Source organism: Colossoma macropomum, unplaced genomic scaffold (assembly GCF_904425465.1).
Source record: "Colossoma macropomum unplaced genomic scaffold, Colossoma_macropomum, whole genome shotgun sequence".
In the NCBI taxonomy this organism is placed as follows: Eukaryota; Metazoa; Chordata; class Actinopteri; order Characiformes; family Serrasalmidae; genus Colossoma; species Colossoma macropomum.
Window position 1 is genome coordinate 27983548 of NW_023494791.1, and position 288358 is coordinate 28271905.

General features: G+C 37.6%; 14 protein-coding genes across 22 annotated transcripts in view; 3 read left to right on the plus strand and 11 right to left on the minus strand.

The window, feature by feature from the left end:
* Positions 1 to 11729: 11729 nt before the first annotated feature.
* Positions 11730 to 45882, minus strand: eif2ak2 (eukaryotic translation initiation factor 2-alpha kinase 2). Of its 3 annotated transcripts, none has more exons than XM_036574753.1 (19): positions 45764 to 45882; positions 40227 to 40356; positions 36024 to 36160; positions 35804 to 35939; positions 33522 to 33574; positions 33124 to 33279; positions 30676 to 30808; positions 30506 to 30561; positions 30303 to 30408; positions 29524 to 29564; positions 29345 to 29387; positions 29081 to 29163; positions 26082 to 26201; positions 25822 to 25947; positions 20720 to 20924; positions 20378 to 20521; positions 18724 to 18825; positions 18569 to 18631; positions 11730 to 15103 (listed from the first exon to the last, which is right to left on the minus strand). In XM_036574753.1, coding segments are annotated over exons 1-19 (1974 nt in total). In that variant the 5' UTR covers positions 45766 to 45882; the 3' UTR covers positions 11730 to 14965. The 3 variants fall into 3 exon arrangements, with proteins under 3 accessions (XP_036430646.1, XP_036430645.1, XP_036430647.1); XM_036574752.1 differs by lacking the exon at positions 45764 to 45882 and adding an exon at positions 45100 to 45485; XM_036574754.1 differs by lacking the exons at positions 26082 to 26201; positions 45764 to 45882 and adding an exon at positions 45100 to 45485.
* Positions 45883 to 46678: 796 nt separating this feature from the next.
* On the minus strand, positions 46679 to 53196 carry gpatch11 (G patch domain containing 11). The gene is made up of 8 exons (XM_036574755.1): positions 53104 to 53196; positions 52444 to 52670; positions 51104 to 51145; positions 50880 to 51000; positions 47740 to 47830; positions 47531 to 47650; positions 47136 to 47217; positions 46679 to 47012 (listed from the first exon to the last, which is right to left on the minus strand). The coding sequence occupies exons 1-8, from the start codon at positions 53151 to 53153 to the stop codon at positions 46954 to 46956; spliced, it is 792 nt and encodes a 263-aa protein (XP_036430648.1). The 5' UTR covers positions 53154 to 53196; the 3' UTR covers positions 46679 to 46953.
* Positions 53197 to 56373: 3177 nt separating this feature from the next.
* Positions 56374 to 64302, minus strand: LOC118810740 (cytochrome c oxidase subunit 5B, mitochondrial). The gene is made up of 4 exons (XM_036574761.1): positions 64072 to 64302; positions 58887 to 58957; positions 58684 to 58783; positions 56374 to 56596 (listed from the first exon to the last, which is right to left on the minus strand). The coding sequence occupies exons 1-4, from the start codon at positions 64169 to 64171 to the stop codon at positions 56484 to 56486; spliced, it is 384 nt and encodes a 127-aa protein (XP_036430654.1). The 5' UTR covers positions 64172 to 64302; the 3' UTR covers positions 56374 to 56483.
* A 91-nt stretch (positions 64303 to 64393) lies between these two features.
* On the minus strand, positions 64394 to 67455 carry dnajc12 (DnaJ (Hsp40) homolog, subfamily C, member 12). The gene is made up of 5 exons (XM_036574760.1): positions 67268 to 67455; positions 66866 to 66944; positions 65973 to 66112; positions 65566 to 65713; positions 64394 to 65360 (listed from the first exon to the last, which is right to left on the minus strand). The coding sequence occupies exons 1-5, from the start codon at positions 67343 to 67345 to the stop codon at positions 65278 to 65280; spliced, it is 528 nt and encodes a 175-aa protein (XP_036430653.1). The 5' UTR covers positions 67346 to 67455; the 3' UTR covers positions 64394 to 65277.
* A 566-nt stretch (positions 67456 to 68021) lies between these two features.
* Positions 68022 to 82317, plus strand: sirt1 (sirtuin 1). 2 transcript variants are annotated; one of them, XM_036574759.1, is made up of 9 exons: positions 68022 to 68495; positions 69168 to 69281; positions 69499 to 69737; positions 70706 to 70858; positions 70949 to 71096; positions 74317 to 74396; positions 75984 to 76167; positions 79795 to 80439; positions 80946 to 82317. In XM_036574759.1, the coding sequence occupies exons 1-9, from the start codon at positions 68222 to 68224 to the stop codon at positions 81230 to 81232; spliced, it is 2124 nt and encodes a 707-aa protein (XP_036430652.1). In that variant the 5' UTR covers positions 68022 to 68221; the 3' UTR covers positions 81233 to 82317. The 2 variants fall into 2 exon arrangements, with proteins under 2 accessions (XP_036430652.1, XP_036430651.1); XM_036574758.1 differs by having other exon boundaries at positions 68029 to 68555.
* A 7183-nt stretch (positions 82318 to 89500) lies between these two features.
* cacul1 (CDK2 associated cullin domain 1) lies at positions 89501 to 122296 on the plus strand. 4 transcript variants are annotated; one of them, XM_036574765.1, is made up of 8 exons: positions 89501 to 89940; positions 92351 to 92477; positions 93933 to 94035; positions 94413 to 94508; positions 94606 to 94708; positions 98588 to 98677; positions 102518 to 102656; positions 105421 to 106015. In XM_036574765.1, exons 1-8 carry the CDS (start codon positions 89646 to 89648, stop codon positions 105458 to 105460), a joined length of 993 nt encoding a protein of 330 aa, XP_036430658.1. In that variant the 5' UTR covers positions 89501 to 89645; the 3' UTR covers positions 105461 to 106015. The 4 variants fall into 4 exon arrangements, with proteins under 4 accessions (XP_036430658.1, XP_036430659.1, XP_036430661.1 ...); XM_036574766.1 differs by having other exon boundaries at positions 89501 to 89886; XM_036574768.1 differs by lacking the exons at positions 102518 to 102656; positions 105421 to 106015 and adding an exon at positions 121990 to 122296.
* Positions 113236 to 135036, minus strand: si:dkey-56e3.3 (zinc finger protein 483). Of its 3 annotated transcripts, none has more exons than XM_036574764.1 (6): positions 134963 to 135036; positions 129909 to 130015; positions 129009 to 129126; positions 126771 to 126847; positions 126089 to 126176; positions 113236 to 115136 (listed from the first exon to the last, which is right to left on the minus strand). In XM_036574764.1, exons 2-6 carry the CDS (start codon positions 130008 to 130010, stop codon positions 114334 to 114336), a joined length of 1188 nt encoding a protein of 395 aa, XP_036430657.1. In that variant the 5' UTR covers positions 130011 to 130015; positions 134963 to 135036; the 3' UTR covers positions 113236 to 114333. The 3 variants fall into 3 exon arrangements, with proteins under 3 accessions (XP_036430657.1, XP_036430656.1, XP_036430655.1); XM_036574763.1 differs by having other exon boundaries at positions 129009 to 129123; positions 134627 to 135030; XM_036574762.1 differs by having other exon boundaries at positions 134627 to 135030.
* Positions 135037 to 143443: 8407 nt separating this feature from the next.
* Positions 143444 to 216229, minus strand: LOC118810746 (mucin-17-like). Its single transcript, XM_036574772.1, is given in 127 exon segments — positions 143444 to 144080; positions 145148 to 145343; positions 145456 to 145517; positions 145651 to 145772; positions 145949 to 146127; positions 146376 to 146583; positions 146752 to 146852; positions 146958 to 147019; positions 147351 to 147472; positions 147589 to 147743; positions 147842 to 147914; positions 148027 to 148127; positions 148233 to 148294; positions 148717 to 148838; positions 148957 to 149111; positions 149210 to 149282; positions 149395 to 149495; positions 149601 to 149662; positions 150085 to 150206; positions 150326 to 150480; positions 150579 to 150651; positions 150764 to 150864; positions 150969 to 151030; positions 151453 to 151574; positions 151694 to 151848; positions 151948 to 152020; positions 152133 to 152233; positions 152338 to 152399; positions 152822 to 152943; positions 153062 to 153216; positions 153315 to 153387; positions 153500 to 153600; positions 153705 to 153766; positions 154189 to 154310; positions 154429 to 154583; positions 154682 to 154754; positions 154867 to 154967; positions 155072 to 155133; positions 155556 to 155677; positions 155796 to 155950; positions 156049 to 156121; positions 156234 to 156334; positions 156439 to 156500; positions 156923 to 156949; positions 156951 to 157045; positions 157164 to 157318; positions 157417 to 157489; positions 157601 to 157701; positions 157806 to 157867; positions 158290 to 158411; positions 158530 to 158684; positions 158783 to 158855; positions 158967 to 159067; positions 159172 to 159233; positions 159656 to 159777; positions 159896 to 160050; positions 160149 to 160221; positions 160334 to 160434; positions 160539 to 160600; positions 161023 to 161144; positions 161263 to 161417; positions 161516 to 161588; positions 161700 to 161800; positions 161905 to 161966; positions 162389 to 162510; positions 162629 to 162783; positions 162882 to 162954; positions 163067 to 163167; positions 163272 to 163333; positions 163756 to 163877; positions 163996 to 164150; positions 164249 to 164321; positions 164434 to 164534; positions 164639 to 164700; positions 165123 to 165244; positions 165363 to 165517; positions 165616 to 165688; positions 165801 to 165901; positions 166006 to 166067; positions 166490 to 166611; positions 166730 to 166884; positions 166983 to 167055; positions 202302 to 202402; positions 202507 to 202568; positions 202989 to 203110; positions 203225 to 203379; positions 203478 to 203550; positions 203662 to 203762; positions 203868 to 203929; positions 204358 to 204479; positions 204594 to 204748; positions 204847 to 204919; positions 205032 to 205132; positions 205237 to 205298; positions 205723 to 205844; positions 205963 to 206117; positions 206216 to 206288; positions 206400 to 206500; positions 206605 to 206666; positions 207091 to 207212; positions 207329 to 207483; positions 207582 to 207654; positions 207766 to 207866; positions 207972 to 208033; positions 208459 to 208580; positions 208699 to 208853; positions 208952 to 209024; positions 209136 to 209236; positions 209342 to 209403; positions 211206 to 211327; positions 211446 to 211600; positions 211699 to 211771; positions 211883 to 211983; positions 212088 to 212149; positions 212574 to 212695; positions 212812 to 212966; positions 213065 to 213137; positions 213249 to 213349; positions 213454 to 213515; positions 213936 to 214057; positions 214176 to 214330; positions 214429 to 214501; positions 214614 to 214714; positions 214820 to 214881; positions 215663 to 215784; positions 215900 to 216048; positions 216139 to 216229. Coding segments are annotated over 127 exon segments (13116 nt in total). The 5' UTR covers positions 216159 to 216229; the 3' UTR covers positions 143444 to 143984.
* Positions 172341 to 180381, plus strand: LOC118810744. The gene is made up of 2 exons (XM_036574769.1): positions 172341 to 174699; positions 176638 to 180381. Exons 1-2 carry the CDS (start codon positions 173334 to 173336, stop codon positions 180294 to 180296), a joined length of 5025 nt encoding a protein of 1674 aa, XP_036430662.1. The 5' UTR covers positions 172341 to 173333; the 3' UTR covers positions 180297 to 180381.
* LOC118810745 lies at positions 195384 to 198366 on the minus strand. The gene is made up of 6 exons (XM_036574771.1): positions 197547 to 198366; positions 197141 to 197319; positions 196849 to 196970; positions 196662 to 196723; positions 196354 to 196549; positions 195384 to 195687 (listed from the first exon to the last, which is right to left on the minus strand). The coding sequence occupies exons 1-6, from the start codon at positions 197810 to 197812 to the stop codon at positions 195592 to 195594; spliced, it is 921 nt and encodes a 306-aa protein (XP_036430664.1). The 5' UTR covers positions 197813 to 198366; the 3' UTR covers positions 195384 to 195591.
* A 212-nt stretch (positions 216230 to 216441) lies between the features above and the next one.
* LOC118811068 (mucin-5AC-like) lies at positions 216442 to 234497 on the minus strand. Its single transcript, XM_036575280.1, has 9 exons — positions 234332 to 234497; positions 228485 to 228610; positions 226352 to 226483; positions 225023 to 225151; positions 224225 to 224389; positions 222896 to 223552; positions 221567 to 222076; positions 220499 to 220792; positions 216442 to 216563 (listed from the first exon to the last, which is right to left on the minus strand). Exons 1-9 carry the CDS (start codon positions 234495 to 234497, stop codon positions 216442 to 216444), a joined length of 2301 nt encoding a protein of 766 aa, XP_036431173.1.
* A 12136-nt stretch (positions 234498 to 246633) lies between these two features.
* On the minus strand, positions 246634 to 276930 carry wu:fc34e06 (serine-rich adhesin for platelets). Its single transcript, XM_036575281.1, has 48 exons — positions 276843 to 276930; positions 276195 to 276308; positions 271020 to 271062; positions 270748 to 270902; positions 270518 to 270639; positions 268392 to 268453; positions 261086 to 261186; positions 260914 to 260986; positions 260667 to 260821; positions 260432 to 260553; positions 259906 to 259967; positions 259700 to 259800; positions 259526 to 259598; positions 259277 to 259431; positions 259040 to 259161; positions 258514 to 258575; positions 258308 to 258408; positions 258134 to 258206; positions 257885 to 258039; positions 257648 to 257769; positions 257068 to 257129; positions 256863 to 256963; positions 256689 to 256761; positions 256441 to 256595; positions 256204 to 256325; positions 255617 to 255678; positions 255410 to 255510; positions 255236 to 255308; positions 254988 to 255142; positions 254751 to 254872; positions 254164 to 254225; positions 253957 to 254057; positions 253783 to 253855; positions 253534 to 253688; positions 253297 to 253418; positions 252710 to 252771; positions 252503 to 252603; positions 252329 to 252401; positions 252080 to 252234; positions 251845 to 251966; positions 251699 to 251760; positions 251493 to 251593; positions 251310 to 251385; positions 250090 to 250268; positions 249792 to 249913; positions 247528 to 247589; positions 247142 to 247388; positions 246634 to 246899 (listed from the first exon to the last, which is right to left on the minus strand). The coding sequence occupies exons 1-48, from the start codon at positions 276928 to 276930 to the stop codon at positions 246804 to 246806; spliced, it is 5058 nt and encodes a 1685-aa protein (XP_036431174.1). The 3' UTR covers positions 246634 to 246803.
* Positions 276931 to 282338: 5408 nt separating this feature from the next.
* Positions 282339 to 283926, minus strand: LOC118811070 (mucin-2-like). Its single transcript, XM_036575283.1, has one exon. The coding sequence runs from the start codon at positions 283791 to 283793 to the stop codon at positions 282339 to 282341; it is 1455 nt and encodes a 484-aa protein (XP_036431176.1). The 5' UTR covers positions 283794 to 283926.
* A 4042-nt stretch (positions 283927 to 287968) lies between these two features.
* Positions 287969 to 288358, minus strand: part of LOC118811071 (mucin-5AC-like) — a 3239-nt gene continuing 2849 nt past the window's right edge. Inside the window, exons 3-4 of the mRNA XM_036575284.1 lie at positions 288117 to 288358; positions 287969 to 287974 (exon numbers count right to left, since the gene is read on the minus strand). The exon at positions 288117 to 288358 is cut by the window's right edge and continues 657 nt beyond it. Of these exons, the coding sequence (XP_036431177.1) occupies positions 287969 to 287974; positions 288117 to 288358 (248 nt within the window). The remainder of the gene's footprint in view (positions 287975 to 288116) is intronic.

The window sequence follows — 288358 nt, forward strand, 5'->3', positions numbered from 1 at the left end:
CTCGTAAAATGCCTTTTCAAAATGGCTTCTTATTCTCCAGCTTCTTGTTTGAATTTTCCCGTTCCACCTTACATTCTAACTGGGGCGCCGAATGTAAATGCGGCACCATTTAAGGTGGAACGGGAGAATTCGAAATAGAAGCTGACTTCAGTTTTGCCACTTTTTACTGTGTGACAGTCTCTCGTTGCAGATTTAACGTACCAGGAAACCAACTGTGCTGCTTATAAATGCGAATAACGTATCGCTGCTATGTGACCTGCAGTCTGCACGCGGTTCTCAGTCGTTGCGAAACAGGGCTTTCGCGCTATGTTGCACACACCCCGAAGATATTTCACTGACACAGCGATCCCCCCAATTCTCTACAATGAGACCAAAACCGAAGTTATAAAATCACTAATGAAAACGGGTAGAATAGCTGTAACGTGCTGCGTGGACATCCACTGCCACTGGATCTTTTTTCACCGTAACTGCGCATTTTATCGCAGATGAGTAGCAGCAGCTTCTCGTGCTCCAAACAAGAGCACTGAATTAGAGCCTTCTAGTTCACTTGCCACATCACTTCCATTTGTTTTAATAAAAAAGATATTGGAAGTAAATTCATTGTGGATCATTACAAATACTTTGCTTTAAAAGTACCAAGTCACTTTGAATAACAATAATACCGAGTCACTTAGTCACTTTAAAATGTATATTGTCTCTATATTCTGTGTATATTTTGTGTATATTTAATATATTTCAGTTGGTTTTTCTTGTATTTTTATTTTTACTTATTTACTTTCTGTAGAGTGATTAGCTGAGCCTCACCACAAGCATTTCAGTGCATAAATGTCCTGACATGTTGTGCAAATGACAAATAAACTTGAAACTTGAACTCGAAACTTGAGCTCACACAGTGAGAAAATATAAATGCTATATAGAAAAAAAAGATGCATCGAGATGCATCAATAATTGTTTTATAATAGCATCGCAGCCCTCTGAATCGTAATCGGATTGAATCGTGAGGTGCCTAGAGATTCCCACCCCTAGCCTTCACCCATTCTATTTTGTAGCATTGTGTGATAGGGTGAGCCCTAGCTAGCGGTAGGGAATGGAATATGATAAAATTAGGAGGAAAACTGAGTGAAAAAAAGAAACTAGCCAATAGAAATGGTCCAAAGAACCTCTAAATAAAATCTTCATTAATAAAATGAAAAGTTGTTTCTGAACAAATGTTTAGGTGAGGTTAGGGCTCTCTCTGCTGCAGGGATGTTAATCCACCAATTTCATATTAGCCTGATTAGCTTGAATACTTGTTGAGTTTTTACTCATTGAGAATTTATATAGAAAAAATGCGTTTTAACGCATTAACCTTGATTAAGGTTGTTATGTTAGAGACATATCAGTAAGGCAAGTAACAAAATTCTTATGTCAGTAACTATAATGTGATTGAGATTTTAAACTGTAATCCATTACACTACTTCACAGAAAAATGTGATTACATTACTGTAACATGTTACTTTGTACCCAGTGCTGGCAGTAGTGCAAAAAACCCCTAAGCTCAGAAGCCAAGGATACAACCAGAAGGGAGAGATAACAAGTGCACTTGTTAGCACTAATAATAATCACTTGCTGCCAAAATTATAAGGCCAGGAATAACTCTAGATACCCAGCATGTAAAAACTACAGTCACATGCAAAAGGTTTAAGTGCCTCTAGTCATATTATTTATTGATTTTTTTGTGAAAATAAGAGCACATCTTTTATAGAGAATGCATGTCTGCACAATTATTGTTTATTTTCTGAATTAACAAACTGGAAAAGTAAAACATAAAATGTGGCTTGTGCAAAAGTTGTGGTACATTTTTATATAAATTTTTTTTTCAATATGCTAAACTAAATGCTACGTATACTAGAAATTGTGCACTAAAACTTGTAACACAAATGCCTTATTTTTGTTTGTTCCCTGAAGAGAATGTGTTTTTTTTTTTCATAGAAAATGTGCAATCTGAACAGGATTTTTGCATACAACTGTACATAGTAAAGCCACAATATTGTGTGGTATGCCTAAATGCGTTCTTTAGCCATGTTACAAACTACTAAGCCTTTTCTCTCTTGAAATTCTTCAAAATTATTGTCCACAATTGTCAAATACATCAGCAGCAGATGTCAGGTTTGAAGAGGGATCATGAAAGAATGTAGTTCCAAGTTTTCATGTTGCCATGGAAACAGCAAGCCACTGGGGGAGGGGTTTATGCTTGCATCCAGCTGGTTTCCATGGAGATATAAGATATTCATTTCATATTTGATGCATTGTGGTTTTGACAGCAGCTCTGATAACATATTCTGTGTGAGATACCTGAGAACATGTATCTGGCCAAAATCAATTTCTCCCTCAATTAAGTTGCACTTGTACATAGAATTGCTGTCCACCATGTGACATCTAATTATAGCAGTCTATGCATCCTAAGGAAGTATCAACGTGGATATTAAAATCACCAGTTTAAAAAATATTATTGTAATTGATAATAAAAATATAGAAAGGTATTACGAAAAAGATGACATATGTTTTGGTGGTTGATATATGATTAATAGCAACACTGAAGTGTGACTTTTAAGGGTAATAGCTTCAGTGTGCGAAATACCCTCTGGTATTCAAGGGGTCTCATGTTGACTGCAGATGGACTCGCCATATGCAGCAAAATGTTAGATTTAACAATTCTTTGGGAAATGTGGTTTTCTAATTTGGTAATGCAGTATTCTACACATTGAGATCTTACACTTCTCCTCTGGTGTCGTCACCACGCTCTTGGGGGAAAGAAAAAAAGTTTTCAGATTTAAAACCGTACTGAAAGAAAGTTTTCACACGTAAAAATATGCTGTATTGTTAAATTTTTCAGAGGTATCCTGGCCATTGTTACAGTTGCTACAGTCTTTGTTCTATGTAGAACCATATACAACACATTCTCCATCAATCTGAAGAACCATTTCACCATGCAAAGAACCATTTAAAAATGCTAATGGTTCTTTGAGTTTTCATGCTTTGTTACAGAACCTTGTAACCAAGGGTTACCTAGTAACCAAGTGTTACTAAAAAACCCTTGAAGAACCATCTTTTTTAAGAGTGTAGGCTATGAAGGACCAGGTGAACCAGTTTGCTACAGCACCATCCCAAGGCAGGCCAGTGCTGCTCTACTTTAATAAGAATATTACTGAAGTTAGCTGTTTTGTAGGTCTTGTATTTAAATGTCGAGTTTAATTCCCCCAATCCTTTGGACCTGCCTAGCTTGGATTGGCTCATTTCAGCTCCTGCTCCTTTCTGGCATTCAACACACATGCAGTTAGTCTAAGAACTCATTAATTCCCATGTATATCCCTCTTTGTTTGGCCTGTTGGTTTGTGAAGTCTGTGTTTTTTACTTGAGTGCTGAGTCGTGTTTTCTTGTGCTTGACCCTTGCTTGTGCATGGATTTTTCATATAGGCATCTGACTTGTGGGTACCTGCCTACCTGTTTTTTTTCTCTGCTTGTGATGATGACGAGTATTGGATTCGCCCTAACAAAGCTGCTATACACATGTATCCTACCTACATGCCCCAATCTTTACAGAAGACTTCAGCGACAAAGGTTGTAGTGAGTAGTAAGGCCACCACCAAGCCCTGCTTCTCACCGCCTGTCCTTGTGGCGCACCGCAAAGTGAAGGGTGCACCAGCAAGGTGCTCGGAGTTTGTGAGTGAGTGCCCGTCCTGTTTAGCCAATTACAGTAAGTCATTCCACTCTTAGGAGGCTAAGTCGCTCTAGTAGTTTCTTTACTATGAGGCTCTGCCTTGAAATGAGCTATGTCTAAGTGTGGGCTTTTCTGGGCCAGGTCATTCACTCACCGGCCTAGTTCTGAGACCTCTTTCATTTTGCCTTTGACCCTTGGCTTGAGGAGGTGCTAAATGAGTTGCAGGCAATAAAGTGGGCATAGAGAGCACCAGTAAGCCAGCGCTGGATTTCACAGTGCAGCTAAGTGCACCAGAGAGCACCAGTGAGCCAGTGCCAGCTCCATGCAGGGCTCTAGCGCCAGATCACCAGGCTGCTCCAGTTCTGGTTCTCCAAGAAGCTGCTGCTCCTCCAGCACTGGTTCCCTGTGCAGCTCCTGTTGCAGTGCCTCATCCTGTTCTGGTACAGATTTCCTGAGCTGCTGTTCCTTCACTGCTGGTTCCCTGTGCAGCTCCTGTCCAAGCTTCCCATCTTTTTACAGTACCCTGCTTGGCTTGTTTTGGTAGGGTCTCCTCATGGTCCGGGTCAGCCCTCTCTCTTGCACTTCGAAAGCCACGCCTTAAGAAGGGGTTTCTGTCACAATGTCTCACCCCTCTCTGGGGAGTCTCTTCAGACCTGCGTAGACTAAAGTAATGTAAACTCTCATATATTTACTCATTTTTTAGCCTATTGGTCTCTGTGTTCCTTAGTTGAGTGCTAAGCTATCTTTTCTTGTGCTTTTCTGTGGTTGGCCCTTTTTTGTTTACTAGTTGTACTGTATGAATCTGACTTGTGTGTACCTGCCTGTCTGTTTTTGACACCTGCCTGTGATAACTATAAGTATTGAATTTGCCCTAATAAAGCTTTAAGTAGCATAGTCCGATGGTGCTCAACACTTCTACAAGGAACATATAGGGCTACATGGGAGATGAGTAGTCGGAACCTGGAGAACAATGTCTTCAGAACATTGTCATACATTGCTTAAGTGGATTGGAAATGTTAGTGATGAGCTGGAACTAAACTCTGCAAGTCTCCAGGAGAACACCTGATGGCCTTTGAAAACAAAATCAGTTCACATGCTTTAAAATGTTTAATTTTCTTCTATTCAAAAGTACAATTGACCACTCTTACCAAGATTCAGATTCTCATGAATGAGCACAGAAGAAAGGAGAGTCTGTCATAAGTAGTTATATTTAAACGGAAAAAATTAGGCCTGGGTGGGCAGAAAGAGCCTTGTGTTTTTCCTGTGATTTCAATTTATAGAATGCATAGACAAAACTCAGGGGAGAATGTCTGGAGCATTTCTCTGGTCAGAAGAGACTGTGCCGTTCAGATACTGAATCTCTTCCGCAGAACTGATCTCTGTCTTTTAGTTGTATAAATGAAGGTAGATGTGAGAGAACAAATAAAGTATTTCTTGCCAACATCATTACTGAGTCAAAGAAAGGAAAGATGTGAAAGAATGAGTGCTGTGTAAACAGTAGCACGACATTCACTTCCTGGAATCCTTCTTGTGCTGAGGTCACATCAGAAGTTGCTCTCATCTTGTTATGCCTGCCTCTCGCAGCTAGTCTGCAGCGTGGAGGTATGGTGACATGAATGTTTTCATTCAGTTCTTTCATTCAAGTCACAGGCGCCCTACTCCTCCCCCTTGCCCCTGTGCACTGTCAGGTCATCTGCTTGTTTTTTCAGATGAAACTAGAGAGGAAATGAAAGCCTTGAACCCAGACTATCATTAACCCTTCACAGGAACATGCTGTCTGCAAACATAGTTTACATTTCTGTTCCTTGAGATAAAATTAGCATTCTTATGTACTGTTTTTGTAATTAAAACAAGATATTTGACAACCATAGGTCCAATAATAAAGAATGAAATTGCTGTTGGATCATACATTCCTTCTTAAGCACGATTTTATTAAATCTTGTGTTAGGGCCCTGACACACCCAGCTGACAAGGAAAAAGATTGATAATCCCCTTCTGTCATCTAAACATTACCTCATGTCTTCTGTGAAAAGTTGCCTGTGAACACAGCTGATGGCCAACACACCTACATTCTGCACCTCCGTAAAAGAAAATAACTTGCCATACCAGGAGGTAGTTGACAGCACTCCACATTCATAAACAAAAAGAAAACAAGAAAACCCAGCTCAGCAGATAGTTTCAGGCAAACAGTCTTCTTGAGTAATATTCAGTTAGGCTTTATGTTGAATATGCAAGAGAGGATGGTGCCAAGTTACAGAGCTGTTGCTACAGAGACCTGTGAACTCTGACCAACTTCTGGCGCAACAGTTTCAGTGCATCAGGTTAGTTCAACTAATAATGAACAATAATAAATAAATCTATTATAAATAATATTCAGCCTTATCTTTCAATTTCAACTAATTTCAAGCATTATAAGCAACTTGTTTAGGATCTAAGGGAAACATTCTATGGCCTGCTTTGCTGGCATGGATCCAAGAAGAGAGAAAATCAATTTTTAAAAATGACTGACCTTATGCTGATCATATAGTTTTACGTAGAATAACCCATTACATAGAATGAAGCCACAGAATAAACCACTATTAAGATTCTTGTATTTTCAGTTCACAGACATTTTAGTCTAACAGTTTCTAAAAAGATATCTAAACTGACAACTGTATAAGCCTGTCTGAAGAAACAAACACTTTAAAAAATTGGAGGTGCTAAGTAAATTTATCAGCAAAAATTGTCCAAAGTCCAAAGTTCTGTTAGCATTTTGATGTCAAATAATGAAATAACTGAGAAGCCTAGCATCTCCTGAAAACAGCAAGATACGGCTTGTATGACTGTCTCATGAACATTCTTTTGTAGCTGTAATTGTAATTGACCAAAATAATAAAAAAAAGCAAAAATACGTGTTACTCAAACTCAAAAAGAGTTAAAAGTAAACTTTCTACAATAGCTAAGACTGTAAAAACATTTTCCTACAACATTTATTAAAGACAAAAAATACAATCAAATTCAATCGATATTTTCAGTCTATTTATTGGGTATGTTATTTTGTGTTGAAGAGAGCTGCAGAATCATGATGAAGAACCAGGTAGTATAACAGGGCTCAGAAGAAAAACTGCTCTTTTCTGACTAGCTCATGGTTTAACCAGACTCAACACCAACACCTAGATTAAATGAAGGAATTTTAATAACAAAAATATAACAGCTGTAGGGTATGTACCACACAACACATGGCAAGCACATTTTCAGAGGGAATACAAATATACAGAAGATAACTAGTTTCATGGGCTGATGGAGAACCAAGCTCTACCTCCAGGGACACTACAGTGTCATGATTTAAAGACTGTGACTTAAGCTGTTCACCATCTGCTCTGGTGATTCATATGTATGCTACATTTCCCAGAATTCTTACTAAAGTGGCAGAAATGCAGGACTAACCCTTTCATGTCAATCAACAAAATATATTGCAATAGAACTTGTTCTATTATATGTAATTATTTTATGTTTTAAAAATCAGTAGTCCCATCTGAACATAAGACTAAATTTTGTATGACAAATAAAGTGATACAAGCTCACTTTGTAGCCATATGGTTTGATTCAAAGCTCTTCTCAAGATGTGTGTTTAGGTAAACTCATAAAACATTGACCAAAGAAAATTTTAAGTTTTAGATATGGACATTAATGGTTTAAAAAGTGATACCTCTGCTCATGAGGGGCTTAGTGAATAAAAAGAGTTATAATTTGTAGAAATAATGTGTGACTTCTAATGAATATCTTCCGTGGTTTTTGAAAGACCATTACAATGACCCCTCGCTCTCCTCAGATTAACTAGGACACAGTTGGCTCTCCTTGTGTGAAATGTTGACTCTGTGTTGAGCTACTACTGAGCAGGCTAAGGTTTTCTTCAGTCTTGTGAAGCCTGAGAAGCATCAATGGGAGCAAGAAATTTGAGGCCCTAAGAGACTAGTGACAGCAGCATAGTTGCCATGGCAACTTCTCTACAGCAACTGCAGCTGCCGCATGTTTGACTCACATCCACTGGGTTAATGTCTCCATATTTATTTCATCATTCACTGATCTCATTTTCATTTTTTGTTATCAGGCTGCAGAAATCCAGATCTATTTTGCAAATACAATGACAAGTGTACTCAATACTAGTCATAAATAAAGGTAAAGATGAGGATTGTACCATGTGATGTATGCAGCGGAAGGAGGGTCTGTGGGACCCAACATAATTTGATGCCCAAACTGTTGCATATGAGTGTATACAGGTTTTTATTTCTCTGTTTATAACGTGTACTTATAATGTCTTATACTGAATCATGATGATATAAACACCTAAATTCCCCAACTGGAACCATTAGTGTTACCTTATATAATCTCATTTTTTGTTAAGGCCCCCGAACGCTGCTGCACACTGACTTTTCATATGAATGAGAGAGTCCATTTCCTTTTTAGTCACAGAACCACCAGGTGGGCTAGTTCTGGTCAGCTATCCTGGCCTTTCCCTACACAGTTCTGCCATCTTGTGGGGAACAGGAAAATTAACACAGTGGAACCAGACAGAATTGATAACATTTGACCACGAGGACTGGCAGGATATACTCAAGCAGCCAAAAGTGGAGCCTCTCTCGGCATACGCTAACTTTAATTTAGATCTTAACTGTAGTTGAGAAAAAGTACAACCTAGGGGACGTGTTATTCCTATTAGGGCCAGACACACAATATAGGAGCCTGCTTCTCCTTTTTCATTTAAGACAGTAAAATCTGAAAACATGCTTTGTGAAGTTTGTTGGAATATTCATGAGCTTTTTTTGGCACATGCAAGATGAGCCTTTGTGTTTTTTTTGGTCAGCAGTGGTTTGCACCTTGCAGCTCTCCCATGGAAATCATTTTGCACAGCGTCTTTCTTGTTGTGGAATCATGTACTTTGACCTTCACTGAGGCAAGTGAGGCCTGCAGTTCTTTAGATGTTCGTCTGGTTCTTTTGTGACCTCCTGGAGGGGTCACTGATGCACTCCTGAAAAAAAATTTGTAGGCCAGCCACTCCTGGGAAGGTTTACCACTGCTTCAAGTTTTCTCCATTTGTGGATAATGGCTCACAATGTGGTTTGCTGCTTCACACTGCCAGACAGGTTCTATTTAAGTGATGTTTAAATTCTACAGGTCTGACAGTAATCAGTGAAATTGAACCCAACAATTAATTGAATTTGGTTAACTGGTTGATGTAGTAGCTAAGCGCCTTCAATAAATGAAATCATCATTTAAAAAGAGCATTTTGTGTTTACTTGAGTTATTTTAGTCTAACATTAAATGTAGTTTGATGGTCTGAAACATTCAAATGTGACACAAATATGCAAAAATAGAAGAAGTTGGCAAGGGGGCAAATACACAGGCCTGTAGTGTCCCATTTTTATTGAATTTTTATTGAATTGGGTTTATAGCTGCTAATGAGTTTTGTGTTTGTAGTATTGGGAAATGTGTGGTAACAAAAAACTGCGGTTAGGGAATTTGATTTTACCTCAATCTGCAATCTAAGTGAGAAGTTATTTTCAGTGTGGATACAGAAGGTATATGATCATTGATCTTGTGACTACATAATGCTGGATGCAGTGGATGCTGCAGAAAATTACAGAAAAACAAAAATGTAAATGGATGTGTCATGCAAAGCCTACTAAACTAAACTATACTAAGCAGGTAGACACAGAGAACATTTTACATTATTGTACAATGGGTGACTATCTCAATGAGAAATGAGGTAAAGAAATACTTTCAGGGTACCCTAAAATACTCACAGCATTCTTTAGCGTTTTGACAGATTAAGCAGCCATTTAATTTTGGTGACACTGATTGTAATCAATGATAAAGCTAAACATTTTGAGTAAGTTATAAGCTTTTGCAGGTGAAATTTTTAATGTCATTGCAAAGATGTGATTGTAAGATTTTAACAAGGTTTCAGAAAAGGTGCTAAAGAAATTTAGAAACTAATGTTTCTGGGCATGAAAATGTAAGCTTAGAGCTTAAAGGTGCATTGGGTGATTTATTTATTTTATTACAAGTACAAATAACATGGACAATATGTAGAACATGATAAAAAAAAGTATTGTTTTAGCTGTTGCATCAGCTCTAGTGTATTCTGTGTCAAAGAAACCTCATTTGGAAAACTGCAGGGTGATGTGGTGGGATTATCTGCGTTAACAATGATCTCCTGTCCATCATTCTATTAGACCGCTCCCTACACCACATAACTCTGCCACCATCTCTATCTGCTCAGCTAAGAAAACATGTTAGAATCTGGTTACCGACTTACAGCACCAGATTCTAGTACTGTGAGCAAAAAAAAAAAACATGCTGTGTATTGTCATGTTCATGAAACCAGTTTGAGATGACTTTTTACTGTGTCACATTGTGCAGTATCATGCTGGAAGTAGCCATTAGATGAGTAAATTGTAGCCATGAAGGGACGCACATGGTCAGCATTAATACTCAAAGAGGCTATGGCATTCAAGCGATGATTGATTGGTATTAACAGACCCAAAGTGTGCCAAGAAAACATTCCCCTAAACCAGCCTGGACTGTTGACACAAGGCGGTCCATGCATTCATGCTGCTGGCCCCAAATTCTAACTCTACCCTCTGTGTGTCTCAGCAGAAATCAGCTTTCTGGCTGACAGAAGCGGAACTATAATATATTCTTATGCTGTTCTGCCTGTCTGCTGCAAGGTTTGACATGTGGTACATTCTGAGATGCTTGTCTGTTCACCACAATTGTACAGAGTGGTTATCTGAGTTACTGTAGCCTTTCTGTCAGCTTGAATAAGTTTGGCCATTCTCTGTTGACCTCTCTCATCAATAAGACATTTCCATCTGCAGAACTGGATGTTTTTAGAGACTGTTATGCATGAAAATCCCAGGAGATCAGCAGTTTTAGAAATACTGAAACCAGCTGGCACCAATAATCATGCCACAGTCAAAATCTATGAAATCACATTTCGCCTCATTCTGATGGTTGCTATGAACAGTACCTAAAGCTGCCAGCCCCATCTGCATAAGTTTATGCACTGCACTGTAAGAGTTGCACAGACTAGTCAACTTTACTTTACTGGTGATGGTGCTTTATGCTTGATGTCAGCTAGTCACTGTTCACGTGATTATGACACTAACAGCATGGACACCTCATAGAAGACAAAAGGTGAGAAGCCTGATGGAGTGTACTGACCTGTGGAGTGTCTTCATTCTAACATTTCTTTGCCATCCTACAGTGCTTCAAATATATAAACGTCGTCATCTCTGGTGTCCTTATTTTCACTAAGTTACAGCGCTCTAAATTTCTCAGGCTCTCCAGACCTCCATCGTCGGCAGGCGTCTTGGCAAGGCCTCCTATGGTGCACCTAGGGATACAAATTTGCAAGATTCTGGGTTCCGTATCTCCCGTTGTCTGAAGGCTAGCAATGTTTACCAGGGCTTATTGGTTAAGGGCACATCAAGCTCTACTGACCTGTGGAGTTTAGCTTCGTCACAGATTTTTAAAGTCAGATTGTCAAAGTTGCTTGTCACAAAGCATCTCCTTCTCTTGTGGTTTTATTCATGAAGTCATTATAATTAGTAAATGTCAGCTCAACTTTCATCATATAATGTCAACTTTAAAAAAATCTGAAGTCATGCAACCCCTACTGCACTGCTGTCACACGATTAGCTGATTAGATAGTTGCATAAATGAGTAGGTGTACAGGTGTTCCTAATAAAGTACTCGGTGAGTGTATAACAGAACAATAAAATAATACATTATAATACAATATTTATTTGTATATGTTAGGACAAAAGTTGTTTTATTGTGTCATAAAAACATTAATGGAACACTTACTTTATTTCCCAGCAAAAGAGACTTGCAAAACACTGTTGTCTAGAGAGATGCACAGACCAATATAGTGCCATTAATTGTCCCAAGGGTAAAGCTAAATAGCCCTGCCCTCTAAGTTCCACCATCTTGCTTACTGTTGCTACATCTGACAAGCTTTCAACACAATTTTCAACACCAGATGTAGTCTGTGAAATTCAGATTAAAGGATTTATTAAAGCAACAAAACAGTAACACAAGCCCATTCTTGTAAACAGTGAAGGTAGGCCCATGTCACTGGAGGCCAAACACACCACACTGCAACTGAATTAAGTCACCACCAGCAAGATGGCACCACTCTGGATAGTAAAATGCCAACTTGCACACATGCTGTCCGGCCAAACCACAGACACATTTTCTGTTTAAAACTCCAGGCAGCCAACTTCACCTTACATGTTCCCAGAGACACAAACAGTTAACGAAACATACCAATTTTTCAACCAAATGAAATAAAACCCTTACATACTTTCTTTGGTGTCGCTTTACATGCAGGCTGCGCTCAAAGCAAACTACTGGTGCAGCCAGAAAGACCCTTTAACGACCGTACCAGGCGATAGCAGGCAATTAGCTGAGCCATCAGCTGATTGTGATCAGCTGATAAAAGTTGGTGATTTGAGATTGGGGCCTGAGCTTGACTTCGTGGCCTGCCTGAACTAATTGTATGCTCAGTTTGCTTAAAACCTACAAGGAACTACACTACACTTGAGTTGCATACCCTGCAACTAACTTGAAACTCAGCTATAACAGTTGCAAGCAACTCAACTTTGTCAAACAGCCAATTAAAATGCCAGTAGAGCGTCACATGATCATAATTGTTAATGATTGATTTCACTTGATAAATGGACAGGAAAATTAATCATGTTGAAAAGGATAACCAGTTTGACTCAGGGTTGGTAGTTTTTTTAGTTTGCCAGTTGGACAACATCTGGAATAACTAATCAACTAATAGTTGTTTAAACATCTGCTTGTGCCACCATTTATTCTTCATTGTTAGCCTGCTGTTACTGTGATCTACATAGCTAGATTCATTTTATCCTCTCTTAATGCACCTTAATTTTAAATAGAGCTCAGATTAATTTGGGATAGAAAGTTGAAGAATACTACAGAAGGGGAGACTGAGATGTAGTACTTAATTAACTTTTGCTTCTGGGACAGGATAAGCAAGAAATCAAGTAGGCTATAGCTGTAGTGGAAAGTATGAATTTAAAGGCTTAACATTCAGGACAGACTTAAAACTCAAATAATGAAACAGAAATAGATAAAAGACAGATATATAGACATAGAACAAAAAAATAAAAAAGCAATAACAGCATGCAGACAAAAATGACAAAATTACATCTTGCGGTTGACTTTATATAGTGAGAATGATGTGTATCAAAAAATACTGTGCTAATTTGGTTAAATAAGTTTGCATGCCACATTTTTGAACTGTGTCATGAAACTGTCCAGCTGCATGGAAGTTCTGTTGTAGATAACTCACAACATGACATGAAAGTCTCTCCTTGTAAAGCCAGTCTTAGTCAATTTGGTGCAATACATCCAAACTTTCTGAAAGGAGTAGGTAAAAAGATCACCAGAATGTATTTTAATAATCATAGGCATAATATTGTGTTCTTTTTTGCAGCCTAACAAGAGTAAAAGGATAATGATAGAGAGGCTAAAGCCTACTGTCCAAAAAGTGAGAAGCCTCCGTACATGGCGATCCATGATCAAGATAGCATGGAAATAAAAGAACAGCAATGTTCCTGCACTGCAGCATAAGTAATTGTATGATATGCAAATTTACTATGTGTCACTTTGGGTTAAATACTTTAAGTTGTGGCTAAATTAACTAGCAAAGAGTGATTAAGCTGTCATCCATCTCTGTTCTACTCTGGAGCTCAAGAGGAGTTTTTGCTTACATCCTGGGTTTAATCCTTGACACTAATGAGTTAACAAAAACAAAGTTTCAAATGTTTTAAGTTTCAAAGTTTCAATGACTGTTAGCTAGCCACACTTGCCAGTTAGCTATCTCAGCAGGGCACCTTAGAGCACACATATGTGTTCCCTGTGATTTTTGATGGCTTTAATTTGTAATGCAGTCTTTCCCAGTGTTTATTGCACATCCTACACCTCTGCTTTTGTCTTTAATGTAGAAAACGGATATCAGGTATCTGATTGAAAGTAGTCTACATACCCATGCACAACTTACCCATACATAACATTGAGGCATATTGTGAAATTCAGAAAGATTGTTGCAGATGCCTGGGCCTAGTTACAGTTGCCAGGCTATCACTGAACAAACAATATTTAAGTGAGGGGTCCAGAAAAGCCTCAATATAGTACAATTTAAATGATTAATTCAGAATCAGAATCACTTTATTTTGCCAAATATGTTAAATATGTTACACATACACATCAACACAACAATGACTTCATTCATAAAAAAACCCTTTAAAGATTAAAGTAACAGAATTACCATTGGATACCACTACTGAACCAGGTAATGATTAACCAATTTGTTCATAATTATCAGTATTACTCCTATCTTATATAAGTTTAATAATAATAATACATAACCCTTTATTAATCCCACAACAGGGAAATTCACCTCCACATTTAACCCACCTGTGCAGTGAAGGCACACACACTAGGGGGCAGTGAGCACACTTGCCCAGAGCAGTGGGCAGCCCTATCCACAGTGCCCAAGGAGCTGTTGGGGGTTAGGTGCCTTTTGCTCAAGGGCACTTCAGTCATGTCCTGTCAGCCCAGGGAATCGAACCAGCAACCTTCCGGTCACAGGGCTGGGTCCCTAACCTCCAGCCCACGACTGCATTCATATGTGAATACTTAACTGGAAATGATCATCAGAGTAATAATACACCATCTTAGAAATGTCTGAATCAGATGCAATTTAAATTCAAACACAAACTGGTCTGAGTGTGTGGGTATAGACCTTGAGGCTGAAATCTCACTCTGCAAAAAACAGGGCCACAGTCAGTGGTTGTTGGCTTAGCAAGCATCTCTGAATTCACAATGCATTACAAATCGTGGCAGTTTCAATGCACTGCTACAAGATTTCTTTTAAAAAAAAATACATAATTAATAACCTGTCAAATAATAACCTAAGATGTATCAGATGTTTCCCACAAAAGTATTACTAAAACAGTGATATTCTCTTAAAAGACTGCTTGAAGAGTAGTCTTACAGATGGATTTGATATAAACCAATACATTATTAGTAAAACAGTAATAAAGATTCTCTTAAAAGACTGCTTGAAGACTACTGTCTTACAGAAGGACCTAATATAAACCAATACATTAAAGTGCCTGAAATTGTATGTAGTTATACCACATGATTGAACTGCAAAATTTGTCATGGTACTGGCAATTATGCATGGCATCAGTATGTCCGGTTTTCTCTGTTTCCATTGTGATCCTGCTGAATGACTGCTGAGCTCCAGTCCAGCTTTGTGAGCAGCTCACTGGAATCTGGTCGGTCCTCAGGTTTGTCACACAGCATTTGTTTGATTAGCTTGTGCTGTTTAACAAATCAGAATAACATGGACAGTCTTTTATTAAGTTGCAGTTACACTCAACTTTGGCAGTTTCCATTGTTCATTTGACTGTGTGTGCGCATACATCTTATTTTGAAAAAAGTAGTTAGTATGTACTTTGAAGAGCAAAGATTAGTTCAAGATTTCTCCTGGACACTTCCAGCTATTGTATGTTAAATGTCATCACCAACACTAACATAATGAAGTACTGATTAGCCAAACGAGGTATTGGAGGATAACCACAAGTAATACTGGACAAACACACAGACATCCATAGAATCACTACTCTTTGTATAAATGTCATTTGCATTTACTTTACTACTGTAAAATATACATATATATACACACACACACACATACATACACACACACACACACACACACACACACACACACACATATATATATATATATATATATATATATATATATATATATATATCCACATGTTTGTATGTGTATGTGTGTGTGTGTGTGTGTGTGTGTGTGTACCACATGTAATAACCAAATCTATCTGTAAACATACATTGCTGTGCAAAGGTTTAATTATATTTATCTATCTGCATGTATATTTTAGAATATTGAAATAAACATATATATACATATATATACATACATATAATATATACATATATATATTAGGGGTGGGAATCTCTAGGCACCTCACAATTCGATTCGATTACGATTCAGAGGGCTGCGATGCGATTATAAAACGATCATCGATGCATCTTGATGCATCTTTTTTTTCTATACATGATTTCTATTTTCTTACTGTCTGAGGACTTTGCAGTTTTAAAACAAAGTATTTGTAATGATCCATAATGCATTTACATCCAATATCTTTTATTAATAAAACAAATGGAAGTAATGTGGTAAGTGAACTGGAAGGCTCTCATTCACTGTTCTTGTTTGGAGACGCTGCTGCCACTCATCTGAGATAAAATGCGCTGTTACGGTGAAATAAGATAAGTGGTAATGGATGACCACGCAGCACATTATATATTCGTTAGGGATTTCATTACTTCGGTTTTGGTTTCGTGATGGTGGGGGTGCGAAAAACTGCAGGTCACCTAGCAACGAGGTTTCGCCTGGCTAGTAGCGAACGAAAAAGGAAAAGAGAAAGACAGACGAACATTTGGAGACGAATGGACTTATTCGCATTTATAAGCAGCGCAGTTGGTTTCCTGGTTCGTTAAATCTGCAACGAGAGACTGTCACACATTAACTAAAAGATGCGAAGCTGCGAAGATGAAGTCGCTTCTCTAATTTTCCCGTTCCACCTTAAATGGTGCCGCTTTTACATTCGGCGCCTCAGTCAGAATTTAAGGTGGAACCGGAAAGTTCAGCAAGAAGCTGGCGAATGAGAAGTGACTTCAGCCTCGTAAAACAGCGGAAAGCTGAGAGACATTTTACAAGAAACTATTCAATTTTTGAACAGTTGAAGAGTTGGAAGAAAAGCGGCTATAGCTAAAGCTTAAAGCAGAGCGAAGTAAATCTGCGTTTTCGTTTATATTTTTAGCCCATTTTTAGCATATTATCACATACTGGACATAAATGTTGTGGCTCCCAAGGTGGTTTGATTTTTGCTGAAAGGACAAAATGTCTCTTCTTAACATTTGGGTTGTGACTCCTGATCTAACCTGGCTTTTAATGCAGAGGGAGCCGGTCGGATTTCTCGCTCATCCGGTTGTGTTTTTATTTATTTATTCATTTATGAATCGATTCAGAATCGTCCACGTCTGCATCGCGATGCATCTAAGAATCGATTTTTTCCCGCACCCCTAATATATATATATGTTTATATATATATATATATATATATATATATATATATATATATATTCTCTCTCTCTCTCTCTCTATATGTATATATATACATATATATATATATATATATATATATATATATATATATATATAGATAGATAGATATATAATATATAGTAAAAGAGCAGTATTCTAAGCTTATTTCATGAGTTGTATATATTCTAAAGCACAGAATAAAAAACTTAAATGAGATAATTGAAAAAGAACACTGATCAAATTTAGAGAACACTTTCAGATACCTTTAAGTTATTGGTGTTAATCTGGCACCTGGTGCTAATTTCCTTAATTATCTGACAAACCCTATTTAACTGGCAGCCTAACTTTACAGTTTTCACTGACTTTGCAAGATAGTGAGCCGTTCCAAAGTGACTGAAACCCTCCGGCAGCAGGTTGTCCAGATGAAGGCCAAAGGGGTGACCCTATCAGCCAAAGCAAGAGAAGTTGGTCGTTCCAAGTCTGTGATTTCTAGAGTATTGCATCTTTACAACATCACAAACTCATTCAAGTCCCCCAAGAAGGCTGGTCGCCCACGAAAGACAAATGCAAGAGAGGACAGGATAATGCAGAGAATCTCCATAGGTAATCGGTTCAACACTGCAGCTGAGGAGCATGCTGAGGAGCATGTTGTGTGGTCAGAGGAGAAGTGGTCCAAAGTTCACTTTAGTGATGAAAGCAAGTTTAATTTATTTGGGTCTGATGGGAAACATTATGTTCGTCAACAAACTGGGGAAAGACTGAACCCAAAGTGTGTAAAGAAGTCAGTGAAAGGTGGAGGAGGAAGTGTCATGGTTTGAGGAATGTTTTCGGCAGCAGGAGTTGGACGTCTCATACAGCTACATGGCAGAGTGAATGCAAGTGTGTATCAGAACCTTCTTCAACAACACATGGTTCCTTCCTTGCGTTCATCACTCAATCAGCCAGCAATTTTCATGCAGGACAATGCCCCCTGTCACACAGCAAAATGGGTAAAGCAGTTCCTTGAAACTGAAAACACTGAAACAATGAAATGGCCAGCCCAGAGTCCTGATCTAAACCCAATAGAAAACCTCTGGAAAATCCTTAGTGACAAAGTTAGGGCCAAGAAACCCACAACAGTCACCTAACTGTGGAAGAGACTGCAAGAAGAGTGGACCAAAACCACACCAGAGCAGTGTGAGAGACTAGTGATGTCCTGTGGCCGCAGATGTGCTGAAGTCATTCAAAGCAACGGCCTGTACACTTCCTACTGATTGGTGACTGTTGTAACCATCAGGAAATTTAGTTGTAATCTTTCTCTGTGCTACAGTCATTGCTGTTGTCTAATTTTGATCATTGTGTTTTCTGCAAAATAAAGGTTTTACGTTGAAGTACCTTGGTTATTTTGTAAAACACTGTTCTAATGGCATGGTATACCCCTCCAGTGTATATATATATATATATATATGTATGTGTGTGTGTGTGCGCATATAAGGAGTGTTACTGTTACATAGTTAATACATAATACACCTTGTCTATATTTTCATTGTATCACTATGTTTCATTGCTTCTGTTCTTATTATACTACTAATAATAATAAACATCATCGTTCAAATAAGGTATTAAGTACATTTGAAAACCATCTGCAAAGACAAAGGTACACTCACCTCAAATTCAAACTTCTCACTGAAACCTTTTGGAAGCTTCTTACTTCTTATATCATCCCAGATCTAAAAAATTGACATGTTAATTTATATTTAGTTAATTCATGCAATATATTTTAGATGAATTTTTATAAATAGAGCGCTATAATTTCACCAACCTTTTGTTTTTCAAACTTTGTTCCAAGATTCCAAAGCAGCTCAAAGTAAATAAGGCCCAGAGCAAAAATATCCACCTTTTTGTCATATGAGCACTGACTTCTCTAAATCACATAAAAAAAAGTTAGTAAGTGGATGCAGCATGATTCTTTGTTTTCGTCTTCACCAACCAACTTTAACTTGAACATACAACATGGAGTTAATTTAGTCAAAAGTGTTAAATAAACTAATAAAACCACAAGAACATCATGAATTATCAAAATTGAAAAAAGCTGCAAATACAAATAATAAGAATCAAACCAAAAGACCAAAAATATCTTTACTAGGGATGTCCACAAGTGCGTTGACTGTTTTGGTACAGGAAGATGGAGAAAATAGAGGCTAACAATTTACGGAAATGTTTTTTAAAAATTATGTTTTAAGAAGATTGTAAAATATGCCAGGTTTGCTACTACAAAAGAACATAGCTGCACTGCCAGCTCAGATGGCTTCAGCATACAGATGGCTCTTGACCACAACTCTAATGCAACTTTTTCTAGGTGATGTTAGCTAGGTCCAGACGCAGCAAAAACATATTTATTGGACAAAATAACATGTTGGTACATCATGCATTGAGGAGAAAAGATTTTGTGTAGAAGAGGATGAGCCCTCATCAGCATCTAACGTTGTACAGCCCTATGTTCAATTCTGGCCGAAATCCCTTTTTTCTTCTTTTTGTTGCTTCTTTTGCCTTCTCTGCATTTAACTGAATATCCATCCATTAACACTTACGGACACTTAAATATCAAAATTAATGAAATGCACACCCCAGCTCTTTACTGCTTATTTTCTTTTCATGTGTCACACTATGTCACTGCAGGAAACAGTAATCAAATTACTGTAATGCCTTGCTTTGTACCACGTTATCCCAACACAGGCCCTGAGTTCCATAGAAAAGAGAGGAAATTTCTACTAACTGCTGCCAGCTACAAGGTGCTACCACTGCCACATGATCTTTTATTAACAAAAAATACCGATTGTAGGCACTTAAAATCCATGTATTGATTGTAGTGATTAAGATTAAAGACAAAAATAGTTGCTTATTTTTGATCACTACAAAAGGAAATAAAATCGGCTTGTTATGGCTCTTTAGACTTTTCTAAATGCTACGAGAGAGTGTCCCAACCTCAGATAAACAGGTCAGACTTGATTCCATTCAGGAACTGCTTGACTCAAACGTGTATTATGTTAATAATTTAAATGATATAATGGAAAATACACAATACTGAGACAATGTGTTCCACCATGTTGGGAGATTTTTCATGGGTCATGGAGTGTACATGGCTAAGTATAAGTCCCTCCAAAATCAGTTGACCAATGGACACTTCAGATGAATGCCTTCTTCTAAGACCCACTCACCCATAAAATGTGTCAAAACATAAAACAAAAGCAAAAGAACATATTGCAAAATAAATAAAAAAATAATAAAGCAAAGATCGGCAAAATGCTACCGAAGTTCAGTAGTATAATTTAGTAATTAAATTTGATTTCATTCTCTGTATTTGCAAAGTACTTTTTTACATTTTGATACTTAATATGCTTACTATACTAATTTTATCACTATTATTATGATATGATATAACATACATAGAAATTCACAGTGAATGATTGACCCACCTGCTCTGGACTCATGTAAGAACGGGTTCCTGTACGCTTTGTCCGTTCCAGTAGACCTTCATCATTGTCTCCCTCTGCTGCTGTAGCGAGACCAAAGTCTCCTACCTTCACTGCTCCCTCATTGCCAAACATTATGTTTGCCGGCTGATTTAAATGAATGAATACCTTATGAGTCATATTTGAAGTAAGAACAGCAACAGTAGTATAAATCACAGTTAGTATAAAAAAATTCTGTTAATTTCTTACATGAATATCCTTTCCTACTTCAGCCACATAACACAGTGACAATACAATTTGCAGACAAAGTTATATTGTGTATATTGAAGCTAGCGAGTGTGGTACCTTCAGGTCCCTGTGAATGATGTGCTTGGAATGGATATATTTCACTGCTTCCAGGACCTGTTTCATGATCTGTAATGCGTCTTGCCTTCGTTCTAGCTGTTTTTCAGGGTGAGAGTTTCTTCCATCAATCCACACATGTAGAGTTTTCCCCTCACAAAATTCCATCTGAATATAGAGGTACTCAGATGCTGAACCACTGCTAGAACTTAAAAGAGTGAACAAGTCATAGGCATTAATAATATCATTTGCATTTTATACAGATTTTAATCATTTGCTGTACTCTGAAACCTTTTTACATATTTGACTTATGTATATACTTGTTGTGCTGTCTCTTCAGGAAGTCTACATGCACACTAATAAAAGCAAGAAGCTAAAACTAAAATGTCTGCTCTGTTCATATCTGGCCTTTTGTGCTTTAGTTAACAGAATAAAAATACTTGCTAGCAAGGTGCTCCAGAGAGCACCTATGAGCCGCTGCCACTGCCGCCAGCACCACTGAGAGCACCTCTGATCCAGCATTGACAGCGCCACCTGGTGCTCAGAGCACTACTGAGCTGCTGCCAGCGTCAACAGAGCCACTGTGCACTCCGGAGAGCGCACATGAACTGTCCCCAGTTTCTACAGCGTCTTTAGACCAGCCTGTGACTGCGCTCAGCACACGCTGACCCCACCTCTCTTATGCCGCCTCCTTGGTGTTGGCCAAGTCACCAGATCACACCTAAACTTTGACTCCAGTGGCTGGTCACTAAAGGGCAGGGGATGGCATCGGAGAGGCAAAGCCACCATGAATGCACCTACACAAACATGCAAGCTGCTTCTTTCCATGATCCGACACAGCCGAGGTGAATCAAGTGAGGAGCAAAGACTCTTTAAAAACAGGCTCTTTCTAGAGAGCAGAGAGAGGATACTAGCCTCCTGGACACACATGCCAGAGAGAGGAAAAAGGGACTGAAAAGATCCCAAAGGACTTTTTATAGAAAAGGCTAAGTAAGAAGCCTAGTTTCATGTGAGCTGGTTGCACTTTAAATGTGTAAATAAAGCACTCTGGTTGATTTAGGCTGGGGTTTGTGTGCGTGTCTCTGAGCCTCGGGGCGTTTCCTAGTCTGTGTGCACTGGCCCTTCCCCAGGCCAGTGCTACAGTGCATATAATCAAGCATACAGCCATGCAATCTCTACAGACATAGAAGACATATAACCATTTGCAGCAACGGGTTGTATTGAAGAACTCATGACATCCACTCTGCTTGTTATGTAATACCTGCACAAAAAGTAATAACTATGCCTAAACACTAAGGTTATAAAAATGTAATGTAATCAACTGCTGATAATGTACTGTTAAATTGTGATTATTTTCTGTAATTTAACTTCCAAGCCTATTTTGTAGTCCATATAGTATCAGACATCTATCACGCATAGCTCCAAAGATACATCTATTATATGAAAAGAAAGTTGCAGTTTTGGTGCAGTTGCTAATATTGCTAGACGTTTAAACAACCAAAATCAAACATTAAAACTAATGTTATTCAAGTCAATTCATTTTAGAACCATTGGCCAACTGTGCTTGCACTCAGAGGAATTAGACCTCTGCATTTAACCCATCCGTGCAGTGAAACACCCACATACATGCACACTAGTAAATACACACACTAGGGGGCAGTAAGCACACTTGCCCGGAGTGGTGGGCAGCCCTATCCACTGCGCCCAGGGAGCAGTTGGGGGTTAGGTGCCTTGCTCAAGGGTACTTCAGTCACGTCCTTGTCGGCTCAGGGGATTGAACCAGCGACCTTCCAGTCACAAGGCTGGTTCCCTAACCTCCAGCCCATGACTGGAATGAATAAATCAACGGGAAAAATAAACTAAAATACAAAAATTAGATACATTTTAGAATTTGCAGTTTCACCTGAGATTTCTTTAGATGCGCCGATGAACTCTGCTTTCACAAGCTCCCACTGCACTGTCACACTCTATGATCACAAATTACACTCCCTCCTCTGAGTGGATCAGAGACGCAGGTAAACATTTACAGTGTATGCAGCCTCAGCATGGAAGAGGGGAGGAGATATCCCAGAACATTTTCCTCTAGTAAAAAGGTCAACAAAAAACTTAGATCGCACCTTGAAGGTTTGGATGAAGAAACAGTCCAAAACCATATAATGCCATGCATAGGAACAGAGGTTTTATTTTATAACAACCAACTTGGCAGACTGCTTAGAAACGATTCCAGAAATATTCAGAGTTAGGTTTTAAGTTGAAATGTTTACTAAAAGATTCACTGTAAAACTGGAACAAAAAATGTAACAATTAGTGATGTGCATTCAACTAATTTTGATATTTGAAGTATCTGTAAGAGTTCATAAATGGACATTAGGTTAACTGCAAGGAAGGAAAAATAGAGCAAAAAAGGACTTTGGCTATAAATGTAGGACTGTAGACTAGGGTAACCAGACATCCCCACTTTCCTGGGGACTGTCCACATTTTTGGTGGCCTGCCCACGGCTGGAGATGTCCCCAGAAATGTGCATGTTTTTAACTATGAATTAAAAGCACACTGGAAAGTGGTAAGAAAGACCTCCAGCAAAGCGGACTTGCAGACTTCTCGTGTTGTGCTTGTTTTGGCCAGCAGAGGGGGCTGGCCGCTGCTATTTACTGACCACTTCTACCACTTGCTTTTTCAACCAGAAGCTAGCAAGTGTCAGGTAAGTCCACAACACCACCACAAACCTCTACTTCTATATCTGCATCTACTAGACATGAGGACAATGCAAGCAGTGTTGGAGTTACAGGACTTGAATAGTACTACCAGGTGATAGCTAAGCTATGTGATTTGTTGAGGCATACAGTCTACTTGAAAGTAGCTACCATGTGTTCTAAAAATATTTTTTAAAACTGCACCGCTTTTTCAGCCATCCATATATAACATACAGCATACGTTAAAAGCAGCCGCCTCTGTTTCTCCAGAACTGGAGCCAGCCCAGCGGTGTGCTTAGGGTCTGGCTATTGGGCTATAGCCAAGAGTCTTTATGTCTGTAGGCAAGGGTCTCTTTTTGCTGCCAAAATATTTAATATGAATTTTGAATTAAGGCCTCATACAACCACTGAATCTTTACGAAGTTATTTAGTATCAAATTTTATCAGTCGGTCGTCACCATAGTTTATTACAGTACAACAGTTACTATGGTCAAAATACATTAAACTGGAACCGTCTCACCTTTTTATTTCATAGATGAAAACACTGGATATTTAATAATATATTGACTGCCAAACTGGAAATGTTCCTAGTTTTCATTTCAGAAATCTGGTCACCTTACTGTAAGCTTAGCTTTTAAGAGTTAGGTTTTACGTTGAAATGTTCACTGAAAGATTCACTGTAAAACTGAAAAAAAAAAAATTAGGGATGTGCATTCAACTAATTTTGATATTTGAATATCTGTAAGCGTTCATAAATGGATATTTCGTTAACTACAAGGAAGGAAAAACAAAGCAAAAAAAGGACTTCAGCTAAAAACGTAGGGCTGTAGGCTAGGGTGACAAAACGTCCCCATTTTCCAGGGACTGTTCCCGTTTTTGGTGGCCTTCCGATGGCTGAAGCTGTCGCCGGAAATGTCCCTAGTTTTCATTTCAGAAATCTTACTGTTAGCTTACCTTTAAGGGTGGTAGCACTGGTGTTGCACAAAATTCAGCAGCACGCAGTGGAACCTGTTTTATTATTCAAAAACAGCAAAAGGACATCAGTAGGTTTTTGTGTTGGTTGAGTAACGGAGGCTTCAGATAAGCTAACAAGTGTCCTGATGGAATCTGATGATGTCTCTCCATCTTCTACAAAAGGTCATTTCTTCTCAGTGGACAATGTGCAAACGTTATTTGTCAGAGAAATATAGTTTCATTGTTTCTGGATCTAGTTAACATCAGCTACAGTAGTTAGCCTGATTATACAGCTGTCTTCTCAGCCATGTCCTTAACAACATGTCTGTGGCAACCAACATGTCAACCAAATATTCTAGTACCCATGCACATCCCTAGTAAAAATATGTAACTTTAATTTCTTTTAAAAGCTTCAAATAAGTATGTAGGCTGACGCTGTGTGGTATTAAACCATTAGCTTGGTGCTAATTTAACATGGAAAAAGCCATTATGGAGCTAGTTAAATCAGCACTGTCTGGTGGATAAACACTGGTGGACAAAGGACTATCTGGGGTTAAATGCTATTTATAAGTATGAGAGATGAGTATGAGAGATGAAGTAATAATACATCGCAGCGTCCAGAGTAAAACAGCTGAATATCTCTCGAAGTATAATGCAAAATGTAATTGAAATTTGTTTAGAGGGCTGGACAACTGACTGAAATTTTTTAATACTCTATATGTAATGTGATGAGCAGTAAGTAGCATATAATGTAATCTGGATGAGTGTTGTCAGCAGTTTATTACACAAATTTATAGATACCAGGAGAATGCTGCTTGCCTGTACACACAGTGCTAGAGCACACAATGACATTTTAGAGAATTCCAACTTTGTGGGAACAGCTGGCCTGCACAAAGTCCTGACCTCAACCCCACCTTTGGAGTGAACTGTAATGGTGAAGGTGAGCCAACGAGCCCATGAGCCTTGTCAGCCAACATCAGTGGCTGACCTCACCGATACTCCTCTGGTTGCAACGATATGAATATTTCATGACATGGTACGTATTGCTGTTTTTTCATCATGATACAATCTTGTAGTGTTCAACACTATTAAAAGAGACACAGCTTTCACACAAATCGTGGTGCTTTATGTTCCAACTGTTGTTGGACACAGCTACTGCATACATACGCAGAACTTTCTAACAGGTCATTCTCTAAACCCAGCTCAATAAGAGTCCTTAGCAAAATGAACCAAGTGCAATAAAGGCTAGAGAACACTTAACACCATGTTAATCTCCACGTTTTGAAAAGAGATGTTTAACAAGCACAAATGGATGTGATATTAAGGTGGTGACATACTTTTGTCCATGTAACATATTAGTGTTTTTGAACTAATCAATGTTTTGTTCTTCATTACAGCACATTCCATATTAAGTGAGTGCTTATGAATGTGTAAATGAGGATTGGTGTGCAATGAATTACTTTGAGATGCTGAAGCTCTCTGAGGATTCAGATCTGTAAGCAGTCTCCTCAGTCCATGATGTGTAGTAACGCACTATGTTAGGGTGTGCAAGATCTGCCAAAGCTTCCACCTCTCGGACAGATTTGCTAAGGAATTTAAGTGCATACATACAATTATTTAGAATAAACCAAATATATCAAATATGGGGAGTACAGTGCATATTATGATACAAATGAAACTACAAGATAATAATAGTGGAATTATTTACTCATTTACTTACCCTGTCCGCTTCACTATCTTAACAGCATAATACTTTTTCTCAAGTTTTTTTCTGGCCTTGAAAACACAACCAAAGCCTCCTGTGCCGATTGGGCTTATTAACTCAAAATCTTCTAAAAACCTACAACAACAGAATCATGTTCTAAGATAAGGTTTTTGAAATACAGCTATACAGGCTATACAGCTATAATATTTCTTAGCTACTGTTATTCAATACAACAAAATGTTATTCAGAATTATCTAACATGCATGTATTTGTTGCACCGCAAGACTACTAGTTCACCACTAATATCAATTCATAAACCATTCCTTTCTAGATCTTGTACAATTTCATGCAGATCTAAGTCCTAAATTACACACACGGTACCATGTGACAGTAGATATTGTTAAACTGGCAGTAAAGATAAAAAAAAAAAATCAGTTATTTATGGTCTAAGAGGGGCTTGGGCATAACAAGTAGAGTTTAAAGCCCAATGATCAAGTCTAACCCAGTCTTCATTTTCATTAAATTGCTATCATACCAAATCACATGTTTGTGTTTTAGTTAAATACTCAAATAAAATAAATAAATAAAAAAGTCAAATGTCTCTTTTGTCTGTAATATGAGACATTAATACAAAGTTGTAAAAAAATGACTTGATGTTCTAAGTTAATTAAACTTCTAACAGTAAGTTACTAGAACAATAACCTATGTTTCACATTCCATTAACTTATTATCTGAAGATCAATATACTCAAAGAGTATGATTTTTTACCATGAATATTAACAATCGATCAAAACAACCACCAACCTGAAATTTCAATAACCCTAAAAATTATTAGGTCATTGTGCCACACTTAAAAATGTTCCAGGTTCACTGTGATGGGACACAAAATGTCACACAAAGTGGCAGTTATTTTAAATAGATCATTCCAGCAGTGTAAGTTTCTTTTTGGCAAAAAAGGCTGCTTTTTTGTTTCAGATTGTTATCATTTGAGCAGCTTATCTGCAGACATCTGCGTATTCACATCCAAAATATCTTTGTAGCTACACTATTGCAGGGTTCAACATTAAGGATTGCCGCATGCCTGGGGTAAGTTCATTACTGATAGCAGGGTTGACAACCACTTGTTGGCAAGGTGACATTCAACAACAGGCACTTTGGCAGTGATTAGCTTTTATACGAAAACTCTAGTTTAATCCAGTTTAACTCTAGTTTAATCTGTTCGATTCCAAAAAATGTGGAGTTCACTCCAATTCCGATTCCAAGTGACAGGAATCGATGGAGTTCATTCCAATAGTCGATTCCATACAACAATTTTTATTCCAACAATCATAAAGAAGAACATCTGGTGAGTGCAATTCAATGTTAATTATATTTATCATTATCTAGGAAATCTGGAGACTTAATGCTTGCTAAATTAACTTCAATAATGGGGGGTGTTGTACCATGATTTTGGCACAGGCAATGTTGTTCAATTTTTCTTCACTAATATTTTATGATATTATATTAATAGAATATTACTATGTTTTCCATTCCATTAAAAGTAAAATACAGCTGCACTATCGAGTTGTAAAGGGATTTATTTTTCAGACAAGCTAGTGAATGACTAGTGTGCACACAGGAGAGGGCAAATTTGAACATAGGGCCGGGCAATTTCACAATATTCATCATTATTACGATAAATGTCACAATCTGTCACAGTGTGCTTTTCTGAGGATTTTGTGGATATTGTCAGTACTTAAGAACACTTTCCAACTGCATGTTTTATTGCAAAGAGAACATAATTAGTTTGGTTTTATTGGATTTAGTGCAGCATAGTATGTGAAATTTTGAATATAAATTGTTGCATTTAGAGTTTTTGACAGAACTTTTTAAAATGTGGCACTACTTTGTCTTTTCCCATTTATTAGTTGTCAGACAAATATTTATTGTGATATATCGTATGTCATAAAAAACAAGTACAGTGACATTACATTTTTTCTGAACTGAACCTCAACATCAGTTTGTAGAATCAAGTCTATAGCTTTGGAGTTGACTCTCATTTCCCAAATGTCTGGAATTGTGGAATCAACTCTTTTTGGGATCGACTCCCAGCCCTACGAGGTAAGAAATTCCCATTTCATTACAGAACACACAGGAGATGCACAGTTTGACAGGAATAGAATAGCATCGTCAGTATCAGTTTAAACTGATGGAATGCATTTACAGTAATACTTGAGTGTGTCCCCCATCTAATAATAGTAAAAGCAACTAAAGAAGATCTTTTTGAAAATAAAAGTCACAAGCATACAGATAAATTCTGTTTTGTAATGGCATGACTTTTTGCACCAAAGACTAAGAGTACATATACACAATACATATAATAATAATAATAATAATAATACTAAGAAGAAGAAGAATATATTTTATTTTCAGAATAAATTAACTGTACTAAACAGATTTGTGTATGTATGCTTATTTGTATTTAAAAAATGTCTTTAAAAAGTAAATATTTGTTTGGGACAGTACAAACTCTGTTTGGGAACAGTGAACTTTAAGTCCACTTGCCTGATTGGGCAAATTGGGAAAATAAATAATGTTGAATCCTGCACTGTAGCCATACAAGAAGTGGTTAATTTCTCCACAACCTTGCCTTTTGTGGGTTTGTTCCTAGGCCTCTCTTGTTGCGGGTGGGCATGTGCACTTTCTGTCTTCTGATAAGAAAATGTAATACACATGTACCACCATTTTGTTTAAAATATGAACTGCAGTACAAGTTTAGAAGTGTATTCATTTCTCTTCCATTTTTGTGCAATACTATTAGTAAAACAAACGAAAAGTGGGTAAAAACAAAAAACTGAAAGAGGTGTGACTGGGAACCTCAGAACCTTCATTAAAGTTTCCTCATGTTTAAATGGTTAAAATGTCCACATATTTTTTGGGGCCACGGTTTATTTTAAATTTATTTGCAAATAGAACACAACCACACAAAATGTCACTGACTGCTCTAACAAAGGACCGCATTTAGATTAATTTACCTTGATTTTGCAGATGAGTTAGAGGCTGTAGTTCCCTTTTTTGAAGGTTGTGTCAGGCTGTGGTCATTCATACTGGGTGTTTCCTTTGGCAATTAGGAGGGGAGATATAATATATATACAGTAATACAACTAAGTGAATTATACCAAATTTTCCTATTAAACTGAATGGATATGAGGTTCTGCTTTACTTACTAAAAACTTTAAAGCAGTAAAATACTTGCTACATTAAAATATTTAATGGATGTTTTTCATACGACTTAATACCTCTTCATTTCTGTTCGGTGAAACTTGGAAATTTGCCGCCAATCTAAAAGAGGATGTAAAACAAAACTAGTTAAAGAGAACAATCAACTGCAAAAATGAATACATTGTTTTGGTAAACTAAAGATATTAAGATATTAAAGAATTAAAATAGAAAAGTTTGCATACAAACAAGTTCTTACTTTATTTTTGGCTTAATGTCCGAGGGGCTTGGTTTAGGTGCCTACAATCATCAGCATACTAAAATATTAACACTACATAATTGCTTATTTCTAGTAAAGAAACACATTACTTGACCAAAAGTACTGGGACATGCAGTTTGGTGTAAATATGGTTTTACTGCAGTTCCTTGTAGTTCCCCTGGCCTTAATGATTGCTTTAATGTTTTGTTCTCAATCAATCATTGATAACATGAAAGTGGATAGCCTTTTCTTGCTCTAATGAGTTTGTTGATTGATAACAGCCTTTGAATGCACCCTAAATGTGCAGGGATAAAGGCTTTTGGGTCATCCCAGGCTGGCAATCCTCATGCTGCCTTCAACTTGCCTTGGAAGTGGGAAGCCAAAGCTTGGAATTGCATCAACTGGCAACAAGTTAGCCAACATTATGGACATGAGTGATAACTTTAATGTTTATGAAGTATTTACCTTCTCAAAACAGCAAACTTTATGGTCAATGTCATAGACCACTACTGTCTTTAGGAAATGTGAGTGACAGACTGGAGCATCTTGATTTTGTGTATATAAAGGGGCATGTTACCTTTTCATGCCAAAATCCAGTTAAGTTTAAATTTCAGTTCAAATTCAAAATTGAATACTCCTTGGGCAATATTTCTCAATATTCTGTTAAATAAAGGAAAGTTTTGGTATTTTTCTTTTTTTAACCAGTATGTCCCATCACTTTTGGTAGCATACACAGTCATCATACTTTGTATTTTTGATTACATTTCTAAAGTACTTACAGGGCTATTGGTCTTTGTCATAGGGACAGATGAGTTTTTGAAGACAACAGAGTCACTTGTACTCTGACTTTTAGCCTTTAATGAACCTTCATCATCTTTAGACTCACTACATCAAGAAAACAGTGACACAACAACTGTTAAACAGAAATAATTCATGTGAATATCACTGAATTCATAGGACAACAGTTTTGATTCAAACTTACTTCACAGAGATTTGTGATGGGGTCTCATCTTCAGAAACAGATGACATAAATGAACTCTGTTAAAATGTTAAAAACAATTGTATGAATAACATGCATTGTGGAAGTTCAACCTCATTTCAAAATGAAAATAAAGGTAATTTTGTAGCGTGTTTACAAGTGTTTATAATTACCTGACTGTTCCAATCAGATTGTTCACGAAGCACACTCAAAGCTAGCTGGGCTGCATTCTGTTTTGCCTCTTTTGCAGTCTTCCCTTGTCCTTCAGAGTATTCTGTTTTATTTATAACAACCTTGTACACAAATCTGGAAGACAAAATTGAGCCATACTAAATATATTTAATGAATATAACACTCTGAAACTGAAGCAACCTGATCACAGCGCACCTTTCACTAAACCCCACCCAAAAATATTTAGTGTTCAATCATAGCTCACCAACAGTAACTAGGGCCAAGCACAACTGCTCTTTTAGAATTTAACTTAATGGAGTAACAGTGTGCAGGGTATTTTGTAAATCAAATGCCCAATAGTCAGGCCTAAACCTGAAGACACAAGAAGAGACCACATTACCACATTACCAATTAAATTAGGGTTGCACCAATACAGATATCGTATCACTGATACTGGTACTTAAATCTAGGAATGGTAATGGTAATAGAAAATATAACATAGCCTTTAGCTAAGGTTTAGCCCTTAGCATAGGAGCCTGCTACCTGGGCTAGTGTGTCTACTAGCCTACAGTGTGCCTCTGTCGGTCAGCTGCATCAGATAGCAGCATGGTCTAGTGGCCTGTTGCTCCCATCAATTCAAGAAATTCTTAGCTCAGCAGCTGCTACTGATTGCATGAATGATTGTAACATTTACTGAACTCCAGCAGAGTCTGATACTCTGAAATGTAAGCACAAGTGTATGGGATGCATGTATTAGACAATGACTTGAGAAATTCAGACATGAAACAACATTTAGCACCACCTTTGGTGAGCCAGAGAAGTTGCTAGGTGCTTACCTGTACACACCACAGGTTTATCTACATATCCTTTTTTTCTGTTTTACTATTTTGCACAATAAAAACATGAGAAAATGTAATTAGTTCATTAACGTGGTTCCTATTATTAAATATGATTCCTTTTACAAGATATTGTAAATAAACAAAAATCATTTTTAAAGGTTTTTACTGAGGCATCACCAGAGATTTATGGATTAGTAAGAGGTCTGGCAGAATTCTTCTCCAGGAGGATGTTTTTTTAATAGCACCATGATGAACACACATTTTGGTGCTATTACAAAACAACCTCCTGGAGAAGCACACCACTAGACCCTCTTTATCAATTTGGTCAAGTTGGTACACAGAAGATCTGATTCTTCATAGGGTATTAAACACAAATCTTTCACGACTAAAATACTACGACTAAATATCTGTCCACCCACACAGATCAGAGATCAAACAAAAGTATTAAAGTCAAGCAATACTATCTCTTCTCTCTCTTAGATAAGCTGCAGGTTCTAAACATGTTATTCAAAAACACAGATCGGTACGGATACGGATCAGTATCTCAGTTTGGGCAGTCAGGTAGAGTGTGATTTTGTTCTGTAGTTGCACTTTCATGTTTAATAGTCTATAATTTTTGACAGCACAAAAATTACATTATCTCAATTTTTTTTTATAAATATTAAGGGAATGACATTTCTACAAATTCAGTATCAATTTTATCTCGACGCTTAAACCACACTCACTCACCTTCTCCTCAATCACTAACCTTTATCTTACCCGCTTCTTCAGCTTAGTCAGTCTCCTTCAGCTTCATTCCCTCCCTCACTTTGTCTGTTTAGTAAGGTGTTTTTTTTATTAAACTAATTTTTTATTAACTGAGCCAGTTAACCTTTTCCCCAGTGCTAACCAGCAGTGAAAATAGTTAAATTTGATAGCATTAGTATCAGTATTGGGAGATACTTAAGGATCAGGTATTGGAAGAGAAAAAGTGGCATCGGCGCATCTCTAATTTAAACCTGTCAAAAATCACATGGAACAGTCACATCTGCTCCAAGGTATGTATGGCAAAGTTAGCTACCTCACTGTCAGCTAACACTATGCAAGACTTCACCTGAATATTCAAATTCCTAATAGATAATCTGATGCATGAGTCTTTTTACTTTTTGAGACTTGTAAGCTTTAACCTCTATCTTTATTAGAGAAGGCACTGACCTGATACCACGTATTGCTCAATCAGATTATGGAGGGAAAAAAGAATGACTGCAATCCAATCCTGTCACAAATCAAGTCTAAATTAATAACACCCACTTTGCTTACTTTTTGTCGACTTGTCTTTCTGGGAAATCAGTGTTGACCATTGGTCTTCATCAGCATGAGCACCACAAGCAGTACTTAGCTATCTTAAAATATTGTAAATCTCACATGTTTTATGTCTACAGCCATCCAGCTCTTAACAGAAATTGTTAATCAACATAATAATAATAAAATAAAATAAGAATAACAGCTATAATACTTTTACAGTATTTTTATGTTAATATATAAGTACATTTAACTTTAATATTTTAACTCAAGTACATAACAAATATAAATTGAATACTTCTACTTTTACTAATCTTACTAAATACTTACTCAGGATTGTGTGCAGGCCCTCTTTTCTCCACTAATTTGATGCCCAATACTTGGTTCGTTTTTTGACAGTAATGGTTGAGCATGCCTATGAAATCCTTGCTTACTGTAGCACTTTCAGTGTTGGAAACAGTCTGTTTCTGACTGCTCAGGGGAGAGCTAAGAGAAAGCAAAAAAAAAAAGAAAATAAGACAAAATTGAGATGAGGTAGCACCATGACACCGGTTTTTGACCCAGTATAATATGACTTAAAGCATTTGGAACAAGTGAAGGATGATTTATGAATGGTTTTCCCAACAGAAGTTTACATAACATTAAGTGAAAGTACTGTTTTCATCTGAGGAACCTGGTGTATGTACTAAAGTACTGCTAACTACAGAGTACTGTAATCAGTCACTTACCTAAGAGGTGGCATATTTGAATTTTGTGCCACATTTCTGTTTTCATCAGGGACCTTCAATAGGAAAGATCAAAATCAATATCACCACCAAAATTCTGCAGTGGTTCAGAATATAAATTAACAGCAACATAGTCTATTATGCTCATTTTCCATGTTCATAATTGTACTTTTGGGGTCTACTAGAATAGATTTACATGTTTAAATGTTCCAAAAACACATTATTCACCCTCTTTCTGAAACACTCTGTTAGAGCTCTTGTGTCTTTAAGCCCCCACCTCCTGATGAGTGTGCTCTGACTGCCCACTCTGTTCTGACTGGTCAATCACCAGAGCGGTTCTCCTGCTACATGTTCCACCCCTGTCTTGCAGTCTGCAGACAGTCTTTTCTCTCCTAAGCAGCTGTAAACACAAGTGTGGCTATTTTTTCAACGGCGTCGGTTCTGCCGTACAGAGTCTGATCCTGAATGTCAGGTCAGCATTTCCTCAACATGGCTACAGAACTGACCTAGTTCTTCCTGGTCTCCAGTTGTTGCGATGAATTGTGTGAGGGTGTGCCAAGCTTGCTAGTAGGCAGGCAATAAGGACTGTGTTACAAGATTGTGTCATCTTATAACAAAGGAAAAGGGCTGGAATTCGAACAAGGCATTTCAGGCAACTGAGAAAAGTGGTTTCTGTGGGACAGAGTTACTCCCTCTGGTGTCTACTCTGAGCTCAGAAATTTTGCAGACTGTTTACATGCACAAAAAGATATATAACAAACCAAAGGAAAGGGAGAAACCGGAAGAGCATAATAGGACTCATTTAAAAAGAAAACACAATGTTGCAATGTCCTTATCATAGAACCACATTTATATGTACATCAAAGGTTTGTTATTAATATGAGGCTGTGTAAAAGTTGCCATGTGCATGCTGCAATGAACAGCCAGATCAAAATTCATGTGACTTTTATGTCAATCCAAAATAACAAAAAATTGTTAGAATCTCATACAGGAACAGACCCCTTACACCAACAAAAATATTTAGAAAAAAAGGAAGTAAATGAGTCAAAATATCTTCATACAGATCAAGTCTCTTGACCTGTAACTTATATATTGCAGTTTTTGTCACTGAGCTTGTTTCCCTTTGCAAGCATTCTTCTTCATGACAGGGAAAACATTTCTATTTAATGGTTTCCACAATTAAAACCAGAATTTTTAAAACTGTTTTTAAACATTGTTAATTTTGTTCAGCTTGGTTATTTTAGTGTCTACTATTTATCCCCCAAATATAATCTAGTGTTTTGCTCAGCTGATTTTGATGTCATGTGAATGGGGCAAGTTTGTCGGATGAGCATGCTGGGAAGAGCGCTGTGGGTAAATTCAGGAGTGGGACTTGTTCAGACTATTGTTAGATATGGACAACATTAAAATGTAGAAAGAACAAACATACAAGAATCAGATTTAGGCAGTAAATTGAGCACACAGAATTGCAGTCTGAACATAGCCTAAAACTTCTGGTCTAAAATATGATATAATGTAAACAGCACGATTCAATTGTCTTGGTCAGCCTAAACTTAGCGCATATTAAAACATGGGGTCCAGGCTGATACTATTTGGGATAAATTTGGGCATGTAAATGCTTAGATGGCTCCAGTTACTCTCAAGCAGAGTTTTGTGACATTTTGTCAGAAACAGACATCATGCAATATTTATATGGAAAGAAAAAAAGGAACAGTGATATTGTAAAATGGTGAGAAATTCATACATGTGCAAAGCTGGGTGCATCATGAAGGGGCCATTTCACGTTGTAGTTAAGTAAATAGTATTTGGGACTATAAATGTATTAACCTTTATACAAACCATGTAAATGATTTGGTTGGGTCCAGTTACTTTCACACCTACCTTGTGTGGTGTGGACCAATCTAACCTTTTCTTTAGTTCTGTACAGGTGTAACACTCCACTTTAGTTGGTGCAGTGTAAAACCAACCAAACCAAATGAAAAGATACATCTCAGAAATCCAAACTCTGGTTTGGACTTCAGCTAGCAAACTAGGTGTGATCACAGTCTAAGACTAACTAAGAGCTTAGTTGAGCTATTTTGTGCATTTAAATGCAGTTACTGATGCGATCATCACTATCATCTATATTTTGTGAATATTTTCACAAAATACACAAAAATGAAATGAGTGCTAAGAGATTCCCCTTTTTGGAGGATCTGTAGTCTGCTAAACGTGAGTAAATGAGCTAGAAGCCAGGTCCATGAGGTGGTTTGCATCTTGAAAAGAAAAAAAAACAAAAGACTTACTACAATTTTGCTCTCTTTAAGAAGTTCTTCATAAACTTTTTTTGCTGCTGCTTCCTTGGCATCCTTTCTTCCTTTGCAAACAGCTTCAGGAAATTCTTTATCATCACAAACATACTTACAAGCATACAAGCAAAATCTGAAAAAAAAAAAACACTGCATTAATAATATCCCACTGCTTATGGTAAATGGATTAGATATAGTTGTAATACTTGATACTTGCTGGGTGTTGGAGCCCATTCTGGTTGTCTCAATGGGCTTAAAAATCGATCTGTTCTTTTGAGCATATTCATTGAGCCAGCAGGTATAGTTGGCTTGAGTCAACTTTGGGAAACTGTCGGATGAGCAGTAATTTGTTTCCTGCATAAATAAATAAGTTAATTAATTAATTAAATCAAATTAAATTAAGATACAATAAAATAAATTCATTCAGCTACTCACTGATGACTCAAAAACTTAATGATAATAAGAGGAGAATAAAGCTCTCTAGAATGTGGATGTGGAGGATTGCCACTACATATTTATTTATTTTTGTAGGTCAACAGTGGTTTATTATAATGGGATGACTTTTCAATGTTCAGAAGAATCATATTTGACAAATCAAGTAAATTTTACATTTTTGTTTTGTGCAAGACAGTAAAAACAATATTTATGCATACTCAGGCAGCAGCTTCTCTGGGCCCGCAAAAACTTTGCTAAATATTGTCTCATGTCTGAATTTCTAAAGTGATTTCATACGTTTCTTGCATCTATGACTGTCAGACACTGATGGAATTTGGTAAATACTACAAGTTCACGCTACCAGTACAAGCCAGCCATGAGAGGCCCAGTTTGTTGCGAGCAACCCCCTATATCTTGACCGGTATACCACCCACTACTGGAGTAGTGTTTGTGATCCAGAACTAATCATCCACCAACATTACCTTACCTCATTAATACTCTTGGCTAAATATGTGATCAAATCAAATCTTGTGCCTGAATGCAATCAAATCCGCACAGCAATGTTTAACATCTAGTATAAAGCCTTCCCAGAACAGCAGAGGCTGTTACTGCAGCAAAGGGGGGACAAACTAACTACTAATACCCTTGAGAAGAAATTGGATGAGCAAGTTTCTACAAATTTTTAGACATATACTGTAAACATGTACAAAGGAAATTGCAAAGTATGCCAAACCACTGCTGTGGATGGTAGTGGAAACAGGCAACCCAATTACTTGAAGACAAATGCTGTGTTCCAATACAAGGGCAGTTTGTGACTGCTGTCTCTGGCACAGTAGTATCCAGTTGCAGACCCGCAGCACCGCATTTTCAGACCCTCACTTTCAGACCCACACTATCAGCTCCTTACAAGTATGCTTCTAGTGGTTCATTTCAAAACAGAGAATTTTAACATGGCATTTTTGGTTTTTAGCACCAAAGTGTATCATGCGCGTCCGAGTGTTTTTTGTGACAGAAAAAGAGAATACTGAGGTTGTGAAATGGGTGTTTATTAGCTTGCTGGTATATATATATATATATATATATATATATATATATATATATATATATATATATATATATATATCAGTTGCTGTATTTTACTGGTGCTTGAACGCTTACACTCTTAAAAAGGTTGGATGAAGGTTCTTCAAGGGTTCTTCAGTAAAGAAAATGGTTCTGTTAAGAACTATATAGTTTAGAACTACATAGAGTTTCATGCTTAAATAGTTCTTGGTGAAATGGTTCTTCAGATTGAATCTGTAAAAAAATAAATAAATAACTTAAAACAGCCTTGTGTGTTTGTTTAAGGTGATAATGAAAATAGTAATGTGGATTTGCTTAAATATGAGGGGGACGAACAGAACAATATTTTCTCATAAAAATATTTACAACTTTTGAAAAAGTAACATTTTTGGGCCAAACACGAAGTACAATAATAAGGAATAAAAATAGCTAAGAAAATGGAAAAATATATAATAAAATCTACTAAGCGTATATGGATTAAACATTCTTTTGTGTTCGACTACCTGGGGCTAAATAACAACCTTCTGTTAGCTTTTTAAAATGAAAACTGTCTATGGCAAAATGTAGTATGTGAGCGACTGTAAGTAAGTAAGTAAGTATTTGTAAGGAAGTATTTATTTATACAGCAAACCCTAACTCAAAGTGATGTACAAGGACATTATGGGACAACATCTAATGTATAACAAAACAAAAATACAGCAACAATCAGTTTACAAAGACAAAAGCCACTCGATAAAAATAGGTTTTTAATCTAGACTTAAAAGCATCAATAGAGGGTACAGACCTAATGTCCAGGAGTAGACTGTTCCACAGTCTCGGTGCAGCAACAGCAAAGGCCAGGCCACCTTTGAGTTTCAGCCGAGACCGTGGCACAGTAAGTAGCAGCTGATTTGAAAACCTCAAAAACCTGGAAGCAGGGTAGAGCTGAAGCAAATCTCCTATATAGGATAGAGCCACTGTAATAAACATCGCCAGAATACTTCGTAATCACATAGTATCTGAGGGCTTTTCTAACATAATGCAATAATAAGCATCCGTTCGCACGCCTCCCGTGCTCTCTGTGTTACAAATGGCAAGCTTCTTGACCTTTACGTGACATCACATCCGGAGCTTAGACTGTGGGGCTGAAAATGCGGTACTGCGGGTCTGCAACTAGACCCTTCTCAACTAGCGAGGTCATACACCAGCAAAATAAGCCCAGACAGGATGATCAAATATGGAGTAGGAATGGCAACTAAATATGTAACTTGATCAGTGGCGCCTAAACTTTTGCATATGACTGTACATTATAAAAGTAGTGTGATTACTAGCTGGATTACATGTTGCACATAGAACATGATTTTTTTTTGGATAGCAAAAATGCAACATTATTTTCTTTGTCTCAAGTTTGAACTTTTGCAGGTGACATTAACTCATCTGACCAATCATGGCTGTAAAATTGGCATGGCAACAGCCAAATTTCTGGGATGGCTATCTTTCAGTAACTTGTACCAGACATCAATGAGAATTAGTTTGTTTAGTATTTTCATAGCTGCTCAAACTTGGATATGAATATCTGAGCTATATGAGAAATCAGTTTCAGCTGAACTACGGTGTGAACTCTCTGATGCTTTCACTTTTTCAAAATAGAAAGTAACCTACCCAATGGCACCCTTTGCATTTTTTGTGAAGAGCAAAGGATTTTTTTTGTTGCTTGAAGAGATTTTATTTTTAAATATATATTTATACAGTAGGGTCCAAAACTCTGAGACCACTAGTGAAAATCCTCTTTTTTTAATAGTTTAATGCAATACTATTATAAATTATATTATCAGTATAATAGTTAGTGAAAAGTAGAATTTTCAAATATTTACATGAATTTCAAAATTTCTTGGAAATTAATTATATACCCCTTTTGTTTTAATGACAGCATGAACTCGAGCTGACTTGTACTCCACAAGTTTGTGCAAAACCTCTATCAAATCCACCTGAGAGTCTGAACAAGAGCTTCAATGGAAGAGAGAAGACTCAAAAAAACCCTGACCTTTGTATAAAGACCTTAAGATAATCAGTGTCACAAATTAGCTTACATTTATATAGTGACCTAGAAACAGAGCAGAATCTTGAATATGTCTTCATTTTGTTTACTTGTTTTATTTGTCAAAAACTTTGTGTTATTTATTTTCAAGATTAAATTAAACAAATTCTAGATTTTCAAAGTCCAAAATGGTAAAACATTAAGCTTTCAATGGTTTCAACAGATCACTGAACAGATAGATAAAGTAAATTAATATGAGACAGCTTTTCTCTTTAACTGCTGTAAATGTTGAAGTTTTGTGTGTAAATTTGCAGACAGCCTTTTACAGAAAGAGAGAATATTTTTCCAGTCAGCACTGATGGCTTCAAACAGTTCAAACATGGCCAAGCTAGTTTGTATTTAATGTGAGACTAAATATTTTAAATAGGGTTTAAATCTGGTCTCTGACTCAGAAATAAAATGTATTTAAAAGTATAAAAAAGATGAATATGCAAATATGTATTTATGTGTAGAATCCAGTACTATTTACAATATATTACGTCAGTGATGTACGCAGCGAAGTATATATAAAAAGTATGCAATTTGAGATTTTCCAACAGGACTGCTTCTTGCTCATTTAAATTCTTTGATTTTCAGTAGCTTGCGAAGGACCTTTCAAAGTCATAGTAAGCCATGATGACTAATGTAAAAGACAGGTTGCAGAGACAAATTGAAAACCTATAAAAACACAGTGTGATTATTGTCAATTTGCCACAAATACAAATAGATTTGAGCATTATATTATTTTACTCAGAGTTGTTTAATGACAATTCAAAATACACAGAATGAACTCTGAAATTCAGACAGCTAAAACTGCCATCCAATTGTAAAAATGCAATGACCAACAAAACAGATCAATTATCTTACTGAATTAGCAGGTTCCGTCTTTTCCAACAAACTAAGGGCATTTTTTGCAGCGTTTTGTTTAGCTTCTTTCTTGTTGCGTCCAACACCATCGGAATAGGTCTTACCATTCACCACTGCCCTTATAGTGAACCTAATAATCAAATAAACAAAAAGTTTAGAATAAATAAAACATGAAATGAAACAAAAATGTAATTTTACTCATGATTCAAGCAAGCAGACGTGGGCCTGCCACAATTTCTATTAGAACATTTCATAGGGATTTCACAAAATGTGAAAAATGTGAAAGTGAAAAATGCTTAAAGTGAAAAATGCTTGATATAGTAAAACAATGACCTAGGAAAATCAAGTGTTTCTCTCAACGTACTGGTCATTAACACAGTCTCATGCCAAAAGAACAATGCTGTAATCCAAAGATAAGTATTAATTTTTACATTACGTTTTTCTCTCTACTGAAACGAACTGTAAGGAAAAAGATGAACGTGACTTAAGGGGGCATTCCGGCCTAAAACTAATAATATACTAGGGGTGCGGGAAAAAATCGATTCACGACATGAACGATTCTGAATCGATCCACAAATGTCAAAAATCAATTTTCTAAATATTTAATTTATAACGTAATGTTGGCGGAACGCAAAAGGCGGAACTTGGAAGTGCGGAAGTGCAGCACCCGGACACTCTGTGGCGGCACATAACAAAAACACAAGTGGAAGAGCGAGAAATCCGACCGGCTCCCTCTGCATTAAAGCCAGGTTAGATCAGGAGTCACAACACAAATGTTAACATTTTGTCCTTTCAGCAAAAATCAAACCACCTTGGGAGCCACAACATTTAATGTCCAGTATGTGTCAGTATGTGATAATGTCCTAGTATAGGCTAAACAATATAAACGAAAGCGCCGATTTACTTCGCTCTGCTTTAAGCTTCACCTACAGCCGCTTTCCTCCCATCTCCGCCAGAAAACTTTTCTTCAGAAATAGATCAGTTTCTCATAAAATGCCTTTTCAAAATGGCTTTTTATTCTCCAGCTTCTTATTCGAATTTTCCCGTTCCACCTCAGCTTCGCCACTTTTTACTGTGTGACAGTCTCTCGTTGCAGATTTAACGTACCAGGAAACCAACTGTGCTGCTTATAAATGCGAATAACGTATCGCTGCTATGTGACCTGCAGTCTGCACGCCGGTGTTGTGCCGAATTCCGACTCCCCGGCAGAATCCGACTCCCCCTCGCGTGCACGCGCTTCACGTAAACATGTGGACGTTACGGACTGCACTCAGGATTTCTTAGGTTATTTCTGTGTAAATAACGCTTTAACTTTAATTTACCTTCACAGCGAACAACACAACAAGATCTAAAGCCAAACAAAGACTCTCACCGCGACGGTTTAGTTTAATATTACGAAATAAAAACGACTGTTGTTGTTGCAGTACTTGAGAACTGGTGGGACTGAATGGTTTTCAGTCATGACGATAAGTGTTACGACACATTAAACACAGCTTTAAACCTCTGTCTGGAGCAATAAAGCTCACATCTGAGGACCTGACGCTGCAGTATTGGCCGACTTGTTTTACTTGTCATTATTCAGCAACCAGACTTTCATTGCTTGCATAGCTGGACAAATTAACGAATTAGTATCCATTACTGCATAAAAGAGTTGCCTATAATTAAAAATTGCAGTAAGAATAATTGTTGTAATGGTAGTAATTTAAGATTAATTTTGGCTGAAAAGTCAGCAGCTTTTACATAGTCAGAAGGTGTATTGTGAACCTGTCAAAATGATGCCCCTCATATCTCTGGGGATGCATTATGACTGGAATGATTAACTTGTTCTGCTGACTTCTGGTTCATAGATTACAGCATATAAAGCATATGTCTCTAAATTCAACAGGGGGGATTTTACTGGGGGAGTAGAATTTTGGCAGGATTATTTTGACACCTTATTTGATATACAGTAAACTTTGTTACATTATTTTTTCTGAAGAATATTATAGCATTAATACAATGTACATTTGGATTTCTGATTTGTAGAAACTGATGAGGTTCCTTTGATTAATAACATTGTAATGTCAGGCTTGTGTAATAAATCTTTTAGTTTCTTATTTCTTTCTTGTATTTCATTTACATATTTATTGACTTATGTCAAATCATTAATAACATAAAAGGTTTGCTCATGAAGAAAAATTCTGAACGCATCATTTTTCTATTCTTATGACGACTCTTGTTTTGTGTGGTGGAATTGACGTGAGCGACAGGTCGTAATTTGTTCAGCTTTACGTACTTAATTTTCATGCTCCTTTCTTTCTTACCTGTAAGAGTAAGAATGAGTGTAATTTCGGCAGGTGTCAGAATAATCCTGGCAAAATTCTACTCCCCCCAGTAAAATCCCTCCTGTTAAATCTAAAGTAAAATGCATTTCAGGACACAATCTACAGCCCAGGACATGCTAGCAAAATAAAGGAGATGTCATTCAGACCTTGCAGTGCTGAGATCAGAGGAGGAGTGTAATTTCAGCAGTTGTCAAAATAATCCTGCCAAAATTCTACTCCCCCAGTAAAATCCCCCCTGTTGAATTTAGAGACATATGCTTTATAAGCTGTAATCTATGAACCAGAAGTCATCAGAACAAGTCAATCATTCCAGTCATAATGCATCCCCAGAGATATGAGGGGCGTCATTTTGACAGGTTCACAATACACCTTCTGACTATGTAAAAGCTGAAGACTTTTCAGCCAAAATTACCCCCAATACTGCAGCGTCAGGTCCTCAGATGTGAGCTTTATTGCTCCAGACAGAGGTTTAAAGCTGTGTTTAATGTGTCGTAACACTTATCGTCATGACTGAAAACCATTCAGTCCCACCAGTTCTCAAGTACTGCAACAACAACAATCGTTTTTATTTCGTAATATTAAACTAAACCGTCGCGGTGAGAGTCTTTGTTTGGCTTTAGATCTTGTTGTGTTGTTCGCTGTGAAGGTAAATTAAAGTTAAAGCGTTATTTACACAGAAATAACCTAAGAAATCCTGAGTGCAGTCCGTAACGTCCACATGTTTACGTGAAGCGCGTGCACGCGAGGGGGAGTCGGATTCTGTCGGGGAGTCGGCAGAACACCGGTTCTCAGTGGCACTTTGTGGCACACACCCCGAAGATATTTCACTGACACAGCGATCCCCCAGCTCTCTACAACGAGACCAAAACCGAAGTTATAAAATCACTAATGAAAACGGGTAGAATAGCTGTAACATATGCTGCGTTGACATCCACTGCCACTGGATCTTTTTTCACCGTAACTGCGCATTTTATCACAGATGAGTAGCAGCAGCTTCTCGTGCTCCAAAGAAGAGCACTGAATGAGAGCCTTCTAGTTCACTTGCCACCTCACTTCCATTTGTTTTAATAAAAAAGATATTGGAAGTAAATTCATTGTGGATCATTACAAATACTTTGCTTTAAAAGTACCAAGTCACTTTAAATAACAATAATACCGAGTCACTTAGTCACTTAAAAATGTATATTGTCTCTATATTCTGTGTATATTTTGTGTATATTTAATATATTTCAGTTGGTTTTTCTTGTATTTTTATTTTTACTTATTTACTTTCTGTAGAGTGATTAGCTGAGCCTCACCACAAGCATTTCAGTGCATAAATGTCCTGACATGTTATGCAAATGACAAATAAACTTGAAACTTGAACTCGAAACTTGAGCTCACACAGTGAGAAAATATAAATGCTATATAGAAAAAAAAGATGCATCGAGATGCATCGATAATCATTTTATAATCTCATGGCAGCCCTCTGAATCATAATCGAATCGATTCGTGAGGTGCCTAGAGATTCCCACCCCTATAATATATTAATAATATGTCTAATATTATATTTGTCATGTTATGCAGTACTCTTCAGTACTCTTAGCACTGTCACTCAGCCTCCTCAGTTTGACAGAATTCTTCATTTTATTTATTGTTTTTATTTTTTGTTCATCAGTGTTCTCTCACTACAACACCCAGCATGAATTTTACACATGCGTTGTACAAACAGTGGAATGCCTGTGGTGCTCAACCAATCCTGACTACTAGCCTAGCCACTGATCTACAAACTAATAAGTACAGCCAAGCTAGCATTAATTTAACTCTCATCTCAGTTGATACAGACACAGATCAAATTAATAAGATAATGATAATGGAGAAAAAAGTCTTAATGGAATATTATTGCTTGGTACTTGGATTGCAGCTTTGTTTTGGCATAATTTGTTCGCTCAGTCTGACAGTTTCATGTCTGACTGCATGTTCAGTAATTAGACACTTTTCTTTTGTGAATAGATCTGAATATTGCCAGTACAGTACACCAGCACAGCTCTATCTATACAGTGCAGTAACAGTAGGGCTAATGTTACTGTACAGCTCCAACTGTGCAGTGCAGTTACAGCAGGGCTAATGTTGCTGTACAGCTCTAACTGTATAGTACGTTTACAGCAGGGCTAGTGTTATTGTACAGGTCTAACCGTACAGTACAGTTACAGCAAAGCTAATGTTACTGTACAGCTCTATCTGTACAGTACAGTTACAGCAGGGCTATTGTTATTGTACAGCTCTAACTGTACAGTACAGTTACAGCAGAGCTAATGTTAGTGTACAGTTTTAGCTGTACAGTACAATTACAGCAGAGCTGATGTTATTGTACAACTCTAACTGTACAGTAGAGTTACAGCGGGGCTAATGTTATTGTGAAGCTCTAACTGTATAGTTACAGCAGGACTAATGTAACTGTACAGCTCTAACTGTACAGTACAGTTACAGCAGAGCTAATGTACCTTACAGTTCTAATGCTACACTAACATACAGCGCAGCCTACTTTTTAAGACACCAGCATAACTTACGTTTTAATATGATCTGGTCCACGTGTGTCCACCATCTCAAAGTCCACAGTCAAATTATTCTTCTGTGCGTACTCGTTAAGAAACCCAACGTAATTAGTCGCCATCGCCGACAATACAAAACAGTCCTAATAGCTAAAAAAATCAACAAATGCTAACAGTCTACAGAAGCTAAAGGCTGGAAGTTGACTATCAGAAGTTACACAATTAAGCTGAGGTATCAAATTAGGTCCTCTCTCTGAAATGGTCCTCTCTGTTTTGTGTTTCATTCATTTATGTTTGTTACTTTTGATTTCTGTGTAAGGTGGTTATTTTAAGTTTCGATTACTGGCTCCTACGACACCAGAGCAGGAACCAGACGACCAATCGAATCCAACGCCTGAACTAAGCGAGTGACGTTGAATAAACACAGGAACAGGAAGTTATCTTCCAGAGGGCAAAACAAACGTTTTTATAATCGCAGAAAAAGCATTTAAAACACCAGCACAGCTCTATCTATACAGTGCAGTGACAGCAGGGCTAATGTTACTGTACAGCTCTAACTATACAGTAGAGTTACAGCAGAGCTAATGTTAGTGTACAGCATATGAAAATACGGAATATATGCTCACGCACGTTACAAAATATAGAATATTAAGGCACAAAAACATACTGGGGTTATACTGACATGGGCTGCGTCCGAATAGTTGATCCAAACTTCCTTTTCCCTTTCTGCCGCCGTTGATTTTGCCTGATCTGTAGCTCATGGCCTCACTACATATACTGGCAGAGCTATAAGATAAGCCAAAATTAAGGAGAGTAAACAGCAAAGGCAATTTCGACTACTCAGAAGCAATCATGGTTGTTAAAGCGTGGGTGTTCCTAGAGCTAAAAAGAGTGTCCAAAGTCATTTCTCACAAAATAAAAACAGTAAAATTGTTTTTGTTCAGACATGTACATTTATGTACAAGAAATATATTCTATATTCTATTCTATTCATATTCAATTCTATTTATAATTATAGATTTATCCACTGATAATATCTGACTGATTTATCAGTGTTGAACAGAAAGAGAAGCACGGGTCATTCTAGAAAGTGTTCGTGGAATTACAGAACTTGTCACCAAAGCCAAATTTACGGGAAGAACTCAAAGGAATTAATGTCTTTGAATAGGTCTAAGCAAAAGATAAAGCTGTGACCATTAACTAACTCAAGACAGTAAGTCATTCATTCATTAATTAATTCATAAATGAATACAAAACTATTGGAGACCTCGTCAGATCTTTAGATTATTTCCCTATATATCTCAATATCTCTAGATATTGAGACCCTTTAAAAAATAGGAAAAAAAAGAGATGCAGTTTCAGTAACTAAAATAATTTGATTTGTAAAGACAAATAAATGTAGCTAAAACAAGGGCCTTTTTCCTTAGGATATGCACACCAAACATCAGAGATTAATGCCAGCGTGAACAGAGTTCTTGCTGTTAAAGCTCTCTGTCATGTGATCTGCAACAGTTGTGCTGTAGCCTCAAGCTAGCTGTTTAGCCAAAGCACATTTAATGTACCCGTGCTAGTATAGACTATATCAGCCAAGGAATGGTCGGAATGAAGAATTGTTTTTATTTCTTTGCAGCATTTAAAAAAAGCCAGCTGCCCTTTACATTGTGTGAACATTTCATGACAAATGGACAAGTAAAAGTTGTCTAGGGATAGAATCACAGTCAAAACATCTTTTTTAACCAGAGATAGTCAAATTTGTTATAGTAATACATTATTATATACATATCATTTAAAAAATACAACAAGAACCAAAGAACTACAAGAAAAATAAAGAAAAAGACAGAATAAATTGACAACATATTAAGTGCTCCAGGTTTAATCTTCATGGTCTGCTGCTGTATCACCAGGACAATTTGAGTTTAAATCCTCCTCATCTATAAAATGAGAAAAAAGACAGACTATTATTTTAACAAAGCATTCAGCCAGTTATTATGATGCTGTGTGATTTATATCTATAACAATCAGGTAACAAAACACAAAAATCTATTTTTGCTTACCATTGTATGCTGTCCCACACCATATGCAATAGAAATGCACCCCCCTTAAGTATGATGTGACATACTGAAGCTTGTCTAATGGCTGAAAAGTGGAAAAGAACAAGTTATTTATTTTGAGAAAGGCTGTTAATAGTGTCAATATTTTTGAAGACAATAGTGTGATAAATTCTAAAATGTGTTGACACCTTAGGTATACCGTAATTGTAGTGATACACCGAACTTCGGAATATGCTGTTTTAACCTGCACTGTGTTGCTTGAGAATGACGTAACGAAACACATCAGTTCAGGTTTTAACTTACATCTCTGTCTCTGTTTTTTTAATCATATATCCAGTATTCCACAGAAGTACTGCCGATATAATGAACAGGTACTCCTAAATACAACACTTTTTTACCGTCAATTCTTCCTCATCCTCATCTTCATTCCCCTCACTGCTGGACTCCTCTTCGATATGCTCAGCCTCGTCATTAATTACTTCAGGCCAGTACCAATTATCCTTTGGTACATTTATACCCTACCCAGGAAAACAAAGGATCACAAACATAACACACACAAGTAAAGAAGAAGAAGAAAAGAAACCATATCATGTGTTTTTTTGGAGACCTTTTCACTGTCAAGCTGTTCACAGGCCCGTTGGCTCTTTCTCAGGTCTCCTTCTGTTTGTCGCTTTTCTCTTTCTGTTTTCTTGCGATCCCTGTGATGAAAACATGCCGGTTCTAGAATTAATTACATCTTTAACTAAAATAGGCAAGCAACATACACCAACTCTGATTTACTGTTAATTAAATATGTTCAGCACCTCATGATAAAATTACATAATCTTGAAATGATACCTTTCCAGAGCTAAAAAAAGAAATTTTGAAAAAAATGTTACAATTATTGGCATTCCTGAGGATAAAACTGCACAAGAAAAGGTGGGAAAACAAATACAGTTGTTTGCGAAAGTTCAAACACCCCAGTCAGATTACATTACATATTTTGTTGATATTCTAAGTAAGAGTAAGTTAGCACATCCAACCCTAATATGATATTTTTCTCTCATGCGTTCACTAGGGTTTGCTGACGGTGGAGCAGAGGGGTGCTGACATCTCAGGGTGCCCCCATGTCTCAGTTACCTTTCTGGCTCTCCCTCTTATTTAGGCTGTAATAGCTAGACCTGCCGGAGTCTCGGTTAGCACCAAGTTGTGATCAGTCACTCTTTACAGAACTAACTCTCTGTGTGTTTTCTTTTTCTTTGCCGAGTTGAACAACTGCCCCTCCTGTGCGGTCTGATGTTGTTGCTTCTTCTGCCTTGATGGGGTGCCCACAGTTCACTAGCCTTCTGGACCGGTTTGACCACCATGGAGCTTCTCGCTGTACAATACTGTGCAAACCTCACCTGCATGAACTGACCCTCCTGATGACACTGCTGCTGCACAGACTCAAACTATTTAATTATATCGATTGCTTCACCTGTTTTTCCCCATTTCTGTATATTAATATTTTATACTAATGCTGTTCGCTATCCTGTGTCGACCAGAGGAGGATGGGTTTCCCTTTTAAGTCTTGGTTCCTCTGAAGGTTTCTTCCTCTTGCTCTTAGGGAGTTTTTCCTTGCCACTGTCGTCATTGGCTTGCTCATGGGGGCTCGGACCCAGATTTTTCTGTAAAGCTGCTTTGTGACAACATCTGTTGTAAAAAGGGCTATATAAATAAATTTTGATTTGACTTTAGCATGTCAGCTAGCTGACCAGCCTAGTTCTGGTTAAGAAAATAAGCTGTCAGCCCTTCAGTTTAAACAAAAACAGCTTCTTATTTCAGTACTTACATCAGTACACTTGGTGGTCCATGCAAGCAGCATTAGAGTCAAAGGTTATTTCATCAACAGTAAAAGGATTTTTGGTGACGTGGCAGAATAATACAGAGTTCAGCTGTTGTGAGGTGTTTGTATGTGTGTTTATATGACGTAATTTAAACCGCTTTGGACAGGGCTCAGCCAATCAGGTTGTAGGACCGGAATTATCTGTTTTACAATTATATATTTTCAATCTAAAACGCCCCAGCCATGCACCAGAATAAGCCATGTCCACCTACTAGTTGGGCCATCACTGGTAGGCCTTCCAAAAAGCCTAGACAAGTTTTTTCCCGTCCACTGTCACTTTCTAAGTGTGTTGGCAGTTTAACAGACACAAGCCTTTCTGTCAAACACTCAGTAACTGATGCTGTCTCATTTATTAATGTTGCTAAATTGTAATCCTTAAAATACTAATCAATGAAAAGGTAACTAAAAAGATTACACCTGTCCTTAAAGGTGTTTTACTCTGATTACACAAACTTGATTTGTTTGTTTGTTAGTACTCAACACTATTTGTAAGCAGAATAATCTAGATTGAGATTTTCCAGTTTAAAGACTAGGGAAACTCCCTTTGATGATACATCTTGAAGAGGGAGGAGCTTTTTTGATTTTTTTTTTTTTCTGATTATGCAGCCATGCTGTTGTAACGTGCAGAATTGGGCATGATGTTAAAATCATACTTAAAAAAGCATAAGTGTCCCTGAAAAAGACAGCATATGCTGCTTCATAATGTGTTCAGCATTAATAGTGCTTTCTCAAATGTCTAGGTTACCCACTGATATCCCTCCAAACCAAGACTCTGGTTTTTGAACGCTAGCAACAATCTGGATGGTTCTTTTCTTCTTTGGCCCAGAGAACACTATTCCATTATTTCCATAAATACTCTGAAAGGTGGACTCACAGACCACAGTACACGTTTCCGCTGTGCATCAGTCCATTTCAGAGCTGCTTGAGCAGAAATTGCCAGAAATCAGAAAAATCACCAGCTTTTCTGAACGCTGTTGTCATTTGGCTTCCACTGTGCACAGTATACAGCACTGTATCAAAGTATTCACAAGCTCATGTGATGATATCAATCATAGAAACAGTCTGGTTTTTAAAGCAGTGCCATCTGAAGGTCATGGGCATTCATTTTTGTTTTTTGGCCTTTTCCATTACACACAGATTTCTCTGGACTTCCTAAGTCTTTTGGTTATATTATGCACTGTAGAGGGTTAAATACCTAAATGTCTGCAATGCCTGGATGAGACTGCAAGTTAATGGCAATTAATCGTCAGCTAAAATTTCACGATTGTGACAGGTTTACATACAGTAACTGAATTCACAAATGAGAAGGTGTGGCAGGATACTTTTTTCCAAGGGTGCCAATAATTTTAAAGCAGTGTGCATCATAATGATGCAAACATTATGTACAGTGCCTTCCAGAATTACTGGTCAAGTGTTTATGTCCATCTGCTTGACTGTACAATTATGAGATAAGAGTAAATTAAAATAGTACAATAAGAGTACCTACTAACCGTTCAGTGAGGTAAAATGAAAAAAAAAAAACATACTACTATTGCTCACGTTCTTATAAATAAAACACACTTAAACCATTTGAGTTCTCAAGTGACCATCTGTGATTACCTGTTTCACAAATAAAAGGTCAAACACTGTAGTTGTCCGAGCTGTTGGCCTTCATAATAAAAATAATCTGAAAATACCCATCTCCAATATTAGGGAAATAATAAGATTCAAATTACTGGAACTGTACTGAATATAGTTGATTGGGGACACACATGTATTTTGCTTTCAAAGTTACTCTCATTGACTGTAAGGTCCAATATCAATAATTCCCAAAGACTGCATGTAAACTGTGCCTTAAGAAAGAATTCTGAGCAATTGTTTTAATACAGGGTCTATATGCGTACCTGAAGTCTTCAAGAGATTTCTTCTCCATCTGTTGTTTTACTTGCACTTTTTTCCGAAAATTTTCCAATTCCTCTTCTGCCTTCCTTTTTTTGAGTTCCTCCATTCCAATGCCCCCTCTATCTAATAAAAATACATGTTGAGCCCTCCAACTGCACTGTATTATCAATCAGGCCTGTAACAATGAACAGTAGTTGCACTAAAAACTAGACATATTTGAACCTACCTGTTTTGATGTTAAGAGGAATAGGTTCAACTCGACCAGCGCCTGAGATATGAGAATAATTCATTAATACTGAAAAATTAGACAATGATTGTACTGAAGAAGCTCAAAAAAGCATATGTTTGTAAAACATCCTGTATGTATTTATGAACCCATTTCTTGAAACAAATCAGGGTGAGGCTATATTTGGCTGTTTCTTTGCGTTCCAAATTATCCATTCCACCTGAAATACTGGAATAATTTTCTTGTAGATTACACTGATGAGTCAGTTTTTATCATTTCAAAATCTCACCTTATTGTTAAAGAACAGGACAATATTTCTTTATAAAATGGCCCAATTATGCACCTATAAAGAAATCACAGATTTGTTTCATTATAAAAAATAATTATTTAAAAAAAAATAAATAAATAAATCACATGATTTCTCAAAATAAAATCACTTGGTTTCAAACAGGCCCAAAGTGATCTTCACTGTGAGAAATACTGGGATGTGTTGTGTACAACGATTTCCCTACCCGTATCTACTCACAGGCCAGAGCATAAGGGTTTAGGTTCATATTGAGTTGCAAGTAATTTTATTTCATTCTATCATAGATTCATTTAGTAATTTATTTCCCTTTCCCTTTCGATTAAACAACCTTTATTAGGAGTCCACGCAGACAATGACAGAACCCAACTGTTTTTTGTTGGGATTTTTCTACTTCTTGTTATTCTTATATTTCTTCTTATTGTCTGCTAAAATGATATGGGAAGCCAAGACCGTAAGTTACAGAAACAGCAAATTAGGAGAAAAAGTGCAGAAACACCTAAATGGTGGTGCTCTAGAACTATTTTTTCGTTTTAGCCAGTATCTCCTGAAGTTTGAGTCATATGACAAAATTTGACAAAACTGACTAAGAATCATAATCACTTTAACTGATCCTCATTATATTCAATACATCTTTACTTCTCATGACTTTCGCATGCCAGTTTTGGCACCGAGGAGTCAACAGGGAGGCCTATAACAGGCTACTTTCTCAGCAACTGCTTTTTTGAAATTTTGCATGCTGCGTATTGAGCTCATCTTCATTCTTTCAGATAAGGATAAAGTCATCAAGCGGTATTACATGACCATTAAGTGACTCGTCAGTGCCAACTACAGGCGAAATATGCAGCAGCATTTAAGCAGGAACGGATAGCACTAAGAAGTCGAATAAAAATAAGATCACCATTTTCAGAGTCGTCTAATTAGAGAAGCACAGATTCTACTGACTGTCTAACGTTACATGACTAGTCGCCAAAAAAGCATAATATAATTTTTTAACGTTACTTATTCATTCATTTAGTTATTTACAAACACGTACCTTGTTTTCCTAGGCCTTGTCCAGCTTTGTACCCCATCTTCTGTAGCAATGCAAAGCCTTTGTTTTCACTGCTTAAGGAACTCTGCAGAGCTGCATCTCGACTCTCCCGTTCGTGCTGCTTGTAGCTTTTCTGTTTGTTCTGAATGGTTTTCTCTTTGTGAAGCGCCTCTCTTCTCAGAGCATCCTTTACGCGTTTCACCATCGGCATTCCAGGTCGAACGTCCACTCTGACACGACATTCAAAGTGAAGTAACGAACGAGCTCATTCTTACATTATGCTCATAATGCACATTTAAAAAAACACGTAACCCTGCAGTAGTTGACTACTGTTGCTAGAAATTAATTTACACTACATGTGTGTATTCCTTTATCTATAGAAATAATGTTTTTAATTTGAAGTGGTTGTACGCGTGCACGTTCACTTAATCTGCTCTACCTGCGTGTATTTGTATTTTTTAGCTTTTGACTGTAATGAATATCTAGCTACACATAGTGATACTTCAGGTCACATACAGTCTGCCAGCTACTTCAGTCTGCCCCGTTCTCTATTAAGCTACATAAGCAATTACATGAAATACACACTATTCTAACTCTAAATACATAATAATTCTGAGTGACTGAATGACCACTAAACTGCCAGACGATATGAAAAAAACTTACAGTTGGTTGAGAAAAGTATCAGACATATAATCGTCTTCATCCGTCGCCATTTTTGTTTATTGGGAGTAGCACCGTGAAGCAGCAACATGAAGAAATGAAAGTGGTCTTTTCAAAATAAAAGACGGGGCAGCGAACTAACTATCTATCTATCTATCTATCTATCTATCTATCTATCTATCTATCTATCTATCTGTCTGTCTGTCTGTCTGTCTGTCTGTCTATCTATCTATCTATCTATCTATCTATTTGAAGAAGAACAAGAAGAAGAACAAGAACTCAAATCAACATTTAAGTGTAGCATTCCAGAAGGAAAAAAATGAAGTACATAAATGATAAAAAATAAATGGAATTTACACAAACAGAAATTGGCAATTGCTTTAACACTATATACATAATTCATATCAGAAACATAGCATACAACATGTTATTCAATGCCCTCCCCAATTTCTATTTCTTTGTTATATTTGTGTAAAATATAAACTTTGTATCAATATAGCATCTTAATTCATTTATAACAATGAGTTTTATAATAATTATAACCAACAATAATTAATATTATTGTATAAATATTATTATTTATTATATTATTACAATTGTTAGAATTTAAGAAAAAAGTATTCTAAATATTTAAATATTTTGTTACTTTTATACCTAATGTATTTCTGATAATAATAATAATAATAATAATAATAATAATAATAATACAACCCCATTAAAAAAAAAAGTTGGGACGCTGTGCAAAATATAAATAAAAACAGAATGCAATGATGTGCAAATCATTTAAACCCTATGTTTAATTCAAAATAGTACAAAGAAAACATCAAATGTTGAAAGTAAGAAATTTTATTGTTTTGTGAAAACTACATGCCCATATTTTGGGGCAACAAAATAGTGGTAAGGTTGTGTACTGCTAAAAAAACACCTGGTGGTTAATGAAAATATTGACAGATATAATTTTATCTTGAGATAAAAATTTCTTCAGTATCTGCCACGGCAGTGTCATCAGGTCCTCCGGTAAAGTATGCTGAATCTATGGAGGAAGGGTGCATATTTCCTATTTATTCATTATTCTACCCATAAGTATTTAAATCCAGAAAGACTTGTCTGTGTAGGCTAACTGCATATTAGATACACAGCATTGTAGGCTAGATGGTGTCAAACATGCTACAATGACTTCATTGCCAGGAGCTCAGCTTTTATGTTTTTTTTATTTTTTACTCAAATACCATAATACTTCCAACACACTAGTTACAAACAAGCGCAAGATAGAAAACAAGCAAGTTGTAATTTATATTAAAACTAATAAACAACAACATTAATAACAACAAATGTCTCTTTTTACCCCAGGAGTGTGGGAGGCTGAGAGCCACTTATGTTGTCACGGCCCCTAAGATGTTTTTTTTTTTTCAATTTTTTTTGAAAGATGGCCAGAGTGTTCTGTATCATGTGATTAACAATATTAAGTTTTCAAAACATCACCATATCACTGTTTAAAAGATCTTTTACTGTTTGATTTCTCAGAGCAATTTGGGTCAGTGAGCGCTTATAACAAATAATTAAATTGTTTAAGAGTAACAATAACACGTCTAAAGTATTAAGTATATTCCTATTCAAGTGTTACATTAAAATATATAATTTGTGAGACAAACAAAGCAAAATTCTATAAATTTTCATTTTTGTTAGATCATGTTCTCTGCATAACAAATAAATGCAGCAACCATATTAAGAAATCTCATTATTAAACATGAAGAGCAGATTAAACAGTATAACGCGGTAAGAAGAATAATATTAGTTATACTGAAAAGAGTTCATTGCGAACAAAAAGTTATTATTCAGCCATAAAGAGTTAATATTTACTGAACTACCAAATTTGCTCTGATAAGAAATTGGTTCTGTGAGAATCGGCTACAGTTGCTTTAGTTTCTCTAGCCTCTTCTTAATATATATTGTAATGTGCATGATTTGTTTCATGTCTATTGATATTAAATTAATTACAGTCTTTTGATATATGTGGCACACATATTTGCTGTGGCTCTCAATGCGAAACGTCGCCGGTGCTCAATGTTCAGTTGGTGCTTTGTGGCTGTAGTCTTGACTAAATGTCGTTCAGTAAATTGAGCTGCAGGTCACTGTGTGCATTACACTGTAAGTTTACAACACTGCTGCCAAAATCAGGGTAAAGGAAAAACTGCAATGTACTGTCTGTTGGGCCACTCGTGACACACTCTAAAACAGACGCCATGGGCCAATAAAAATCTGCTCCCTCACGGCAGCGTGGCTCATGACAGACGCCACAATACAAACTCTTAAAAAATGTTTTCTACACTAACCCTGATTCAGGAGAGACCAACCCTGTTCTAACACACCTGATTCAACTAACTGGCTAATTAACATGCCTTTTCTGAGTTGTAGTTAGTATTTACAGCAGGGATAGCTCCAGGCTCATGGATGACTGCCTATTGGCATCTATTGGCATTGATTTTCTACAGAGATTAATCTGTGTGTGCACAACTGAACACCTGTGTCAGTAATGAATGCCCCTTACAGACACTAAATTCAGTAATAAGAAAGGGCGTCTGAATACTTGACATATAGTGTAACTTGAATATTGTTGTGGGTCGGGAATATCGCTAGCTTAGTAATAAGTGCAAAATGTATTATGAAAATTAAATTTTAGAATGAAAAAACATGATTTCCTTAAGCTGATTTAAGCCCACATTGAACGACTGTCAGAAAGCGGTCCGGACGTTGTTTTGTTCTGTGCTTTTTTTTACACATTATGTGCAATTTGTGGCAGAGGTAGCATCCTACAACAGTGCTACATTTAAAGTCACTGAGCTCTTTAGTATTACTACTACTTTGTCTATCAAAGTTACATAGCTTGTGCTTGATAACATTCTGCTAGCAATGGGTGTGGCTGAAACATGCAAACTCAGTAATTAGAAGGGTCCACATATTTTGGGCCCTATAGTCTATCATTGAGTCCACATACATTTGGCCATATAGTGTATAATTCTATAGAAACATGAATGATTCTACACATTGGTGCATTAGCGTAGTTCTCTGCATAGGAATTAAAGACAGAATAGCAAGATGGTCAGCTGCTGTAGGTCCGTACTCAAAAACTTTCAGCTTCAGCGTAGTGCATTCCATTTAAAAATGACTAATTTTATTAAGTAAGATTTCACTATTGCAACTTGAAAATGAGATTGTGTAAAGCGTAAAGCATGTCAAGAAACATCAAACAGACAGTGAGTACTCAGACACATCTAGTGTGAGCATAAGAAAGACTTTAATTCTGTACATGGCCTTTATGGCAAAATTCACGTCTCACAGCTCTAAGGCTGCATGCTTCACAGAACTGCGGAATAAAAACAAGCTTAGTGGGGCAGTTCATGATGGATCAGTTTGTAGTATGAGCCACAGGAAGGACAACGCTGTGGATTTCCCTCATGGAGCCAGAACCAGACAATGGCAGTGTTATCCTCCTCACCTTAGAGAAAAAAAAACAAAAAAAACAATGAACACTTGTTCAAAGCACTTTCAGGATAGCCTATTTTTCATTAATTCAAATTTTATCTCATTTTACTGCATTATTTATCAGTGGGTGTGCCTACCAACCGAGTGGAGCATCATACAACCATAAATTTTAAGTTGCACACAAGCCATAAGTTCCAAATGTCCTTTGTTTTTTTAGAAACTCGCGAAAGTGTGAAGGCCAGAAAAACAACAAGACCAGTGGAACTAGTACTTTGTGTCTGTAACCAAAGCAAAACTGATATGAGGTAGCTTCCAGAACTAGAAACCAGGAGGCCTACAAAGAAGCCAATTATACATTAGAAAGAAATTACAATGGCGCTAAGTAGGGGTGGGAATCTCTAGGCACCTCACGATTCGATTCGATTACGATTCAGAGGGCTGCGATGTGATTATAAAACGATTATCGATGCATCTCGATGCATCTTTTTTTCTATACAGGGTTTCTTTTTTTCACTGTGTGCCAACTTATTTGTAATGATCCATAATTAATTTACTTCCAATATCTTGTATTAATAAAACAAATGGAAGTGGTTTGGCAAGTAAACTGGAATGCTCTCATTCACTGCTCGTTTGGAGCACGAGACGCAGGCTGCCACTCATCTGCGATAAAATGCGCAGTTACGGTGAAATAAGATCCTGTGGTAATGAATGCCCACGCAGCACGTTACAGCTGTCCAACCCGTTTAATTCAGTGATTTTTCAGTTTTGGTCTCGTTGTAGAGAGTGGGGGGATCGCTATGTCAGTAAAATATGTTCGACACGGGACGCTGTATCTCGGCAGCATAGCGCGAAAGCCCTGGTTCTCGACGACACAGAACATACCCTAATCCTTGGCAATAAAAGTTGCGACAGAGTTTGTAATTCACTTCCAATTTGGGTGGAAGCTTTGACATCGCTTGCTTGAACATTTGGAGACAAATGGACTTACTCGCATTTATAAGCACTGCAATTGGTTTCCTGATACGTTACATCTGCAATGAGAGACTGTCAAACACTAAAGAGTTGTGAGGATGTCGGCTTCTCTTTCGAATTCTCCCGTTCCACCTTAAATGGTGCCGCATTTACGTTCTGGCGCCTCAGTCAGAATTTAAGGTGGAACGGGACAATTCGAACGAGAAGCTGGAGAATAAGAAGCGACTTCAGCCTCGTAAAACGGTCGAACGTTGAGACATTTTACAAAAACTATTCAACGTTTGAGGAGAAGTGTCCTGTCGGAGGAAAAAGGCTACAGCTAGTTAAAGCTTAAAGCAGAGCAGACTAAGTCCGCGTTTTCGTTTATATTTTTTAACCTATACTACGACATCATCACATACATTAAATGTTGTGGCTCCCAAGGTGGTCTGATTTTTGTTGAAAGGACAAAATGTCTCTTCTTAACATTTGGGTTGTGACTCCTGACCTAACTTGGCTTTAATGCAGAGGGTGCTGCTCGGATTTCTCGCTCATCCACTTGTGTTTTTGTTATGTGCCACCACAGTGTGTCTGGGCGCTGCACTTCCAAGTTCCACCTTTTACATTCCGTTAACATTATGTTATAAATTAAAATTTAGAAAATCGATTTTTGACATTTGTGAATCGATTCAGAATCGTCCATGTCTGCATCGCGATGCATCTAAGAATCGAGTTTTCCCCCCACCCCATAGCACTAAGACAAACAGGAGCAACTCAACACTGCTCCTCAGTTTGGAAATGCATATGACACATTACAAACTACGAAAAGAAAACACATAGCTGCATAGCCAACCCAAGTTGGGGGACCTCCAAACTTTTCCTAAATTTATCATTGTAATTAAATGTGATTTTGTAATCACATCTGAATAGTATAGCAACATGAAAAGAACAACTCTTTACTTCTAAAAGTTAATTATAAAAGGAAAGACATTATCTGACATCAGATAGATAGTATTTGACACTGAAGTATTTTACTGTTGTTCAAATTTTGTCCATGTTTCCAATCTAACTCTGATACTTTTGTAATTGTATAAACATATAAGTGAAAAGCTGTATGTTTATAGTATGTTCTAGTGTGACATAGCTTACAGAGGCAGCCAACAAGACGCTTATCACTGATGCCAGGCACAATGTGGGGGTCCTCCTTAGTTCCAGCATACTCTTTTGGCTTGAATATGCTATATGGATCCTATTAAACAAATCAAAGAGTGAAAACATGACTAACAGTCTGTACTTTTGCTTGAAGTGTTTATCCCATTGTAACATAAGCCAAAAAGCTTTCATTTTCTTACCTTGCCCTTTTTCATAGCCTGCAACACCCGCCTCTCTAATCCTGCTGCCTGTTCCTCATCTGTTGGAATGCCTGAGAGAGAAAGAGAAATAATTTAACATGGGAAAAGCATTGTGTAGCATTTTCTATTCAAAGTGATTCAATGCAGCCATTTCTACAAATGTTCAGGAATCACTTTTTAAAAACAATAATAACTGAAATAGAAGCTAGGGTACAAGGTGTAGGCGTATATTTGGGGGGGAGGTCATGTCCCTTCCACTGTTCCAGGCAGGGAATTTTCCCCCAATAATTCCCACTGAGTGTGTCCTTGTGACTTCACTTTTTAAGTGTTTGTTGTGATTGCTTTTGGTAGTTAAATTTGGTAAAATATTATTATTACTTTAATAAAAATAGTTTTAAAATGCCTTCCGCCCAATGACAGATGGGATAAGCAGTTTAGATGATGTGTGTGTGTTTTTAAATATGAGTTTTAAATCGATTACTAGCAGAATTTTCCAGCATGTCTTTACGGCCTTGCACATGACAGATGCATGGGAAACACAGTCCGTACAGTCTACAGCCACGTCTTTCATGTGCCTTTACTGACAAGGATGTTTAGAAAGAAGGTAAACTAAGTAGGCTATCTGTGAGAATGTAAGACACTGCCAGCTTGTTAACTCAAACATATTTGTTGGCTTGTGGCATGATTGCTAACAAGAAGCTTCTCTGCATTCTGAGATGCACTCAAGCTTCTCCAGTTTTAACACATCTCAGTGCTCAATTTTGTATGGTTACATTACGAATTAGGGCTGGGCAGGTTTATCCAGGGGGAACAATCTAATGTTAAACATGATAAAAAAAAAGCTAGACATCTTACGTGAGGGCATTGATTTTGACAGATAATTTGGCAGAAATAACATGGGGCCCCCAAGATTAATTTTGTCTTTCTTACTGGATGTTTCTTTCACTCTTATATAATACTATATGAATTGTTTTTGAGGTATAAATGTTTTTGCATACTGAATAAGCATATTAGAATAATCAGCACATTCCTACTGTAACATATCCTTCACATTAATATTTAGCATAAAACAATAATCCCACATGATGGGTCAGGTGGTAGCCATTAGCCACCTTAATAAGAAAGGTGCAATAATTCCACAATTACAATAACATATGGATGACCTATTGGGCCTATAGCAAAACCTTCTAATTTGCATACCCAAAGGCTCAGAAAAAACATAGGCACTTGGGAAAAAATAAATATGGAAAATGCTGCACGCTCTAAAGTATTGTAAATCTTATTTGAAGTTGTACTACAAGCAATATATGAAGAATATGGTCAGAACAATAGAACAATGCTTACACTTATATGGAGACTGACTAGCTGTGGGTGTTCCCATTTTTAAAATTTGTAATTAGTCCTTGAAAGAGGCATTTATATTGTTCATGTATTGACATAAGCCTTCTGTTTAATAAAAGTAAATAATTTTTCTGTAGTAAAACACTGACCTGGCTTATTGGAAACGCTTAAACAACGCAAGGAGCCCTTTTTTAATTAAATCTGTTCTTTATTTCATTGTTTTTAAAAACAAACCATAAGGAGTTCATAAGAATGTTCTTAAATTCAATCCTCAAAAAAAAGTTCTCAAATATTCTCTTAAGAAGGTCTTAATGGTTTTCTTACGTAAACTACAGGTTTAAAAGAAGATTTTTTTTTTTTTTACAATTTCTTGAAGAAAAACAATTTTAAGTTTGATGTTAAGGGAAAAAGCACATTTAATTTTCTTAGAACATTTAGTGAATCCTATTCCTATTTCTTGAGTACCCCTATTCTGCACATTTTTATTTTTGTCAGACTCAAAGACATTTACAGAACTCTCCGCAAACAATACTGGACAATTTTACGCATTCATAATAAGGTACTATTTTATTAAAAAATGTTTCCCAAAGAAGATGTGTCTACTACTATACCAAGCATTTTTTGTCATTCACATATGTGTATGTTTTTATTTTTTTTAGATTTGTGGTGCCTTGAGGCGACCTGAGATGGAACCAATGTCCTGAGCTCTCTAACTGTAATCAACCCTCCACACTAAGAATGGAGTAAATGTAGATGTGTTCTTTCTTTCTTTTAATGCCTTATTATTAGCTGTGACTATTTTGAGTGTGTACTTTTGTGTAACTTAGAAAGGTCAGCACCCTTTTTTTATTTCATATTAGATGTCCAAAATTGTCCAGATGCCCTTTCTGGATGCCTTTTCTAAGTGAAAACTACATACTACTGTAAGGCACATCAATTGTTAACATAGGTATTACAATGAGCACACATAGCTATGCAGCTTCATATAGCTATGCTATCTCTATATAAAAGCACAGGCAGTACAATGGAATGCTCTGTAGCAGCTGCACATAAGTTCAAGGTCACCATGCGTCTTGCCAAGTGACAGCTACAAAAATGTAAAGCTCCGTGGCATTGGATTATCTGCAGTCTGCTGTCTGGAGTGACCACTTAATCATCAAATGACATAGAGATGAGTGAAATGTCCATTTCTGACCCAGACCTAAACACCTAACATCAGTGACTGACGTCAGTCATTGTCTAGTGATGTTTTAGTATCTAGCAGAAATCTTTCCCAAAGAAGTAGAGGCTGTTATTACAACAAACCTGGGGACCAACTCCCTGTTAAAACCTTGATTTTGGAAGAAATGTCGTAGTTATCCACATACTTATGTTATTTCCCAGATCCAGATTATGCCTAAGCCTAGACTTAAAAGAAATCCCAGTTGTGATTCACCATTAGCACTGTAATTTCAAGACTATAGTAAATCCATGTCCTGGAAACTAGCGTTAATAAAGTGAGTGTGGCATTTGTTTACTTCTGTGAAAAAGGAAGTCATTGAAAAATTACATAAAAGCCAAAAAAATTGACAACTAACATTCATTGAAGATTATTTATCACTTTTTTTGCACATTTCATGGCCTTCTCAGCTCAATGTTACAAAGAGTGTCAAATTCTAGTTCACTTTCACATTTTTCTTCCTAATTCTTAGCATATACAGCTGTGTCAAATACTTAATTCCACAATTTTTTGCACCACTCTTGTGCTCAAATCTGAAACGACTGCTTCTACCAGAGACTCATAATCTGTATAAAACATGTCAGGCGTTTTGGACTGGTTTTGACCGAAGAGAGATCTGAAGTCATGCATCATTCTGTAGTCGGCATCATGCCCATATTAAGAACTTAAGGTCTAGGCTGATTTTCTCTATAATAGAAATGATCGGCATTTTTTAAAATCACCACTGTCGCATCTTGTTGTAAACCAAAATGCCCCAAGGCTGATACCTTTTGACCAATGTCACCGGATCCTCTCACTTACAGGGTCGTTTAGCACCCTGTAATTTAGCTAACACTGTTGTGCACTGAAACGACACTGCATGAATGTAAGTCAACCTTTAATCTTCAACACTACTCTGTATCAACACCAGCTACTTAAACTACAGTCAAACTGCCACAGCCTCTAAACTATCACATTTGACAAAGTTTAGTGCTTTGTTTGGGATATTTTGGTGAGGTTTCCGGTCTTGATGATGTCAATTCAGTGTGCAGCAGTTTTAGCTTCTTAACAGCCTTGTAATAAAGAGAATCCAGCGACGATCACAGGAAAAATGTCCTCATGGCAAAACGTAACGGCTGGATGCAACAGCAGTAATTCTCCAAAACACCATTCAATTCTGTCATACAGAAAAACAGCTTAGATCCAGAGTTGCTAATATGGGCATGATGCCGATTAGTGCCGATTATTACATGACTTCAGAGGTCTATGGAAGGTTCTAACTCAATGTTTTTATATACACTGACTAATGCGTTTGTAAATACAAATAAATCTAAAGCACAGGTGCCCAGTCCTGTCCTGTCAATCTACCATCCTGCAGAGTTTAGCTCCAGCTCTAATCTAACACCTCTAAACCAGGTAATGAGGGCATTCAGGGTCTCTGAATATTAAATTCAACATTATTATATGTTGAATTTAAACTCCCTCAGGGGTGGATCTCCAGGACTGAACACCCCTGATCTAAAGAATAAACTTAACAGGCCCTTTATTTGGTACACCCCTTCCCTACTGACACCTTAAAGAAAGTGGGTGAGTAATTCAAGGACAGAACAGGCTTCAGACAGAATTGAAAAGTTTGGAATCACAATACAAAAGTTTAGCATCACAATTCAAAAGTTTGAGATCACTGTATTTATTTATTTTTTAAATGTTGCCGATAATATAAATAAAAATCATTCCATCATTATGCTACTACTCTGCAACCACACAGAGGTTCCTCTGCCACCTCTCAGGCAGATAACTTATAAAGAAATGACTAAAAATAACTTTAACATTTTTAAACATTTAATAATGTGTTGGTGAATGGTGAAATAACCTTCTGGTGTCATATAAACCTTATAAACCTGAAATAACAGCAATTATTAATATGCCAAATCATTTTAAACTTTTAAATGATAGTGTACATCTTTACCACTGTTCTGGCAATCCAAAAAAGTCTGGTGGAGCATCAGTTCATGCCCTCCATGCCTTTAACACTTAATCTGTAATCCTACTACAAAAAGGATATGCAACGAAATACTAACCTACATTAAAGAAAGACACACTACTGTTAGTCTCACTAAAGTTTTAGTATGTTTACTACTTTACTTAAGTTTTCAATTAATTACCAGAAATATTCAGTTATAAGTCAAAGTCATAAATCAAAGTTAGTAAAGCAGGTCGGTATATTAGCCTCTAAGAGCTTAACCCCCTGGCTCTTCTGACAGCTGCGCCATGACATGTATTAACTGGCACACGATCTCGCTTCCTTTGCCAAAAAAGGCAGGTCAGTCAAATGGCCTTCCACGAGCGTTGAATCCCAGTGACCTTGATCAAACTGCTACCCTATATGTTGTAAAGATACGAAAACCTACACCTTAAAATGTAATTTTGCCTAAAAGCCACGGTGATATAAACGCAAAATAACATGATGAAATGACTTTGACGTTTCTCTTTGTCCTTAACACAGACCTTTTTACTCTGTTTGTCAGTATTGGCATATGCTACACCACTATAAATACTTCCTTAGTAAATGCCTTTTACATGCGCACTGTAAATAGAATGTTATGCATTATAAAATAAATCAACCAATTAATTTGTCGATCTCACCTCCTCCACTGGCCATCGCGCGAGTAGCTGTTCTCGCCAACACAGGGTTTCTTGACATTACAGTCATTCTACACGCACGGAGTAGTATTCTGCTTGCCATCTTGACAACTTTCAGTGCAAGGTGCGCTTGTGGCCGTGTTTCGACTGAAATGAACCTGTGTCTGACCGATGGAGGGCAAATGATTGACACAGACACCCGTCCACTCCTGAAGAAGAAATCGTTGTTTTGACCAATGAGTTTACAGGGACCCCAGGAAGTGCACAGACGAGTTATGGTTTAGTTCCGTGAAGTACTAAGAGAGCTCACTCACTGTAAGCAGGACACAGCTCGACACTTTATTGTGTTAAAGCAGCATATACGTGGAAGATGACACGGCTTTTGAATGAAATATTTTACTCAGGCATGTGCACAGATAAAGCGGCTCGATACCCTCCGACTGTACAATATTTGTGTTTTTATAGCCATTCTTCAAGAACTGTTTTCAGCGAGGTGAGGCTCAGTTTCGCCCTGGGAACCGAGCTGAGGGTCGGCTTGGGTTCCACGAGCTTCATCGCTTTTGGTCGCCCCCTCTGCGGAGATTTTACATTCGCCTTTGGAAAGTTCGGTAACATTAAAGGGGAATTTCTAATTTCTAAAATTCTGCTTAATTAAAAGTAAACAGAATCATTCAGAGGGGTTTAAAACTCCATTCGACAAAAATTTACCGAGTCAGAATCATTAAGAACCAGACATAAGAAGCCTCTGAAAGCTCCCTCACAAAAAGTTACAAATCCATGCTTGAGCAGTAACGCTAGTTTGGCTGCTTTCAAACTATGTTTGCTTTCCTCTGAAACATGATCAGACTGTCACTCTCAATAAGAGTGTCTGCAATGTGCAAGAAAAATTGTTATGTTTAACTGATGTCCGCCCCCCCCCCGCCCCCGAAAAAAGTGTGTGCACAGGCCTGAGGTTATTTCATATACATCAATGTTTTATTATCCATACAACTGAACCTACATTAACAACACCATATCCACTGTCCACGCATTTTGTATCATGGACTATAAGAATACAGCACACTATTCCCACTATGGGACAAACAATTGCCACATATTTAAGACTTACTGAAGGCAGTTTTAATACACAAATACTTCATTTTGTAAGATATGTACCATAGCCATAAATTGAGGCATGGAAAGCATGGAGCACAAAAAGGTATATAATACTCATATTTCATAATTTCTAAACTTCTGCAAAAGGCTTGAAGGAGCTTCACCTGTCCAGCGAAATCTGTGATGCCAGTAATCACCTGAAGGAGAGAAACACCAGAATTAGGCCTATTGGTAAAGCAGTAAGACCAAACTGCATCATTTCGCTAAAAACAAAACAGTGCATTTAATTTTTGGATTATTTCACCTTTTAACTATGTATTTAATTTTATGACTATTTGTAGTACACTTCCATTGCATGTACTAAGCATTCTGAAGGAAAAGAATATCTCATTTTTTTATTACTTGAACAAAGTCGTTCATCTGATGGTTTTCCCTCCAGTGAACCTTGACTGTCTGACTGACTGGCCTGGTTTTCAGAGCTGACTGCAGGCATATTTTTTGCTGCATCGAGCATTGGTTCCTTCTTGGTCCGAACAGCCCAGTGCATTGACTAAAAAAATCGAGGGCAGACAGGATGAATAATAACTACCAGCAAATGAATTTAGCATGTATTTCATCAGATGTTTGAGTGCATGTGCTTCAAATCAAGTTTTTTAATGTAAATCTACTCACATTTTAATCACTTACTAAGCTTATGGCATTATTTTATGCATTTTCATTTAAGCAAGTAATCATAATGGAAATATTGTGAATTTCATCAGTCACCCCACAGAAGAAAATCAATTAGTCTGGTCAAAAATGGCACTCACAGTTTTAACAGAGTCCCGCAGGGCCTGCCACTCACTGAATGGCAAAGTGATCCTACTCCTCAACCAGAAATCATAACTTTTTCTTTTGGTCTCATCTGTAAGAACATCTTTGGCCTCTTGTAATTTTTGAAACTCTTCCACTGTAAAAAAAAAATTGGACCAAACACAATTACAGGTTTGTTTATTGTTTCTTTACAGGAAACATTTTTAAAGGCCAAAATGCAAGCAATTCAAGACACTTATATACAGTGAGCTCCCAAAGTCTGAGACTACTAGTGAAGCTTCTATTTCTTTTTCAGTCTGAAGCATGTATTCAGATGACTCTCAGGTTGAACTGATCTACTTTTCAGAGGGCAAAATAGCCCTTCTGAAAAAAGATTTTAGAAACCATTAGGATTTAAACCTAATGGTTTTGCTTCCTAACGGTAATGGGTTTAATGGTTTCCAATAGAAAACATTTTCCTGTAGAATACCTTTAGATCCACTTAGGAAACCATCGAATGCATTTAGAATCAGCCATTGGTCACCACTGGTCAAACCAAACTACTGGGAACCAAAAGAAACACTTAATGGTTGCTATGCTTTTCTTTTTTTCTCATCAGGAAGGGACATACCCAATACTAAGAAATTCTTAAATGAATGTAAATACTTTAGGGATTCTACATTTCACTCCAATTGTGAAATTGACAATATAATTTGTCATGAAAATCTTATTAGTTTCGTTGCAATGCTGAGAATGATCCACCACCCATATAATACCTGCTCAGTGGTGGTCCTGACCAAGAATGGCTAACACATAATACTGCGAAATGTATAATGGTGCACTTAATAAAGTGGCCAGTAAGTGTATACGCACACACACAGTAAGGCAGTCCATTTTTATTTTGGCTTACCTGCTTTAGGATTTCCTGGATTTTTATCGGGGTGGCAGGCCAGTGCTCTTACTTTAAACTCGCTAACAATTTGTTCAGTCTGAAGCATACAAAAACAGCACAACAAAACCGATCACTCGCCAAAAAGTAGCCAACAGAAATCCTGATATCACAATCACAAGTGAGATTTTAAACAGCCGTTTCTTGATCTATTATCTAGTTACATAATCTGTTTTGGGTAAAATTAATATTCATAAAAAGTCAACGTTTTCGTAGGTCAGCGTGCGACTATAGCCTCCAGAAACGCTTCCAGTGTGAGTCATCAGCTGAAGGCAGTGACCGTCCGTGTTACGCATTCACACTGCCTGGGCTCGGTTTTTGTGTTGTACTGTTACAGACTAGTGTATATACCAGGAAACTTACCGTTGATAGCTCGTCGCACCCAAGCAGCCCGTAGTAATCTTCCAGATCCTCCGTTTTACAGTTTAGAATGGTCTCCATAAGTGACCACTGTTCGTTTCAGCCTGTGTCTGAACATCCACGGAAAGACAACACCGTAACGATTCCTATCACCGTGCCACACTGACCCCACTCTTCAATAAGAAACAGCCAACAACGGTGCGTGTGCGCGACTACACGAGACTGGCCGGTACTGTTTTTAATTTTTTACCAGAGCAGCCTCGCAGTTAATTTCGAGAATATGTATAAACTAAAAATACATACAAATGTAGTTGAAAGAGATTACAGACATCTTGTGCTATTCTTTTAAATGCAAACAGGTTTAAGTGTTCCTGAAACATGTGGAAAACATGTCTTGTAAGGAGTTTTGTGCATTTTTTTTTTACATGAGTGTGTCCAAGGATGCAGAATTTAATTTAGATTCCACAACTGCACACATTATAATTTTTATTCTGTGTGGAAAGTTTGGGTTACTGCTCTGTTTTTATGCATTTACACCTTTAAAACATACAAAGAGCATCCGTCGACACAAATACAGCCACCTTCACAGCCTCGTTCTTACAAGAGAGAACTAAAAAAAAAAACATAGAAACAGCATAACATACAATACGAGGGTTAAATGAAATGAAATCACTTTATAAGAACGTAACAAATTACATGACTTGACTATTTTTGTTTACTTTTGTAATACACACGATTGTGAAGATTGCGCGGCACTGTTTTGGTTCTTTCATTTTTTCATTGTTAAATTCTGCTATTACTGACGTCATATACTATGCCGACGTACAGATGCTCAACTTGTAGTTGGAAGCAGAAGTCACATGCGCGGTTTAAATATCCACCCAGCTGTGCTTGAAAGGCTTTACGGTGCCTGTACCCATTACATTAGGAAAACGAGGCCTGATCACACAGCTAAAGATGGCGGACGGGGAAAATAAATTGGTTGGAGCAAAAGCCGGTTTTGATGAAACGGAGGAGCCGGTTCTTAAGAAACCACGGATTAGTATTCTTAAAACCTGTACTTCGGATATTATTCAAGATGAGCAAAGACCGGGTGGAGCGGAGTCGGGTGAGAGTTGGGCGGCCGCAGCTTTAACACAGCCCGCGGATGAAGAGCCGGAGGTGGCGGTGGGTGAGGCCACGGTGTTGGAGCCAGGAGAAAACAACAATGGGCCGCAGATCTCCGAGTCCAGTAAACATGCTTCTAATACAGAGCAGACTCCCGTGTCTGCACTTGAAACTGAGTTCTCAGGTAGCCAGCTCACATGCCAAGTTGTTTTTGTATAGCTAGCTGATACATTAGCTGCGTTAGCTTGGAAAGTAGGCTAACTACATAAGCATATGTTAGTTCTGTGATTAAATAGGCTAAGCTAACGTCTGCTAGTTAGCAAGTGAGCTAACAGCGTATAGTGGTAGTTTCTATCCAGCCATAACATAACCTACGCTACTTAAGCTAGCTAACGCTAGCTTATAGCATTTAAGCGTTCTTTATTTGTTTGAAGAAACCTCCCAGCCAACTGTGCCAAATTTATTAAGCATAATTGTCAGTGGTAAATTTAAAGTTATAAGTTACTTTAGCTTGACAACAAATGATAGCCAGCTGCTAACACGGTAACTTATCTCCGGAGAACTGATGACTTACCGTTAACAGACTCAACTGCAGTTTTTGTGCTAAGAAATTCACTGTGCTTCAGTAAGTTTATCGTTGCAGGCACTGTGCAGTGCAGCCGGTGGTTTCTTTGAACTTGAAAATGGTCATAAGTGTAGGGATCGTAACTTAGTAGTTAGCATGCAAAAGGCACAAGAGAAGTAAAACAATGTTTGTCTAGACATAAACACACCGTTGATTCCGGTTTATTTACAGGGGAAATGATCGATGGTGTTCACCCAAATGGGTTTTATTCACCCAGTTTCAACGAAGACGACGACTGCTCCTCTAATGCCAGTTCCAGTGACTGGACTCCTCAGCCTCAGATTGGTATGTTGCCTCTGGTTCACTCACATTTCTGGTTCACCAGAAATGACCATGCAGATCTTGTAATTTAGAGTATTGAATTAGCCAGTCAAGTCATCGACGTGCATCACTTTTTTAAAAAACAAAAAACATTGTTAACCTGCATGTATAGCTGTATGGTAGTGTGTATTATAATTTGGATTTTAGATAGATTAACAAGTCTTATCCTGTGTTTTGTTAGGTTCTTACCGTTTCATTCGGCAACACATAATGAGAGGGACGGACCCAAGGACTATTTTAAAAGACCTACTTCCAGAAACTGTCCTTCCACCTGATCTTGATGACATGACACTATGGCAGATTATTATCAATATTTCGGAGCCTCCGAAGAGAAAGAAACGCAAGGATATTAACACCTTGGAGGATGTCGTGAGACTACTTAATGATGGCAAAAAGATACTTGTCTTAACTGGTGCTGGGGTATGTGCTTCTGTTTTCATCACCACAGCTCTTTGTTTGTTTGTCTATAAGAACCTGTCAGACAGAAATTGATATTTTAATTAGATTTATCATTGTCATATTGGTCACATGCAGAATTTTAAAAAAAAATTCTGGGGTTGGAGTTCAAAGAGTCAGTCATTTCAAACTTGTGACACGGCTGTTGTGCACCCATGCATACTCAGAAGTAGTGTGTGTGGTGGCAGGTCATTCCAATCTTTGATGACCTTTTTTTGTTAACTTGTTTTTGACAATAGATCATATTAAGTTATTTCTTACTGGCATGCATGTTAGGAGTAATGTCAGAGAGTCTCTTTGCTATGTACAGCAACATCTGTGGTTTTGTAAGCTGGGCTTGACCAAAATGAAAATTGTCACTGATATGAATACAGATTTTAAGGAGCTAAAGACTATCTGGCAAAAATTATTAAGTATATGTTATTTTAGTATTACATTGATCAGTATTATTGAATATATTATTTGATATGGTCCAAAATTAAACAAACTATCTTAGTTTAAGTGAACTACTGCAACATATCGCTGCTGTTGGAAGAAAACCTCGTGTCTCTATTTTTGTTGTTTGTCAGTTTTTGATATAATTTGAAAATGCCTACTGTCCTTTACATTGTGGTGTAAATTTCACGATGAATGGACCCAAAGAAATGGCCCAGAATGACTTGGAAAAAAGTCTGGTTCCATTGACTTATGTTAAAAGTAAAGTAGGTTTTTTCTTTCTCCTGTAATGTTATCTTGGAGATACGAGGTTTTCTTCCGACAACAGCGCTATGCACAGTTATTGTTCAGTATGTGTTAGAGCAGCCTATAAAGTAAACCTGTGCAATGCTAAAGTGACCAGTCAGTGGAGTCACTGTGCATACTTTTTATGTCTGGACACACATGGAACAAAAAGGAAATCTTTCATGTGGATATTTTGATTTACTGTCCTCCAGGTGTCTGTTTCTTGTGGAATACCTGACTTCAGATCCAGAGACGGGATTTATGCTCGACTTGCTATAGATTTTCCAGACCTTCCAGATCCTCAAGCAATGTTTGACATTGAGTACTTCAGAAGGGATCCAAGGCCATTTTTTAAATTTGCGAAGGTCTGTATGCTTTTCACTTACTTTTATTTTCCTGTCTTGTTTTTCAGTACATTTCATACCTTTTGTAATTTTTTTTTTTTTCTTTTGTAGGAAATCTACCCAGGACAGTTTCAACCATCGCTTTGCCACAGATTCATTGCACTGCTGGATAAGAAGGAGAAACTTCTGAGGAACTACACTCAGAACATTGATACTCTGGAGCAGGTTGCAGGGGTCCAGAATGTCATTCAGTGTCATGGTATGGTAATTTAATATTGCAATATACTAAGTCTGGCTAAACAAAAAAGCAAAGTAACAGTCTATTTGGGAACACTTAGAAGGTCACTTTAGAACTTCATGAAACATTCGCTGTAAACCTGTATAGTTCATAATTCGTAAATGTCTGTGTAATTTTTTTATAATAAATAAATTAGGCCATAATAAACGTATTAGGTTGTGAGTAAACTTGCTTAGGAATTACACACAGATATTTATGAAGCTTCTGTCAGCCACTACATTTGGTGTTACTTTCATACTTACTATATCCAACACACTTCGATTGTTGTTCTCAAATGACCAGTTAAGTTTGTCTCATTGAAAGATTTAGCTGATGAGCCCCCACAAGTGATTTATCTGTTTGTCTGTTCAACCCACCAACATGGTGAGGACATTTTGATTTTGTTAGTTTGAAATTTGACTTGCATTTTGCATCATGCATAGTTAGACATTTGGCTCTTTGCTAAATCCCTCTCCTCAATACCAATTTTAGCTTAGCACCTGTATCCAATAGTAGCCTAGTGGTGGTCCTACAATAGTCTTTTTGCATTGATGAATGGGGTAGAGGGCTGCTGATAGATGTGCTCATCAGAAATTGTATACTTTAAAAATGCATCTATATGTTTGGAGTACCTGATAAAATTGTCAGGTCCAATGTATGTGACACTGTAATGGTGCAGCTACAATGATACTTTAAATGGGGCCTTATTTAGTAGTTTCTAAAACTAGTCTCCTATTTTTTCTGCAATAGTTTTATTATTATTATTTTAATTGCATAGCTGCCAGTTCAAAGTCAGTGTTACAGGATGATAATACTGTGATAATAAACATTTTGTCTTCAACCAGTAGTTGTGTTAACCTCAATATTTCATTTGGCGTAAGTATGTATACATACACTGCCTGGCCAAAAAAAAAGATTGCACACACTAATATTTCGTTGGACCGCCTTTAGCTTTGATTACGGCATGCATTCGCTGTGGCATTCTGTCCAGAGTTGCATTAATTTTTCCCCAAGATCTTGTATTGATGATGGGAGATTTGGACCACTGTCTTCTCCAGCACATCCCAAAGATTCTCAATGGGGTTCAGGTCTGGACTCTGTGGTGGCCAATCCATGTGTGAAAATGATGTCTCGTGCTCCCTGAACCACTCTTTCACAATTTGAGCCCGATGAATCCTGGTATTGTCATCTTGTAATATGCCCGTGCCATCAGGGAAGAAAACATCCATTGATAGAATAACCTGGTCGTTCAGTATATTCAGGTAGTCAGCTGACCTCATTCTTTGGGCACATAACGTTGCTGAACCTAGACCTGACCAACTGCAGCAACCCCAGATCATAGCACTGCCCCCACAGGCTTGTACGGTAGGCACTAGGCATGATGGGTGCATCACTTCAGCCGCCTCTCTTCTTACCCTGATGCGCCCATCACTCTGGAACAAGGTAAATCTGAACTCATCAGACCACATGACCTTCTTCCATTGCTCCAGAGTCCAATCGTTTTGCCGGTTAGCCTCACTGATAAGTGGTTTTCTTAAGGCTACACAGCTGTTTAGTCCCAATCCCTTGAGTTACCTTTGCATTGTGCGTGTGGAAATGCTCTTACTTTCACTATTAAACATATCCCTGATTCTACTGTTGTTTTTCTACGATTTGATTTCACCAAACGTTTAAGTGATCGCCGATCACAATCATTCAAGATTTTTTTTCAGACCACATTCCTTCCTCGAAGATGATGTTTCCCCACTGTCCTTTCACTTTTTAATAATGCGTTGGACAGTTCTTAACCCGATTTTAGTAGTTTCAGCAATCTCCTTAGATGTTTTTTTCTGCTTGATGCATGCCAATAATTTGACCCTTCTGAAACAGATTAACATCTTTTCCACAACCACAGGATGTGTCTTTCTTGTTGTTTAACAAATGAGAAGCTACTCACTGCATCAGTTAGGGTTAAATAACTTGTTGCCAGCTGAAACATAATCACCCAAGCAGTAATTATCCAATGGGAGGCTCTTACCTATTTGCTTAGTTAAATCCAGGTGGTGACCTTTTTTTTGGCCAGGCAGTGTATATGAAGAACTTTGTTATATGAGTGTCTTAAGTGGGCAGAGTCCAAATGAAGCGAGATGAAAGCAAGTCAAGACTAAAACCCCCCAAAAAATGAGTCCTCTTAAAAGACCCTTCCTTACTTAGTCTTTTTAGTCTTAGTCTCTAGTGCAAATTACTGAAAAAAAAATAAGGAAACATTTTCTCTATGCAAAACAAAACTGTGTACAAAAATAACTCAATCAAATTCAGTTTATAATAAAATATCTTACTTTGTACCTACAAACACAAATGTGTTGTGGATTTTCTGAAGTCATTCTGAAGCGTTTAAATGAGCAAAATTGACTCTTTCAATCAGTAATGCCATCTGATATCAAGAACCCTTTCTAACCTTTTATTTGCTTGGATAATCTGCTCTTTGTTTTTAAAGAGAGTTCAGTCAGAGAGTACAAGACAAGTCCCATACGACAAAAAGACCAGATTTGAGAACTACAGCCCTGTTTGAATGTAATACGTATACTGTGACAAAAAGCTGATCAGATATACAGAAAATGTGCAGTATTTTACTGCCAGGTTCATTGCCATCCAATCAGTTTTTCAAAACATGCTTCTCAAACTGTCCTTCCTATCAAACAGTCCAGCTGTCCTATGCAACATAACTAACCAATTTAACTCTGATTGGCACACAAACTACAAACACTGTGAGCTGGCTAAATAGGTGCAAAACATAATCATAGTAATGCAAGGCTGTCAAATTCAGTAAAATGCCATTTACAGGGTAAGGGCTACTGTATGAAGAAATGTTTGATACAGCTGTTGCTACTGAGGAAGCTATATCCTGACAAATTCAACTAGATACCTCTGCAACAGAATGCTTGAAATTACTTCAGATTTAACAGCATAAATAACAGCAAATAATCAAGGCTGTTTGTTGAGGGATATCGAACGTTAAACACATCTGTCTGTAAGACCGGACTGGAGTACTACAGCCCTGTATGAATGTATTTCACGTATTGTGACAAAAACTGACGAGATACCTATATAAGCATTCATAAATGCAAGTGTGTGTGTGTGTGTGTATATATATATATATGTGTATATATATATATATATATATATATATATATATATATATAATTTTCTTTTTCTTTTGAAGGTTCCTTTGCAACAGCATCCTGCCTTGTCTGTAAGCACAAAGTTGACTGTGAGGCCATAAGGGAAGATATATTCAAACAGGTATAACTAATACTTCTACGTAATAACATACTATATTTAATTTGAATGTAATTAATTTTGCTACAGTGTATAATTCAACAGATTTGTTTCATGAATGTCTCAAGTGTATTGCAGTTATACTGGAGAGGGCTTCTCCACTCCACCATTTCTACCGCTTACTACAATGTGTGCTTGTCAACATTCCTTTCATGCCAGCCCAAATTAGAATAAAGAATTTTCTCCAGTCAGTGACTGAGTTAAAAAATAGTTTTTCTAGTTTTTTAATTATATTCTTGTAACTGAATTGCTAGAACCTGAAATTAGAACCACTGGAAGAGAACCTGATAAGTTAACAAAATATGCCATTTCAGCATGAAATAGCATAATTGCATTCAAGAGACCATGTGATCATTAGTTTTATGAGTTCCATGAAAACTAAAGCAGTCAAGCAGGAAACACAAATCTTGTTCAGATTAAAAATTTGTTTTTTGTATGCATTAACATTGGAGGGCTTGAGCTCATTACTTGATGACTGTTCATGATTTTTGTCTGCTCTCCATCAAAGCGTTCTCATCTGAATGATTGGTGATATATGGAATAAGATTAGATGATGGGAACAAGACCATCTTGCTTTAGAAGATCAACTGATGAGCAGCTGGTAGTGTGCTATAAAAATGTTGAAGTTATTATAGTCACACAGTTATGTCAGTTAGATGTGCAAAGGTGTTACCTTGCAATTTGCCATGGTTTTCTTGCACTGTTTTTATTGATCTGCTCTGAGAAAACAGACCTTCTTTCCAATTTGACAGTAGGTCAAAGACAGGTGGGGGCAGATGAGCAATATCTTGAATCAGCCAGCAAAGAGAAAAGAACCAAGAGCAAGTGAAGTATAAGCTACTAGCTAGTAAATATAAAGAGTATGAAAAAAGCTGAAAAACTAACCTGCAACACTAAGGAAAAGAAAATTACAATAAACCTAACCGAACTACACTCACAATAAACAGGCAAACAAATCAGACCAAAAGGGCAAATCAGAGCAGCAATTGTTAGGAGTAAAATAATCTTAAATTCTTGTAAAACCCACAGTCCAACCATACCATTCCAAGAAATGGTCTCGAGCGTCAAGTCAAGTCAAGTCAGCTTTATTGTCAATACTACAGTATGTACAAGACATACAGAGTGTTGAAATTGCGTTACTCTCAGACCCCAGTTTCATTTGGTTCGGGCCAAAGGGAACTCCACAATAACCTCTGCATTAGCAGCAACAGGTCAACCTTATTTTTGCATGACTTGCTTCTCCAAATTAGGGCCAGTCATGCTTTGCAAGATTCAGGCTGGCTTTATACAGTGAAACTTCCTTCCAAATAGTTTCATGTTGTGTAAAAACATAACTTCCATGCAAATTGACATTGACATAAAGCAATTCAAAAACAAAGTTGCACACAACACGTGATTATTCCACTAGTTAACTTAAAAAGCCGCTCATACTTTTCAGTACACTGTATAAACTTGTCACTCCTTGTGGTGTTATTTACATATTTGCAGCATTTTTGTAGCCTTCATATTTGTCCTTCAGGTTAGGCTTTAACAGGTTTTATTCTTTTGCAGGTTGTTCCCCATTGCCCAAAGTGTCCTGACATCCCTTTTGCTATTATGAAACCAGACATTGTCTTCTTTGGAGAAAATCTTCCAGAATTGTTTCACAGAGCAATGAAACAAGACAAGGATGAAGTAGATCTCCTTATTGTCATCGGATCCTCTCTGAAAGTGCGACCGGTTGCTCTCATCCCAAGTATGTGTCCGCTTGTAATGATTCACTCTCATTTAATTTGGTGTTCTCAAATTTAATGGGACTCTCACCTTATACTAAAGTACCCTACAAACTGTATGGTAAATATTACAAAATATATAGTAAATAACACATTAACCAGGTTACTTGGTTGGAAGGCAGGGGAATGAGAATTTAATTCACTTTCTTTACACACTTTCAGCCCACCTCAGTGTTCTCATGTAGAGATTTCCTAAATAAAACTTTTTTTCATAAATTACTTCATTTCAAAAATGGTCTTTAGTGTTCAAACTTAGTGTCAGAAAGTCCTCTTGTGCCATAGTCACTTTACCAGTAAAAGGGCTGTCACCTCGATTGCCAATATTAAAAATGTCTCCAAGACTTGTGACTTGATCATTAACCAAGTTAGATTGGAAAAATGTCTAATAGCCTAAAATATAATTCAAGTGGAGTTTAAGAAAACCCAACTGCTCTACCTCACCAGGACTGTGTAGACATTTCCGGCTGCACATTGTTTGGCAGTAGCTTAGCCATGGCAGCAGGCATTTTGGCTTTTTTAAGCTTTTGTTTTCTTGCACAGTATGGGCATTGAATATGTGAAATACCTAATTCAGAGACAAAAATTACAGTAACCTAGGAGTAACTGCAGTAAGGGTGGTAAATGTTAATGGATATTGCAAGTAGGAGTTTGGCAAACACTTCATGTAAACACTGATAGCATTTGCAAAATTATAGTAATTTTGTAACATTTTTTTGATAAGCTAAATTATACTAGTAAACAATTTATGTGTAGAAAACTATACATAAAGAGCTAGCTTGACACTTTACTTACATGCTCTGCCCAGCATCATCTCCAACAAGCAGTGACACTAGTAAGAGAACAGTTGTATCAACAAGTGGCTTTCCGAAGCCCAGCGTCACCACAATAAGCCACAAGAGGCCATTCATTACAGTGTATTGCCATGGTTAAGAGACATCAATCGTGATGCTAGCTTGCTCACTCCTGGTGGTTGCTCAGATACAACTAAAGTTCAATTGGTCTTTGTTATTCTTCAGTATAACTTGATTTAACTAAAAAGACCTTGATTTTTGTGGGATAGGGTTGTGGCAAGGGAGAGCTTACAGAAAGTTTGCCCTAATTCTGATAGGTACAAGGAAAGGCTTGATGCATAGACAGAACTTAACACCACATTGGTGGTGTGGGTTGACAAGCAGCAATAAAAATGCTCATGATGAAATCTGTACCACAGGTTGAAAGGTAGTAGTAATAGAGTGGGTGGTGTACCGTTAGGATTTTTTTTTACTAAAGCTATGGGTTTCCCATAGTACTGACACTAGCTCTGCCTGCAGTGCACATTTGTCACTCGGTTGCATCACACAGCAGTGGTTCTTCCAGCCTATTGCTTGAACAAAGCTGAGAAAGCCGTGGCTCAGCTGCTACTACTGACAGTTTGAATGACTAATATTTACTGAACTCCGGCAGAGTCTTGATACATAGAAATGTATGCATAAGTGTATGAGATAAATGACTTGAAAAATTCTGATCTGAAACATTCAGCTCTGGTTTGGCCTAGCCAGAAAAGCTGCTTCATGTTTACATGTACAGACCACATGTTTATTTATATATTTTTCAGTTCTATTTTAACTATTTTGTGCAATAAAAATATTTTGCATTTACTTTAGTTGTTAAATATGGTTCTTATTACCAATTCTCTAATATTAAATACCAAAGATACATAAATCAACAAAAAATGATTAGTCTTAAGCATCTAAAATGTTTATATATTCCAACAAGTACAAAAAAAATCATTCAAGCTTGTTATGGTTAATTGTTGACAAGGAACACAGCTTTTACCAAAATAAAATGTTAAAAAGTGGAACTGTATAAAGCTAGATGGTTAAATAGAGTTAGTATCTGTATCGGTAATCTGTATCAGCCAACACTCCAGGATCAGGCGTCCATATCTGTATCAGAAAGGAAAAAGTGGGATCGGTGCATTCGTACACATAGAAGTTGCACATAAATGAACAGTGATTTGAGTGCAATTGATTAATCACTGTCAGCTACATTTTAGTTTGTTTACGTAGTTGTTTGCATATTAGTTGCAAGCAAACACACAAATTCACCCTCATGTACATATAATTTATATGAAACACATTCTTATTTATGCAGGTGTACATGTATATGCATGTAATCTATGTGAGAAACTTTCAAATTTATGAAGGTGTGAGGCAATAAAAGTAAAACATTGAGCGGCTCACGGTGGCTCATAATCTATTATTATAATTATTATTAGATCATTATTATAACTGATCATATTGATAATTATTTTGACTACATGCAAAATAAAGCATTTTCAGGTTGTTCTCAAATGTACATGCACATCAACCAGACATGAATTTGATCCTATAGATCAAAGTCAGAGTAACTGACCAATCATGAAACAATCTGTTAAAGTTGCTCGCACCCATTTTATGCCACATAATTGAATTAAAAATAAAGTAAATGAATAAAGGCCATTGTGACTGTTTGGAGTTTTCCAAATGAGCCGTCTGTTCCAGCTTTGTTTGGTGTAATGTAACTAAAATCTAGCTGTGTAGTTTCCTCATTTCAGTATATAGCTCAAGCTCAGAAACAACAAATGCATTTTTTCACAGTGCTTATCTCAGTGAAGGTAACCAGTAATTCTGGGGGACTTGCCAAAGAAAAGCCCTGTAGTCATCACCTTCCTACTGTAAGAAAATATATTACAGATGTGTATTTCGATCCTAAACCTGGCTGCGCTAAACATTTTAATGGTAATGCTTATTATGAAGCCCTTCATGAGCTGAGAGATTGGGGATGTAGCACATAGGCCCTTCAGGACTCATGAACGCTTAAGCAAAATGGGGTGTGATGCGTGGGGAAAATACAAAAATGTGCAGAGCATGAGGTCCCTGTGACTGCGTACCCTTTTCTTTTACATGGCCTTGAATTTGATACCTAAGCCAATACACATGGCCTTAAATTACAAACCAACTGAGTATGAGCTGGATACATAGAATCACCACTGTGGAATCAGCCTGCCTTCTTGAGGTGCACAGCCCATTTCGTCATAGGGAATGCAAAGCAGTGTAACGTAAAAACAATGTTTAAACAGGAATTAGTGAGGTTGGTAAATATCTTGCACATTCACCATTACACATTAGCCGTCCTATTTCTTTTGAACGGTCAGTAACAGAATGAGTGCAACTTAGTGTCCAATCTAGAGCTGCATGATTTGGTTATTGTGTCTATTTTCAGTATTTGGTGTAAAATGCATAGACTGTATGTATGAATCAGGTTACTGTCACAACAAACTTGTATCATCATAAGGAGCTTTTTAAGAAATTAAATGCACATTTCTTAATTTTTGTAGGCCTATATTGAAAATAAAAATACACTGTCTACTGTCTAAAATGCAAATACTACATTGTCACTGTGATGTACAACAGCTTTATAGAACATCACATTTTATGTCTGTATCAGGCAGCCCTACTCCAGTCACTGAATTGCATCATATATTATTTACTAGTGATTTAGACAACAGTACAGGCTATGCTGTGTATTATGGTTTGAGTAAATATTAATGCATATTTGCTTCTTCTAAGGTTCTCTTCCCCATGAAGTGCCTCAAGTTTTAATCAACCGTGAGCCACTGCCCCACTTGAACTTTGATGTTGAGTTGCTGGGAGACTGTGACGTTATTGTCAATGAACTATGCCATAGACTGGGTGGGGACTTCAAACAGCTTTGCTACAACTCCTCACCACTTAATGAGATCACAGAGAAACCTCCTCCTTTGACATCTTCTCTGCTCGAACAGTCACAGACTGAAATCCAGTCATTTGAGGTTGAACACACAGAAAAACATGAGATGGTCACAGAGACACCAGAGAAGGTCACAGTTGTAGACTCTTGTTCAAAAACACAGTTGATGAAGGAATGCAAAGATGGGGGAATTAATGCATCACCTTCTCCAGCCAAGGAAGCAACACCCTACTCAGAGCACGAAAACAAGAAAATTAGTTTCAAAGGAACAAGCCCTTGTCCAGAGAGCTCAGATGCCTACCAGAATTCACCAACAGAAACAAATGATGCTACTCTAAATGCACACTACCAAAAGGAGGAGATAACAGAGAGATTGGAGACACAAACTGAAGAGGATGCAAAGCACAGAAGTCATAATGTTAAAGTCCGTAAACAATGCAGGTTGAGCCAAATTCTCAGAAGTCCAATCAGTAAACGTCTTGAAGGTGAGATTAATACTTACTCCATTATGATATATATGACGATATATTACAGCAGGGTTTCTGATTGATGTCTGAACAATGGTATCAAGCTTTGTTCTGTGTAAATGTAAGCATGTAATGTACTACAGTATGTGACTCTTGTGACAGAGATGCATTTTGACAACCCATTAGTCTAACAATGGGGTTAATATACATAAATATTAAAATTATTCATTATTGACACCAGATAGCAAAACAATAATTCACCAAGAGCAATATGAATAAACATTTGACACATTAATATCGATTAGTATATAAAAAAAGGAAAGCCTGTCATTGGACGGAGGTTTTTAGATTAACCAGTATGACTACTGTCAGGAGCCTATAAGAGTAACAAATGAGAAATAGAAATATGAAGACCAGTCACTGTTACTGACTACTTAGTGTTATCGTCACTGTTATTGTCACTGACCTACGGTTAGAGGCCAGTCAGAATAACTGATGCTTATAATGTGTGTTCTGTTTTGCAGCTTGCCAGTACTTATTTCAAACACCAAATCGCTACATCTTCCATGGGGCTGAGGTGTATTCCTGCTCAGAAGATGAGACTTCCAGCTCTTGTGACAGTGAGGGTTCCTGCTGTAGTGGGGATGTTTTGGAGGAAGAGGAGAGTGATGCTGAGGAGGAATGTGCACCAGCACAGGATCCAAGAGATGGAGAGGATATTGTTAGAGAGACAGTATGTGAAAATAAATGCACATCCAGCCTTCACACAGACAGTATGACACTGAATCTACACACAACTACAGACTCTTAAGATACAGTTGTCTTCTAAACTTGTATTTCTCTATAAGCACTGTGTATATTTAATGTGCTCATTTCTGTCTTAGACTGTATATTTTTGTACTCCCATCCCTCCCTTGTACTTTTACAGTGTTCTCCAAAATGTTTGGGACAGCAAAGTTTAAAAATGGCTATTTTTACTGTATATTCAAGCAGTTTCAATTAAAGACTTAAAGACAAATTTGAGAGATAGTAAGGAATGTTACCTGTTATTTCTGGCCATATGTGCTTTATTGTTTAGTTGCAGTGTTTGTGTTTATTTACACCTTTTGATGAGCATATTTCTGGTTGCAAATCCCCTGAAAAGAACCAAATTAGGTCTGCAGCTCAGACATCAGCATGCTTCTGCTTTTGATGTCTGTCTAGAAAGTTTACATAAACTGAAGTAAAAAAACTACCAGAACTTGATATCTAATTTGGACAAAGCAATATCAGCTATTTGGAATTAACAAAAAGTGCTGATTTGCATAACAGTTAGCAACAACCAGGCCAGCTGAGGTGAGAACAGAACATAGAACATTACCAGAGCTGTAAAGAAAACCTTGAACAAGCCTTTTGAGAATGTTTTATAGATATAATGGATAAGTCTATAAATACAAGAAGGTTCAAATATGGAGAAAGGAAAAATAGACAGTGCAAACAAACTACCTCATTTGTGAAATGCTAGAACTGATCTTAAATCTATTGGAGGGCACTGTATGTCAGTCTTCTGTTGCTTTTGTTGGCTCTTTAAAATCAGTTCATTTGTTGTCATCTCTATGTTCTGTGTATTTCTGTTCTTAAATGTTCATTAGAAGTTTAATTCCAATGAATGTTTCAACCTGACGAGACGACTAACTGAGATCGGCCTTTAACGATATTGTTCAAAAAGGGGGTTTTGTTTTTGTTTTCTAGACCAAAGAGCATTTTCCACATTTATAAAGTATTTTGAGTCAATTTTTTTATAAACGTTTGTTGTTGGAATGGTAGACCAAGTTCCCAACCTGAGCATCAAATTGTGGCATGTTTTGGTAATGTGGCAGCTAAGTGTTTTGTAAGAAGTAAATTTGATATGGTGGACATTGTTGTGGATGAGAATTTCTACACTCTACCCAGCAGTTTTAATTTAAATGACAACTAGACTTGCTTTCATTCAGAATTCTAACAAAAAGATTCACTTCAGCAGCCATACATCCATAAACATCATACATTTTTAAATTTATCCAAGCCTTAATTATCACATACTTCACTAATTTGATACATGACAATAGAAAACAATTGTAGGCTGAACATCAAAAAGGGAAAATCACAGCTTTTTCTTTTCAAACTTCTAAAAATCCTGTGAAAGTAGCCTCTAGTGGACCTGAATGCTCATTAGATCTTAGTTTGTTTTAGCTGTACTTTTTGACAGTTGTTAACAAAAGTATCATGTTACCAGTAACTCCTGTTGGCTTTTTTGAAAGAAATGCTTCAGGTTAGATTCATCAAAAGGCCAGGATGTGGCTGTGGTGGCAATAAGGAAACTCCACTGATTTTTCAAAATTTCTGCATAATTAATTAATTTATTAAAATTTAAACAAAGTAATTCAGTGTGGCTTGATGTGAAACTTACTAAGTCAGAATTGTTCACAGTGGTGGTGAGAGGAACCACACATCTGAAGCATTTAAAATTGGTTACAGTTATGTTGCTTTACATCTGAGACATTTTTGTCTCAGATGTAAGTACAATTGCTTAGAGAAATGTTTTTGGCCTAAACAGTGTTATTTAAAACTATTTAATGGTCAAGAGGTGTTGTGGACAGGGCGTTTTAAGGCAAAATAGTCCCCTGAATTACTTTGTTTATATCTCAACAGTTAACTTGGAATTAAAAATCGATGACATTCCCCACAACTTTAAAGAAATAGTCAATACACCCACATGAATGACCATCACACACCATACTGAAGGTCACACTGAACCCATGGTTTGCCTGGGAATTGTGGCTTTGGCCTCAGAAGTTCCAAGATAAGTAGAAGTAGTAAGTAGCTTGATTCAAATTTAAATGAATCAGTTTCCAGGAGCCAGTGGTGCATGAACAAATTGATCCGGTTGAATCAGATGCTCTTTTTTTGAAAATTTGTTTTGAGCAGCACTGTTGTATACTGGAAACGCATAGTGGCCATTTTAATGTACCTAAGACTTGTCAATTTATTAGTATATATTTAGCACTTGCTCATAGAATTGACAACAGCCAGCCAGTTAAACACACCAAAAAACAAAACAATTCTGCCAGTTTCATAAAGTCACATGGACTCTTTTATCTTGTCTTACTTTTTCTGCCATGTGAATGAATTTTTGGTTATGTAGGCAACATGCAAAAGGACAGCTAGCTTTTGCAACACATGGAGCACAGCATAGTAACTATTTATGTACTTATGTACCACATACTCAGGGTTTTTTTTAGGTTTGTGCTTCTTTAACTTGATTTTTAATTTCTTACATGCATGTAATAATTAAAGATTTGGGCTTCCAAATTTAGTAAACATACGTTGTGTGTAAATACATGTACATACATCCAGTGCATATTTTAAATGGGTAGTTCTGAACCAGTCCATGGAACCCACCGTCCTATACGCTTGTTCCAGGGCTGCATCTAGAAACTTTACTGCTCCCATCCTCCCCCTCCCTTTCTATTGCTCCTCTCGTGCCACAGAAGAATATGGAGTGATCAAGGAGAGGAAAGGAATAGTAGGAAAGGAGAGCATGATCGGAGACTGGGGGAAATGGACAGCTGATTCCTTTAAATGTCATTACATTTGATGTCAACTATTGGCGAAATGAGCCAATCACATTCACCCTAAGCTGCTACACAGAGTCAGCCTATTCACTTTTTCTACTTTTTTCTATTCTTTTCTACTTTCTTTTTTACATCAAGTACTAAATACGCAACACAATTATATAAACTCAACTAAAACATGGAATTTAAAGTATAGCTGGATTGCTTTGCGTCTGTCCATCCTCTCTGGTCGTGTCTGCAGTGATGTCACTCTAAAATCTGGTGTATACTCCGCTTGAAGTGGGTCCTCTGTTATTCGAACATCCAGTAAATTGTGAAATTGGTTCCCGGTCACAGAGGAGAGGAGGAAGATTGGCAGGAAAATGCTGATCCAGCCCAGATCCTATATATATAGTGTGTTTATTTATATGTGCTTGGTGCAGCACTGGAGAAAAGTGTAATGTAAGTAAATATTTCTGCACACTTAAATTATTTACTATTTAGAGATAGGCTATGATCTGAGGGATCTTTATTTCCTTTATTTAGTCATCATATGTTTAGCACATCCAGTGGACTATCGTCAGTATTTGAGCCGCTTCAGGGCTTATGATCTAAGGCCTCCTGAGGCCACTAGCATTTAGAGGCCCCTGGATATCAAGAGGACTTGATAATTACGAGTTGGCTAAGATGTGTTGGGTCAATGAATAGTTGAAACTGAATAGACCAGTGGAACCCCAGAACTAGAGCTGAAAATCACTCATCTACAATACAGTGAACAGGATTGATCAAGGCCACTAGATTTAACTGTGTTCCTGAAGAAGCTTTAACGCACCCAAGTTAACAACTCAAGTCTAATTATACCAATATACCATATTCCGTTGCAGTTATATGTTTTAAGTATATATTAACCCTCTGGGGTCCAGAAACTTGCCCACACATCAAAATCCATGTTCCTATATATGTTTATCCTTGCAATAACACAGTGCAGAAATATGACTCAAACATTTCATGAATTTGTACAATCTTCCCTTTCGATTCCATATTCACATGAGATTGTATGTGACTCACATCCAGGGTTATGAGGCTATAAATAGGGGTTGAGATACACGTCATGAAACTCAAAAAAGCACTAAGGACACAGGACCAATACTATCGGACCTTAAGGACCATGTTGTACCTTGGTGGTACTTTTGTAACTATGATAAAATAATGTCTGAGACATGAGGCAGTGTAATTATAACCATTTTGTGTCAGAACTTTCTGTGAACCCACTTTTAGAGGCATGTTTCAGATGTCTGGTTGGTATCACCACTACTGTTAACAGGTCTGACTCTGTAAGTTTCTCTAGAACAGAGGCTTTCACATCAAACTACTCTGAATTATTTTGTTTAATGGATTAAAGTCAACTGGGAAATTCACACTTACAACACATCTAGGCACTTTGTGTTATCTGTAATTGGGGGATGGGCGGGCAGTTATTCATTATGAAAGTCCTAATTATTAAAGATTTTGCTGATGTTTTCTAAATGAGGAAATATACAAACATGCAACAAATAGGAGTGAAAAACATACTGTCTTAGTAAGGTGTCAGACAATAATAAACTGCCAGAATAGCTTCATTGCACCTTGGCATAGATTCTACAAGTCTCTGGAACTGTGCTGAAGGAGTTGAACACTGTTTTTTCAAAAGATATTCCCTTAATTGTTCTTTTGATTATGGTGGTCCTGGGTTGAGCTCTCTTGACTGCAAAGGCTATAGCATATGACTTGCATCAATTTTGCATTCATCAAGCCATTCAGTGACCCCTCATCCATGTGAATGTGGGCATTGTCATCCTGGAAGAGACCACACCCTCTCATCTAAGGGGACAACTGGACTCAAACCATGCCAGCGAAATGCCCCTAATAGCATAACAGAGTCACCAGAGCCCCTCACTGTAGTGGTCAAGCATTCTGACCTGTACCATTCTCTTGGTGAATGCCACACATGCACTCAAAACACTAGTGGAGAATATGGTGGAGGATGACTCCACCATATTGTGATCTGATCACATGTCTGTAAACAAGTATCTATAGTTTTTACCAAAGGGAACCCTCAGGAGCTAGAAGTATTTGATGAATTCAAGCCCATTTTTATTTAATAAAATCATGCTTGTATTTAAACTCTGCAAGCATTACAGTGGGCAGCATGGTGGTGCAGTGGAAACACAGTTTATAAGATGAATTAATTAATGAAAAGTACTACAATACTACTTATTTTCTTGTTAACATGTGGATGGAAATAAAAGAGTTAAACTCTTCAAACACATACTGGAAGCCAGTCAGGAATTTTTTTCTCTGTGGTATAAATGAGTGCTTCTATTGGTTAGAACTTCAAGATCTGAAGAGAAAGTTATTCTGTTAGAATAACTATCAGCATAATTTCCAAGTGACAGAAAAATCAACCAATCATGTTTTGATTTACAATGGATGGGACCAATTTTGTGAGACAAAACACCACTCAAGGCCTTCTGAAAGTCCTACATTCACAGCCAGTGACAAATAGTAAGAGGGTTGTTAGAAATGGGAAACAGCGGCAACAGCTCCATATCAGGCCTCTCTACTGAAAAATTAACTGTAAAACTGCTACAGGGTAAACATTTGCCAACATGTCTGTCACAAGCTTCAAATTAAACATTCAATGCTTTACAGAAGCATCAAATGTCTGTGTTTAATTTAGAATGGCCAAAAGATGTTTATGCAAATCTCTGTAAGATTAGTGCTAACAAACTAGCACAACCCTACAGGGATGTTAGCAGAAATTAGCATTAGAGGAGAGGTGGAGTTTTTCTCTTTATTTTTTGACCAAGTTTTGACATTTATGGCTCAACTGAAAGTCTAGCTCTTATAGTTATGGTTCGCCACTGGTTTTTACAACACTGAACTCTCAAATGTGCATGCCTTGTAATAAGGGTATATGCTCTGCAATCCCACTATCCCTCTCTATGTGGCTGTAGACAAATGGGTTTTGGTGACACAGTCTGATTGTCCTGCACTGACATTCTCTGTCACCTCAGGAACAGTTTCTCTTCTGTTTTTCCTCACATATCAGACTAACGCACAAGCATCACAGTCAATGAGTGTGCATATTTGACTCTAGCCAAAGGAGGCCCTGAAATGACATGGGTTTTTCTATAATGGATTGAAAAAAATACTCCTGCCTGCAAAGTAACCAGAGATTTTTTTAATTAATATATCTCAGGATAATTATCTCGAGATAATCATCTTGGGATAAATAACTCTGGATAATTATTATTAATCTGAGGAAAAAATCTTGAGATTTATAGGGAAACCTTAAGCGCAGTACCCACTCCGCTCTGTAGATAGCATCAATACGACGTTTAGGCACCTCCGTGAAGCTGGTCTTCCATGTGGTCAGAAATGGAATAAAAAATAGTACTATTTCTTTGCGCCGTGGGAATCATCGTTTGTGCTGGCAGCATTTTTGAGAAATTAAACATTATATTTTATTAGCTGTGACGTCACTCAATTCCCCATCACCGTCTAAAGCACACAAAAATGGTCTCATTCGTTTGTGCTGTTAAAAGAAATATTTGTGCTCCTTTAATTATTAAGTTATTGGATAGACAGTTTTTTTTTGTCACGAGCGATGACAATATTATATTGTGATTATATTGAAGCTGAATTTATGCCTTCCTTACTCTATATCTATTCCATATACAAAAAAATAAAAGCCTTTCTGGCCCTATATTGTTTTTGAAAATTACTAATTCCGTTTCCTTCAAACCTTTTTTCCTGAATGAGAACAATTATATCTGATGTTAACATATAAAAATATTACAGATGTGTTATGACTCCTTCATGGTTTAATATTTTTAAAGATTACATTTTTGACTAAGCAGCACAATAAAAGTCAAATAAAGCTTTTCAAAATCAAAATAAGCTTTATAATGCTCCAGACGCTCTGCACTACTTTATTAAAGGTGATTTTTTTTTATATATTATATTTAATGTTTCTTTTTTAAATATTTAACATTCTAGCTCAGTTTAGTCTTTGAGTTGGGCGAATTTCAAAGAATCATAACTTAAAAATGACTTGGAGCACAGCTTTGAAATTTTGTATGCTTATAAGAATTAAAGTGAAGTGTAATCTTTTTGATTTATTTTATTTTTCATTTTTTATGTAAAATCCTTTGAGACTGGACAGTTCATAGTTAGGTTGGCGGGGAACCAAAAGGGAATATCCACAAAAATTCCAGAGCTGTTGTTAGGATAAAGCCCACATTGGTCGCTGTTAAAATCTGTTGTGTTCTTCGCGGTTTCAGTAAATTTTTCATTGACATTTGGTGATTATTTTAACAAGTCACAAATTAACAGGAGCACACATGATACATTGAAAGACCAACATTAATATTTCATTCCTTAAACTGTGAAATTTCACAACAACCCTTGATTCGTTTTGAAAATGTTTATTAAACAACAAAGTAGTCATTTTTAATCATCACTCTTTGTCAGCTCTGGACATCTACTAAAATTATGAAGCTGAATAATTAAAGCTGAAAAAGCCAGAAAACCCTGTTGTAATCACGGTTACCGGCCGCTCGGGAGGGAAAAAGCGCGTTTCTCAGATCTTAATCATCAACCAGTGTCAATCATGTGGTAAATTATGTCATCGCTCGTGACAAAAAAAACTGTTTATCCAATAACTTAAGAATTAAAAGAGCACATTTTTTTCTTTTAACAGCACAAATGAATGAGACCATTTTTGTGTGCTTTAGACGTTGATGGAGGGCTTAGTGACGTCACAGATAATAAACTATAATCTCTCAAAAACGCTGTCAGCACAAATGATGATTCCCACGGCACAAACCGCCACAAACAGATAGTATTTTTTTATTCCATTTCTGACCACAGGTGCCATCTACAGGGCCGAGTGGGTGATGCGCTTAAGGTCTCCCTATATATCATAATCATAGAAACACTCGTGTCATTTTTTCCCATGTCCTTTCAGGGGCTCCGTACTTATGATACCATGCCTGACGGATAAAAATAAGCCCGTGAAAAATGACACAAATCAGTCTGGTGGATCTGAGCTTGCTCTCATTCCTTATGTCAGCTTCTTAAAAGGGAATTCCACCATTTCTTCTAAATTTTTGCATAATCAAACCATTAGTATGTAAAGCAAAGTAATTCAGGGTGGTTTGGTGTGAAACTATCCATTCTGAAGAAACCTAGAGAGCCAGAACTATTCACATATGTGCTGATGGGAACCAGAATCTCTAAAAGCTACATTACATGAAGTTATTAGATGGTTACAAATGTTTTGTCTGCTACCTGACACATTGTTCTGAGATAATGTTCTGGCCTAAAACGCATTTTAAAAATCCTTTTAGGGGGTGTGATAAGAAACAGTTCATAAAGAAAACTTTTTTTTCAGACCGCAGAGGGGGGTTGCATGGAATTCGACACTACCGCTACACAGCTCCTGCGTGACTCTTAATGTGTAATATGGCGGAAATCGGTGTTGCAGCAAGCTTCATAGCAGCAAAACAAGCTGAGTAGGCCGATACGGTAAACATGCCTCAGTTTAGGTGTAACTGAAGAAAATATTCGACTGAAAACGCACCTCGACACCTGCAACTAATCACTAAAATGGATGAAGATGGGTCTTTAGAAATAAACGATGATCATAATCACAACTATTGTGAAAATCGTGGGAGTTCGTATTACTCAAACTCTAGATCGCATGTGTCGAGAGACACCCTTTGTTTCCCACCTGTTGTTGTTGGTGTGGCTGAACCTGCCGAAAATGTCAGGAGGACGAGCTTTGTGACGGAGTCCAGCTACCTCGAGTCAGAGTCCAGCAGCCAGAGCGGTCAGTGTGACAGCTCAGGTGCGTCCGCCTCCAGTGCGGGAAGGCTGATTTTAAACTCCCCCTCTAAGTTTCGTAAGTTTAATTCCTTATTTTAGATAATAAAACAAATACTGTGATACTTTTTACAAGGCTCATGCTGAAGTTACATGGGCTTCCAGACATCTAACAAGTCAAGTGTAGGTGTGGGTGATAGGAGCTCAAATTTATAACACTAGTTATATATTTCCCAATTCAGATGATGTGATCACAAAAAATGACTAATAATGAACTAATGAACACATGACATTGTCACAGCAAAGGACACTATCAGAAAGTTTTTTTGTAAAATCTATGAAACTTTAAAGTTAAATAAAGACATTCAGACCAACTCTGAACCACTGCTAAAAAAGAAGTCCACATATTAGCCTAAGTAGACGTCATAACATTGTCATATCAAAACATCCATACCATTTTGTATCCTTTTATCAAGAACAATGGGTAGAACTTTTGAACAAGTGCTTTTTTTGTTTATAGAGCTTAAAACTTTACATGTGTACGGCTACCTCTAGAACAGTCTTCTGCACATCTTTCCACACGCATGGGATGATGGCTTAGTAGTGCTAGTAGACTGGCTTTCCCATACATGTCTGTTGTAAGCTCATACTACATTATTATTATTACAATAAAATAGTGCCATCTTAAAATTACAAAACTAAATATAATGACACAATTAGTCAAAAAAAAAAATTGTGTTAAATGCCAACATGCATGCTAGATGCTTCTTCAGTTCTCTTTAATAGTTTCAGTTCTTTTTTGTTCCCTTCTACAGTCTTTTCTCCTGTTTGTTTCACACATTTCCTACACTTTGACTGCAGATTACACTTATTTCTATCTTTAAAATAACATTTCACTGTTTTCTGTATCTAATAAAGGCAGTTTATGGTTCCACAAAAACTGCTAAGTTTACTCTAGCTTGCCTGTTGGGCCTGCTGGTTCCTCGTTTTACTAAACAGTTAACATCATGTCTGCTTTGTCCAACAAATGAGTGAAAAAAAAGATAGCATTGCAAAAGAATAATCTGCACCACCATGACACAGAACCAGTAAAACAGACATCTCCGTGACACTGTTTCTAGTGGCGAATGGCAACAAATACACCGGTTTAAAAGGCTTCACTGGATAACATTGGAAAGTACTGCAAGCAGCCCTAAGTGGTGAACTTACTGTTTTTGCTGAAATTTTTCATGCTCATGTTTAGTTTGTCATGGTGGTGAGGCTGTTTGCGGTTTGATATTTTTTGTCTTATCATTGTCTTTACAATATGACAAAATCCATGCAATCATACCAGTATTCACTTTTATTCTGGGATGCCTCCCACTCTTAGTTGGATGAGGAGTTACATTCTGAACAAGTCAGAATTCTGATTGCTCTAAAAACTACAGGCAGATAAAGTAATATTTTGGCATGAAATCAAATTTACACAGTTTTCCCTTTACCCCTTACCTTGCTCAGCTAGGACATGTTTGGCATTCTTATTTTGCTTTCGTTATGCACAAGGCATTTAATCCATTGGGAGAAAGAAGAAACGTAACTTTATTTGAAAAATATAACAATTTTCTATGAAAGAAAATTTTAGGTTGATGTTTTTCTGTGAAATTAGGGCTCAATAGAAAATTTTGTGCTAGTTTATAAAGAATGTTTATGTACTTACAACTGCTAGAAGCTGTGCTAGTGTCGCTCATCACAATGTCCTGTCGGGGGTGGGATTTCCTGCTCTCAATAAGAATCAAATCAGTTCTCATATTAGTGAGTTAGTAGTACCGAAAAGTGCTAGTTCAGCCATTTGATTGGTTGTTGAACACAATGAACACATTTTAAAATGATTGACCACATATTCTCTTATCCCAAGCTTCTATGCTGATATTGGCATTTTTGTGAGACATACCTTTTCAGCTGTATATCAAAAAGTCTCTGTGTTCGTGGACACACAGTACTGTGTAAAAGACCACACTTCATTTATTTAATGTCAAGTCAAAATGGCCAGAACAAGCATTTTATTCATAAGCAAGTTATTCATTTTTTGGTCATAAAACTGTTTTTCAGAAAAGGAAGTTTTGCAAATCAAATCAAGATATTCTTAGAAGCCACCGCAGACCAGAGACCTCAACATCACTGAATGTGTTTGGGATTACTTGGAAGCTGTAAAAAAGGCAAAGGGTGGACACCCCAAGTATTGAAAAATTTTATATTATGCTTAGTTGTTGAGGCTTCTGTGATTATTGTGTTTTCTGCTTTACTTCTTGGTGCTGAAAAATAAATAACATTTAACAATTTTTCTGATGGATGATGTTTATTGTGAGTTATGTGCAAGTGTCGTGAAGCACAACGTATTTCTTCTGATGAGATGATTATGCATTCATTAATGAAAAAGGTGAATGTTTTAAGCTGATCTTGCATTCTGAGGCTTATGCTTATAATGTGGTTTATATTATGCTTTGTTGCAGTGATGAATGCAATGACACCAGAGGACTACAGGACAACTTATTGGCCAAAGCTTGAAAGAGCCATTGAACATCTCCTCACTCAAAGCCCAATGGACCACATATCCATCTCCTATGAGCAGATTTACAGGTTGGTCATTTGTAATTGTAACATGCAAAAGAAATTGGTTGTATAGTTGTTGTCTTTGGTGTTAGGCCATGCTGTAGATGATCGACAGCCAACTGGATATTCCATTGTTTCAGTGGAGCAGTGGCAGAAAATGCTAACAGCGTTAGCAGCAACAGCAGCATACCACAGCATTCAGCACAGCATTCTGTCAAGAGTTGAATTTTCCCAAATTTTGCTCTCAGCTGCTGCAGTGGAAAAGTGGAAAAATGTCTCATTGTTGAATTCGAGACAAACCCAGTCTTTTTCACCAAAAAGTCTAAGAATCCTCATGACATGGTTAGTTATGACAGCTACTCAACAGTGACTTTTGCAGAATACATATTAAAATGTATTTCTGTCTGTTACCACATTGTTTTCTCTTTCTCAACTCAGCGTTTTCTCAACTCAGTCTTTTGAAACAAAGCCGGGGTAAAAATGGGCTGGAATGCTCCGGAACCCCCTTCCGGGAGTAAAAGTTGTGAAGGAGTTGTGTTCTGCTCAAATCTCAAAAACTTAGCTAACTATTATTTATAGGGAAACCTTGTATAGTTGTATTACTCTATTCTAAAGCGTGTGTGTTGAACACACCTCTGGTTCTGCCTACATCACATTTAGCCAATGGAAAGTCTTGGGGCTGCATCAGGGACCAAGATATTACAATGTAAAAATGTGCCAGAAACAGGCATTTTATGATGCGTTCTTGATTAGCAAAAAAAGAAAAGATTAAAAAAAAGGGTCTCTACAGTAAAACCTGGCCATTGCAACCCTGAACAAATCTATATGTTTACTATTTATAGCATTTTTGGCATAGTTAGCTCATAATTCATACACTTATACAATGAAGTTACTGCTTGGCTTCTATACCACACTGGTGGCTTTTTTTGTGCACATGTATTCACACAGCTGTGCTCTGTTTTAGCATATAATTACAATGCAAAGTCATTGGGTTGAGTCATTTGAACAATATGTTATTAAAAATGCAGGTATATTATGTTTTTTTTTCAACAGCTATCCCTTCACCTGCTGAAATTAGCCCAGGTTTGTTGAAATACAGCACTGAACAACACAATGACCTACAAGTATTTCAGGAAAACATGAAGTAATGGAGGCTTTATTTTTTAGAAATAGTTTAAATGTGGTAAGGAATTACATATTTTGTTTTCTTTCGCTTTTTGTTCATTTGATACACTGTGATGTACAGGAAGACTTTGTTTTGCGTGGGTGGGACATTTTCATCCCACTGAAATTATACAAGATACTTTTTGCGGTTACTGCACTTGCTTACAATTATTATTTAGTCACATGTGATCTTGTTTGTTGTTTGAGTGATTTTGACAGATTATTGAAGTTTGCTCCTGTAAAACAAGTTGATGGGGACAGCTCAAAGTTGGGGGGCAAGTTTAAGACTTAACAATTTTTGTTGTTCTTGTTCATCAGTCATGTTTATAAGTGTGTGTGCCAGCAACACTCAGAACTTCTCTACAGCGACTTGATACGGAAGATAGCATCTCACTTACAGCAAGTCTCCTCAGAGCTACATGTAAGTTCTTAAATTTTTTCAGACTTTTGTTTACACATTTGTGAAAAATCCATACTGCTGCATATTATGTTGGTGGCAAATGAGTAGGCATCTTTGCTTTCTCCAGCAAACAGTTTTGGAAAGAACCTTTTTATTAAAATGTATGGATTCTTACATTAAAAATCTTTAAAAAATTAATTTTTAAGATTACAGATTAGAGTTGAGTCTGAATAATAAAAATTGGGGTCACCTCTGCATCATTTTGTCATTTGTGCCATTTAAGAGCTCTTAGTCAACTTGAATTTCTATTTTTATGCACTTGAATAATAATAAAAAACAATAAAAACTAATGTCATATGTTTGCAGTCACAAATGTCAAATTTCCTCATGTTTTAAAGGGAAGCCCTCCTGAAAGTTTTATTGAAAAATTCAACCTGGCGCTTACTCAGTACATGGCTGCACTTCAGTGCATTGTTCCGGTGTTCATCTACATGGTAATTCATATTTATTAATTTTTACATCAACTTGAAAAACATGAATTTGAGCTGTTTCATTTTTCTAGTTATCATTGTATTTTAATTTTTTTTGAAGAACAAGTTCTACATTGAAACAAAGCTTAACAGAGACTTGAAGGATGACCTTATGAAGCTTTTCTCACATCATGTTGCAGAGAAGCATGTCGACACATTGATACGTGAGTGCATATGTTTATTCTTATTAAGTACCTTTCATTCATTCAAGTACAACAAGCAGTAAGAATACTGGAACAGCCACCACTATTTACAAATGCACTAGGGCTATTTTAGATATTTTGACTCACCTGACGGCCGACACCTGACCATCACACCTATATGAGCCTTTTGGACATCCCATTCCAAAACCGCGGGTACTCATATGTACTTGCCCCCCCTTTGCAGCTGTTGAAGTGTGCCTGGTGTCTGGAAGTTTGTGCCTATTCAGTCCAAATAGCATTTGTGAGGTCACGTCAACTTTCCAATTCAGCCCAAAGCTGTTCAGTAAGGTTGAAGTCAGGGCTTTGTGCAAGCCACTGGGGTTCGTCCACACCAAACCTGTCGAACTGTGTCTTTATGAACCTCGCCTTGTGCACAGTGGCACAGTCATGCTGGAACAGGAAAAGACCTTCCCCACATTGTCATCACAAAGCTGGAAGCATATAATTGTCTAAATTTCACAAATTGACTTGTGGCTAAATTGCCATCTTATGACAGTGCCATGTTTAAAGTGACTGAGCTTTTCAGTGTGACCCATTCTACTACGAGTTTTTGTCTGTGGAGATTCCATGGCTATGTGCTTGATTTTATACATCAGTTGGGATGGGTGTGGCTAAACCACCTGAACTCAATAAATAGGAGTGGTATCCACAGATGTTTAGACATTTACAGTGCCCTCCACAAATATTGGTACCCCTGGTAAACATGAGCAAAACATGCTGTGAACAAACATTCTTAATTGCTTATGATTTTGATCTTTCATTTGAAATATTAACAAGAAAAAACTAACCTAAAGCACAATGATTAAAACTAAATCTTGTCAAGAAATAAATATTTTTCTCAAATCTATGTGTGCCACAATTATTGGCAACCCTTTTGTAGCCTCAAAGATAACAGCTCTGAATCTTTCCCTATAATGCTTAGTGAGACTGGAGAACACATGGCAAGAGATCTGAGACCATTCCTCCCCATAGACCCTCTCTAGATCCTTCAGATTCTGAGGTCAATACAGTGGACTCTCCTCTTCAGCTCATCCCACAGGTTTTCTGTGGGGTTTAGGTCAGGGGACTGGTGTGGACATGGCAAAACCTTAATTCTGTGGTCAGTGAACCATGTTTGTGTTGATTTAGAGCTGTGCGTTGGACCATTGTCCTGCTGGAAGATCCAGACTATGACCCAGTTTAAGCTTCCTGGCTGAGGCAGTCAGGTTTTGATTTTATTTCTGCCGGTACTTGATGGAGTCTGTGAAACCATGTATCCAACTAAATGAAGCCCCACAGTATCACAGATCCACCACCACTTTTTTCTGGATGGCTATCTTTGTGTCCGCGCTAAACTCACCTCTGGTGTTTGTTGCCAAAAACCAATATTTTGGTCTCATCTCATCATAGTACACGGTCCCAATGAAAGTTCCAGTAACGTTTGGCAAACTGTAGCCGCTTGAGTTTGTTGGTCCTTGACAGCAGAGGCCGCCTTCTGGCAACCCTGCCCCCCCAAACAACTTGTGGTTATGTAGGTGATGTTTTATTGTGCTTTGGGAGACGTTCTGACCTCAAGACCTGACTCATTTCTGCAGTTCTCTGTCTGTGATCCTTGGAGATTCTTTGCCCACTTGAACCATCCTCCTCACTGTGTGTGCGGTCACTATAGACATACAGCCTCTTCCCGGCAGATTCTAAACATTTTCAGTTGTTTTAAACTTATTAACTATTGTCCTGATAGTGGAAATGGGCATTTTCAGTTGTTCAACTATTTGCTTGTAGCCTTTTCCTGATTTGTGCAGCTTGGCAACCTTCTGTCATACATTGCTGTATTCATGGGTCTTTTTCATAATGATGGATGACTGAGGGAGTTTGGCCTGTGCTTCATCTCGTATATATTACCCAGTGATACAAGAAGTCATGGCTGACAATTTAAGTGTTCTTAATACCTTGGATGGACTTAACATAATAGGACAAATTATAAATGGGATTATACTTCAGTTAGATTTCACTCATAAGAATTTCTAGGGATACCAACAATTGTGGCACACATAGATTTTTACTATTTTGTTTGAAAAATCAAAAGAATGAGTAAATAAGAATAACGAAGAATATTTATTTTGTGGAGGGCAATGTACATGTATGTATTTATACTAATGATCTGATTCAGATACAAACAGGCTGTATATGTATGTATGCCAGGTTCTGTAATACAGCATGTTCCTATCCTTACTATTAAGTTACGACCTGACAAGGTCAAGACGTGATATTTCACAAATTTGAATTATAGAAGCAGATCCTATCAAATCCAGTATCCAGAAAGTCCAGTATTTACAACTACCATCCAGTACCTAGTTCAGCTAATCAATCCTTCATTAAATGATTTTAGGTGTGTCAGTGAAGAAATTTAATAAATCCAAGTAATGGTTGGGGTGCACTAAGAATTCAGAGAATATCCTTTTAACTGTATTCTTCTAACTATCAATAACTGAAATACTGAAAACAAAAAATATTTTTTTATTGTATTTGTTTATTTGCTTTTTTTCTTATATAGTATTTCACTGGCAAAAACACACTTATTCTTTGTATATTGTTTACGGAATTATAATGATTATTTGACAAAGTGGGTTATATTGTCATAATTTATTATCACACTAATAACATGTCATGACCAGTATGGCAGTTATTGGTAGTTCAGGTCCAGATGGCCTGCATTTCTAACCGTCTACATCATTTAAGGCAGTCACATCCTTTTAAATACAGCTGAGAAATACAACCTATAACCTAACAGTTTTCAAGGACACAACTGGAATATCTTTTAGCAATGTCAGAGCAGTCAGGGAGGCAGTGAGGGCAGAAAGAGATAAGACAGCATAAAGAGAGTAGAGAGCCAATGAGAGGACAACAGCATCAAAGCCAGAGTGAAATCCAGCATCGGGACAAGTGCCTGGTCAGAGCATTAGAGCCCATGAGTGATCAGCATCAGGACCAGTGGCGGACTCAGAATAATCGAAAGTGTCAGTGAACATAAGTGTTTCACTCTCTGCTTCCTAAATAGCCTGTAAAATTTGCATGACATGTTTCAAGGGTCAGAGGTCCTGTCACTAAATCAGTTGACCAGTAGATACTTAAAGTGAATGCCTTCTTCTTAGACCCCACCCCATGCAAAATGTGCCAAAGATCATATCAGAAGCAAAAGAAAGACTGCAGATGCAAAACGAAGTGTAGGTGTGTGTGTGTGTGTGTGTAGATATATATATATATATATATATATATATATATATATATATATATATATATATATATGTGTATATATATATATATATATATATATAGAGAGAGAGAGAGAGAGAGATGTGTGTACACAATTTGACAATTTGATGTAAAAATTGTAAAAATTAAGTTATGTAGTTTAGATAGTTTAGTGCAAGTCAGTTTTGTAAAGCTTTACAATGGCTGAGGGCAAGGTAAAATCTAGAACCAGTTCTTCAAACTAGTTTATAAGAAAGTATGTAAAGATGGTAGTGTCTCAATTGTAGGTTTTAAAGGGTTCAACTATTTTTTCATCACTTTTCATCACTCCCTAAAGAAGTACATCAGATCAGGAAATAAACATGCACTTACACTGTCCCAAATGAACCTAAGCTCACCCTACTGCATTTCTTCTATACTCAAACATACCCTGTTCGTCTCATTATATGAATATAAAACGTTTTATGAAGGGTATTGGAGCAAAGAAAACACAAATGTGTGCACTTCTGTGGGCCCTATATTATACTCAGTATATTAAACATATTCAAAAGTAGATACCATTAGATATAACATTGCTTGGAATTTGTTCTTTGTTATGCTTTCTTATAGCTCTTCTCAAAAAAGCAGATGCTGTGCCATTTCAAGTCAGGCCATCAACTATGGCTAGTGTGGTGAAAGGACTTTACACTCTGCGACCAGGTAAGATGTTTTGGAGAATTTTGTAGAAATAAAGAAACAATGTGTGCTGTGTTTTTAAATTAATTCTCCCAAAATCACATTAGCTGTTCCTTTATAACATGCTCTGCTTGCCTGTTCTGATGTACAGTTCTGCTCATATGTTTAAATACCCCAGGCTGAATTTGTAAGATATTTTTAGAAAATATAAGTGATCCTGTCCCCAAAATTACAATGAGGTTTGGGGCCTGCAAAGGCCGCTCCAAAACCTTTGACTTTATTCCACTGCAGCCACTGAAGGATCAACATGCCCAGTGCGCATCTTCCAGGCTGATGAATGCACATTTTCTTCCAAGATTTTTGGATAATCTGCTGCATTCATCTTGTCATCAATTTTGACTAAATTTCCTTTACGGTAGCTTACATAGCCCCAAACAGCAGCGATCCACCTATGTGCTTCATGGTAGGAATGATGTGTTTCTCTTTGTGGGCCTTATTGACTCCTCTCTAAACATAAAGGTTATAGGTATAACCATCAAGTAATTTTTTGTCTAATCACTCCGAGTTACTTTATTCCAGTCTTGGGTTTTCTCTAGATACTGTTTGGCAAATTGCAAGTGGGCTGTTTATTGATGTGGGGGCAAAAATGGCAAAACTTTTCTCACAACTCTGCCATGCAGCTCATTTCTGTTTTAAGTATTTCCTTATTTTACATTCTAAAATAGCTACATCCTTTGTTTCAGAGAAGACTGTATTTGAGTAGAAGTTTGTCTGTTTTGCATTTGGCCCAGTTTTCCTGACGGTTGTCAGTTTTCATCTATCTTGGTTTTTTGGCTTGGTATCCACTGAATCATTGGGTTTTCACTTCTCTATCACACTTTGAATAGTGCCGATTGGCATTTCCTAATTTATAGTGATGAATCACTTTTGATGATGAAGAGCTAATCATGCAACATCAGTACCTGAAATGTTCTTCTGGCTGAATGCAATCAAATCTTCACAACAGTGTACCAACATCTAGTGTAAAAGCCTTCCCAGAAAAGTAAAGCCCTGCTACTGCAGCACAGTGGGAGACAAACTTAATAATACCCTTGATTTCAGATGAACATTGTATAAGCACATTGTATAAGCACGTCTACAAACTGGAGATCCCACCACCCAGTCTACACAGCAGGGACTCTTTAGTCAAAGTATCCTGTTTACAGCCTAATGTTACATTTATTTACACTAATAAAGTCATTTCATTTAAACGATTTAACTGGGTTCACACTGAGAGGTAGGTACAGGCATAAACCATAAAGTATTTCCTTTTCACTGCAATGTCTAATGTAGAAATCTGTTTTTAAACCAGCATTTCAGTAATGCTCCTTGTATATTCACCATGCTAGCTAGCTACATTAGCATCAAACTAGCGGGGTTAGTTCGTCATATATGGGATTTTTATGTCAGCTCTAGTTTAAAGACATTTTAAGCTCGTAACGGGCATGTAAGTAACATTCTTTATTTTGTATGCCTCCGTTTTGAAGTATCACTTTATTTAAAGGCTTAAACTTGAAGTCTGTCTTTTATTTTTGTAGCGTTAGTTGGTTAGCTTAATGCTACCTGTCCAACCTACTAACATAGTGAGGGTTATAAAGAGAACAAAACATGTAAAGAAAGTTAATGTGAGTCTGTACTGACAGCCACAAACAGCATGTTGTCGCAGAACGCCTCAGAGATATTTAATTAGATAAAACAATTTAAAAATAAGCTCACTTTCTTTGGCTTATCTCAGAGTGGTAATGAATGACACTTCTGGTCACCTGAAAACTAAGGTGGATACAGAGGAAAAATAAAGAAAGACTGGGAGAATAGGGGAGGATGGACTGTGAATGAGCTCACATGCCAACTTCAGTCACTCGACTTTGCGCTCTCAGAAATCCTCTGCACGTGTCATTTCAGCATCAGTTTGCTGGAACCAAGCCTGTGCTGAGCTATGTGGCATGTTTATTATGGCTATTGTTAGCTTAGCCAAAACTCCACAATCCGAAACACCACAGAACAGGTTCAGTTTTCTGTCACTCCAGTAGTCACTCAACTTAGTTTTATCATCTATACTTTTTTCAGCAGAGCACTATTAGTCAGAACCATACCTGTGGTGTTGTGTTGCACTGTTTGGGTCTATAACCTGCTTGCAAAGCTAATGTTAAGTTAGCCGATTGGACTACAGATCCAAACACCGCAGAACAGGTTTAATTAATTTTTTTTTTCCCAGTTGCTCAACTTCACTTCCTCAGGTTTGAATCATTGTCATCTAAACTTAAATTAGTGCTTTAGTTAGCAATCCATATGGAAAAAACATATATTCCAAATGTATTTATCAAACAGATTTTTGCAATGTATGTACTTTTAACAGAGGTTACAGATATAACTCTACATGAGCTGAATGAATGGTACTGACTTCTGTGTACTTTGCATTAACCACAAGGTATCAAATCATTGGATCTTCACAGTGTATCAATACCTACTGCACTTGCTTTTGCCATGTTAATGGTTCATAATACTTAAAATTAAGACACTGGAATAAAAATTCATTTCAAAAGGTATTCCAAACAGTAAAGTGCATTAGTAAAGTCTATTTTGGCTTTTACATACATTTTCAAATGTATTTGATAAATACATTTACATACATTCATTTTTGTATGGTACATTTTTATGTGTAATATTTCCCCCTACATGTTCTGTGTTGAACAGAGCTGTTGTCATGCTAGCTCAGCTAATGCTAACCAGCTCCTCTCTCCTAGTTAGCAGCACAGTTTAACCTCTAGCAATTGTTAGATAGGTCTGCTCTGTAAAAATGAAAACCAGGAAGCTGGAGATTGTTGTAGCAAGTGGATTCTGAGCCAAGTTTCAGAAACATAGTCTGTTCTGCAGCAAGGGGCATAAACTTGCTGGAGTTAAACCATTGCTCTGCTGTAGTGAGGGGATGCTCTGCTGGCTGACATGCAGAAAGCTGCTTGAGTATTAGAAATTGAGTGTAATGTTTGTTGGCATAAACTGTCTGATGTGCAGCAAGTCTTCTATGCTGTTTATTATTAGGCTCATAAGTGACAAAACAAAACACAAAAACAAATAAAACATGAGAGACCACTGAACCGGTATCACCATCCATGGTGCCATCTTGGATCCAGACATTCACTGGTGCTTCATCACTTCAGGGGACACTGTTCCACTGCTCCACAGCCCAGTGCTGCTTAACTTTATACGCTGCTAGCTGTTGCTTGGCATTAGGCATGACAACATTAAGTTTGTGTGTGGCTCCTCCAGCGCATATGTTGACAGTGATTTTCTTTGGAAATTCAAAGTTTGCATGATTGAATGCCTGTGCTTTAAGGTGTGAGTGCACCTTGAACTAGCTGATTTTCTGACAGTGTGTCTGGATGTTTTTGGACATAAGGGGGAACTACCATTAGTCAGGACCAGAAACAATGAAAAGATATTTCTCAATGTTACTTTGACAAACAAGCATGTTGGCACATTATCACCTGAGGAGAAAAATCTAATGTTGCACCAGTTAGCTCCAGTGTTGGTTCATTAGTTAATTTGATGCAACTGTCACTCAAGCCTCCTCCTCATCCAACACAAAAACCCTCTCGTTCAACCTGGAACATAATGTAATTATTGTCTAATTATTATTCCTTGGTAATAGGGTTATTCTCTGGTTCTCTGGTTATTTTTAATTATTATAGTATTATTATTCTTTTCCATGGTTAACTGAATATCTGTTCATTAACATTTATGAATACCACAATCAAATGCACACTTGAAGGTTGATCAGTAATTATACTTATATTTTCGTATATTTTTTATTTTTTGTCTTTTTAGATTGGGCTCCATTAGCCCCTGCTCTGTTTTCTAGATTCATTCCTCAAATTCAGCCCCCAACTTTGGAGTCAGAGCTTCCACATTATGCAGCTCTTGACCGGAAATTGCAAATTGAGCTTTCTCTAAATGGTTTCTGCAGGTAATGTATAATTCCATAGATGTCTGCATAAATTATAGTCTTATGCTTTATGCATAGTTTTGCTTTGCTGACTCCTCCTGCATATTGTATATGTGTATAATAAAATACTGTGCAGTCAGAGATCACCCTTTATTTATTAATTTCCAGTCAAAACAGCCATTGACTACTCATTTATCAGGAGCTATTTTTTCTTCTTTTAGTAGTTATAAGATAATCTGCTGCATAAGGAAGGGGAAATTCAAAAGAAAATAAGTGAAAAAAATTGAGGTTTCCAGAACTGGAAAAATATTATAAATTTATATTAAAATTATTTAAAGATATAGAGAAAAATAGGACGTCTAACAAGTGTGCAAGATGTTGTAGACCACTACTGTCACCATCAGATAATCAGTACTTTAAGCTCCATTCTTGCTTCAGACCTGAAAAAATCCACAGGTGTTTCTGTCCATCCTTGCACTGTGGGCACAATACTCTAGGTTCATCTAATGCAGCCCTTGTCTTGGAAGCCCACTGTCCTGCACATTTTAGTGCATTTTCTGCTTTCACACCTCACTAAGGGGTTATTAATGAGCTGGTTAGTTGAATCAGGTGTGTTAAGAGCAACACGAAAATGTGCAGGACAGTGGAACTCTAGGACCAGGGGTTGGAATCACTGATCTGGTGTACGGTTTTGATAATAATTGGGATGGTAAAAATAAAAAATTGCCAATGAAACAAGAAGTGATGAAAATTTGCTTAAATTTAATGTATTCTTTGTTAGGCCACTCAAACTCCTATGGAAGAGAGAAACACCCCTGAGCAAAACACAAAGATACAAAATATAATAATAAGAGTAAATAGAAGCTATAAATATACTATAACGTACATATTATGTACAATATGTATAAAATAAAATGTAAAAAATGAGGTAAACCAATTAAATAATGGCAGCAACATTAAATTGAATGACAAAAAGAGACTATACTGTACAGAATAAAACAGAATAAAACTGGCTTCATTGCTACAAGCTTGGTTGCTTGTTGTAGATAGTGGCACATTTTTTTAATACAGTTTTTAATTGCGGCACTACTAATGCAGTTTGTCTGTTCCAATTTCCAATCAAGTTATCCAATCAAAGCACACAGCCCTCGTATTGATACTGCAGTTTTTATGATTACAAATGTAACTACCTTCTTTTTTCTCAGGGAAAACACATTTATACTTTTTATAACTTTATAAGTAAAAAGCCTGGAGTAATTCAATTGCAATTGAATATGCCGCAGTTATGTTCCTTACCTAAAGATCATGTAGATGTATCACTCTAGTGACACTTTAATTTCTTTTTCTGAGAGTGTACATCTGATGTTTGTCATTGCATCAGAAACATACTTGATTAAAGTGGATTGATTTTATAAGTCTAAAGTCTCACATTTCATCCTGGCAATGTACATGTGTATTGTGTTTATAAGGAGAGAGAGGGGGATATGTAGCAGCAAATTTAATGTTTATGGACCACTTATGTCTGATCTTTGATGACTCGATGGATTGAAATAGCTTTAGGTGTTTGCTCTAACATTTTGACACAGTCCATTTTAGCTTTTGTAGAAAAGGGCATTGTAAGTACCAAGTTCATAAAAAAAACGATGACAGCGTTATTAAAATTAGTTTTTGGCTGTGAATGGGTAGAAAATAACATGGTCCATTCTATCAGGAATGGGATCTGACTTTCACAGGTCTCCCAAGGTAACGTTGCATCTTTTGACCATGGCTGAAGCTGCAGATTCCAACACTGGCACGCAGATAATGAACTGAAAGCTTGAGGCATCAGCGAATAGTAACGGTTATAGTAAGCAGTGATTACAGGCCTGAGAAATTGGAAAGTATTAGTTTGAAAAGAAAAAAGAAGTAGAAAGCCTTGGACCAGGAGCATGTGAAAAGAGATATAATGATACAACAGTTATTGTGATGAGTTTTAATGGCTTTTCATTACACTTATATGCATGTACATCTATGAGCTGTTTATTATTGACATGTTTGTTCAAACATTGTCTTCAAATATAACTTCAAACAGAATAAAACAGCCCTTTCTCTATATGTTTACATAAAATCTATTCGCTGCTGTTTGAGGATCTAGTTGATTGCTTAACTGGGCATTTGTTTGTTTATTGGTTCCAAAATTCAAACTTCTGAGGGCACCTTGGAATATTATTAGATAATAACCTCACCATCATTTTCTTCCAATTGTTACAATGCAGTTGGACTAAGACTATGGTCTAATATAGTAATATGGTATATACACTATAATATAACAATAATCAATAATATTTTAGGCTGTATATTATTTAGGCTATATAGGTTACAAAATATAAAATATGATATCTAGTAATATATAGCATGTATAATAAATGATAATGAATGTGTAATGAACTACAAAATTTAAGTTTTTCTACGTTTTTATTTTTATAATCTGAAAAAAAAAATTTTGTCTGGTCTCATGTGTGACTCAGACTCAGCTACTACAAAGTCTAGGTCTTGACTCAGATTCGATGTGTCCAGGTCTGTCTTTACTCAGATTCGCCTCATGGCCTTGACTACAACATATGAATTTTCTCAGTAGTATTTTCCTGAGTGTGTGTTGGAACATTAGGTTACATTTTGATGAGTGTTCATTATAATGATGTTGCCTTTAGACATGGACTGTGCCAGAAATATTTCCATTGCATTCATGTAAAACACTTTGTATCATGACCAACTTTAAAAGTAAAACTCTCTTTTTTTCTCCCAGGGGTGACCAGTCACGTAAGAGAGCAAGTGAAGAATCCTGACAAAAAGTGGATGCATATATTACTATGCTAGCTGGTTGCCAATACTGTTTTTTAAAGACTGCTAAGACACATGAAATGGAAACGGGAACTGAACCCGTATCTAATTTTTTTTTCCCTTCGGATTTTAGTTTCCGCTAAGTGCTGCATTTACCAAGCTCTGTCTTTTTGTCTAATAATGACATCCCAGCCACCTGAAGACTTGCATGTTTGTGTGTTTGAGTGACAGACATCTAATGATTTACTCAGCTACATTTTGGTTTGACATTGCTGCATGTTCAGTAAAAGGTCTCCAAATGCCTCAGGGGAAGTTTATGCAACTCACCTGATTAGTTACAGTTATGCTGTCATGCACCTACTACTGAGACACCTGCTTCTCATATTCCAGAATATGTGACATGTAATAAGTGGATGTGAAATGGAAGTAATAACTAACTGTTAAAGAGCTAGCTTGTACATTGTATACAGTTGTATGAAAACATTTATGGAGAAATTATGTATTTTGTTGAATTTTGAAATGAAAAGTAAACACAAGCTTTGCAGCAAAATATTTTAAAACATACTTTTTCTGCAGATGTTATTTCACAGCTACTTTATATTTGATTAGGTTAAAAAATAGAAAAGAATAAAATAGTAATTGTCAAGTGTGCAAAAGTTTGCAAAAAAAGTTTTTGTTAAAGTCTCGGAACTTAATTAACTCATTAGGCATTAATGGACTCGTTAGGCGGGTCAAGAATTGATGACACTTCCAGTGCATAATACATTCACAACTCGACAAACCTTGTGCTGACCTCAACAACCCCTGGCACAGGAATTGAAAATGAGGTTCATCGATGCCTACAAAGCAGGGTAAGACTAAAAAGACTAAAAAAGATATCAAAGCGCTTCCAGCTTGCAATTTCCACTCTCTGAAATGTTATTAAGAAATGCCAGTTAGAGGAGATTGTGAAAGTTAAAAGCAAGATCTGGAAAGCCAAGAAAATTCTCAGATAGAAATGCTTGTATTTTGGCCAGAAAGGCAAAGCAAAACCCCCATATGACAACCAAGAAGCTGCAGGAGTGGTGGTGCACCATTCTACTGTGGAGGGTTGCTTGCACAAACATGATCTGCACTGAGTCATTGAAAAGAAACCTTACCTCTGGCCTCATCACAGAAATCAACATCATAAATCTATAAAATGACATCTAGATAAGCCAGAGGCATTTTGGGACTACTTGGCCACAATTGCCAAAGGTATGTTTGAAGAAAAAAAGGAGCAGCATTTAATGAAAAAAACATCTTGCCAACTATTAGGCATGGGGGTGGATCTATGCTCTGAGGTTTTGTGGCAGCCAGTTAAGCCGATAAAGTTTTTTACTGTGCCTTTTTGTGGAGCTGCCGTACCCCCTACCCCAAATGGGCAGTGCTTATCTACATTCCATAGACTTGGTGGTACTCTTTTGGTCAGAACAGGCAGGCTCTTGGTTTTAAACAATAACAGTTTGTTAAAGATAAAAGGTAAAGGAACTACGAATTGGATCAGAGGTTAGAGGGCCAGAGGGAGGGGAACGAGCCTTTGAAGTAACTGCGTTAACATTTGCAGAAAAAATATTCTATAAAAATAGTTTGCTGCAGAGGTTCATTTTACAAATCAGCACAATCTGTCATTCGCCCTTGAGCGCCCAAACTTTTGAATACAAGCTCAACTGCCTGTTAAATTGTAGGATACATGTAATGAGTCATAAGTAGTTACAGCATTAGCTGATGTAGGAGGGGAGGGACAAGAGAGATCTAAACCACACAGTATTCAAACCTCATTTTTCATAGCGTTTGCACAGCTGCACAAAATTATGTAAGACACACATTATTCTTTTATTGCATCTCATAAGTACTAATTACTGTTGAATTGGCTGTTTTAGCAGAGTAAAGAAATACATTATTATGAGGAGAATAAGGCAAGTATTTGCCTGTGCCTGTCTTGTCACACAAAGATCCGTATTGAGTAGAGAGTGTGTAGTGAGGAGATAACAAAACAATTCAGACATTGAACTTAAGTGCTTTTCCCTTTTGTGAAGTTCATCATCTGATAGTTTGTTGTAACAATATTTCACCCTCATGTTTTTGTAAAATGTAAAATAAAAAACTATAGAATGCAATCAATTGAATAAATAGAGATTTGTCCAAATGAACAAATAAGTAAAATAAAATATTGAAGTATCTGTAAAATATTTCAATATTTTGTGAAAGTTCAAATAATTACTTTGATATGTGATTATTAAATGACATGATTGATTATGCTTTATACACATTGTATTTCATAATAGTTTAAAATAAAAAAAAAGTATTCAATAATGCTTTACACTATTATTTGACACACCTAGGCCTGACAATTTGTGGATTTCTGTGAGTAAAATTCAATTATTATTATATTCTCTCTTTTTTTCCCCCAGCTACCCATGCTACCTCTGGGTGATGTCACATTTTTCTAATGTGAAAAAAAAGCATTAGGCTTATAAATTAACAGAAATGAAGGGCGAAAGTTTACATGTTTGTTACTAATGACCTTTATTGCTTTAGAAACAAACATTTTCAGTTCTGTAGGTGGGACAGATTTGGACCACTTAAATCTAAAACGCCACTGCAGCATCCCTCTGGACAAAATAGTTTTGCAGCTGCTGTTCCTTCATTTGTCCACCTGGTATCACTAATGTGCAGCGATTTGAAAAGTTATGAGTTTTTTTCCCTTCTTGTCTGGGAGCACAATATCAAAATTTCAACTCTCAAAATAAGGATGCATTTTCTCAAAATGTTCACACAATATCTTGATACTTATGTTGCAATAACGACTTATTAAAGAAGAAAGTACTTATCTTGGAATAATTTATTATTTGGAGATAAGTAAAAATGTTCAGAAAATAATTTTGACATAGTATACCATTGCTTTGAGATACTAAAATTTACAAAAATTTGAGAAAACGGTCATTATTGCACAATACTAAGTCAAAATTTTTCTAATGTGAAAAACACATTAGGCTAATAAATTAACAGAAATGAAGGGCGAAAGTTTACATACAGAGAGATATACAGGATAGATGTTGATAGAGAATTAGACAGTCCTAATTTAATCAGCTTACTTAATAACATTATATAATTACAGTTTCCCCACTGTACTTGCTGCAGTGATTCCAGATTCTAAGGAATTTCTATTTAGCTCAAACTAGAACAGAAGATTTTTTCAAAATGTCTGCATAATTAAATTGTTAAGGTTCAGAGTGCTTTGATGTGAAATACACTGTTCTAGACCCTGCAGAGTCAGAACAGCAGCGGTGACAGGAACCAAGGGTCTCATTTGTAAAGACATATACACAAAAAATGTTTCTAAAGCCATGGCTTCTTTATGAATAAAAACATTATCTTAAAATCATGCGCATCTGGAGGTGCACTTCAACTCCACCTAGAGAACACTCAAATATTGTCATATGGTCTACAAAAAGCAGTCTTAATTGCTTACAGTTGTCTAAGCCCAGCACAGACTGATCTTTCTTCTTTATTGAGAAAGAATGACTGCATGAAGCACAGCCTAAGGCTAACCAACTAACCTTAGCCTATAGATAAGTAAGTTCAAGTTTTACAGAATACCCACCTTACTTAAAGCTACACTAAGTAAGATTCAGAGTTTTGGAGACCTCACTGATGGAAATGTGTAATTGCATGCAATGTGCTTCTTTTAATTCTAACAAAATCTTACATATTTCAGCTTTAAAAACTTTTAACATGTTAACAGGCCATTTTCCCAGACATGGATTAAGCCAAGTCTTGGACCATGGGATTTTTTTTAGTCTATGATTAGCCGTAGTCCACAGAAGTTTATCTGAACTGTCCAATTTAATCAGTGAAAGTATTCTCCCTCATCTAATTAAAAGATTCCAATCATTTGTAGTGATAAATCAGCAGAATGAAAAAACAAAAGACACTAGACACCAAGTTAATAATACATATTTCTATCTTGTTGATGTTTGCTGTTCTACAGTGATCAAAAATGAATTTACCAGTGTTTGAAATGCATGTTTTTTCATTTGTCATATTTATTTTGATGCATATACACTATATTGCCAAAAGTATTCACTAACCCATCCAAATAATTGAATTCAGGTGTTCAAATCACTTCCATGGCCACAGGTGTATAAAACCAAGCACCTAGGCATGCAGACTGCTTCTACAAACATTTGTGAAAGAATGGGTCGTCTCTCAGGAGCTCAGGGAATTCCAGCGTGGTACCGTGATAGGATGCCACCTGTGCAACAAGTCCAGTTGTGAAATTTCCTCGGTACTAAATATTCCACAGTCAACTGTCAGTGGTATTATAACAAAGTGGAAGTGATTGGGAACGACAGCAACTCAGCCACGAAGTGGTAGGCCACGTAAAATGACAGAGCGGGGTCAGCGGATGCTGAGGCACATAGTGCGCACAGGTCGTCAACTTTCTGCAGAGTCAGTCGCTACAGACCTCCAAACTTCATGTGGCCTTCAGATTAGCTCAAGAACAGTGCGTAGAGAGCTTCATGGAATGGGTTTCCATGTCTGAGCTGCTGCATCCAAGTCACATCACCAAGCGAAATGCAAAGCGTCGAATGCAGTGGTGTAAAGCACGCTGCCACTGGACAGAGTGACGAATGACGCTTCTCCGTCTGGCAATCTGACGGACGAGTCTGGTTTTGGCGGTTGCCAGAAGAACGGTACTTGTCTGACTGCATTGTACCAAGTGTAAAGTTTGGTGGAGGGGGGATTATGGTGTGGGGCTGTTTTTCAGGAGTTGGGCTTGGCCCCTTAGTTCCAGTGAAAGGAACTCTTGATGCTTCAGCATACCAAGAGATTTTGGACAATTTCATGCTCCCAACTTTATGGGAACAGTTTGGGGATAGCCCCTTTCTGTTCCAACATGACTGTGCACAAAGCAAGGTCCATAAAGACATGGATGAGTGAGTTTGGTGTGGAAGAACTTGACTGGCCTGCACTGTCCTGACCTCAACCCAGTAGAACACCTTTGGGGAATTAGAGCGGAGACCTCACAAATGCACTTCTGGAAGAATGGTCAAAAATTCCCATAAACACATTCCTAAACCTTGTGGAAAGCCTTCCCAGAAGAGTTGAAGCTGTTATAGCTGCAAAGGGTGGGCCAACATCATATTAAACCCTATGGATTAAGAATGGGATGTCACTCAAGTTCATATGCGTGTGAAGGCAGACAAGCAAATACTTTTGGTAATATAGTGTATTTTCTGCAGTAAAATCAGAACACTTGGTTGAATAAACACTGTGTAATGTGCCGCTGTCAAGGTCCTCTAAAACAGAGCTGAGGCTCTTTATTATTCCCAGATTTCTGCTTACATATACAATAATGTGGTAACAATTTCTATGAATGTCACGTTTGTAAGCATCTATGAACACATTTATAACATGTTATAATGCATTCATAAGGCATTATAAACATAGTTATAAATATTTGAACTAAAAATGAACTACACTGAATTATACTTTATAGCCATGTTTATTGTACATTATGAATTTTTAATATAATGTATTATAAGTAGTGTTAATAACATGTTAGACTGTCAGTGCCAAAGAAGTCAGCCCCTATTTGGACAGTGTAAAGACAAATACAAAGTTTATTTATGCTGCTGGCGCTGTTAGGGCTTCTTAGGGGCTTCAGTCCTGAATATTCAGTTGCTCCAAACAGACTGTCCATCCTAGAATTACTGCTACAATGTGCTTTTCTTAACCAGCGCTCTCACTTTAAATGTTACATTATATCACAGCAAGTACCCATGAGCCCCTCCCCGAACCTCCTCTGACATCACACTGAGCGTGAAGTTACTGTGGAGTGAAGGCATGGACAAGGAGAGGCGAGATAGTAGAGTGCCGCCTTGCTGGTTCTAACATCAAACACTAGAACCCTTCGCTCTGTAACATCACTACACTACAGTAATGCTAATTTCTGCTAGCATTCTATTAGATATGCAGTGTTAAGTTAGTGCCAAGCTAAAATCTGACATTTGAAGCCTGTAATGTGCTTTATTGTGTATGTTTTAGTGTTTCAGTAAATTCTTCAGTAAATACTTCAACTTAAAGCCTCACTCTTAACACTGGAGAAGGCTTTAGTACAGTATGCTTCACTTTACTTAATCTTATAATTTATTATGAACAGTACTTATAATGCATTATGTTAACAATTCATAATGAATAATAAGCATGGTTATAATGTGTAATGCATTTTTATAAATATTTATAGCCATGTTTATGATGCCTTACAATTGCATTATAACATGTTATGAATGTGTTTATAGATGCTTACAAACATGACATTCATATAAAGTGTTACCAGTAAGGCCTTAATTTGTGAGCAACTGTATTAGACCAGTCATAGGTCATACACATTTAGAAATGTTTTGTAGTTAAATCAAAACTAATTAGTTGTTTGTTTACCTAGTAGGTTAATATTCAGCACAAATTTTCTGTTCTTTACTCTCATGAATAAAATACATTTTGCTTCTCTTCTGATTAGCTACTTGGAAGGGATAGTTAAGCGAAAAATCTAATTTACATGGCCTTACACTTCCCCAAATGCAGTCGATCAGCCAAAACAAGTTTGGTGTCCAAATTTTGCTTCTTTAGTTTAGAACTGGAGCTGCTATGCTAATGTTACTAACAAACCCTGGAAGTCAATAGTCACACAAAACTGCATCCGTAAATACATACCCAAAACTTCTGGCAACCCCCCTCAAACTGCTTCCAGGTCTCAATTCAGGTCACGCAAGTAGTTGTGGTTTAGAATACAGAATGACACACTATGAACTATATAAATTAAAAAAAATGTGTGGCTAAAAGAAGGGGCAGCCATTTAAGACAACTTGAATCACAATTTTAGCATCATTTGATGTAAGACGGCCAAATGTGGGGCTAAGGGAATTCACAACACACACACAGGGTAGAGAAGTTAAAACAAGTGTACAAACATAGAGAAGCTAAGCAAGCATTTTCTGCATAAATAAGCCTCAACCGTATGTAAGCACAACAAAGATGGAGAAAAAGTCAATAATGCTTACCTCAGATTTAATTCTTCAAGGTTTCAACCATAAAAAAATTACTTGGCATAGCTGTAGATTATAGAATATCCCACTGGAGACCTTCCTTGTAATGGTCAGGCCACCACATACAGAGATTCTGCACAAAACTTTCCTGAATGTCTCTTTTGCTAGTTTGTGGTTTATTTCCAAAAGCCACAGTTTGGATGTTAGTGTCTACATCAGTAGGAAATCAGTGGTAAAGTATCAGACAATCCACAGATTTATTTTTTTCTGCTTTTGCCAAATGGAACACAACACCTCATTTTCACAGGTTTATTTTTATTTGATATGCAACTTTTAACTCTCTTAAAGCAAGCAAGTCGTAGGTGCTACTAACACTACATACACTAAATCGCCAAAAGTTTGCAGACACCTGCTCATCCATTGTTTCTTCCAAAATCAAGAATATTAAGAATATTCTCTGCTGCAGTAACTGTCTCTACTCTTCGGGAAAGGCTTCACACTAAATATTGGAACATTGCTGTGAGGATTTGATTGCATTCAGCAGCAGATTAGGTATTGATGTTGGATGATTAGTTGTAGATCATAAACGCCACTCCAGAAGGGGTATCCACAACCTTTTGAACATATAGTGTACCTGCATAGTGACATTTTACAACACACCCCTACACTCCAGCCTACCAGAGTTTGAAGGCAGAACAGCTTCCATGCCATTTTAAAACATAATTTTTAAGACTTTATTTGGCTTATCGACATGACTTGAAGCAAATACATAAAACTTCAGTATTTATGTAAATGTTTAGGATGACTACTGACTTTCAGTGTTTGTTAGCACCATTAGCCTAGCAGCTTCAGTTCTAAAAAAAATATGGGCACCAAATATGTCTTGGCTGATCGACTGATTTGAGGTAAATGGAAAATCATGTACACATTTGATTTTCCATCCCATCGCGCTAATGTCGCACAAGCATGACTAAAAATCCTCCATCAACAAAAAACTGATTGTGCACTAGCATAAAAGTGAATGAGCACAAAAAAGTTTTCAGTTTGCATATGTATAAACATTTTTACTTAATTTCCAGGTTTAATAACTCCCGATTTGTGTGTCACTTTTAATGTAAGATGAAATCCATGGAATTTCAAATCTGATCACATGAACGTTTTACAAAGAGGCATTGGTTTGGAATAAAAGGACTAACTATTTATAAATTTCATTTTTGCACAATTTCTAGACATCTGAAGATTTTATTGCCAAAAACTACTTAACAGAAAGATATTACATGAAATGGTTATCAACATGCTGCCAGATGCCTATGACATTGTTATAGTTTGGGATAGGGTTTTGGCCTAAAATGGGTCAAAATAGTCCCCAAAGGAAACCCTTTTTGAGGTTTACCACTATTTTACCATTATGAACATTACACATAAAAACTCAGAAGATACATGTTGGTTCACTGGTACTTTTAGAGAGTAAATAAAATGGCTATATTTGTGTTGAAGACATTATGACCCCTGGTTCCCATCACCACCACTGTTAAGCAATCCAAGTCAGTAAGTTTCTCTACAAAGAACTATTTCACATCAAACCACTCTGAATGAATTTGTTTACAGCTCAACCAATGAACTATACACAAATGGAAAAAATAGGTGGAGTTCCCCTTTAAGTGTTTGGCTCGGATGGGGTGTAAAATTCTAAACATGTAGTACTTCACAGTCTCCCAGCCCTTGAGTGAAGGTGTTTAAATCTTAAATCTGACCTGTGTAGTACAACTTACATCCATTCAGAGAGAGTTAGTGGAGAACCTGTTCTGCTAATGATCTGGAGTGTAGAACTGTCCAACCTGACTTTGCTGAACCATACAGTTCTTCTGCTGATGTTTCACTAAGCTATTCTTGTAGGCAAATATCTGTCCACATCTTTCGCATCCGAAAGGTTTCTCACGTGTGTGGATCTTCATGTGTGTTTTGAGGTTGGACGACTGGTTGAAGGTTTTTCCACACTGGCTGCAGCCATATGGTTTCTCACCCGTGTGAACATTCACATGCTTCCTCAGGTTGCTCTGGTCTGAGAACTGTTTGCCACAGTGGACGCACCTGAAAGGCTTCTCCCCCAGGTGAATGCTGTGATGTTTCTTCAGACTTGACGATTGACTAAATCTTTTACCGCAGAGTGTACAGTAATAGGGCTTCTCCCCAGTGTGAACTCTCTGGTGTAAAATGAGTGCACTGGTGTTAGGGAAGGGTTTTCCACAGTACTTACACCCAAACCTCTCTTTCATCATCTGCAGGGTAAATCCTGGTTTGAATGAAGGCATCTCAGTTTGAGAAACCATTCTATCAGCCCCAGTCTCTTCACTGTGAGCTAAATGGCCATCCACATCAGGAAGAGATGAATTGTTTAAATTCATCTGTGTTTCAAAGTGACAGAGAGTCTCTCCTGTGCCTGGATGTATGTAGTACTCGTTCATGGAGGTCCCTACGCTGCAGTCTCGTCCCGGATAGGAGAGGCTGTGGCTGGCTGTGTCAAACCTGCTGCTGTCCCATGAAGCATTAGTAGAAGACTGCAGGTCAGCTTCAGGTTCTGCGTCAGAACATCTCTCCTTAGGAGGATTACCTGATCAACAAAGGCAATTTGTTTTAGAAGCATGCATCACAACCAGTGGCACTTTAAGACTGTTTTCACAACTAGTTTGTTTCCTAAAGTCCACAACAGAGTTTGGGTTTTTGTGCCATTACATCTTGGTTCAGTTGGTTCTACACAGCAACATTTAAAGTACACCAATTTATATACATGGGTGCTCTTTGTTGGCAGGGATAAAGGAGCTCTATTACTTTTACATTTGCCTCTTTTAGAACCAAAAAAGCGTTTTTTTAATTTTCACTAGCCTATCATTGTATCCATCTATATATTATTGATGTAAACGTATTCTTCCTGCTTTGTTGCATATAGACACTTAACATCTATATCTATATCTCCCACAATCTAACAATCTAAACAAGTAAACCATACTTAATCTGCCCTGCCTTCTAATTGACTGGATTGTCAATTTGAATTTAACCAATAAAGGGTCAGAAGCTTTGCCAAGAATACATTCTGCGGTCCATTTGCCAAAATAAAATACATTTCATTGCTATAATTTTATGGTCTTTCTGCCATTATTAGCAGCAAGCGTAGCCTGCATCCCACTGTTGTGTCTGCTGATTAACCTCTATTCAGTGGAGTGTTTCCAAACTCTTAAGGCCTTTACACACTGAGCTGTGATTTGTTCATGTGATTTAAGTACCCAATGTCACTACTGGTATGTTCTGTGAGAAACAAATGAGATTTCATTTGCACTAGAAGTCATTCTGCCTGGTTGCTTAGTGCTTCGTCTTATGTGGTACTGCATCTCCAAACTCAGCTCAAACTGAGGTACAAAGCTCTAAGCTGTGAGTGAAAGAGTTCATAAAGTTTTGCTCCTGAAATAAGGTGCAGAAACTCTCCGTTTTCTTTTTGCTTTTCCAAAGTGGAAAGCATCCTGTACAATGTCACAGTTTTCCCGTTTCATGAGAACCCAAAAAACCTTTCATACATGTTCATACCTGTACAATTTGCTGAAATTCCAAAAGTCCAACTCTTAACTCCAAAAATCGCATCACATCCAGTGTGTACAGATTTGATGCAAAAAGTCACATCTAAATATTTTGAGTCGTCACATTGCGCTCAGTATGTAACAACTTTAGTCAACTGTAGAAATTTTGTCACTCTTCACGAAAATCAGCTAAAATCAATATATTAAATAAACCACACACGCAATTAATGATGTTTTGGGCATAAACAAATGAGTAAACTGCATATTTTTGTATTTTTATTTTACACTGTGTTTTGGAAAAAAGTTTTCTTTAGTAACACACCTTTTAATAACATTTTAATAATACTTGGTAAAGCTTTCTGTAATGCTTAATGAGGTCAGAGAACACTTCCATTTAAAATATTTTTTATTATTTTTTAACTTTCTTGATATTCTTGGGTCTTCGCCTGTGGATGGGCAGAAAGACTGAGCTAAAATCTCCTGGTATTTAGGGGAATTTATTATACCATTGATTTTCACAAGAGTCCCTGGACAATTAGCAGCAAAACAGCCCCAAAGCATCCATGATTCATCACCATTTATCAAATGTTTTCATTGTCTGCAGTCTCCTTTTTTCGAACCGTGATGATGGTGTTGCACAACTGGAAAGTTTTTGTGTCACCTGACCATGGCACACGATTCCATTTGTAGTACCAATGACATTTTACAAAGTTCAGCTGTTGCATTTCGTGGCTTGCCTCTCAAGAGGCTTCTTTCATAGAATTCTTCCAAAAACCTTCTGGTCATGGAGGTGGCACCTGACAGTGGATTTTGAAATTTGAAAACCCCAAGATTCAACTAAACTGCAGTTCAGAAACTGTGATCCTTGGATTTATTTTGCCTCTCTTACAATCCTCCTCACTATATGTGGAGGTAGTATGCACATGTGATATTTTCCTGGCAATTTTTTTCCATGCTTTTCATACTTTTTTTATTATTATGCTTAATGGTAATTTCAACTAACTACAACATTTTTAGAACCATTTGCTACACTGTAAAAATGGCTTGTCAGATTAACCTAAAAAACAATCTTCATGTGGTAACAAGAAAATGAACTAGTTTTCTACAACATAAAATAAATACTTGAATGAACAGTTCTTTCAATCAGTGTGATTTTTTGAGTTGAATTAAACTAGTTCAATTGCTTGTTACTACATTAAGTAATTTTTTTAGGTTAATCTGATGAAATATTTTTTACAGTGTAATCTGAGCAAATCCACAACCTTCTGTCTCACATGAATTGACAGCTCTTCGTTTTTTCTCATAGTAATGTATGTGTTTCAGCTCATATTTATATCCTATGGAAATAGGAAAAGGTTGTGGAGTTCCTGGAGATTAGGAGCAATTATTTAGTTTTAATTAAAAATATTCTTTAAGGGTAGGAATGATTTATGTTAGATAAATAATAAGCAATTTCTTCCATTTAAAAAAACATTTGAATCATTATATGTATTGTTTTATTTTATGATTGTTTTTGCCTAGTTTCTTGAGGTGTGGCAATAATTCTAGAGTTGACTGTATATTATGATGCATGGCAGAGGATTTTTGGTAAAATACAAATGAACTATGATCTTTAAACTAGTACTTTTTATTTCACAGCTCTAAAATAAATCATATTAATTGCAGGTATACACATGCCTAGACAGGCTGTGTGTCTCACCAGAGAAAATCTCTGGGCTCTTAGCTTTGTGAGTTGTGTATGTATGACAAGTATGTAGATGTGAGTTTTCACACCGTTTCGCTCATTATTACTATTTATCGGTCTGATTTTGTCTGCTAGCTCATTCACACCCTAGCAGTCACCTGGATACCACAGCAAACCCCTAGCAAGAACATGTGATACCATAACAACCCCCTGAGAGAAAGTATAGGTCTTTTCACATTGGTCTGGAATTTCTAACAACTTGGTGCCGTGCCGCGGATGGCTTACTGAAACCTACTTGGTGAGTAAAAACGTCATTTTCGAACTGAAGAGAAATTCTGGCTTCATAAGATAGATGAGTCAGTAAAGGTTAGCCTCTCTGAAACAAGGGAAGTTTACTTGTCATTGGTAAAAATAACCCTAGTGTTTTTTGTGGCTGTTATCCCCTCTGTCCTGAGGGAAGTTTACTTGTTGTCAGTGGTAAAAATAACCCTAGTGTTTATTTGTGGCTGTTATCCCCTCTGTTCTGAGGGAAGTTTACTTGTTGTCAGTGGTAAAAATAACCCTAGTGTTTTTTTGTGGCTGTTATCCCCTCTGTCCTGAGGAAGTTTACTTGTTGTCAGTGGTAAAATAACCCTAGTGTTTTTTGTGGCTGTTATCCCCTCTGTCCTGAGGAAGTTTACTTGTTGTCACTGGTAAAAATAACCCTAGTGTTTTTTGTGGCTGTTATCCCCTCTGTCCTGAGGGAAGTTTACTTGTTGTCACTGGTAAAAATAACCCTAGTGTTTATTTGTGGCTGTTATCCCCTCTGTCCTGAGGGAAGTTTACTTGTTGTCAGTGGTAAAAATAACCCTAGTGTTTTTTTGTGGCTGTTATCCCCTCTGTCCTGAGGAAGTTTACTTGTTGTCAGTGGTAAAAATAACCCTAGTGTTTTTTTGTGGCTGTTATCCCCTCTGTCCTGAGGAAGTTTACTTGTTGTCAGTGGTAAAATAACCCTAGTGTTTTTTGTGGCTGTTATCCCCTCTGTCCTGAGGAAGTTTACTTGTTGTCACTGGTAAAAATAACCCTAGTGTTTTTTTGTGGCTGTTATCCCCTCTGTCCTGAGGAAGTTTACTTGTTGTCACTGGTAAAAATAACCCTAGTGTTTTTTGTGGCTGTTATCCCCTCTGTCCTGAGGAAGTTTACTTGTTGTCAGTGGTAAAAACAACCCTAGTGTTTTTTTGTGGCTGTTATCCCCTCTGTCCTGAGGAAGTTTACTTGTTGTCACTGGTAAAAATAACCCTAGTGTTTTTTGTGGCTGTTTTCCCATCTGTTCTGAGGGAAGTTTACTTGTTGTCACTGATAAAAAATAACCCTAGTGTTTTTTGTGGCTGTTATCCCCTCTGTTCTGAGGGAAGTTTACTTGTTGTCACTGGTAAAAATAACCCTAGTGTGTTTTTTGTGGCTGTTATCCCCTCTGTCCTGAGGGAAGTTTATTCATTGTCACTGGTAAAAGCCTAGCATTTTTCCTTTTTGTCTCTGTTTTTTGTTGTCACTGTAACTTGTAACTTATCCTCTCAGGCAGTGAGGGAAGTCTTTCTTTTTTGTTTAGTTGCTTTGTTTGTTTGTTGTTCGAGAAGGTTGGCTGTGTTCCTTCACCATGACTTCTAAAGGCCAAAACACTCAGAAATATGGTAAAGATTCTTGAAAACCTCTTAACTATAAAAACAGCACATTAGTTAAGGGTGGGACTGAAATGCCTGAATGGACTGAATTTGCATTTGATGACATAATAGGGAAACACATTCACGAGCAAAAGACAGCTCAGTACTTTTTATCCGAAAGTTTTTCTGCTGATAGAGAATGGACTTGAGGAATGTAAAACAGCTTTGGGTTATGGTATCAAGCATGATTCCGTTAAGGAATGTCTTTTTGTAATAAAGCAGTACTGGAAGTATAAGCTTAGATACATGGAGGGTAAGCTAGAGGAAGCTGAGGGAAAGATCCTAGAGCAAACCAGCGAATGTAAAAAGCATAAAATGCTGCCATGAGAGAACATGTAAAAAGCCTAAGCAATCACTGACCAAGGTTGAACAGCAACAGGCCAATTGTAAATCCAAGTCAAAGTGTCAATGCCAACCTCTACCTGTAGGCCCTCCTCTGGGTCAGCCATGCTATACAGAGGATGAAGATCCTCCACTGTTGGTTAGGCTGTATCCAGAATTGGATGCGATCCACTCTGATGAATCAGAAACCTCCTCCTCTGATGAGGATTCTGAACCTACTAGTGATAAGGCAGTTCAGATGAGACCAATCACTAGTAGATATTCTGAGGTCCATAATAAGAGAGGTGACGTTAGGGGAACCAGAGTAGAAGTTGGTCATGTTCCTTTAGATGCAGCCACCTTAGACAAGCTGTCCAAGGAATTTAAACCTCCTAGGGAAATGGGGCTTGACTTCATAGATCGCATGCAAAAGAAAAGGAACCTCTACTTATTGCACCCCAATGATGCTGTTGCCATAGAAAGCCAAGTACTTAACATAACAGATAGTAGACAGCTTGCTAATAAGGTATTGGATGCATTGGGTGACAAAAGCCGGGACGTTGACATGGAAAGGTGTTGGAAAGCTTTCAATGACTGGATCAGCTGTAAATGTCACAAAACTACTGATTGGGGGCAAATAACCAAATGCAGACAGAAAAAAGGAGAGTCAGCTGCAGATTTCTGTGACCGTTTTGAAAGAGTCTTCCTGCGTCACTCTGGTATTGATAAATACAGTAGTGATAACATTGATTCTACAACTGATGGTCCTCATTTTAGACAACTTGTTGAGTCACTAAAATCAGATCTTAAACAAGCCCTAGTGACAGCTCTTCCAAATTGGCGTAAAGTTAAATGGGGTGACCTTAAAATTGAACTTGACAGATTGGATCTGGATCTAGAGCCAGGCCATGTGCCAGCATCTATACATGTCCTCACAGATAGTAGCTCTAACCCAAGTTCCAGGCAGAACTTTACTTCCAACAAGAAGGACAAGTTATCTGAATGTCACTACTGCCATAAGTTTGGTCATCAGGCCAGAGACTGTCGTAAAAAGCAGGCAGGAATACACAAAAAAGGTGCGAGGGTGAACGGGACCCCAGCAAGAAATCCCTTTGAGAAATTCCCTTTGGGACTTTCACAGGGAGGCCCAGCAGGAAACCTTTTTCAGGGAATTTCAAAGGAGCAGTTATCTTTGAGTCATAGTTTCGTCTGCTCCTGCTTTTAACTAATTATTCTGATGCTTCAGCTTATCTGGGTGTTGATCTATCTTTTTGTTAATATTTAAGCCAGATGTAAAAGCACTTTTTGATTTTTTGTTTGTAAGCAGTGGATATCAGGGCAAAATAGTTGAATTGTTGTGCTGGTACAGTAATTAGGGAAATTGACTACTAAACGGTTAAATTTTGCCTGATAGAAGCCCTCACATTAATAAAATTTTGTTGCCCACAACAACTTTGGGCCTTGTTTTTTTAGGTCTATGTAACTACAGTAGGCCTTGAATCAATCCTTATGCTACCATTTTAAAAACCACTATACGATCTGCTGGTAACTCAGCTACAGTCCAGACTGGGAACTGGACATGGCTGAATCCAGATGCAAAAGTTGCTCCAGATGGTGTTTCAACCAAAGGGGAGAAAACTTGCATTTGAAGCATTGCTTTCTTTGCCTCGTGACACAAACATATCCTTTGGGTCACACAGGGGTATAAAAATGTTAATTAGTTTTTCATGGTGGAATTCTAATTTTGAGAAGCAAAATTAGAGCAAAATTTTTTTTCCAAAAAGTGCTATTAAGTCAGTGCTGAAGGTATCTGTATGATAGTTTCAGGCCAATGAGTCATGTCTTTACAATCTAGATGAGAAGCTCTGCTGATAGCTGATGCAATCATTAAATGTGAAGAAAACACAGATACATGTTTCCCATTGCAAGGTTGTGTCTACACCCCAGAAATGAATACAGGGACAGCTGGAGAGGGGGTGGATGAAGCACAGAGCCTCAGGAAAGAACCATGGCTTTTAGGCCATTGGGGGCCACTCCTGTAGGTGAAGATTTCAACACACTGTGTGGAACTATACCAGCCCCCTCTGAGGGACAAATAGTGGGGACAGCACATAACCTAATTCTGAATGAATAACTTCCCAACATTGATGAACAGTTTACTGCGCAAATATTTATTTTTGTGTGTTACAGATAAACTGAAGCCAGTGTTCCTGCCCAGCATGGCACAAACGTCTTGACACTGCACACCTAAGCTACAAAGAACTGAGTGCCTGCTGTTGAAAGTGGACTTCCAGGATCTGCCCAAGCAACTACTGTCGTGGAATTCAACTTGCAATGCAATATAATGATGTTGAAGCAAACTGTTCCAGTTTCAAGATCCTACAGACATCTCCAATATTCTTCAAGAATATTTCCATTACAAAGTAGTTGCATTAAACAGCTCTAACCATTGGCTGCATTAACACTTTGGACACTTTTTGGCATAATGTTATAGAGATATTGTCCTATTCTGTACAGTTATAGCCACTTTGTTTGTTTCTGCCTTCGACTCCTTATTGTATGTATGTTTGTACTTGTAGTAATAATACAGTTTTATGACTCTCCATTAGGGAGAATCAAAGGGGAATTGAGAGAAAGTATAGGTCTTTTCACATTTGCTTTCTTCTATGCTCTCACCTATGTTGTCTTTTTGTTGTGTCAGCTGTATTGTCTTACAGTCGTGTTTTATCTGTATTGTTCCCCCTGAGATGAGAACAACCTCACCTTATCCCTGGGGTCTCCCCTGACCCCAGACCCCCTTCCCCTTCTTCCCTAACCTTTTGATTGTCACCTACTTACCCTCCCTCTGTGCTTCCTCCCCCGACCCCCAGTATCTCTACTTAAACTATGTCAGACCATGTATTCAGCAGACTGGACTGCAGACTGGACTAGACTAGACTGGTGACCAGACCAGACTGGTGACACACTGATGACCAAGCTGTGCCCGTGCATGATTGTCTGCATGCACGTGAATAAGACTAGACTCCTGATCCTGCTGATTGACTGTTGATCGACCATGCTGTACCCATACTCTGTATGTGGAAATAAACTCCAGTCAACGGCGAAGCTCCAGTCTCCTGACTCTTCTTGCCGAATTTCTAACACCCCAGAGATACCATTAAGTCAGCAACACCATAGCAACCACCTGGGATAATATATGAACTGCTTATCAACTTCTTAGCACTCACCTGCAATACTATAACAACCACCTAACAACACCCTAGTAACCACCTCCAATCCCACAGCAATCATATAGCAACACCTGGGAATGTGCAGCTTATGCAAATCACTCTGTGTTTTCTTTAGGAAATTCTTTTTTTTATTTTCCTTGATCATGAGATGTGGTGTTTTTAAGAGCTTTTTCATCAGACATATGGTTTACACATAGCAACCATTCAAAGTCTGACTTTTCCAATAGGAATGAAAGGCAGAATGGTTAAAAGATGACAGATACTGTAGTACCCACTTAACACTACCATAGCAATCACTGACAATGTCACAACAACCACACAGCAACACCTTACCACAGAAATCACCAAGCCAATTTCAGCTTTGTCCATCTTCTCAACTCATTTGTCTCATATGTGAATTCCATACACTCATCCCTCTGACTGTCAGACACGTGCACAAAGCCCAGACCATAGCATTGTTTGATGCAGCTGACTGAGTTAAGCAGCCTCTCAGAGGAAACAGAAGAGTGACAATTTATTTTGTTTTCATGTTAGGCTAAGTGTAACCACAAATAGCCGTTCCTTTATGTGCACTGCCTTGAAAACAAAGTGGACTACTTTTTTTGAAATGTGACTGAAACATCCATGACACAGCCATGCATCTGCACTCATTTGTGGAATTCTAATATAACGGCAAAAATTATACCTGGGATATCATAGTAACGACCAAGCAATACCCTTGCAACCAGCCCAATACTGCAGCCACCTGGTGACCCCTTAGCAACCATGACATATGTCATGATAACCACTTAGCAACAGTGGACCTCAAATCACTTCATATACTATAGCAACCACCTAGACAACCATAGCAACCACCTAACAATACCCTAAGTAACTTCATGGAACACCAAAGCAACCCCCTAGCAATCCTGGAATACCATAGTAAGCCACTAAGAAACTTCTACCAGACATAGGATATCAACCATTTTACACCAAAGCAACCATACAGCAACACCTTCCTTTTGCTTTGCAATGCGTAACACTATTGTTATCCGATTTATAACACTGGTGATTGCATATTGAAAAAGATTCCACGGCAACCACCTAGCAGCACCTTAGGAACGAACTGAAATCTTATAGCAACCATAACACTCTAGCAACAACCTGGGATACAACAGCAACCACCTAGCAACACCCTAGCAACCATAAGGGATTCCATAGCAACCATGTAGCCGCATCCTAGTAACTGTCAGAGATACCATAGCAAACACCTAACATCACCCTAGCAACCACTTGGCAATATGCTAGCAACCACCAGAGATACCACAGGAACCACCTAACAACAGCCTAGCAACCACCTTGAGCACCATATCAACCACACAGCAACAGCCTAGTAACAACCAAAAATACCATAGCAACTAGACAGTAACATCTTAGCAATTATCTACTAGGAATTCTGAGATCCAGGGCAGTCATGTTACTGTGATGCAACCAGTCAGAACACTCTATGGTGCAGCTGGTTGACCATAACAGATGTGTTCACCCAGAAGCTCTTCTCCTCAGGAAGAAAAGCCTTTTCTGAGGACGCTGCTGGTGCTCAGGGACCAACAGAGTGCGTCTGAGAGCAGCACAACCAGGAATCTGGAACTTTTAAAAATTTTAACATGCAAGCCATTGAGGCTGAAGGGGAGTATGATCTAGGCAATATCTATAAATAATTAAATCGCGATTACTGAATCTGTACAGAAAATACTGCATATTTTACTCGCAAATTACACACAGCAGAGGAAGTGGGGAGTTTACTCTACCGGAGCTTTTAAAGGCCCCATTATTACCCAAAGTTTTAAGAGTAAAAGTGAATAATACCTTACTTGTATGTTATATTTAATCTTATTCATTACCTCTTTCTGAGAACACCAGTCGTGAATGAAGATTGGAGGAACTTTCTCTCCAGGTTACAGTTCACTTAGATGCTCCACGCTAACATCCAGTCATTTTAGCTCTTTTTTTTTTTTACTGCAGCGAGTCACTTTGAAGCAAGCTGAAGCTCAAAAGCACACTGGCATTCACTTTCAATTCCATTCACATAAATTAAATTAAGGGGAATCCATGCAGTGAAGCTAGCATTACAGTGCGTAGCAGAGAGAAATAACACAGGCAGTTTTTTTTTTAAAAAAAGCTCTCACTCTCTGCGTGACTCTTTTTCTCCTTCTCTCTCAGAAACTGACTACTGGTCCACGAGCCTGCACACTTCTTAAACGTGAACCCCAGTTTACCAACTTATTTTTTTCAAGTTGTTTAATGGTTAATTGGTCCTCTCTAATTCTCTCTCAGTTCTTTACCAAAACAGCGATTATTGCCTTTTACACATCGCCATCAGGTTACTTATCATCGACAATATCCGATTACGTCGTCCTATCACCCAGGCCTAGTATGATCTTTCTGCATTTCCTTAAGTCTACAAGCTCATCGGTTTTGGTGACATTCAGGGCTAGATTATTGCTATGACACCAAACACCTCCTGTAGGCAGACTCACCATTATGGCTTATGAGTCCAATCACAGCGGTGTCATCTGGAAATTTAATTTAATTTGTTGTTGTTGTGTTTGACTATACAGTCATGGGTGGACAAGCTATATAACAGGGAGTTAGCAACCATCTAACAGCACCCTAGTAACCACCTTGTGTACCACAGCAATCACATAACAACACCCTAGCAGCCACCTAAGATACCACAGCAACCACCAAGCAAAACCTTAGCAACTACTTGGGATAACATAGCAACTGCCTAGCCACACCCTAGCAACAAACACAAAACGCTACAGCAACCACTTAGTAACACCCTGGGTGCATGAACAATACTAGCAATACTGCAGTACTGGGGAACTGCTTAAGCTGTGCAATCACTCATTTTTTTCAGGAATGTCTGTAGTTTACAGTGTTATACAAAGGGGTGGCACTTCATTAAAAAAAGAATCGAAATAACAGGCCAAATTTAGCAAAAGATGTATTCAAAATGCAGCCATGATAGGTAGCTAGATAAATATATATACAGTATACAGAGAAATATAGGAAATTACCATTGATTCTCTGCAGGTCTCTGCCATCTTCTGCACCATGTTGCTCCAGATTTTCTTCCTTGAGAAAATCACGTCCTTCACCATCACACTGAAATGTTACAAGACAGAGATAAGAAAAAGTGTCCATACAGAATTTACAGCTCAGACCAGGCACTGGTTCAAAAGTGTTACATTTGGTTATAATGCTGTGATTAGGATCTCAAAGACACTACAACCAATCAGGAGTTTAATGAGCTCTCACTGAGAGGGAACAGTGGTTAGTTCCTTTCCATCAAACAAGCAATGCAAGCCAACTGAAAATATTTGTTAGATGGGACCAAACAATTTTCAAGCTATCAGCAGACGAAGCACAACGAACAACAAAACACAACCAGCAAGCTCAGGTGGACTTGGACTTTTTCACTCAATGAGAAAAATTAGTGTATTATTATTCAGATAGCTGAGAGCTGGGGAAACTGACAGACTCCAAATCCTTTGGAGTTAGTAGGCATAAATAAACCTGGTTTCAGTGCCTCTTATTGACGCCTAAGGGGAAAATCTGGGTGTGGAAGATCTGAGTGTGTACAGTAGCATAAAGACATGCAACATTACATACACAAACTGCAGACTGTGTGTATGAGAACAGTCAATCGTCAACTGATGTGTTGTCTAGTGTCAAATGTGGCCTAAAACATCCACTGACCTCTTGTTGACACATCTGGATGGTGTTCTGCGGCAGGAAGTTCTCTCTGTCCTCAGAACCCCTGTACTGTTTTTTTTCTTTATTTAGAAAAAAAAAACAAAAAAACATGATTACTAAGAAAGCAGACAACATTAACCTCAAGCATTCACTCCAGCACAAACATTACTGTTAAGCACTGCTATAAATACACAGTGTCATCAGTTAATACTAGGAGAATTCTCTGGATTCTTATCCAACAACAATATAAAAAACTTAATTAATCAGCCTACACTATCCTTTCCAATATTTCTTCTTTGAAAACTATTAAGCTTTAAAATGAGATATTTTTACACAACACTTAAGATTAGCATCTAAAACTATGCTTTCACGATCAAACTAGTCAAACACTCTCACTCTAGTATCTCACAGGTAGAAATATTCAGCTAACAACATGAAATCACAGTGCGAGTGTGTGCGATTTAAAGATAAATTTGTTACAACATTGAATTCATTCTTTTTTACCCTCTAATATTCTATTCAGCATTTTCTGCTGATTTTCATCTTTCACCTATATCCATACCCATTAATACCAATATGTCATCTTTAATCTTAATGTTTAGGAACTGCTTTTTATTAATTACTTAACTAATTGCACCTTCACAGAAGTGCGCTCAGTTACAACCAGTTTAAACCTGAGATCAGACAAATGTCTCAATAACTATGCTTACCTAAAATGAAGAGGGGAGTGTTTAGACACAGAAAGTGCTTTCAGTCCAAAATGAGAAAACACATAGGCCTAAAATACTAGAAATTAAAATGTGCATTCTGTAATGTTGCACTATTCATGTTTATCTTCAATTCACAGAACTCACAAAACAACAACTAAGTTGACTTTGCTGTGCAAATATTTACAAAGATGGTGTATTCTTGCAGAAAAGGTGTACATCAGTCGCAGCTGATGCTTTCTAACACAGGGGAACCAGAGGTGGTCATAATCTAATGCCAAAAAAAAAAAAATTAATGTGTAAAAACTACTGCTCAAAAGTTTGGAAGCCATATTAAGTCAAAATTATGTTATATTCAATAATAACTTATAAAAGACAGGTTTAATTCATAGATATTTAACTTAATATTTCAAGTATGTTTAGGGAACAATAATAAACTATTACACACAAAAACATTTGTGTAATTACCTATTTAGAATTATTTTCTGAAATTTTCTGCATTGATCTGCAACCAAATGAGTTTTATTATATTGAAAACATTGATTCCAAACGTTTGCATGACAATCTATTTTCTGGCTGAAATGAGGTTGACATTAGCAGTTTCTATCTGGTGCTTCAAAAAGCAGCTACAGCTGCTAAATTACACACTAACAAAGTTACTAAATGCTTTACTGTTAACAGTTAACTTACATATAAAAGAAAATGTCCAAACTCCAAACTTTATATTTAAAATTTATTTACAACGTTTTCCAGATTGAAAAAACAAACAAACAAACAAAAAAAAAAACACAAAAACCTGCAAGTTTTTGAAGAACTCCCCTGCATCACTGCACATGTATTAAATGATAGATTATTTTTAGTTTTAGACAATGTCAGTCAGGCACATTACAGTATCTGTATTAACAGTTTGTTACAACATCCCGCCCGTTTGAGAGCTCTACTAATCATGAAATACAGAAGTCAAACTTCCAGATGGGACAAAAGTACATCTGTTAAGTCCAATTTTCACATGCAAAAAGCACTCCAGACAGCTTTATAGATTCCCTGTGAAACCTGGCATCTGGGTGGGACCCAAAATGACATTTTTTTCCTGCTGTCCAATAAGCGTTGATCTTTGCTTCACTAAAACAGCGCACATTTGATCTGCCATTAATTCACACTGTAGCAGGGCTTCAGTAGGGTTCTATGTACTGTACTTCTACTTGCTTCCACAAATACATTCATGCAGACTTAACTGTCTCTCAGACGCAGCTCACGTTAAATAAACAGTGCAAACAGAGTGCAGTGATAGAGTAGATATTTCATGCTTTGAAAGGCTAAAAATTCTAAATCGTCTTATGAGTTGCAAGCAATACAGATGCCTTGTTAACCATTTCAGCGCCATGTTATGATGAAATTTTGGTCATGTTATGATGAAGAAAGACGTGCTTCTCGTGTGTCTCTTATAGGAATCACCACGGGTGTATACATGACAAATGTATGTATGACAAATAACATCTCATTCAAACAGTAGAGAAAAAAAAAGAAAACCTACGTTCATCTCCAAGGCTCTGTTCCAGCTCAGATTCTTTCCTTCTTGTGTTGTCTACTCTCTCTTCCTTAATGATGAGAACATCAGGCTCTGCATCCTCCAAACTCTCTGTTAAAGACTGCTGAAAGGCACAAACTGATTTTAGGTACATGATATACACAAGAATCAGAAGAATCAATGACACGATATTCACACCATCTATTGGGCACAACTACAAGGGATCCACCAATATGGGAACTGTGGGCTGATGCTGATATTCAATAATTTTCGTGTACATATCTGTTTATGTCACTGCATTTATAAAATGTAGAAATTAGGGCTATATTCGCTTGGATTACTGACTGAGAAACATAACTGTATTATAGAGAATTGTAGCATAAGCGCTACATAAAATTAGATCAGCATTACAAATAAAATATGTTTATTTTACAGAGCACCAAAAGCAGTAAAAATGAATAAAATGAAGCAGCCCAGCGGCCCCTAAACATTTTGCTCTTCTGGAGTGTATATATATATACACACACATCTTCAAACATTGGTCAAATCTAAACATGTTTTCAAAAGCAATATTTGTTTAACATATCTGCCAATACCGATATGATTTCATCATCCCAAACAGTTACATTTTTCCTGAAAGTGTTAAGATGAGCAATTGTTTTCCTGAAATCTAGTGATTCAAAGTGGATTAATTCACTGTATTAATGTATGTTTAAGAAAATGCCAATCTTAGCACACCTGGATTCCTTCACTAAAAATTACATAAAACTAAATACATTGATGCTGATGGTGAAATCAGATATAATGCACTTTGTTTCAAGCAATTAGACTAGCAGTAATTCAAAATAAAACACAGAAAGCTTTCTATATCTATGACCTGGTGGGGGCTCAGTAGGTATAACACACCTCCTGAGTAGAAGGTGGAACTAAACCCTCTGGTGCACTGGGAGTCTCTACACCTTCACTGGTGTGCCGGTTATCCAAAGGTCTAATCTTTACGCGGACCATTCGCCCTGCACAGACATACACAAACACACAACAACTTAATAAATACACAGTTAAAGGTCACAATTGTTTTTGAGTTTGTAAGGCTTTCTAAAGCTTTAAAAGAATTCAGTTTTTACTGAAGTATAACTATAAATTAATTATCTTTAAAAGTTCTGTTTTTAATATTTTAATAAGATTGCACTTCTACATTCATATCATATTTACAGGAGATGCAAGCATGTAAAAGGTCACAGTAACGCAGAGGCTCATATTTGCTGTTGATAATCCTCAATATTAATCGTTTACTTTCACATAGCTTGAATTTGTCTGAAGTTTTGGACAAGCTCAAATGCAGTGACTCCATAAAGACTATATGCAGCATGTCCATCATTATGTCGGTGTACTGCTTCATTTTTTTAAACATTGGGTAACTCTATATCAATTCAATTATTTTTCTTTTTTAAGCTCTTGTGTAATTGGGTTTTATTTAATACTGTTTTGCACACAGGAGCAATTGTGACTAATAATAAAACTATATATTTCTAATACTTATATTTTTAAACTATTTTCATTAACTTTTTCAAAACAAGGCAGACAACTGTACCTAGGAAAAAATGTGATTAAGCAGATTAATAATCAGTGAACCTAATTAAACTATATCACTTTATACAACCATAAAAAAAACATGCCAGAAAGGATGAGTCTTTCAGATGTAAAGATGAGGAGGGGTTCATCACTCTGTGAAAGACTGCATAGTCAAACAGTGCAACAATTTGAGAATAACATTTCTGAATGTAAAACACTACGCTACATAATAGCATTAAAGGATTCAGAGAATCTGGAGAAATCTCTGTATGCAAGGGACAAGGCCAGAAACCAGTATTTGCTGGTCATGATCTTTGGGCCCTCATGCGGGACTGCATTAAAACATGATTCTGTAGAGAAAATCACTGCATGGGCTCAGGAACACTTCTGAAAACCACTGTGAACACAGTTCGGTGCTGCATCCACAAATGCAAGTTAAAGCTCTAAAATACAAAGAAGAAACCATATTTAAATAGGATTCAGAAACGCTGCCACCTTCTCATTTAAAATGGACTGAGGGGAAGTGGAAGTGTCCTGTGATCTGACAAATAAAAATTAGAAATTTGTTTTGGAAATCATGGACGCTGTGTCCTCCGGGCTAAAGATCACTCAGCTTGTTATCAGTGCCCAGTTCATAAGTCAGTATTCATGATGGTATAGGGCTGCATTAGTGCACATGGCATGAATGACGTGCACATCTGTGAAGGCACCATTAATGCTGAACGATATATACATGTTTTGGCAACATATGCTGCCATCCAGATGACGTCTTTTTCAGGGAAGGCCTTGTTTATTTCAGCAAGACAATACCAAACCACATTCTACATGTATTACAACATCACTGCTCCATATTAAAAGAGTCTGGGTGCTAAACTGACCTGCCTGCAGTCCAGATCTGTCACCCACTGATAACATTTTGTGCATTATGAAATGAAAAATACAACAAATAAGGTCCCGAATTGTTGAGCAGCTGAAATCCTATATCAAACAAGAATGAGAAAACATTTCACTTTCAAAACTACAGCAGTTGGTCTCCTCAATTCCCAAATGCTTACAGTGTTGTTATAAGACGAGGTGATGAAACACAGTGGTAAACATGCCCCCGTCCCATATTTTTCAGCAAACAATAAAATTTCTCAGTTTCAACATTTGATATGTTGTCTTTATAGTATTTTCCTTTAACAATATGGTTTACATGATTTGCAAATCATTGCATTCTATTGTTATTTACATTCTGTACAGTGTCCCAACGTCTTTAGAAATGGGGTTGTACATTTTTATACCTGACTGGAAAAGTATTTCATTATATTTCACAAAGCAAGATTTCTCAGTGAGCTAGATAACTTAAGCCAAAAGTGTAGATCGTCCAACACTTAAATCCTTCTTCTCCTAGGCTTCACTTCTGGTTTAAGTAATCTGGCTGAGACAGAGAGACCCTGCTTTATGAAAAATACCATACTGCTTCAGGAATTTCTACAGGATTCCTTAAAGAATTTTAGAGTAAATTCAGATTACTTGAGGTACTACAGTTTACTACAGGATACTACACAAGTTTTATAAACATTTATTGGAATATTATAGAGGATAAAATATTATAGACTTTTACAGGCACTTACTTTAGTTTACAACAGAATACTACAGATTTAACATACAGGACTAGAACACAGCACTCTGGGAATATTATACAGAGAAGAAAATATTACAGATTATTATACACAACTAGAAGAGAAAGTTTGTGAACAAACTTTAAGTTGGCTTGACAAAGCCATTGTTATGGTATCCTAGGGCAGCCTTCTGGGATACCATAGCAATGGCCTGGCAATACTTCAGCAATCACCTGGGATACCATAGTAATGGCACGGTTGTTGCTATGGTATCTAAAGTGCTCGCTAAGGTGTTGCCTGGCCATTGCTGTAGTACACCAAGTGGTTGCTAAGGTGCTGCTTGGCCATTGCTATAGTACATCAAGTGGTTGCTAAGGTGCTGCTAAGCAGTTGCAATGGTATTCAACGTAGTTGCTAAGGTAGTCTAGCAACACCTTAGTAATGACCTGGTAAACCATACCGTTGCTGTAGCATCCCAGGTCGTTACTAAGGTGTTGCCTGACCACTGCTATGGTATCCCAGATGGTTGCTAAGGTGTTGCTAAGCAGTGGCTATAGTGTCCCAAGTGGTGCAAGGCTGTTGCTATGAAACCATACACCTGAATGATTCAAAAACACAATCCCACTATTTGAGTACAGGCTCTATTATTCTACAAAATTCTGCAGTTCTAGAAAGTTCTGAAAGCTGTAGGTGGAGTAAGAGTGTAAATTTGAGCACAAAACAATAGGGTAGACTATATGTTTCCATCAAGCCAATTTAATAATAAGAAAAAGATAACGAAGTACAGTAAATTGGCTATGGAAAAAACAACTTAATTACTAAGAAAAAGATTATTATAGGATAGTATACAAGTATTAGGTGAAAAGGGGGAAAATGCCCCCTTTAAGAACAGTGGGCCTCATTCACCAATTTCTTGCTAAACTTTTTTTCTAAATTTGTTCTGGAGAAAGGTCCTAAGAAAAAGTCTTTATCAGATTCATGGCGTGTTCTTAAACCACAGATTTGTTTGCACCTTTGTGCTCCTGAGTGTGTGCAGATTCTGTTCTTACCTAAGAACAAATCCCAAGTAAGAAAACACTGGTAAATGAATGTCTGAAAACTGCATAAGTGGGTTTTAAGAAGAAATTTCTTCTTAAGAGTGGTTGGAGAATGAGGCTCAGTGTTCATCTACTGTTAAACCATATATCTGCATGAGTTTAGCATGTACAGGATAATGATGTATAAACCTACACACAAGGGAAATAAAATGGAAAAGCAGACCGCTTTTTATTTATAGCCCAAAAATGAAAAAGGTGCCTTGCCCCCCTACTGGGGCTGGATGCCCCCTACTGGGGCTTGCTAATTGGGAACCTCAATTTGTCATATTTATAAGAACTGTAAATATGAAATAAGAAATACTGAATGCATTATTTACATCAAATGATATCTAGTCTTTGCATGTTTAAAAAAGTGTGTTGTTATTCAAAGTACAGCACTAAAATTATTATATTTTTAAAACAAAACTGAGGACTTTAGAAGTTCATGTCTTAATGATGCTGCTTAAAATGACAAAGTAACAAAAGACAACAGACAGCAAAATAGAAACATCTGAAATGTCAATTTTGTTCTTTAATTAAATATGTTATTGTGACTAGCTTAATTGTACAGTGATATAATGTAAATTAATTTAATGGTCCTCTTTTTCTTCTTCTACTTCTTATTGTCATTTTAAACACAATAAGAACAATAACAATTTAAACAAAGCAATAGCATTAAATATTTAATCAGTATATACAGATGATTAGAGCACCATGACAAAGCAGAACTGGTGTGTAAAACCCCAAAACTCCAGTGAACAACTTTGTGCCTTTATGATAAAAAATCTAACTACAGACAGTATTTCTGGAGTGGTATGTTAAGGGGAAAAAGTGCTTTTTGCCATGTCTAGGGGCAGTACAAAGCTAAGTTTACAATTTCACTTTTCCATCTTTTTTCCTGTCAAAACCTAATGTATTATTCTCCGTGTAACCTGTGTAGTATTCATTTTTATCGTACAAGTTGGTATGAATGCACTGATAATTATTATCCAATGATGAAAAAATAGATCAGCTGATCCCCAAAAATTTGTGCCAATACATTCCAGGAATGTCAGGAATGTGGTCATCAGGATGTTATTTCCGGATTAATTGGACAGCCATTCAGTAAAGGTGTCGAGATTGGATTTAGCCCCACATTTGCTCATACGAGAAACTAAGGTGGGGCATTTTACCAATTTACCCTGCAGATTACTAAAAGAGCACTACAGGAATATTATACAGACAATTACGATAGTTTACTACCCTATAGTTTATTATACTACAAATATTACACGTTACTAAACGACAGAAACACAGGAATATTTTACAACTACTACAGATTTTTTAATAATAAAAATAACAAAGCTCTTCCGTGTCATAATTATTTTCTTACCTGATACTTTACCGTCAGGACCTTTCATTTTATGGGCTCTTTTATAAAACGCCTCCCGGATTTCGATCATCTTTAGCTTTCGTTTGAGTATATTATTCTCCTTCTGGCTTTTTAATATCTCTATCTGTAACTGACTGTAGTTCATCTCCACCAGTTTACAGATCTCCGCTACAGCAGCGTTCGCGAAAACCTCCATAACAGAGGCGATCTGAGTCTGAAAGCCTAAAATACTCGCCATAATTCTGCAGCAGGGGGGGTTTTATTTAATGACCTTCCCCTGAAACCTAAATTTAATGCAGATAAGGATACAAGGATATAAACAGTTGAACAGCTTACATTAAGAATAAAAACCTTAAAAGGTGAAGCTGCCGATTTTAAATCAGGTAACGATGCTAATTCCCCATTTCCGCCTGGATATTTTTCAAAATAAAAGACCTCTGAACTCCAAAGTGTTGATTCAATCTTTGTGTCAGGAGAATTACGTCTCACAAGGATGAAATAAATATGTCGTAATCATTTGTATTTGTGGTTAGAATTAATGTTATTATTTATAAACAATATTAATATATTTTTTTCATACATTAAATCCAGCTGCTCAAACTGATTGTTAATTGCATTTGTTATGAATAAAATAAATATCAGTTAGTAGAGTTGCGAGTACTGCTGTTTTGGATGGGCACAATAACTCTGCAGTGGGCCAAACCTTTTACTGGATGGAGGTACAGGCTACAATAAACAAAGTGTATATAGTGGTGTCAGTGTAGAAGAAAAGTAATAGCATCAACAACAATAGCAGCAGCAGCAATAGTACCTTTTTAACCCATGTTTGCATGGCCACATTTCCTAAACTATTTGCAGCAGCATAGTCCACGGCATGATGTCCAACATATTTGCTGATTATTTCTGTCATTTATGTTAACAGCTCAATTATAATTGAATGTTCAGATTTGGGTAACAAGTTTTCTGTGTTTTTCGAATGCTATATCATGTGCTCAGCTAATTTCATGCTTAAAACAAGTCATGTTCATGTGTTTCCAAATCAAATCAAATTAAATCCACATAAAAGTCCTCTCCGCCTTTACCTGCAAAATGCTGACAGTATCACTGCTAATGTGGAATTATACTTCTTGTACCAGAGTGATGGGATTTAGTGCCTATTTAAACACGGTAAACTATGGCTGGGTGTTTGAGAGTGTGTTGGTGGCTCAGGAGCGATACTTAACAAATGGTTTACAGTTAGTGGTTAAACTGGAATTTTGACTGGTAGATGTCAAACATGTAATTAAGAATATTTTAATGAGCACATTTTAATATTATAATATTGAAAGCAAATTGAACAGTAATTGGATGAGCCAGTGATTAAAGTGAGTGGGCTTGGTAGAAATAATGAGCCGTACAAATATGAGTTCTTAAATGAACTTTTTGTTATGACAACTGTTAAAAGTAAAGAATATTGAGACAGATATACCTAAATATAAATTTGAAAGACCAGACGACATGCTCATTATCTCAAGATAAAGCTAAGCTTCATCCTCTGCTGGAAAAACATGAATGCATCAGCAAAACCAGCATGTGTTGTGTTTTGGATGCTGGTATGTTTGACAGACAGTAGGAGCTGTTAAGGTAGACACTGCCATAACAAGCATATGTTGTGTGCAGGTCAACCAACATGACCATGCTGAGTAACCAACTAAACCAGCACCAGACCAGCTGAGATGCTAACCTGAGATTCAACAAAAAAGAGAAAATTCAGTCTGAAGGTATACAAAAACCTTCAAGGAATCCATTTTACCGCAGAGGCAAAAAAAAAAGAAAATGAAGGTAAAAACGAAAAGAAAGTTAAAGGTAAGTAGAAGACCATGGGGTCTATATTTGTGGTCGTAGTGCAAGTGGAAAAATAAAGTATAAATTTTCAGCACAGGGCAGCGCAACTGTAAACAGTGGCGGAGTTAGAGCAAATAGATTATCAAAAGGCATGGTTAGATGTGCAGCAAGAGACAATCAGATGCACTCCTCTTATTCCCTTTAAAAGAATAGTTTAAAGGAATAGCAAAAATTCAAATTTACATGATCATCCACGTACCACAAATGCAGTTGATCATCCAAGATATCAAAATCAATTTATTTTGCCAAGTATGTTATACAGTGTGTCTTGGTGTGTGCACACATGTATGACATGTAACATACTGAACACACCAGACAAGCACACAGACTGTTAACAAATATTTAACTAAGGGACAAACAAAATAAAAATACAATAAATAGAATAAAGAATATGAAAAAATATGCCCTGGAGTTTGGATCATTCTTGTGAGGTGGAGGAACCAAACCAGATGGTTTTGAATAATGTGAGGATGGGCCCTTCTGGCTACGGAGACAGTGTTCCTGTTCCACAGAGCCATTGATGTCGAGGCTGGGTAGGGAGAGGGGGGGGTGCGACTGAAGTTTACCACCATCTCTACAGTCTTTGCATGTTCAGCAGCAGATGATTGCTGCTGCAACAGGAGACCAGCTACTCAACCTCCTTTCTGTAGACAGACTCATCACCACCGGCTGTGAGGCCCACCACAGAGGTCTCATCTTCACAGCTGGTTCTTTGGAGATGCAGTCATTGGTGTAGAGACTGAAGAAAAGCAGTAAAAACACACAACTTTGGACCCTCCAGTACTCATCTTCATAAGCTGCACCTGCTGTCTCCTATTTGTCAGGAAATCCATGATCCACTGGCAGATGGAACAGACAGCTGGGACAGTTTGACCTGCAGCAGCTCTGACACTATAGTGTTGAATCTAAGTCCACAAACAGACCTCTAGCGTAGGTTCCAAGACTGTTGAGATGCTGTTGTAGGAAGTGTGACAGCATCATGAACAGACCTGTTTGCTCTGTATGCAAACTGCAGGGGATCCAGCAGAGGGTTTGTAATAGCCTTCAGGTGGGCTAAGACCAGGTGTTCAGAAACCTTCAAAACTACATAAGGCAGAGTGACTGGCCTGTAGTCCTTTAGTTCAGTAATGTTTGTTTTTTTGGGACTGGAACAATGTTAGAGGTTTTGAAGTAACAGGGAACAACTAGTGCTAGTTGATGACAGCAGAGCTTGAGGGTGGATGGAGAGGCTAAATCAGGATCTGAAGCTTTTCTCACCTTTGTCTACTGAAGAGTCTGTTGACATCCTGCTCAATGATAGTGAGAGAGCCAGGGTCAAGGGAGATGGCAGGGGACTAGGAGAAAAAGGCTGATGATTATCCTTTGTTTATTCTAAACTGCAGTAGAACTCATTCAGTTCGTTGGTGAACTGGCAGTCATTCAGGAGAAGGGAGGTTTTTCTTACTTTGTAGTTGGTGATCTCTCATAGGCCTTCCCAAACTGATGTTATGTTAGCAGCAATATGAAAATAAAAAAGTAACTCTAGATAGGGACTGCATGATTTTAACAGTACCATGATGTCTTTACACAAGCATTTGTTGACATAGAAGCAGATTCCTCCTCCCTTGGTTTTAGTGGTTATCTATGTGTCTCGACCCGCTCTGTGCAGCTGGAAGCCGGGAAGGTGCAGCTAACTGTCTGGGTTCAGATCAGAAAGCCAGATCTCTGTAAAACAGATGGCAGATGAGGTTGAAAAGTCCTTGTTGGTTTTGTTGAGCAGAAGTAGTTCTTCCGCTCTGTTGCATAAAGATTGCAGACTGAAAAGTAACAATGATGGTAAAGAGGTACGAAATTCACAATTCTGAGGCGTGCCCGTACACCTGCCTCTCCTTCCCAGAGCAAGGGCAACCATTGTGAGAAAAGAAACTCTGGAATAAATTCAGGTTAAACACTGTCCCTGATAATCAGTAATTGTGCCCTTCTCTGACTGTTTGATGTACAGTAGAAGACATTGACAAACAAAAAACAAATACAGAATGTAGAAAGATAGACCTTGTACCTTGTATTTATTTGATGTCCAAATTTTGTTTCTTTAGTTTAGAATTATAGCTGCAAAGTTAACAGACCCTTTAAGTCAATAGTCACACGAAACTAATTTTTTTATCATGTCCTGCCCATCTGATGTCTTCTTGACATTCCTTATCTGACTGCATTCACATTGAAAAAGGTGTACATGCAATGTACACATCTATGTATGTTTTTTTATGCAGATATGTAATGAAAATGTAAAAGCAGAAAGCATTTAGAGAATTTGTATACAGTGCTTTTTTTTAATGAATGCAATACATTCCTAATACACTTATATTCTCTTCACTAAAATGGGGGAACAATACTACTACTACTACTAATAACAATAATAATAATAATAATAATAATAATAATAATAATAATAATAATAATAATAATTGAATGTTGTGTATAGCGTGCAAAAGAAAAGACGCATTGCCCAGAGAAGAAGAGGCAAAGAGTACGGCAAGAGGTCATCCTGGGGTGCCAAGTGCTTTTCTAATTTTAGCTCGTATGTAAGATAATTTACAATAAAAGTCTTATTAGTCAGATCTCTAACATTTAAAAGGGCCACCCTGGTATTTTAGGACTTTCTGTTCTCGAACACTTTGATTTAACATTAATATTAATCAAGTTGGACAATGTTAAATGTTACTTGTGGAATGGCCAGTAGATCAGTCACACCAGCAAAACAGGAGACGTCCCAGGCTGCTTTTAGGCAAGTTTTCTGTTCATTTGCCACTCCAGAGACTTCAGTCCTTTACTCAACAGCTGGAACTCCCAGTCCTCCTCGATCTCCATTCAGATTTTTTTAAAAAAAGGTATAATGCAGTCTAGTTGTTTCTAATAAAGTGGGAAGTGAGTACTGAATATAAAGAAAAAAAAAAGAAATTGGACAGAAGTATTTAGGTTAACCAATCATGACTGATGACTGCTGTTAGAAATTAACACTTTTATAGGCAGCAATATCTAACATAACTTTTCCCTTTCCTCAGAAATATTTTATATGGGTGCCATGCATGTTAACAGCACAAAAAAGAATGTTTTTCCTCATAAATGTAATACTATTTATTACAATTTCATATTTATAAATACAAATTCACAAAAAACAAATCACATTTTCATATCTTCAAGAAGGAAATGAAACTGTACATTGATATAATATCACTATCTACAAACAAAAGAGCCCTGAAAACCTTAGCGGTTTACAATTCTTTGTTTAAAACTGTTAGACAAGTACTTAGTTGTGACCTTCTTCTGTCTTGTGATTTGTACATTCTCTCTTATTGTACATTAGATTTCATCTATCCTTTATCCTTTATTCTCCTTTTTTCTCTTGTTATCATGTAAAACTACATTGCAGCAAAACAACTTTATGTCAGTTTCGAAGGGTTCTCAGCTGACAAGGAGGAGAAATAAAATTGGTTTCGGCAATTGGGAGGGACGAAGGAATAAACTTTGTCATATGGAGGAGAAGTACCTTTGCGTCAGCATTTCACTGCTGCTGACTAAAGTTACCCTGAAGGCAATACCTAGAAAAGTGTCCATTGGCTATATTGTTATGCTCTGTCAGCATGTGTGTTAAATACCAGATATGGCTTTCAAACTAAGATATCAAGAAAAAGTCAGTTTGGTCAGAGGTATTGATCCTTACAAAATCTGATAAGTTATCTTTGAGTCCCGATTATGTTATTACCTGCGATTGCATATCCAGACACCTGTAATTAAATACTGCATCAGCTTACTCATTGCATGAGCCAAAAGCATACAAATCACTAAAATCATCAGGGTTGGTGATATTCTATCTTTTGTACTATCAGCTACATCATCAAATGTTGTTGTAATCGTGAAAGTGAATAATGGCAAACTATCTAAGATGGGGTTAATCAGTGTTATCTTGATATTAGATTAAGTTACATTGTACTTTGCATTATCTAGCTAAAGCATAAGATGTATAGACATAAATATGTAGATTGCCTAAGTCAGTCATCAATCAGTGTCATTTGTCAATCAAGAACAATTCTTAACACTTGAAAATGTGAATTGCCCTGTGTTGAAAGGGGCAAAACTACAGAATTCATCCTTCACCTAACTGTCTACCTGTGACCAAATGATGAGAGCACGCTTTGGTATAGGGAGATGAATGAAAGTTTTTCCTGTTCATTCTCGTTATCCAAAGATATCTCTTTCGCTGGCTCAGCTCTTCAGGCTCTTTCCCCTCACGTCATCAGAATGCCAGGATACTGTAAAAAGCTTACAGCGTTTTGTTTTTCATTGCTGTTGTTACTCTAACCATGAACCATGCAACAAACCATGGCTATTTTTTATTGGTGGTATGTTGACAATATGGAAGTGGCAACAAGTATGACATCAGTCCAATACTATCTATTGAACACACTGCCACCAGTGCTGCCATAAGGCCTATCTGTGTCACAAAAGGCCATAGCTAAATCCATAGGCATTTTTTGAATATCTGGAGTTTCAAAATTTGCGAGCTTACTGCTTAAAGTAAGGTAATGGAGGACATAAGACTGATTGCTAAACCAATGATTGTAAAAGAAATTAAGCAAACTTTCAGAGAAGAAAAGAGTCAGGATTGTGATTGACTGTAACACAGTAACAAGTGGCTTGGGCTACAGGCAGACACCCATTAAACCCATGGGATAATTTAAATTTGGTTATCACAACTGATTACCATCTAAGCTTAAGTGTTATCCTTCTGTAAGAAGGGATCACTTCTGGAGTTACTTTGAAGATGGTCCATTGTGGGCCCAGCATTGTATATGAGCGAAAGAGGAAATTAGGTATGATGTGGATGAGAATGTGTAGCCAAATGCTGCAAAGCAGGTAAACAAAGCATTTACTGCATTGCCGTAACTAGCTATGAGGACACCGAGGTCTGTTTTTTTTCCACTTTTATCCATTCATGACATTAAATGTGGAATAAGCGCCCTTGTTGTGGTAGTTTACTTGGGTAGTCAGCCACAGTGCCACAGACCTACCCAAATGGGAAAAAATATTTATTATGCGTCATTTTTTATGATATAAAATTTGATTTGTTTTCTATGAGCACTGTCACTGCGTTATGGCCAATCAAAATCTGCCAAGCTCCACTTTATTTTCCTCAACCCTCCAATCACTGCTTAGCAATAGTTGCTGATGGCTTCAGTACGTAATCAGCGTCATGTTCGTAACTAGAACTAGGACACAGAGGTCTTCAGAAATATCTGAAGGTTTTATTAGATTCAGTGTGGACAAAGCGATGTAACTGCCCAATGAGCAGTCACTGGTTCTCAGCTGACCTCAGAACTGCCTTATACTTTACTGCCCGCTCTGTTTATCTCTACAGTGCCCTGAGAACAAGTGTAACTTTGACTTCTTGAGATGTTCAGGTATGCAGCACACATGCTGTAGGTTAACATATAACATTGCTGTGGTAAAAATGTAGAGTTTATGAGCGCAATTAACATGCAAACCCCTATATTTCATTTTTTTGTTTGAACTGCTCCCAATGTTGCTGGCTGAATTAGCATGTTTATTCTAATTCCAGTAGCTGCTCAGTTCAGGCTACAGGCTCCGTTGTCAGTAGTGATTAGATGAGAAATTAAAGTTGTAACATTACTGTGTTACCTACAAATAACATACTATAGCCAGCATAAGAAAGTTCACTGTTAACTAGCATATTTATGGTATAGTATCAAGCAGTTAACATTATTAAGAAATCAGCAGGTATGTTAACGTTAGGCTGTATTTTGTCTCAGTAACTGTATGTTGCCTTTCTCGTTAGCTAGGGTTTGGTAGAAACAACCTTTTATAACGTATGTTTAATTTGTGCTTTTTCAGTAATCAGTGAGGACAGAGATGCTAAGAAACAAGCAAAAACAGAGAAAGAGAGAGAGAAAGAGGGAGGAAGGGGTAAAAGAAATGAAATCAATTTGAAACTATCATTTGATTTAGTGTAGGTTTTAACACATTTTCAGCTAAAAATAAACATAAATAAATAGGTAAATGATTAATTAAGCAAACAGTATAGCTGGACTCAAATCAGTTTATGGAAGAGTAATAGCAGTTTATGGAAGAATGGAGGGATGGGGAAAGGAACAAATGAAAAAAAGGTGCACAACAGTTATAAATAAAAAAAAACAGTTATAAATTATAAATAAAAAAAATAAATACAAAAAAAAAAACAACCCTGAAGAAAAAACTTGCGATTGGAGTAATACTCATATTAGGCAGTTAATGTTTGCTAGATTTTGTAAAGTATATCCTGGTGTCTATCACTGCATTGGTTCCTATACAGTAGACTGTAGGCACCATTCTTTTTTGTAACGTATGTAAAGGTTTCCTGGTGATGTAATGAGCTGTTAAAAAAAAATCATTTACATGATGTACCAAAAAAAAATATATAATAATAATTACAATACGAAACAAAATACGGTTTAAGTCTTTACTACTTAATAGATTTACAAAAACAATGCATCTACTTTAATCTTAACTGTTGTTAGTATTTCTTAGATAGGCTTATTAGTTCTGTGATTGAAAATGTATCTTTTTTCCAGAACATCTAGTCTTTTAATGGAATAATTTTGAGATGATTCTACAGTGTTTTGATACTTATAGAGCAATTTGTGCACCAGTTGAACTCATATGCTAAGCTGAATGTTTTTAAAAATTTAATTATAATGAAAAAATACGTTATGCATGATAATCGTAAAATAACTGTAATTGTTGATCATTGTGGCAATTCTTAGTTGTTAATCTTGTCAATCTTGAAAAATCATCAAAACTGACAATTATGATTAGATCTTCCGTAATGCTTTTAAATTTACCAATTTAAAAATTGGTGGAGAAATGCATACAATGCAGAAAGTACAAAAAACATCAAAATTAGTGATAAATACTCATTTTAATGATATAAAGAGAAGAATGTTTTTGAGAACAGTGACTCTCATTTCATAATACATAGAAAAGTAATCAAATTAATTTGTTGTCGCCATGTAGATAAAGTGCAATATAAATAAATAACAGTACTTCAGACATTTCCCTCTGTTTGGAATGAAATGTGTAGTACAAAATTTTGATTTAATTAATAAATTAACATGAAATACTGATACTGGAAAATAAATTAATTAAATAAATGAAAAAATGTTCATGATTTTATACATTCATTAAATTATATTTCTCTGAAAATGTAACATACATCCTGTATAAATCCAGCAATACAGGCACAAAACATAACATTTACTAAAACACTTACAAGAAATTAAAGAGATACACTACAGATGTACAGAACCAAATTTTTAACATTCACCATATTACTCCAGATAGTATAGAAGTAAACATATAGATATTTTTACAGAACTGGTATTTATTCACCATAACAGGCTTTAAATTTATGTAAGGTGTTGTTACGTGATGAACTCGTTCTTTAGAAGAGGCTGTTGTGTATTGGATACTGCACGTTGTATGACCGCCGTCTATGCCAGCGCCTTCGAACGGCTCCACAGCAACCAGAAAGCATTATCTGCAGGAAAAAAACATTAAAAATATTAAGAATACTATGTATATATTATTTATATATTATGCTTATCATTTATAATTAAAGTGTTATATAATGCATTAATCACTAACTGGCCCTAACAGCATTTTCATTCTTACTCAGGCTTACTGAATACTCATCGATATTGTTGAACAAGTATCCAATTACTCATTCTCAAAATCACCCAAAAAATCAATCAAATTTTAAGCATTTTTAGTCGGTTGTCAAACAGAAAAGATAAACTTCCATTTTAATGAATGCATCAGAGTTTTCATCCACGCTGATATTTTATCATTATCATGATCTATTCCGTCTGCATGTGTCATTAAATAGAGAGCATAAATAATCATATTTAATTGGATTTATTGCAGCGCAACACATGAATTTTTTTTTTATAGTATTCTTTGTCATAGTTTTATAAAGTATTATATTTAATGTAAAAATACTGGGGCTTCTTGTCTGTCTCATGAAATATCTTTAGGTTTCATGATATTATGTTTTTGCTGTGTTGCCCACCCCAATGTAGAGTGTATTTTTTTTCCACTTGTGCAAGTGTGAACTTCATTTTACTTTCGATGTTATAAACTAAATTGAAGCTAAGTTAAAATTTGATGATCTTTTTGGTGTACTAGTTGCAGTGCCGCTCCTGTGCCATACTAATAGTGTGTGGAGGAGAGTCTTCTCTGACACAGTGGTAAAAACTTTTGATTATAATTTTGCAGAAATAAACAGATCTGTTGTTTGTGCTGTCAAGTTTTAAACCTGCTTTTTAATTAGAAAGGGAGTCCAATCATTTAAAGTGCTTCCACACATGATTTTTTACTCTCTGGAAAATGTCGCAGTTTGATTCCTTCCAAGGAAAGATGAAGTAAATGTCTGGAATGAATTTATGAGATATTCAACTAAAACATCTTTATATTATTATTTTTTTAGCAGTTTCCTTATACTAACAGTGCTTTCCATTAAATGTTTTAATCAAATCTTTTTTTTATCTAACCCTTTCAGTTACTAACTGCTTTTATTTAAAATGCAAGCACTCTTGAAGAACTTACACAGAGTATAATCCAGCAGGGTACAAGAATGATGGCTATACCACAGGGGATAATGATGGCTAGGGCCCAACCTGGAAACCCTCCTCCAGCTAATCCACTAATTTTGAGTATTTCCTTCAGAAATCCACTTGGTGTCTTGATATCTCCTTCCATAAAGATGTATTCTGCATCAGCCTGAATCACAGTATCATTACCCCTAGAAAGAACAAAGAAACCAAGTGAAATGAGTCATTTAATATTGTCTGTGAACATTCTCAGTTCATGTTTGCTGACAGATTCAATTCCGTAAATGTTGAATTATTACTTACGTGTAGTTTGCTCGTTGGAAGACAAATGGTGTAGCATTTGGGTCATTTAGTATTTTGTTCAGCTGAAGATAAAATAAAAATCAGTTATGAGCTACAAAGTATAATTTGTGTATATTTCAAAAAGAATAGGTTCAGAATAGGAACGTTTTTTGTTTTGCTCACAGATTTAGGCTAGAGGAAGAGTCTGACACTCACCAGGCCATTAATGGTGTTTTGGATTGCATCATATGTTTCATTCCTCAGTTCAATGTTCTTAGAAATGCTCACATTGCTGATTTTGAAAGCAAAGCTGATAGTGTATGAGTTGCTGCTCGTTTCTAAAAAGAAAATGGAGTTATTTAACAGATTACAAACAAATGTTAAATTTGACTATTTCTAATATTGAATTAGCTGTTTAAGGCCATTTCTTAGGTGAATATGTGGGCTCTCAGCAGAAAAACAACATTTTAAATTTACTACAAAGTTGACACTCTAATCCAGAAAGGAAACTCACTTTGATAGGTGACATTCTGGATGCTAACTGGGTTATTCAGTTTTTGTGTGCTGACATCTCGCTTCATTCTGACACCTGAGTCCAGCAGAGTATTAGCAGCATTAAGAACCTCTGCCTCACTGGGTAGAGTGGTCAGGTTCTTAAACACCAAGCGGATATAAATCAGCACACTCCCCATTCTGGAAAAGGACAGAAGGTAAGATTTCTATATTACATGGAGAAATGGAGAATGAGATGGTGATGAAGAGAACAATCACATTTGGTAACATTGTGTCATTCCACTGAAAATGATCTCACAATTATATCACACTTAAAATACAGTATATCATTAATGTAATGGAATGAAGAAAACAGACACACATGTGAGAAAACATACATGCACAACACATAGTGAAGTTTTTTATTTAACGTAATTATTTACACTTACAAAGTTGGAGCTGCTGTGATCTGCTGAGGTGAAGCTGTTGTGATCTCCAGAGTTGGAGCTGTCGTGATCTCCAGAGTGGGAGATGTTGTGATCTCCATAATTGTAGATGTAGTTTTCTCCAGAACTGAAGTTGTCATAATCTCCGGAGTTAGAACTGTTGTGCTCTGCAAAGCTGTGCTTGCTGTGGGGGGCACGGTGGGTGTGTCACCTATAAACATATTTGAAATATATTAATACAAAACATACCGTAAGTAAAAATATCTGTGAATAAGGCAGAAACAGATTAAGAATGAGTAATAGGTGAATTCTATAAAACTTTAAATAAAAACTAAATGTAAGAGACCTATTGAGATAAAGATATTGTATTTTAACTCACCACTCTGTGTCTTGAGCTCATTGAGGAAACTGATTGGTGTTTTGGTGTCTCCATCTTGGAAGCTGTACTCCATGTTACTTTCAACTTGGTTTGCTAACATTCTGTTCAAAGCAAATGACAGAAATATAATTATAACACTGTTTACTGCACAATAAAAACGAAAGTTAGAAATTTCAGAACATAAATCAATTCTGTTGCGAACTAACCTGAAGTCAGATCTCTGGGGTTCAAACAGATCTGCACCAGGTTCATTAAGCAATGTGTTTAGCTGGAGACAGAAATATAGAGTTCTAACAACACATTTTATTAAACAATAAAAAGTATTTAAATTAACCAGTTGACAATCTAATAAAATCTTGCATTTAAAAATGATCATGATTTATTCCATGTATCATTTTTTGAGTGATACACAGAGCTTGTCAAATTGCTCAGTAATATGCATTAGAAAACTAATTATTAGATTAGTTGTGCCACAAGTCTTAAACGGATCAGTAAGATATGTCGAAGCAAGAACAAGATCAATCAGAAATAAACTACACCCTCATTCTGAGGTGATTTAGGCCCCAACATTGGAAAAATGTGTAATGATGTAGACTCACAGCGATGTTGACAGAGTTCTTCACTTGGGTGTATGTGTCGTTCATGAGGACAGTGCTCTCAGGCATGCTGATATTACTGACGTTGAATGTGAAGATGACTGCATAGGAAGTTTCTGAAATTTCTGTGGAAAATATCGAATAGTTTTTAGTTTGGTGGATTACAGAATGTTTTTTAGAATGGTGGTACAATGTTGGACACAGTTGTAACAGTGTAGTTAAATTAGAGAGGAAAACATACTCTCATAGGTGACGTTCAGCACTTTAGTAGAATCACTGAGGTTTGCACGTCGAGAGTTGAGCAAAGTGTTGGTAGCATTGAGGACCAAACTCTCAGTGGGGACAGGAGAGGAGGAGTTGAACACCAGCCTGCTGTAGACCACTGCAGAAGTAGAACTGGAAGGGAAAAATCATCATATTGATTAATTTTGAATGAAGATCAATAAAGAGTTTTTAACTGAACTTTACACATATCTGTTATGGATTTAACATACATTTTGGAAGGAGTTGCTGCAGAAGTCACAATCAGATTACTTGTAGCCATTGGAGAAACCGTTGTAGGTGAGGCTACAAGAAAGAACAATAATTTGTTAAAGGAACGTTACATTAAAATAGAATAAAAACTATCAATTAAAAGGAATAGAGGAGCTAAGATACACAATACTGTGACTAAACGTACCACTCTGTGTCTTGAGCTTATTAAGGAAGGTGATTGGTGTTTTGGTGTCTCCTTCTTGGAAGCTGTATTCCATGTTACCTTCAACCTGGTTTGCTAACATTCTGGTTCAAGAAAATGAAAGGAAATATAATTACAACACCATTTATTGCACAAAGGCATGAAAGTTAAAAATTTCACAAAATAAATGGTTTCTGTTGTGAACTAACCTGAAGTCAGATCTCTGGGGTTCAAACAGATCTGCACTAGGTTCATTAAGCAGTGTGTTTAGCTGGAGACAGAAACAAAGGGTTTAAGTTCTAATAACACATTTTATTTAACAATAAAAGGTATTTAAGTGAATCAATTGACTATCAAATCAATGTTGCCCTAATCTCAAATACATTTTCAATTTAGTTACATATAAAATACTGAGATACACAAATCTTGCATTTTAAAATTATCATGACATATTCTCTGTCTCCCTGTTGTGTGATACGCAGAGCATGTCAAATTGCTCAACAAAAATGCATAAGAAAAGTAATTATTAATATGAAAATTAATAATATAGCTTAAATTAGTCAAGCCACAGTTCTGAAACGGATCAGTAGAATATGTGGATTCAGGAACAAGATCAATCAAGAAAAAAAAAACCTCATTCTGACGCGAGTTAGGCCGCAACATCGAAAAATTTGTATAGTGAAATTGACTCACAGCGATGTTGACAGAGTTCTTCACTTGGGTGTATGTGTCATTCATGAGGACAGTGCTCTCAGGCATGCTGATATCACTGATGTTGAACGTGAAGATGACTGCATAGGAAGTTTCTGAAATTTCTGTGGAAAATATCGAAAGTTTTTCTTAGTTTGGTGGATTACAGAAGGGTTTTTAGAACGGTGGCACGATGTTGGACACAGTTGTAACAGTGAAATTAAATTAGAAAGGAAAACATACTCTCATAGGTGACGTTCAGCACTTTAATGGAATCACTGAGGTTTGCACGTCGAGAGTTGAGCAAAGTGTTGGTAGCATTGAGGACCAAACTCTCAGTGGGGACAGGAGAGGAGGAGTTGAACACCATCCTGCTGTAGACCACTGCAGAAGTAGAACTGGAAGGGAAAAATCATCATATTGATTAATTTTGAATGAAGATCAATAAAGAGTTTTTAAGTGTACTTGAAACATATCTGTTATGTATTTAACATACATTTTGGAAGGAGTTGCTGCAGAAGTCACAATCAGATTACTTGTAGCCATTGGAGAAACCGTTGTAGGTGAGGCTACAAGAAAGAACAATAATTTGTTAAAGGAACGTTACATTAAAATAGAATAAAAACTATCAATTAAAAGGAATAGAGGAGCTAAGATACACAATACTGTGACTAAACGTACCACTCTGTGTCTTGAGCTCATTAAGGAAGGTGATTGGTGTTTTGGTGTCTCCTTCTTGGAAGCTGTATTCCATGTTACCTTCAACCTGGTTTGCTAACATTCTGGTTCAAGAAAATGAAAGGAAATATAATTACAACACCATTTATTGCACAAAGGCATGAAAGTTAAAAATTTCACAAAATAAATGGTTTCTGTTGTGAACTAACCTGAAGTCAGATCTCTGGGGTTCAAACAGATCTGCACTAGGTTCATTAAGCAGTGTGTTTAGCTGGAGACAGAAACAAAGGGTTTAAGTTCTAATAACACATTTTATTTAACAATAAAAGGTATTTAAGTGAATCAATTGACTATCAAATCAATGTTGCCCTAATCTCAAATACATTTTCAATTTAGTTACATATAAAATACTGAGATACACAAATCTTGCATTTTAAAATTATCATGACATATTCTCTGTCTCCCTGTTGTGTGATACGCAGAGCATGTCAAATTGCTCAACAAAAATGCATAAGAAAAGTAATTATTAATATGAAAATTAATAATATAGCTTAAATTAGTCAAGCCACAGTTCTGAAACGGATCAGTAGAAAATGTGGATTCAGGAACAAGATCAATCAAGAAAAAAAAAACCTCATTCTGACGCGAGTTAGGCCGCAACATCGAAAAATTTGTATAGTGAAATTGACTCACAGCGATGTTGACAGAGTTCTTCACTTGGATGTATGTGTCATTCATGAGGACAGTGCTCTCAGGCATGCTGATATCACTGATGTTGAACGTGAAGATGACTGCATAGGAAGTTTCTGAAATTTCTGTGGAAAATATCGAATAGTTTTTCTTAGTTTGGTGGATTACAGAAGGGTTTTTAGAACGGTGGCACAATGTTGGACACAGTTGTAACAGTGAAATTAAATTAGAAAGGAAAACATACTCTCATAGGTGACGTTCAGCACTTTAATGGAATCACTGAGGTTTGCACGTCGAGAGTTGAGCAAAGTGTTGGTAGCATTGAGGACCAAACTCTCAGTGGGGACAGGAGAGGAGGAGTTGAACACCATCCTGCTGTAGACCACTGCAGAAGTAGAACTGGAAGGGAAAAATCATCATATTGATTAATTTTGAATGAAGATCAATAAAGAGCTTTTAAGTGTACTTGAAACATATCTGTTATGTATTTAACATACATTTTGGAAGGAGTTGCTGCAGAAGTCACAATCAGATTACTTGTAGCCATTGGAGAAACCGTTGTAGGTGAGGCTACAAGAAAGAACAATAATTTGTTAAAGGAACGTTACATTAAAATAGAATAAAAACTATCAATTAAAAGGAATAGAGGAGCTAAGATACACAATACTGTGACTAAACGTACCACTCTGTGTCTTGAGCTCATTAAGGAAGGTGATTGGTGTTTTGGTGTCTCCTTCTTGGAAGCTGTACTCCATGTTACCTTCAACCTGGTTTGCTAACATTCTGGTTCAAGAAAATAAAGGAAATATAATTACAACACTATTTATTGCACAAAGGCATGAAAGTTAAAAATTTCACAAAATAAATGGTTTCTGTTGTGAACTAACCTGAAGTCAGATCTCTGGGGTTCAAACAGATCTGCACTAGGTTCATTAAGCAGTGTGTTTAGCTGGAGACAGAAACAAAGGGTTTAAGTTCTAATAACACATTTTATTTAACAATAAAAGGTATTTAAGTGAATCAATTGACTATCAAATCAATGTTGCCCTAATCTCAAATACATTTTCAATTTAGTTACATATAAAATACTGAGATACACAAATCTTGCATTTTAAAATTATCATGACATATTCTCTGTCTCCCTGTTGTGTGATACGCAGAGCATGTCAAATTGCTCAACAAAAATGCATAAGAAAAGTAATTATTAATATGAAAATTAATAATATAGCTTAAATTAGTCAAGCCACAGTTCTGAAACGGATCAGTAGAATATGTGGATTCAGGAACAAGATCAATCAAGAAAAAAAAAGCCTCATTCTGATGCGAGTTAGGCCGCAACATCGAAAAATTTGTATAGTGAAATTGACTCACAGCGATGTTGACAGAGTTCTTCACTTGGGTGTATGTGTCATTCATGAGGACAGTGCTCTCAGGCATGCTGATATCACTGATGTTGAACGTGAAGATGACTGCATAGGAAGTTTCTGAAATTTCTGTGGAAAATATCGAATAGTTTTTCTTAGTTTGGTGGATTACAGAAGGGTTTTTAGAACGGTGGCACAATGTTGGACACAGTTGTAACAGTGAAATTAAATTAGAAAGGAAAACATACTCTCATAGGTGACGTTCAGCACTTTAATGGAATCACTGAGGTTTGCACGTCGAGAGTTGAGCAAAGTGTTGGTAGCATTGAGGACCAAACTCTCAGTGGGGACAGGAGAGGAGGAGTTGAACACCATCCTGCTGTAGACCACTGCAGAAGTAGAACTGGAAGGGAAAAATCATCATATTGATTAATTTTGAATGAAGATCAATAAAGAGCTTTTTAAGTGTACTTGAAACATATCTGTTATGTATTTAACATACATTTTGGAAGGAGTTGCTGCAGAAGTCACAATCAGATTACTTGTAGCCATTGGAGAAACCGTTGTAGGTGAGGCTACAAGAAAGAACAATAATTTGTTAAAGGAACGTTACATTAAAATAGAATAAAAACTATCAATTAAAAGGAATAGAGGAGCTAAGATACACAATACTGTGACTAAACGTACCACTCTGTGTCTTGAGCTCATTAAGGAAGGTGATTGGTGTTTTGGTGTCTCCTTCTTGGAAGCTGTACTCCATGTTACCTTCAACCTGGTTTGCTAACATTCTGGTTCAAGAAAATGAAAGAAATATAATTACAACACTATTTATTGCACAAAGGCATGAAAGTTAAAAATTTCACAAAATAAATGGTTTCTGTTGTGAACTAACCTGAAGTCAGATCTCTGGGGTTCAAACAGATCTGCACTAGGTTCATTAAGCAGTGTGTTTAGCTGGAGACAGAAACAAAGGGTTTAAGTTCTAATAACACATTTTATTTAACAATAAAAGGTATTTAAGTGAATCAATTGACTATCAAATCAATGTTGCCCTAATCTCAAATACATTTTCAATTTAGTTACATATAAAATACTGAGATACACAAATCTTGCATTTTAAAATTATCATGACATATTCTCTGTCTCCCTGTTGTGTGATACGCAGAGCATGTCAAATTGCTCAACAAAAATGCATAAGAAAAGTAATTATTAATATGAAAATTAATAATATAGCTTAAATTAGTCAAGCCACAGTTCTGAAACGGATCAGTAGAAAATGTGGATTCAGGAACAAGATCAATCAAGAAAAAAAAACCCTCATTCTGACGCGAGTTAGGCCGCAACATCGAAAAATTTGTATAGTGAAATTGACTCACAGCGATGTTGACAGAGTTCTTCACTTGGGTGTATGTGTCATTCATGAGGACAGTGCTCTCAGGCATGCTGATATCACTGATGTTGAACGTGAAGATGACTGCATAGGAAGTTTCTGAAATTTCTGTGGAAAATATCGAAAGTTTTTCTTAGTTTGGTGGATTACAGAAGGGTTTTTAGAACGGTGGCACGATGTTGGACACAGTTGTAACAGTGAAATTAAATTAGAAAGGAAAACATACTCTCATAGGTGACGTTCAGCACTTTAATGGAATCACTGAGGTTTGCACGTCGAGAGTTGAGCAAAGTGTTGGTAGCATTGAGGACCAAACTCTCAGTGGGGACAGGAGAGGAGGAGTTGAACACCATCCTGCTGTAGACCACTGCAGAAGTAGAACTGGAAGGGAAAAATCATCATATTGATTAATTTTGAATGAAGATCAATAAAGAGTTTTTAAGTGTACTTGAAACATATCTGTTATGGATTTAACATACATTTTGGAAGGAGTTGCTGCAGAAGTCACAATCAGATTACTTGTAGCCATTGGAGAAACCGTTGTAGGTGAGGCTACAAGAAAGAACAATAATTTGTTAAAGGAACGTTACATTAAAATAGAATAAAAACTATCAATTAAAAGGAATAGAGGAGCTAAGATACACAATACTGTGACTAAACGTACCACTCTGTGTCTTGAGCTCATTAAGGAAGGTGATTGGTGTTTTGGTGTCTCCTTCTTGGAAGCTGTACTCCATGTTACCTTCAACCTGGTTTGCTAACATTCTGGTTCAAGAAAATGAAAGAAATATAATTACAACACTATTTATTGCACAAAGGCATGAAAGTTAAAAATTTCACAAAATAAATGGTTTCTGTTGTGAACTAACCTGAAGTCAGATCTCTGGGGTTCAAACAGATCTGCACTAGGTTCATTAAGCAGTGTGTTTAGCTGGAGACAGAAACAAAGGGTTTAAGTTCTAATAACACATTTTATTTAACAATAAAAGGTATTTAAGTGAATCAATTGACTATCAAATCAATGTTGCCCTAATCTCAAATACATTTTCAATTTAGTTACATATAAAATACTGAGATACACAAATCTTGCATTTTAAAATTATCATGACATATTCTCTGTCTCCCTGTTGTGTGATACGCAGAGCATGTCAAATTGCTCAACAAAAATGCATAAGAAAAGTAATTATTAATATGAAAATTAATAATATAGCTTAAATTAGTCAAGCCACAGTTCTGAAACGGATCAGTAGAAAATGTGGATTCAGGAACAAGATCAATCAAGAAAAAAAAAACCTCATTCTGACGCGAGTTAGGCCGCAACATCGAAAAATTTGTATAGTGAAATTGACTCACAGCGATGTTGACAGAGTTCTTCACTTGGGTGTATGTGTCATTCATGAGGACAGTGCTCTCAGGCATGCTGATATCACTGATGTTGAACGTGAAGATGACTGCATAGGAAGTTTCTGAAATTTCTGTGGAAAATATCGAAAGTTTTTCTTAGTTTGGTGGATTACAGAAGGGTTTTTAGAACGGTGGCACGATGTTGGACACAGTTGTAACAGTGAAATTAAATTAGAAAGGAAAACATACTCTCATAGGTGACGTTCAGCACTTTAATGGAATCACTGAGGTTTGCACGTCGAGAGTTGAGCAAAGTGTTGGTAGCATTGAGGACCAAACTCTCAGTGGGGACAGGAGAGGAGGAGTTGAACACCATCCTGCTGTAGACCACTGCAGAAGTAGAACTGGAAGGGAAAAATCATCATATTGATTAATTTTGAATGAAGATCAATAAAGAGTTTTTAAGTGTACTTGAAACATATCTGTTATGGATTTAACATACATTTTGGAAGGAGTTGCTGCAGAAGTCACAATCAGATTACTTGTAGCCATTGGAGAAACCGTTGTAGGTGAGGCTACAAGAAAGAACAATAATTTGTTAAAGGAACGTTACATTAAAATAGAATAAAAACTATCAATTAAAAGGAATAGAGGAGCTAAGATACACAATACTGTGACTAAACGTACCACTCTGTGTCTTGAGCTCATTAAGGAAGGTGATTGGTGTTTTGGTGTCTCCTTCTTGGAAGCTGTACTCCATGTTACCTTCAACCTGGTTTGCTAACATTCTGGTTCAAGAAAATGAAAGAAATATAATTACAACACTATTTATTGCACAAAGGCATGAAAGTTAAAAATTTCACAAAATAAATGGTTTCTGTTGTGAACTAACCTGAAGTCAGATCTCTGGGGTTCAAACAGATCTGCACTAGGTTCATTAAGCAGTGTGTTTAGCTGGAGACAGAAACAAAGGGTTTAAGTTCTAATAACACATTTTATTTAACAATAAAAGGTATTTAAGTGAATCAATTGACTATCAAATCAATGTTGCCCTAATCTCAAATACATTTTCAATTTAGTTACATATAAAATACTGAGATACACAAATCTTGCATTTTAAAATTATCATGACATATTCTCTGTCTCCCTGTTGTGTGATACGCAGAGCATGTCAAATTGCTCAACAAAAATGCATAAGAAAAGTAATTATTAATATGAAAATTAATAATATAGCTTAAATTAGTCAAGCCACAGTTCTGAAACGGATCAGTAGAATATGTGGATTCAGGAACAAGATCAATCAAGAAAAAAAAACCCTCATTCTGACGCGAGTTAGGCCGCAACATCGAAAAATTTGTATAGTGAAATTGACTCACAGCGATGTTGACAGAGTTCTTCACTTGGGTGTATGTGTCATTCATGAGGACAGTGCTCTCAGGCATGCTGATATCACTGATGTTGAACGTGAAGATGACTGCATAGGAAGTTTCTGAAATTTCTGTGGAAAATATCGAAAGTTTTTCTTAGTTTGGTGGATTACAGAAGGGTTTTTAGAACGGTGGCACGATGTTGGACACAGTTGTAACAGTGAAATTAAATTAGAAAGGAAAACATACTCTCATAGGTGACGTTCAGCACTTTAATGGAATCACTGAGGTTTGCACGTCGAGAGTTGAGCAAAGTGTTGGTAGCATTGAGGACCAAACTCTCAGTGGGGACAGGAGAGGAGGAGTTGAACACCATCCTGCTGTAGACCACTGCAGAAGTAGAACTGGAAGGGAAAAATCATCATATTGATTAATTTTGAATGAAGATCAATAAAGAGTTTTTAAGTGTACTTGAAACATATCTGTTATGGATTTAACATACATTTTGGAAGGAGTTGCTGCAGAAGTCACAATCAGATTACTTGTAGCCATTGGAGAAACCGTTGTAGGTGAGGCTACAAGAAAGAACAATAATTTGTTAAAGGAACGTTACATTAAAATAGAATAAAAACTATCAATTAAAAGGAATAGAGGAGCTAAGATACACAATACTGTGACTAAACGTACCACTCTGTGTCTTGAGCTCATTAAGGAAGGTGATTGGTGTTTTGGTGTCTCCTTCTTGGAAGCTGTACTCCATGTTACCTTCAACCTGGTTTGCTAACATTCTGGTTCAAGAAAATGAAAGAAATATAATTACAACACTATTTATTGCACAAAGGCATGAAAGTTAAAAATTTCACAAAATAAATGGTTTCTGTTGTGAACTAACCTGAAGTCAGATCTCTGGGGTTCAAACAGATCTGCACTAGGTTCATTAAGCAGTGTGTTTAGCTGGAGACAGAAACAAAGGGTTTAAGTTCTAATAACACATTTTATTTAACAATAAAAGGTATTTAAGTGAATCAATTGACTATCAAATCAATGTTGCCCTAATCTCAAATACATTTTCAATTTAGTTACATATAAAATACTGAGATACACAAATCTTGCATTTTAAAATTATCATGACATATTCTCTGTCTCCCTGTTGTGTGATACGCAGAGCATGTCAAATTGCTCAACAAAAATGCATAAGAAAAGTAATTATTAATATGAAAATTAATAATATAGCTTAAATTAGTCAAGCCACAGTTCTGAAACGGATCAGTAGAAAATGTGGATTCAGGAACAAGATCAATCAAGAAAAAAAAAACCTCATTCTGACGCGAGTTAGGCCGCAACATCGAAAAATTTGTATAGTGAAATTGACTCACAGCGATGTTGACAGAGTTCTTCACTTGGGATGTATGTGTCATTCATGAGGACAGTGCTCTCAGGCATGCTGATATCACTGATGTTGAACGTGAAGATGACTGCATAGGAAGTTTCTGAAATTTCTGTGGAAAATATTGAAAGTTTTTCTTAGTTTGGTGGATTACAGAAAGGTTTTTAGAACGGTGGCACAATGTTGGACACAGTTGTAACAGTGAAATTAAATTAGAAAGGAAAACATACTCTCATAGGTGACGTTCAGCACTTTAATGGAATCACTGAGGTTTGCACGTCGAGAGTTGAGCAAAGTGTTGGTAGCATTGAGGACCAAACTCTCAGTGGGGACAGGAGAGGAGGAGTTGAACACCATCCTGCTGTAGACCACTGCAGAAGTAGAACTGGAAGGGAAAAATCATCATATTGATTAATTTTGAATGAAGATCAATAAAGAGTTTTTAAGTGTACTTGAAACATATCTGTTATGGATTTAACATACATTTTGGAAGGAGTTGCTGCAGAAGTCACAATCAGATTACTTGTAGCCATTGGAGAAACCGTTGTAGGTGAGGCTACAAGAAAGAACAATAATTTGTTAAAGGAACGTTACATTAAAATAGAATAAAACTATCAATTAAAAGGAATAGAGGAGCTAAGATACACAATACTGTGACTAAACGTACCACTCTGTGTCTTGAGCTCATTAAGGAAGGTGATTGGTGTTTTGGTGTCTCCTTCTTGGAAGCTGTACTCCATGTTACCTTCAACCTGGTTTGCTAACATTCTGGTTCAAGAAAATGAAAGAAATATAATTACAACACTATTTATTGCACAAAGGCATGAAAGTTAAAAATTTCACAAAATAAATGGTTTCTGTTGTGAACTAACCTGAAGTCAGATCTCTGGGGTTCAAACAGATCTGCACTAGGTTCATTAAGCAGTGTGTTTAGCTGGAGACAGAAACAAAGGGTTTAAGTTCTAATAACACATTTTATTTAACAATAAAAGGTATTTAAGTGAATCAATTGACTATCAAATCAATGTTGCCCTAATCTCAAATACATTTTCAATTTAGTTACATATAAAATACTGAGATACACAAATCTTGCATTTTAAAATTATCATGACATATTCTCTGTCTCCCTGTTGTGTGATACGCAGAGCATGTCAAATTGCTCAACAAAAATGCATAAGAAAAGTAATTATTAATATGAAAATTAATAATATAGCTTAAATTAGTCAAGCCACAGTTCTGAAACGGATCAGTAGAATATGTGGATTCAGGAACAAGATCAATCAAGAAAAAAAAACCCTCATTCTGACGCGAGTTAGGCCGCAACATCGAAAAATTTGTATAGTGAAATTGACTCACAGCGATGTTGACAGAGTTCTTCACTTGGGTGTATGTGTCATTCATGAGGACAGTGCTCTCAGGCATGCTGATATCACTGATGTTGAACGTGAAGATGACTGCATAGGAAGTTTCTGAAATTTCTGTGGAAAATATCGAAAGTTTTTCTTAGTTTGGTGGATTACAGAAGGGTTTTTAGAACGGTGGCACAATGTTGGACACAGTTGTAACAGTGAAATTAAATTAGAAAGGAAAACATACTCTCATAGGTGACGTTCAGCACTTTAATGGAATCACTGAGGTTTGCACGTCGAGAGTTGAGCAAAGTGTTGGTAGCATTGAGGACCAAACTCTCAGTGGGGACAGGAGAGGAGGAGTTGAACACCATCCTGCTGTAGACCACTGCAGAAGTAGAACTGGAAGGGAAAAATCATCATATTGATTAATTTTGAATGAAGATCAATAAAGAGTTTTTAAGTGTACTTGAAACATATCTGTTATGGATTTAACATACATTTTGGAAGGAGTTGCTGCAGAAGTCACAATCAGATTACTTGTAGCCATTGGAGAAACCGTTGTAGGTGAGGCTACAAGAAAGAACAATAATTTGTTAAAGGAACGTTACATTAAAATAGAATAAAACTATCAATTAAAAGGAATAGAGGAGCTAAGATACACAATACTGTGACTAAACGTACCACTCTGTGTCTTGAGCTCATTAAGGAAGGTGATTGGTGTTTTGGTGTCTCCTTCTTGGAAGCTGTACTCCATGTTACCTTCAACCTGGTTTGCTAACATTCTGGTTCAAGAAAATAAAGGAAATATAATTACAACACTATTTATTGCACAAAGGCATGAAAGTTAAAAATTTCACAAAATAAATGGTTTCTGTTGTGAACTAACCTGAAGTCAGATCTCTGGGGTTCAAACAGATCTGCACTAGGTTCATTAAGCAGTGTGTTTAGCTGGAGACAGAAACAAAGGGTTTAAGTTCTAATAACACATTTTATTTAACAATAAAAGGTATTTAAGTGAATCAATTGACTATCAAATCAATGTTGCCCTAATCTCAAATACATTTTCAATTTAGTTACATATAAAATACTGAGATACACAAATCTTGCATTTTAAAATTATCATGACATATTCTCTGTCTCCCTGTTGTGTGATACGCAGAGCATGTCAAATTGCTCAACAAAAATGCATAAGAAAAGTAATTATTAATATGAAAATTAATAATATAGCTTAAATTAGTCAAGCCACAGTTCTGAAACGGATCAGTAGAATATGTGGATTCAGGAACAAGATCAATCAAGAAAAAAAAACCCTCATTCTGACGCGAGTTAGGCCGCAACATCGAAAAATTTGTATAGTGAAATTGACTCACAGCGATGTTGACAGAGTTCTTCACTTGGGTGTATGTGTCATTCATGAGGACAGTGCTCTCAGGCATGCTGATATCACTGATGTTGAACGTGAAGATGACTGCATAGGAAGTTTCTGAAATTTCTGTGGAAAATATCGAAAGTTTTTCTTAGTTTGGTGGATTACAGAAGGGTTTTTAGAACGGTGGCACAATGTTGGACACAGTTGTAACAGTGAAATTAAATTAGAAAGGAAAACATACTCTCATAGGTGACGTTCAGCACTTTAATGGAATCACTGAGGTTTGCACGTCGAGAGTTGAGCAAAGTGTTGGTAGCATTGAGGACCAAACTCTCAGTGGGGACAGGAGAGGAGGAGTTGAACACCATCCTGCTGTAGACCACTGCAGAAGTAGAACTGGAAGGGAAAAATCATCATATTGATTAATTTTGAATGAAGATCAATAAAGAGTTTTTAAGTGTACTTGAAACATATCTGTTATGGATTTAACATACATTTTGGAAGGAGTTGCTGCAGAAGTCACAATCAGATTACTTGTAGCCATTGGAGAAACCGTTGTAGGTGAGGCTACAAGAAAGAACAATAATTTGTTAAAGGAACGTTACATTAAAATAGAATAAAAACTATCAATTAAAAGGAATAGAGGAGCTAAGATACACAATACTGTGACTAAACGTACCACTCTGTGTCTTGAGCTCATTAAGGAAGGTGATTGGTGTTTTGGTGTCTCCTTCTTGGAAGCTGTACTCCATGTTACCTTCAACCTGGTTTGCTAACATTCTGGTTCAAGAAAATGAAAGAAATATAATTACAACACTATTTATTGCACAAAGGCATGAAAGTTAAAAATTTCACAAAATAAATGGTTTCTGTTGTGAACTAACCTGAAGTCAGATCTCTGGGGTTCAAACAGATCTGCACTAGGTTCATTAAGCAGTGTGTTTAGCTGGAGACAGAAACAAAGGGTTTAAGTTCTAATAACACATTTTATTTAACAATAAAAGGTATTTAAGTGAATCAATTGACTATCAAATCAATGTTGCCCTAATCTCAAATACATTTTCAATTTAGTTACATATAAAATACTGAGATACACAAATCTTGCATTTTAAAATTATCATGACATATTCTCTGTCTCCCTGTTGTGTGATACGCAGAGCATGTCAAATTGCTCAACAAAAATGCATAAGAAAAGTAATTATTAATATGAAAATTAATAATATAGCTTAAATTAGTCAAGCCACAGTTCTGAAACGGATCAGTAGAATATGTGGATTCAGGAACAAGATCAATCAAGAAAAAAAAACCCTCATTCTGACGCGAGTTAGGCCGCAACATCGAAAAATTTGTATAGTGAAATTGACTCACAGCGATGTTGACAGAGTTCTTCACTTGGGTGTATGTGTCATTCATGAGGACAGTGCTCTCAGGCATGCTGATATCACTGATGTTGAACGTGAAGATGACTGCATAGGAAGTTTCTGAAATTTCTGTGGAAAATATCGAAAGTTTTTCTTAGTTTGGTGGATTACAGAAGGGTTTTTAGAACGGTGGCACAATGTTGGACACAGTTGTAACAGTGAAATTAAATTAGAAAGGAAAACATACTCTCATAGGTGACGTTCAGCACTTTAATGGAATCACTGAGGTTTGCACGTCGAGAGTTGAGCAAAGTGTTGGTAGCATTGAGGACCAAACTCTCAGTGGGGACAGGAGAGGAGGAGTTGAACACCATCCTGCTGTAGACCACTGCAGAAGTAGAACTGGAAGGGAAAAATCATCATATTGATTAATTTTGAATGAAGATCAATAAAGAGTTTTTAAGTGTACTTGAAACATATCTGTTATGGATTTAACATACATTTTGGAAGGAGTTGCTGCAGAAGTCACAATCAGATTACTTGTAGCCATTGGAGAAACCGTTGTAGGTGAGGCTACAAGAAAGAACAATAATTTGTTAAAGGAACGTTACATTAAAATAGAATAAAACTATCAATTAAAAGGAATAGAGGAGCTAAGATACACAATACTGTGACTAAACGTACCACTCTGTGTCTTGAGCTCATTAAGGAAGGTGATTGGTGTTTTGGTGTCTCCTTCTTGGAAGCTGTACTCCATGTTACCTTCAACCTGGTTTGCTAACATTCTGGTTCAAGAAAATGAAAGAAATATAATTACAACACTATTTATTGCACAAAGGCATGAAAGTTAAAAATTTCACAAAATAAATGGTTTCTGTTGTGAACTAACCTGAAGTCAGATCTCTGGGGTTCAAACAGATCTGCACTAGGTTCATTAAGCAGTGTGTTTAGCTGGAGACAGAAACAAAGGGTTTAAGTTCTAATAACACATTTTATTTAACAATAAAAGGTATTTAAGTGAATCAATTGACTATCAAATCAATGTTGCCCTAATCTCAAATACATTTTCAATTTAGTTACATATAAAATACTGAGATACACAAATCTTGCATTTTAAAATTATCATGACATATTCTCTGTCTCCCTGTTGTGTGATACGCAGAGCATGTCAAATTGCTCAACAAAAATGCATAAGAAAAGTAATTATTAATATGAAAATTAATAATATAGCTTAAATTAGTCAAGCCACAGTTCTGAAACGGATCAGTAGAATATGTGGATTCAGGAACAAGATCAATCAAGAAAAAAAAACCCTCATTCTGACGCGAGTTAGGCCGCAACATCGAAAAATTTGTATAGTGAAATTGACTCACAGCGATGTTGACAGAGTTCTTCACTTGGGTGTATGTGTCATTCATGAGGACAGTGCTCTCAGGCATGCTGATATCACTGATGTTGAACGTGAAGATGACTGCATAGGAAGTTTCTGAAATTTCTGTGGAAAATATCGAAAGTTTTTCTTAGTTTGGTGGATTACAGAAGGGTTTTTAGAACGGTGGCACAATGTTGGACACAGTTGTAACAGTGAAATTAAATTAGAAAGGAAAACATACTCTCATAGGTGACGTTCAGCACTTTAATGGAATCACTGAGGTTTGCACGTCGAGAGTTGAGCAAAGTGTTGGTAGCATTGAGGACCAAACTCTCAGTGGGGACAGGAGAGGAGGAGTTGAACACCATCCTGCTGTAGACCACTGCAGAAGTAGAACTGGAAGGGAAAAATCATCATATTGATTAATTTTGAATGAAGATCAATAAAGAGTTTTTAAGTGTACTTGAAACATATCTGTTATGGATTTAACATACATTTTGGAAGGAGTTGCTGCAGAAGTCACAATCAGATTACTTGTAGCCATTGGAGAAACCGTTGTAGGTGAGGCTACAAGAAAGAACAATAATTTGTTAAAGGAACGTTACATTAAAATAGAATAAAAACTATCAATTAAAAGGAATAGAGGAGCTAAGATACACAATACTGTGACTAAACGTACCACTCTGTGTCTTGAGCTCATTAAGGAAGGTGATTGGTGTTTTGGTGTCTCCTTCTTGGAAGCTGTATTCCATGTTACCTTCAACCTGGTTTGCTAACATTCTGGTTCAAGAAAATAAAGGAAATATAATTACAACACTATTTATTGCACAAAGGCATGAAAGTTAAAAATTTCACAAAATAAATGGTTTCTGTTGTGAACTAACCTGAAGTCAGATCTCTGGGGTTCAAACAGATCTGCACTAGGTTCATTAAGCAGTGTGTTTAGCTGGAGACAGAAACAAAGGGTTTAAGTTCTAATAACACATTTTATTTAACAATAAAATGTATTTAAGTGAATCAATTGACTATCAAATCAATGTTGCCCTAATCTCAAATACATTTTCAATTTAGTTACATATAAAATACTGAGATACACAAATCTTGCATTTTAAAATTATCATGACATATTCTCTGTCTCCCTGTTGTGTGATACGCAGAGCATGTCAAATTGCTCAACAAAAATGCATAAGAAAAGTAATTATTAATATGAAAATTAATAATATAGCTTAAATTAGTCAAGCCACAGTTCTGAAACGGATCAGTAGAATATGTGGATTCAGGAACAAGATCAATCAAGAAAAAAAAACCCTCATTCTGACGCGAGTTAGGCCGCAACATCGAAAAATTTGTATAGTGAAATTGACTCACAGCGATGTTGACAGAGTTCTTCACTTGGGTGTATGTGTCATTCATGAGGACAGTGCTCTCAGGCATGCTGATATCACTGATGTTGAACGTGAAGATGACTGCATAGGAAGTTTCTGAAATTTCTGTGGAAAATATCGAAAGTTTTTCTTAGTTTGGTGGATTACAGAAGGGTTTTTAGAACGGTGGCACAATGTTGGACACAGTTGTAACAGTGAAATTAAATTAGAAAGGAAAACATACTCTCATAGGTGACGTTCAGCACTTTAATGGAATCACTGAGGTTTGCACGTCGAGAGTTGAGCAAAGTGTTGGTAGCATTGAGGACCAAACTCTCAGTGGGGACAGGAGAGGAGGAGTTGAACACCATCCTGCTGTAGACCACTGCAGAAGTAGAACTGGAAGGGAAAAATCATCATATTGATTAATTTTGAATGAAGATCAATAAAGAGTTTTTAAGTGTACTTGAAACATATCTGTTATGGATTTAACATACATTTTGGAAGGAGTTGCTGCAGAAGTCACAATCAGATTACTTGTAGCCATTGGAGAAACCGTTGTAGGTGAGGCTACAAGAAAGAACAATAATTTGTTAAAGGAACGTTACATTAAAATAGAATAAAAACTATCAATTAAAAGGAATAGAGGAGCTAAGATACACAATACTGTGACTAAACGTACCACTCTGTGTCTTGAGCTCATTAAGGAAGGTGATTGGTGTTTTGGTGTCTCCTTCTTGGAAGCTGTACTCCATGTTACCTTCAACCTGGTTTGCTAACATTCTGGTTCAAGAAAATGAAAGAAATATAATTACAACACTATTTATTGCACAAAGGCATGAAAGTTAAAAATTTCACAAAATAAATGGTTTCTGTTGTGAACTAACCTGAAGTCAGATCTCTGGGGTTCAAACAGATCTGCACTAGGTTCATTAAGCAGTGTGTTTAGCTGGAGACAGAAACAAAGGGTTTAAGTTCTAATAACACATTTTATTTAACAATAAAAGGTATTTAAGTGAATCAATTGACTATCAAATCAATGTTGCCCTAATCTCAAATACATTTTCAATTTAGTTACATATAAAATACTGAGATACACAAATCTTGCATTTTAAAATTATCATGACATATTCTCTGTCTCCCTGTTGTGTGATACGCAGAGCATGTCAAATTGCTCAACAAAAATGCATAAGAAAAGTAATTATTAATATGAAAATTAATAATATAGCTTAAATTAGTCAAGCCACAGTTCTGAAACGGATCAGTAGAATATGTGGATTCAGGAACAAGATCAATCAAGAAAAAAAAACCCTCATTCTGACGCGAGTTAGGCCGCAACATCGAAAAATTTGTATAGTGAAATTGACTCACAGCGATGTTGACAGAGTTCTTCACTTGGGTGTATGTGTCATTCATGAGGACAGTGCTCTCAGGCATGCTGATATCACTGATGTTGAACGTGAAGATGACTGCATAGGAAGTTTCTGAAATTTCTGTGGAAAATATCGAAAGTTTTTCTTAGTTTGGTGGATTACAGAAGGGTTTTTAGAACGGTGGCACAATGTTGGACACAGTTGTAACAGTGAAATTAAATTAGAAAGGAAAACATACTCTCATAGGTGACGTTCAGCACTTTAATGGAATCACTGAGGTTTGCACGTCGAGAGTTGAGCAAAGTGTTGGTAGCATTGAGGACCAAACTCTCAGTGGGGACAGGAGAGGAGGAGTTGAACACCATCCTGCTGTAGACCACTGCAGAAGTAGAACTGGAAGGGAAAAATCATCATATTGATTAATTTTGAATGAAGATCAATAAAGAGTTTTTAAGTGTACTTGAAACATATCTGTTATGGATTTAACATACATTTTGGAAGGAGTTGCTGCAGAAGTCACAATCAGATTACTTGTAGCCATTGGAGAAACCGTTGTAGGTGAGGCTACAAGAAAGAACAATAATTTGTTAAAGGAACGTTACATTAAAATAGAATAAAAACTATCAATTAAAAGGAATAGAGGAGCTAAGATACACAATACTGTGACTAAACGTACCACTCTGTGTCTTGAGCTCATTAAGGAAGGTGATTGGTGTTTTGGTGTCTCCTTCTTGGAAGCTGTATTCCATGTTACCTTCAACCTGGTTTGCTAACATTCTGGTTCAAGAAAATAAAGGAAATATAATTACAACACTATTTATTGCACAAAGGCATGAAAGTTAAAAATTTCACAAAATAAATGGTTTCTGTTGTGAACTAACCTGAAGTCAGATCTCTGGGGTTCAAACAGATCTGCACTAGGTTCATTAAGCAGTGTGTTTAGCTGGAGACAGAAACAAAGGGTTTAAGTTCTAATAACACATTTTATTTAACAATAAAATGTATTTAAGTGAATCAATTGACTATCAAATCAATGTTGCCCTAATCTCAAATACATTTTCAATTTAGTTACATATAAAATACTGAGATACACAAATCTTGCATTTTAAAATTATCATGACATATTCTCTGTCTCCCTGTTGTGTGATACGCAGAGCATGTCAAATTGCTCAACAAAAATGCATAAGAAAAGTAATTATTAATATGAAAATTAATAATATAGCTTAAATTAGTCAAGCCACAGTTCTGAAACGGATCAGTAGAATATGTGGATTCAGGAACAAGATCAATCAAGAAAAAAAAACCCTCATTCTGACGCGAGTTAGGCCGCAACATCGAAAAATTTGTATAGTGAAATTGACTCACAGCGATGTTGACAGAGTTCTTCACTTGGGTGTATGTGTCATTCATGAGGACAGTGCTCTCAGGCATGCTGATATCACTGATGTTGAACGTGAAGATGACTGCATAGGAAGTTTCTGAAATTTCTGTGGAAAATATCGAAAGTTTTTCTTAGTTTGGTGGATTACAGAAGGGTTTTTAGAACGGTGGCACAATGTTGGACACAGTTGTAACAGTGAAATTAAATTAGAAAGGAAAACATACTCTCATAGGTGACGTTCAGCACTTTAATGGAATCACTGAGGTTTGCACGTCGAGAGTTGAGCAAAGTGTTGGTAGCATTGAGGACCAAACTCTCAGTGGGGACAGGAGAGGAGGAGTTGAACACCATCCTGCTGTAGACCACTGCAGAAGTAGAACTGGAAGGGAAAAATCATCATATTGATTAATTTTGAATGAAGATCAATAAAGAGTTTTTAAGTGTACTTGAAACATATCTGTTATGGATTTAACATACATTTTGGAAGGAGTTGCTGCAGAAGTCACAATCAGATTACTTGTAGCCATTGGAGAAACCGTTGTAGGTGAGGCTACAAGAAAGAACAATAATTTGTTAAAGGAACGTTACATTAAAATAGAATAAAAACTATCAATTAAAAGGAATAGAGGAGCTAAGATACACAATACTGTGACTAAACGTACCACTCTGGGTCTTGAGCTCATTAAGGAAGGTGATTGGTGTTTTGGTGTCTCCTTCTTGGAAGCTGTACTCCATGTTACCTTCAACCTGGTTTGCTAACATTCTGGTTCAAGAAAATGAAAGAAATATAATTACAACACTATTTATTGCACAAAGGCATTAAGTTAAAAATTTCACAAAATAAATGGTTTCTGTTGTGAACTAACCTGAAGTCAGATCTCTGGGGTTCAAACAGATCTGCACTAGGTTCATTAAGCAGTGTGTTTAGCTGGAGACAGAAACAAAGGGTTTAAGTTCTAATAACACATTTTATTTAACAATAAAAGGTATTTAAGTGAATCAATTGACTATCAAATCAATGTTGCCCTAATCTCAAATACATTTTCAATTACATATAAAATACTGAGATACACAAATCTTGCACTTTAAAATTATCATGACATATTCTCCCTGTTGTGTGATACGCAGAGCATGTCAAATTGCTCAACAAAAATGCATAAGAAAAGTAATTATTAATATGAAAATTAATAATATAGCTTAAATTAGTCAAGCCACAGTTCTGAAATGGATCAGTAGAATATGTGGATTCAGGAACAAGATCAATCAAGAAAAAAAAAACCTCATTCTGACGCGAGTTAGGCCGCAGCATCAAAAAATTTGTATAGTGAAATTGACTCACAAAGTTTTTTACATTAACCAATTGATGATCTAATCAATATTGCCCAGATCTACAATAAATTTTACATATACATTAATGAAATATACAATCTTGCAATTAAAAATTATTTCTCATCATTTATTCCACATATCACTGTTGAATGATATATGGAGCATATGAAATAACTCAGACACATATATTAGAAAAATAAAGTAATAGCACTATTAATGATATAACTCATATTGGTTGAGGTACAGTGCTTAAACAGATCATTAAAACAGGCACAAGCTGGGCCAAGGTTAAGGATAAAATCTACAAGTTTATTTCAGACCAATTTATGACACAAGTTCTGAAAAATTAATAATTATTTTGACTTACAGCGATGTTGACTGAGTTCTTCACTTGGATGTATGTGTCATTCATGAGGACAGTGCTCTCGGGCATGCTGATATTTGTGACGTTGAATGTGAAGATGATTGCATAGGAAGTTTCTGAAATTTCTGTGGAACAAGTCAAATGGCTTTTAGTTTAATGCATTCAAAAAGGATTTTTGAAACGGTGGTACAATGTTGTGGATAAGTGTACCAGTATAATAAAATTCTGAAAACAACATACTGTCGTAAGTGACATTCAACACTTCAGTAGAATCACTGAGGTTTGCACGTCGAGAGCTGAACAGAGTTCCAGTAGCATTGAGGACCAAAATCTCAGTGGGGACAGGAGAGGAGGAGTTAAACACCAGCCTGCTGTAGACCACTGCAGAACTAAAATTAGAAGAAGTATGTTGTTAAATACTTTCAATGTTTGTCATTTCTTATGGTGTACGGTTATATATTAAGTTATGAAATACTTACATTTTTCTGTTTTGTCTCATTCCTCCTGATGTTGGTAGATAGGTGGTTGTAGCATTGATAGTTGTCAGATTGTATGGACCTGCAATATCTGGGACAGTTACTGGAGCAATGGGTACTGTTATTAAATTAGCTGCTGTACTGAGTGAATTAGTTGTGGTAGTTTCTGAGTTTAATGTCCTTGGTGATGCAGTTGAACCTGCAGTTGCTGGACTTGTAGTAGACTGAAGGGTGGCTGCAGCAGTAGTATACAAACTTGTTATTAGCATTTCAGTTGTTTGTTCTGTGGCTTTAGTTGTTGGCATTTCAGTAGTTCTGTTTGAAGCTACTGTAGTTGGTGAAGCATTTGTAATGTGCTGAGATGGGAATGCAGTAGCAGTTACTAAATCAGTCAGTGCTTCAGTGGTTGTTGTGGGTACTGCAGTAGTATTTATTGTAGTTTCTAGAGCAGTTGTCTGAGCAGTTGTTTGTTTTGTGTTTGTACTAGACTCCACCGTAGACACACTGGTAGTGGGAATATCTGTTGTTATGAGTGTTGCAGTTGTGGCTACCTCAGTAGTAGTGTCTACAGCCATTGCTGTTGTTCCAGCAGTTGCTGGTGCTGTGTTTGTAGTAGATTCATTTCTGGATGCCGTGGTTGTCGACAAATCTGTTGTTACAATTGTAGTTGTTTGTTCGTTATTAGTGGTTGTGGGTACTTCAGTAGTAATTATTGTTGTTTCTAAAGCAGTTGACTGTTTTGTGATTGTAGTAGACTCCACTGTGGAAACACTGGTAGTGGGAATATCTGTTGTTAGTGTTGTACTTGTGGGTACCTCATTAGTCATAGCTGGAGCCGTTGTTGTTTCGGCAGTTGCTGGTGCTGTGCTTGTAGTAGGTTCAGTTGTGGATGCAGGAGTTGTAGTTAAATCTGTTGCTAGTATTGTAGTAGTTGGTGCTTCATTGGATATTGTGGATACTTCAGTAGTAATTATTGTCATATCTGGAGCAGTTGTCTCAGCATTTATCTGTTGTGTGGTTGTAATAGACTCCACTATGGATGCGCTAGTAGTGGGAATATCTGTTGTTAGTGTTGTACTTGTGGGTACCTCAGTAGTAGTGTCTAGATTTATTGCTGGTGAAGCACTTGTTTCCTCAGTTGTTTGTGCTGTTCTTGTAGTAGTTTCAGTTGTGGGTGCAGTATTTCTAGGCAAATCTGTTGTTATAATTGTTGTTGTTGGAGTTTCATTGGTTGTGGACACTTCAGTGTTAACTGTTGTTGTTGCTAGAGCAATTGTCTCAGCAATTGTCTGTGTAGTGATTGTAGTAGTTTCCACTGTGGATACACTAGTTGTGGGAATATCTGTGAGTGTTGTAGTTGTGGGTACCTCAGTAGTCACGGTTGGAGCTGTTGTTATTTCAGCAGTTGCTGGCACTGTGCTCATAGTAGCTATGGTTGTGGATGTAGTAGTTGTAGTTAAATCTGTTGTTATGTTCGTAGTTGTTGGTGCTGCACTGGTTGTTTCGATTACTTCAGGTGTAACTATTGTTGTGTCCAGAGAAGTTGTCTCCACAGTTGTCTGTTTTGGGATTGTAGTAGGTGCCACTGTGGATACACTGGTTGTGGGAAAATCTGTTGATAGTGTTGTAATTGTGGGTACATCAGTAGCCAGGGCTGGAGCCTTTGGTATTTCAGCTGTTGCTGGTGTTGTGCTTGTAGTGGATTCTATTGTAGATGCAGTATTTGTAGTGAAATTTGTTGTTATGATTGTCGTCAGTGCTTCAGTGGTTGTTGTGGGTACTGCAGTAGTAATTATTGTAGTTTCTAGAGCAGTTGTCTGAGCAGTTGTTTGTTTTGTGTTTGTACTAGACTCCGCCGTGGACACACTGGTGGTGGGAATATCTGTTGTGAGTGTTACAGTTGTGGGTACCTCAGTAGTAGTGTCTACAGCCATTGCTGTTGGGGCACCGGTTGTTCCAGCAGTTGCTGGTGCTGTGTTTGTAGTAGATTCATTTCTGGATGCCGTAGTTGTAGACAAATCTGTTGTTATGATTGTAGTTGTTGGTTCGTTGGTTGTTTTAGGTACTTCAGTGGTAATTATTGTCTCAGCAATTGTCTGTTTTGTGATTGTAGTAGATTCCACCATGGACACACTGGTAGTGGGAATATCTGTTGTTAGTGTAGTAGTTGTGGGTACCTGAGTAGTCATGTCAGGAAGTGTTGTTGGTGAAGCAGTTGTTGGTGCTTTGTTGGTTGTTGTGGGTACTTCAGTAGTAATTATTGTCGTTTCTAAAACAGTTGTCTTAGCAGTTGTTGGTTTTGTGATGGTAGTAGACTCCTCTGTGGAAGCACTGGTAGTGGGAATATCTGTTGTTAGTGTTGCAGTTGTGAATACCTCAGTAGTACTGTCTGGAGCCGTTGTTCTTGGTGAAGCAGTTTTTGGTGCTTCATTGGTTGTTGTGATTATTTCAGTTGTAACTATTGTCGTGTCCATAGAAGTTGTCTCCGCAGTTGTCTGTGTTGTGATTGTAGTAGGTGCCACTGTGGATACACTAGTTGTGGGAATTTCTGTTGTTAATGTTATAGTTGTGGGTACCTTACCGGTCATGGCTGAAGTCATTGTTATTTCAGCAGTTGCTGCTGCTGCACTTGTAGTAGGTTCGGTTTCGGATGCCGTAGTTGTCGGTAAATCTGTTGTTAGTATTGTAGTTGTTAGTGGTTCATTAGATGTTGTGGGTACTTCAGTAGTAATTATTGTTGTTTCTAGAGCAGTTGTCTGGGCAGTTATCTGTTGTGTGGTTGTACTAGGCTCGACTGTGGACACACTGGTAGTGGGAATATCTGTTGTTAGTGATGTAGTTGCAGGTACGCCAGTAGCCAGGGCTGGAGCCTTTGGTGTTTCAGCTGTTGCTGGTGCTGTGCTTGTAGTAGATTCTGTTGTAGATGCAGTGTTTGTAGTGAAATTTGTTGTTATGATTGTCGTCAGTGCTTCAGTGGTTGTTGTGGGTACTGCAGTTGTAATTATTGTAGTTTCTAGAGCAGTTGTCTGAGCAGTTGTTTGTTTTGTGTTTGTACTAGACTCCACTGTGGAAACACTGATAGTGGGAATATCTGTTGTTAGTGTTGTAGTTGTGGGTACCTCAGTAGTTATAGCTGGAGCCGTTGTTGTTTCGGCAGTTGCTGGTGCTGTGCTTGTAGTAGGTTCAGTTGTGGATGCAGTAGTTGTAGTTAAATCTGTTGTTAGTATTGTAGTAGTTGGTGCTTCATTGGATATTGTGGATACTTCAGTAGTAATTATTGTCGTTTCTAGAGCAGTTGTCTCAGCAGTTATCTGTTGTGTGGTTGTGATAGACTCCACTGTGGATGCACTGGTAGTGGGAATATCTGTTGTTAGTGTTGTACTTGTGGGTACCTCAGTAGTAGTTTCTAGAGTCATTGTTGTTGGTGAAGCAGTTGTTTCCGCAGTTGTTGGTGCTCTGCTTGTAGTAAATTCAGTTGTGGATGTAGTATTTGTAGGCAAATTTGTTGTTATAATTGTTGTTGTTGGAGTTTCATTGGTTGTGGACACTTCAGTGTTAACTGTTGTTGTTGCTAGAGCAGTTGTCTCAGCAGTTGTCTGTGTAGTGATTGTAGTCATTTCCACTGTGGATACACTAGTCGTTGGAATATCTGTGAGTGTTGTAGTTGTGGGTACCTCAGTAGTCACGGTTGGAGCTGTTGTTATTTCAGCAGTTGCTGGTGCTGTGCTTTTAGTAGATTCAGTTGTGGATGTAGTAGTTGTAGTTAAATCTGTTGTTATGTTTGTAGTTGTTGGTGCTTCATTGGTTGTTGTAGGTACTTCAGTAGTAATAATTGTCAGTGTTGTTCTTGTGGGTACCTCTGAAGTAGTGTCTAGAGTCGTTGTAGGTGAAGCAGTTGTTTCCATATTTGTTGGTGCTATACTTGTAGTAGATTCAGTTGCGGATGCAGTATTTGTAGGCAAATCTGTTGTTATAATTGTTGTTGTTGGAGTTTCATTGGTTGTGGACACTTCAGTGTTAACTGTTGTTGTTGCTAGAGCAGTTGTCTCAGCAGTTGTCTGTGTAGTGATTGTAGTCATTTCCACTGTGGATACACTAGTCGTGGGAGTATCTGTGAGTGTTGTAGTTGTGGGTACCTCAGTAGTCACGGCTGGAGCTGTTGTTATTTCAGCAGTTGCTGGCGCTGTGCTCATAGTAGATATGGTTGTGGATGTAGTAGTTGTAGTTAAATCTGTTGTTATGTTCGTAGTTGTTGGTGCTGCACTGGTTGTTGTGATTACTTCAGTTGTAACTATTGTCGTGTCCAGAGAAGTTGTCTCCACAGTTGTCTGTGTTGGGATTGTAGTAGGTGCCACTGTGGATACACTGGTTGTGGGAAATTCTGTTGTTAATGTTATAGTTGTGGGTGCCTCAGTGGTCATGGCTGAAGTCATTGTTATTTCAGCAGTTGCTACTGCTGCACTTGTAGTAGGTTTGGTTGTGGATGCCGTAGATGTGGGTAAATCTGCTGTTAGTATTGTAGTTGTTGGTGCTTCATTGATTGTTGTGGGTACTTCAGTAGTAATTGTTGTCATTTCTAGAGCAGTTGTCTGAGCAGTTGTTTGTTTTGTGTTTGTACTAGACTCCACCGTGGACACACTGGTAGTGGGAATATCTGTTATGAGTGTTGCAGTTGTGGGTACCTCAGTAGTAGTGTCTAGATTTATTGCTGTTGTTCCAGCAGTTGCTGGTGCTGTGTTTGGTGTCTCAACAATTGTCTGTGTTGCAGTTGTAGTAGTTTCCACTGTGGATACATCAGTCATGGGAATATCTGTGAGTGTTGAAGTTGTGGGTACCTCAGTAGTAGTTTCTAGAGTCATTGTTGTTGGTGAAGCAGTTGTTTCCGCAGTTGTTGGTGCTCTGCTTGTAGTAAATTCAGTTGTGGATGCTGTATTTGTAGGCAAATTTGTTGTTATAATTGTTGTTGTTGGAGTTTCATTGGTTGTGGACACTTCAGTGTTAACTGTTGTCGTTGCTAGAGCAGTTGTCTCAGCAATTGTCTGTGTAGTGATTGTAGTCATTTCCACTGTGGATACACTAGTCGTTGGAATATCTGTGAGTATTGCAGTTGTGGGTACCTCAGTAGTCACAGCTGGAGCTGTTGTTATTTCAGCAGTGTCTGGCGCTGTGCTCGTAGTAGATTTAGTTGTGGATGTAGTAGTTGTAGTTAAATCTGTTGTTATGTTTGTAGTTGTTGATGCTTCATTTCTTGTTGTGGGTACATCAGTAGTAAATATTGTTGTGTCTAGAGAAGTTGTCTCCACAGTTGTCTGTTTTGTGATTGTAGTAGACTCCACTGTGGATACACTAGTTGTGAGAATATCTGATGTTAATGTTACAGTTGTGGGCACCTCAGTGGTCATGGCTGGAGTTGTTGTTATTTCGGCAGTTGCTGGTGCTGTACTTGTAGTAGGTTCGATTGTGGATGCAGTAGTTGTAGTTAAATCTGTTGTTAGTATTGTAGTTGTTGGTGCTTCTTTGGATGTTGTGAGTGCTTCAGTAGTAATTTCTAGAGCAGTTTTCTGGGCAGTTATCTGTTGTGTGGTTATACTAGGCTCCACCGTGGACACGCTGGTAGTGGGAATATCTGTTGTTAGTGTTGTACTTGAGGGTACCTCAGTAGTAGTTTCTAGAGTCGTTTTTGTTGGTGAAGCAGTTGTTTCCGCAGTTGTTGGTGCTGTACTTGTAGTAAATTCAGTTGTGGATGCTGTATTTGTAGGCAAATCTGTTGTTATAATTGTTGTTGTTGGAGTTTCATTGGTTGTGGACACTTCAGTATTAACTGTTGTCGTTGCTAGAGCAGTTGTCTCAACAATTGTCTGTGTAGTGATTGTCATACTTTCCACTATGGATACACTAGTCGTGGGAATATCTGTGAGTGTTGTAGTTGTGGGTACCTCAGTAGTCATGGCTGGAGCTGTTGTTTTTTCAGCAGTTTCTGGTGCTGTGCTTGTAGTAGATTCAGTTGTGGATGTAGCAATTGTAGGCAAATCTGTTGTTATAATTGTTGTTGTTGGAGTTTCATTGGTTGTGGACACTTCAGTGTTAACTGTTGTCGTTGCTAGAGCAGTTGTCTCAGCAATTGTCTGTGTAGTGATTGTAGTCATTTCCACTGTGGATACACTAGTCGTGGGAATATCTGTGAGTGTTGTAGTTGTGGGTACCTCAGTAGTCATGGCTGGAGCCGTTGTTTTCTCAGCAGTTGCTGGTGCTGTGCTTGTAGTAGATTCAGTTGTGGATGTAGCAATTGTAGGCAAATCTGTTGTTATAATTGTTGTTGTTGGAGTTTCATTGGTTGTGGACACTTCAGTGTTAACTGTTGTCGTTGCTAGAGCAGTTGTCTCAGCAATTGTCTGTGTAGTGATTGTAGTCATTTCCACTGTGGATACACTAGTCGTGGGAATATCTGTGAGTGTTGTAGTTGTGGGTACCTCAGTGGTCACGGCTGGAGCCGTTGTTATTTCAGCAGTTGCTGGTGCTGTGCTTGTAGTAGGTCCAGTTGTGGATGTAGTAGTTGTAGTTAAATCTGTTGTTATGTTTGTAGTTGTTGGTGCTTCATTGATTGTTGTAGGTATTTCAGTAGTAATAATTGTTATTGTTGTTCTTGTGGGTACCTCTGAAGTAGTGTCTAGAGTTGTTGTAGGTGAAGCAGTTGTTTCCATAGTTGTTGGTGCTGTGCTTGTAGTAGATTCAGTTGTGGATGTAGCAATTGTAGGCAAATCTGTTGTTATAATTGTTGTTGTTGGAGTTTCATTGGTTGTGGACACTTCAGTGTTAACTGTTGTCGTTGCTAGAGCAGTTGTCTCAGCAATTGTCTGTGTAGTGATTGTAGTCATTTCCACTGTGGATACACTAGTCGTGGGAATATCTGTGAGTGTTGTAGTTGTGGGTACCTCAGTAGTCATGGCTGGAGCCGTTGTTTTCTCAGCAGTTGCTGGTGCTGTGCTTGTAGTAGATTCAGTTGTGGATGTAGCAATTGTAGGCAAATCTGTTGTTATAATTGTTGTTGTTGGAGTTTCATTGGTTGTGGACACTTCAGTGTTAACTGTTGTCGTTGCTAGAGCAGTTGTCTCAGCAATTGTCTGTGTAGTGATTGTAGTCATTTCCACTGTGGATACACTAGTCGTGGGAATATCTGTGAGTGTTGTAGTTGTGGGTACCTCAGTGGTCACGGCTGGAGCCGTTGTTATTTCAGCAGTTGCTGGTGCTGTGCTTGTAGTAGGTCCAGTTGTGGATGTAGTAGTTGTAGTTAAATCTGTTGTTATGTTTGTAGTTGTTGGTGCTTCATTGATTGTTGTAGGTATTTCAGTAGTAATAATTGTTATTGTTGTTCTTGTGGGTACCTCTGAAGTAGTGTCTAGAGTTGTTGTAGGTGAAGCAGTTGTTTCCATAGTTGTTGGTGCTATACTTGTAGTAAATTCAGTTGCGGATGCAGTATTTGTAGGCAAATCTGTTGTTATAATTGTTGTTGTTGGAGTTTCATTGGTTGTGGACACTTCAGTGTTAACTGTTGTCATTGTTAGAGCAGTTGTCTCAGCAATTGTCTGTGTGGTAATTGTAGTCGTTTCCACCGTGGATACACTAGTCGTGGGAATATCTGTGAGTGTTGCAGTTGTGGGTACCTCAGTAGTCACGGCTGGAGCCGTTGTTATTTCAGCAGTTGCTGGCACTGTGCTTGTAGCAGATTTGGTTGTGGATGTAGTAGTTGTAGTTAAATCTGTTGTTATGTTTGTAGTTGTTGATGCTTCATTGCTTGTTGTGGGTACATCAGTAGTAAATATTGTTGTGTCTAGAGAAGTTGTCTCCACAGTTGTCTGTTTTGTGATTGTAGTAGACTCCACTGTGGATACACTAGTTGTGAGAATATCTGATGTTAATGTTACAGTTGTGGGCACCTCAGTGGTCATGGCTGGAGCAATTGTAGGCAAATCTGTTGTTATAATTGTTGTTGTTGGAGTTTCATTGGTTGTGGACACTTCAGTGTTAACTGTTGTCGTTGCTAGAGCAGTTGTCTCAGCAATTGTCTGTGTAGTGATTGTAGTCATTTCCACTGTGGATACACTAGTCGTGGGAATATCTGTGAGTGTTGTAGTTGTGGGTACCTCAGTAGTCATGGCTGGAGCCGTTGTTTTCTCAGCAGTTGCTGGTGCTGTGCTTGTAGTAGATTCAGTTGTGGATGTAGCAATTGTAGGCAAATCTGTTGTTATAATTGTTGTTGTTGGAGTTTCATTGGTTGTGGACACTTCAGTGTTAACTGTTGTCGTTGCTAGAGCAGTTGTCTCAGCAATTGTCTGTGTAGTGATTGTAGTCATTTCCACTGTGGATACACTAGTCGTGGGAATATCTGTGAGTGTTGTAGTTGTGGGTACCTCAGTGGTCACGGCTGGAGCCGTTGTTATTTCAGCAGTTGCTGGTGCTGTGCTTGTAGTAGGTCCAGTTGTGGATGTAGTAGTTGTAGTTAAATCTGTTGTTATGTTTGTAGTTGTTGGTGCTTCATTGATTGTTGTAGGTATTTCAGTAGTAATAATTGTTATTGTTGTTCTTGTGGGTACCTCTGAAGTAGTGTCTAGAGTTGTTGTAGGTGAAGCAGTTGTTTCCATAGTTGTTGGTGCTGTGCTTGTAGTAGATTCAGTTGTGGATGTAGCAATTGTAGGCAAATCTGTTGTTATGTTTGTAGTTGTTGGTGCTTCATTGATTGTTGTAGGTATTTCAGTAGTAATAATTGTTATTGTTGTTCTTGTGGGTACCTCTGAAGTAGTGTCTAGAGTTGTTGTAGGTGAAGCAGTTGTTTCCATAGTTGTTGGTGCTATACTTGTAGTAAATTCAGTTGCGGATGCAGTATTTGTAGGCAAATCTGTTGTTATAATTGTTGTTGTTGGAGTTTCATTGGTTGTGGACACTTCAGTGTTAACTGTTGTCATTGTTAGAGCAGTTGTCTCAGCAATTGTCTGTGTGGTAATTGTAGTCGTTTCCACCGTGGATACACTAGTCGTGGGAATATCTGTGAGTGTTGCAGTTGTGGGTACCTCAGTAGTCACGGCTGGAGCCGTTGTTATTTCAGCAGTTGCTGGCACTGTGCTTGTAGCAGATTTGGTTGTGGATGTAGTAGTTGTAGTTAAATCTGTTGTTATGTTTGTAGTTGTTGATGCTTCATTGCTTGTTGTGGGTACATCAGTAGTAAATATTGTTGTGTCTAGAGAAGTTGTCTCCACAGTTGTCTGTGTTGTGATTGTAGTAGACTCCACTGTGGATACACTAGTTGTGAGAATATCTGATGTTAATGTTACAGTTGTGGGCACCTCAGTGGTCATGGCTGGAGTTGTTGTTATTTCGGCAGTTGCTGGTGCTGTACTTGTAGTAGGTTCGATTGTGGATGCAGTAGTTGTAGTTAAATCTGTTGTTATTATTGTAGTTGTTGGTGCTTCTTTGGATGTTGTGAGTGCTTCAGTAGTAATTTCTAGAGCAGTTTTCTGGGCAGTTATCTGTTGTGTGGTTATACTAGGCTCCACCGTGGACACGCTGGTAGTGGGAATATCTGTTGTTAGTGTTGTACTTGAGGGTACCTCAGTAGTAGTTTCTAGAGTCGTTTTTGTTGGTGAAGCAGTTGTTTCCGCAGTTGTTGGTGCTGTACTTGTAGTAAATTCAGCTGTGGATGCTGTATTTGTAGGCAAATCTGTTGTTATAATTGTTGTTGTTGGAGTTTCATTGGTTGTGGACACTTCAGTATTAACTGTTGTCGTTGCTAGAGCAGTCGTCTCAGCAGTTGTCTGTGTAGTGATTGTAGTCATTTCCACTGTGGATACACTAGTCGTGGGAATATCTGTGAGTGTTGTAGTTGTGGGTACCTCAGTAGTCACAGCTGGAGCCGTTGTTTTTTCAGCAGTTGCTGGTGCTGTGCTTGTAGTAGATTCAGTTGTGGATGTAGCAATTGTAGGCAAATCTGTTGTTATAATTGTTGTTGTTGGAGTTTCATTGGTTGTGGACACTTCAGTGTTAACTGTTGTCGTTGCTAGAGCAGTTGTCTCAGCAATTGTCTGTGTAGTGATTGTAGTCATTTCCACTGTGGATACACTAGTCGTGGGAATATCTGTGAGTGTTGTAGTTGTGGGTACCTCAGTAGTCACGGCTGGAGCCGTTGTTATTTCAGCAGTTTCTGGTGCTGTGCTTGTAGTAGGTTCAGTTGTGGATGTAGTAGTTGTAGTTAAATCTGTTGTTATGTTTGTAGTTGTTGGTGCTTCATTGGTTGTTGTAGGTATTTCAGTAGTAATAATTGTTATTGTTGTTCTTGTGGGTACCTCTGAAGTAGTGTCTAGAGTTGTTGTAGGTGAAGCAGTTGTTTCCATAGTTGTTGGTGCTGTACTTGTAGTAAATTCAGTTGTGGATGTAGTATTTGTAGGCAAATCTGTTGTCATAATTGTTGTTGTTGGAGTTTCATTGGTTGTGGACACTTCAGTGTTAACTGTTGTCGTTGTTAGAGCAGTTGTCTCAGCATTTGTCTGTGTGGTGATTGTAGTCGTTTCCACTGTGGATACACTTGTCGTGGGAATATCTGTGAGTGTCGTAGTCGTGGGTACCTCAGTAGTCACGGCTGGAGCCGTTGTTATTTCAGTAGTTGCTGGCTCTGTGCTTGTCGTAGATTTAGTTGTGGATGTAGTAGTTGTACTTAAATCTGTTGTTATGTTTGTAGTTGTTCGTGCTTCATTGATTGTTGTAGGTATTTCAGTAGTAATAATTGTTAGTGTTGTACTTGTGGGTACCTCAGAAGTAGTGTCTAGAGTCATTGTTCCAGGGGAAACAGTTGTTTCCGCAGTTGTTGGTGCTGTACTTGTAGTAGATTCAGTTGTGGATGCTGTATTTGTAGGCAAATCTGTTGTTATAATTGTTGCTGTTGGAGTTTCATTGGTTGTGGACACTTCAGTGTTAACTGTTGTCGTTGTTAGAGCAGTTGTCTCAGCAATTGTCTGTGTAGTGATTGTCATAGTTTCCACTATGGATACACTAGTCGTGGGAATATCTGTGAGTGTTGTAGTTGTGGGTACCTCATTAGTCACGGCTGGGGCTGTTGTTTTTTCAGCAGTTGCTGGTGCTGTGCTTGTAGTAGATTCAGTTGTGGATGTAGTTGTTATAGTTAAATCTGTTGTCATGTTTGTAGTTGTTGGTGCTTCACTGGTTGTTGTAGGTACTTCCGTCGTAATAATTGTTAGTGTTGTACTTGTGGGTACCTCAGTAGTAGTGTCTAGAATCGTTGATGTAGGTGAAGAACTTGTTTCCGCAGTTGTTTGTTCTGTGCTTGTGGTAGATTCAGTTGTGGATGCTGTATTTGTAGGCAAATCTGTTGTTATAATTGTTGTTGTTGGAGTTTCATTGGTTGTGGACACTTCAATGTTAACTGTTGTTGTTGCTAGAGCCATTGTTGTTTGTGAAGCAATTGTCTCAGAGGTTGTCTGTTCTGTAGTTGTATTAGGCTCCGTTGTGGATATACTAGTAGTGAGAATATTTAATGTCAGTAAATACAAAGATTATTATTGTGACACTTTTTTCATTGCTCAATATGCATTTCTATCATTAATTAAGAATAACTGAATTGGTCACATTGATTCAACTGCATTCAACCAAAGATTTTAGAAATTTAAAATATCTACTCACGCTTGGGCGTCTGTCCCCGTAAGTATACACCACATACAGACTGTTAGAAAAGAAAAATATTTTTTTCATAATTACATAATAGTGCTCAAATCAGGGGCAGCTAAGAAGTGGAGCAAAGTGATATACTGAATCAATTGTTCTTTAAGAAAGAAAGTAATGCTTTCATTGTTTTGCATATCTATCTTTCTATCTATCTGTCTATCTATGTAAACTGAATGAAGACAACGATGTGTAATTTATTTCTTTGTGCTAAACAAAATTCAATCTTGATGACATATTTATTATAGGCAGGCATATCAGTTTTACTTACGTATGGTGAGGAAAATGTTTTTTCTGCTGCCGTCATATTTGCGGAAAGGAAACCTATGGATCAATTTTTATTAGTTTTATTGCTTTTGTCAAACTTTTTCAATGAACAGAAAATATGTTGACTGACATTTTTATTGGTTATGTTTTGTTGAGGCAATTTTTGTCTAACACTGAAATTTCTGGTCATTCAGTAACTGCTAAATGACAATATTTGGTTTTGAAATTTGAAGTGAAGCGTGTGGAATATTTATATGTGTCCTCCTGGGCTTAATGAAAGATGCAAGCGAATACTCAACTTCTGAATATTTTAGAATTGTCTTCAGTTTCTTTTCACTCTCAGTCTCATTTTAAATACAGTTTCCATTCAAATATGTAAATTCACACACACCATTCACTTGGTCTGTCAATTTAAGATGTGGTTTAAATGTCCTACATGTAAGCAAGTGATTACAAATAAACAGTAAAAGAAGCTACATTATGCACAAAACAGGGAAAGGCTAAACAACTGATTCTAAACATGAAAATTAAATAATTAAATAGACACTAATATAGCCAAAAAGTAGGAAATACTCAAATACCTTGTTTTATTCTTCAAAATCATAACCATCCAATCTGAGGTGCTGATAAGGTCACTGTATCTCTCTGGGATTCTGCTATATGTGCAAGGTCACTGTGGAACGGTTATTTATCAAACAGACAGACTGACGTAAAGGAATGTAACTGTGCTGGCCTCTCCCTCTTACATGCGCAAATCTGTCCTTTGGGTGTACATCCTTACACTGATGATTATTACTGAGTGAATTCCAAACATGCTATTATTACTGACTGAAAACCAAGTGTCACAAGTGAACACCAATCAGAAACACTCTGTCCCTTCACAATTATCAGGGAACACCATGATCTAAGATTAAATCTGGTTTACAAATCATTGTTTAGTGACAGTGATTTAGGTTTTCTCTGTGATTTCCACATTTCACTAGCATATGATAATAATGCTTAATCGGTTGTGCTGTTACAAATGGAATTTTTATTGCTTTATTTTTCTTAGAAACATAAGAATTTTTACACTAAATACTTTGTGTTTCACATGCAACTAATTATTTTTTACAAAACAACAGAAAATCCTAATTTGACTGTAAATAAAGGTATTAAATTATCTGCAATAAAACCAATCAGATGAGTATTGTTCATGCAAGATGTTCATCCAAAGTCACTTTCGATCAATAAGAACAGATTTTGTGACAGTTTTCTTTATCATGCATTATCATAAATTTAGGATATGGACTTATCACAACAGCAACAATAATAGTATAATATTTACTATTATTATTATTTTTATTATTGTTATTGTTTAAGTTGTTGTTGTTGTTATGATGATTATTATTATTTTTATTATGTGGTTAACATAATTTCCTTCGATTTTACCTGTAAATATTTCAGTTAAGTTATCGTTATATGCATATCACTAGTGGTAAATAAACCTTGAAGAGCTAAAAGGTGTTGAAATATAAGATAGGCATGAGTCCTTACTGTTTCCCCACCTTCGGCTTCATTATCTTTAAATATTGCACCACTTAAGGGATTATACTGAGGAATTATACTGTATTAAGAGATTTGTTAGTTTTTGTTTAAGCACAAAACAGTACATTAGATGTTGTCTTATTTTATAATTCTCTCAAGATAGTTGTTTAAAGTTATATTTTCTTTTTGTGTCATAGCATTTAGTTGTAATAATACTAAATCAGTTTATGTTTACAATAGATGTCTGAAATCATGTGTTCATTCTGTAGCTGCTGTCGTGTCCATAGTAGGGACTCTGGGTCTAAGCCTTTTTCTCTATGAAAACAATCAACAGTGTTTTCGAAAACTAAAATGTATGTTTTCCCCCCAGGGTTCACTGAATCTGGTTAGAAATGGATGAAAATTAATACCTAACCCTAATTGTCTCTAGATGTATTGCACTTAAGCGGATAGTAGATAGGATTAACTAAAAGGAACAAGAGATATATTTGCAGTGACACAAATGTGTGATGTTTAAGGTCTGTATAAGGAGCTTTAAAATAGATCTAATTACAGCGTGTTCTAATTGAGTCTGCTGACGTGATGGGAGTAGAAGCTTTTGTTCCACCCAAACATGTTCCGCAAGACTGAAACTTGTTTTGCTATGAACTTTGCTACCTCACAGAAATTGGAAGAGCCCAGAAATCAGTAAAGTACTTGGTAATAAACAACTAAACTACTAAACAAATGTAAAAATTTTTGATAATCATACTAAAGTGCATGCATGATTTAACAATATTTATATAATCAGTCATAGTCATTTTGGTATTGAAATTAGCCTTTTCATAAAGCTTCATCTGTAATAATATATAAAATTATTTTGCAGCATTATCTTCAAAAGATAAGTAACCTGACTGCATTGTTATATTTCAAATAATAAGCTAACAGAATGTAAGACACATATTGTTCTGTTAACTCCCTATTATACTCTCTATTATTATTTAATCAACGTAAAATGTTATTGCAGCCAGGTTCTTGGATTTTTTTTAAAACAACAAATAAATTTGACAGTGGATACACAAAATGTATATTATTATATATATTAGTGACAGTGCTGCTTTGGGAATAAAGACAAAGGCCACACGTGTTGTCCATTTGTTGTGACATTTGCATTCAGAACATGTGGGGGCTCTAAGTGACAAGAATAAAGAGAATAAATTTTGTTTCTTAAGTAAATGCTATGCTACACACAGTTCAACTTGGAACTTGAAAAGTAAAATTATCTTAAATGTAATCCATTTTTTGTGATGATTTGTTATTATGTTATTATGTAATTTCATTAAGATTACTAAACCTATTTATTGATTGTTTATAGCTTCTTTAATTTCTTTATATTTACTGATACCTAGTGAAACTGTCCTATACCACTGGCTTTCTGTTTACTTCCTTCAACCAGTATTTCTTAAACCAAACAAAATGATCTGCTAAGATAATTTTATATTTTTTATATATTATATATTATTATGATTTTCTAAGTGTTTATACTCTCATTATATAGTGTATTATACTGTTTAAGGGCTGAAACATCCCATCAGCACTCATCATCAAACGTTTCAGGTGTTTTAACGCCTTTGGGCCAAAAATGTTTCATTGTGTGCTTTTATCAACAATAGTTTGGAAAAGAAACTTGTCAAATCGTTATTTTGTCAAAATCCTGCTCTTCACACTAAGAACACATTGAATAATTAGCAGGTAGCTGCTTAATGTTAAATAAAAGGATTATTATCATTTTCATTTAAAATATAACAGTGAGATCATTTACATTTTGATAAAAGGCAAAGTGTATTGAAATGTTTGATGAGCACCTTTATCAGCCAGCCAAATTATTATCTCTCTTATTTCACACTCACAAACATAAACATGACTGCCATCTCATATAAATCTTTGTGGCTACACTGGTTTTGTGAGGGTGTGTCTACAACAACATGAACCGCTCCCTAACTCGCACACACATACAAAACACCTGATAAATATCTCTTCCCCACTGGCACACAAATATTTTTACATGAAAGTCAGTGCCAAATACACTGCAAGGACAAAGGTATTGAGACAACCTCTTAATCATTGAATTCAGGTGTTTCATTCACTTCTATTGCCACAGGTGTTTTTGTGAAAGAATGGGTCATTCTAAAGAGCTCACTTAATCAACTGTGAGTGGTGTTATTAAAAATGTGGAAGTGCTTAGGAACCACAGCAACTCAGCCACGAAGTGGTAGACCACATAAAGTAACAGAGTGGAGTCGCCGAGTGCTGAGTTGCATAGTGCATAAAAGTCACCAATGTTCTGCTGACTCAATAACTGCAGGGTTCCAAACCTAAAGAAACCTTAATGCTTCAGCATACCAAGAGATTTTGGACAATTGTATGCTTCCAACTTTGTGTGAACAGTTTCGGGAAGGCCCTTATCTGTTCCAGCATGACTGTGCACCAGTGCACAAAGCAAGGTCCATTAAGGCATGGCTGGGTGAGTTTAGTGTGGAAGAACTTGACTGGCCTGCACAGAGCACTGACCTCAACCCCATTGAACTCCTTTGGGATGAACTAGAACAGAGATTGCAGGCCGGGCCCTCTCGTCCAACATCAGTGTCTGACCTCACCAGTGCTCTTCTGGATGAATGAGCAAAAAGTCCCACAGACACACTCCAAAATTTTGTAGAAAGCCTTCCCAGAAGAGTGGAAGCTGGAAAGGGGTAACTTATTTCATATTACTACCTATGGATTTAGAATAGGATGTCATAAATGCCCCTGTAGGTGTAATGTGTAGATGTCTCAATACTTTTGTCCATATAGTGTATAAAAGGATACATGGTCTGTGTCCAAGACAGATCTTTTTAAAGATAAGAATGGCATTACTATAATTCAGAAGTATTATTCTCTTTCATGGTGGAAAGAGAAGAATATTACTACATTAAATCTATAATTACAGAAAATCAGCTTACACGACTTAGGATTTTAGAAAATTACACGAAGTGGCTGTGAAAAACAGAAAGAAAATAACCCTGAAGAAGAACTGTGGTGTAATTGTCTGTAACCCGTTACTTTATTCCACTATGTCTTCTCACAAGCTCGTGGTAAATCAATTGGAATTCTGTCTGTTGTTCCAGAGGTTTAGCTAAAGGTGTGTCAAAGGCAGGTGGAATGTTTCTCTGTCTCTGAGTCACACAAATATGCACGCATGAATGTCGGAAACAAATATGACGAAGTATAACAGTATAGGTGGTTTTGGTGTGTCTAAGAAAGGTGGAACCTCTCTCTCTCACACACACCTATTTTCAAATTGTGCAATAGTTTGCTGTCTCAATGCACTACTATGCAATTCTTAAATTTCTGGCTCCTAAAATGAATGCAGTTCCTGCATTTATAATTACAATACAATTACAATAGCAACATTTTATGCATTTAAGCTCAGACTGTTCCCTTGGCAAGTTGGTGTATCAGTAAAGAATTTGTGATGATGATTCTAAGAAGGTGGAATGTAAACTCTGCAAATGGTGTTTTACTTACAGTACAACTGTAAATACAATATAAAAATATTTTGTATTTTTATTTGACCTTTATTTAACCAGGGCAATCTTACTGAGACTAAAAATCTCTTTAACAAGTGAGCCCACGCCAAGAAAGCAGCGTAAAACAGCCAAAAAGACAATCAACAAAGGAACAACACCACCACAGCCAACAAAATCAAATTAAAAACAAGAACAAACAGAATGATACAATTCTTTAACAATTATCTTAAAATCAGTCAAGGAGATAAAAATTTCTGCAAATCATTCCTCGCAGATGATACATTGTAACTAAAAGCTGTGTTGCCGCATTCAGACCGTACTATCGGAACGTCCAACTGAATATAACTATTAAAACATTAATTGTGTCAAAACTTTATTCGTTGATAAGAATACAGACAAATATGAAGGAAGCTGACCATAATCGCTGTATAGTCTTCGCACTGAAAGTGGAGGCCAACCAAACATTTCATAAAGTTCACAATGATGAGTTGAATATCTAGCGCTTGTTATAAATCTTAATGCTGAATGATAAACAGAGTCCTGTGAGTGCAACGTTGTCTTTGAGGTATGTCTATAAAGAATATGACCATAATCTAAAACAAGTGACAAGGTAGCTTCAACTACTTTTATAATCCCAATTTTAACTTCTTTCTCAATTGATTATTCATATATTAATATGTTTTTGAGTCTTATTTTGCACAAAAGTAGATTATCTCATTGATTCCTTTTCATCACTCGACAGCTATGTCCCTGTGTTTCTATAGACGTTAGTATTTCATTCCACATCTGTTGAAATGGTGGGCTTATTAGGGGAATTTAAATTTTTTTTGTAAATTTACACTACTACTACTATTACTACTATTACTACTACTAATAATAATAATAATAATAATAATAAGAAGAAGAAGAATAGTAATAATAATATCTGATTACACATAAAAATGAATAAAGATTACATTGATAACATTGATAACATTGACACCTTTTTTTTTCCTAGCATGTGTGTAAAGTTTAACCATGACAGCACACCCTTTAAGCCCGTAATTGCTAATGTTTAAAAATGACAAAACTGACACAGAACTGGAATACTGTATATCAAACCATTATTCTCTAAGTGATCAGAGAAGCTATCTTTTCAAATGGGAAGTGACATATCTAGATCAGAGCAACACTGTCATATAGATGATTGATTCACTAATGTATCTCCGTATCTTGTTTTTTCACTTTTTACATTCTATAAAGGAAGAGGAACACACATCGGCCTGAGCACAATAATGATATTTCGATAATATAAGATGCAAAGTTGAAGAAGCGTGTCTCATGAGCCTAGAGTATTTTCAACTGTTATTTCCAAATACTATTTGACAATTTTAGTTCAGAAATAATAAAGACAGTTTGACTTTACTTACATTCCATATATTTAACAAACATTACATTTTTACATGGTTAACAAAACCAATAATATTTGAATTTAAATATTTAAATTTAACATTACCATCACATGATGGTTTTGTAAGACACAGTGATTAAAATGACAACTCATTACACATCCTTAGTTCTGTTTAATTAGAATTACATGTAGTATTGGAGACAAAATTGTCTACAGAAATGTCAAGCAGCCAAATGTTCTGCTAATTAAATAATTACTCTCAAATGGACTTTGAAGCTTCAATGTATAAGATTTGTTTGTTAAAATTGAAAGAAGAAAAAAGAGAAAAAACATTCTGCTATAAGGTGAAACGGGAAAATTCTTACTACATAGCTAGAGCTAAGCCCAGAATCAACATGGGCTTTGATTTTTAGAGGTGGCAACAGTTCTCTGACCTGAAGGGATTCAGGAATGATGCTGAATTGGCTTTTTTGTTGCTGAACAGGTAAGTTATGTTGGTTGTTTGCTAGCTAGCTACCAGGATTATTACTGTTGTGGAATTTTAGTTTTACCATTGTAACATAATGCAGTGTACCTTTGTAATTGTGAAGTTGTTTTAGCTGTATAGCTAATATTCGCTGATTAATTTGCTAATATTAGTAGATTACTTTGCTGTCTTTTTTTTCTTCAGAGTTCATCCCCTATTGTTTGACAGGTACTAGCCATTATTCTCAAATAATTTCCAGTGTTATTGTCTGTCTCTTTTTGTAAACGCAACCAATATAACATATACTTGGCTAACATTGCCTAAATAAAAATCTGACTGAGTGGAGTCTTACATAACTAATGGACACTTGCTACCCAGCTTTCGTATAAATAGTAATGTTAGTAGCTATCAGTTATCTGTGGTGAAGCAGGTAACATATCCATACTTTTCCCCTCAGTAATGAAAAAGAGCAGTTCAGATTAATCTGTTCAGAGAAGAGGATTGCAGAACAACCCATGTTACAAAATGTTCTTCTGCACATTCCGTGCAGTTACATATTTCCACCAGAGAGGTTGTCACTTGCCCTTAGACTGTAGTTGTGTCATTATTTTGTAATCGGCGCCATGCTCTTATGCCCATATTAGGAGCTCCAGGTCAATTGCTCTATGGCCAGAATAAATAGAGTTTTTGAAAAATCTCCATTATTGCACCCTGTGTTAAATAAAAATGTTCAGTACCTGATATGTTTTGTCCTGTGAACATTCTTATCTCGAATATCACTGAATCCTCTGGCATTATGAGATCGTTAAAGAGTTGAAATAAGAACATTGCTACATGTAAGCTGATGCTACTGCGCACTGAAATGATGTCATTAGACTTGTAGCCTTATTCAGCACGCTTTGGCAGTATGGTAGCATATTTCCATGTACAGACTGAGGGCAGATGAAAAGAAGTCAGAACAAAAGAAACAGGTTTCCCTGTAGTTATCGATCATTCATCTGATACTCACTGAAACATGGAGGATCTTTCTGTTCTGTACACAACTTGATTTGTAAAGCTCTACAAATTTACCTGCACTCATGCTAATTCAGTACAGACTCAACTTAAAATTACTGCTCACCTCTAAAAAAAATCCTAATTATTATTTTAATGCTGGTAACATTTTCTGAGGTCATTTCCTCAGGACATTCAGCAGCTTCTTGTTCAAATTTTCCTGTTCCACCTTAAATGGTGCAGCAGTTACATTCTGAACTGCTGCGCCATTTAAGGTAGAACGGGAAAATTCAAACAAGCAGCTGGCGACAAAGAAGCTGACGTCAGCTTCATGGAGAGTTGAAAGGCATGATATGAGCAGGTTGCTCTATTTCTGTTTGATAGCTGAGTAACATTAACTTATTTTTGCTGTTTCACAGAACCAACAGGTCAGTATTGTTTTGCTGTTTGTGATAGCTAATCACAACTTCTGCACCATTTAAGATGGAACGGGAAAACTTGAACAAGAAGCTGCCGAAAAAGAAGCTAAATTCAGCCTCATAGTTGTAACACTGGTAGTATAGTTGGATAAGGAGTTTTAGTCTGTCAAAATGTCCTACCTAGAGGCTCTATTTATGGGTATACCTGTAAATATGCGCTACGGTAGAACATTTAGATTTAGTTTCTTGTAGCTTAGTGACAGCAAATTGATGCACAGTATTTAATAATTAATGAGTAGAATTTTCTGATCTTCATTACAAATACATATTCACATAATGAAAAAATTCTAAAAATCTCTTTGTAGCAGTAAACTAAAGGATTCTCCCTTTAAATAAAAACAAAGGTACTATAAGACTATAAGGTTTGTGTATGGACTGAATGGCAGTATAAATAAGTAGAAAGTATCTCATTTATATATAGTATCAGCCATTTCCTGATTTATGAAGGTAAACAACCTTTTTTATTCCATTTCATTTGTGTACTCTCTCCTCTCCATGTTGATAGAAGACTGAGGGTGTTAAGAAAGGTAAACTGATGTATTTGTGCATATATATGATTTATTTCTTTATTTCATTTAAGATCAAGCTAAAAACATTTTTAATGGATTCTTTTTCTTATATTTTCCGGAATGCCAACATTTCTGGTGAGCACTGTATTTCCACCTGTTCTGTTTCAGTTCACAGATAAAGCCACATTTCTTTTCTAGACAGAAATATTAAATAATTTACAAATCATTTAGCATCACCTTTCAGGTTTACCCTTTTGCCTAACTTTTGCCTAAAGGCCATGGTTACATTCCTGCACACTCTGCCCAAAATAAGCATGACAGGCTTAAAAGAACAAACATAAATAAAGTACTACTTGAAAGTATTTATTATTTAATATTTAAAGTATTAAATATTTATCTTTATTACTTACTTTAAAGAATAAATAAAAGCAAAAAGTAAACATTAGGGCAACCCAACATTGCATCATCATATCAGCTTAGAAAAATATATATTTTACATTGTTTCAGCTTTAAGAGAAACACATTATCACTTAAAACAGAAAATGTCAATAAATCATTGAAAAATGTTCTCTTATGGTTATAAGTCTATAAGGCTTATAAGATCTTTTTTCTCATTCTGTTTTTAAAAGAGTCCATTCCTTGTTGTGTATCGACTTTCTTATACTGTAGCACCTCCTTTTGGCAGCACAGCAACCACACAGCATACACTGAGAGAAACATGAACAGAGAACAGATCAGAGGATCTGACTAGTTCTTGATATATTACTGAGAATATTTTAATAAAGATAATTGTAATATTTTAATAAAGATGGCTTTACTTACACAGAGTGTAATCCAGGTGGGTATGAGAATGATGGCTATACTGCAGAGGATAATGATGGCTAGGGCCCAACCCAGAAATCCTCTAGTGCTGTGTTCAGACATAGTGATGTTTGGGACAGTGGGTCTGAGGAGTGGTGGAAGCTAATCCTCTAATTTGGAGTATATCAGGAAGAAATCCACACGGTGCCTGGATATGCCTCTCCATAAAAACACATTCTGAAAGTGCCTGAATCACAGTATCATTAACTCTACAAGGAATAATTAAATAAATTAAGTTTATAAAGAGCCTTATAAATTTCAATTGTTGATAAAACTAAAGAAAAATCTATTTGAAAAAGGATTCAGTTCAAAGTGCTGAATAATCACTTACTTTGTCATTCAAGATTTTGTTGAGCTGAAAATGAATGTAAAAAGAAATACATGATTACAACACATTAAAACAAATTATAATTTTATAAAAAAGTAAGTTTGATTTTTAATTTTGGAAGGCTAGTCCAGGGGTGGCCAATCCGTCAGACACAAAGAGCCAGAAAAAAATCACTTCAAGAAGCCAAAAGCTATGTTTTTATGCAAATATGCTGCACACAACTATCAGTACTGCAGCAATTGCAGTTTATCATGAGAAGTTAGAGTTTTCAAACTTTGATTTCAAATCCCTTTTTCTACCTGTCATGTAGCTGAGTTTAGCGAGACTTCTGTTTTTCACAATCTGTTTCAAATCTGGCTTGTATACAGTAGTATTCTCTTTCACTGCTTTGAATAAATGCTTCAATTTCACATGTTTCAGGGTGAAAAAAAAGGATTCAAAACATAGTTGAGCCAAGCATTGACAGGAGCTTTAGTGCAGCTCGTTTTACATTGGGATACTTCACCATAGGCAAGATTCTCCATGAATCCAGGGTTCCCTCACTCAGATCAGACCTGAGTCTGTCACCTTCAGAAAGTTCAGTCATCTCCATTTAGCTTTATCTGTCACCCGTGGGGGTTCAAACAATGTGAATCAGCAACAAAAAAGTTAAAAAGGAAAGGACTCTGTCCTCACAGCTCTGCTGTAAATTTTCAAGAAGTGCTGCATAGTGCAAAGTTCTCCCTTTTAGGACTGCTTGGGCAGATACAGACGATGAATGTGTTAGCTCTCCCTTTTCAATATGAATCTTAAATAGCTTGAGTTTGTTAGCAAATACTGTTTACACTAGATCAAGTAGCATCTTTAATTCCCCTTAGAGATTAAGGTTGAGTCTGTCCAGGTGGTGCAACATGTCCACCAGAAAAGCCAGATCTAAAATGCACTGGGGGTCAGAGAGATCAGGATAGTTCTTGTGTTTTTCTTACAGGAACAACTTTACTTGGTTGAAAAGTTAAAAAAACGAAATATCACTGCAATGGGATTTTTGAATGGCCTGTGATTAAGGGCACGAGTGTGAATAAAACTGACGATTTCCAGCACAGGTTTCATGACATGGTTTAAGTTTAGCTGTTTAGACACCAGCTGCTCTTGATGAACAATGCAATGAAATGTCCAAAGTTCTGTAAAGTGGTCAGCAGACTTACACAGCCGGCAAAGCCATCATAGACAGTGTTCCATCTGTGGCTTCGGCTGTGAGTTTTTATAATGGCAAATTTGCCTTTTAAACAACATATCGATGCCACATATACTTTCATATCAATGCCACGAGTCTTGTTTTTCAACGGTATAATATCGGGTAGCTCTTCTTTTATTGTACTGTTTTCTGATACTGACTACATAAATTGCCAACTGTGGTTTGTCTTGTATGTGACAAGACTCATCCAGTGCAATGCTGAAACACTGGCATTTCTGAAGATCAGAGTATAACTGTGTCTCAGTTGCACTGTTTATGTGTGAGATTCTGTGTTCGACTGTATATGAGGTCTGATACCATTCGTTTCAAATGTTCTTTTTCTGGAGACAAGATTGCAATGGTGTCAGTGTGGCAACTTTTCACAGGTTTCCCTTCATTGTACGGCACAAGTAATATTCCTAGCCAGTTGACAGGATGCAAGCATTACCATTTATGAATGTTTTGTAAATTTTTGAGACAACTGAGTCTATTGTGTGACTGGCATTTAAAAATATTTGTCTTGTGTTTACAAAGTTCGGTTCCTTTGGGGAAACTTGCAGTCCGCATTAACATGTAGCCAGTCAAAGTGGCGCTGAAGATTCAAAGCTTTAAAATGTGATTGTGATGTTTGGCGTATGAAACAGAATATATACAAACAAAATATCAATCTTTCCATTCCAGATAAAATTTTTCTGTGTTCATTGTCATATTTATGTTTACCTTTGAATTTCTAGGACACTGCTATGTTTCAGCAGTTGGTTGACGTGGCAAAGTTTGTTGCCATGGTGATGTTGCGACATTCTCCCAGGAGAATGCTGTAACATCACCATGGCAACAATCTTTGGTTTCTTCCAGCCACAAGCCAACTCACATAACATGGCAAAGATTCAATCATCAATGACTCAGATACACAACACATGCTACATGTATGCAAAATTCTGCGTTCTGCCCAATAACCACTGGGATAGGCTCCAGCACCCCCTGCAGCTTAGATAATACGTGTATATACATAATGTGTGTGTGTGTGTGTATTAAATGTAACTGTATTTTTGTATGTATGGTGCAATGTCTGTGTTTACTAATTTCTCAACTGTTTCTGAAACTATTTATTTGAAAATAAAAAAAAACTTTTTTAAACAAAAAAAGAAATGCAAATGTTCAACATGCCATCGTTAATGAAATTGTTTAGCTATAGTCTGAAAATCAATATCAGATCATCTCGGTCAGTGGTGGATTAATGTGATATTTCCGGACGGAGGTAAACAGTCTACAGCAGTAGCAGCTAGCTTATGTGGCTACAATGCATTAACATCATTGTAACTAAATAACTACTACATAAAGTTAAGATCCCCTAAATAGACTATTAAATGAAATAAGTTTAATATAAAACCAGAGGAAAAACAATCACATCAACAGGTTCTTTGTCCCTCACCAACTGCACGGCTATATCTACACATAAACAAACATGAGCATGTATCACTGTGTTCCCTCAGTTATATAATCCTATCACATTTTCTGAGTGCAATATTCTTAAAATTGTATAATTTTGGACTGTATCTTTCTTAAATTGCTGCTCTGTAATGCAGTCCAGCAGCGATGCTGACCGCCCCAAAATGGCAACTCTGTTGACGTGCCTGGCTGGACCCAACGCGAAATCTAGGTATGTGTATCTATGGTTTTACAGTATTGGGCCAGCATCGTGTTTCCATTGAAGTTCCAGCTAAAGCTTGCTTGCTGGGGAAACCTGAATCTGTGTAAGAAAAAAAAATATTTATAGCCTACACCAATTATTTATGATAATAAAACCATTTCATTTCACCATTTAAACTATTTACTCTGAGAGTCAATTACAGGTAGTGATGGCAACATTGAAGCTTCCTGAAGCTGTGAAGCTTTCCTTTAAGTTGTATAGAAAAAGGCTTTGTTACTCGAAGCTATCAAAACCAGTGCACATTACTGACACTTGTATCTGTATGTTATTTAAAAATGGTGATTAAACTACTTCCTCACATGTGTCCCTTCCTTATTTAATAAACACTCCCGTAGGTAAAATAATTTTTCCTAACACTAAAGGATTTTTTAAAAAACTAAAACTAAAATAAAGAACCAAGAAAAGAAAAAAATAAGGACTCTCAAGAGTATATCTGTTCCTTCTGCAGTATCTTACTGGAAAAGCTTTAGTGTTAGATTTAAAAGTTAAGGTGGTCTCTAAATTCAAGATTTTTAATTTCATCCTTCGATTGTAGAGCCAAACTTCCTAACTGATTTAAAACTATTGTTCTCTTTGCTTCATTACCAGTTGTTAAAAATTGATATTTTTCCAGTTGATACTGTGCAAACAAGTTGTTAGTTTATTTAAAGCACCTGTATCATTTGGCTCATTGGCATAGCTGTGATAACTAACTCCTGATTTTTAATAATGTGACATAAGGGAAGCATGTACCAAGAAAGAAGAAACTGGCCTAATACAGAACCCTGTGGAACAGTATGTCATATTCATTGGAGCAATGCTCAACTGGATTAACAAAGCACATATCTTTAAGATATATATGAAACTACTTTAAGACAGTTCCAGAAAAGCTTGCCCAATTTCGAGGCAGTTCATAAGAATATCATGGTCTACCATGTCAAACACTGCCTAAACCCTATTTTCAGCAGCATTGACTCTGAGATTGTTAACTATCTTTAACAGTGCTGTTTCAGTACTGTGACCTGATATGAAACCTGACTGGATTTTTTTAAAAATATCATTTTCATTTACAAACTCGAACTTTTTCTAGTTCTAGTTTACTTAAAAATGGTTCGAAATTGGTCTAAAACTGCTTTAAAAAGATGAATCTACATAGTGTTTTATTAGTAGAGGCCTGACCAACCTTGCAGAACATCTGGAAAAATGCTTGTTTCTAAGGAACAGTTTATAATCTAAAAACACCACAAATAAGGCTAAATAACACATTTACATTTCAATCTTGTTGAAATCCGAGAATGTCATCTCTGTGACAAAGATGAAGCTGAAGTGATTGTCAAAATTGTCAAAATTGACAATTGATTGGATCTTCCATAATTGTTTTAAATTTACAAATTAAAAAATGGTGTGAAAATGCATGCAGTACAGAACGTACAAAAACATCAAAGTTAGTGATAAATACTCAATTTAATGATATAAAGAAAAGAATCGTTTTGAGAACAGTGACTCTCATTTCATAATACATAACAAAGAAATAATCAAATTCATTTGTTGTCGCCATGTAGATAAAGTGCAGTATGAATAAATAACAGCATTTCAGACATTTCCCTCTGTTTGGAATGAAACGTGTAGTACACAATTTTGATTTAATTAATAAATTAACATGAAATACTGATACTGGAAAATAAATTAATTCAATAAATTAGAACTTGTTCCTGATTTTATACATTCATTAAATTATATTCCTCTGAAAATGTAACATACATCCTGTATAAATTCAGCAATACAGGAACAAAACGTAACATATACTAAAACACTTGCAAGCAATTAAAGGGATACACCACAAATGATCACGACTAAATTTTTAACATTTATTCACCATAACAGGCTTTAAATTTATGTAAGGTGTTGTTGCGTGAAGAACTCGTTCTTTAGAAGAGGCTGTTGTGTATTGGATACTGCACGTTGTATGACTGCCGTCTATGCCAGCGTCTTCGAACGGCTCCACAGCAACCAGAAAGCATTATCTGCAGGAAAAAAACCCATTAAAATATTAATAATACTATGGTCACTTTATATATTAGATTTTCATAATATGTTTATCATGTAAAGTATTATATAATGCATAGTATCACTAACTGGCCCAAACAGCATTTTACTTTTACTCAGGCTTAGTGAATACTCACTGATATTGTTGAACAAGTATCCGAATACTCATTCCCAACATCACCCAAAAAAACGATAATTTTTAAAGCATTTGTAGTCCGTTGTCAGACAAAGCTAAATTAAAATTTGTTGATCTTTTCGCTCCTGTGCCATACTAATAGTGTGTGGAGGAGACTCTTCTCTGACACAGTGGTTAAAACTTGTGACTGTAATTTTGCAGAAACAAACAGATCTGCTGTCAAGTTTTAAACCTGCTTTTTAATTAGAAAAGAAAGTCCCTCAGAAAAAGAAGTGCTCCCGCACATGATTTTTTCCTCTCTGGAAAATGTTGCAGTTTGATTCCATCCAAGGAAAGGTGATGTGGATGTCTGGCATGAATTTAAGATTTATTTAACTAAAACATCTATAAATTATTTATTTTTTAGCAGTTTCTTTATATTAACAGTACTGGTTCCATTCAATTTAATCTAACCTTTTCAGTTACTAACTGCTTTTATTTAAAATGCAAGCACTCTTGAAGAACTTACACAGAGTATAATCCAGCAGGGTACAAGAATGATGGCTATACCACAGGGGATAATGATGGCTAGGGCCCATCCTGGAAACCCTCCTCCAGCTAATCCACTAATTTTGAGTATTTCCTTCAGAAATCCACTTGGTGTCTTGATATCTCCTTCCATAAAGATGTATTCTGCATCAGCCTGAATCACAGTATCATTACCCCTAGAAAGAACAAAGAAACCAAGTGAAATTAGTCATTTCATTTTGTCTGTGAATTTTCACAGTTTATGTTTGCTGACAGATTCAATTCCGTAAACGTTGAATCATTACTTACGTGTAGTTTGCTCGTTGGAAGACAAATGGCGTAGCATTTGGGTCATTTAGTATTTTGTTCAGCTGAAGATGAGAATAAAAATCAGTTATGAGCTACAATTGCATAAGTATCATTTGTGAATATTTCAAAAGTGTGAAAAAAATCAGATTTAGGCTAGAGAAAGAGTATAAGACTGTCTGACACTCACCAGGCCATTGATGGTATTTTGGATTGCATCATATGTTTCATTCCTCAGTTCAATGTTTCTAGAAATGCTCACATTACTGATTTTGAATGCAAAGCTGATAGTGTATGAGTTGCTGCCCGTTTCTAAAAAGAAAATAATGGAGTTATATAACAGGTTATAAGAAATCATAAAACATCACTACTTCTAATATTGAATTAGCTGTTTGAGGCCATTTCTTAGCTGAATATGTGGGCTCTCAGCAGAAAAACAACATTTTAAATTTACAACAAAGTTGATACTCTAATCAACTCACTTTGATAGGTGACATTCTGGATGCTAACTGGGTTATTCAGTTTTTGTGTGCTGACATCTCGCTTCATTCTGACACCTGAGTCCAGCAGAGTATTAGCAGCATTAAGAACCTCTGCCTCACTGGGTAGAGTGGTCAGGTTCTTAAACACCAAGCGGATATAAATCAGCACACTCCCCATTCTGGAAAAGGACAGAAAGTAAGATTTCTATATTACATGGAGAATGAGACAGTGATGAAGAGAACTTGAAAAACATTGAAAATTATTTCACAATTATATCAGACTTATAATACAGCATATTATTATTGTAATGGAATGAAGAAAACAGAAGCACATGTGAGAAAACATACATGCACAACACATAGTTAAGTTTTTTATTTAACGTAACTATTTTAGCATTGCACTTACAAAGTTGGAGCTGCCGTAATCTGCTGAGGTGGAGCTGTCGTGATCTCCAGAGTTGAAGCTGCCGTGATCTCCAGAGTTGGAGTTGCCATGATCTCCTGAGGTGGAGCTGTCGTGATCTCCAGAGTGGGAGACGTTGTGATGTCCATAATTGTAGAAGTAGTTCTCTCCAGAACTGGAGTTGTCATAATCTCCGGAGTTAGAACTGTTGTGCTCTGCACAGCTGTGCTTGCTATGGGGGGCATGGTAGGTGTGTCACCTATAAACATATTTGAAAGATATCATTACAAAACATGCTGTAAGTAAAAATATCTGTGAATAAGGCAGAAACAGATTAAGAATGAGTAATAGGTGAATTCGATAAAACTTTAAATAAAAACTAAATGTAAGAGACCTATTGAGATAAAGATATTGTATTTTAACTCACCACTCTGTGTCTTGAGTTCGTTGAGGAAGCTGATTGGTGTTTTGGTGTCTCCATCTTGGAAGCTGTACTCCATGTTACCTTTAATCTGATGTGCTGAACTTCTGTTAAGAGAAATATAAAAAAAAGATTGATTGCAATATCATGCACTGTACAATTACAACCACAAGAAGAAAGTTCAGAACAAAAATCATTTCCACTGTAAACTTACATAAAGGTAGAGTTCTTGGGTTCAAAGTGTGCTGCACCAGGTTCATTTAGCAGTGTGTTTAGCTAGAACAAAAACAGAAAGATTTAGATCTAATGACATATCACAATGAGGTATTTTAAACTTTAGAAAACACTTGCACTTAGGTTTCTTTTTTATGGCTCAAATTTGTAATAATTTTAACTCATGGATTTATCATACTTGGCTGCACAGTATTTATGTGTCACATAGGTTAAAAATGCATTAGCAAATCCAATTCTGATTGAAGACACATTACATAAAGCAAATGATATTATACACTTACTGCATTGTTGATGGAGTTCTGCACTTGGATGTAGGTGTTGTTCCTGAGGACAGTGCTCTCTGGCATGCTGATATTATTGAGGCTGAATGTGAAGATGACTGCATAGGAGGTGTCTGAAATTTCTATGGAACAAAGCAAACAAGGGTAAATTGACCCTAATTGACAAATGTCAGAAAAAACTGACTGTTTATATTGGATTGGAAAGTTTAAGAATATTATATCACTATGTTTGATATCCATCACACAAAATGCAAGGCCTGTATCTTCACTAGTTTCTGAGATACAAATGCTTTAAATACAAAGAGGTGTGGCTGTAATTTTGGCCTTGAAATGGGCACTACAGAAAGAGATAAACATGCAAAAAAAATGTTTTGATAGTCTTTGCTAGACATGAGCAATATGCATTTAAAATGTACACATGATGTGATTGTAAATAATACTTGCTGAGAAATTTCAAGCATTAACTATTAATAGTCTAAACAAAATGATGTCATTTTTTATTCTTCAGTCAAAAAAAAGCCATGCCCGCCATCTTGAAAAATAGTGACAGAAACCTAAAATTTTTAACACTCTCTACAGAGCAAAATTAAAAAATATAAAGCATGTCTAAGAAGGTCAGTTTGGAAACCTTCAGTGATTATTAATGGATATACATCAAAGAACACATACTCTCATTGGTGACATTCAGCACTTTAGTACAATCACTGAGGTTTCTAAGTCGAGAGCTGAGCAAAGTGCTGGTAGCCTTGAGGACCAAACTCTCACTGGGGACAGGAGAGAAGGAGTCGAAAACCAGCCTGCTGTAGACCACTGCAGAAGTAGAACTGGAAGGGAAAAATCACCATGTTGATTATTTTTGAATGATTATACATGAAGAATTTTTTATATTTAAAGAATTATCCATTGATTATCCATTAAACATATATCTTATATATTTTACATACATTTTGGAAGGAGTTCTGGCAGACGTCACAATCAAAATGCTTGTAGTCATTGGAGAAACTGTTGTAGTTGAGACTGCAGGAAAACAAATAATTTGTTAAAAGAAGTATTACATTTAAAGCAAATAAAAACTAAACAACTAAAAGGAATACATGAGCTAAGATACACAATACAGTGAGTAAACGTACCACTCTGGGTCTTGAGCTCATTGAGGAAGCTGATTGGTGTTTTGGTGTCTCCCTCTTGAAAGCTGTACTCCATGTTACCTTCAACCTGGTTTGCTAACATTCTGGTTCATGAAAATGAAAGAAATATAATTACAACACTATTTATTGCACAAAGGCAAGAAAGCTAGAAATTTCAGAACATGGAAATTTCTGTTGTGAACTAACCTGAAGTCAGATCTCTGGGGTTCAAACAGATCTGCACTAGGTTCATTAAGCAGTGTGTTTAGCTGGAGAAAGAAAAAGGGATTAAGTTTTAATGACACATTTTATTTAACAATAAAAGGTATTTAAATTAACCAATTGACTATCTAATCAATGTTGCCCTAATCTGAAATAAATTTTCAATTTAATTTCATATATAATACTGAGGTACACAAATCTTGCATTATAAAATTATCATGATTTATTTCCAGTATCATTGTTGAGTGATACACAGAGCATGTCAAATTGCTCAGTAATATGCATTAGGAAACTCATTATTAATAATAAATTAATAATACATCTAAAATTAGTCAAGTCGCGAGTATGGATCAGTAAAATATTTCGTACAAGATCAATCAAAAAAAGAAAACCTGCACCCTTATTCTGAGGCGATTTAGGCCCCAACATTGGAAAAATATGTATAATGATGTTGACTCACAGCAATGTTGACAGAGTTCTGCATTTGGATGTTTGTGTCATTCATGAGGACAGTGCTCTCAGGCATGCTAATATTACTAATGCTGAACGTGAAGATGACTGCATAGGAAGTTTCTGAAATTTCTGTGGAAAAAAATTGTTAGATGGATTAAAGAAGGGTTTTTTGAACGTTGGTACAATGTTCTACACAGTTGTAACAGTGTAGTTACACTATACTGCCAAAAGTATTCGCTCATCTGCCTTCACACGCATATGAACTTGAGTGACATCCCATTCTTAATCCATAGGGTTTAATATGATGTCGGCCCACCCTTTGTAGCTATAACAGCTTCCACTCCTCTGGGAAGGCTTTCCACAAGGTTTAGGAATGTGTTTATGGGAATTTTTGACCATTCTTCCAGAAGCGCATTTGTGAGGTCAGACACTGATGTTGGATGAGAAAGCCTGGCTTGCAGTCTCCACTCTATTTCATCCCAAAGGTGTTCTATCGGGTTGAGGTCAGGACTCTGTGCAGGCCAGTCAATTTCTTCCACACCAAACTCTCTCACCCATGTCTTTATGGACCTTGCTTTGTGCACTGGTGCGCAGTCATGTTGGAACAGAAAGGGGCTATCCCCAAACTGTTCCCACACAGTTGGGAGCATGAAATTGTCCAAAATCTCTTGGTATGCTGAAGCATTAAGAGTTCCTTTCACTGGAACTAAGGGGCCAAGCTCAACTCCTGAAAAACAACCCCACACCATAATCCCCCCTCCACCAAACTTTACACTTGGCACAATGCAGTCAGACAAGTACCATTCTCCCGGCAACAGCCAAACCCAGACTCATCCATCGGATTGCCAGACGGAGAAGCGTGATTCGTCACTCCAGAGAACACGTCTCCACTGCTCTAGAGTCCAGTGGCAGCGTGCTTTACACTACTGCATTCGACGCATTGCATTGTGCTTGATGATGTAAGGCTTGGATGCAGCTGCTCGGCCATAGAAACCCATTCCATTAAGCTCTTTACGCACTGTTCTTGAGCTAATCTGAAGGCCACATGAAGTTTGGAGGTAAGTAGCGATTGACTCTGCAGAAAGTTGACGACCTGTGCGCACTATGTGCCTCAGCATCCGCTGACCCCGCTCTGTCATTTTACGTGGCCTACCACTTCGTTGCTGAGTTGCTGTCATTCCCAATTGCTTCCACTTTGTTATAATACCACTGACAGTTGACTGTGGAATATTTAGTACCGAGGAAATTTCACGACTGGACTTGTTGCACAGGTGGCATCCTATCACAGTACCACGCTGGAATTCACTGAGCTCCTGAGAGCAACCCATTCTTTCACAAATGTTTGGAGAAGCATTCTGCATGCCTAGGTGCTTGGTTTTATACACCTGTGGCCATGGACGGGACTGGAACACCTGAATTCAATAATTTGGATGGATGAGTGAATACTTTTGGTAATATAGAGTAAGTTAGAAAGGAAAACATACTTTCATAGGTGACGTTGAGCACTTTAGTAGAATTGCTGAGGTTTACATGTCGGGAGTTGAGCAAAGTGTTGGTAGCATTGAGGACCAGACTCTCACTGGGGACAGGAGAGGAGGAGTTGAACACCAGCCTACTGTAGACCACTGCAGAAGTAGAACTAGAGGGGAAAAGTCATCATATTGAATGATTATACATGAAGAATTTGTAATTATCCATTAAACATATATCTTATGTATTTAACATACATTTTGGAAGGAGTTGCTGCAGACGTCACAATCAGAGTGCTTGTAGTCATTGGAGAAACTGTTGTAGTTGAGACTGCAGGAAAATAAATAATTATTTACAGGAATATTACATTTAAACCGAATAAAAACTACCAACTGAAAGGAACAGATGAGCTAAGATACAAAATATTGTGACTAAATATACCACTCTGGGTCTTGAGCTCATTGAGGAAGCTGATACCAACTAAAAGGAATAGATGAGCTAAGATAAACAATACTGTGACTAAATATACCACTCTGTGTACCAAACGTACCACTCTGTGTCTTGAGCTCATTGAGGAAGCTGATTGGTGTTTTGGTGTCTCCCTCTTGAAAGCTGTACTCCATGTTACCTTCAACCTGGTTTGCTAACATTCTGGTTCATGAAAATGAAAGAAATATAATTACAACACTATTTATTGCACAAAGGCATGAATATTAAAAATTTCACAAAATAAATGGTTTCTGTTGTGAACTAACCTGAAGTCAGATCTCTGGGGTTCAAACAGATCGGCAGTAGGTTCATTAAGCAGTGTGTTTAGCTGGAGACAGAAAGGTTTTAAGTTCCAATGACACATTTTATTGAATAATAAAAGGTATTTAAATAAATCAACTGACTATCTAATCAATGTTGCCCTAATTTCAAATACATTTTCAATTTAATTACATATGAAATACTGAGATATACAAATCTTGCATTTTAAAATTATCATGACCTATTCCATGTCTTGTTGTTGAGTGATACACAAAACATGTCAAATTGCTCCATGAAATGCATTAGGAAACTCATTATTAATAAAAAAATTAATAATATAGCTTAGATTAGTCAAGGCACAAGTCTTAAAAACATCAGTAAGATATGTCGAAGCAAGAATAAGATCAGTCAGAAATAAACTACACCCTCATTTTGAGGCGATTTAGGCCCCAACATTGGAAAAATATGTATAATGATGTAGACTCACAGCGATGTTGACGGAGTTCTTCACTTGGGTGTATGTGTCGTTCATGAGGACAGTGCTCTCAGGCATGCTGATATTACTGATGCTGAATGTGAAGATGACTGCATAGGAAGTTTCTGAAATTTCTGTGGAAAAAGTCAAATGGCTTTTAGTTTGGTAGATTAAAGAAGGGTCTTTAGAATGTTGGTACAATGATGGACAGTTGCAACAGTGTAAATAAATTAGAAAGAAAAACATACTGTCATAGGTGACGTTCAGCACTTTAGTAGAATCACTGAGGTTTGCACGTCGAGAGTTGAGCAAAGTGTTGGTAGCATTGAGGACCAAACTCTCACTGGGGACAGGAGAGGAGGAGTTGAACACCAGCCTGCTGTAGACCACTGCAGGAGTAGAACTGGAAGGGAAAAGTCATCATATTGACAAATTTTGAATGATTATACATGAAGAATTTGTAATTGTCCATTAAACATATATCTTATGTATTTAACATACATTTTGGAAGGAGTTGCTGCAGACGTCACAATCAAAATGCTTGTAGTTATTGGAGAAACTGTTGTAGTTGAGACTGCAGGAAAATAAATAATTATTTACAGGAATATTACATTTAAATTGGATAAAAACTACCAACTAAAAGGAATAGATGAGCTAAGATACACAATACTGTGACTAAATGTACCACTCTGTGTCTTGAGTTCGTTGAGGAAGCTGATTGGTGTTTTGGTGTCTCCCTCTTGGAAGCTGTACTCCATGTTACCTTCAACCTGGTTTGCTAACATTCTGGTTCAAGAAAATGAAAGAAACATAATTATAACACTGTTTACTGCACAATATCCATGAAAGTTAGAAATTTCAGAACATGAGTGAACTTTGTTGCGAACTAACCTGAAGTCAGATCTCTGGGGTTCAAACAGTTCTGCACTAGGTTTGTTAAGCAGTGTGTTTAGCTAGAGACAGAATCAAAATCAAATACTTTAAGTTCTAAGGACACATTTAACTGAATATGAAAAGATATTAAAAATAAACAATTGACTATGTAGTAAATGCGGCCCAAATTTGAAATACGTTTTCAAATCATTTACATATATAATACTGAGGTACACAGTTTGAAATTTAAAATGAATTATCTTTCATTCTATGTATCACTGTTGAATATATGCACAGCATATTAAAGAGATCAGAAGTGTGCTTTAGAAAAACAAATTATTATTGACATTAATAGTATTATTAATCAGATTAGTCAAGCTAAATTTCTTAAACAGATCAGTAAGTTATGTTGCACCTAAATGCAGATAAATAAGAAAAAACTGCAACCTTATTCTGAAGCAATTTAGGCCCCAACAATGAAAAAATATGTACAGTGATGTAGACTCACAGCGATGTTGACAGAGTTCTTCACTTGGATATTTGTGTCGTTCATGAGGACAGTGCTCTCAGGCATGCTGATATTACTGATGCTGAATGTGAAAATGACTACATAGGAAGTTTCTGAAATTTCTGTGGAAAAAGTCAAATGGCTTTTAGTTTGGTAGATTAAAGAAGGGTCTTTAGAATGTTGGTACAATGATGGACAGTTGCAACAGTGTAAATAAATTAGAAAGAAAAACATACTCTCATAGGTGACGTTCAGCACTTTAGTAGAATCGCTGAGGTTTGCACGTCGAGAGTTGAGCAAAGTGTTGGTAGCGTTGAGGACCAAACTCTCACTGGGGACAGGAGAGGAGGAGTTGAACACCAGCCTGCTGTAGACCACTGCAGAAGTAGAACTGGAAGGGAAAAGTCATCATATTGACAAATTTTGAATGATTATATATGAAGAATTTGTAATTGTCCATTAAACATATATCTTATGTATTTTACATACATTTTGGAAGGAGTTGCTGCAGATGTCACAATCAAAGTGCTTGTAGTCATTGGAGAAACTGTTGTAGTTGAGACTGTGAGAAAAGAAAATAATTATTTACAGGAATATTACATTTAAACCGGATAAAAACTACCAACTAAAAGGAATAGATGAGCTAAGATACACAATACTGTGACTAAACGTACCACTCTGTGTCTTGAGTTCGTTGAGGAAGCTGATTGGTGTTTTGGTGTCTCCCTCTTGGAAGCTGTACTCCATGTTACCTTCAACCTGGTTTGCTAACATTCTGGTTCAAGAAAATGAAAGAAATATAATTACAACACTATGTACTTCACAAAGGCATGAACGTTTAATATTTCACAAAATAAATAATTTCTGTTGTGAACTAACCTGAAGTCAGATCTCTGAGGTCTAAACTGTTCTGCAGTAGGTTCATTAAGCAGTGTGTTTAGCTGGAGACAGAAACAAAGGTTTTAAGTTCCAATGACACATTTTATTGAATAATAGAAGTTATTTAAATGAACCACTTGACTATCTAATCAATGTTGCCCTAATCTGAAATACATTTTAACTTCAATTACATATATAATTCTGCATTACACAAATGTTGCATTAGAAAATTATCATGACCTATTCCATGTCTCGTTGCTGAGAGATACACAAAGCATGTCAAAATGCCCTGTCAAATGCATTAGGAAACTCATTATTAATAATAAAATTAATAATATAGCTTAGATTAGTCAAGGCACAAGTCTTAAAAACATCAGTAAGATATGTCGAAGCAAGAATAAGATCAGTCAGAAATAAACTACACCCTCATTTTGAGGCGATTTAGGCCCCAACATTGGAAAAATATGTATAATGATGTAGACTCACAGCGATGTTGACGGAGTTCTTCACTTGGGTGTATGTGTCGTTCATGAGGACAGTGCTCTCAGGCATGCTGATATTACTGATGCTGAATGTGAAGATGACTGCATAGGAAGTTTCTGAAATTTCTGTGGAAAATATCAAAAGTTTTTCTTAGTTTGATGGATTACAGAAGGGTTTTTAGAACAGTGGCACAATGTTGGACACAGTTGTAACAGTGAAATTAAATTAGAAAGGAAAACATACTCTCATAGGTGACGTTCAGCACTTTAGTAGAATCACTGAGGTTTGCACGTCGAGAGTTGAGCAAAGTGTTGGTAGCATTGAGGACCAAACTCTCACTGGGGACAGGAGAGGAGGAGTTGAACACCAGCCTGCTGTAGACCACTGCAGGAGTAGAACTGGAAGGGAAAAGTCATCATATTGACAAATTTTGAATGATTATACATGAAGAATTTGTAATTATCCATTCAACATATATCTTATGTATTTTCCATACATTTTGGAAGGAGTTGCTGCAGATGTCACAATCAGAGTGCTTGTAGTCATTGGAGAAACTGTTGTAGTTGAGACTGCAGGAAAATAAATAATTATTTACAGGAATATTACATTTAAATTGGATAAAAACTACCAACTAAACGGAATAGATGAGCTAAGATACACAATACTGTGACTAAACGTACCACTCTGTGTCTTGAGCTCATTGAGGAAGCTGATTGGTGTTTTGGTGTCTCCCTCTTGAAAGCTGTACTCCATGTTACCTTCAACCTGGTTTGCTAACATTCTGGTTCATGAAAATGAAAGAAATATAATTACAACACTATTTATTGCACAAAGGCAGGAATATTAAAAATTTCACAAAATAAATGGTTTCTGTTGTGAACTAACCTGAAGTCAGATCTCTGGGGTTCAAACAGATCGGCAGTAGGTTCATTAAGCAGTGTGTTTAGCTGGAGACAGAAACAAAGGTTTTAAGTTCTAATGACACATTTTATTGAATAATAAAAGGTATTTAAATAAATCAACTGACTATCTAATCAATGTTGCCCTAATTTCAAATACATTTTCAATTTAATTACATATGAAATACTGAGATATACAAATCTTGCATTTTAAAATTATCATGACCTATTCCATGTCTCGTTGTTGAGTGATACACAAAGCATGTCAAATTGCCCCATGAAATGCATTAGGAAACTCATTATTAATAATAAAATTAATAATATAGCTTAGACTAGTCAAGGCACAAGTCTTAAAAACATCAGTAAGATATGTCGAAGCAAGAACAAGATCAGTCAGAAATAAACTACACCCTCATTTTGAGGCGATTTAGGCCCCAACATTGGAAAAATATGTATAATGATGTAGACTCACAGCGATGTTGACAGAGTTCTTCACTTGGATGTTTGTGTCATTCATGAGGACAGTGCTCTCAGGCATGCTGATATTACTGATGCTGATTAGGAAGATGACTGCATAGGAAGTTTCAGAAATTTCTGCGGAATATCAAAGGTTTATCTTAGTTTGGTGGATTAAAGAAGGGTTTTTAGAACGGTGGTACAATGTTGGACACAGTTGTAACAGTGAAATTAAATTTGAAAGGAAAACATACTCTCATAGGTTACGTTCAGCACTTTAGTAGAATCACTGAGGTTTGCACGTCGAGAGTTGAGCAAAGTGTTGGTAGCATTGAGGACCAAACTCTCACTGGGGACAGGAGAGGAGGAGTTGAACACCAGCCTGCTGTAGACCACTGCAGGAGTAGAACTGGAAGGGAAAAGTCATCATATTGACAAATTTTGAATGATTATACATGAAGAATTTGTAATTATCCATTCAACATATATCTTATGTATTTTCCATACATTTTGGAAGGAGTTGCTGCAGACATCACAATCAGAGTGCTTGTAGTCATTGGAGAAACTGTTGTAGTTGAGACTGCAGGAAAATAAATAATTATTTACAGGAATATTACATTTAAATTGGATAAAAACTACCAACTAAAAGGAATAGATGAGCTAAGATATACAATACTGTGACCAAACGTACCACTCTGGGTCTTGAGCTCATTGAGGAAGCTGATTGGTGTTTTGGTGTCTCCCTCTTGGAAGCTGTACTCCATGTTACCTTCAACCTGGTTTGCTAATATTCTGGTTCAAGAAAATGAAAGAAATATAGTTACAACACTATTTACTGCACAAAGGCATGAACGTTAAATATTTCACAAAAAAAAATAATTTCTGTTGTGAACTAACCTGAAGTCAGATCTCTGGGGTTCAAACAGATCTGCAGTAGGTTCATTAAGCAGTGTGTTTAGCTGGAGACAGAAGCAAAGGTTTTTAAGTTCTAATGACACATTTTATTGAATAATAAAAGTTATTTAAATGAACCACTTGACTATCTAATCAATGTTGCCCTAATCTCAAATACATTTTAACTTCAATTACATATATAATTCTGCATTACACAAATGTTGCATTAGAAAATTATCATGACTTATTCCATGTCTTGTTCTTCAGTGGTACACAAAGCATGTCAAATTGCTCCGTGAAATGCATTAGGAAACTCATTATTAATAATAAAATTGAAAATATAGCTTAGATTAGTCAAGGCACAAGTCTTAAAAACATCAGTAAGATATGTTGAAGCAAGAACAAGATCAGTCAGAAATAAACTACACCCTCATTTTGAGGCGATTTAGGCCAAAACATTGGAAAAATATGTATAATGATGTAGACTCACAGCGATGTTGACGGAGTTCTTCACTTGGGTGTATGTGTCGTTCATGAGGACAGTGTTCTCAGGCATGCTGATATTACTGATGCTGAATGTGAAGATGACTGCATAGGAAGTTTCTGAAATTTCTGTGGAAAATATCAAAAGTTTTTCTTAGTTTGATGGATTACAGAAGGGTTTTTAGAACAGTGGCACAATGTTGGACACAGTTGTAACAGTGAAATTAAATTAGAAAGGAAAACATACTCTCATAGGTGACGTTCAGCACTTTAGTAGAATCACTGAGGTTTGCACGTCGAGAGTTGAGCAAAGTGTTGGTAGCATTGAGGACCAAACTCTCACTGGGGACAGGAGAGGAGGAGTTGAACACCAGCCTGCTGTAGACCACTGCAGGAGTAGAACTGGAAGGGAAAAGTCATCATATTGACAAATTTTGAATGATTATACATGAAGAATTTGTAATTATCCATTCAACATATATCTTATGTATTTTCCATACATTTTGGAAGGAGTTGCTGCAGACATCACAATCAGAGTGCTTGTAGTCATTGGAGAAACTGTTGTAGTTGAGACTGCAAGAAAACAAATAATTATTTACAGGAATATTACATTTAAATTGGATAAAAACTACCAACTAAAAGGAATAGATGAGCTAAGATATACAATACTGTGACCAAACGTACCACTCTGGGTCTTGAGCTCATTGAGGAAGCTGATTGGTGTTTTGGTGTCTCCCTCTTGGAAGCTGTACTCCATGTTACCTTCAACCTGGTTTGCTAATATTCTGGTTCAAGAAAATGAAAGAAATATAGTTACAACACTATTTACTGCACAAAGGCATGAACGTTAAATATTTCACAAAAAAAAATAATTTCTGTTGTGAACTAACCTGAAGTCAGATCTCTGGGGTTCAAACAGATCTGCAGTAGGTTCATTAAGCAGTGTGTTTAGCTGGAGACAGAAGCAAAGGTTTTTAAGTTCTAATGACACATTTTATTGAATAATAAAAGTTATTTAAATGAACCACTTGACTATCTAATCAATGTTGCCCTAATCTCAAATACATTTTAACTTCAATTACATATATAATTCTGCATTACACAAATGTTGCATTAGAAAATTATCATGACTTATTCCATGTCTTGTTCTTCAGTGGTACACAAAGCATGTCAAATTGCTCCGTGAAATGCATTAGGAAACTCATTATTAATAATAAAATTGAAAATATAGCTTAGATTAGTCAAGGCACAAGTCTTAAAAACATCAGTAAGATATGTTGAAGCAAGAACAAGATCAGTCAGAAATAAACTACACCCTCATTTTGAGGCGATTTAGGCCAAAACATTGGAAAAATATGTATAATGATGTAGACTCACAGCGATGTTGACAGAGTTCTTCACTTGGATGTTTGTGTCATTCATGAGGACAGTGTTCTCAGGCATGCTGATATTACTGATGCTGATTGTAAAAATGACTGCATAGGAAGTTTCTGAAATTTCTGTGGAACAATTCAAATGGCTTTTAGTTTGGTAGATTAAAGAAGGGTCTTTAGAATGTTGGTACCCTGATGGACACAGTTGCAACAGTGTAAATAAATTAGAAAGAAAAACATACTCTCATAGGTGACGTTCAGCACTTTAGTAGAATTACTGAGGTTTGCACGTCGAGAGTTGAGCAAAGTGTTGGTAGCATTGAAGACCAGACTCTCACTGGGGACAGGAGAGGAGGAGTTGAACACCAGCCTGCTGTAGACCACTGCAGGAGTAGAACTGGAAGGGAAAAGTCATCATATTGACAAATTTTCAATGATGAAACGTGAAGAATTTGAAGAATCATCCATTAATTATCCATTAAACATATATCTTATGTATTTAACATACATTTTGGAAGGAGTTCTGGCAGACGTCGCAGCCAGATTGCTTGTAGTCATTGGAGAAACTGTTGTAGTTGAGACTGCCAGAAAACAATAATTAGTTAGAGGATATTATGTTTAAAGCAAATAAAAACTACCAACTAAAAGGAATAGATGAGCTAAGATACACAGTACTGTGACTAAACGTACCACTCTGTGTCCTGAACTCATTGAGGAAGCTGATTGGTGTTTTGGTATCTCCTTCTTGGAAGCTGTACTTCATGTTACCTTCAACCTGGTTTGCTAACATTCTGGTTCAAGAAAATGAAAGAAATATAATTACAACACTATGTACTTCACAAAGGCATGAACGTTTAATATTTCACAAAATAAATAATTTCTGTTGTGAACTAACCTGAAATCAGATCTCTGAGGTTTAAACTGTTCTGCAGTAGGTTCATTAAGCAGTGTGTTTAGCTGGAGACAGAAACAAAGGTTTTAAGTTCTAATGACACATTTTATTGAATAATAAAAGTTATTTAAATGAACCACTTGACTATCTAATCAATGTTGCCCTAATCTGAAATACATTTTAACTTCAATTACATATATAATTCTGCATTACACAAATGTTGCATTAGAAAATTATCATGACTTATTCCATGTCTTGTTCTTCAGTGGTACACAAAGCATGTCAAATTGCTCCGTGAAATGCATTAGGAAACTCATTATTAATAATAAAATTGAAAATATAGCTTAGATTAGTCAAGGCACAAGTCTTAAAAACATCAGTAAGATATGTTGAAGCAAGAACAAGATCAGTCAGAAATAAACTACACCCTCATTTTGAGGCGATTTAGGCCAAAACATTGGAAAAATATGTATAATGATGTAGACTCACAGCGATGTTGACGGAGTTCTTCACTTGGGTGTATGTGTCGTTCATGAGGACAGTGCTCTCAGGCATGCTGATATTACTGATGCTGAATGTGAAGATGACTGCATAGGAAGTTTCTGAAATTTCTGTGGAAAATATCAAAAGTTTTTCTTAGTTTGATGGATTACAGAAGGGTTTTTAGAACAGTGGCACAATGTTGGACACAGTTGTAACAGTGAAATTAAATTAGAAAGGAAAACATACTCTCATAGGTGACGTTCAGCACTTTAGTAGAATCACTGAGGTTTGCACGTCGAGAGTTGAGCAAAGTGTTGGTAGCATTGAGGACCAAACTCTCACTGGGGACAGGAGAGGAGGAGTTGAACACCAGCCTGCTGTAGACCACTGCAGGAGTAGAACTGGAAGGGAAAAGTCATCATATTGACAAATTTTGAATGATTATACATGAAGAATTTGTAATTATCCATTCAACATATATCTTATGTATTTTCCATACATTTTGGAAGGAATTGCTGCAGATGTCACAATCAGAGTGCTTGTAGTCATTGGAGAAACTGTTGTAGTTGAGACTGCAGGAAAATAAATAATTATTTACAGGAATATTACATTTAAATTGGATAAAAACTACCAACTAAACGGAATAGATGAGCTAAGATACACAATACTGTGACTAAACGTACCACTCTGTGTCTTGAGCTCATTGAGGAAGCTGATTGGTGTTTTGGTGTCTCCCTCTTGAAAGCTGTACTCCATGTTACCTTCAACCTGGTTTGCTAACATTCTGGTTCATGAAAATGAAAGAAATATAATTACAACACTATTTATTGCACAAAGGCAGGAATATTAAAAATTTCACAAAATAAATGGTTTCTGTTGTGAACTAACCTGAAGTCAGATCTCTGGGGTTCAAACAGATCGGCAGTAGGTTCATTAAGCAGTGTGTTTAGCTGGAGACAGAAACAAAGGTTTTAAGTTCTAATGACACATTTTATTGAATAATAAAAGGTATTTAAATAAATCAACTGACTATCTAATCAATGTTGCCCTAATTTCAAATACATTTTCAATTTAATTACATATGAAATACTGAGATATACAAATCTTGCATTTTAAAATTATCATGACCTATTCCATGTCTCGTTGTTGAGTGATACACAAAGCATGTCAAATTGCCCCATGAAATGCATTAGGAAACTCATTATTAATAATAAAATTAATAATATAGCTTAGACTAGTCAAGGCACAAGTCTTAAAAACATCAGTAAGATATGTCGAAGCAAGAACAAGATCAGTCAGAAATAAACTACACCCTCATTTTGAGGCGATTTAGGCCCCAACATTGGAAAAATATGTATAATGATGTAGACTCACAGCGATGTTGACAGAGTTCTTCACTTGGATGTTTGTGTCATTCATGAGGACAGTGCTCTCAGGCATGCTGATATTACTGATGCTGATTAGGAAGATGACTGCATAGGAAGTTTCAGAAATTTCTGCGGAATATCAAAGGTTTATCTTAGTTTGGTGGATTAAAGAAGGGTTTTTAGAACGGTGGTACAATGTTGGACACAGTTGTAACAGTGAAATTAAATTTGAAAGGAAAACATACTCTCATAGGTTACGTTCAGCACTTTAGTAGAATCACTGAGGTTTGCACGTCGAGAGTTGAGCAAAGTGTTGGTAGCATTGAGGACCAAACTCTCACTGGGGACAGGAGAGGAGAAGTTGAACACCAGCCTGCTGTAGACCACTGCAGGAGTAGAACTGGAAGGGAAAAATCATCATATTGACAAATTTTGAATGATTATACATGAAGAATTTGTAATTATCCATTCAACATATATCTTATGTATTTTCCATACATTTTGGAAGGAGTTGCTGCAGACATCACAATCAGAGTGCTTGTAGTCATTGGAGAAACTGTTGTAGTTGAGACTGCAAGAAAACAAATAATTATTTACAGGAATATTACATTTAAATTGGATAAAAACTACCAACTAAAAGGAATAGATGAGCTAAGATATACAATACTGTGACCAAACGTACCACTCTGGGTCTTGAGCTCATTGAGGAAGCTGATTGGTGTTTTGGTGTCTCCCTCTTGAAAGCTGTACTCCATGTTACCTTCAACCTGGTTTGCTAACATTCTGGTTCATGAAAATGAAAGAAATATAATTACAACACTATTTGTTGCACAAAGGCATGAATATAAAAAATTTCACAAAATAAATGGTTTCTGTTGTGAACTAACCTGAAGTCAGATCTCTGGGGTTCAAACAGATCGGCAGTAGGTTCATTAAGCAGTGTGTTTAGCTGGAGACAGAAAGGTTTTAAGTTCCAATGACACATTTTATTGAATAATAAAAGGTATTTAAATAAATCAACTGACTATCTAATCAATGTTGCCCTAATTTCAAATACATTTTCAATTTAATTACATATGAAATACTGAGATATACAAATCTTGCATTTTAAAATTATCATGACATATTCTCTGTCTCCCTGTTGTGTGATACGCAGAGCATGTCAAATTGCTCAACAAAAATGCATAAGAAAAGTAATTATTAATATTAAAATTAATAATATAGCTTAAATTAGTCAAGCCACAGTTCTGAAACGGATCAGTAGAATATGTGGATTCAGGAACAAGATCAATCAACAAAAAAAAAAAACCTCGTTCTGATACGAGTCAGGCCGCAACTTCGAAAAATTTGTATAGTGAAATTGACTCACAGCGATGTTGACAGAGTTCTTCACTTGGGTGTTTGTGTCATTCATGAGGACAGTGCTCTCAGGCATGCTGATATCACTGATGTTGAACGTGAAGATGACTGCATAGGAAGTTTCTGAAATTTCTGTGGAAAATATCGAAAGTTTTTCTTAGTTTGGTGGATTATAGAAGGGTTTTTAGAACAGTGGCACAATGTTGGACACAGTTGTAACAGTGAAATTAAATTAGAAAGGAAAACATACTCTCATAAGTTACGTTCAGCACTTTAGTAGAATCACTGAGGTTTGCATGTCGAGATTTGAGCAAAGTGTTGGTAGCATTGAGGACCAAACTCTCAGTGGGGACAGGAGAGGAGGAGTTGAACACCAGCCTGCTGTAGACCACTGCAGAAGTAGAACTGGAAGGGAAAAATCATCATATTGATTAATTTTGAATGAAGATCAATAAAGAGTTTTTAATTGTACTTGAAACATATCTGTTATGTATTTAACATACATTTTGGAAGGAGTTGCTGCAGAAGTCACAATCAGATTACTTGTAGCCATTGGAGAAACCGTTGTAGGTGAGGCTACAAGAAAGAACAATAATTTGTTAAAGGAACGTTACATTAAAATAGAATAAAAGCTATCAATTAAAAGGAATAGAGGAGCTAAGATACACAATATTGTGACTAAACGTACCACTCTGTGTCTTGAGCTTATTAAGGAAGGTGATTGGTGTTTTGGTGTCTCCTTCTTGGAAGCTGTACTCCATGTTACCTTCAACCTGGTTTGCTAACATTCTGGTTCAAGAAAATGAAAGAAATATAATTACAACACTATTTATTGCATAAAGGCATGAATATTAAAAAAATTCACAAAATAAATGGTTTCTGTTGTGAACTAACCTGAAATCAGATCTCTGGGGTTCAAACAGTTCTGCACTAGGTTCATTAAGCAGTGTGTTTAGCTGGAGACAGAAACAAAGGGTTTAAGTTCTAATGACACATTTTATTTAACAATAAAAGGTATTTAAGTGACTCAATTGACTATCAAATCAATGTTGCCCTAATCTGAAATACATTTTCAATTTAATTACATATAAAATACTGAGATACACAAATCTTGCATTTTAAAATTATCATGACATATTCTCTGTCTCCCTGTTGTGTGATACGCAGAGCATGTCAAATTGCTCAACAAAAATGCATAAGAAAAGTAATTAGTAATATTAAAATTAATAATATAGCTTAGATTAGTCAAGCCACAGTTCTGAAAAGGATCAGTATAAAATGTGGATTCAGGAACAAGATCAATCAAGAAAAAAACAGCCCTCGTTCTGACGCGAGTTAGGCCGCAACATCGAAAAATTTGTATAGTGAAATTGACTCACAAAGTTTTTACATTAACCAATTGATGATCTAATCAATATTGCCCAGATCTAAAATAAATTTTACATATACATTAATGAAATATACAATCTTGCAATTAAAAATTATTTCTCATCATTTATTCCACATATCACTGTTGAATGATATATGGAGCATATGAAATAACTCAGACACATATATTAGAAAAATAAAGTAATAGTAATATTAATGATATAACTCATATTGGTTGAGGTACAGTGCTTAAACAGATCATTAAAACAGGCACAAGCTGGGCCAAGGTTAAGGATAAAATCTACAAGTTTATTTCAGACCAATTTATGACATAAGTTCTGAAAAAAATGAATAGTTATTTTGACTTACAGCGATGTTGACTGAGTTCTTCACTTGGATGTTTGTGTCATTCATGAGGACAGTGCTCTCGGGCATGCTGATATTTGTGACGTTGAATGTGAAGATGATTGCATAGGAAGTTTCTGAAATTTCTGTGGAATAAGTCATATGGCTTTTAGTTTAATGCATTCAAAAAGGATTTTTGAAACGGTGGTACAATGTTGTGGATAAGTGTACCAGTATAATTAAATTCTGAAAACAACATACTGTCGTAAGTGACATTCAACACTTCAGTAGAATCACTGAGGTTTGCACGTCGAGAGCTGAACAGAGTTCCAGTAGCACTGAGGACCAAAATCTCGCTAGGGACAGGAGAGGAGGAGTTGAACACCAGCCTGCTGTAGACCACTGCAGAACTAAAATTAGAAGAAGTATGTTGTTAAATACTTTCAATGTTTGTCATTTCTTATGGTGTACGGTTATATATTAAGTTATGAAATACTTACATTTTTCTGTTTTGTCTCATTCCTCCTGATGTTGGTAGATAGGTGGTTGTAGCATTGATAGTTGTCAGATTGTATGGATCTGCAATATCTGGGACAGTAACTGGAGCAATGGGTACTGTTATTAAATTAGCTGCTGTACTGAGTGAATTAGTTGTGGTAGTTTCTGAGTTTAATGTCCTTGGTGATGCAGTTGAACCTGCAGTTGCTGGACTTGTAGTAGACTGAAGGGTGGCTGCAGCAGTAGTATACAAACTTGTTATTAGCATTTCAGTTGTTTGTTCTGTGGCTTTAGTTGTGGGTATTTCAGTAGTTCTGTTTGTAGTTGGTGAAGCATTTGTAGTGTGCTGAAATGGGAACGCAGTAGCAGTTACTAAATCCAATTTTGATGGTGCTGTTACTGGTGCAGTGATTGAAGTTGGGGGTACCTCAGGTGTGGAAACAGGGGAAGTCACAAAATCAGCTGTTGATATGGTGATTGTAGTAGACTCCACTGTGGAGACACTTGTAAAGGGAATATCTGTTGTTAGAGTTGTAGTTGCAGATACTGCAGCAGTCATGACTGGAGATGTTATTTCGGCAGTTGTTGGTGCTGTGCTTGTTGAAGGTTCGGTTGTGAATGTGGCAGTTGTGGTTAAATCCGTTGTTAGGATTGTAGTTGTAGGTGCTTCATTGGCTGTTGTGTTTTCCTCAGTAGTAATTATTGTTGTTTCTAGAGCAGTTTTGTCCACAGTTGTCTGTTTTGTGACTGTAGTAGACGTCACTGTGGATACATTATTTGTGGCAATATCTGTTGTTACTATTTTAGTTTTGGGTAACTCTGGAGCTGTTGTTATTTCAGCAGTTACTGGTGCTGTGCTTGTTGTAGGTTTGGTTGTGGATGCAGTAGTTGTACTGAAATATTTTGTTAGTATTTTAGTTGTTGGTGCTTCTTTGTTTATTGTGAGTTCTTCAGTAGTCATCATTGTTGTTTCTAGACCAGTTGTCTCGGCAGCTATATGTTTTCTGACCGTAGTAGACTCCACTGTGGACACACTGGTAGTGGGAATATCTGTTGTTAGTGCTGTAGTTATGGGGAACTCATTAGTAGTGTCTAGAGCCGTTGTTGTTGATGAAGCAGTTGTTTCAGTAGTTTCTGTTGCTGTTCTAGTAAAATTGGTTGTGGATGCAGTACTTGTCTGTAAATCTGTTGTTAGGATTGTATTTGTTGGTGTCTCTTTGGTAGGGGGTACTCCAGATTTAATTGTTGTCTGTAGAGCAGTTTTCTCAGCAGTGTTCTGTTTTGTGACTGCAGCAGATGCCACAGTGGATACACTTTTAGTGGGAAAATCTGTTGTTAGTGTTGTAGTTTTGGGTACGTCAGTAGTCATGGCTGGAGCCATTGTAATTTTGGCAGTTGCTGCTGCTGTGCTTGGTGTAGGTTCGGTTGTAGATGCCGTAGATGTAATTAAATTTGTTGTTGTTATTGTACTTGATGGAGTTTCATTGTTTGTGGGTGCTGCAGTGTTAACTGTTGTTGTTGCTAGAGGAGCAGTTGTCTGTTTTGTGGAAATACTCTTAGTGGGAATATCTGTTGTTAGTGTTTTAGTTGTGGGTACCTCAGGAGTAGTGTCTAGAGCTTTTGTTGATACAGTTGTTTCAGAAGTTACTGGTGCTGTGCTTGTAGTAGATTTAGTTGTGGATAAAGTAGTTGAAAGCAAATCTGATATTATGACTGTAGTTGTTGGTACATCATTGGTTGTTGTGGATACTTTAGTAGTAATTATTGTCAAATTTAAAGCAGTTTCTGCAATTGTATGTTTCGTGATGGGAGTAGATTTCTCTTTAGAAGCAGTGATTGAGGGAATATCTGTTGTTAGTGTTGTAATTGTGGGTATGTCAGTAGTCATGGCTGGAGCCATGGTTATTTCAGGCGTTGGTGGTGCTGTGCTTGTACTAGATTTTTTACTGGATGCAGTAGTTGTAGGCAAATCTGTAGTTAAAATTGTAGTTTTTGGAATTTCATTGGTTTTGGGTACTTCAGTGTTAATTGTTGTGGATTCTAAGGCAGTTCTCTCAGCAGTTTGTTTTGTAATTGTAGAAGACTCCACTGTGGGTACACTGGTAGATGCTGCTGTTGTCACGGCTAAAGCTGTTGTTATTTCAGCAGTGGCTGGTGCTGTGCTTGTAGTACGTTCAGTTGTGGATGTAGTAGTTGTTGTTAAATCTGTTGTTAAAAAGGATGTTGATGCTGCACTGGTTGTTTTGGGTAAATCCGTAGTAATTATTGTTGTTTCCTGAGCAGTTGGCTCCACAGTTGTCTGTTTTGTGGCTGTGGTGAATGGCACTGTGGATGCACTAGTAGTGGGAAAATCAGTTGTTAGTGTTGTAGTTGTAGGTACGTTAGTAGTCATGGCTGGAGCCGTTGTTATTTCGGCAGTGTCTGGTGCTGTGCTTGTAGTAGGCACAGTTGTGGATGCTGTAGTTGTGTTTACATCTGTTGTTGAATATGTACTTTTTGGAGTTTCATTGGTTGTGGGTACTACAGTGTTAATCGTTGTCATTGCTAGAGCAGTTGTCTCAGCAGTTGTCTGTGTTATGACTGTAGTTGATGCCACTGTGGATGCTTTAGTAGTTGAAATATCTGTTAATATTGTAGCTGAGGGTACCTCAGTAGTCATGTCTAGAGCCGTTGTTATTTCAGCAATTGCTGGTGCTGTGCTTGTAGTAGGTCGAGTTGTGGATGCCATAGTTGTACTTACATCTGTTGTTATGATTGTACTTGTTAGAGTTTTATTGGATGTGGGTACTTCAGTGTTGATCGTTGTCATTGATAGAGCAGTTGTCTCAGCAATGGTCTGTGTTATGATTGTAGTAGATGCCACTGTGGATGCACTAGTAGTTGGAATATCTGTTAATGTTGTAGTTAAGGGTATCTCAGTAGTCATGGCTGGGGCTGTTGTTATTTCAGCAGTTGTTGGTGCTGTGCTTGTTGTAGGTACAGTTGTGGGGGGCATGGTTGCAGCTACATCTATTGTTGTGATTGTACTTGTTGGAGTTTCATTGGTTGTGGGTACTTCAGTGTTAATTGTTGTCATTGCTAGAACAGTTGTGTCAGCAATTGTCTGTGGTGTGATTGTAGTAAATGCCACTGTGGATGCACTAGTTGTTGGAATATCTTTTAATGTTGTTGTTGAGGGTACCTCCGTAGTCATGGCCGGAGACATTGTTATTTTGGCAGTTGTTGGTGCTGTGCTTGTAGTAGGTATAGCTGTGGAGGCCGTAGCTGTAGTTACATCTGTTGATATGACTGTACTTGTTGGAGTTTTAGTTGCTGTGGGTACTTCAGTGTTAGTCATTATCATTACTGGAGCAGTTTTCTCAGCAATTGTCTGTGTTGTGATTGTAATAGATGCCATTGTGGATGCACTAGTAGTTGGAATATCTGATAATGTTGTAATTGAGGGTATCTCAGTAGCCATGGCTGGGGCCGTTGTTATTTCAGCAGTTGTTGGTGCTATGCTTGTTGTAGGTACAGGTGTGGAGGCCATAGTTGTAGCTACATCTGTTGTTATTATTGTACTTGTTGGAGTTTCATTGGTTGTGGGTACATCAGTTTTAATCGTTGTCATTGCTAGAGTTGTTGTCCCAACAATTCTCTGTGTTGTGATTGCAGTAGATGCCACTGTGGATGCTCTAGTTGTTGGAATATTTGTTAATGTTGTAGTTGAGGGTACCTCAGTAGTCATGGCTGGAGCCATTGTTATTTCGGCAGATGCTGGTGCTGAGCTTGTAGTAGCTACAGTTGTGTAGGCCGTAGTTGTAGTTTTATCTGTTGTTATGATTGTACTTGTTGGAGTTTCATTGGTTGTGTGTATTTCAGTGTTAATCGTTGTCATTGCTAGAGTAGCTGTCTCAGCAATTGTCTGTGTTGTGATTGTAGTAGATGCCACTGTGGATGCTCTAGTAGTTGAAATATCTGTTAATATTGTACCTGAGGGTATCTCAGTAGTCATGGCTGGAGGCGTTGTTATTTCGGGAGTTGCTGGTGCTGTGCTTGTAGTAGGTACATTTGTGGAGGACATAGCTGTAGTTACATCTGTTGTTATTATTGTAATTGATGGAGTTTCATTGGTTGTGGGTACTTCAGTATCACTCGTTGTCATTGCTAGAGTAGTTGTCTCAGCAATTGTCTGTGTTGCGATTGTAGTAGATGCCACCGTGGATGCATTAGTTCTTGGAATATCTGTTAATGTTGTAGTTGAGGGTACCTCAGTAGTCATGGCTGGAGCCATTGTTATTTCGGCAGTGTCTGGTGCTGTGCTTTTAGTAGGTTTAGTGTTGGAGGCCGTAGTTGTAGTTACATCTGTTGTTATGATTGTACTTGTTGGAGTTTCATTGGTTGTGGGTACTTCAGTGTTAATCGTTGTCATTGCCAGGGCAGTTGTCTCAGCAGTTGTCTCTGTTGTGATTGTAGTAGATGCCACTGTGGATGCACTAGTAGTTGGAATATCTGTTAATGTTGTAGTTGAGGGTAGCTCAGTAGTCATGGCTGGAGCCGTTGTTATTTCAGCAGTGTCTGGTGCTGTGCTTTTAGTAGGTTCAGTGTTGGAGGCCGTAGTTGTACTTACATCTGTTGTTATGATTGTACTTTTTGGAGTTTCATTGGTTGTGGGTACTTCAGTGTTAATCGTTGTCATTGCTAGGGCAGTTGTCTCAGCAGTTGTCTCTGTTGTGATTGTAGTTGATGCCACTGTGGATGCACTAGTAATTGAAATATCTGTTAATGTTGTAGTTGAGGGTACGTCAGTAGTAATGGCTGGAGACATTGTTATTTCGGCAGTGTCTGGTGCTGTGCTTGTAGTAGGTACAGTTTTGGATGCCGTAGTTGTCGTTTCATCTGTTGTTATGATTGTACTTTTTGGAGTTTCATTGGTTGTGGGTACTTCAGTTTTAATCGTTGTCATTGCTAGAGTAGTTGTCTCAGCAATTGTCTCTGTTGTGATTGTAGTAGATGCCACTGTGAATGCACTAGTAGTTGGAATATCTGTTAATGTTGTAGTTGAGGATTTCTCAGTAGTCATGGCTGGAGCCTTTGTTATTTCGGCAGTTGCTGGTGCTGTGCTTGTAGTAGGTACATTTTTGGATGCCGTAGTTGTCGTTTCATCTTTTAATATGATTGTACTTGTTGGAGTTTTATTGGTTGTGGGTACTTCAGTGTTAATCGTTGTCATTGCTAGAGTTGTTGTCTCAGCAGTTGTCTCTGTTGTGATTGTAGTAGATGATACTGTGGATGCACTAGTTGTTGGAATATCTGTTAATGTTGTAGTTGAGGGTACGTCAGTAGTAATGGCTGGAGACGTTGTTATTTCGGCAGTGTCTGGTGCTGAGCTTTTAGTAGGTTCCGTGTTGGAGGCCGTACTTGTAGTTCCATCTATTGTTATGATTGTACTTGTAGTTTCGTTGGTTGTGGGTACTTCAGTGTTCAGTGTTGTCATTGCTAGAGTAGTTGTCTCAGCAGTTGTCTCTGTTGTGATTGTAGTAGATGCCACTGTGAATGCACTAGTAGTTGGAATATCTGTTAATGTTGTAGTTGAGGATTTCTCAGTAGTCATGGCTTGAGCCGTTGTTATTTCGGCAGTTGCTGGTGCTGTGCTTTTATTAAGTTCAGTGTTGGAGGCCGTACTTGTAGTTCCATCTATTGTTATGATTGTACTTGTAGTTTCGTTGGTTGTGGGTACTTCAGTGTTCAGTGTTGTCATTGCTAGAGTAGTTGTCTCAGCAGTTGTCTCTGTTGTGATTGTAGTAGATGCCACTGTGAATGCACTAGTAGTTGGAATATCTGTTAATGTTGTAGTTGAGGATTTCTCAGTAGTCATGGCTTGAGCCGTTGTTATTTCGGCAGTTGCTGGTGCTGTGCTTTTATTAAGTTCAGTGTTGGAGGCCGTAGTTGTAGTTTCATCTGTTGTTATGATTGTACTTGTTGGAATTTCATTGGTTGTGGGTACTTCAGTGTTAATCATTGTCATTGCTAGGGCAGTTGTCTCAGCAGTTGTCTTTGTTGTCATTGTAGTACATGCCACTGTGGATGTACAAGTAGTTGGAATATCTGTTAATGAGGTAGTTGAGGGTACGTCGGTAGTCATGGCTGGAGCCGTTGTTATTTCGGCAGTGTCTGGTGCTGTGCTTGTAGTAGGTACATTTTTGGATGCCGTAGTTGTCGTTTCATCTTTTAATATGATTGTACTTGTTGGAGTTTTATTGGTTGTGGGTACTTCAGTGTTAATCGTTGTCATTGCTAGAGTTGTTGTCTCAGCAGTTGTCTCTGTTGTGATTGTAGTAGATGCCACTGTGAATGCACTAGTAGTTGGAATATCTGTTAATGTTGTAGTTGAGGATTTCTCAGTAGTCATGGCTGGAGCCTTTGTTATTTCGGCAGTTGCTGGTGCTGTGCTTGTAGTAGGTACATTTTTGGATGCCGTAGTTGTCGTTTCATCTTTTAATATGATTGTACTTGTTGGAGTTTTATTGGTTGTGGGTACTTCAGTGTTAATCGTTGTCATTGCTAGAGTTGTTGTCTCAGCAGTTGTCTCTGTTGTGATTGTAGTAGATGATACTGTGGATGCACTAGTTGTTGGAATATCTGTTAATGTTGTAGTTGAGGGTACGTCAGTAGTAATGGCTGGAGACGTTGTTATTTCGGCAGTGTCTGGTGCTGAGCTTTTAGTAGGTTCCGTGTTGGAGGCCGTACTTGTAGTTCCATCTATTGTTATGATTGTACTTGTAGTTTCGTTGGTTGTGGGTACTTCAGTGTTCAGTGTTGTCATTGCTAGAGTAGTTGTCTCAGCAGTTGTCTCTGTTGTGATTGTAGTAGATGCCACTGTGAATGCACTAGTAGTTGGAATATCTGTTAATGTTGTAGTTGAGGATTTCTCAGTAGTCATGGCTTGAGCCGTTGTTATTTCGGCAGTTGCTGGTGCTGTGCTTTTATTAAGTTCAGTGTTGGAGGCCGTACTTGTAGTTCCATCTATTGTTATGATTGTACTTGTAGTTTCGTTGGTTGTGGGTACTTCAGTGTTCAGTGTTGTCATTGCTAGAGTAGTTGTCTCAGCAGTTGTCTCTGTTGTGATTGTAGTAGATGCCACTGTGAATGCACTAGTAGTTGGAATATCTGTTAATGTTGTAGTTGAGGATTTCTCAGTAGTCATGGCTGGAGCCGTTGTTATTTCGGCAGTTGCTGGTGCTGTGCTTTTATTAAGTTCAGTGTTGGAGGCCGTAGTTGTAGTTTCATCTGTTGTTATGATTGTACTTGTTGGAATTTCATTGGTTGTGGGTACTTCAGTGTTAATCATTGTCATTGCTAGGGCAGTTGTCTCAGCAGTTGTCTTTGTTGTCATTGTAGTACATGCCACTGTGGATGTACAAGTAGTTGGAATATCTGTTAATGAGGTAGTTGAGGGTACGTCGGTAGTCATGGCTGGAGCCGTTGTTATTTCGGCAGTGTCTGGTGCTGTGCTTTTAGTAGGTTCAGTGTTGGAGGCCGTAGTTGTACTTACATCTGTTGTTATGATTGTACTTGTTGGAGTTTCATTGGTTATGGGTACTTCAGTGTTCAGTGTTGTCATTGCTAGAGCAGTTTTCTCAGCAATAGTCTGTGTCGCAATTGTAGTCGATGCCATTGTGGATGCACTAGTAGTTGGAATATCTGTTAATGTTGTAGTTGAGGGTACCTCTGTGGTCACAGCTGGAGCCGTTGTTATTTCAGCAGTTGCTGGTGCTGTGCTTTTAGTAGGTTCAGTGTTGGAGGCCGTAGTTGTAGTTACATCTGTTGTTATGATTGCACTTGTTGGAGTTTCATTGGTTGTGGGTACTTCAGAGTTAATCGTTGTCATTGCTAGAGCAGTTGTCTCAGCAGTTGTCTCTGTTGTTATTGTAGTTGATGCCATTGTGGATGCACTAGTAGTTGGAATATCTGTTAATGTTGTAGTTGAGGGTACGTCAGTAGTAATGGCTGGAGCCGTTGTTATTTCGGCAGTGTCTGGTGCTGTGCTTTTAGTAGGTTCATTGTTGGAGGCCATAGTTGTAGTTTCATCTGTTGTTATGATTGTACTTGTAGTTTCGTTGGTTGTGGGTACTTCAGTGTTAATTGGTGTCATTGCTAGAGTAGTTGTCTCAGCAATTGTCTGTGTTGTGATTGTAGTAGATGCCACTGTGGATGCACTAGTAGTTGGAATATCTGTTAATGTTGAAGTTGAGGGTAGCTCAGTAGTCATGGCTGGAGCCGTTGTTATTTCGGCAGTTGCTGGTGCTGTGCTTGTAGTAGGTACATTTTTGGATGCCGTAGTTGTCGTTTCATCTTTTAATATGATTGTACTTGTTGGAGTTTTATTGGTTGTGGGTACTTCAGTGTTAATCGTTGTCATTGCTAGAGTTGTTGTCTCAGCAGTTGTCTCTGTTGTGATTGTAGTAGATGCCACTGTGGATGCACTAGTTGTTGGAATATCTGTTAATGTTGTAGTTGAGGATTTCTCAGTAGTCATGGCTTGAGCCGTTGTTATTTCGGCAGTTGCTGGTGCTGTGCTTTTATTAAGTTCAGTGTTGGAGGCCGTAGTTGTAGTTCCATCTGTTGTTACGATTGTACTTGTTGGAATTTCATTGGTTGTGGGTACTTCAGTGTTAATCATTGTCATTGCTAGGGCAGTTGTCTCAGCAGTTGTCTTTGTTTTCATTGTAGTACATGCCACTGTGGATGTACAAGTAGTTGGAATATCTGTTAATGAGGTAGTTGAGGGTACGTCGGTAGTCATGGCTGGAGCCGTTGTTATTTCGGCAGTGTCTGGTGCTGTGCTTTTAGTAGGTTCAGTGTTGGAGGCCGTAGTTGTACTTACATCTGTTGTTATGATTGTACTTGTTGGAGTTTCATTGGTTATGGGTACTTCAGTGTTCAGTGTTGTCATTGCTAGAGCAGTTTTCTCAGCAATAGTCTGTGTCGCGATTGTAGTCGATGCCATTGTGGATGCACTAGTAGTTGGAATATCTGTTAATGTTGTAGTTGAGGGTACCTCAGTGGTCACAGCTGGAGCCGTTGTAATTTCAGCAGTTGCTGGTGCTGTGCTTTTATTAGGTTCTGTGTTGGAGGCCGTAGTTGTAGTTACATCTGTTGTTATGATTGCACTTGTTGGAGTTTCATTGGTTGTGGGTACTTCAGAGTTAATCGTTGTCATTGCTAGAGCAGTTGTCTCAGCAATTGTCTCTGTTGTGATTGTAGTTGATGCCATTGTGGATGCACTAGTAGTTGGAATATCTGTTAATGTTGTAGTTGAGGGTACGTCAGTAGTAATGGCTGGAGCCGTTGTTATTTCGGCAGTGTCTGGTGCTGTGCTTTTAGTAGGTTCATTGTTGGAGGCCGTAGTTGTAGTTTCATCTGTTGTTATGATTGTACTTGTAGTTTCGTTGGTTGTGGGTACTTCAGTGTTAATTGGTGTCATTGCTAGAGTAGTTGTCTCAGCAATTGTCTGTGTTGTGATTGTAGTAGATGCCACTGTGGATGCACTAGTAGTTGGAATATCTGTTAATGTTGTAGTTGAGGGTAGCTCAGTAGTCATGGCTGGAGCCGTTGTTATTTCGGCAGTTGCTGGTGCTGTGCTTGTAGTAGGTACAGTTTTGGATGCCGTAGTTGTCGTTTCATCTGTTGTTATGATTGTACTTGTTGGAGTTTCATTGGTTGTGGGTACTTCAGTGTTAATCGTTGTCATTGCTAGAGTAGTTGTCTCAGCAATTGTCTCTGTTGTGATTGTAGTAGATGCCACTGTGGATGCACTAGTAGTTGGAATATCTGTTAATGAGGTAGTTGAGGGTACGTCAGTAGTAATGGCTGGAGCCGTTGTTATTTCGGCAGTGTCTGGTGCTGTGCTTTTAGTAGGTTCAGTGTTGGAGGCCGTAGTTGTAGTTTCATCTGTTGTTATGATTGTACTTGTAGTTTCGTTGGTTGTGGGTACTTCAGTGTTAATTGTTGTCATTGCTAGAGTAGTTGTCTCAGCAATTGTCTGTGTTGTGATTGTAGTAGATGCCACTGTGGATGCACTAGTAGTTGGAATATCTGTTAATGTTGTAGTTGAGGGTACCTCAGTAGTCATGGCTGGAGCCGTTGTTATTTCGGCAGTGTCTGGTGCTGTGCTTTTAGTAGGTTCAGTGTTGGAGGCCGTAGTTGTACTTACATCTGTTGTTATGATTGTACTTGGTGGAATTTCATTGGTTGTGGGTACTTCAGAGTTAATCGTTGTCATTGCTAGGGCAGTTGTCTCAGCAGTTGTCTCTGTTGCTGTGTTTGTAGTAGATGCCACTGTGGATGCACTAGTAGTTGGAATATCTGTTAATGTTGTAGTTGAGGGTACCTCAGTAGTCATGGCTGGAGCCGTTGTTATTTCGGCAGTGTCTGGTGCTGTGCTTTTAGTAGGTTCAGTGTTGGAGGCCGTAGTTGTACTTACATCTGTTGTTATGATTGTACTTGTTGGAATTTCATTGGTTGTGGGTACTTCAGAGTTAATCGTTGTCATTGCTAGGGCAGTTGTCTCAGCAGTTGTCTCTGTTGTGATCGTAGTAGATCCCACTGTTGATGCACTAGTAGTTGGAATATCTGTTAATGTTGTAGTTGAGGGTACGTCAGTAGTAATGGCTGGAGACGTTGTTATTTCGGCAGTTGCTGGTGCTGTGCTTGTAGTAGGTACATTTTTGGAGGCTGTAGTTGTAGTTTCATCTGTTGTTATGATTGTACTTGTAGTTTCGTTGGTTGTGGGTACTTCAGTGTTCAGTGTTGTCATTGCTAGAGCAGTTGTCTCAGCAATTGTCTGTGTTGTGATTGTAGTAGATGCCACTGTGGATGCACTAGTAGTTGGAATATCTGTTAATGTTGTAGTTGAGGGTACGTCAGTAGTCATGGCTAGAGCCGTTGTTATTTCAGCAGTTGCTGGTGCTTTGCTTGTAGTAGGTACAGTTTTGGATGCCGTAGTTGTCGTTTCATCTGTTGTTATGATTGTACTTGTAGTTTCGTTGGTTGTGGGTACTTCAGTGTTAATTGTTGTCGTTGCTAGAGTAGTTGTCTCAGCAATTGTCTGTGTTGTGATTGTAGTAGATGCCACTGTGGATGCACTAGTAGTTGGAATATCTGTTAATGTTGTAGTTGAGGGTACGTCAGTAGTAATGGCTGGAGACGTTGTTATTTCGGCAGGGTCTGGTGCTGTGCTTGTAGTAGGTACATTTTTGGATGCCGTAGTTGTCGTTTCATCTGTTGTTATGATTGTACTTTTTGGAGTTTCATTGGTTGTGGGTACTTCAGTTTTAATCGTTGTCATTGCTAGAGTAGTTGTCTCAGCAATTGTCTCTGTTGTGATTGTAGTAGATGCCACTGTGAATGCACTAGTAGTTGGAATATCTGTTAATGTTGTAGTTGAGGGTACCTCAGTAGTCATGGCTGGAGCCGTTGTTATTTCGGCAGTTGCTGGTGCTGTGCTTTTATTAAGTTCAGTGTTGGAGGCCGTAGTTGTAGTTTCATCTGTTGTTACGATTGTACTTGTTGGAATTTCATTGGTTGTGGGTACTTCAGTGTTAATCGTTGTCATTGCTAGGGCAGTTGTCTCAGCAGTTGTCTTTGTTGTCATTGTAGTACATGCCACTGTGGATGTACAAGTAGTTGGAATATCTGTTAATGAGGTAGTTGAGGGTACGTCGGTAGTCATGGCTGGAGCCGTTGTTATTTCGGCAGTGTCTGGTGCTGTGCTTTTAGTAGGTTCAGTGTTGGAGGCCGTAGTTGTACTTACATCTGTTGTTATGATTGTACTTGTTGGAGTTTCATTGGTTATGGGTACTTCAGTGTTCAGTGTTGTCATTGCTAGAGCAGTTTTCTCAGCAATAGTCTGTGTCGCGATTGTAGTCGATGCCATTGTGGATGCACTAGTAGTTGGAATATCTGTTAATGTTGTAGTTGAGGGTACCTCAGTGGTCACAGCTGGAGCCGTTGTTATTTCAGCAGTTGCTGGTGCTGTGCTTTTATTAGGTTCTGTGTTGGAGGCCGTAGTTGTAGTTACATCTGTTGTTATGATTGCACTTGTTGGAGTTTCATTGGTTGTGGGTACTTCAGAGTTAATCGTTGTCATTGCTAGAGCAGTTGTCTCAGCAGTTGTCTCTGTTGTGATTGTAGTTGATGCCATTGTGGATGCACTAGTAGTTGGAATATCTGTTAATGTTGTAGTTGAGGGTACCTCAGTAGTAATGGCTGGAGCCGTTGTTATTTCGGCAGTGTCTGGTGCTGTGCTTTTAGTAGGTTCATTGGTGGAGGCCGTAGTTGTAGTTTCATCTGTTGTTATGATTGTACTTGTAGTTTCGTTGGTTGTGGGTACTTCAGTGTTAATTGTTGTCGTTGCTAGAGTAGTTGTCTCAGCAATTGTCTGTGTTGTGATTGTAGTAGATGCCACTGTGGATGCACTAGTAGTTGCAATATCTGTTAATGTTGTAGTTGAGGGTACCTCAGTAGTCATGGCTGGAGCTGTTGTTATTTCGGCAGTGTCTGGTGCTGTGCTTTTAGTAGGTTCAGTGTTGGAGGCCGTAGTTGTACTTACATCTGTTGTTATGATTGTACTTGTTGGAGTTTCATTGGTTGTGGGTACTTCAGTGTTAATCGTTGTCATTGCTAGGGCAGTTGTCTCAGCAGTTGTCTCTGTTGTGATTGTAGTAGATGCCACTGTGGATGCACTAGTAGTTGGAATATCTGTTAATGTTGTAGTTGAGGGTACCTCAGTAGTCATGGCTGGAGCCGTTGTTATTTCGGCAGTGTCTGGTGCTGTGGTTTTAGTAGGTTCAGTGTTGGAGGCCGTAGTTGTACTTACATCTGTTGTTATGATTGTACTTGTTGGAGTTTCATTGGTTGTGGGTACTTCAGTGTTAATCGTTGTCATTGCTAGAGTAGTTCTCTCAGCAGTTGTCTCTGTTGTGATTGTAGTAGATGCCATTGTGGATGCACTAGTAGTTGGAATATCTGTTAATGTTGTAGTTGAGGGTACGTCAGTAGTAATGGCTGGAGCCGTTGTTATTTCGGCAGTGTCTGGTGCTGTGCTTTTAGTAGGTTCATTGTTGGAGGCCGTAGTTGTAGTTTCATCTGTTATTATGATTGTACTTGTAGTTTCGTTGGTTGTGGGTACTTCAGTGTTAATTGTTGTCATTGCTAGAGTAGTTGTCTCAGCAATTGTCTGTGTTGTGATTGCAGTAGATGCCACTGTGGATGCACTAGTAGTTGGAATATCTGTTAATGTTGTAGTTGAGGGTACCTCAGTAGTCATGGCTGGAGCCGTTGTTATTTCGGCAGTGTCTGGTGCTGTGCTTTTAGTAGGTTCAGTGTTGGAGGCCGTAGTTGTACTTACATCTGTTGTTATGATTGTACTTGTTGGAATTTCATTGGTTGTGGGTACTTCAGAGTTAATCGTTGTCATTGCTAGGGCAGTTGTCTCAGCAGTTGTCTCTGTTGCGATTGTAGTAGATGCCACTGTGGATGCACTAGTAGTTGGAATATCTGTTAATGTTGTAGTTGAGGGTACCTCAGTAGTCATGGCTGGAGCTGTTGTTATTTCGGCAGTGTCTGGTGCTGTGCTTTTAGTAGGTTCAGTGTTGGAGGCCGTAGTTGTACTTACATCTGTTGTTGTGATTGTACTTGTTGGAGTTTTATTGGTTGTGGGTACTTCAGTGTTAATCGTTGTCATTGCTAGGGCAGTTGTCTCAGCAGTTGTCTCTGTTGTGATTGTAGTAGATGCCACTGTGGATGCACTAGTAGTTGAAATATCTGTTAAAGTTGTAGTTGAAGGTACGTCAGTAGTAATGGCTGGAGCCGTTGTTATTTCGGCAGTTGCTGGTGCTGTGCTTGTAGTAGGTACATTTTTGGAGGCTGTAGTTGTAGTTTCATCTGTTGTTATGATTGTACTTGTAGTTTCGTTGGTTGTGGGTACTTCAGTGTTCAGTGTTGTCATTGCTAGAGCAGTTGTCTCAGCAATTGTCTGTGTTGTGATTGTAGTAGATGCCACTGTGGATGCACTAGTAGTTGGAATATCTGTTAATGTTGTAGTTGAGGGTACGTCAGTAGTCATGGCTAGAGCCGTTGTTATTTCAGCAGTTGCTGGTGCTTTGCTTGTAGTAGGTACAGTTTTGGATGCCGTAGTTGTCGTTTCATCTGTTGTTATGATTGTACTTGTAGTTTCGTTGGTTGTGGGTACTTCAGTGTTAATCGTTGTCATTGCTAGGGCAGTTGTCTCAGCAGTTGTCTCTGTTGTGATTGTAGTCGATGCCACTGTGGATGCACTAGTAGTTGGAATATCTGTTAATGTTGTAGTTGAGGGTACCTCAGTAGTCATGGCTGGAGCCGTTGTTATTTCGGCAGTGTCTGGTGCTGTGCTTTTAGTAGGTTCAGTGTTGGAGGCCGTAGTTGTACTTACATCTGTTGTTATGATTGTACTTGTTGGAGTTTCATTGGTTGTGGGTACTTCAGTGTTAATCGTTGTCATTGCTAGAGTAGTTCTCTCAGCAGTTCTCTCTGTTGTGATTGTAGTAGATGCCATTGTGGATGCACTAGTAGTTGGAATATCTGTTAATGTTGTAGTTGAGGGTACGTCAGTAGTAATGGCTGGAGCCGTTGTTATTTCGGCAGTGTCTGGTGCTGTGCTTTTAGTAGGTTCATTGTTGGAGGCCGTAGTTGTAGTTTCATCTGTTGTTATGATTGTACTTGTAGTTTCATTGGTTGTGGGTACTTCAGTGTTAATTGTTGTCATTGCTAGAGTAGTTGTCTCAGCAATTGTCTGTGTTGTGATTGCAGTAGATGCCACTGTGGATGCACTAGTAGTTGGAATATCTGTTAATGTTGTAGTTGAGGGTACCTCAGTAGTCATGGCTGGAGCCGTTGTTATTTCGGCAGTGTCTGGTGCTGTGCTTTTAGTAGGTTCAGTGTTGGAGGCCGTAGTTGTACTTACATCTGTTGTTATGATTGTACTTGTTGGAATTTCATTGGTTGTGGGTACTTCAGAGTTAATCGTTGTCATTGCTAGGGCAGTTGTCTCAGCAGTTGTCTCTGTTGCGATTGTAGTAGATGCCACTGTGGATGCACTAGTAGTTGGAATATCTGTTAATGTTGTAGTTGAGGGTACCTCAGTAGTCATGGCTGGAGCTGTTGTTATTTCGGCAGTGTCTGGTGCTGTGCTTTTAGTAGGTTCAGTGTTGGAGGCCGTAGTTGTACTTACATCTGTTGTTGTGATTGTACTTGTTGGAGTTTTATTGGTTGTGGGTACTTCAGTGTTAATCGTTGTCATTGCTAGGGCAGTTGTCTCAGCAGTTGTCTCTGTTGTGATTGTAGTAGATGCCACTGTGGATGCACTAGTAGTTGGAATATCTGTTAATGTTGTAGTTGAGGGTACCTCAGTAGTCATGGCTGGAGCCGTTGTTATTTCGGCAGTGTCTGGTGCTGTGCTTGTAGTAGGTATAGTTGTGGAGGCCGTAGTTGTACTTACATCTGTTGTTATGATTGTACTTGTTGGAGTTTCATTGGTTGTGGGTACTTCAGTGTTAATCGTTGTCATTGCTAGAGTAGTTCTCTCAGCAGTTGTCTCTGTTGTGATTGTAGTAGATGCCATTGTGGATGCACTAGTAGTTGGAATATCTGTTAATGTTGTAGTTGAGGGTACGTCAGTAGTAATGGCTGGAGCCGTTGTTATTTCGGCAGTGTCTGGTGCTGTGCTTTTAGTAGGTTCATTGTTGGAGGCCGTAGTTGTACTTACATCTGTTGTTATGATTGTACTTGTTGGAGTTTCATTGGTTGTGGGTACTTCAGTGTTAATCGTTGTCATTGCTAGAGTAGTTCTCTCAGCAGTTGTCTCTGTTGTGATTGTAGTAGATGCCATTGTGGATGCACTAGTAGTTGGAATATCTGTTAATGTTGTAGTTGAGGGTACGTCAGTAGTAATGGCTGGAGCCGTTGTTATTTCGGCAGTGTCTGGTGCTGTGCTTTTAGTAGGTTCATTGTTGGAGGCCGTAGTTGTAGTTTCATCTGTTGTTATGATTGTACTTGTAGTTTCGTTGGTTGTGGGTACTTCAGTGTTAATTGTTGTCATTGCTAGAGTAGTTGTCTCAGCAATTGTCTGTGTTGTGATTGCAGTAGATGCCACTGTGGATGCACTAGTAGTTGGAATATCTGTTAATGTTGTAGTTGAGGGTACCTCAGTAGTCATGGCTGGAGCCGTTGTTATTTCGGCAGTGTCTGGTGCTGTGCTTTTAGTAGGTTCAGTGTTGGAGGCCGTAGTTGTACTTACATCTGTTGTTATGATTGTACTTGTTGGAATTTCATTGGTTGTGGGTACTTCAGAGTTAATCGTTGTCATTGCTAGGGCAGTTGTCTCAGCAGTTGTCTCTGTTGCGATTGTAGTAGATGCCACTGTGGATGCACTAGTAGTTGGAATATCTGTTAATGTTGTAGTTGAGGGTACCTCAGTAGTCATGGCTGGAGCTGTTGTTATTTCGGCAGTGTCTGGTGCTGTGCTTTTAGTAGGTTCAGTGTTGGAGGCCGTAGTTGTACTTACATCTGTTGTTGTGATTGTACTTGTTGGAGTTTTATTGGTTGTGGGTACTTCAGTGTTAATCGTTGTCATTGCTAGGGCAGTTGTCTCAGCAGTTGTCTCTGTTGTGATTGTAGTAGATGCCACTGTGGATGCACTAGTAGTTGGAATATCTGTTAATGTTGTAGTTGAGGGTACCTCAGTAGTCATGGCTGGAGCCGTTGTTATTTCGGCAGTGTCTGGTGCTGTGCTTGTAGTAGGTATAGTTGTGGAGGCCGTAGTTGTACTTACATCTGTTGTTATGATTGTACTTGTTGGAGTTTCATTGGTTATGGGTACTTCAGTGTTCAGTGTTGTCATTGCTAGAGCAGTTGTCTCAGCAATAGTCTGTGTTGCGATTGTAGTCGATGCCATTGTGGATGCACTAGTAGTTGGAATATCTGTTAATGTTGTAGTTGAGGGTACGTCAGTAGTCATGGCTGGAGCCGTTGTTATTTCGGCAGTGTCTGGTGCTGTGCTTTTATTAGGTTCAGTGTTGGAGGCCGTAGTTGTACTTACATCTGTTGTTATTATTGTACTTGTTGGAATTTCATTGGTTGTGGGTACTTCAGAGTTAATCGTTGTCATTGCTAGGGCAGTTGTCTCAGCAGTTGTCTCTGCTGTGATTGTAGTAGATGCCACTGTGGATGCACTAGTAGTTGAAATATCTGTTAAAGTTGTAGTTGAGGGTACGTCAGTAGTAATGGCTGGAGACGTTGTTATTTCGGCAGTTGCTGGTGCTGTGCTTGTATTAGCTACATTTTTGGAGGCTGTATTTGTAGTTTCAGCTGTTGTTATGATTGTACTTGTAGTTTCGTTGGTTGTGGGTACTTCAGTGTTCAGTGTTGTCATTGCTAGAGCAGTTGTCTCAGCAATTGTCTGTGTTGTGATTGTAGTAGATGCCACTGTGGATGCACTAGTAGTTGGAATATCTGTTAATGTTGTAGTTGAGGGTACGTCAGTAGTCATGGCTAGAGCCGTTGTTATTTCAGCAGTTGCTGGTGCTTTGCTTGTAGTAGGTACAGTTTTGGATGCCGTAGTTGTCGTTTCATCTGTTGTTATGATTGTACTTGTAGTTTCGTTGGTTGTGGGTACTTCAGTGATAATTGGTGTCATTGCTAGAGTAGTTCTCTCAGCAGTTGTCTCTGTTGTGATTGTAGTAGATGCCATTGTGGATGCACTAGTAGTTGGAATATCTGTTAATGTTGTAGTTGAGGGTACGTCAGTAGTAATGGCTGGAGCCGTTGTTATTTCGGCAGTGTCTGGTGCTGTGCTTTTAGTAGGTTCATTGTTGGAGGCCGTAGTTGTAGTTTCATCTGTTGTTATGATTGTACTTGTAGTTTCGTTGGTTGTGGGTACTTCAGTGTTAATTGTTGTCATTGCTAGAGTAGTTGTCTCAGCAATTGTCTGTGTTGTGATTGCAGTAGATGCCACTGTGGATGCACTAGTAGTTGGAATATCTGTTAATGTTGTAGTTGAGGGTACCTCAGTAGTCATGGCTGGAGCCGTTGTTATTTCGGCAGTGTCTGGTGCTGTGCTTTTAGTAGGTTCAGTGTTGGAGGCCGTAGTTGTACTTACATCTGTTGTTGTGATTGTACTTGTTGGAGTTTCATTGGTTGTGGGTACTTCAGTGTTAATCGTTGTCATTGCTAGGGCAGTTGTCTCAGCAGTTGTCTCTGTTGTGATTGTAGTAGATGCCACTGTGGATGCACTAGTAGTTGGAATATCTGTTAATGTTGTAGTTGAGGGTACCTCAGTAGTCATGGCTGGAGCCGTTGTTATTTCGGCAGTGTCTGGTGCTGTGCTTGTAGTAGGTATAGTTGTGGAGGCCGTAGTTGTACTTACATCTGTTGTTATGATTGTACTTGTTGGAGTTTCATTGGTTATGGGTACTTCAGTGTTCAGTGTTGTCATTGCTAGAGCAGTTGTCTCAGCAATAGTCTGTGTTGCGATTGTAGTCGATGCCATTGTGGATGCACTAGTAGTTGGAATATCTGTTAATGTTGTAGTTGAGGGTACCTCAGTAGTCATGGCTGGAGCCGTTGTTATTTCGGCAGTGTCTGGTGCTGTGCTTTTATTAGGTTCAGTGTTGGAGGCCGTAGTTGTACTTACATCTGTTGTTATGATTGTACTTGTTGGAGTTTCATTGGTTGTGGGTACTTCAGTGTTAATCGTTGTCATTGCTAGAGCAGTTGTCTCAGCAATTGTCTGTGTTGTGATTGTAGTAGATGCCACTGTGGATGCACTAGTAGTTGGAATATCTGTTAATGTTGTAGTTGAGGGTACCTCAGTTGTCATGGCTAGAGCCGTTGTTATTTCAGCAGTTGCTGGTGCTTTGCTTGTAGTAGGTACAGTTTTGGATGCCGTAGTTGTCGTTTCATCTGTTGTTATGATTGTACTTGTTGGAGTTTCATTGGTTGTGGGTACTTCAGTGTTAATCGTTGTCATTGCTAGAGTAGTTCTCTCAGCAGTTGTCTCTGTTGTGATTGTAGTACATGCCACTGTGGATGTACAAGTAGTTGGAATATCTGTTAATGTTGTAGTTGAGGGTAGCTCAGTAGTCATGGCTGGAGCCGTTGTTATTTCGGCAGTGTCTGGTGCTGTGCTTTTATTAAGTTCTGTTTTGGAGGCCATAGTTGTACTTACATCTGTTGTTATGATTGCACTTGTTGGAGTTTCATTGGTTGTGGGTACTTCAGTGTTAATCGTTGTCATTGCTAGGGCAGTTGTCTCAGCAGTTGTCTCTGTTGCAATTGTAGTAGATGCCACTGTGGATGCACTAGTAGTTGAAATATCTGTTAATGTTGTAGTTGAGGGTACGTCAGTAGTAATGGCTGGAGCCGTTGTTATTTCGGCAGTTGCTGGTGCTGTGCTTGTATTAGCTACATTTTTGGAGGCCGTAGTTGTAGTTTCATCTGTTGTTACGATTGTACTTGTAGTTTCGTTGGTTGTGGGTACTTCAGTGTTAATCGTTGTCATTGCTAGAGTAGTTGTCTCAGCAATTGTCTGTGTTGTGATTGTAGTAGATGCCACTGTGGATGCACTAGTAGTTGGAATATCTGTTAATGTTGTAGTTGAGGGTACGTCAGTAGTCATGGCTGGAGCTGTTGTTATTTCGGCAGTGTCTGGTGCTGTGCTTTTAGTAGGTTCAGTGTTGGAGGCCGTAGTTGTAGTTACATCTGTTGTTATGATTGTACTTGTTGGAGTTTCATTGGTTGTGGGTACTTCAGTGTTAATCGTTGTCATTGCTAGAGTAGTTCTCTCAGCAGTTGTCTCTGTTGTGATTGTAGTAGATGCCATTGTGGATGCACTAGTAGTTGGAATATCTGTTAATGTTGTAGTTGAGGGTACGTCAGTAGTAATGGCTGGAGCCGTTGTTATTTCGGCAGTGTCTGGTGCTGTGCTTTTAGTAGGTTCATTGTTGGAGGCCGTAGTTGTAGTTTCATCTGTTGTTATGATTGTACTTGTAGTTTCGTTGGTTGTGGGTACTTCAGTGTTAATTGTTGTCATTGCTAGAGTAGTTGTCTCAGCAATTGTCTGTGTTGTGATTGCAGTAGATGCCACTGTGGATGCACTAGTAGTTGGAATATCTGTTAATGTTGTAGTTGAGGGTACCTCAGTAGTCATGGCTGGAGCCGTTGTTATTTCGGCAGTGTCTGGTGCTGTGCTTGTAGTAGGTATAGTTGTGGAGGCCGTAGTTGTACTTACATCTGTTGTTATGATTGTACTTGTTGGAGTTTCATTGGTTATGGGTACTTCAGTGTTCAGTGTTGTCATTGCTAGAGCAGTTGTCTCAGCAATAGTCTGTGTTGCGATTGTAGTCGATGCCATTGTGGATGCACTAGTAGTTGGAATATCTGTTAATGTTGTAGTTGAGGGTACGTCAGTAGTCATGGCTGGAGCCGTTGTTATTTCGGCAGTGTCTGGTGCTGTGCTTTTAGTAGGTTCATTGTTGGAGGCCGTAGTTGTAGTTTCATCTGTTGTCATGATTGTATTTGTAGTTTCGTTGGTTGTGGGTACTTCAGTGTTAATTGTTGTCATTGCTAGAGTAGTTGTTTCAGCAATTGTCTGTGTTGTGATTGTAGTAGATGCCACTGTGGATGCACTAGTAGTTGGAATATCTGTTAATATTGTAGTTGAGGGTACCTCAGTAGTCATGGCTGGAGCCGTTGTTATTTCGGCAGTGTCTGGTGCTGTGCTTTTAGTAGGTTCAGTGTTGTAGGCCGTAGTTGTACTTACATCTGTTGTTATGATTGTACTTGTTGGAGTTTCATTGGTTGTGGGTACTTCAGTGTTAATCGTTGTCATTGCTAGGGCAGTTGTCTCAGCAGTTGTCTCTGTTGTGATTGTAGTAGATGCCACTGTGGATGCACTAGTAGTTGGAATATCTGTTAATGTTGTAGTTGAGGGTAGCTCAGTAGTCATGGCTGGAGCCGTTGTTATTTCGGCAGTGTCTGGTGCTATGCTTTTAGTAGGTTCAGTGTTGGAGGCCGTAGTTGTAGTTACATCTGTTGTTATGATTGTACTTGTTGGAGTTTCATTGGTTGTGGGTACTTCAGTGTTAATCATTGTCATTGCTAGAGTAGTTCTTTCAGCAGTTGTCTCTGTTGTGATTGTAGTTGATGCCATTGTGGATGCACTAGTAGTTGGAATATCTGTTAATGTTGTAGTTGAGGGTACCTCAGTAGTCATGGTTGGAGCTGTTGTTATTTCGGCAGTGTCTGGTGCTGTGCTTTTAGTAGGTTCAGTGTTGGAGGCCGTAGTTGTACTTACATCTGTTGTTATGATTGTACTTATTGGAGTTTCATTGGTTATGGGTACTTCAGTGTTCAGTGTTGTCATTGCTAGAGCAGTTGTCTCAGCAATAGTCTGTGTTGCGATTGTAGTCGATGCCATTGTGGATGCACTAGTAGTTGGAATATCTGTTAATGAGGTAGTTGAGGGTACGTCGGTAGTAATGGCTGGAGCCATTGTTATTTCGGCAGTGTCTGGTGCTGTGCTTGTATTAGCTACATTTTTGGAGGCCGTAGTTGTAGTTTCATCTATTGTTATGATTGTACTTCTAGTTTCGTTGGTTGTGGGTACTTCAGTGTTAATCGTTGTCATTGCTAGAGTAGTTGTCTCAGCAATAGTCAGTGTTGCGATTCTAGTCGATGCCATTGTGGATGCACTAGTAGTTGGAATATCTGTTAATGTTGTAGTTGAGGGTACCTCAGTGGTCACGGCTGGAGCCGTTGTTATTTCAGCAGTTGCTGGTGCTGTGCTTTTAGTAGGTTCATTGTTGGAGGCCGTAGTTGTACTTACATCTGTTGTTATTATTGTAATTGTTGGAATTTCATTGGTTGTGGGTACTTCAGTATTAATCATTGTCATTGCTAGGGCAGTTGTCTCAGCAGTTGTCTCTGCTGTGATTGTAGTAGATGCCACTGTGGATGCACTAGTAGTTGAAATATCTGTTAAAGTTGTAGTTGAGGGTACGTCAGTAGTAATGGCTGGAGGCGTTGTTATTTCGGCAGTTGCTGGTGCTGTGCTTGTATTAGCTACATTTTTGGAGGCCGTAGTTGTAGTTTCATCTGTTGTTATGATTGTACTTGTAGTTTCGTTGGTTGTGGGTACTTCAGTGTTCAGTGTTGTCATTGCTAGAGCAGTTGTCTCAGCAATTGTCTGTGTTGTGATTGTAGTAGATGCCACTGTGGATGCACTAGTAGTTGGAATATCTGTTAATGTTGTAGTTGAGGGTACCTCAGTAGTCATGGCTAGAGCCGTTGTTATTTCAGCAGTTGCTGGTGCTTTGCTTGTAGTAGGTACAGTTTTGGATGCCATAGTTGTCGTTTCATCTGTTGTTATGATTGTACTTGTTGGAGTTTCATTGGTTGTGGGTACTTCAGTGTTAATCGTTGTCATTGCTAGAGTAGTTCTCTCAGCAGTTGTCTCTGTTGTGATTGTAGTACATGCCACTGTGGATGTACAAGTAGTTGGAATATCTGTTAATGTTGTAGTTGAGGGTACGTCAGTAGTCATGGCTGGAGCCGTTGTTATTTCGGCAGTGTCTGGTGCTGTGCTTTTAGTAGGTTCAGTGTTGGAGGCCGTAGTTGTACTTACATCTGTTGTTATGGTTGTACTTGTTGGAGTTTCATTGGTCATGGGTACTTCAGTGTTCAGTGTTGTCATTGCTAGAATTGTACTATACTCAGCTGTGAATATACTAGTTGTCGGAATATCTTTTGTTAACGTTATAGCTGTGGGTACGTCAGTAGTCATGGCTTGAGCTGTTATTATTTCAGCTGTTGGTGGCGCTGTGCTTATATTTGTTTCGGTGGTAGATGTAATAGTTGTAGTTAAATCTGTTGCTGTGTTTGTAGTTGTTGGTACTTCATTTGTTGTTATGAGTGCTTCACTATTATTTGGTGTTGCTACAGCAGTTGTCTCCACAGTTGTCTGTTGTATGATTGTTGTGGACTCCACTAAGGATACACTAGTAATGGGGATATCTGTTGTCAGTATTTTAGCATCTGAAATCTCAGTAATTTTGTCTTGAGCCATTGTTGTTTGTGAACCAGTTGTCTCAGTTGTTGTCTTTTGTGTGGTTGTATTAAGCTCCACTGTGGATGTACTGCCATTGGGAAAATTTCACGTTAGGAAATACAAACACTAATATAGTGACATATTTTCATTGCTCATTGTGCATTCATATCATTAAATAATAATAGCTCATAAAAATAAGAATAAGATTTTTTTTTTTCAAAGCGATTGAAGTGCATTCTACCAAGGATGACAGAAATTGTAATGTCTACTTACGTTTGGGCATCTGTCGCCTTAAGTACACACCACAGACAGACTGTTACAAAATAAAAAACATTATTGTCATAATTACATAGTAGTGCTCAAGTCAATGTGAGTAAAGAAGTATAGCAATGGGATATACTGAATCAATTATTCTTTAACATTATTCTTGCATTTTTTTGCATCATAGGTCATTTTTCCAGTTCTTAGGCCTCTTTTCTAGCTGATATTTTTGTTATGTTGCCCATCTCAACACATCCTTGCATGTCTTTTTTATCTATCTATCTATCTATCTATCTATCTATCTATCCATGAATGAAGACAAAGACTTGTAAATTATTTCTTTGTGTTCAACTAAATGCAATATAACATATTTATTATAGGCAGACATATGAGTTTTACTTACATATGGTGAGGAAAATGTTTTTTCTGCTGCCATCATATTTATGGAGAGGAAACCTATAGGTCAAAACCCACTTTTAGTTTTATGGCTTTTGTCAAACTTTTTCAATAAACAGAAAATATGTAGATTTGCAGTGTCATTGGTAATATTTGTTGAGGCATTTTTTTTCTTAGACTGAATTGCTAAATGACAATATTTCAGTATTTGGTTTTGAAATTTGAAGTGTGTGAACGTCCTTCTGGGCTTAATGAAAGATACAAGCGAATACTCAACTGGTATTTTTTTAGGTCTGTCTTCAGATTCTTTTCACTCCCTTATTTCAAATACAGTTTCCACTGTCAAATCCTGAGATAGTTACAAGCTTAAAATATTTAATTCTTTACTTGTTGTGTGTCAATTTAAGCAGTGGTTTAACTGCAAGCAAGTGATTACAAATAAACAGTAAATGAAGGTAAAATGTCAACAAAACAGGGAAAGGCTAAACAACTGACCCTGAAAACTAAAATAATAATTAAATATATAATGATATAGCCAAAAAATATAAAATACTCAAATACCTTGTTTTATTCTTCAAAATCATAACCATCCAATCTGAGGTGCTGATAAGATTACTGTATCTCTCTGGGATTCTGCTGTATGTGCAGGGTCACTGTGGGAAGGTTATTTATCAAAGAGACAGACTGACGTAGAAGGAATGTAACTGTACTGGCCTCTCCCTCTCATATGCGCAAATCTGTCCTTTTATTCACATGAATAGTAACGGGTGTACTAAAGTACTATAGTAACTGCTGATTATTACTGAGTGAAATTTAACCATGCTATAATGACTGACTGAATACCAAATGTCAGCAGTGAACACCAATCAGTAACACTCTGTTCACCATGCAGCAATTCCATCTCAACAATTAGGGAACACCATAATCTAAGATTAAATCTGCTTTACAAATCATTGTTTAGTCACAGTGATTTAGGTTTTCTCTTTGATTCAGTTTTACTAGTTTATGATAATATTGCTTAATCATTTGTCCATATCTGAAAAATATTGGCCAATGTGATCCAGATGGTCCAGATGAGCTTAAAACTATATGGCTAAAAAGTTTTTATTGCTTAATTTTTCTTAGAAACATAAGACATTTTTAAATTTTTATTGAAAAAAAAGTAAATAAAGCATTATTATTATTATTATTATTATTATTATTATTATTATGTGGTTAACATAATTTATTTCCATTTTGCCTGTAAATATTTCAGTTAAATTACAGTTGTGCACATATCAGCAGTGGTAAATAAGAATAATAAATATGAATATTGCTATATACACACTATTAGCAACCTAATACTCCTTGCATTGGAATGACATCATGTTGATGAAAGTCTAGTACTTTACTTCAATACTATTATATAACACAAGCTGTATGCCAGTTCTATCTCAGGTCTGTGCACAGCGGTTTCAACTCCTTAACAACCTCATAATTCAGAAGATGCAGTAATATTTGTAATAATGTAATATGGCAAAACATATAAGGTTTGGAACATTTTTGTTTACCAGTGATGGTTAGAAATGAATGAAAATCAATACCTAACACTAATTGTCTCTAGCTGTATAATGCTGAGTGGATAGTGGATAGGATTAATGAAAAGGAACAAGAGATATATTTGCAGCGACACAAATGTGTGATGTATAAGGTGTGTATAAGGAGCTTATAAATAGGTCCAATTACAGTGTGTTGACGTGATGGGAGTAGAAGCTTTTGTTCCACCCAAACATGTTCGGCAAGACTGAAACTTGTTTTGCTATCAGCTTTTTTACATTACAGAAATTAGAAAAGCCCAGGCATCAGTAAAATATGTGGTAATAAACAAATAAACAAATAAACCAACTTAAAAAATGTGTGATAATCTTACTAAAGTGTATGCATTATTTAACAATAATCACATAATCAAACAATCATTTTGGTATTGAAATTAGTCTTTTCATGGAGGCTAATCTGTAATAATATATGAAATAATGTGTGTTTTATCTTTAAAAGACTTGTTGTTGTTGTTGTGATATCAGCATTCAGAACATGTGGGGGCTCTAAGTGACTTGGTCCACCCCAAACATATTACAGGCAGGAATGAAAAAGAATTAATTTTGTTTACTAAGTAAATGCTATGTTACACAGAGATAAACTAGGAACTTAAAAAGTAAAATCATCTTAAATGTAGTCCATTTTTAGTTATTATTTGTTATCATGAGATTGTTGTAATTTTATTAAGATTACTAAACCTATTTCTTGATGTTTATATCTTGTTTAATCTAGTGATACCTAGTGAAATTGTCATATATTATACTGTTTAAGGAGTGAAACAGTCCCATTAGCACTCATCATCAAACCTTTCAGGTGTGTAAACCTTTGGGCCAAACATGTTTCATTGTGTGCTTTTAACCACAATAGTCTGGAAAAGAAAATTGTCAAATCATGATTTAGTCAAAATCCTGCTCTTCATACCAAGAACACACTGTGATGAACATGAAGCCAAGTGCTGTAGATAAACCATGGATAGTTATCATTTTCATTGTAAATGTAACTGTGAGATCATTTACATTTTGATAAAAGGCAAAGTGTCTTGAAATGTGTGATGAGCACCTTTATCAGCCAGCCAAATTTATTATCTCTCTTATTTCACACTCACAAGCATAAACATGACTGCTATCTCATATAAAACTTTGTGGCTACACTGGTTTTGTGGAGGGCGTGTCTACAACAACATGAACCGCTCCCTAACTCGCACAGACATACAAATATCTGATAAATATCTCTCCCTCACTGGCTACAAATATTGTTACATGAAAGTCATTGTCAAATATAACAGTAAATAAAAGTATACATGGTCTGGGTCTAAGTCAGATCTTTTTAAAGATAAGAATGGCATTAATATCTTTCAGAAATATTATTAATAAGAAAATTACTGCTGTTCTTCATTTGTAGGAAATCAGCTTACATGACTTGGAATTTAAAAAATACATGAAGTGGTTGTAAAAACGAAAAGAAAATAATCCTGAAGAAGAATTGTGGTGTAATTGTCTGTAACCCGTTACTTTATTCCACTATGTCTTCTCACAAGCCTGTGCTAAATAACTTGGAATTCTGTCTATTGTTCCAGAGATTTAGCTAAGGGTGTGTTTTCTGTCTCTGAGTCACGCAAATATACACGCATGAATGTCGGAGACAAATAGGATGAAGTATCATATTTCACAGTCTCTGTGGTTTGGGTGTGTCCAAGACAGGTGGAATCTCTCTCTCACTCTCACTCTCTCTCTTTCTCTCTCTCTCTCTCTCTCTCTCACACACACACACACACACACGCACACACACACACACCTGTTTTTAAATTGTGCAATAATTTGTTGTCACAATACACTACTATGCAATTCCTAAAGATTTCTGGCCCCAAAAATGAATGCAGATCCTGCAATTAATGCAATTACAATAGCAACATTTAATACAATTAAGCTCAGACATAGCAAAACATTTGTAAAGTTGATTCTAAGAAGGTGGAATGTAAACTCTGCAAATGGTGTTTTATATACAGTACAACTTTAAATACGATATAAAAAAACATTTTTATTTTACCTTTATTTAACCAGGGCAATCACATTGAGATTAAAAATCTTTTTTACAAGTGAGCCGTCCCAAAAAGTAGCGTAGAACAGCCAAAAAGACAACAAAGAAACAACACCACCACAGCCAATAAAATCAAATTAAAAACAAGACCAAACAGAATGATACAATTCTTTAACAGTTATCTCAAAATCAGTCAAGGAGATAAAGTTTCTGCAGATCATTCCTCGCAGATGATTCATTGTAATTACAAGCTGTCTTGCCGTATTCAGACCATATTATCGGAACACACACACACACACACACACACACACACACACACACACACATCATCTAAACCGCTTACCCTTCTGGGTCGTGGTGGGGTGCTGAAACCTATCCCAGCTGTCATTGGGCGGAAGGCCGGATACACCCTGGACAGGTCGCCAGTCCATCGCAGGGCATACTATCGGAACGTCCAACTGAATAGAACTATTAAAACTTACATTGTCCTGAAACTTTATTTGTTGATAAGAATACAAACAAATATGAAGGAAGCTGACCAATAATCGCTTTATAGACAAAAATTATCCAATGAATTTGTCTTCGCATTGAAAGCAGAGGCTAACCAAACATTTTATAAAGTTCACAGTGATGAGTTGAATATCTAGCGCCTGTTATAAATGCAAAATTGTCTGTATGCCTATCACCATAATCCAAAACAGGTAAAAATGTAGCTACAACTAGTTTTTTTCATGCCTGTTGTGTAAAGCAAAAACCGTTCCTAAAATAAAATCCCACCTTCTTTATCAATTGTTTATTTATATATCAACATGTGTCAGTCTTTTATTTTGCACAAAAGTAGATTATCTCATTGATTCCTTTTCACTTGACTGCTTTGTCCCTGTGTTTGTTTAATTCCATATCTGTTGACAAATGCTATAGAATGGTGGGCTTATTAGGGGAATTGAAACATTTTCTGTAATTATACAAAAACAAAAGAAAATAACCCTGAAGAGCGATAGTGGTGTAATTGTCTGTAATAATAATAATAATAATAATAATGACAGTAATAATAATAATGATAAAAATAATAATCATAATAGTAATAAAAATTCTGATAACACTTTAAGAAACAAAATAATAAAGACTTGCATTGATAATTTCAATAACTAACTGGAATTAACAGCTATAGACGATGAGTACTGTTGTGGAACTAATATTAGCTGATTACTTGGCTAAAGGTGTGTTTTTTTGCTTCAGAGTTCGTCATCTATTGCTTGACAAACCAGGCGCTAGCCATTATTCTCAAATAATTTCCATTGTTACCGTCTGTCTCTTTTTGTAAACACAACCAATATAACATATACGTGGCTAAAATTGCCTAATAAAAATCTGAGTGGAGTCTAACATAACTAATGGACACTTGCTACCCAGCTTTCATATGAATAGTTATGTTAGTAGCTATCAGTTATCTGTGGTGAAGCAGGTAACATATCCAAACTTTTCCCCTCAGTTATGGAAAAGAGAAGTTTAGATTAATCCGTTTAGAGAAGAGGACCGCAGAGTTACAAAATGTTCTTCTGCATGTTTTGTGCAGTTACATATTTCCAACAGAGAGGTCGCCACTTCCCCAAATTTGCCAAACTTACAAAGTGCAGCTTTAATGATTAATGAGTATAATGTTTGATCTTCATTACAAATACATATTCATGCAATGAAAAAAAAATGTTTTAGCAGTAAGCTAAAGGATTCTCCAGGACTCGAAACAAAAACAAATGTATTATTAGACAGGTTTGTGTATGGGCTGAATGGCAGTATAAAAAGTAGTGCCCTTCAGAATGATTGGTCCCTTGGTACAGATAAGCAATAAAGGCTAGGAAAAAAATAATCCGCTTAATTTTACACAAAGTAGAAAGCAGTTTTATATTTTTATAGGCATATCCCGATTTATGAAGGTAAACATTTTGTTCCATTTCATTTGTGTACTTTCTCATCTCCATGTTGATAGAAGGCTGAAGGTGTTAAGAAAGGTAAAACATTTATATTTATGGCATTTGGCAGACACTCTTATCCAGAACGACTTACACTGTATTCATTTAGAAGGTAGTGTTAGAAGTCTTGCCCAAGGACTCTTATTGGCATAGCATAGGGTGCTTGTCCTGGTGGGGGAATGAACCTCAGTTTACAGCATAGAAGGCAGAGGCGTTACACACTACACTATACCAATCACCAAAATGTGTATGACTTCAATATATATATGATTCATTTTTTCTGTATTTCATTTTAAGGTCAAGCTGATAACATTTTTTCATGGTGTCACGCTTCCAGGTTCTCCTCCCTTGCCTAATACTCTCCAGGACTCCAATTCCCATGATTCCAATCCTGATGTCACTCCTTCCACCAGTCACCCACAGCTTCCTCGTTCTCAGTCACCTGAGTATTAATGCAATTCACCTGTGTTTGTTTGTCCCAGGCTGTAAATAGTTTCTGGTTTGTTCTCCTCATTGTGAGGTATTGCCCTTCACCGGACTACTGAGCGGTTTTCTACTGGTTTCCTGACTTGTGTATTGGACCCTTTGCCTGTTTTTTGGATATTGCGTTTTTGTGTTTGCCCTTTTGCTCTGGTCGCTTGTGCATTTTGTATCTTCTGGTTTTTTGACTTTTTGCAAGCCTTTTGGATTCTGATTTTGGTTTTGCCCTGAAACTGTCTGACCATCTTACTAATCTCTCATTAAACCACTTCCTTTTTAAGATCCGCGAGCGTCTTTCTGTGCTTGTGCAGCATTACACATGGATTCTTTTTCTCATCTTTTTCAGGGTGCTGGTAAGCACTGTATTTCCACATTCATGTTCCGTTTCAGTTCATAGATAATCCCACATAATAACACCTTTCTTTTCCAGACACAAATATTACTTAACTAATCTTGAAGAAACATTTACCATCACCTTTCAGGTTTACCCTCTTACCTAAAGGCCATGGTTACATTCCTACACACTCTGCCCTAAATAAGCATGGTTGAACATGACTAAGAACATGAAGTAACAAACATAAATGCCACTTAAAATTATTTTGAAATATTTATATTTATTGCTTAATTTAAAGAATAAATAAAAGCATAGAGTAAACATTAGGGCAGCCTATCATTGCATTGTCATTTTAGCTTCGAAAAATATATATTTTACATTCTTTCAGTTTTGAGATTAGAGAAACATATCGCTTAAAATGGAAAATGTCAATAAATGAATGAAAAATCTTCTGTTATGGTTATAAGTCAGATCTTTTTTCTCATTCTGTTTTTAAAAGAGTCCATTCCTTGTTGTGTACTGGACATTGTAGGACCTTCTTCTACTGTAGCGCCTCCTTATGGCAGCACAGCAACCACACAGCATACACTGAGAGAAACATAGAGAGAGAACAGATCAGATAATCTGATTAGTTAATGATATATTACTTAATTTTTTAATAAAAATAACATGCTCTGATTAATCAGTGAGGGTAAACTTAATGTGCAAGGTGTGCAAACTTGAAGGTGCAAAGTATACATGTATATATCTATATTTTGTATGTTATTAATAGTGTACTCACAGTACATTTCTTAGTCAAGTAGGTTTTAAAAAGGTTTGGCTTTACTTACACCGAGTGTAATCCAGGTCGGTATGAGAATGATGGCTATACTGCAGGGAATAATGATGGCCAGGGCCCAACCTGGAAATCCTCCAGTGCTGTTTCCAGGGATAGTGGTGTTTGGGACAGTGGGCTGAGCAGTCGTGGAAGCTAAGCCACTAACTTTGAGTATTTCAGCAAGAAATCCACTTGGTGCCTGGATATCCCCCTCCACAAAAACATATTCTGAAACTGCCTGAATCACGGTATCATTACCCCTACAAAGAACAAACAAATTGAAGTGAATATTTATATATTTAATAAACCTAATAAATTTTAATTGATGCACAAAAGCAAAGAAAGAGTCTGGCTGAAGAAGAATGCAGTTCAGAGTTTAGGCTTGACGTCACCGCTTACGTGTAGTTTGCCCGTGGAAAGTTAAATGGGGTAGAACTTTTTCCATTCAAGATTTTGTTGAGCTGAAAATGTATGTAAAAATTAAATACATAATTACAACACATTGAAACAAATTATGAACTGGAAGAAAGTTAATTCCTAAGTTTTTAATAGGCCCTTTTCACATTTCCACATTTTTTTTCTGCTGGAAGTAGTCATTGCAGGGTAACGCTGCTCCAAATAACATTTACAACAGCAACAATGAAGAAGCTTTCTCAAGTTTTAGAGCTTGAAACAAAAACAGCCTTATCTCAGTTTCAATGGTTTGTCAGCTGACAATGAGCAGAGGAAAACGAGTTTGTGCAATTAATAAAGGAAAAAACTTTGTTATGCGGAGTAAAAGAACCTCTGTCTGCATTTCACTGCTGCTGTTTCACTGATGAGTAATGTTACACTGAATGCAATTCATGCTTTAAAGTTGGTGCTACAGCTGTTTTTCAGAGGAGCAGTTTATTTTCCCCCTCAAAAATGACCAGCAACTGAGAGAGCGAGTGCTCGGCGGAGAGTAGATGTTCGTTCACTGCTGCCGGTGGTTCCACCTTAATTGGTGCCTGAACTGACAGAATGTAACTGCTGGACAATTTAAGGTGGAACGGAAAAATTCGAACAAGAAGCTTCTTCAGCCTTGTGACATTTTTCGTGTTTGACAGTTTGCTGCAGATTAAACATCTCAGAAAACCAGCTGAGTGCTTATAAATGCAAATAGGAAGGTGTCTACAATGGCGCTATGGACCCTGATGACCTGCTACACCCCCCTGACGGGATGTGCGCGTGTTTAGCTTTTTGCCACTAAAACAGTTAGTTTCCGACCACGCAAGCGGGTTGGTTGAGAAGCGTTCTAACCGTGCTGTTATTTTGGCGTAATATCAGGTTTTTTTTTTTTTTTTTTTGACAAACACTGTATCACTCCGCTGAGACGCCGTCGCTAAGCATCGACTTTGACGGCTGTGGGAGACAAACTCAAGCCATTTGAACGTTTTACTTCTTACTTTGCTCACAAACAGAAAATGGACATTTTTAAGATTACATTTGACCTACAGCCGATTTGGTCAGACTCTGAGGATGAGACTACACTAAATTCCAAAACTGTCATTACCACTAAGCAAGCTTTTCAGTCGGCAGCTGTGACAGAAGAACACCTAAACAACCTCGAATTAGCCAGAAATGAACCCAATACCATTTGCCAAACATGTAGTCTCATCTTCAGAGTCTGACCCAATCGGTCTGAGCCATAAAACTGCCGCAATATCAAGTGTAGCTCAGTTGTGTCAATTTTTGCTAGATCGATATTGATGTTGTTTTGTTCCAGCCAGTCTGTAAAGCATCTTACAGCACATTTTGTTTGGCGAATGGTATTCGGTTCATTTCTGGCCACTTTCAGGTTGTTTAGGTGTTCTTCTGTCACAGCTGCCGACTGAAAAGCTTGCTCAGTGGTAATGACAGTTTCAGAATTTAGTGTAAGGAGCTGGGGAATGAACTGCCAGCTGTGCAGCGAGATAGCGGAGCTCGTTACTCTGACGTAGCAACAATCTGCTTGTTAAGGAACTATAATTTGGCGGAAGGAATTGTTAACATTAAAACATATCAAATGCCACGTTCACGGCCCAATTTATTTATTTTTTTTCTTTATTTATTTAACTGTTGTATTAAAGCAATAAAACACTCGAGGTCGTGTGTTATGGCGAATAACATCACGGCTGTGATGATCTACGCCGAACGAATCACAGCCGTGATGTTATTTCGCTATAACACACTCCCTCTCGTGTTCTATTGCTTAATTAACTAGTTTATTGTTAGCAAGCTGTTTCAACATCTCCAGTTAAGATGGCTTATGTAGCACTTTGGTTATAGTTATTGTCACTTATCCATCTATTTATCACTCTATAGATGACGTTATTTTACCGTGATATTGTACCTTGATTTTTTCACGAATCACGAATATGCTTTATTTAGTTTGGACTCCCGATTGGACTCTCTGTTGTTGTGTCTTTGGTGTTCTCTAACAATTCTGGAAACATCCTCGAATTTCAGTCTTGGCAACTATGACAAAGATAAAGTGACGCACCTTTCTGTGGTGAGCTGAAGTGATGAACACCTATATTTCTGAGGATCATAACTGTCCGAAAGGCAATAGCGGAACTTGTTTTACCCAACGTTTACCCTCTTCCATTTCTTGTGAAAAGGGTCTATTTGAGAAAGCTAGGCTGTGACTGTCTCACACTCACCAACATGTTGACGGTGTTTTGAATGGAATCGTATGTTTCATTTCGGAGTTGAAGGTTTGAGGAAATGTTCACATAGCTGATTTTGAATCCAAAGGTAATAGTATATGAGTTGTTACCCGTTTCTAAAAGGGAAATGATGGGGTTAAAAATGCTGAACATACACTGGTTGTAGTACTGTTGGCTAACAAGTATATATAACAGGACTTCAACAAAAATACACAAAGCATATAAAACATTTTGGAACATCTACATTTTAAATTAACCACAAAAGGGAGACTAATCAGGAAAAGAAACTCACTCTGATAAGTGACATTCTGGATGCTCACTGGGTTATTCAGTTTTTGCATTCTGACATCTCGCTTCATTCTAACACTTGCATCCAGCAGAGTGCTGGCAGCATTAAGAACTTCTGCCTCACTGGGTAGAGAGGTCAGGTTCTTAAACACCAGGCGGATGTAAATCAGTACAGTGCCCATTCTGAAACAAGAAAGAATGTAAGAGTTTTTAATTACATGCAGAATGAGATGTGATGTACAGTGAGACAGTGTTCTAGTAAAGTTGTGTCAAGCCCATGATAATTATCTTAGAATTACATGACAACTATAATAGCATTTTAATGAAATAAGAATTTATGTGCAATACATAAAAACAAACAGCACTTCATTCATTTAAGTAGTTTTAGCTGCTTTGCTTACTGTAATTGCTACCTCTGGGGTATGTGATCACTAAACATTACACAGCTTTTCATTGCTATGATGGTACACAATTATAAATTTCCATTCCTCTGAAAGTCAAGATTCTGTTGACAAGGTAGGAAATTGTGTCAGAAATGTCTTCATGGATGTTACAAAATTGTCTGCAGCATAATCAGGACAAAACAGAGATACTGATACTGATACTTAATTACTGGTACTGACTCTCAAAGAAAGCCGATTTGTGAGATTAAGCCCTTAATTTTGCATTGTGTGTAAAATCTGATGTACAAAACCTGGGTCTAATGTTAGATTATGGTTACATTCTACCACGTAAGTAATATCGCTGGCTAGACTGTTCTATCTCACAGAAAACAAGCAGAACAAGGTCTATTTATTTGTTACAAGCAGAATTTATAACTGTCATGTTCTTTTTACAAGGCTTCCAAAAATACATTTTGTATTTTGTACAACTTGTACAAAGTCGTTACCTTTCACAGTTAGGCTGTCAACTTTGGTGCACATGTTTAAAAACATTTGAAAGTTTTAGCTTCTAATTAATAAACTACCATAATTCATTTTTTTATTGTATCTAATTTTATTTTGAAGACCATGTTATTTTTATTTAATCTTTAATTATATTGTTTGTTCTATTTCATTCATTCATATTTTGCTCTTGTACACTTTAATTTATTAACTGAGGTATTTCTAAAACACTTTGAAGATGATGTGTTTAAAAAGTGCTCTATAAATAAACCACAATATTATTATTATTATTATTATTATTATTATTTAAAAAACAGAATTAAACAAATATTGAACTTACAGTGTTGAAGATGTCATTGTCTGTAAGGTTGGAGTTCGAGTTGTGCTTATGTTGGGAGTTTTCGTTGTTGTCAGAACTATAAAATCATTGTTTGGAATTGTTAACAAACATGTACCACAATGACACATGAGGCAGAGTAAATAAATAATAATGAAAAAACGATAATGATAGAAAGTAATATACCATATGCATTCGACAGGAGCCTCAGGAAGCTAGTTGGTTTGTTAATATCATCCTCCTGAAAACTGTAAACCATGTCTCCAAGAATCTGATTTGATGTGCTCCTGAAAAATCAAGACATTGGGATTTAGATATTTACATTTCAGTGTCATTTGGAAAAAAAAAAACATTCTTTTGAATAAGCTTAAATGAGTAATTTAGATACATACGTGAAATTTGCAATTTGAGGATTAAAAGGATCATTGCCTGGATCAGTCAGGATTGTGTTAAGCTGAAGGGAAAAAAATTATATGCAGGAAACTACTGAAAGGCTTAATAGATATGAAAAAATATGGTAAAGCTTGAACAAACGTACTGCTATGTTGACTGAGTTTTGCACTTGGATGTAAGTGTTGTTCCTGAGGTCCATGCTCTCTGGCATGCTGATATTACTAAGGCTGAATATGAAGATGACCACAAAGGAGGTGTCTGTTTTTTCTGTGGAATATCAGAGGTGTATGAATTTGGTGGATAAAACTAAAAATTTAAAAGGAATAGGAAAATGTTATGCACAACTGTAAAAGGATAATTCAGTGAGAAAGAAAACATACTCTCATATGTGATGTTCAACACTTTGGTAGAATCACTGAGGTTTGTGAGTCGAGAGCTGAGCAGAGTTCTGGCGGCATGGAGGACCAAACTCTCACTGGGAACCGGAGAGGAAGAGTTGAACACCAGCTTGCTGTTCACCACTGCTGAACCAGACCTGAAGGAACAAAACATTATGTTGGTCATTTGTGAAGGAAGATCTTGCACACTTTAATATCTGTTCATTAAACAAATTAAGAAAAAAAACTTACATTTTGGAGGAAATTGTGGGAGAGGTCAACAGCAGATTGGTTGTAGTTGCTGGAGAAACTGTTGTAGACACAGCTAAGACATAAGAAGAGGTGGTGGTAGGTTAAGTTCATGGCATTTGGGATGAATGAAGATATCAAGACCAGACATTAAAACGATACTGTTCTTTAACTTACCACTTTGCATTTTTAGTTCACTGAGGAAACTGACTGGTTGTTTTGTATCTCCCTCTTGGAAGCTGTACTCCATGCTGCCTTCAACCTGGTTTGCTGAAGTTCTATCAATGGAATTAAAAAAAGAAAGTTGATATTTAAATTATTCATTACATTATAAGAATTACACACAAAGGAATTTGGAATGGCAATGAATGTCTGTCAGCTTACGTGAAAACTGAGCTCTTGGGTTCAAATGGCTCTGCATTACGGTCATTCAGGAGTGTGTTTAGCTGAAGAGAGAAACAAAGATTTTCTTTCATAAATAGAAATAATATCACGGCTCATTGTGTCCATATGTTGTCAAAAATTTTCAAATGCTAGACAAACTAGTCTTCAATAGGCTAATCAAAACTGAAAGAGAGCTTAACAAATTGTAAAAGGATACACAAGTCAATAGCTATACAGACACCAACTTGTAATATAAAATATAATTTCATGATTAGTTCCAAAATGTCCCAGCTGAATACATGCTATGTTGCGTTTTGTAAAGAAGTCAAAGAAGTTAAAGAGATAGAATAATACAAGTAATTTGAGCTGAAGGAATATAATATGACTTTTAAGCACTAATTCAATGGTCCAGTCACCTGTCAACCCTGCTGTTAGAAACCTAAATCGACATGAAAGGATTGAGAGTAAGCTGATGATTTGAATCTAGACAGAAAGTGTTGAGATAACAATAAATAGTAGAGTGCAGGGGTCTCTTTGCAGGGGCTCTATGATTCACTGCTATAGGACAAGGGGAAATGTAGACTCACTGCTTTATTGATGGAATTCTGCACTTGGACGTAGGTGTTGTTTCTGAGGTCAGCGCTCTCTGGCATGCTGATATTACTAAGGCTGAATGTGAACAGGAGCGCATAGGAGGTGTCTGTTTTTTCTGTGGAATAAATCAAATGTTTTTATGTTTGCTCATGAAACACCACATTTAAATATATTAGAACAGTGATGTAGACATCTTTAAAACTAAAATTCAATTAGAAAGGAAATCATACTCTCATATGTGATGTTCAACACTTTGGTAGAATCACTGAGGTTTGTGAGTCGAGAGCTGAGCAGAGTTCTGGCGGCATGGAGGACCAAACTCTCACTGGGAACCGGAGAGGAAGAGTTGAACACCAGCTTGCTGTTCACCACTGCTGAACCAGACCTGAAGGAACAAAACATTATGTTGGTCATTTGTGAAGGAAGATCTTGCACACTTTAATATCTGTTCATTAAACAAATTAAGAAAAAAAACTTACATTTTGGAGGAAATTGTGGGAGAGGTCAACAGCAGATTGGTTGTAGTTGCTGGAGAAACTGTTGTAGACACAGCTAAGACATAAGAAGAGGTGGTGGTAGGTTAAGTTCATGGCACTTGGGATGAATGAAGATATCAAGACCAGACATTGAAACGATACTGTTCTTTAACTTACCACTTTGCATTTTTAGTTCACTGAGGAAACTGACTGGTTGTTTTGTATCTCCCTCTTGGAAGCTGTACTCCATGCTGCCTTCAACCTGGTTTGCTGAAGTTCTATCAATGGAATTAAAAAAAGAAAGTTGATATTTAAATTATTCATTACATTATAAGAATTACACACAAAGGAATTTGGAATGGCAATGAATGTCTGTCAGCTTACGTGAAAACTGAGCTCTTGGGTTCAAATGGCTCTGCATTACGGTCATTCAGGAGTGTGTTTAGCTGAAGAGAGAAACAAAGATTTTCTTTCATAAATAGAAATAATATCACGGCTCATTGTGTCCATATGTTGTCAAAAATTTTCAAATGCTAGACAAACTAGTCTTCAATAGGCTAATCAAAACTGAAAGAGAGCTTAACAAATTGTAAAAGGATACACAAGTCAATAGCTATACAGACACCAACTTGTAATATAAAATATAATTTCATGATTAGTTCCAAAATGTCCCAGCTGAATACATGCTATGTTGCGTTTTGTAAAGAAGTCAAAGAAGTTAAAGAGATAGAATAATACAAGTAATTTGAGCTGAAGGAATATAATATGACTTTTAAGCACTAATTCAATGGTCCAGTCACCTGTCAACCCTGCTGTTAGAAACCTAAATCGACATGAAAGGATTGAGAGTAAGCTGATGATTTGAATCTAGACAGAAAGTGTTGAGATAACAATAAATAGTAGAGTGCAGGGGTCTCTTTGCAGGGGCTCTATGATTCACTGCTATAGGACAAGGGGAAATGTAGACTCACTGCTTTATTGATGGAATTCTGCACTTGGACGTAGGTGTTGTTTCTGAGGTCAGCGCTCTCTGGCATGCTGATATTACTAAGGCTGAATGTGAACAGGAGCGCATAGGAGGTGTCTGTTTTTTCTGTGGAATAAATCAAATGTTTTTATGTTTGCTCATGAAACACCACATTTAAATATATTAGAACAATGATGTAGACATCTTTAAAACTAAAATTCAATTAGAAAGGAAATCATACTCTCATATGTGATGTTCAACACTTTGGTAGAATCACTGAGGTTTGTGAGTCGAGAGCTGAGCAGAGTTCTGGCGGCATGGAGGACCAAACTCTCACTGGGAACCGGAGAGGAAGAGTTGAACACCAGCTTGCTGTTCACCACTGCTGAACCAGATCTGAAGGAACAAAACATTATGTTGGTCATTTGTGAAGGAAGATCTTGCACACTTTAATATCTGTTCATTAAACAATTGAAGAAAAAAACATACATTTTGGAGGAAATTGTGGGAGAGGTCAACATCAGATTGGTTGTAGTTGCTGGAGAAACTGTTGTAGACACAGCTAAGACATAAGAAGAGGTGGTGATAAGTTAAGTTCATGGCACTTGGTATGAATGAAGATATCAAGACCAGACATTGAAACGATACTGTTCTTTAACTTACCACTTTGCATTTTTAGTTCACTGAGGAAACTGACTGGTTGTTTTGTATCTCCCTCTTGGAAGCTGTACTCCATGCTGCCTTCAACCTGGTTTGCTGAAGTTCTATCAATGGAATTAAAAAAAGAAAGTTGATATTTAAATTATTCATTACATTATAAGAATTACACACAAAGGAATTTGGAATGGCAATGAATGTCTGTCAGCTTACGTGAAAACTGAGCTCTTGGGTTCAAATGGCTCTGCATTACGGTCATTCAGGAGTGTGTTTAGCTGAAGAGAGAAACAAAGATTTTCTTTCATAAATAGAAATAATATCACGGCTCATTGTGTCCATATGTTGTCAAAAATTTTCAAATGCTAGACAAACTAGTCTTCAATAGGCTAATCAAAACTGAAAGAGAGCTTAACAAATTGTAAAAGGATACACAAGTCAATAGCTATACAGACACCAACTTGTAATATAAAATATAATTTCATGATTAGTTCCAAAATGTCCCAGCTGAATACATGCTATGTTGCGTTTTGTAAAGAAGTCAAAGAAGTTAAAGAGATAGAATAATACAAGTAATTTGAGCTGAAGGAATATAATATGACTTTTAAGCACTAATTCAATGGTCCAGTCACCTGTCAACCCTGCTGTTAGAAACCTAAATCGACATGAAAGGATTGAGAGTAAGCTGATGATTTGAATCTAGACAGAAAGTGTTGAGATAACAATAAATAGTAGAGTGCAGGGGTCTCTTTGCAGGGGCTCTATGATTCACTGCTATAGGACAAGGGGAAATGTAGACTCACTGCTTTATTGATGGAATTCTGCACTTGGACGTAGGTGTTGTTCCTGAGGTCAGCGCTCTCTGGCATGCTGATATTACTAAGGCTGAATGTGAACAGGAGCGCATAGGAGATGTCTGTTTTTTCTGTGGAATAAATCAAATGTTTTTATGTTTGCTCATGAAACACCACATTTAAATATATTAGAACAATGATGTAGACATCTTTAAAACTAAAATTCAATTAGAAAGGAAATCATACTCTCATATGTGATGTTCAACACTTTGGTAGAATCACTGAGGTTTGTGAGTCGAGAGCTGAGCAGAGTTCTGGCGGCATGGAGGACCAAACTCTCACTGGGAACCGGAGAGGAAGAGTTGAACACCAGCTTGCTGTTCACCACTGCTGAACCAGACCTGAAGGAACAAAACATTATGTTGGTCATTTGTGAAGGAAGATCTTGCACACTTTAATATCTGTTCATTAAACAATTGAAGAAAAAAACATACATTTTGGAGGAAATTGTGGGAGAGGTCAACATCAGATTGGTTGTAGTTGCTGGAGAAACTGTTGTAGACACAGCTAAGACATAAGAAGAGGTGGTGGTAGGTTAAGTTCATGGCACTTGGGATGAATGAAGATATCAAGACCAGACATTGAAACGATACTGTTCTTTAACTTACCACTTTGCATTTTTAGTTCATTGAGGAAACTGACTGGTTGTTTTGTATCTCCCTCTTGGAAGCTGTACTCCATGCTGCCTTCAACCTGGTTTGCTGAAGTTCTATCAATGGAATTAAAAAAAGAAAGTTGATATTTAAATTATTCATTACATTATAACAATTACACAAAGAAATGTGGAATGACAATGAATGTCTGTCAGCTTACGTGAAGACAGAGCTCTTGGGTTCAAATGGCTCTGCATTACGGTCATTCAGAAGTGTGTTTAGCTGAAGAGAGAAACAAAGATTTTCTTTCATAAATAGAAATAATATCACGGCTCTTTGTGTCCATATTTATTCAAACATTTTGAAGTGCTAGACAACCTAGTCTTCAGTAGGCTAATCAAAACTGAAAGAGGCTTAACAAATGTAAAAGGATACACAGTCAATAGCTATACAGACACCAACTTGTAATACTAATTTCATGATTAGTTCAAAATGTCCCAGCTGAATACATGCTATGTTGCGTTTCTGAAATGAAGTCACAGAGTTTGAAAGAGATAGAATAATACAATTAATTGGAGCTGAAGGAATAAGTATGACATTTTAAGCACTAATTCAATGGTCCAGTCACCTGTCGACCCTGCTGTTAGAAACCTGAATCGACATGACACGGACTGAGAGTAAGCTGATGATTTGAATCTAGACAGAAAGTGTTGAGATAACAATAAATAGTAGAGTGCAGGGGTCTCTTTGCAGGGGCTCTATGATTCACTGCTGTAGGACAAGGGGAAATGTAGACTCACTGCTTTATTGATGGAATTCTGCACTTGGACGTAGGTGTTGTTCCTGAGGTCAGCGCTCTCTGGCATGCTGATATTACTAAGGCTGAATGTGAACAGGAGCGCATAGGAGATGTCTGTTTTTTCTGTGGAATAAATCAAATGTTTTTATGTTTGCTCATGAAACACCACATTTAAATATATTAGAACAATGATGTAGACATCTTTAAAACTAAAATTCAATTAGAAAGGAAATCATACTCTCATATGTGATGTTCAACACTTTGGTAGAATCACTGAGGTTTGTGAGTCGAGAGCTGAGCAGAGTTCTGGCGGCATGGAGGACCAAACTCTCACTGGGAACCGGAGAGGAAGAGTTGAACACCAGCTTGCTGTTCACCACTGCTGAACCAGACCTGAAGGAACAAAACATTATGTTGGTCATTTGTGAAGGAAGATCTTGCACACTTTAATATCTGTTCATTAAACAAATTAAGAAAAAAAACTTACATTTTGGAGGAAATTGTGGGAGAGGTCAACAGCAGATTGGTTGAAGTTGCTGGAGAAACTGTTGTAGACACAGCTAAGACATAAGAAGAGGTGGTGGTAAGTTAAGTTCATGGCACTTGGTATGAATGAAGATATCAAGACCAGACATTGAAACGATACTGTTCTTTAACTTACCACTTTGCATTTTTAGTTCATTGAGGAAACTGACTGGTTGTTTTGTATCTCCCTCTTGGAAGCTGTACTCCATGCTGCCTTCAACCTGGTTTGCTGAAGTTCTATCAATGGAATTAAAAAAAGAAAGTTGATATTTAAATTATTCATTACATTATAACAATTACACAAAGCAAATGTGGAATGACAATGAATGTCTGTCAGCTTACGTGAAGACAGAGCTCTTGGGTTCAAATGGCTCTGCATTACGGTCATTCAGAAGTGTGTTTAGCTGAAGAGAGAAACAAAGATTTTCTTTCATAAATAGAAATAATATCACGGCTCTTTGTGTCCATATTTATTCAAACATTTTGAAGTGCTAGACAACCTAGTCTTCAGTAGGCTAATCAAAACTGAAAGAGGCCTAAACAGTTGATAAAATGATACCCAGAACAAAATGTCCCAGCTGAATACATGCTATGTTGAATTCTGAAATGAAGTCACATGAGTTTGACAGATCGAATAATAAAATTAATTCGGACTGAAGGAATAAGTGTCATGAGCATTAACTTAGGATGCTACTTTGCTGTGACCCTGCTGTAAGAAACTTGAATCAACATCCACGGACTAACAGTGAGCTAATTACTGGAATCTAGACAGAAAGTGTTGAGATAACACTAAATAGTAGAGTGCAGGGGTCTCTTTGCAGGGGCTCTATGATTCACTGCTGTAGGACAAGGGGAAATGTAGACTCACTGCTTTATTGATGGAATTCTGCACTTGGACGTAGGTGTTGTTCCTGAGGTCAGCGCTCTCTGGCATGCTGATATTACTAAGGCTGAATGTGAACAGGAGCGCATAGGAGGTGTCTGTTTTTTCTGTGGAATAAATCAAATGTTTTTATGTTTGCTCATGAAACACCACATTTAAATATATTAGAACAGTGATGTAGACATCTTTAAAACTAAAATTCAATTAGAAAGGAAATCATACTCTCATATGTGATGTTCAACACTTTGGTAGAATCACTGAGGTTTGTGAGTCGAGAGCTGAGCAGAGTTCTGGCGGCATGGAGGACCAAACTCTCACTGGGAACCGGAGAGGAAGAGTTGAACACCAGCTTGCTGTTCACCACTGCTGAACCAGACCTGAAGGAACAAAACATTATGTTGGTCATTTGTGAAGGAAGATCTTGCACACTTTAATATCTGTTCATTAAACAAATTAAGAAAAAAAACTTACATTTTGGAGGAAATTGTGGGAGAGGTCAACAGCAGATTGGTTGAAGTTGCTGGAGAAACTGTTGTAGACACAGCTAAGACATAAGAAGAGGTGGTGGTAAGTTAAGTTCATGGCACTTGGTATGAATGAAGATATCAAGACCAGACATTGAAACGATACTGTTCTTTAACTTACCACTTTGCATTTTTAGTTCATTGAGGAAACTGACTGGTTGTTTTGTATCTCCCTCTTGGAAGCTGTACTCCATGCTGCCTTCAACCTGGTTTGCTGAAGTTCTATCAATGGAATTAAAAAAAGAAAGTTGATATTTAAATTATTCATTACATTATAACAATTACACAAAGCAAATTTGGAATGACAATGAATGTCTGTCAGCTTACGTGAAGACAGAGCTCCTGGGTTCAAATGGCTCTGCATTACGGTCATTCAGAAGTGTGTTTAGCTGAAGAGAGAAACAAAGATTTTCTTTCATAAATAGGAATAATATCATGGATCTTTGTGTCCATATTTATTCAAACATTTTGAAGTGCTAGACAACCTAGTCTTCAGTAGGCTAATCAAAACTGAAAGAATCCTAAACAGTTGATAAAATGATACCCAGAACAAAATTTCACAGCTGAATACATGCTATGTTGAATTCTGAAATGAAGTCACATGAGTTTGACAGATCAAATAATAAAATTAATTCAGACTGAAGGAATGAGTGTCATGAGCATTAACTTAGGATGCTACTTTGCTGTGACCCTGCTGTAAGAAACTTGAATCAACATCCACGGACTAACAGTGAGCTAATTACTGGAATCTAGACAGAAAGTGTTGAGAAAACACTAAATAGTAGAGTGCAGGGGTCTCTTTGCAGGGGCTCTATGATTCACTGCTGTAGGACAACGGGAAATGTAGACTCACTGCTTTGTTTATGCTGTTCTTCACTTGGATATAAGTTTTGTTCCTGAGGTCAGCGCTCTCCGGCATGCTGATATCACTAAGGCTGAATGTGAACAGGAGCGCATAGGAGGTGTCTGTTTTTTCTGTGGAATAAATCAAATATATTTTAATTTGGTGGCTGGACCTACAAATTTAAAATGAGTAGCATCATATGAAGAATTCTACAACTTTGATAAATTTAGGGTGGAAAACATACTCTCATATGTAATGTTCAACACTTTAGTAGAATCATTGAGGTTTGTGAGTCGAGAGCTGAGCAAAGTTCTGGTAGCACTAATGATGAAACTCTCACTGGGGACCAGGGAGGAAGAGTTGAACACCAGCCTGCTGTACACCACTGCTAAACCAGATCTGAAGGAATAAAACATCATGTTAGTCATTTTTAATGAAGATCGTACACACTTTTTTATATGGTTAATGTACAAATCATCAATGATGCATACATTTTGGAGGAAGTTGTGGGAGAGGTCAGCAGCAGGCTGGTTGTAGTTGTTGGAGAAATTGTTGTAGATGCAGCTAAGAGATAGGAAGTAATGGCGGTAAGTAAAACTGATAGCAAGTGGTATAAAAAAATTACGAGACCACTCATTGACAGAATAATGTTCCTTAACGTACCCCTTGGTATTTTAAGTTCACTGAGGAAACTGTGTGGTTGTTTTGTATCTTCGTCTTGGAAGCTGTACTCCATGCTACCTTCAATCCGCTTTCCTGAAGTTCTATCAGTGGCATTAAGAAAGTAAGTCAGTATTTATATCAGTCATTGCATTATAACAATTAGAGAAAGATCATCTGGGATTAAAATAAACACTGCTGGGGCAGTAATCAGCAATACTTGGAATGGAACGCAGTTTGATTAGCTGTTTCACTCTTCTCACAATAAATAAACATTTCATTTTTGTTCAATTAATTGTCTAGATAAAGATTTTTCGAACTTCAGCAATGATTACATCTAAAAAAAAAAAGCAAAAATGCACCTTTTTACAATGAAGGAAACGGCTCAGCAGATAGTTGTAGTGGAATGGTTATACACCACTGGAGGGAGCTCTAGGGCTTAGATAAAGGACTGTCATATTCAATGTAAGGAAAGTAAATTCCCTATGGACCAGATTTTCTCCCTGAAGCCACTGGGTAGCTTTGGTTTGATGAACTGCATTGCTGCAGTGGTTGAAATGTTTTGGGCAATATGGAATGGCTTTAGGTCTACCAGGGAGAGATTCCGAATACCTAGTCAGCTTGCTCCAAGTTACAACTGGACACAGATCTGACTCTGGCAAAAACGATAATGCAGGGGAAAGTGAAGAAGTCAAGAAACAACAGCATCTGATCAGACATGAAACAGCAAAAATAAAAGAAACTAATGGATACAGTTGTAGCACAGAAGATGTCTAATCAGAAAATGATCTCGCACAAACCACAGGGGTCAACACAGAAAACACACAGGTGAAATGCTCCAAAAGATTTATGAAAACTCCTCAACACACGTGGAGTCCAGCCAGAGAGGTTGACTGCAGAAAATGCAGAAAAAAGGACACTTTTTGTCTGCAGGTAAGTGCAACGAGTTGAAGCATTAGTTCACAATGACAGAATTTATGAAGAGTTCACTTCTATGACCTTTAAACTGTTCAGACTTAAAATGCAGACAATATTTGCAAATGAAAAATACTACTTAATGGAGAACTGGTTTCCTTTAAGTTACACACAGAAGCGGCTATCACTGCATTCCCAAAATCCATGTGTAACAACTTTAATGATTGGTGGAGAAAGGATGCTGGGGGCAGTTGTGAAGACGGAGAGCTTTTTATTATTTATACACAACGCAAAAAACACTCAGCTTTTCAGCCTACAAATAAATTAAGACAAGACGCTTGCTGGGACTTTTCAGTCCTTTTTTCTTTCTTGTTCAGTTCAGCTCAGCTCAGTTTAGTTTAGTTTAGCTCGGCTCGGCTCTCACGCCTTCACTGGTCTCCTTCTCTCTCTGGGCTCTGCCACCTACTAAGGGAAGAGATGACTATAAGTAGGCTGGCAGAAACAAGGCACAGGTGAACATCATCAGCTACTTAGCCCACTGGTTCAGCCGGACCGGCTTCTCTGTCTTGCATTCAACGCTCGGCCACACCCCCTTCTCCACATACCCCCACCGCCTAATGCAGGCCGGGCAGCTGTCTGGCCGACACCCCACCCCACTTGCTCCCTTTTTAGTGAGATCAGTCAGCGGGCTGGTGACGTCCGAATAATTAGGTATAAACCTACGATAATAGCCATCCAGCCCCAGGAACCGTCTGACCTCCTTTTTGTCTTGGGTCTCAGGCAGATCGCAATTGCCGCCATCTTATCAATTTGGGGACGCACCTGTCCATGACCCAAGTGGAAGCCCAGATACTGTACCTCCACCCGTCCAATCGCACACTTCTTTGGGTTGGCCGTAAGCCCCGTCCGTCTCAGCGATCTCAGAACCGCCCTCAAATGTTGCACGTGCCACTGCTAATCATTGCTGTATATGATAATGTCATCTAAATAGGCAGCAGCATAAGCACAGTGGGGGCAGAGAATTCTATCCATGAGTCGCTGAAACGTGGCCAGTGCTCCAAATAACCCGAAAGGGAGGGTGACGAATTGGTGTAACCCAAATGGCATGGGGAAAGCCGTTTTTTTCTCGGGATACTGGAGTCAAGGGGATCTGCCAGTAGCCCTTGCTCAAATCCAGTGTCAAGTAAAATCGAGCAGCACCTAACCGATCGAGCAGTTCATCAACACGTGGCACTGGATAGGCATCGAATTTAGACATCACAGAAACAAACAGTCCTGTCAGGCTTGGGGACAAGCACCACAGGGCTGCTCCAATCACTGTGGGACTCTTTGATTACTCCCATATCGAGCATAGCCTTAATTTCATCCTGAACCACCTTTTTTTGTGCTCAGGCAAGTGATAAGGCTGGCTGCGTACAACCACGCCAGGAGGAGTTTCAATGTGGTGCTCTATGAGGTCAGTAAGGCCAGGCAGAGGTGAAAACATGTCAGAAAACTCCATTTGTAACTTTGCCACCTCTGCTTTTTGGGACAGGGAGAGCTGGTCCCCACAGGGGACTGGAGTGTGATTAAGTTTGGTTGGGACCTCTGGCCCAACTCGGCTCTCTCAGGAACCACCGTCGCCAGAGAAACAAGGACCACCTCCCTGCAGGGTTTAAGGAGATGGAAGGAGTTTAAGGAAGTGCCCCGCCTCTGTCTGTCCATCTGACCTCATAGTCAACTTCTCCCACTCGCCGTATGATCTCAAAGGGTCCTTGCCAGTTGGCGAGCAATTTGGAGCTCGTTGTGGGGAGTAAAATGAGCACTTTGTCTCCTGGTGAAAACCTATGCAGGCGAGTGCCCTGTTGTAGGTGCGGCTCTGATGTTCTTGAGCCTGGAGTAAATTCTCCTGACTTAAGTGCCCCAGTGCTTGGAGTTTTGCTCTCAGGTCAAGAACGTACTGGATTCCATTTTTGCTGTTTGAAGGTCCCTCCTTCCGAGTACTCTTTAATGATGTCTAGAACGCCCCTGGGTCTCCTCCCATACAATAATTCAAAAGGAGAAAACCCCAAGGAGGCTTGTGGGATCTCTTGCACTGCAAACAACAGGGGTTCTAGACACTTGTCCTAATTTTTAGCGTCCTCGTGAACGAACTTCCGAGTCATATTTTTAAGGGTTTGGTTAAAGCGTTCGACCAGTCCATCCGTTTGGGGGTGGTAAACACTGGTACAAATCGATTTAATGCCCAACAATTTGTATAGTTTGCGTAAAGTGCGTGACATGAACGTTGAGCCCTGATTAGTCAGGATCTCTTTCGGGATCCCGACTCAGGAGATCACTTTGAAGAGTGCCTCTGCAAAGGTATGTGCTGAAATGTTGCGAAGAGGCATCACTTCTGGATATCGCGTTGCATAATCTACTAAGACCAATATAAAGCGATACCCACGTGTGCTTCGATCCAATGGTCTGACAAGGTCCATGCCAATTCTTTCGAAGAGGACCTCAATTAATGAAAGGGGGTGCAAAGGCGCTTTTGGAATGGCCGGAGGGTTTACGAGCTGCCCGGCCAGTAGAAGCGGACCTTTAGACGATTAAGTGTCTTCTCTTGTCCCAGATGCCCTGCCACGGGATTATTATGAGCCGCATGGAATAACATTTCCCTACGGCTTTTCGGTATTAAAAGCTGGGTTGAAATGAATCGATATTTGAGTGTCCCACATCACTCTGTATAATCTATTTTTAATGAGTGAAAAATGCGGATTTGACAAGGGCCACCCCGGCTCGAGCAACTGACCATCAATAACTTTTACTTGGTCAAAAGCGTGCTTCAGCAAATTGTCACGTGACTGCTCCAGAGGGAAATCCCCAAGGTGAGCCAGGAGGGTAACCCCCGGAGGCGCAGCCACACTGTCAGGTTCGGCCCCACCCCCAGAGGAACCATCTCCTGCCCCCCCCCTCGGTCAGGAGCTCTCACAGACGGATGCGGAAGCCTGCCTGCCTGCCTCAAGCGCGGCACATGCCCCCTTCCTTATAGTACTACGGGACCCATCCTCTACCAAAGCCTTCACTAACACCCCAAACTGCAGCCAATTTGTCCCCAAAATCAGAAGACGGGTAAGGCGAGGACTAACCGCTGCCTTCATGCTATGCTTTTTTCTCCGAAACTCGATTGTAATGGGTAGGACAGGATAATTGTGTACATCTCCGTGGACACACCGCACCTCCACCCGATATGCCCTCTCCAATGCCGCATCTTGAATCAAGCATTGGTGAATCGTGGTTTGATTATAGCCAGAATCCACCAAGGCTTGATATACTCATTGGTATGCAGTACGCTCCAGCTCAATCAGGGGAGGTGGGTGGCAACGTGGGAACCCGGACCAATGTTCCGACCTCCATGTGGTAGCACTGGTCCTGGAAATGTCCGGGCTCCCCACATCGCCAACACATCTGCCCAAGCTTCACCCCAGCTCTTGTGGGCTCAGCTGTTGCCCCCTGTGCAGAGAGAGGAGGTAGACCATGAGTAGCTGCAGGGAGGGGGGTACGGGAGGTAGAAAGGGGGGGTTGCGGGGAGGACAAGAGTGGGGAAAGGGTTTGGGGGCTAGAGTTCCCTTCTTTCTGGGGGCGGGAATAGGGAGAGACAGAGAAGGAGAGAGAGGTATTGGCTGGCTGGGGGTTCCTGCCCCTGAATACGCCGCCATGTGCGCCTCTGCCAGCTTTGTGGCCTCGTCCAGCGATTCCGGTTGGTGGCACTGGACCCAAGCTGCCATCTCCTCGGGTAAGCGGGCGATGAACTGCCCCAACACCACCAGGTCGAGCACCTTCTCAGAATTGCATTCTTCAGACAAGACCCACCTCCTGCAGGAATCGCAGAGCTGTTGAGCCAGCACAAAGGGCCGGTCAAACTCTCGGAGTGTCAGCGTGCAGAACTGCTGACGGTGTTGTTCCAGAGTTCGACCAACCCTCTGAAGGATGGCCATTTTTAAGCTCGTCGTACTCCAGCTGCGATTGAGCGGGGAGCTGTTGGGCGGCAAGCTGGGCTTCCCCCGTGAGCAGGGGTAACAGTCAGATGGCCCAGTCCATTTTCGGCCACCCCTGGTCTTCTGCCGCTCTCTCGAAGAGCTCCACGAACGCTTCGGGGTCGTCTTGTGGAGTTATCTTCGAGATGGAGATGGTAGCTGGAGCTGGAGTACTGGTGGCTGACAACAAACTCTGGAGAAGCTTCCTGTCCGCCTCTTGGCCCTGAGCCAGGGCCTCGAAGTGGGCCTGGTTTTCCCGCTGGACGTCCAGGAGAGCTTGATGCTGTGTCTGCTGCAGGAGGGAGAGTGCTTTAACTATCTCTCCAAGCGGTGAGGACTCCATGGCGACGTTCGTCCAGTCCTCCCGGGTTTCGGCACCACTGTAACAACTTTAATGATGGGTGGAGGAAGGACGCCGGGGGCAGGTGTGAAGACGGAGAGCTTTTTATTATTTATACACAGTGCAAAAACCACTCAGCTTTTCAGCCCACAGATAAATTAAGACAAAACACTTGCTGGGACTTTTCAGTCCTTTTTTTTTCTTGTTCAGTTCAGCTCAGCTCAGTTTAGTTTAGTTTAGTTTAGTTTAGCTCAGCTCGGCTCGGCTCGGCTCGGCTCTCACGCCTTCGCTGGTCTTGTAAATGTTTGTGTGTTCGAGCCTTCTGTGAGTAGGATCTTAGTTAACATAAATGGTTTCCACACAATAACATGCTAGCAAACATAAACGACCATGCTACCAGTGTTAGCGGGACTGCTACCCATGTTGAGGCTATTCGAGCCTCTCAATGATGAAGAGTAAGCGTCATCTAAAACTTGACTTAAGAAAATGGACTTCTTCAAGAATGCAAGGTTCAGTGTGTTAGTGGCTTCTGTATTGAAAGTGCAAACTATGATAGCATCAAACAGACTATGAGACATGCACTACAAGACACACAGAACCTACAGACAGTGTCACAGGGTGACACAAAATTTAAAGCCAGTGCATGTCATCTTCACCTTTGAAAAGAGACCTTTTTTCATCCAGGCATAAATCTGAAAATCTGTTTTGCATTTTTCTTGGCAAGGCAAATGGATAGGCGAAAAGCTCATGGAGCATCCATATTAATATGCAAAAATATCAATCAAACATTTATGCACCAAGAGTGATGCTAATGGTCAATATCTGATAGTGACTCTTTCCATTGTGGCAAAACATGACCACTCCTGCTCAAACTTATAAATGTCTCAGGCTGTATATCTGGGTACACAGTTAACTGGCAAAAAGTATGTTTATGCCATTATGTCGCAGCTTTTGGAAGAAAATCTTGTATGTCCATTTTTTATGTTTTTCAGTTTTTGACATAATTTGAAAATGAGAATTACATTGTATGTGGATTCCATGATGAATGAACCAAAAGAAATGGCCCAAAATGACTTGGGAAAAAGTCTGGTTCCACTGACTTACATTAAAAGTAATGTAGGTTTTTTTCCTTCTCCTGTAAAGTTACCATTTTGGAGGTACAAGGTTTTCTTCCGACAACAGCGATATGTTAGTGTAGATTTGATTTTCCTGAGCTCCAACTTTGGGATTACATCATCAAGAGATTATGAGAGGCTAAACTATAAAGCTATGCTAGATAAACTTAAAAGAAATATGCAGTCCTGGAGGGTGCATCCCCTGTCATTGATGGGCTGGGTCACTCACCAGATTAGGAAAGCATTTAAAATTTCTGACACTAGTGCTTTGGTCCCTATTGCTTTTAATCATGCCTTTCATCCATCACAAACAGACAAGGTTTTTTTGAAATGGAAAAGCAAAGGGATTGTAACTGTAGGGGACCTTTACATTGATAATTTCCCCTCAGCTCACCTCGCCCCACCCAGCTCAAGCTGCAATTTGGATTACACCCGTCTCATTTCTTTCATTTTTTACAGATACAGAGTTATGTTAAACCCAATTTTATCAACTTTGAGACATTTCAACCCCCAAAAGACCTTTATTTTTATATGGCCTCAGAGTCAGATAGATGTCTAGGTTTACAAATCAGTTTCAAAGCTCCTGTACCCCTTCAATCTAAAAATTTAATGAGTCATGGGACAAGGGCCCTGAAATAGAGACCTCTGAGGGCACCTGCTCTTCTGAGATCCCTAAGAGAACCAGGCTCGTGAAATTCATAGTAGGTTAACAAGTGTACAATTCATAATCAAAATGTATGCTGCTTATGATTTTCTTTCTTTCTAATTTGTTTATTTTCTTACTGACATAGTTATGGGAAGGGTATAAATGCGTGGGTAGAATGAAAGACAAATGGTTTGCCTTGTGTTCTGGAAAGTATTCAAATACCAAAAAATATGTGTTTATATATATATATATATATATATATATATATATATACAAAATGCCATCGTCAGCTTACATGAAGACAGATCTCTTAGGTTCAAATGGTTCTGCATCAGGGTCATTCAGAAGCATGTTTAGCTGGTGAGAGAAACAAAGACATTTGGTGAGATATAAAGTGATACATCATTGCGCATCTAAAAACAATAAAAAACAGTTTTCAATATGCGAATCAAACTGAGGTCCAAACAAATTATAAATGGATACACAAAATAATAGGTACACAGACACCACCTTGCAATATTAAATGCAATTTTAAATTAGGTTTTATGCTTTATTCCAATTTATCACAGCTGAATCTATGCCATGTTGAAGTTTGAAAAGTCACATTGGTTCAAGAGATACAATAACAAAACAAATTCTGATTGAAGGAATATGTCATTTAAAGCAGTAATTAACTGGGGGGCAATGATACAAACACATATTGCTGATTCTGGATCATGATATGTTGCAAGTGCACATTTAGAAAAGAATGCTAAAATAACTTTTGCATTTATTTATTTATCTATTTTTTGCCAATTCCATTTTTTTTCCAAAAAGACATTGATGCTTGTTGAAGGGATAACTGGCACAAATCATTTTCTTAGAAGACATAAAATGAACAAAAAAGAATACTCTGGCCTTTATCTGACAAACAACAACATATACAACATTTAAGTCCCTTTTCCAGAGTGTGCACGCATCCCATGAGCCTCCTGGCAAGGCCATGCTGATGCCCCATGAGCATTTAGAGGCCAGCACCAGGGGTTGCATCATAACATCCTTTAAAGGTTGACCATTCCCGGCAACCTACCAGGACCGCATTCCCTGAAAGTGTCATTAAGTAACCACTGTGGTAACTGTAGAGAAAGAGTGTTCAAAATGATCGTCTCAACTAGTTGTTCAGTGACATTTTTGGGAAATGCACCCAATGCTAAAGTTAGGTTCTTGTTTGAATTCTCCTCAGGTGCCAGAATGTAATTGCTGCACCATTTAAAGTGGATTGGAAAGTTCAGGTTAGAAGTTGGAGAATAAGAAGGTTTGTTCAAGCTGAGTTAACCACACCAGTTTTTTCCAGTTCTGAGAGCTGTGCAGCAATGTTTTATGTTGTTTAAAATTTTACGTTAAAAAAAGACTAACATGGATTGTGTTAAGCAGAACTATAAAATCTATTCCCGTGAACATGCATTATATAGCATGAAATCTAACCAGGAATGCCGGAAGTTGAGAGTGCTGAAATTTTAAGCAGTGTATACGATGCAAAACAATTAGCCTTTTTCCATTTGATTTTTTTTGCGTAATTACATCTAACAGAACATGTCATAATAATGTGCTATAATGAGGCAAGAGATGACAATATATAAATATAAATGACACATTAATCCGCTGATGCACATCACTCTGCTCTCTCATTCTGGATGAACTTTATGTAAATGAGCTCAGTGGCAACCAATCAGATTGTTGATATGCAGCGCAGTAAGTGATTGTATCACTCCCACAGTCAAACACTGAGATTTAACACTCAAAGGCGCATTGAGTGGGAGAAATAATGGTGGATAAAAAACTTGATTATTACATTAGATGGTTCTTTTTAAGTTTTAAAAACTAGGCTGCTTTGGAGCTCAGAACTGGCTTACATTTTTGCTCTTTGAACTTCAGCCTGCATGTGTTTTAGCAACACACACAAATCTGCAATGCAGGGCTATTGCAGATTTTTTAAATCTAAAAATAAAAACTCTGCTTGAAAACAGTCACACATTGCTCTATACTACACTCAAATTATTCTAAAGTTTAGACCGTTTATTTGATGTAAATATTTTTAGCAGTTGCAATACTGTAATGAGGGAGTGCTGCAGCCCCCTCAGCACCCTCACTTCCTGCATCCCTGAATCTAACCCTAATCGATACACAGTATGTACCATCTCATGCCCCCCGTATAGACAAAAAAACAATTTTAACATGCGTGTCCTGACACCCCTTGATATGCTAATCTCATCTGAACCTGCTGTAAGAGACCTGAATCAACATGAAGTGTTTGACAGTGAGCTGATGATAAGAAACTATTGTGTAAGAGTTTGGAAAACACTAATCTGTACTGTTTGGAGGTCTTGCTTCAGGGGCTCTAAATTATACTGCTATAGGAGAAGGAGGGGAATGTAAACTCACCACTTTGTTGATGGAGGTCTGCACTTCTATGTAGGTGTTGTTCCTGAGGTCAGTGCTCCCTGGCAAGCTGATATTACTGAGACTGATTGTGAAAATGACCGCATAGGAAGTGTTTAAATCTTCTGTGGAAAAAAAATGAAAAATGTAATGATTTAACTTTGATAAAATGTTTTGTGTAGGACTGCTTAAGACAGTTGTTATGGTATATTTTATTTAGAAAGAAAACATACTTTGAAAGGTAAACGTCAGCACTTTAACAAGATCACTCAGGTTTGAGAGTCGAGAGTTGATCAGAGTTCTAATAGTGCTGAGGACCAAACTTTCACTGGGGATGGGAGTGGAAGGGCTGAACACCAGCCTGCTCTGGACCATAGCAGAACCAGACCTATAAAACAAATTTATAGAAGATTATGCATTGTTGTCCTTTCTTTATATTGGTCATTTTAAACTTGGTTTTCAATTTTTTTTTGAAGATTCAATTTTTTTTAAAGATTTTACCTACATTTGTATGGTATTTGCAGATGGAGATGTTTCATGCATCCCTGCTGCAAACACAAAGAAAACAAATGTTAAATTATATTGACTTCTTGTTTGACCAACATCAGTTACATTACTAATGACTGTTGGAATTGAGTAGTCCAAGCTTTTAAAATGAATGTACATCTATGTTTACAGTATCATTCATATAAGTAATTGTTGAGACAGATAATGATTTTAAGATTGTTGTAAAATTATTACATGAAATATAGGAGCCCATTGTTGTTCTGGTAATAGCTTAAGTAGTTTACATTGCTGTTGGGTTTGTGGAGTTAACATTTTTGTCCACTGTAACCAGGGAGGTAAGTGCATTTGGTGAAAGCATTGGCAATGAGGAGACATTTATTGAGGACTGTACAGAAGGTTTTGTGATTTGTAGTGACAGATGTTTCATTTGTTTTAGCTCTTGCAACTGTAAAATCTGTTTGTTTAAAAAATGATGATAAATCTTCCGTGTTAGTGCCTAAACCAGGAGTCAGCACAGGCACATATACAATGTGTGTGGAAGTGGACGATTAAACTGACAATGCCTCAGTACTAATGGTTAAACTAGGAGATGTTGTAGAAGCAGTGGTGGTCAATGAATAAGTTGTTGTAGCCATCACTGTGGTAGTTTTAGGCAAAGGTACTGTTGTTGAAGTTTCAGCTGAGAAAAAACTGCAGAGCTGTAAATCCTATCTGAGAAGTAGATACCGTGGAAAGTGTGTTTGACGCAGCCAATAATGTTTCTGGAGTAGGTATTGGCAAAATTTTGTCATGGTGCTAAGTGTGGACTGGGATGACATTTTTGTTATAGTGCTAAATGTGGATTAGGTGGAATTGTCTGGTGCTACAATTTCATTTGTCAACACAATTGTTCCAAATTTTCCTCATGTAAAAAGTGACAAAAGTGTTGTCAAAGATAAATCTGACAATGTCTCAGCATTAATGCTTGAACTGGGAGTTGTCATAGAAGGAGTGGTGGTAAATTAAGGAGTCTGTGTAGTCACATCTTTTATAGAATCAGGTGTTGTTAATATTGTTAACCTTTCAGATGTGGACAACTGCTGATTTGTCAGTTTTACCTCTGTGGGAGAAATTATTAACAATGTGCTTGGAGTGAATATTTTTTAATTAGAGTAGGGGCTGAGGAACCTCTGTCACTGTGCTAAGTGTGGATTTGATAGAGATTTCTGATACTATGTTTTAATAATCAAAGTATCAATTATTGTGATGGTTTCTATTGAAAGCCTGTGCTGTGTGGCATAAAATTGATGCCTCAGCACTAATGGTTGAACTAGGAGTTGTTATCAAAGCAGTGTGGTAAATGATGGAGTAAGTGCTGTGGATGTTTCATGAACAGTAAGTGTTTTTGAAATTTCTGATGTGAAAATTGCTGTGAAGATGATGTGGGAGATGTTGTGGAAAGTGTGTTTGAAATGTATGACAACACTTCTGTTGTGGTGCTAAATGTGGGCATCATTAATGTTTCTAATTCTACATTTGTTTTCAATTTTTCAGTTGTGGTGCTCAGTGTGGACTGGGTAGAGCTTTTTAATTCTAGAATTTTATTTGTCAACATATGAACCGTGTTAACTATACCTGTTGTGAAATCTTGTGTTTGTGAATTTGAAACTGACAAAGGCTTAGCACTATTGGCTGAAGTAGGAGTTGTTGCAGAAGCAGTGGTGGGCAATGAAGGAGTCAGTATAGTCACTGCTGTTATAGTTTTAGGCATAGTTACTGTCATTGAAATTGCAGATGTGTGAAATTTTTGAGTTTCTGTTGTTGTGCTCAGTGTAGATTGCGTAGAGCTGTCTGATCGTATAATTTTATCCGTCAACGTTTGAACTGTGGTAACTGTGGTTTTGAAACTGACAAACTCTGCCCACTGTACATAGTTATAGGGTTGGGAAATGAAGGAGTTGATGTAGTTACTGCTGTGGTAGTTTCAGGCATAGATGATGTTAACATTTCTGGTGTTGAATGCTGAGATGTGGAAAATTGCTGAGTTTTTGATGATACCTCTGTAGGCGACACTGTAGAAATTGTGCTTGAACTCAGTGATGTGGTAGCTGGAATTGCTGTTGACAACATATTTGTTGTGCTACCCGGTGTAGATAGGGGAGAGATGTCTGATTCTACAATTTTACTTGTCAACATTTGAAATGTGGTAACTCTTCCTGTTGTCAAATCTTCAGTCTGAGGGGTGGAAACTGACAAAATCTCACAAGTATTGGTTGAAGTCTAAGTTTTTTCCGAAGCAGTGGTGGGCGATGAATGAGTTGATGTAGTCTTTGCTGTGATAGTTTGAGGCATAGATGCTGTTGTTGAAGGTTGAGATGTGGAAAATTGAATTTCAACCAGAGAAGCAGTGAAAAGTGTGCTTACAGGTAATGATGTGGTAGCCGGAGTAGGCTTAGACAACATTTCTATTGTAGTGCTCAGTGTGGATTGGGTAGAGCTGTCTGATTCTACAATTTTATTTGTCAACATTTGAACTGGGGTAACTGTTTCTGTTGTCAAATCCTCTGTTTGAGAATTTGAAATGGATAAACAATGCCCACTGTATGTAGATGTAGGAGTTTTTGCAGATAGAGCGTTGGGAAATGGAACAAGTTGATGTATTTATTGCTGTGGTAATTTCAGGCGTAAATGATGTTGTTGACATTTCATGTGTTGAAAGCTGCTAAGATGTTGATCCTTCTTCTGTCAGAAAATCACCGGAAACTGTACTTGGATTTAATGATGTGGTAGCTGAAGTTGGTGTTGACAATACTTCTGTCATTGTACTCAGTGTAGATTGGGTAGAGCTTTCTGATTGTACAATTTTATTTGTCAAGAATTGATCTGTTGTCACTGTTACTGTTGGGAAATCCTTTGTTAGGGAAGTTAAAACTGACCAAGACTCAGCACTATTGGCTGAAGTAGGAGCTGTTGCAGAAGCAGAGGTGGGCAATGAAGGAGTCAATGTAATCACTGCAGTTGATGTTTCAGGCACAGTTCTTGTTGTTTTAGTTGCAGATGTGTAAAACTGCTGAGATATTGATCCTATGTCTTTAGGACTTATTGTGGAAAGTGTGCTTTGATTAAAAATGGTTGTTTCTGGAAATAGTGTTGATGACACTTCTTTCAAAGTGCTATGAGTGGATTGGGGGGGCTTTCTGAGCCTACCATTTTAGTTGTCAAAATATGAACTGTGTTAACTGTTTGGAATGCTGGAACTGGTAAAGTTTCACCTGTGTTGGGTGAAGTAGGGGTTGTTGCAGAAGCGATGAAATAGTTGGTGTACTCAATGCTGTGGAGATTTCAGGTTTAAATGCTATTGTTGAAGTTTCAGATGTGGAAAATTGCTGAGTTTTTGATAATACCTCTATGGAAGACACTGAAGAAATTGTGTTTGAACTCAGTGATGTGGTAGCTGGAATTGGCTTTGACACAGACTCACCACTGTTAGCTGAAGCAGAAGTTGTTGCAGAACCAGTGATGGGCAAGGAAGGAGTCAGAGTAGTTACTGTTGTGGTACTTTCAGGCATAGTTACTGGTTTTGAAGCTGCAGATGTGTCAAACCACTGTGTTGTTGGTCCTTTGTCTGTAGGAGTTACTGTGGAAGGTGTGCTTGAAGTAACTGTTGTTAATGCTGGACTAAGTGTTGATGACGCCTCTATCGTGGTGCTTACTTTGGATTGGGTAGAGCTTTGTGATTCTATTATTTGTTTTGTTAACACATCAGCAGTAGTAACTCTTCTTGTGGTTAATTTTTGTGTTTGGGAGGTTGATACGGAAAAAGTTTCAGCAATATTAGCTGAAGAAGTAGTTGTTGCAGAAGCAAAAGAGGGAAAAGAAGGAGTCAATGTAGCCACTTCTGTAACAGTTTCAGGTGTATTCACTGTGGTTGAACTTATAAAAGTGGAAAACTGCTGAGTTGCTGTTGCTACATCTATGGGAGACAATGGGTAAATTGTGCTCAAGCTCAATGATATCATGACTGGAGTTAGTGTTAGCAACATTTCTGTCATGGTACCCGGTGTAGTTTGGCTGGAGCTGTGTGATTCTACGATTTTGTTCGTCAAAATCTGAACTGTGGTAAATTTATCTGTTTTCAAACCTTCTGTCTGAGATATTGAAAGTAACAGACTCTGGCCAGCATTGGTAGAAGTTGGAGGAGTTATTGCAAAGGCAGTGGCAGGCAGTGAATGAGCTACAGAGGTAGACATTACTGTGGTTATTTCAGGTGTATATAATGTTGTTGAAGACTTAGATATGGAAAGTTGCTGAGTTGTTGATCCCTCCTCTGTCAGAGGAGGGATCAACAACTCAGTTGAAAGTGCACTTGGAGTTGAAGATGTGGTATCTGGAATAGGAATTGACAACAATTCTGTCATGGTGCTAAGTGAAGGTTGAGTGGAGCTGACTGATTCTACAACTTTAGTTGTCAAAGTATTAATTTGAATATCTGTTCCTGTTGTGAAATCTTGGGTTCCGGAAGTTGACACTGACACAAACTCACCACTGTTGGCTGAAGAAGAAGCTGTTCCAGAAGCAGTAGTGGGCAATGAAGACATCAGTGTAGTCTCTGCTCTGGTACTTTCAGGCGTAGTTGATACTATGTCTGTGAGATGTATTGTGGAAAGTTCACTTAGAGTAACTATTGTCATTTTTGGATTTTGTGTAGACGACACCTCTAGGGGGTTGGTGAGAGGTGTTTGGGTAGAGCTTTCTGATTTTACACTTGTTTGTGTTGACATATCAACAGTAGTATCTGTTCCTATTGTCAGGTCTTGTGTTTGAAATGTTGAAACTGACAAAGTGTCGCCACTACTGGTTGAAGTAGGAGTTGTTGCAGATGGAGTGTAGGGCAATGCATTAATTGATGCAGTTACTGCTGTGGTAGTTTCAGGCATAGATGATGTTGAAATTTCAGATGTGGAAGACTGCTGACTTGTTGATCCCTCCTCTGTCAGAAATGCAGTGGAACCTGTGCTTGGAATTGATGATGTGGTATCTGGCATAGGAGTGGACAACACTTCTGTGAAGGTGCTGAGTGTGGATTGAGTGGAGCTTTCTGATGAAATACTATTAGTTGTCAATGTAGTAAGTTGAATAACTGTTTCTGTCGTGAAACCTTGTGTTCTGGAATTTGACAATGACACAGACTCACCACTGTTGGCTGAAGAAGAAGCTGTTCCAGAAGCAGTAGTGGGCAATGAAGACATCAGTGTAGTCTCTGCTGTGGTACTTTCAGGCATAGATGATCCTACGTCTGTGGGATGTACTGTGGAAAGTTGAATTAGACTAAGTATTGTTGTTTTTGGATTTTGTGTAGACAACACCTCTAGGATTGTTGTGAGAGGTGTTTGGGTAGAGCTTTCTGATTCTACACTTGTTTTTGTTGACATATCAACAGTAGTATCTGTTCCTATTGTCAGGTCTTGTGTTTGAAATGTTGAAACTGACAAAGTGTCACCACTACTGGTTGAAGTAGGAGTTGTTGCAGATGGAGTGTCAGGCAATGCATGAATTGATGTAGTTACTGCGGTGGTAATTTCAGGGATAGATGATATTGAAATTTCAAGTGTGGAAAACTGCTGAGTAGTTGGTCCCTCCTCTGTTGGAGATGCATGTGAAAGCGTGCTTGGAGTTGATGTGGTATCTGGAGTAGGAGTTGACAACACTTTGGTCAAGGTGCTGAGTGTGGATTGAGTGGAGCTGTCTGATGCTATACTATTAGTTGTCAGTGTAGCAAACTGCATAATTGGTCCTGTTGCGAAATCTTGTGTTCCGGAAGTTGACACTGATAAAGACTCACCACTGTTGGCTGAAGAAGAAGCTGTTCCAGAAGCAGTAGTGGGCAATGAAGACATCAGTGCAGTCTCTACTGTTGTACTTTCAGGCATAGTTGATCCTATGTCTGTGGGATGTATTGTGGAAAGTTCAATTAGACTAAGTATTGTTGTTTTTGGATTTTGTGTAGACAACACCTCTAGGATTGTTGTGAGAGGTGTTTGGGTAGAGCTTTCTGATTCTACACTTGTTTTTGTTGACATATCAACAGTAGTATCTGTTCCTATTGTCAGGTCTTGTGTTTGAAATGTTGAAACTGACAAAGTGTCGCCACTACTGGTTGAAGTAGGAGTTGTTGCAGATGGAGTGTAGGGCAATGCATTAATTGATGCAGTTACTGCTGTGGTAGTTTCAGGCATAGATGATGTTGAAATTTCAGATGTGGAAGACTGCTGACTTGTTGATCCCTCCTCTGTCAGAAATGCAGTGGAACCTGTGCTTGGAATTGATGATGTGGTATCTGGCATAGGATTGGACAACACTTCTGTCAAGGTGCTGAGTGTGGATTGAGTGGAGCTTTCTGATGAAATACTATTAGTTGTCAATGTAGTAAGTTGAATAACTGTTTCTGTCGTGAAACCTTGTGTTCTGGAATTTGACAATGACACAGACTCACCACTGTTGGCTGAAGAAGAAGCTGTTCCAGAAGCAGTAGTGGGCAATGAAGACATCAGTGCAGTCTCTACTGTTGTACTTTCAGGCGGAGTTGATACTATGTCTGTGGGATGTATTGTGGAAAGTTCAATTAGACTAAGTATTGTCGTTTTTGGATTTTGTGTAGATGACACCTCTAGGATGGTTGTGAGAGGCGCTTGGGTAGAGGTTTCTGATTCTACACTTGTTTTTGTTGACATATCAAAAGTAGTATCTGTTCCTATTGTCAGGTCTTGTGCGTGCGATGTTGAAAATGACGAAGTGCCACCACTACTGGTTGAAGTAGAAGTTATTGCAGATGGAGTGTCGGGCAATGAATGAATTGATGTAGTTACTGCTGTGGTATTTTCAGGGAAAGATGTTGTCGAAATTTCAGGTGTGGACAGCTGCTGAGTAGTTGATCCCTCCTCTGTCGGAGATGCATGTGAAAGCTTGCTTGGAGTCAATGTGGTATCTGGAGTAGGAGTTGACAACACTTCTGTCAAGGTGCTGAGTGTGGATTGGGTGGAGCTGTCTGATGATATACTATTAGTTGTCAATGTAGCAAAGTTGCATAACTGGTCCTGTTGTGACACCTTGTGTTCTGGAATTTGACAATGACACAGACTCACCACTGTTGGCTGAAGAAGAAGCTGTTCCAGAAGCAGTAGTGGGCAATGAAGACATCAGTGCAGTCTCTGCTCTGGTACTTTCAGGCATAATTGATACTAGGTCTGTGGGATGTATTGTGGAAAGTTCATGTGGACTAAGTATTGTTGTTTTTGGATTTTGTGTAGACGACACCTCTATGGTGGTTGTGAGAGGTGTTTGGGTAGAGCTTTCTGATTTTACACTTGTTTTTGTTGACATATCAAAAGGAGTATCTTTTCCTATTGTCAGGTCTTGTGTGTCCGATGTTGAAAATGACAAAGTGCCGCCACTAGTGGTTGAAGTAGGAGTCATTGCAGATGGAGTGTCGGGCAATGAATGAATTGATGTAGTTACTGCTGTGGTAATTTCAGGGATAGATGATATTGAAATTTCAGGTGTGGAAAGCTGCTGAGTATTTGATCCCTCCTCTGTTGGAGATGCATGTGAAAGCGTGCTTGGAGTCGATGTGGTATCTGGAGTAGGAGTTGACAACACTTCTGTCAAGGTGCTGAGTGTGGATTGGGTGGAGCTTTCTGATGAAATACTATTAGTTGTCAATGTAGTAAGTTGAATAACTGTTTCTGTCGTGAAACCTTGTGTTCTGGAATTTGACAATGACACAGACTCACCACTGTTGGCTGAAGAAGAAGCTGTTCCAGAAGCAGTAGTGGGCAATGAAGACATCAGTGCAGTCTCTGCTCTGGTACTTTCAGGCATAATTGATACTAGGTCTGTGGGATGTATTGTGGAAAGTTCATGTGGACTAAGTATTGTTGTTTTTGGATTTTGTGTAGACGACACCTCTAGGGTGTTTGTGAGAGGTGTTTGGGTAGAGCTTTCTGATTCTACACTTGTTTTTGTTGACATATCAAAAGTAGTATCTGTTCCTATTGTCAGGTCTTGTGTTTGCGATGTTGAAACTGACAAAGTGCTGCCACTAGTGGTTGAAGTAGGAGTCGTTGCAGATGGAGTGTCGGGCAATGAATGAATTGATGTAGTTACTGCTGTGGTAATTTCAGGGATAGATGATATTGAAATTTCAGGTGTGGAAAGCTGCTGAGTTCTTGATCCCTCCTCTGTTGGAGATGCATGTGAAAGCGTGCTTGGAGTCGATGTGGTATCTGGAGTAGGAGTTGACAACACTTCTGTCAAGGTGCTGAGTGTGGATTGGGTGGAGCTTTCTGATGAAATACTATTAGTTGTCAATGTAGTAAGTTGAATAACTGTTTCTGTCGTGAAACCTTGTGTTCTGGAATTTGACAATGACACAGACTCACCACTGTTGGCTGAAGAAGAAGCTGTTCCAGAAGCAGTAGTGGGCAATGAAGACATCAGTGCAGTCTCTGCTCTGGTACTTTCAGGCATAATTGATACTAGGTCTGTGGGATGTATTGTGGAAAGTTCATGTGGACTAAGTATTGTTGTTTTTGGATTTTGTGTAGACGACACCTCTATGGTGGTTGTGAGAGGTGTTTGGGTAGAGCTTTCTGATTTTACACTTGTTTTTGTTGACATATCAAAAGGAGTATCTTTTCCTATTGTCAGGTCTTGTGTGTCCGATGTTGAAAATGACAAAGTGCCGCCACTAGTGGTTGAAGTAGGAGTCATTGCAGATGGAGTGTCGGGCAATGAATGAATTGATGTAGTTACTGCTGTGGTAATTTCAGGGATAGATGATATTGAAATTTCAGGTGTGGAAAGCTGCTGAGTATTTGATCCCTCCTCTGTTGGAGATGCATGTGAAAGCGTGCTTGGAGTCGATGTGGTATCTGGAGTAGGAGTTGACAACACTTCTGTCAAGGTGCTGAGTGTGGATTGAGTGGAGCTGTCTAATCCTATGCTATTAGTTGTCAATGTAGCAAACTGCATAACTGGTCCTGTTGTGACATCTTGTGTTTTGGAAGTTGACACTGACACAGACTCACCACTGTTGGCTGAAGAAGAAGCTGTTCCAGAAGCAGTAGTGGGCAATGAAGGCATCATTACAGTCTCTGCCATTGTACTTTCAGGCAGAGTAAATCCTATGTCTGTGGGATATATTGTGGAAAGTTCAATTAGACTATGTATTGTTGTTTTTGGATTTTGTGTAGAGAACACCTCTAGGATTGTTGTGAGAGGCGTTTGGGTAGAGCTTTCTGATTTTACACTTGTTTTTGTTGACATATCAAAAGGAGTATCTTTTCCTATTGTCAGGTCTTGTGTGTCCGATGTTGAAAATGACAAAGTGCCGCCACTAGTGGTTGAAGTAGGAGTCATTGCAGATGGAGTGTCGGGCAATGAATGAATTGATGTAGTTACTGCTGTGTTAGTTTCAGGGATAGATGACATTGAACTTTCAGGTGTGGAAAACTGCTGAGTAGTTGAGCCCTCCTTTGTTGGAGATGCATGTGAAAGTGTGCTTGGAGTTGATGTGGTATCTGGAGTAGGAGTTGACAACACTTCTGTCAAGGTGCTGAGTGTGGATTGAGTGGAGCTGTCTGGTGCTATACTATTAGTTGTCAGTGTAGCAAACTGCATAACTGGTCCTGTTGCGAAATCTTGTGTTCCGGAAGTTGACACTGATACAGACTCACCACTGTTGGCTGAAGAAGAAGCTGTTCCCAAAGCAGTAGTGGGCAATGAAGGCATCATTACAGTCTCTGCCATTGTACTTTCAGGCACAGTTGATCCTATGTCTGTGGGATATATTGTGGAAAGATCACTTAGAGTAACTATTGTCGTTTTTGGATTTTGTGTAGACAACACCTCTAGGATGGTTGTGAGAGGTGTTTGGGTAGACCTTTCCGATTCTACACTTGTTTTTGTCAACATATCAACAGTAGTATCTGTTCCTATTGTCAGGTCTTGTGTTTGCGATGGTGAAACTGACAAAGTGTCGCCACTACTGGTTGAAGTAGGAGTTGTTGCGGATGGAGTGTCGGGCAATGAATGAATTGATGTAGTTACTGCTGTGTTAGTTTCAGGGATAGATGACATTGAACTTTCAGGTGTGGAAAACTGCTGAGTAGTTGAGCCCTCCTTTGTTGGAGATGCATGTGAAAGTGTGCTTGGAGTTGATGTGGTATCTGGAGTAGGAGTTGACAACACTTCTGTCAAGGTGCTGAGCGTGGATTGAGTGGAGGTGTCTGTTGCTATACTATTAGTTGTCAATGTAGTAAATTGAATAACTGGTCCGGTTGTGAAATCTTGTGTTCCGGAAGTTGTCAGTGACACAGACTCACCACTGTTGGCTGAAGAAGAAGCTGTTCCAGAAGCAGTAGTGGGCAATGAAGACATCAGTGCAGTCTCTGCTGTGGTACTTTCAGGTATAATTGATCCTAGGTCTGTGGGATGTATTGTGGAAAGTTCACTTGGACTAAGTATTGTTGTTTTTGGATTTTGTGTAGACGACACCTCTAGGGTGGTTGTGAGAGGTGTTTGGGTAGAGCTTTCTGATTCTACACTTGTTTTTGTTGACATATCAAAAGTAATATCTGTTCCTATTGTCAGGTCTTGTGTTTGCGATGTTGAAACTGACAAAGTGCCGCCACTAGTGGTTGAAGTAGGAGTTGTTGCAGATGGAGTGTCAGGCAATGAATGAATTGATGTAGTTACTGCTGTGTTAGTTTCAGGGATAGATGATATTGAAATTTCAGGTGTGGAAAACTGCTGAGTAGTTGATCCCTCCTCTGTTGGAGATGCATGTGAAAGCGTGCTTGGAGTCGATGTGGTATCTGGAGTAGGAGTTGACAACACTTCTGTCAAGGTGCTGAGTGTGGATTGAGTGGAGCTGTCTGATCCTATGCTATTAGTTGTCAATGTAGCAAACTGCATAACTGGTCCTGTTGTGACATCTTGTGTTTTGGAAGTTGACACTGACACAGACTCACCACTGTTGGCTGAAGAAGAAGCTGTTCCAGAAGCAGTAGTGGGCAATGAAGACATCAGTGCAGTCTCTGCTGTGGTACTTTTAGGCATAATTGATCCTAGGTCTGTGGGATGTATTGTGAAAAGTTCACTTGGACTAAGTATTGTTGTTTTTGGATTTTGTGCAGACGACACCTCTAGGGTGTTTGGGAGAGGTGTTTGGGTAGAGCTTTCTGATTCTACACTTGTTTTTGTTGACATATCAAAAGTAATATCTGTTCCTATTGTCAGGTCTTGTGTTTGCGATGTTGAAACTGACAAAGTGCTGCCACTAGTGGTTGAAGTAGGAGTTGTTGCAGATGGAGTGTCTGGGCAATGAATGAATTGATGTAGTTACTGCTGTGTTAGTTTCAGGGATAGATGATATTGAAATTTCAGGTGTGGAAAACTGCTGAGTAGTTGATCCCTCCTCTGTTGGAGATGCATGTGAAAGCGTGCTTGGAGTCGATGTGGTATCTGGAGTAGGAGTTGACAACACTTCTGTCAAGGTGCTGAGTGTGGATTGAGTGGAGCTGTCTGATCCTATGCTATTAGTTGTCAATGTAGCAAACTGCATAACTGGTCCTGTTGTGACATCTTGTGTTCCGGAAGTTGACACTGACACAGACTCACCACTGTTGGCTGAAGAAGAAGCTGGTACAGAAGCAGTAGTGGGCAATGAAGGCATCATTACAGTCTCTGCCATTGTACTTTCAGGCACAGTTGATCCTATGTCTGTGGGATATATTGTGGAAAGTTCAATTAGACTATGTATTGTTGTTTTTGGATTTTGTGTAGACGACACCTCTAGGATTGTTGTGAGAGGTGTTTGGGTAGAGCTTTCTGATTCTACACTTGTTTTTGTCAATGTCTCAACAGTAGTATCTGTTCCTATTGTCTGGTCTTGTGTTTGAAATGTTGAAACTGACAAAGTGTCGCCACTACTGGTTGAAGTAGGAGGTGTTGCAGATGGAGTGTTGGGCAATGATTGAATTGATGTAGTTACTGCTGTGGTAATTTCAGGCATAGATGATGTTGAAATTTCAGATGTGGAAAACTGCAGAGTAGTTGATCCCTCCTCTGTTGGAAATGCAGTGGACCCTGTGCTTGGAATTGATGATGTGGTATCTGGCATAGGAGTGGACAACACTTCTGTGAAGGTGCTGAGTGTGGATTGAGTGGAGCTTTCTGATGAAATACTATTAGTTGTCAATGTAGTAAGTTGAATAACTGTTTCTGTCGTGAAACCTTGTGTTCTGGAATTTGACAATGACACAGACTCACCACTGTTGGCTGAAGAAGAAGCTGTTCCAGAAGCAGTAGTGGGCAATGAAGGCATCAGTGCAGTCTCTGCTGTGGTACTTTCAGGCATAATTGATCCTAGGTCTGTGGGATGTATTGTGGAAAGTTCACTTGGACTAAGTATTGTTGTTTTTGGATTTTGTGTAGACGACACCTCTAGGGTGTTTATGAGAGGTGTTTGGGTAGAGCTTTCTGATTCTACACTTGTTTTTGTTGACATATCAAAAGTAATATCTGTTCCTATTGTCAGGTCTTGTGTTTGCGATGTTGAAACTGACAAAGTGCTGCCACTAGTGGTTGAAGTAGGAGTTGTTGCAGATGGAGTGTCAGGCAATGAATGAATTGATGTAGTTACTGCTGTTGTAGTTTCAGGGAAAGATGATATTGAAATTTCAGGTGTGGAAAACTGCTGAGTAGTTGATCCCTCCTCTGTCTGGAGATGCATGTGAAAGCGTGCTTGGAGTCGATGTGGTATCTGGAGTAGGAGTTGACAACACTTCTGTCAAGGTGCTGAGTGTGGATTGAGTGGAGCTGTCTGATCCTATGCTATTAGTTGTCAATGTAGCAAACTGCATAACTGGTCCTGTTGCGACATCTTGTGTTGCGGAAGTTGACACTGACACAGACTCACCACTGTTGGCTGAAGAAGAAGCTGTTCCAGAAGCAGTAGTGGGCAATGAAGGCATCATTACAGTCTCTGCCATTGTACTTTCAGGCACAGTTGATCCTATGTCTGTGGGATATATTGTGGAAAGTTCAATTAGACTATGTATTGTTGTTTTTGGATTTTGTGTAGACGACACCTCTAGGATTGTTGTGAGAGGCGTTTGGGTAGAGCTTTCTGATTTTACACTTGTTTTTGTCAATGTCAACAGTAGTATCTGTTCCTATTGTCTGGTCTTGTGTTTGAAATGTTGAAACTGACAAAGTCTCGCCACTACTGGTTGAAGTAGGAGTTGTTGCAGATGGAGTGTTGGGCAATGAATGAATTGATGTAGTTACTGCTGTGGTAGTTTCAGGCATAGATGATGTTGAAATTTCAGATGTGGAAGATTGCTGAGTTGTTGACCCCTCCTCTGTCGGTAATGCAGTGGAACCTGTGCTTGGAATTGATGATGGGGTATCTGGCATAGGAGTGGACAACACTTCTGTGAAGGTGCTGAGTTTGGATTGAGTGGAGCTTTCTGATGAAATACTATTAGTTGTCAATGTAGTAAGTTGAATAACTGTTTCTGTCATGAAACCTTGTGTTCTGGAATTTGACAATGACACAGACTCACCACTGTTGGCTGAAGAAGAAGCTGTTCCAGAAGCAGTAGTGGGCAATGAAGACATCAATTACAGTCTCTGCCATTGTACTTTCAGGCACAGTTGATCCTATGTCTGTGGGATGTATTGTGGAAAGTTCAATTAGACTATGTATTGTTGTTTTTGGATTTTGTGTAGAGAACACCTCTAGGATTGTTGTGAGAGGCGTTTGGGTAGAGCTTTCTGATTTTACACTTGTTTTTGTTGACATATCAACAGTAGTATCTGTTCCTATTGTCTGGTCTTGTGTTTGAAATGTTGAAACTGACAAAGTCTCGCCACTACTGGTTGAAGTAGGAGTTGTTGCAGATGGAGTGTTGGGCAATGAATGAATTGATGTAGTTACTGCTGTGGTAGTTTCAGGCATAGATAATGTTGAAATTTCAGATGTGGAAGACTGCTGAGTTGTTGATCCCTCCTCTGTCGGTAATGCAGTGGAACCTGTGCTTGGAATTGATGATGGGGTATCTGGCATAGGAGTGGACAACACTTCTGTGAAGGTGCTGAGTTTGGATTGAGTGGAGCTTTCTGATGAAATACTATTAGTTGTCAGTGTAGTAAGTTGAATAACTGTTTCTGTCGTGAAACCTTGTGTTCTGGAATTTGACAATGACACAGACTCACCACTGTTGGCTGAAGAAGAAGCTGTTCCAGAAGCAGTAGTGGGCAATGAAGGCATCATTACAGTCTCTGCCATTGTACTTTCAGGCACAGTTGATCCTATGTCTGTGGGATATATTGTGGAAAGTTCAATTAGACTATGTATTGTTGTTTTTGGATTTTGTGTAGACGACACCTCTAGGATTGTTGTGAGAGGTGTTTGGGTAGAGCTTTCTGATTTTACACTTGTTTTTGTCAACGTGTCAACAGTAGTATCTGTTCCTATTGTCTGGTCTTGTGTTTGAAATGTTGAAACTGACAAAGTGTCGCCACCACTGGTTGAAGTAGGAGGTGTTGCAGATGGAGTGTTGGGCAATGAATGAATTGATGTAGTTACTGCTGTGGTAGTTTCAGGCATAGATGATGTTGAAATTTCAGATGTGGAAGACTGCTGAGTTGTTGATCCCTCCTCTGTCAGAAATGCAGTGGAACCTGTGCTTGGAATTGATGTGGTATCTGGAGTAGGAGTGGACAACACTTCAGTCAAGGTGCTGAGTGTGGATTGAGTGGAGCTGTCTGATGCTATACTATTAGTTGTCAGTGTAGCAAACTGCATAACTGGTCCTGTTGCGACATCTTGTGTTCCGGAAGTTGACACTGACACAGACTCACCACTGTTGGCTGAAGAAGAAGCTGGTCCAGAAGCAGTAGTGGGCAATGAAGGCATCATTACAGTCTCTGCCATTGTACTTTCAGGCACAGTTGATCCTATGTCTGTGGGATATATTGTGGAAAGTTCAATTAGACTATGTATTGTTGTTTTTGGATTTTGTGTAGAGAACACCTCTAGGATTGTTGTGAGAGGCGTTTGGGTAGAGCTTTCTGATTTTACACTTGTTTTTGTTGACATATCAACAGTAGTATCTGTTCCTATTGTCTGGTCTTGTGTTTGAAATGTTGAAACTGACAAAGTCTCGCCACTACTGGTTGAAGTAGGAGTTGTTGCAGATGGAGTGTTGGGCAATGAATGAATTGATGTAGTTACTGCTGTGGTAGTTTCAGGCATAGATGATGTTGAAATTTCAGATGTGGAAGACTGCTGAGTTGTTGATCCCTCCTCTGTCAGAAATGCAGTGGAACCTGTGCTTGGAATTGATGTGGTATCTGGAGTAGGAGTGGACAACACTTCAGTCAAGGTGCTGAGTGTGGATTGAGTGGAGCTGTCTGATGCTATACTATTAGTTGTCAGTGTAGCAAACTGCATAACTGGTCCTGTTGCGACATCTTGTGTTCCGGAAGTTGACACTGACACAGACTCACCACTGTTGGCTGAAGAAGAAGCTGTTCCCGAAGCAGTAGTGGGCAATGAAGGCATCATTACAGTCTCTGCTCTGCTACTTTCACGTGTAGTCGATACAATGTCTTTGGGATGTATTGTGGAAAGTTCACTTAGAGTAACTATTGTCATTTTTGGATTTTGTGTAGACGGCACCTCTAGGATGGTTGTGAGAGGTGTTAGGGTAGAGCTTTCTGATTCTACACTTGTTTTTGTTGACATATCAAAAGTAGTATCTGTTCCTATTGTCAGGTCTTGTGTTTGCGATGGTGAAACTGACAAAGTGTCGCCACTACTGGTTGAAGTAGGAGTTGTTGCAGATGGAGTGTTGGGCAATGAATGAATTGATGTAGTTACTGCTGTGGTAGTTTCAGGCATAGATGATGTTGAAATTTCAGATGTGGAAGACTGCTGAGTAGTTGATCCCTCTTCTGTTGGAAATGCAGTGGAACCTGTGCTTAGAGTTGATGTGGTATCTGGCATAGGAGTTGACAACACTTCAGTCAAGGTGCTGAGTTTGGATTGAGTGGAGCTGTCTGATGCTATACTATTAGTTGTCAGTGTAGCAAACTGCATAACTGGTCCTGTTGCTACATCTTGTGTTCTGGAAGTTGACACTGACACAGACTCACCACTGTTGGCTGAAGAAGAAGCTGGTCCAGAAGCAGTAGTGGGCAATGAAGGCATCATTACAGTCTCTGCCATTGTACTTTCAGGCACAGTTGATCCTATGTCTGTGGGATATATTGTGGAAAGTTCAATTAGACTATGTACTGTTTTTTTTGGATTTTGTGTAGATGACACCTCTAGTATTGTTGTGAGAGGTGTTTGGGTAGAGCTTTCCGATTCTACACTTGTTTTTGTCAATGGCTCAACAGTAGTATCTGTTCCTATTGTCTGGTCTTGTGTTTGAAATGTTGAAACTGACAAAGTGTCGCCACCACTGGTTGAAGTAGGAGGTGTTGCAGATGGAGTGTTGGGCAATGAATGAATTGATGTAGTTACTGCTGTGGTAGTTTCAGGCATAGATGATGTTGAAATTTCAGATGTGGAAGACTGCTGAGTAGTTGATCCCTCTTCTGTTGGAAATGCAGTGGAACCTGTGCTTAGAGTTGATGTGGTATCTGGCATAGGAGTTGACAACACTTCAGTCAAGGTGCTGAGTTTGGATTGAGTGGAGCTGTCTGATGCTATACTATTAGTTGTCAGTGTAGCAAACTGCATAACTGGTCCTGTTGCTACATCTTGTGTTCTGGAAGTTGACACTGACACAGACTCACCACTGTTGGCTGAAGAAGAAGCTGGTACAGAAGCAGTAGTGGGCAATGAAGGCATCATTACAGTCTCTGCCATTGTACTTTCAGGCACAGTTGATCCTATGTCTGTGGGATATATTGTGGAAAGTTCAATTAGACTATGTACTGTTTTTTTTGGATTTTGTGTAGATGACACCTCTAGTATTGTTGTGAGAGGTGTTTGGGTAGAGCTTTCCGATTCTACACTTGTTTTTGTCAATGGCTCAACAGTAGTATCTGTTCCTATTGTCTGGTCTTGTGTTTGAAATGTTGAAACTGACAAAGTGTCGCCACTACTGGTTGAAGTAGGAGTTGTTGCAGATGGAGTGTTGGGCAATGAATGAATTAATGTAGTTACTGCTGTGTTAGTTTCAGGGATAGATGATATTGAAATTTCAGGTGTGGAAAACTGCTGAGTAGTTGATCCCTCCTCTGTCGGAGATGCATGTGAAAGCATGCTTGGGGTTGATG

Coding starts and splice junctions, on each gene's coding strand:
- eif2ak2 (XM_036574752.1), bottom strand. CDS start 45,203: ATGGCGACTAATTACGTTGGGTTTCTTAACGAGTACGCACAGAAGAAT. Junction 36,161..40,226: donor AGACGGAACCTGCTAATTCA/GTAAGATAATTG, acceptor TTATTTATGCAG/GAAACAAATTACTGCTCATC. Junction 20,925..25,821: donor GAGAGCTTCAGCATCTCAAA/GTAATTCATTGC, acceptor CACTCTTTTAAG/TTCTAGCAGTGGTTCAGCAT.
- gpatch11 (XM_036574755.1), bottom strand. CDS start 53,153: ATGGCGACGGATGAAGACGATTATATGTCTGATACTTTTCTCAACCAA. Junction 52,671..53,103: donor GATACTTTTCTCAACCAACT/GTAAGTTTTTTT, acceptor ATGTCGTGTCAG/AGTGGACGTTCGACCTGGAA. Junction 47,013..47,135: donor GTGTGGGACAGCATACAATG/GTAAGCAAAAAT, acceptor CTCATTTTATAG/ATGAGGAGGATTTAAACTCA.
- LOC118810740 (XM_036574761.1), bottom strand. CDS start 64,171: ATGGCAAGCAGAATACTACTCCGTGCGTGTAGAATGACTGTAATGTCA. Junction 58,784..58,886: donor AGGCTATGAAAAAGGGCAAG/GTAAGAAAATGA, acceptor TTTGTTTAATAG/GATCCATATAGCATATTCAA. Junction 56,597..58,683: donor GCGTCTTGTTGGCTGCCTCT/GTAAGCTATGTC, acceptor TTTTTCTCTAAG/GTGAGGAGGATAACACTGCC.
- dnajc12 (XM_036574760.1), bottom strand. CDS start 67,345: ATGGAGACCATTCTAAACTGTAAAACGGAGGATCTGGAAGATTACTAC. Junction 65,714..65,972: donor TGCGGGACTCTGTTAAAACT/GTGAGTGCCATT, acceptor CGATTTTTTTAG/TCAATGCACTGGGCTGTTCG. Junction 65,361..65,565: donor AGATGAACGACTTTGTTCAA/GTAATAAAAAAA, acceptor TCTCTCCTTCAG/GTGATTACTGGCATCACAGA.
- sirt1 (XM_036574758.1), top strand. CDS start 68,222: ATGGCGGACGGGGAAAATAAATTGGTTGGAGCAAAAGCCGGTTTTGAT. Junction 69,282..69,498: donor GACTCCTCAGCCTCAGATTG/GTATGTTGCCTC, acceptor GTGTTTTGTTAG/GTTCTTACCGTTTCATTCGG. Junction 76,168..79,794: donor ACCGGTTGCTCTCATCCCAA/GTATGTGTCCGC, acceptor GCTTCTTCTAAG/GTTCTCTTCCCCATGAAGTG.
- cacul1 (XM_036574765.1), top strand. CDS start 89,646: ATGGATGAAGATGGGTCTTTAGAAATAAACGATGATCATAATCACAAC. Junction 94,036..94,412: donor AAGTCTCCTCAGAGCTACAT/GTAAGTTCTTAA, acceptor CATGTTTTAAAG/GGAAGCCCTCCTGAAAGTTT. Junction 94,709..98,587: donor GCATGTCGACACATTGATAC/GTGAGTGCATAT, acceptor GCTTTCTTATAG/CTCTTCTCAAAAAAGCAGAT.
- si:dkey-56e3.3 (XM_036574762.1), bottom strand. CDS start 134,864: ATGGCGAGTATTTTAGGCTTTCAGACTCAGATCGCCTCTGTTATGGAG. Junction 129,127..129,908: donor TTCCACCTTCTACTCAGGAG/GTGTGTTATACC, acceptor TGTGCCTTTCAG/CAGTCTTTAACAGAGAGTTT. Junction 115,137..126,088: donor AGACCTGCAGAGAATCAATG/GTAATTTCCTAT, acceptor TTTGTTGATCAG/GTAATCCTCCTAAGGAGAGA.
- LOC118810744 (XM_036574769.1), top strand. CDS start 173,334: ATGAGTGTTGCAGTTGTGGGTACCTCAGTAGTAGTGTCTAGATTTATT. Junction 174,700..176,637: donor TGTGGATGTAGCAATTGTAG/GCAAATCTGTTG, acceptor GAGCAATTGTAG/GCAAATCTGTTGTTATAATT.
- LOC118810745 (XM_036574771.1), bottom strand. CDS start 197,812: ATGTTTATAGGTGACACACCTACCATGCCCCCCATAGCAAGCACAGCT. Junction 197,320..197,546: donor ATTACGGCAGCTCCAACTTT/GTAAGTGCAATG, acceptor GTCCTTTTCCAG/AATGGGGAGTGTGCTGATTT. Junction 196,550..196,661: donor TTCCAACGAGCAAACTACAC/GTAAGTAATGAT, acceptor TGTTCTTTCTAG/GGGTAATGATACTGTGATTC.
- LOC118811068 (XM_036575280.1), bottom strand. CDS start 234,497: ATGACTACTGAGGTACCCTCAACTACAACATTAACAGATATTCCAACT. Junction 226,484..228,484: donor CACAACCAACGAAACTACAA/GTACAATCATAA, acceptor CAACATTAACAG/ATATTCCAACTACTAGTGCA. Junction 224,390..225,022: donor AACCAATGAAACTCCAACAA/GTACAATCATAA, acceptor CAACGGCTCCAG/CCATGACTACTGAGCTACCC.
- wu:fc34e06 (XM_036575281.1), bottom strand. CDS start 276,930: ATGCCTGAAAGTACAACAGTAGAGACTGCACTGATGTCTTCATTGCCC. Junction 258,409..258,513: donor CCCAAGAGCTCTGTCTTCAC/GTAAGCTGACAG, acceptor TTCCATTGATAG/AACTTCAGCAAACCAGGTTG. Junction 256,964..257,067: donor CCCAAGAGCTCTGTCTTCAC/GTAAGCTGACAG, acceptor TTCCATTGATAG/AACTTCAGCAAACCAGGTTG.
- LOC118811070 (XM_036575283.1), bottom strand. CDS start 283,793: ATGCATCTCCAGACAGAGGAGGGATCAACTACTCAGCAGTTTTCCACA.